The 210,734-nt window shown below is 52.4% G+C and overlaps 16 protein-coding genes and 1 non-coding gene across 34 annotated transcripts in view; 5 read left to right on the top strand and 12 right to left on the bottom strand.

Moving 5' to 3' along the window:
• Window positions 1–8,604: 8,604 nt before the first annotated feature.
• Fbxl16 (F-box and leucine rich repeat protein 16) lies at window positions 8,605–21,115 on the top strand. The gene is made up of 6 exons (XM_052197090.1): window positions 8,605–8,897; window positions 16,231–16,877; window positions 17,520–18,028; window positions 18,376–18,460; window positions 18,769–18,832; window positions 19,252–21,115. Exons 2-6 carry the CDS (start codon window positions 16,245–16,247, stop codon window positions 19,398–19,400), a joined length of 1,440 nt encoding a protein of 479 aa, XP_052053050.1. The 5' UTR covers window positions 8,605–8,897; window positions 16,231–16,244; the 3' UTR covers window positions 19,401–21,115.
• A 2,266-nt stretch (window positions 21,116–23,381) lies between these two features.
• Wdr24 (WD repeat domain 24) lies at window positions 23,382–28,472 on the top strand. Its single transcript, XM_052196439.1, has 9 exons — window positions 23,382–24,478; window positions 25,447–25,624; window positions 25,750–26,422; window positions 26,833–26,951; window positions 27,032–27,153; window positions 27,226–27,330; window positions 27,428–27,768; window positions 27,889–28,073; window positions 28,155–28,472. Exons 1-9 carry the CDS (start codon window positions 23,998–24,000, stop codon window positions 28,321–28,323), a joined length of 2,373 nt encoding a protein of 790 aa, XP_052052399.1. The 5' UTR covers window positions 23,382–23,997; the 3' UTR covers window positions 28,324–28,472.
• Window positions 28,473–28,780: 308 nt separating this feature from the next.
• Window positions 28,781–30,337, top strand: Jmjd8 (jumonji domain containing 8). The gene is made up of 9 exons (XM_052197386.1): window positions 28,781–28,905; window positions 28,978–29,076; window positions 29,223–29,271; window positions 29,345–29,441; window positions 29,522–29,590; window positions 29,679–29,798; window positions 29,876–29,943; window positions 30,022–30,156; window positions 30,239–30,337. Exons 1-9 carry the CDS (start codon window positions 28,814–28,816, stop codon window positions 30,317–30,319), a joined length of 810 nt encoding a protein of 269 aa, XP_052053346.1. The 5' UTR covers window positions 28,781–28,813; the 3' UTR covers window positions 30,320–30,337.
• A 27-nt stretch (window positions 30,338–30,364) lies between these two features.
• Window positions 30,365–32,749, bottom strand: Stub1 (STIP1 homology and U-box containing protein 1). Its single transcript, XM_052197388.1, has 7 exons — window positions 32,445–32,749; window positions 31,798–31,996; window positions 31,547–31,712; window positions 31,294–31,381; window positions 31,050–31,106; window positions 30,844–30,960; window positions 30,365–30,740 (listed from the first exon to the last, which is right to left on the bottom strand). Exons 1-7 carry the CDS (start codon window positions 32,604–32,606, stop codon window positions 30,615–30,617), a joined length of 915 nt encoding a protein of 304 aa, XP_052053348.1. The 5' UTR covers window positions 32,607–32,749; the 3' UTR covers window positions 30,365–30,614.
• Window positions 32,750–33,380: 631 nt separating this feature from the next.
• On the bottom strand, window positions 33,381–38,311 carry Rhbdl1 (rhomboid like 1). 2 transcript variants are annotated; one of them, XM_052197384.1, is made up of 8 exons: window positions 36,735–38,311; window positions 36,156–36,317; window positions 35,732–35,956; window positions 35,508–35,656; window positions 35,251–35,363; window positions 35,049–35,149; window positions 34,909–34,969; window positions 33,381–34,828 (listed from the first exon to the last, which is right to left on the bottom strand). In XM_052197384.1, exons 1-8 carry the CDS (start codon window positions 36,939–36,941, stop codon window positions 34,557–34,559), a joined length of 1,290 nt encoding a protein of 429 aa, XP_052053344.1. In that variant the 5' UTR covers window positions 36,942–38,311; the 3' UTR covers window positions 33,381–34,556. The 2 variants fall into 2 exon arrangements, with proteins under 2 accessions (XP_052053344.1, XP_052053345.1); XM_052197385.1 differs by having other exon boundaries at window positions 35,049–35,125.
• Window positions 38,312–38,402: 91 nt separating this feature from the next.
• Rhot2 (ras homolog family member T2) lies at window positions 38,403–43,717 on the bottom strand. The gene is made up of 19 exons (XM_052197383.1): window positions 43,608–43,717; window positions 43,465–43,523; window positions 43,297–43,378; window positions 43,154–43,197; window positions 42,378–42,431; window positions 41,978–42,030; window positions 41,792–41,900; window positions 41,590–41,691; window positions 41,348–41,446; window positions 41,151–41,259; window positions 40,957–41,077; window positions 40,687–40,771; window positions 40,463–40,605; window positions 40,281–40,381; window positions 40,069–40,199; window positions 39,886–39,966; window positions 39,619–39,741; window positions 39,311–39,513; window positions 38,403–39,107 (listed from the first exon to the last, which is right to left on the bottom strand). The coding sequence occupies exons 1-19, from the start codon at window positions 43,642–43,644 to the stop codon at window positions 38,981–38,983; spliced, it is 1,863 nt and encodes a 620-aa protein (XP_052053343.1). The 5' UTR covers window positions 43,645–43,717; the 3' UTR covers window positions 38,403–38,980.
• Window positions 43,718–44,015: 298 nt separating this feature from the next.
• Wdr90 (WD repeat domain 90) lies at window positions 44,016–61,219 on the bottom strand. Of its 2 annotated transcripts, XM_052197381.1 has the most exons (41): window positions 60,913–61,219; window positions 60,635–60,811; window positions 60,442–60,550; window positions 60,114–60,284; window positions 59,778–59,892; window positions 59,617–59,684; window positions 59,155–59,258; window positions 58,866–59,084; window positions 58,468–58,536; window positions 57,104–57,214; window positions 56,878–57,023; window positions 56,736–56,793; window positions 54,965–55,083; window positions 54,690–54,851; window positions 54,475–54,605; window positions 54,292–54,408; window positions 53,676–53,911; window positions 53,344–53,483; window positions 53,064–53,194; window positions 52,186–52,316; window positions 51,762–51,923; window positions 51,522–51,650; window positions 51,191–51,306; window positions 51,077–51,117; window positions 50,763–50,894; window positions 50,093–50,284; window positions 49,768–49,865; window positions 49,312–49,414; window positions 49,016–49,137; window positions 48,721–48,880; window positions 48,454–48,644; window positions 48,001–48,169; window positions 47,799–47,910; window positions 47,283–47,454; window positions 45,961–46,083; window positions 45,691–45,865; window positions 45,459–45,589; window positions 45,231–45,374; window positions 45,037–45,156; window positions 44,824–44,908; window positions 44,016–44,488 (listed from the first exon to the last, which is right to left on the bottom strand). In XM_052197381.1, the coding sequence occupies exons 1-41, from the start codon at window positions 61,186–61,188 to the stop codon at window positions 44,331–44,333; spliced, it is 5,625 nt and encodes a 1,874-aa protein (XP_052053341.1). In that variant the 5' UTR covers window positions 61,189–61,219; the 3' UTR covers window positions 44,016–44,330. The 2 variants fall into 2 exon arrangements, with proteins under 2 accessions (XP_052053341.1, XP_052053342.1); XM_052197382.1 differs by lacking the exons at window positions 44,016–44,488; window positions 44,824–44,908; window positions 45,037–45,156; window positions 45,231–45,374 and having other exon boundaries at window positions 45,473–45,605.
• A 1,970-nt stretch (window positions 61,220–63,189) lies between these two features.
• Mcrip2 (MAPK regulated corepressor interacting protein 2) lies at window positions 63,190–67,962 on the bottom strand. 2 transcript variants are annotated; one of them, XM_052197002.1, is made up of 5 exons: window positions 67,830–67,962; window positions 67,619–67,748; window positions 64,100–64,227; window positions 63,753–63,854; window positions 63,190–63,541 (listed from the first exon to the last, which is right to left on the bottom strand). In XM_052197002.1, exons 1-5 carry the CDS (start codon window positions 67,879–67,881, stop codon window positions 63,471–63,473), a joined length of 483 nt encoding a protein of 160 aa, XP_052052962.1. In that variant the 5' UTR covers window positions 67,882–67,962; the 3' UTR covers window positions 63,190–63,470. The 2 variants fall into 2 exon arrangements, with proteins under 2 accessions (XP_052052962.1, XP_052052963.1); XM_052197003.1 differs by lacking the exon at window positions 67,830–67,962 and adding an exon at window positions 65,055–65,155 and having other exon boundaries at window positions 67,619–67,710.
• Window positions 67,963–73,498: 5,536 nt separating this feature from the next.
• On the top strand, window positions 73,499–73,569 carry Trnag-ccc (transfer RNA glycine (anticodon CCC)). The gene has a single exon. It is a non-coding gene; the product is annotated as a tRNA-Gly (tRNA).
• A 364-nt stretch (window positions 73,570–73,933) lies between these two features.
• On the top strand, window positions 73,934–75,622 carry Mettl26 (methyltransferase like 26). 2 transcript variants are annotated; one of them, XM_052194810.1, is made up of 6 exons: window positions 73,934–74,165; window positions 74,394–74,556; window positions 74,654–74,713; window positions 75,107–75,174; window positions 75,277–75,355; window positions 75,427–75,622. In XM_052194810.1, exons 1-6 carry the CDS (start codon window positions 73,969–73,971, stop codon window positions 75,472–75,474), a joined length of 615 nt encoding a protein of 204 aa, XP_052050770.1. In that variant the 5' UTR covers window positions 73,934–73,968; the 3' UTR covers window positions 75,475–75,622. The 2 variants fall into 2 exon arrangements, with proteins under 2 accessions (XP_052050770.1, XP_052050772.1); XM_052194812.1 differs by lacking the exon at window positions 75,277–75,355.
• Window positions 75,623–75,944: 322 nt separating this feature from the next.
• Window positions 75,945–78,267, bottom strand: Wfikkn1 (WAP, follistatin/kazal, immunoglobulin, kunitz and netrin domain containing 1). Its single transcript, XM_052194813.1, has 2 exons — window positions 78,081–78,267; window positions 75,945–77,487 (listed from the first exon to the last, which is right to left on the bottom strand). Exons 1-2 carry the CDS (start codon window positions 78,258–78,260, stop codon window positions 76,009–76,011), a joined length of 1,659 nt encoding a protein of 552 aa, XP_052050773.1. The 5' UTR covers window positions 78,261–78,267; the 3' UTR covers window positions 75,945–76,008.
• Window positions 78,268–80,527: 2,260 nt separating this feature from the next.
• Window positions 80,528–115,601, bottom strand: Rab40c (RAB40C, member RAS oncogene family). Of its 3 annotated transcripts, none has more exons than XM_052194808.1 (7): window positions 115,281–115,601; window positions 114,780–114,964; window positions 88,996–89,056; window positions 88,178–88,238; window positions 83,557–83,634; window positions 83,065–83,287; window positions 80,528–82,357 (listed from the first exon to the last, which is right to left on the bottom strand). In XM_052194808.1, exons 2-7 carry the CDS (start codon window positions 114,919–114,921, stop codon window positions 82,077–82,079), a joined length of 846 nt encoding a protein of 281 aa, XP_052050768.1. In that variant the 5' UTR covers window positions 114,922–114,964; window positions 115,281–115,601; the 3' UTR covers window positions 80,528–82,076. The 3 variants fall into 3 exon arrangements, with proteins under 3 accessions (XP_052050768.1, XP_052050767.1, XP_052050769.1); XM_052194807.1 differs by lacking the exon at window positions 115,281–115,601 and adding an exon at window positions 115,067–115,124; XM_052194809.1 differs by lacking the exon at window positions 115,281–115,601 and having other exon boundaries at window positions 80,528–80,706; window positions 82,197–82,357; window positions 114,780–115,033.
• A 6,428-nt stretch (window positions 115,602–122,029) lies between these two features.
• Window positions 122,030–138,716, bottom strand: Pigq (phosphatidylinositol glycan anchor biosynthesis class Q). 5 transcript variants are annotated; one of them, XM_052194310.1, is made up of 12 exons: window positions 138,615–138,716; window positions 133,243–133,423; window positions 132,725–133,128; window positions 128,939–129,070; window positions 128,681–128,801; window positions 126,769–126,895; window positions 126,397–126,550; window positions 126,204–126,315; window positions 125,695–125,775; window positions 125,240–125,354; window positions 123,506–123,567; window positions 122,030–122,643 (listed from the first exon to the last, which is right to left on the bottom strand). In XM_052194310.1, the coding sequence occupies exons 2-12, from the start codon at window positions 133,411–133,413 to the stop codon at window positions 122,491–122,493; spliced, it is 1,632 nt and encodes a 543-aa protein (XP_052050270.1). In that variant the 5' UTR covers window positions 133,414–133,423; window positions 138,615–138,716; the 3' UTR covers window positions 122,030–122,490. The 5 variants fall into 5 exon arrangements, with proteins under 5 accessions (XP_052050270.1, XP_052050266.1, XP_052050267.1 ...); XM_052194309.1 differs by adding an exon at window positions 125,444–125,537 and having other exon boundaries at window positions 122,535–122,643; window positions 132,725–133,423; XM_052194306.1 differs by having other exon boundaries at window positions 132,725–133,423.
• Window positions 138,717–139,189: 473 nt separating this feature from the next.
• On the bottom strand, window positions 139,190–139,661 carry Nhlrc4 (NHL repeat containing 4). The gene has a single exon (XM_052194311.1). The coding sequence runs from the start codon at window positions 139,598–139,600 to the stop codon at window positions 139,190–139,192; it is 411 nt and encodes a 136-aa protein (XP_052050271.1). The 5' UTR covers window positions 139,601–139,661.
• A 2,424-nt stretch (window positions 139,662–142,085) lies between these two features.
• On the bottom strand, window positions 142,086–144,396 carry Prr35 (proline rich 35). Its single transcript, XM_052195570.1, has 2 exons — window positions 143,299–144,396; window positions 142,086–142,905 (listed from the first exon to the last, which is right to left on the bottom strand). Exons 1-2 carry the CDS (start codon window positions 144,366–144,368, stop codon window positions 142,260–142,262), a joined length of 1,716 nt encoding a protein of 571 aa, XP_052051530.1. The 5' UTR covers window positions 144,369–144,396; the 3' UTR covers window positions 142,086–142,259.
• Window positions 144,397–152,838: 8,442 nt separating this feature from the next.
• On the bottom strand, window positions 152,839–176,592 carry Capn15 (calpain 15). Of its 6 annotated transcripts, XM_052194975.1 has the most exons (13): window positions 176,298–176,590; window positions 164,703–164,991; window positions 158,506–159,982; window positions 157,747–157,955; window positions 157,464–157,647; window positions 157,173–157,396; window positions 156,460–156,585; window positions 156,226–156,378; window positions 155,131–155,292; window positions 154,818–155,044; window positions 154,546–154,712; window positions 154,288–154,466; window positions 152,839–154,214 (listed from the first exon to the last, which is right to left on the bottom strand). In XM_052194975.1, the coding sequence occupies exons 2-13, from the start codon at window positions 164,876–164,878 to the stop codon at window positions 154,037–154,039; spliced, it is 3,462 nt and encodes a 1,153-aa protein (XP_052050935.1). In that variant the 5' UTR covers window positions 164,879–164,991; window positions 176,298–176,590; the 3' UTR covers window positions 152,839–154,036. The 6 variants fall into 6 exon arrangements, 5 of the variants coding, with proteins under 5 accessions (XP_052050935.1, XP_052050934.1, XP_052050933.1 ...); XM_052194974.1 differs by having other exon boundaries at window positions 154,546–155,044; window positions 157,173–157,318; window positions 176,298–176,591; XM_052194973.1 differs by having other exon boundaries at window positions 154,546–155,044.
• A 3,150-nt stretch (window positions 176,593–179,742) lies between these two features.
• Rab11fip3 (RAB11 family interacting protein 3) overlaps window positions 179,743–210,734 on the bottom strand; it is a 78,912-nt gene continuing 47,920 nt past the window's right edge. Inside the window, exons 4-15 of one of the 3 annotated variants that reach the window (XM_052194783.1) lie at window positions 203,818–204,029; window positions 201,776–201,925; window positions 200,194–200,328; window positions 197,044–197,079; window positions 192,862–192,955; window positions 187,050–187,153; window positions 184,677–184,817; window positions 183,080–183,161; window positions 182,337–182,474; window positions 181,980–182,135; window positions 181,699–181,839; window positions 179,743–181,612 (exon numbers count right to left, since the gene is read on the bottom strand). In XM_052194783.1, the coding sequence (XP_052050743.1) occupies window positions 181,499–181,612; window positions 181,699–181,839; window positions 181,980–182,135; window positions 182,337–182,474; window positions 183,080–183,161; window positions 184,677–184,817; window positions 187,050–187,153; window positions 192,862–192,955; window positions 197,044–197,079; window positions 200,194–200,328; window positions 201,776–201,925; window positions 203,818–204,029 (1,503 nt within the window). In that variant the 3' untranslated portion in view covers window positions 179,743–181,498. The remainder of the gene's footprint in view (window positions 181,613–181,698; window positions 181,840–181,979; window positions 182,136–182,336; window positions 182,475–183,079; window positions 183,162–184,676; window positions 184,818–187,049; window positions 187,154–192,861; window positions 192,956–197,043; window positions 197,080–200,193; window positions 200,329–201,775; window positions 201,926–203,817; window positions 204,030–210,734) is intronic. The other 2 variants (XM_052194781.1, XM_052194782.1) reach the window with 2 other exon arrangements.

Genomic DNA, 210,734 nt, shown 5'->3' with positions numbered 1-210,734 from the left:
AATTTTAAAACTTTAAAACTGGAAGTGGGGTGGGGGGGGGGAAGAAATGGCACGTCTGATGAAAGTCTAGCAGATGCTGAGGCCTGAACCAAGGATGCAGGACACCTGGGGCAACCACAAGCACAACTGTCTAGGCCTCAGAGGTTGCAGCACTTTGGTAATTCTTTGGCAGTCTTCCCGCCTCAAGTCACTGAGGCAGAAAATAGTCTCCAGGCGCCCTCTAATGGTGATGATGGGGCATGAGCTGGCCAGTCTCGGAGCTGACCGGCTGCCCAACCCTAATCTCCAAAGGCAGTCCTAGCAGTAAGAGGTAACTGCTAGGGGTTACTAAGAGGTTACTAAGGAGTAACTGGTCTGAAAGAAGCACTCACCTGACCAGAGTCTCTCTATTAAACTTGCCCTTCCCGTCTTCATCTTCCAGCAACATAACAATGATTCTATCACCATGGGAGATCTAGACAGACGCCACTCTTCACAATGGTCAGGAAAAGGGACCCTTGAACATCATTGGCTAGCAGAAGTCTGACGCCTGTGGGCATAGATAGCAGAAAACCATGAGTAGCCTCAGGGTCCAACAGAGCTGGTATAGGTGGGGAAAATGAGCAAATGGATAAACGAGAGCCCCTCCCCCACCTCAGAGAACCCTTAGTTGTTTATGCTCAAGCTTCAGGGCTCCCTTGAACGTCTCAAGATTTTGTGCCCTTACCTTAAGGAATGGGTCTCAGCCGGGTGGTGGTGGTGGTGGTGGTGGTGGTGGTATGTGCCTTTAATTCCAGCACTCAGGAGGCAGAGGCAGGTGGATCTCTGCGAGTTCAAAACCAGCCTGGTTTACAGAACTGAGTAGACAGGATAGCCAGGACTACACAGTGAAAGACTGTATCTATAAACAAAACAACAGCAAAAAAAAAAAAAAAAAAAAAAAAAAAAAAAAAAAAAAAAAAAAAACCAAGAAGGAAAGAAATAAAGAAAAGAAAATGACTCTTTTTCTTTTATTATTATTATGATTGATAGATAGATGGGTGGATAGACAGATAGATGATGGATAAGAGATAGATAGATAGACAGACAGATAGATGTGCTCAGAGTCAGGAAAATGCCTCAAAGACATACTCACAGGCCAATTTGATGAAAGGAATTCCTCAACTGAATTTTCTCTTCCTACATGTATTACGCTGACATCCAAAATTATCCATCACAGGGATTGTCTGGGCTGGAGATCACACTGAGACCTGTTTCCTGTACTGTCTTCCCCAGGGTCTTGTACTGCACCTCATGGGATGAAGAGGGGGCAGTGGGGGCAGCGGGGACAGCAGAGACCTTGGTTGTTATGAGTGTCACCACTCAGGTAGCCCATCTCCAACCACGCTGTCCCCTGTTACACAGGCCTTTGCAGGTTGAGGACATCCGTGATGTATCTGCAGTGTGCTGGGCCCTGAGCAGACTGGAGGATAAGCAGTCCAAATATTTATCAGGAGAGCTGATAGGAGACCTGTGGCTGGCTCCCACTGAGCACGCCATCCAATGAGGCGATGTGGGGAGGAGCTACGTGAGGAGATTGGACAGGCAGTAGAGAGCCAATGGCTCCAGGACCATGGACATCTGAACAAACACAACCACAAAAATAACCTGTAATCTGACAGACTGGTAGAGGGTGAGTTTGAGTTTCTCCTTGATCTTGTGAGAACGGGGGAACAAGTTTCTCCCATCTGCCCAAGACTCCCCCATTCATAGATCTCAAATTCCATTTGAAGCCAAGTGGAGGCTAGATATAGGTGACCCGAGAGCCTTCCTGTGTCCCTTAGTGAGCCTTTGGCACCAGGACCCTTACAGCCAGGATTGAGCGTGAATCCTGTTGGATGGAGCCACAAGGTGGGAATAAGGGAGACGGCTCCTATAACGATGTGCAGGGGGTACCAGGAGACCAATAAAGTGCATCATTGACACCCGCCATGAGCACTGCCTTCCTTTGCTGGACCCAGCTGGACCTGGGCAGTTTCAGGGTGGTCCAGGCATTAGTCCCTTGAACATAGAGACCTCATCCAGGATACAATCATAGCCATCAGCTCCCAAGAAGTCTCAGGGTTCCACCCATTCCCATGGGATCTGGATCCCCCCATCAGCCTGGCACTTCAGGGGATCGGGCACTGAGGTTTCTATTTCTGTGGGGTTTTTGTTGTTGTTGTTGTTGTTGTTGTTGTTTGTTTTTATCTGCCAAGAACCCACCCCCTAACACCTTGCATCTCTTGAGGAGCCCAAAATGCAGCTGCTGATTGATTTGAAGCTGAGCTATAAATAGCCACTGGCTCCAGCCAGGGCCAGGGGAAAATATCCCATTGCTAGGAGACGACCGTTGCCGGGAGACCGCCATCACTAGGCGACTCGCGCTGCTGAGGTGACAGCTGGGCCCGGAGTCAGCCTCTGTCTTGACAGGGGGCGGGGCCAGACCAGAGCAGAGGCCAGCAGAGAACCTCAGCGCCCTCACCCTGTCATCAGGTCATCAGGACAGTCAGACGACTGATGTCCCACCTGCTTCTCTCCTGTGCTCTTCAGCCTCTGAGTCTTGGCAGGGACAGGGTGGAGGAAAAGGAAAGGGCGGAGGGGTAAAAATGGGGACAGCAAGAGGAATGGCTAAGGGCACAGGGTACTAAGGAGGAGAGATAAGGCGAGAGAGTAGAGAGGAGCAGGGCACGAAGTGCTGCCTATTGGCCTCAGGATGACTTGAAGGGGGCGCTCCCACCTACTGTGCTGAGACTCTCAAGGTATTCCTCCTTACAGCCCAGCCACGTGTCCCAGAAGGGGTCCAGTGAGGGGACCGACCGGGGAGGATTTGACCCAGCCATGTGCCTCCCCAGCACCCTCTCCACACTAGAACCTGGCAAGAACACACCTGGGGATCTTCTGGGAACATGGCTGGTAAGACTTAGAGAAGGTGTAGAGCTCTCGCTCACTCTAGGCTTAGGGGTGATTCCATGATGTTCCCTCTACCCTTTCTCTCTGAGCCAAATGTGCCAGCAGCCCTAGTCTCCATCCTCCCCATTGCCGTAGAGCTGGACCTTAGAAGCCTGGAGAGGAGGCAGTCCTCTCTGCTCTGACTTCAAGGTAAGGGTGAGGGACGTAAGAATAGCCTCAGATGAGGGCTATCTCAAGAGAGGGGTGTTCCAGGGCTGGAGAGATGATGGCTCAGCAGTTAAGAGCACTGACTGCTCTTCCAAAGGTCCTGAGTTCAAATCCCAGTAACCACATGGTGGCTCACAACCATCTGTAATGAGCATCAGATGACACCCTCTTCTGGTGTGTCTGACGACAGCCACAGTGTACTTAGATGTAATAATTAAATCTTTAGATGGGGACGAGCAGAGGTCCTGAATTCAAATTCCCAGCAACCACATGATGTCTCACAACCATCTGCACAGCTACAATGTAGTCATATATACATTAAATAATAAAATAATTAATTAAATAAATAAATCTTTGAGAGAGAGAGAGAGAGAGAGAGAGAGAGAGAGAGAGAGAGAGAGAAGAGAGAGAGGTGTTACAAGTGAGAACTGTTCCAGGTAAAGGTGTTCCAAGCAATGATCACTCCCATTGAGGGTGCTCCAAGTGAGGGTGCTCCCGTTCATTATGTTTACTTCAAAGGTGATCCAAGTGAGGATGTTTTAAGTCAGGGGTCCTCCAGGTAAGAGTGCTCCACTTGAGGGGTGCTCCACTGACAGACACCGCACGTGCCCTTAGGAACCATGCTCCGATATCAATCCCTGGAGACTAACCCTGGTCGAACTGGCCCTACATGCTACCCCATATTCTGTGGAGGAGACGAAAGTCCCCCATGCAGGCAGTTGGACATTGTCTGACACAGATCTCTCAGGATGTAAGATGTCCCAAAAGCATCATCAGGAGAGCAGCAACCCTCCACGGAAGGTGCTTCGAAACCAGCTTCCCTATTTCCGTGACCACAGGTGTGTGTGAACTGACCCTGTGCTCCACTGGGTGCCCGGGAAACCCCACCCTGGCCCTCTAAGGGTTGTGTCAGCCAACAGTTCACTGTAATTGTGCCATCAGAGTAGGCCCAGGCTGAGAAGAGGAGTTCTTGGTGTTTGGGGAAGACGTGGAAGTGAGAGCTTCTAGGGAGGATATATAGAGTCTGAGAGTCAAATAGATTCATTCGGGGCAGGTGACAAGAGGCCGCTTGGGGTGAAGTGCGGGGTGAGAGAGGTACTGCCCACGGTGGGTGTGGTTCCTTCTGGTGTAGAGCCCAAGGAACGAGGGTCTTACAGACCACAGCTGAGGAGATAGCTGCCTGAGGGAGCTGGACCGTGAGTGCATGTCAGCTGACTCCTGGGATCCCTGGGAAGAAGAGGTGGGGGAGGGGAGGGGGAATGGGGGGGGAGAGAAAGCAGTAAGTTGGAAGCTCCTGACGACATGAAGGAAACAGGTGTCTGATCTGGGGAAGATGGCAGCGGTAGAGGGAAGCAGGTGGGTCCTTTGACAAGACTGGAAAGACCCCCCCAGATCAGTGCCCGATAACCTCCAAAGTGTCCTCATCGATTTGTTCTCAAAAAACAGGGTTACTGTGTGTCTGGGCCTTCCTCACACCCACCTTCATAAGTGAGTGTGCTCATCCTATATGCCCCAGCCAAGGCACACATCCCAATTAGTGATTCCCCTGTGGCATTTATGGCCGACAAGGGGGGAACCAATCGGCACGAGTAAGAATGAAACTGGCTCAGAGCCAGCTGACTGTAACCGCCGCTGGACCAAAGGTTCTGGAGTCTGGCCCACATTATTTTACTTTAGCCATCTTTCTTTCTTTTCTTTTCTTTTCTTTTCTTTTCTTTTCTTTTCTTTTCTTTTCTTTTCTTTTCTTTTCTTTCTTTTCTTTCTTTCTTTCTTTCTTTCTTTCTTTCTTTCTTTCTTTCTTTCTTTCTTTCTTAGATTTATTTATTTATTTTATATGTGTGTGAAGTCACTGTCTTCAGACACACCAGAAGGGGACATCAGATCCTCACTACAAAAGGTTGTGAGCCACTATGTGGTTGCTGGGAATTGAACTCAGGATCTCCAGAAGAGCTGACGGTGCTCTTAACTGCTCAGCCACCTCTCCAGTCCTACTTTGGCCATATTTAAGCACAGCACAATTTTTTGGGGAAAAGTATTCAGATAGCCCCAAGTGCACAACAATTTAAGACATGCTTGCATTGATTTTGTTTTGTTGGGTTTCTTTTTCTTTTTCTTTTTCTTTTTTTTTTGGTTTTCTGAGACAGGGTTTCTCTGTGTAGCCCTGGCTGTCCTGGAACTCACTCTGTAGACCAGGCTGGCCTTGAACTCAGAAATCCACCTGCTTCTGCCTCCCAGAGTGCTGGGATTACAGGCGTGTGCCACCACCGCCCGGCTCTGCATTGGGATTCTTTACATCTGGCTTCTTTCACAAGAACGGATACTGCTGGGGCTGGAGAGATGACTCAGTAGTTAAGTGACTGCACTTCCTGGGGTCCTGAGTTCAATTCCCAGCAATCGCATGGCAGCAAACAACTATCTATAAAGTCATCCGATGCCCTCTTCTGGAGTATCTGAGGACAGCAACAGTGTAAAATAAATAAATACATAAATACATAAATAAATACATAATTAAGACTGAGATAAGCACAATGCCAGCCGGGCAGTTCTCAGAGCCTGTCTCATCTGACAGTGAAGGATCACCAGGCTGTAAAACAGCTAGACAGAGCAGCTGCATGCCACGTTCCACCGCAGGGGTGAGCTGTGTGGTTAACGGTTCCTGATTCTCCAGTGGTTATTTGTATGTGCAGAGGCTTTTCGTCCAGCACACTCTGCCCAAGGACGCATGCTACCACCACGGGCCACCTGTACAAGGACAGTAAGTAGAGAAGTGGGAAGGCTATAGTCAGGTTGCTCTCATCCACCCTAGTCCCTGCCCTGAGCTGATCCACCATCTCTGATCCACATCCAGGCAAGACGGTGATACTCCAGTTCCAGCCACACACATGCCTGCCCCAATCCTGGCTACGGCTATGGCTACGGCAAGCTGGACTCAAGGCCCCTGCTGTAAGAACAATGACTCACCGTGTTAAAGACAGCCGGGGCCTTGGAGAAAAATCTGTCGGTCAGCAAAGTGTCTTGCAAGCACAGGGTCCTAAGTTCTATCCCCAAATTGCATTTAAAAATTAAAAAGCAGTTGGGCAGTGGTGGTGCATGCCTTTAATCCCAGCACTTGGGAGGCAGAGGCAGGTGGATTTCTGAGTTCGAGGCCAGCCTGATCTACAGAGTGAGTTCTGGGACAGCCAGGACTACACAGAGAAATCCTGTCTCGAAAAAAAAAAAAAAACCTAAATAAATAAATAGCAGGGGCTGGTGAGATGGCTCAGCGGTTAAGAGCACTGACTGCTCTAACAAAGGTCCTCAGTTCAAATCTCAGCAACCACATGGTGGCTCACAACCATCTGTAATGAGATCGGATGCCCTCTTCTGGGGTGTCTGAAGACAGCTACTGTGTACTTACATATAACAATAAATAAACCTTTGGGCCAGAGGGAACGGGGCCGGAGCGAGCTGAGTTCAATTTCCAGCAACCACATGAAGGCTCACAACCATGTGTACAGCTGCAGTGTGCTCATATACATAAAATAAATAAATGACCTCACTCTGTAGACCAGGCTGGCGTCGAACTCAGGAATCTGCCTGCCTCTGCCTCCCAAGTGCTGGGATTAAAGGTGTGCACCACCACTGCCCGGCACATGCATCTTTTTTAGAAATTGAAAAATAAATTAAAGCTGAACTCTGTGGCATGTGGCTGTAATCTCAGTACTGGGAAGGCCCACACAGGCGTATCCTCGGGGCTCAGCGACCAGACAGCTCAGCCTACTCAGTCAGTTCCAAACCAATGAGAGAATGCACACAAAAGGAAAAAAGAAAAAAGAAAGAAAGAAAAAGAGAAAATGGGGGCTGGGTGGGAGAGTGATGGGCTAAGGGATAGTTCTGTGGGTAAAGAGCCTGAGTACTGAGGGGCAGGACATTAGGGTGCTGGGGACCTGCAAGTCAGCCAGTCTAATATAAATGTCTCAACAAAGAAAAGAAAAAAAAAAAAACAGGATAAAGAGTGGTAGAAGAGCGGCTGGAGAGATGGCTCAGTGGTTAAGAGCACTGGCTGCTCTTTCACAGGTCCTGAGTTCAATTCCCAGCAACCACATGGTGACTCACAACCATCTATGATGGGATCTGATGCCCTCTCCTGGTGTGTCTGAAGACAGCAACAGTGTACTCACATATATAAAATATATAATTTTTAAAAAGTGATAGAAAAGGATTCTAATATCAGCCCCCCCATACACACACACACACACACACTGCCTAAGAAACTCTGACTTCTATATATGCATCAGCACATATATGATCATACATAACACACACACACACACACACACACCAGCTAGGATCCAGCTTACTTCCCTTTCTTAATGACTCTGGGTCCCACATCATTCCCAGGAGACAGACAGACCTTCTTTCTCAAAGCAGTTAGACTGATCCGAGGACACTCCACCCTGAAGCCCCTCCCTAGCAGGATGCTACTCTGCTGTCCCAACATCTGTTGTTTCTGCTCCCAAGAGAGACCCTAGATCGGGATCCCTTTAGCCTGCTGGGAGGCCTGGCTCTTCAGCAGCCTTTAATGGGTCTTTTTACACAAACCCCCCTCCCTGGGCCATACAGGCTGCCACCACCTGACCTCTGCTTCATCCCTGAGGGAACCTGTGGGACTGACTCCATAATGCCTTTGGCTCCCTTCTTGAACCATTCCTACCCAGTGCTATGGGGAGGGAGGGGGCGTCTCAGATCATTTGTGACTTTGTCAGAAGTAACGCTCCCCACTATCACTCCACTGTCTTGTGTTTTCATTGACGCTCGCTTTAGTCTCTTGCTTGCAAGTGTGCAGCTATGTCACCCCGAACAGGGATTCTTCAGCCTGACTCGCAACGGAACAGAACGGAATCTGAGATCCTAGAGGCTTCTCCTGCGCCATGAAGAGGGTGTGTGTGTGTGTGTGTGTGTGTGTGTGTATGTAGGTGCGACGTTGTCGATGTCTCCACTCGACCTCCCTTTCCTCGCCGCCCTCACAGGTGGCAATTCAAGCAAGGGCACATAGGGCCAGCTGCATCTGCGCAGAGGATCCGGAACCCCACTGCCAACCGCTCGCGCCAAGGACCCCAATTCTCCTCAGCTGGCAAGATTCTGGGTCGCCACCACTTCGCGCAGATGGGACACTCGAAGCTGCTCTTTGGCTGCGCGCCCCGTCCTCCCGGACGCGCGGCCTACGGGGTTTGTTATTGTGCGAACATCGGCCGCTGAGCGGGTGCTGGCGCCTGGCGCCTGGCGCGTGCCCGTCGGTACCGCACCGGGAGCGCGCGGAGAGGAGCGGGGCGGGGCTGGGGATTCTCGACACCTCAGCCAGGCTCTAGAACCGGGATTGGTCCGGACGCCGGGAGCGCGCGAGGGCGCGGCTCTTAGGGCGGGCGGGGGGCACGCGCGGCGCCGGTGGCGGCCGCGGAGGAGCGCGGGGAGGAGCGCGGAGGAGGAGCGCAGGGAGGAGGGGAAGGGGAGGGAGGAGGCGCCCGCCGGGTTCCCTGCAAAGCGGCCTTATTTATCTGGGCACAGCCTCAGCCTCCCCGGTGGGAGGCTCAGGGCGGCAGATCCTCTCCCACCGGGGAGCTCCGCTCCGGACTCTGCAGAGAGGGCCCTGGCGCGGGGCGCCGGGCGCGGGGCGCAGTCGGGCCCTGCTAGCCAGTCCAGCACCTCGGCCGCCTCCGCGCTAGGCGGCTCGGGTGCTGGGCTCCCCATGACGCGAGGTCGCCCGGCGGACAGCGTGGCATGAGCCAGAAGCCCTGGCCGAGGTAAGGTGTGTGTGTGCGCGCGCCGCCGGGCTGCGGGGAGGGGAGGGTCCAGGTCGAGCCACTGCCTCCGCGAAGGCTACAATGAGGAGGGGGCGGGGTGGGCACTTGGGACTGCGCCGCGGCCGCCGCCGCCGCCTGAGCAGGGCTTACGTAATCGCAGCCCCTTCCCCACCTCACCCTCCGGCCGCTGGCCCAGCGCTTCCGCAGCCCCTAACCCCGCAGCCGGCCTGATTGCGCCCTGCTCGCTCCCGGCAGCGCGGCCAGGCTGTATCTCGGTAGCACGGAATTGCTGAGAGGAAGCACGGTGGCTGCGAGGACGCGGAATTGCAGGCCGTCAGCCCCCACTCCTTCTGGCTTGGCTCTGGGCTCTCCCCACTCCAGTCCTCTGAGCCTCCGGTGGACTGGAGGACGTGACAGGTGTTGATACAATTAAAAGGGAGGAGCCATGTGGATCTGTGGCCTAGGGGTCCTGGACACCTTCTGGACGTGAGCTGGTATAGAGCTGCCGCCCACAGCTCTATACCAGGGAGTGGGCTGACATGTCTTTGGTTCTAGAAAAAGAAAATGGGCCTTGGCCAAGATTGGAAGGCTTCAAAATGGGGAATGGGCATCCTGAGATTGCCGAGCAGGGCTTCCGTGTCCTTCTGGGATGTTAGGTCAGTGGGGGATCCTCCCCAGCCTTCATCCCAGGAGAGAAGGCTGCACTGTTGAGGCCTGGATCTGGCCTAGCAGCCCTCCTGCTAGCCCCTCCCAGGAGCAGATGGCAGATGCCACTTCACCTGCTTCCTCCTGGAGGCCCGACTTCCACTGCCATCTTTTCCCATGGCCCACTGGCCAGGGTCTTCTCAGGCCTCCCTGCTGCCCCTTTGGACACAGGACCCTCTGTTCCAGCCCAACACTGATGAAGTGCTGGACAGCAGCAGCATGGGGCTGGGGGTGGGGGTGCGGTGTTGGGACAGGAGCCTGGATGATTAGGGGCTGCCTAGCTCAGGTCAGAAGCATGGTGGAGCCTCTCGATGTCCTCCCTAGACAAGGCCCAAGGGGCGGGCTGGGAGTCATTGTGAGGAGAGAGGGAAAATCAAGGTCGAAAACATGGGTGGTGCTGAGATAGCCCAAGATTCAGCTCCCTCGTTTCCTGCCACCCTCTCTCTGCCTCCCCAGTCACCCTTACTGTAAGCCTGGGATACATATACACTCACCTGTTCTCCCAAATACACCTGAACAGGTCCTGTCTCCCACGGATGAAGTTAAAACGAATGCTTCTTCTAGGTAGAAGGAATCTAGACTCAGGAAGCTCTGGGAGATTGAGGGAGGTGTATCCCAGAGACAGAGGAAGGGGCTTCTGGAGGGCATCACTTCACTTTCCTGACTTCATCTCTGGGAGTCACTGATGTACCTTCCAGGACTGGCACAGGGAAGGGGGGCAGCAAAGCAAGGTCTGGGAGGCCAGTGAGCAGCCTTGTACTGTCCCCATTCGTGGTTAGATGGCTAAACTGGCTGCAGAGAGTGCAGGTGGGCCTCATTTTGTCAGATTTCTAAAGGAGCCTCGGGCCTAGGTCTTGAAGATCTCATACTGTTCAGAGCAGCTGAAGTCTAGCATCTATTCCTCGGTGCCTTGTGGCCATTTGCCCTTAGCTTGGGCACAGAGCCTGACTCTGCTGAAATATCGACCTGGGTTCAATCTGGGCCTCTCCTGGGCCAAGGGTCTCTCTATCCCCAAGTCCCAGGTACACCCCCAGAGGCAGCTCCAGCAGGGGGTGGAAGAAGAGTGCTGGGCTGACACGTGCAAAGTGGCAGGAACGTGAACGTGCCTGAGTCACAGCACTGTCATAGAACATGTTGCCTGCACTGTGCACCCAATCTCAGATACCCTGGTTGTCACCCCAGTCCCTGGGGCTGCCACTCCAGACTGAACTTGGTATGAGTCTTTTGGTTATCTTTTTCAAGCCTGAGGAGCTGACCAGGGCAGGTTCTACGCAGGCCAGGAACCAGCCTCCAAGGTGGCCTTCATCCCTGACCTGTGCTCACAGAGATGACCGTCAGAGACAGGGAAAGAGCCCCTAGACTGAGAGAGATGAGGGGTGAGATGCTGGTGGATGTGTAGTTGGTGGTCTTTAAGACCTCAGGGTAATAGCAGTGAGCCTGATGGGTGGGAGCTGTTGATAGACCACTAAGTCAGACCATAGGAAAACACAGGACCTGTGAGGCAGGAGAAAAAACCCTGAGCTACAGCAGATGTGTTCCTGGTCTGTGTTTGAAATCTTGGGACAAGTGACAGTTTATGCAGGTTCAGGAAGATCCTTCTCTGAGCCTCGTTTTGACCAGTGGTGCTTTAGGAAGAGGCAGGGGTGCTGGAGGAGGAGGACAGGGCCTTCCTCGTCCCATCTCCTTGGTCACTCCTGTCTCTTTCTTCTAGGATCAGGCTAGATTTTAGGCGTCAGCCAGCCAGATTCCTTAGCCATGAAACTCCAGAAAAGAGACGTAGCTGAAAGATCTCCTCTCCCCCAGTATCTGCATCTCAAGATCACAGGGTCTGGGGAAGCAGATGCTGACTCCAATCTAGTTTCCTCTGTACAAATACAGACTACACGCATACCTGGAGTTACGTTCTTGTGTTTCTCCTGACCCGCCAACCAGCCAAGGCTCCCGGTCAGGCAGCTGCGCCCCGGACTGTTCGGGTGACCATTTCTTGTCATTCCTTCAGCAGAACCCAGAAGCCACACACTCACGGTGCTGTTTGTCTTCAAGGAGTTACCAGGCCGGGGGAGAGACAGTGGTGACATCTCCAGGTGACATCTGGAGATGTTTTTTCAGACTCCTAGGGGATCCTATCTATGGGGGCAGGCAGCAGTCATCTGCGCAGAGAAAGCCTATGGGACAAGCAGGGGCCACCATTTGGCCAGGCGAGGGACAGGAGGAATGAAGGACAAGGTCTGGCTGTGGGAGGAGTCAGGGATGGAGATGAGGCCGTGAGACTATTTTGATGACTGGATACACAGAAGAGGCAAGTCCTCATGGCTCACCATCAGACTCTGGAATGTCAGTCTGGAAACCACCAAGTTCTGGAACTTTCCCAGGAGACCCACTGTACCATCCATGTTCCTTATGTCCACAATGAGTCCTCTAGAGAGGGCCAAGACTACAGTTAACTTTCCTGGGAGCACCTAGTCAGCTCTCCCTGGGAGCACCTAATCAGCTCTCTCTGGGAGCACCTAGTCAGCTCTCCCTGGGAGCACCTAGTCAGCTCTCCCTGGGAGCACCTAGTCAGCTCTCCCTGGGAGCACCTAGTCAGCTCTCCCTGGGAGCACCTAGTCAGCTCTCCCTGGGAGCACCTAGTCAGCTCTTCCTGGGAACACCTAGTCAGCTCTTCCTGGGAACATCTAGTCAGCTCTTCCTGGGAACACCTAGTCAGCTCTCCCTGGGAGCACCTAGTCAGCTCTTCTTGGGAGCACCTTGATGAGGGTTGGGCTGAGGAGGTTGTCATCATTCCCTCCTAGCCCAGGATGGATCCAAGGATCTCGATCTCCTTTGTAGTCTAGAGATGACCCAGAATTTCACTCCAAACCAAGCACAGGACACCCTAGGTCTAGGACTGAGTGCTGTGCCTTTTCATCCATCCTTCCAGAAGGCCGCTCCTCCTGTGTTAGCTCCTGGGGTGCTTGTCCATGAAGGGGAGGCAGCCTGGGTCATCTGGCCACTGATCCATCCCTCCTCCTAGGAAACAGGCTGCAGGAGCCACCTGGGTAGAGAGAAGAGTTGCAACATCATGAAGGAGTTGTAATTGGACATGGCAGTGCATATCTGTGATCCCAGAGATGTAGTAGCAGGATGGCGGTGAATACAAGGCTAGCCTCAGCTACATAACGATACCTGGGAGCAGACCCTAGGTCATCAGGTGGAGTGATGCTTGCTAGAACCCCTCAATAACCTCTTGCTCACCTGGCAGGAAGGTTCCAGTGTGTGCTTAGCTTTCTCAGGTGTAACTGTTTCCATTTTTGGACCACAGGATAGGGGGTTCTTGGGCTTGGTTAATGCCACAAGAGAGAGAAAAAGTGAGAACCCCCCCTCCCCCAAGCACAAAGCAAGGTTACCTCTGTGGAGATAAAGCTCCCACCAAGGGCAGGGGCCTGCATGGGGGATTTAGACACTGAATTTGGCCTGGTTTCACCTACGTGACCTAAGTCTGGAAGGTGGGAAGGGGATGGATCGTGTGCTTCTGAAAACGTGCGCCTCCAGAGCTGCAGAGAGGGGCAGAAAGGAGCCCCGCAGATGCCCGGGGCATCCACGTGCATCCCCCCCCCCCCCCGCGCCCCAGCCCCCAGCAACTCAGGCGCTCCACGTGCACACCCGCGACTGGGAGCTTTTTCAGCCTAAATCGGCACAGCTCTTGGATTATTTCTCCCCTGGCACCGCCTCCGCAGCCTCCTCCAGATCCTAGCCAAGCGGGCGGCTTCTCCCCCTGCCTCTTCCTGTGGAGCTGGGTTTGCCGGAGCCACCGATCCTTCCTCCTCCGCTCCACTGTCTCTGGTGCAGAAAGCCGAACTGACCCCAATGAGCGCGGGAGCTGTCCGTGGTGCTGCTCGCGGGACTCCGAGAGCGCTGAGTCTGCGCCTAGTGGCTGAGGCTCGACCGGCAGTCTAGGGCAGTCTAGTCGTAGACGGAGACGTGGGAATATGGCGGGGAATTCTGGCTGGGGCTGTCTCTCCACCCTCAGCACAGTTCCCAGGAATGTGGGTGGTGCTGGATAAGAATTGGAGCACATAAGGAAGAATCTCATCCTTTCCCATCATGCATGCCGCTGTCCTGCAACAGGCCGGCTTCCCTATATTGCTCCCAGGGAACTGGGGTAACCACACTTTAGACCTCCCTTACCGTATCGTGAAAACTATAAGTCTTTAGAGCCCCGGATTCCTTATATAAAGACTAGAATAACAACAGTGGCTACCCCTACACAGGCATATCTACTGTGAAGCTGAAATATGTGATTGTCCCACTATCATTTGGCAAGTGTTAGCATTGCTACTTGCTGTACTGGCTTTTTCGTGGCTACCATGGCCTGTTCTTGAACGCAGAAGAGCAGCCAAGGTCTGGAAACCTTTAGGGAAACACTGGCCTACTACCCAGGTCTTAATAGTCATGTTGAGACGGGGAGTAATTGGGAGATAGTACTGAGAGCCTAGGGTGACTGCCAATGGCCCTCCTTAGACACAGAATTGGGTTGTTGGTCATGAGGACCATATTCTGGGGAGGGCCTAACCCAGGGTTTTTCCCTCCCCAGAGGTGGGAAACTGGCACAGGTTGCCTGTGCAGAATAGGGAGCCATTGAGACAGAATTGCAAAATAAATGTAGAAGGTCCACTTCTTTTGTGTGAAGCCAGAGTATAAAGAGTGGCCAAGCTGGGTGGTGGTGGCGCACGCCTGTAATCCCAGCACTTGGGAGGCAGAGGCAGGTGGATTTCTGAGTTTGAGGCCAGCCTGGTCTACAGAGTGAGTTCCAGGACAGCCAGGGCTACACGGAGAAACCCTGTCTCAAAGAAACCAAAATAAAAAAAACAAAAACAAAAACAAACAAACAAAAAGAGTGGCCAACTTCCTTGGCCCTATAGCTGAGGAAAGGGGCCTCAGTCTAAAGGGTAACATGAGTCTTTCTCTTCTGAGGGTTTGTGCATTCCAGTGCCCACCCCTTAGAAAGCTTCTTCATGTACCCCTTGGTATTATGCCAGGCTCCCTTGCAAGGCTATGAGCCACCAAAGCCAGGTACAGGGGTCTGACAGAGGGCCTGGGAGAAGTTTTTGTTAACTCCCTTGAGATTGTAGAGCAGGAAGCTGACAACTCATGCGTGCATCCTGTTCATCTTGGGATTCCCTGTACATACAGGAAGGGGGACCCTGCCTGGTCCTTAGGTCAGCTCTGGGACTCAAGCCCTACTCTACCATAGACTGTAAATCCCTCCCACAGGAAACAGTCTGTGGTGTCACCTCCCAAATTTCATGTTGAGGAAATAATGGAACAAGCAGAGGGCTGGCCTAGAGCACTCATTTATAGGGGGGGCCGTCTGGAGTCCAGAGTGTTGTGTTTGAGTGTTGCATTGAGTATTTCATCTGCAGGTGAAACCCAGGAAAAAAAAACCCACCTCCTTCTGGATGTTGGGCAGTGGTGGATACGGTATTTGGAATGCAGAGCAGATAATCGTGGCATCATGAGAGACTCGCTGCTCTTTCCCTCCTTACTGACCATTCGAAATGTCCTCTGCAACCCAGTCACAGGCCTGGGAGCCTGAGGGGAACAGAGAGAGGAGTGGTCCTGACCTGCTCTATGGGCAAGTCACCCTGGTCTTCCATACGGCCTTTCTCTCCAGCTCTGGTCTGAATTTTAGTTCTACCACTTAACTATCGGCCATGACCTAGACAGACTGTCCTCTTGGCCTTGGCCTCTTCTTCCTTAGTTGTACAGAGACACCACAGCACTGTCCGCCTTGGGTTGGGTGGGCGATTAGAGCATCAGACTGGAGAGGTTCCACGGTGGTGAAGAGTATTTGCTGCTTTTACAGAGGACCTCGGGGCCTGTAACTCAAGTTCCAGGAGATCTGATGTCTTCTTCTGAATTCCACAGATGTGTACATGACATACATACTACATACATACATGCAAGAAAACATACACAGAAAATTTTAATTTCTTTAAATATGAAAAAGCATGGGTCCAGGTATCGCTCTGCTGGTACCACAGGGAATGTGCCTGAGCCGCAGAGCTTTTTATCGGCATACAGATTTTTTTCCCTTTTGATACTGGGTTTTTCTGTGTAGCCCTGGCTGTCCTGGAACTCTCTGTAGACCAGGCTGGTCTTGAAGTCAGAGATCTGCCTGCCTCTGCCTCCCAAGTGCCGGCATGTGCCACCACTATCGGGCTAGGTGCACAAATTTTGGAGAGCCTTTGGTCTGTGACTCAGAGCTATTCAAGCACCTTTCTTTAGGTTTCTCAATCCTGGTCCGCAAGGGGAACTCCAGGAGGGGGCGTCAAAGGCTCAGAGGTGAAAGGAACAGTTAAGGATTCCATCTCCCCCAAACCTCGAAAGGGAATCTGAGCATCAGAAAGCACCTTTGAGCACGGCAGCTTGAGCCAACGAATAGTACAGAGGATGCGGACACTTGGGCTAGCTGTGAATGTGGCCAGCCTGCCTCTTGTGCAGTCAGAGAAAGGCACGTGCTAGGATCTGTTCTGTTAAGTGGTCCTGGAAATGCCTTGGGCGAGGAGCCTCAAGGACGAGAAAAGGGTTAGCTCTCCAGCTCCTCCAGAGACTGCAGACTTATTTGTTCCTCCTGTCTCATCCACAGAACGTGCAAGAAAAATGTCGAGTCCCGGTATCGATGGTGACCCCAAGCCTCCATGCTTGCCTCGAAACGGGCTGGTGAAGCTGCCTGGTCAGCCCAACGGCTTAGGCACGGCCAGCATCACCAAGGGCACACCTGCTGCCAAGAACCGTCCTTGCCAGCCCCCACCCCCACCCACCCTTCCACCGCCAAGCCTGGCTACACCACTGTCCCGGGTTGCTCTGGCCGGGGGGCCATGCCCCGCAGCCAGTGGACCAGCCTCAGGCCCAGTGCCTGGACCCCCAGTGGAGCGGCCACCACTGGCCACAGATGAGAAGATCCTTAATGGGCTCTTCTGGTATTTCTCAGCATGTGAGAAGTGCATATTAGCCCAGGTGTGCAAGGCTTGGCGGCGTGTGCTCTACCAGCCCAAGTTCTGGGCAGGCCTCACGCCTGTGCTGCATGCCAAGGAGCTGTACAACGTGCTGCCTGGAGGCGAGAAAGAGTTTGTGAACCTGCAGGGCTTTGCCGCTAGAGGTTTTGAGGGCTTCTGCCTAGTGGGTGTCTCTGACTTAGACATCTGCGAGTTCATCGACAACTATGCACTCTCTAAGAAGGGAGTCAAGGCCATGAGTCTCAAGCGCTCCACCATCACTGACGCTGGTCTAGAGGTGTGTCCCAAAATTGATTGGCTAGGACCAGACGGGGTTGGGGGGCTGGGGAAGGGACATGCAGCAGCAACCGTATGGACATGGGAGATTGAGGAGCCCAGAGGATAGTCAGGTGTATCCAGGACAAAAAGTAGCAAGAATGGTATTTCGGGGGCCTAATGCAAAGAGAAAGTGTGGGCTTGTTGTTAAAACTGATTAAGATTTCAAGGTTGGTGCAGGAGAGTAGTCAGTTACATGTGGGTCCCTGCTTGCTTGTGATACTGCTTTGGTGAATGGGGCACTGGGGTAGAGTGGGGGGATAGCGGAGAGTCTCCTAGAAACAAGGGTTGCAGGAGCTTCTGGGCACCCTACCCTGCCTCTCCCAACCTCTGGACCTGGATTGTGATTTTAATATTCAAATCATCTGTTCTAAACACCTGCACTGGGCACACCCTGGCTTAGGTGTCTCCTGTGCCCTGCCTCCCCTGTGGAATATTGGGAAAGTATAAGAAGCAGTTTAAGTCACTCCTTGGAGTTCAGCCTGATGCATGCTTGCACGAGTCCACATCCGAGAGACCACTGTTGCAGATCCCCAGAAGCTTCTTTGAGTGGGCGTGAGTCTCGGGGCTGACTTAGTCCGGTCTGATCTGTACCTGCCTGTAGGTAATGCTGGAGCAGATGCAGGGAGTGGTGCGCCTGGAGCTGTCAGGTTGCAACGACTTCACCGAGGCTGGCCTGTGGTCCAGCCTCAGTGCACGTATCACCTCACTGAGTGTCAGTGACTGCATCAACGTGGCGGACGACGCCATCGCTGCCATCTCACAACTCCTACCCAACCTGGCAGAGCTAAGCCTTCAGGCCTACCACGTGACTGACACGGCGCTGGCCTACTTCACAGCACGCCAGGGCCACAGCACCCACACGCTGCGCCTGCTTTCCTGCTGGGAGATAACCAACCATGGGGTGGTCAATGTGGTGCACAGTCTGCCCAACCTCACCTCACTCAGCCTCTCGGGCTGCTCTAAGGTCACGGATGATGGAGTGGAGCTTGTAGCCGAGAACCTGCGCAAGTTGCGCAGCCTCGACCTTTCGTGGTGCCCCCGGATCACCGATATGGCCCTGGAGTATGTGGCCTGCGACCTGCACCGCCTGGAGGAGCTGGTGCTGGACAGGTGCACACATCCCTACACTCCAGGCTGGTACCGGCGGGATCCGGGATCACCAGCAACTGGAAGCTTAGAGTGGGTGGTGCCAGTCCACGGGCTTCAGGGATGGGGAAGGCCACACAGACTAGAGTGTCCAGAGCTGGAGTAACTCAAGCAAAACCTAGAGAAAAAGCCATATTCCAAGAGGGGAGGTCACAGAGTGGGATGGGGGTGGGTGGATGGGGTTGGATAGGGCACTGGTATGTGGGGCAGAGACTTGCTCTAGGGACACCTCTGAAAAGGAGGGAGGGAACTGGGTGGGAATGGGGTAAAGTGATTTAAAGGTAGGCAGTCCCCTTCTGGTGCAACTGCAGGTGTGTACGCATCACGGACACTGGTCTCAGCTATTTGTCCACCATGTCATCCCTTCGCAGCCTCTACTTGCGATGGTGCTGCCAGGTATGCCCATACCCCCAGGGATCTGGAAATTAGAGCGCTGTGGGTGGCGGGACGGGAGAGACCAGTGTGGATATCCTTGGACTACACAGGGCCTCATTCAGATCCCTCTAGAACCAGCAGCCAAACTAAGCGGAATCATTGGGTTCCGGATTCCTCAAGGCCCTCATAGGTGCTTCCAGTCTACGGGGTGGGGGTGGGAGTGGGGCTGAGAAATCTCCATTTTGAACCCCTACCTCCTGCCCCTCTAGCGGCTCCAGGTCCCAAGCAAGTGGAAATAGTTAACACCACCTCCTCTCACTCCCGCCCAGGTGCAGGACTTCGGGTTGAAGCACCTCTTAGCCATGAGAAGTTTGCGACTCTTGTCTCTAGCAGGTGAACCACCACCCCCCATCCCCTTGCATGCCTCGTGGGCAATGATGCCCACTCACTCTGACCCCCACCTCGTCGGGACCCTTGTGCAGATAGATTCACTTCAGGTTTTGGCAAATCGCATCCCAGGTAGCGGGTTAGAGGGTGAATTCAAGCCCACCCTGTTGGTGATGCCCTGCTCAGATCCATCCTCCTTCAGGCCAAGCCTGAACACACCCTTCGCTGGTTCGGGTCCCTCCCGTCCTGTCAGATTCCCACCCCTCCACGCCCAGTACGGGTCCCGCCTCATTCAGCAAGCCCATAGAACCCACCCCTGGCAGGTTCTTGTCCTCTTCAGCCTTTCCCGCCTGCCTAGCCCAGTCCAGCCCTCCTCCAGGCGGAGCTGAACTGCTGAGCCGCTGCCCCATGCCTCCTGCTTACAGGCTGCCCGCTCCTAACGACCACGGGGCTGTCGGGCCTCGTGCAACTGCAGGAGCTGGAGGAGCTGGAGCTGACCAACTGCCCTGGAGCCACACCCGAGCTCTTCAAGTACTTCTCGCAGCACCTGCCGCGCTGCCTCGTCATTGAATAGCGCAGGGTTCCCGACCCGGCCGCGGGAACCGGCCACGCCCTGGGCAATAGCCCCTCTTCCAGCCCTGCCGGAGCTTCACTTCTCCGCCCTGCGTTGGAGGCGGGGCAAGCTGAGGGAAACCCCGCCCCGTGCCTCCCTTGCTCCTCTGCTCGACTGCTCCATCTTCGTCTGGGGCAAGAGGCAGAGGGGCCAGCCCCACGCACGCACGCACACTCGGGGACTTTGTGCATGCCCCTCGTGCCCGCACTGCACGCCCGCCCTCCACCATGCCACAGCCGCCGCCATCACTCGCCCGCCTTCTGGGGGTCTAGGTCCTTTGGGGATGCTTTGAGTGCATATGCCCTCACTGGCTCCCCCACTCATTCTGCTCTCTGCCTCCCCTCGCTGTCCCCCCATCCCGGGCAGGGCCCAAGGGGATGGAGGGATTGGTTCCCCAGGACTTAGGGGCCTGGAAGAGCCCCAAGGGCCTCCCACATCTTCCACTGCACCACGCCTGGAGCCCTCCAAGGGGTATGAGGCGCCACAGGCCACTGCCAAAGCCATGGCCCCCTGAGGAGCCCAACTCCCCCATGCTCACCTGACCTAGTGGCTCCCCTTCTTCCTTGTTGCCATATGGGTCAGTTCTTGTCCTCTGTGTCCCACTCCCCGACCCCCATATTCCCTTCTTTCCCCCTGGCCTATAGAGCCTTGGGCCCTGGCCAGGCTGGGATAGCTTTAGGAGGATGCAGACCTTGGAACAATCAACATTAGCCTAACTGGTGCCCATCCACCCAAGTGCAAGGGGGAATAGGCACCTGGCAGACCCCAATGTGGAGCCCCCCACAGGGCTATCAGGCCTTGGGATCAGCCCACCCATTTCAGTCCCTACCCCAGCTGAGCTCAGGCCTCTCAGCACTGTGCTTTTCCCTGGATAGGTCTCCTCAGGTGGGATCTGCAGAGGGCCTGGCCATGGGTCAGGGTCAGCACTGACCAGGGATTCTGATCTTCCGGTGGCCAGCACACCCTTCATACCCCAAGGAAGGAGGCCTCCTTTCTACCCCTCCTTCACCTCTCCCAGCTTCCAAAATGTTTGCCTGCCCAAAGGCTTTGTTGTGACCATGTTCTGTCAGATCTCAAGACATTTGGAAAGTCCTAGAGGATCCTGGCACATACATGACAGTACTGAGGAAGGGACTGGGAACCCTTCCCTCCCAACCTTGAACCCCAGGAGACACAGCACCCACAACTAATCTTGGGATACCCCTATCTGGTTGGAAGAGAGTAAACTAATTCCCAGAGAGCCAGAGGGAGAGAGAGAAAAAGAGAGAGAGAGAGAGAGAGAGAGGAGAGAGAGAGAGAGAGAGAGAGAGAGAGAGATAGAGAGATAGAGATGCTGTTGACAAAAAGTAAGGGTTCAACAGCCCAAAGAGTTCCCTGCCCCTGAGGTGTTGGCTGGGAGGCTCCAGGCTGAAGGGTCAGGAGCCAGATTGTCAGCTCCTCTTCCCACAGACCCCCAACAGGGAGGGGAAGCTGTCCATTTGCCCAAAGTATTAATGCAACTGAAGCTGTGATATTTCCAATGACTGTAGGAGGAAAATTTAAGGGGAGAGAGGAACACAAACAAAACCAACCAACCCCTAAAATCATTTTCTTATTGTACATAACGACCTCATTCTCCTGTATATGCGGAAGATATAACCTTATATTTGGTAAGTGTTTCTTGTGCTATTTTATCACGTGACCTGTTTATAAAAATATATATTAAAAAAGTTGTAAAAACACAAGGTTTTTTGTTTGTTTGGCTGTTTTTTGTTTTTTTGGTGTTCTTTTGTTGATTGTTTTTTTTTTTTTTTTTTGCTTTTGTTTTTGTCACTTGACCGAGTTGTAAGGGTTAAATCCTCCCCAGGTGGCCCAGGTGTCTGGGTTCTCCTGCCCCAACTCATCAAAGTTATTCTGTAAACAGGAGACGGGGGGGGGGGGGGGGGGGGGGAGGCTCAGGGCTGTACTGGAACCTTAGCTTCTGACCAACAGAAGTTTTCTAATGTCCTGAATGCGCAAAAGGGAGCAATGTGTTTGATGTCAAAATGTAGGTCTCCAAAAGGATCTAGGATCTTGCTACCCAAGAGCAGAAATGAGCCTTATCTTCTGCACGGAGTCACTAAGTGAGGGATTGTGATGTTCTAAAATAATACATTGATGCTGTATTATGTAGTTCAGAGTATCTACTGCTCTTGCAGAAGACCTAGGTTCAATTCCCAGCACCCGCATCAGGTGGCTTTAAGCTGCCCAGTAACTCCAACTTCGGGGATATGATGCTTTCTGGCCACCTAGGGAAAATGAGCACACAATGGAGCATATAAAAACTCACACGGGCACATGTTTGTGCTTGCATATGCACGTGTGCGCACCCACACACACACAAAGATTAAATAAATAACCGTAGAGTGCTAGAAGATCAAGACTACTGAAAAGGCACCTCAAGAGAAGGGGCAGATGCTGACAGGACTCTAGCCAACTTGAAAACAAGGCTCTGGCCAGCTTTGTCCTTCTCCCCAGTTCCCTCTGTCTTGCTAAAAATAAACTTAAATTACATTCCTAAAGCTAGCCACCAAGGTATATTCCCTTATTTGGCCACTTCCTTCTCCTGAGGCTGACTACCAGGGTCCAGCTATCAAAGTATTGAAATGCAGCAATCAGAAGCCCCCTTCGGTTCACTTAATTAACCTGTCCAATCAAAACTAAGTACCTCATCCTATCATGGTGTTTCCCTTCTTACATTTATAAAGCCATAAAGTGTCATTTGTCTATAGGCCACGTCTGTCTCCTTTCTATCCAGAGGCAGTTCTTTGTCCCCTCTGGGACAAATATTCCCGCTCCCTCTCTCTTGCTCCTTTCCCCTTCTCTGTGGTCCTCTATCTCCTGTCTGCCCCTTGTTGCCTCCCCTTTGTCCTCTTGGGGCAAATAATCCTTCTTTACGCTGAGAACTTGGTCTTGAGGATCCTGAGCCAACACTGACCTCTTACAACTGAGACTAAATCTAGCTGCTGACAGACTGGTTGTCAGGCTCTGACAAGTACCAAAACAGGTGTAACCACACAAATAAACATACGATCCCCAGTAGACAAAGAAGGCATTAGATCGGGAAGGCAGGGCCGGCCTAAGACGGTAGGCATTTGAACTAAGCGCTTAGGGTTGTAAAGGAGACACGTTCGGCTGGGGTAGAGCCATGGTTTTCTAACAGCCTATGAAACTGTGGAAGTGGAAGGAAAGTGCTCAGGGGAAGGAAGCTGGGGTAGAAGCACGCAGAGAAAGGAGCCGAGAAAGGTGCAGCTGCAGATGCGCAGGAAGATCAGGGCCAGGTCACAGTGAAATCATGATCTAGAGTAGAAAAGGTACCAGGTTGCTCGTGCGGGGTCCAGGACCGGACATGAAATGGCACCTGAGTTCCGCAGGGGAAGTGGGGGGGCAGTGTTTGGCACTGTGGCAGAGTGGAGGAACTCAGGGTTTAAGTACTGGTATTAAGATATTGAGATTAAGCCGGGCGTTGGTGGCGCATGCCTGCAATCCCAGCACTTGGGAGGCAGAGGCTGGCGGATTTCTGAGTTCGAGGCCAGCCTGGTCTACAAAGTGAGTTCCAGGACAGCCAGGGCTATACAGAGAAACCCTGTCTTGAAAAACACCAAAAAATCCAAAAGCAAAAAAAAAAAAAAAAAAAAAAAAAAAAAAAGATATTGAGATTAAAATAAACTGAGGTTGGTAACGTAGACTAGTTGGTAGAGAACTTGTCTCTCGGGCTCGATTTCCAGAATCATTAAAAAGAAAAAAAAAACCCTAACCAAAGGACCAAAAGCGGGACATATACATAACCAAGTTAAAACCAGGGAGCCTGTCGAGCCCAATTCTGGTCGGTTCGCTCTGCCTGCAGACACGGAACCCTTATGGTGTGGGAGACGAGTTGTCACCCACTTCCGGCGAAGTGAGGCTAAGATAGGACTACTTCCGGTAGTGGGCGGGCACTCGGAGAGTCTGTTCCTGTGCTGTAGCTGAAGCTGAAGAACACTCTGTGCTTTCGGTAAATGACTGCCGTGCGACGGGGCAGAGGCTTCTCTAGCACCTGGTTTTGGTTCCTCAGTCTCTGCTGCACGGTGCGACTAGACCGACCTGCTCGTATCGCTGTAGCCTCGCTTCTGCCTTCCAAGGTCTTTGAACTCAGTCCAGACCCATCCAGCTTCTCTACCCTTTGCTCTCGGTTGTTCGTTCCTTTTGGAAGCCCCGCAGTCCTCGGAGGCACCGGGCTGTGAAGTCAGGAGCCACTCCCCGCCCCTCCCACCCCGCCCCCGCCCCTCCCACCCTCGCCCCCGGTCCCCAGCATCTCACTGATGGAGGACTAACCACATAGAATTTGGAGAAGTCGGATATGGTACTGGCGAACCTCAGGTTAGCTATGGAGCCTTCTGGAGAACTCCAATGCGTTTGAACCTTCCTAAGATAATGATTGGCTGATGGACCATCCCGGATCGAAGGCTCAAGAGGACCGAACCTGAACTGTTAGGACACCATGGCTGCCCAGACCACTACACTTCACTGACCTCCCCCTGCCCCTGATACCTGTGCAGCCATGGAAAAGATGTCCCGAGTTACTACAGCCCTGAGTGGCAGTGCTCTGACAGGCCGAACCATGCACTGCCATCTGGATGCCCCAGCTAATGCCATCAGTGTGTGCCGGGACGCAGCCCAGGTGGTCGTAGCAGGCCGAAGCATCTTCAAGATATATGCCATCGAGGAGGAGCAGTTTGTAGAGAAGCTGAATTTACGCGTGGGCCGGAAGCCCTCGCTCAACCTGAGCTGTGCAGATGTGGTCTGGCACCAGATGGACGAGAATCTGCTGGCCACGGCGGCCACCAATGGTGTGGTGGTTACGTGGAACCTCGGGCGGCCATCCCGCAACAAGCAGGATCAGCTGTTCACAGAACACAAGCGCACGGTGAACAAAGTCTGTTTCCATCCCACCGAGGCCCATGTGCTGCTCAGTGGCTCTCAAGATGGCTTCATGAAGTGCTTTGACCTCCGAAGGAAGGACTCCGTCAGCACCTTCTCTGGTGAGGCCCACAGAGGTAGTTGGGGGACGTGCGGATCTCTGTAGGTGTTAGACCTTACAGGCAGGCTGAGATGTGCGTCCATCAGAGGTCCTCCGATGGACTCTCAGAGGCCGAACAGCCCTGAAAGAGTGGTGGAAATGGGGAAGGTTTGGCCCCCTCAGAAGGATGAGCCCAAGCACGGCTGGTGAGGGCGAGGCAGGTCAGACCAGTGGGAATTGAGACCGGGTACTGGGTGTCGCTAATAGAGAAGGTAGCGCCTTCAGACACAGTGTAGTGAGTGCCGGAGCCTGTGTGTCCTTCACCTTGCTTCGCTGCAGTGAATCGCGTAGACTCTTCAGGACTCTCAGACTAGGATTCAGAGTGAGGTGAGAGGTGCACAGGCCCCTTTCATGGCAGGCCAAGCTCTGCGTTCAGCCCTGAGCCACTTCTCTCTGATCGTTAATGAGACCAAATGAGGCACAGGCAGAGCCTTGGGGCCTTGGGGGTTTACAACAGATCTTGAGCTGCCCGTGGCAGGGGAAAGCACTGGACGCTGCACCTGCAGGCCCCTGGTTTGCTGATCTTTTAAGGTGGGTGTGGTCTCTGAGCTCTTTGGTCCTTCAGGGCTAAGTAGGCAGCCGGCAGGGTGTGTTCGAGCAGAGAATGAGGAACCTCCTCTTCCACTCATTGGGTCTTTCTTACACCTTGGATCTGGAGATTTGGATCCCTCCAGTGCTCACATATATCCTTCTGAAGCAGGTCTACCGCTTTGCCTGTGCAGTATCCAGGGAGCAGAGGCCTGGGAGTCTGCACCGAAACTACCTGGCCTACTCTCTGGCCTAGGTGGATTTTGGTGGTGTTTCTCCAGTTCTGTGTTTCCTGACTTGGCTACAGGCTGGTGAAGGACACCATCGGAGCCACTCCAGGGGCTCCCCCACACCCCCGAGTCCAGCCCCCTGACTTACACCTGTACTGATGCGTGCCCACAGGCCAGTCTGAGAGCGTGCGGGACGTGCAGTTCAGTATCCGTGACTACTTCACTTTTGCCTCCACCTTCGAGAATGGCAACGTCCAGCTCTGGGACATCCGCCGACCCGACCGCTGTGAGAGGATGTTCACAGCCCACAATGGGCCCGTCTTCTGCTGTGACTGGCACCCAGAGGACAGGTGTGGCATGGGGGGATAAGGCGGGCATTAAGGCTGGAGGCTAACACGACGCCTTTGGGTGTGTCAGGGCCTCCTTTCCCGTGGGAGAGAGGTCACTGACAGCTACAGTGGGACCTTCTCCACAGGGGCTGGCTGGCCACAGGTGGACGCGACAAGATGGTAAAGGTCTGGGACATGACCACGCACCGTGCCAAGGAGATACACTGTGTGCAGACCATCGCTTCAGTGGCCCGAGTCAAATGGCGGCCTGAGTGCCGCCACCACCTGGCCACGTGCTCCATGATGGTGGACCACAACATCTATGTATGGGACGTACGCCGGCCCTTTGTGCCAGCTGCTATGTTTGAAGAGCATCGTGACGTGACAACAGGCATCGCCTGGCGCCATCCACATGACCCCTCTTTCCTGCTCTCCGGCTCCAAGGACAGCACATTGTGCCAGCACCTGTTTCGGGATGCCAGCCAGCCTGTTGAGCGTGCCAACCCTGAGGGTCTCTGTTACGGCCTCTTTGGGGACCTGGCTTTTGCTGTTAAGGAAAGCCTGGTGGCAGCTGAATCTGGACGCAAGCCCTACGCTGGTGACCGGCGCCAACCCATCTTCTTCAAGCGCAAGTTGGACCCTGCAGAACCTTTTTCTGGCCTCGCTTCCAGTGCACTGAGCGTCTTCGAGACAGAGTCGGGTGGCAGCGGCATGAGCTGGTTCGTGGATACAGCTGAGCGCTATGCTCTGGCTGGCCGACCGCTAGCCGAGCTCTGCGACCACAATGCAAAAGTGGCTCGGGAGCTGGGCCGCAACCAGGTATGTGAAGCGGGGGGCGCCCAGGGTCAGAGACTGCTGCTGTAGTGGGGGCGTCATGCCCACAACCACCACGACCAAGCTCAGTCTCAGTGTCAGCCTTCGCCACAGTATTTGACAGTATAAAGATCAAACCCTGGGGTCATAACTCCGGATGGAGGCCGAGGGCGTCCTTCTCTGTGCTGGGGCTGCCTTCTGCATGCTCTCTCCTCTCCCCGTATCCTAGCACCAGGCACCTCACAGATGTGCTACTGAAGGGTGGGCACTGCTCTTTCCATGGGCCGGTTTCTTGGGTGGTAGTGGATCGGACCATAGTTTAGTATATGATTCTGCTCAGGCGATGGAGGCCAGTCTGGGATGCTAGGCTGCTAGGTACCCAGGACCCATGAGTGGTTGGTGCCCCCCCCCCCCAGGTAGCACAGACATGGACCATGTTACGGATCATCTACTGTAGCCCTGGCTTGGTGTCCTCAGCCAACCTCAACCACAGCGTCGGCAAAGGCAGCTCCTGCGGCCTACCACTCATGAACAGGTAGATCTTGGCTACTTCCTGCCCCCTCCCTGAGGTGGACTGCCGGTGCCTGGCCACCCACAAGCCTCCCCTACCTGTAGCTTCAATCTGAAGGATATGGGCGCAGGGCTGGGCAGTGAGACACGGCTGGATCGCAGCAAAGGGGACACGCGGAGTGACACGGCTCTGCTTGATTCTTCAGCCACACTCATCACCAATGAGGGTAGGCAGGGATGCTGATGGGAAGGGGGCTGGGGAGCCACTCCCCGAATGACCTCCCTTCCCTGCTGGGCAGATAACGAGGAGACAGAGGGGAGTGATGTGCCTGCGGACTACCTGCTGGGTGATGTGGAAGGAGAGGAGGATGAGCTGTACCCACTGGACACAGAACATGTGCACCGTGAGTGGGGGCTGGGCGAGCATGGCTCCGGGAGCAGGGGCTGAGCGGGGTGGGAAGCCTGGACTCAGGTCCCCCTTTCCTCACCCCTGCCTCCCAGCCGAGGAGCCTGAATATGTGCTGCCCCAGGAGGCCTTCCCACTGCGCCATGAGATTGTGGACACTCCATCCGGGCCTGAGCATCTGCAGGACAAGGCAGACTCTCCCCACGTGAGCGGCAACGAGGCAGACACAGCTTCACTGGCCCCGGTGGACTCCTCCTCCTCTCTCCTCTCCGTCTCACACGCGCTCTATGACAGCCGCCTGCCGCCCGACTTCTTCAGTGTATTGGTCCGGGACATGCTGCGCTTCTACGCTGAGCAGGGTGATGTGCAGATGGCCGTGTCTGTTCTCATCGTGCTGGGTGAGAGAGTACGGAAGGACATCGACGAGCAGACCCAGGTGTGTAATGGCCTCCCTAGGCTGACCACTGGTTCCCTCATATGAGCCTGTTCCTTACCATTGTGGCCCTGACCCCAGTTCGCCTGGAAACACTAACCTGAGCCTGCCCCTCCCCACCAGGAGCACTGGTACACATCCTACATCGATCTGCTGCAGCGCTTCTGCCTGTGGAACGTGTCCAATGAGGTGGTGAAACTGAGCACCAGCAGGGCCGTCAGCTGCCTCAACCAAGCCTCCACCACGCTGCATGTCAACTGTAGCCACTGCAAGCGGCCCATGAGCAGTCGCGGCTGGGTCTGTGACAGGTGCGATGACAAAATTGAGGAGGTGGGAAGGGAGGCAGCCCAGAGCTCCCCCAGCTGAACAGCCCTCCCTCCCGTTCCCAGGTGCCACCGCTGTGCCAGCATGTGTGCCGTCTGCCATCATGTGGTTAAAGGTCTGTTCGTGTGGTGTCAGGGATGCAGTCATGGTGGCCATCTTCAGCACATCATGAAATGGCTAGAAGGCAGCTCCCACTGCCCTGCAGGCTGCGGCCATCTCTGTGAATACTCCTGACCTGGCCTTCCCTAAGGCTGACGCAGCTTCCTTGGCACCATCATGATGTCCACCGGACTAGGCTCACAGCCTCTTACCCATCCCGTGCAGTGCACCGGGATGGAGGGTGGCTGCAACTTGTTAACCCAATAAAAATCAAGAGCTGCTGTTTGGCCTCTTGTCACTTTCATTGTGCCTTGGGTGGGAACTTCCTAGGTGGGAACTTCCTAGCAGGAGGGAACTTCCGGTAGGGGCGCTGTAGCCATGGTAACGTGCAGTCATCAATGGCTGCTCTATACAGTTTACACTCCGCCTTGAAGAAATGATTAAACAGGGATGTCGTGTGGATGTGTGTGTTGTGTGTATGCGCGCGTGTATGAAGGAGACTCCCAGGGCCGGCTGGCTACTGCCTGCAGGTAGCTACAGCAGTCGGGACGCTAAGCCAATGATTTGTGGTTACGTAAGTGTCGACGGAATTCCCAGCGTGCTGCGCGCCTGCACCCGTCTGTTCATGGCGGCGGCTGGGCGGCTCGGTCTGCTTTTGCTCCTTGTATTATGGATGATAGTGACTGTGGTACTGCCTGGCTCTGGCGAAGGGGGATGGTGAGCCACAGGAAATGGGCGGCGGGAGCCTGTGCTTAACGCTCTGGCTGGCCTGACCTGTTGTCCCTGCAGGAAGCAGAGTGGGCCGGGAACTGCAGCAGCGGTAACGGAGGAGGAGCGCTGCACAGTAGAGCGCCGGGCACGCCTCACATACTCCGAATTCATGCAGCGGTATGTGTGCCTGCCCCAAGTCTCAGCATGATTCTGGGCAACCCCAAGCATGGGCTTTGGCTGCAGAGGTCATACCCTCTGCCTGGTGTGTACGGGAGGCCCCTGCAGAGTTCAACCCCGTGCAACTTTCTCCCCTTTCCCCCCAGCTATGCGTACCACAAGCCCGTCATCTTGCAAGGACTCACGGACAACTCGGTGAGTATTCGTATCCTTGTGGGGAACTGGTCTCGTTTGGCCAGGTGCTCAGTCACCTTATCCCCATCCCCAGAAGTTCCGGGCCCTGTGTTCCCGGGAAAACCTGCTAGCCTCGTTCGGGGACACTGTCGTTCGCTTGAGTACAGCCAACACCTACTCCTACCAGAAAGGTGAGCTACACCCCTCAAGGTTGGCCTTCGCATTTCAAAGGCAGGACTGACCAGTCCCGACTGGCTCCCCCTTCTTGTAGTGGACCTGCCCTTCCAGGAGTATGTGGAGCAGCTGCTACACCCCCAGGATCCCGCATCCCTAGGCAATGGTGAGCCAGACCCAGGCAGCAGTGGGAGTGGGACACTTGGGAGCCCACTGTTGCCAGTACACCTGTCTGTCACCCTCTCTACTGGCAGACACCCTGTACTTTTTTGGAGACAACAACTTCACTGAGTGGGCACCCCTCTTCCAGCATTACTCTCCGCCTCCATTTCGTCTCCTGGGAACCACCCCTGCTTACAGCTTTGGAATTGCAGGTGGGTGCTCCTTCAAAAGAAACTTGGGGGAGCCCATTATATATTTTGTTCACCAGTTACTCCTAACTGATCCACAGGAGCTGGATCTGGGGTACCCTTCCACTGGCATGGGCCTGGTTTCTCAGAGGTTATCTATGGTCGGAAGGTCAGTATAAGGGAGGGGGATGAATTTGGTGTCCGTAGTCCACAGCACACAAGAGTGACCTTACACTCCTGCCTCCAGCGCTGGTTCCTCTACCCTCCTGAGAAGACACCAGAGTTCCACCCCAACAAGACCACACTGGCCTGGCTCCTGGAAATATACCCATCTCTAGCCCCATCAGCTCGGCCTCTAGAATGTACCATCAAGGCTGGTGAAGTCAGTAGTTGGTAGGTGGGGGTTGGGCTAACCCAAAAAGCCAGGAATCAAACTTTTTTTTTTTGGTGCCCCTTTCTCCCAGGTACTGTACTTTCCTGACCGGTGGTGGCATGCTACACTCAATCTGGACACCAGTGTCTTCATCTCTACCTTCCTTGGCTAGCCAAACAGGCAACTGGCAAGCCCACTGCACCAGCACATTCCAATATAGTGCTCACAGACTTTATTACAGGACAGTGGCAGCAGCAGCAACCTCAGCCCACCCTCACCCGCTCTCCAGCCCAGAAGGGAGACAAGGGAGGCTCATAGCCCAGCAAGGGGTATGCCGAGAAGGGGAGCAGTTCAGAACCCATCAGCAGGACCGATGGGGCAGGCCCAGGGACACGGACTATATACAGGGACTGGAGCTTCCGTCTCCAGACCCTCCTGGGCCAGGGTACCAGGCAGGACACCGGGTCTCAGTAGTCCTCTACCCAGCCGTTCTCAGAGATGAAAGCATCAATGACTTCCTTCATGGCCAAGTTGGGGATGAGCTGCTCCTGGGTCAGAGGGCTCCGGGTCACGGGGTCAAAGTGGCCCACACGCTGCAACAACAGAGTCGGGAGTGTTCAACGGCCCGAGTACACCCTGACCCCCGGCACCACGGCCCTCCGTGGTCCAGCCTCCACACATGTAGGCCCTCCTTACCTGCAGGTGCTCCTCAATGTCCTTGCGGTCATAGGTGATGCCACTGGGTGTAATGCAGGGTTCCCGCATCAGCTCAAAGCTGATCTTGCCACACAAGTAGTCAGGGATGTCTCGCTTCTATAGCACAAGGGGGGGGGGGAATGTCTGGAACTGGAAAGGGGGAGGTCACCAGAGCAGCATGCCCACAAGCCCCCAGGGATCCTCACCTTTCTCTTCTCGTCCACCTGGGAGAAGAGGTCATCCATGTCGGCCATGTATTTATCCTGCAGAGTTGAGGGCCGTGTGTGGGCGACTCCTCTCTCCTCCGCCACACAAGACACACACACTCTGTCCACCAGGACACTCATGTCATGCATGGGCCAACAGATCCACCATAGGCCGGGGCACTTCTCATGCCACCCACAAAACCACACACACAACGACCCACACGTGGACTAGGGGCGCCCTCACGTGCTTGGCCTCAATGCAGGCCTGCTGGGCCCGAATGTGGCCATCATCCTCATCACCCTCGTGGTTCCGCTGACACTCTTCCAGTTCCCTGAGGATTATAACCAGAAGCTAGAAGGTGATGGCCCTGACCAGGAAAACACAGCCCCTCCCCCAGCTCCGGCCTCTTTCCTCCTAGGCTTCCCGTGTACTGGTTGCTGTCCCTCAATAAACACTTGTGCTGGTGACTCAGTGCCCTGTTGGGGGAGGGACCCACCTCTCTCGCTCAGCAGCAATGAGCCTGGTGAGATACGAATGCAGCTCGCTCTCCTGGTGGATGCGCCGTTCCTCAATACTGTTCCAGCGCTTCTTCTTAGCAATGCGAAGGGCACTAGGAATATCATCCCCAAAGTTGAGTCGCTGCTCCTTGGCCAAACTATAGGCTGGGGGAGTGGACACTTTTGGTTACACTTGTCAACAATCCTGGTTCCCCAAGGGTGCCCACAATCTGGCATCTTGTCAGCCCACCTCGCTGCAGATTGGCAATGGCCTCATCATAACTTTCCATCTCCAGCTGGCACTGCCCCAGGAAGAAGTGCGCCTTCACAGACTGCCCGTCCAGCTCCAGGGCTCTCCGGCAGTCAGCAAGTGCCTGCTCAGGCTGCTGCATCTTCAGATAGCACAGGGCCCGGTTGGTGTAGTACACTGCCACAAGTGGGTTCCGGGTCTGGGGACCAAGATCAGGCGACAAAGAGTGTGGGCTCAGTTGATCCCTTCTCTTCTAGCAAGCTGAAAGCCAATAATCCGGGCAATGCTCCAGCTCTGGGGGCCCATGGCTGGAAGAGAGGAACTGGAGATTTCTGAATTATCAGAGCTCTGGATTCTGGCCATGCTCTCTTGCCTCCAACTGCTTTTGAGAAAAATCCCAGAACCCCTCTACAAGCTTTGGGCTTGGGGGCCTCAAGGGGCAAGAGTTCCTGGTGTCATCTTTAGCTTGCCTCAATCAAGCATCCCGCCCGCCAGTCCCCAGTCAATCAGCTCTGGACTTGGGTACAGCAATCCGGGAGCCAGGGGAACAAGCTAGCCATCGAGTCCTGGCTGCCAGAAATGGTCCGGGAATCACAGAACTGGGAGGCACATCGGGCCCCGCCCCCGCCCCCGCCCCCCGCACTCACGATGGCGCGGCCGTAGCAGGCCGCCGCCTCCGGGTACTTGCGGCCCACGAAGAGCCGGTTTCCCTGCTCCTTGAGCTCTTGCGCACTCGGGCTCTTATCAGGGCTGCCGCCTCCACCAGTGCCCAGCCGCGCGCCGCCCTCCTTTTCCTCCTTGCCCTTCATGGCGCCGCGCGGCACGGCTTGGGCTCCGCGCCCGGCCACCTAGATCTCGCAGCCCGCGCAGCGATCAGCTCCGCCCGGTCGGCGATCCGCCACCGGAACTTCCGGTGCGGGGCGGAGCTGGCAAAGAGACACGTGAGCAAAGGCGGAGCCTCGCGGATTGAGCCAGTTCGCTTAGCTCTGAGAAGCTAGCGCCGCCACTCTACAGGCCCCGCCCTACAGCAGCCAGGACCTACCCTATTATTCAGACCAAGGCTCCGCCCTTCGGCGCTCAAGCCCCGCCCTCCGGCCCACGCCACGCGAACGTGGCAGCGGTCCTTGAGAAGTGGCACTCCGAGGGCCGGTCACTAGACCGGGGTCCTAGCGCACCGTGGGGGCGCACGCTGGCTCACGCGACAGCCTGGGAACATCTGGACTGCTGGTAGGACGGCGGCATTGAGGGTAAGAGAGAGGCCCGCAGGTCAGATCGCCCTCCTGGGGCTTCCTCGGGAATCGGGAGGAGTTGCCTGCGGCCATTAATGGCTGAGAAACAAGCACGTGACATGTTGACACGAAAGGACTTGCTGCGGTTGCTATAGCGGTAGCTGCGGGTGCGCTGCTGGACTCTCCCCTTCTTGCGGTCACGGGGAGGAGCTTCTTCAAGGGCGGAGCCGGCCGGTTTCCTTGGAGAGCGCCTGCACCAAGACCCTTTGACCCCATGGTCTGTTGATGAGGCATTTCTTGCCGCTGCTGCATCAGCTGTTGGCCGCTAACAACACCCCCCCCCCCTACCCCGGACTTGGAGAATCAGAACTCGGCTTTCTGCCGATCTGAGCGCCGCAGTCAAACTTCGCTGCGTGGTTTCTACCACTGCCTCGAGTGAGTAGGAAGCGGTTTTTTGCCCAAGTTGGGTGGGGACTCTAGGAGCTCAAAAAAAGCCATCCCCAGAACTTCCTTGTCACTCTTTGCAGTGGTCCTGGCGCCAGGGGTTTCTGGGGTTGATGATTTCATATACGAAGAGGCGGTGGCTACGGTTCCTAGCTTGCTAACCCCGTACACACTCAAGCACTACTTGCTGTTTCTAGCCCGGGTGCAAGAGCACACTGCATTTCTGAGCGGGTCCTGAGAGGTCCTCCAGGACCCCATCAGATGGTTCTGATGGCTAGTAACTCGACGCCAGAACCCTTGTGGACCTCACTAGTGAGTGTCTTAGAGCTGTAGACTCTTCGTCTTGTGCAAACTTGGCCTATGGGTACATGTATGCCCAGACCTGCTGCCTGAACTTCAACCCGACTGGGCCTCCCACAAGGACCTGCCGAAAATTACAGGACCCGAGCTAAGTGAACCTGGCTCTGTCGTGGGCTTGCCTTTGGAAGGGAGGCTGAAAGGACAGGAGATTGGACGCTCTTGGAGCACAATAAACGATTGCTGAACTTGGACTGACCTGGAAGTCCACAGTCTCTTCCCAGGGGCCCCACCTCCTGTGGATGCCGGCCCTGGCCAGGAGTAAAGCCACCACCTCAAGTCAAGTGCAGAGCTTCAAGGGAGAGAGGGATCACAGAGCGTCCTGGAGGGGAGGTGTCTCATACAGCCTGGGTGAGGAGGCAGACAAGCCTGCAGAGCCCCGGGACAGCTACCTGGTGCTGTGTAAAATATTTATTCATTCTCCAAAAAGGCTCAGACTGCAAGTCCTGGGGGGGTCAGTGGGGAGGGGAGGGGTCTCCTCTAGGGCCACATTCAAGGTCCTCCACCCAGCCCTGGCCTAGTAGCACTCCTCCCCCTGGGAAGGCCTGGGAGGGGCAGCAAGGGCTGCAGTAAAACTTGGCTTCAGCTGGGGTGGTGGTGGATCCCAGGGCCCCCCTGCCCCTGTGGGAAAAGCAGCCAAGAGGTCCATTCATAGAGGGCAGACATGCAGGCCCACCTGGTGTGACCCTCTGAAGGCCTGGCTGTAGCCACATGGCCCTAGGGAGCAGGTCAGGGTGGAGGGGGGATATCGGCACCCAGCAGGTCATAGGCAAAGACGTTCCAGAAGATGGCGAAAAGCAGGAAGGTGCCATAGGCAAGTAGCACCACCCACCAGCCGCACTGGTCCCTCAGGCGCTCCTCATAGCTTCGCAGGATGGTAAGGCCCATGCTCACGCCCACCACTGCGCCAGCCAGGTGTGCCATGAAGCTGGGCTGCGGGCCCGAGGCGGGCAGTGGCGGGGAGAACCGCAGCCACACCGCCCGGCCCACTTCGGAACTCACTGCAGAGGGAGCAACAGGTGGGAGGGGCCCTGTCTGCAGGCAGAGGGCCTCCCAGCGCCCCACCTGCCCCGCTACTCACTGCACACCAGAGCCAGCACCATCCTCAGAAGCTTGTACGGACACCGCATCCCAGCCCAGTTCTGATGGGGGCAGGCAGACAGGCTGTGACGCATGTCCGGTGGGCCCCTTCCCACCTCCCCAGAAAGGCAGTCCCATTACCATGACAACATTGGCCAGGTGTGCTGAGCACAGGGCATAGACCCCTCCAGAGCCCCCTACCACGGGGGCACGCATATCTGTGATAGAGACAGTCAGGGAGCCTGTGGGCAAAGGGAGAGGTGAGGGCACAGCTGGCCCCCACCTCGGTGGGGGGGGGGAAGAAGGGGGGCAGGGGACCCACCCAGCTATGTGCTAGTCTCACCTGCCAGCACGCCAGCCAGGTAGAGCAGGCTGATGCGAAGCACACCGTGTACCATCTCCAGGGGCACGCCGATCATCAGCTGCAAGAGGGCATTGAACCCTAGCTGCTCCAGCCTGGCAGCAAAGGAGCATTGCAGAGGCCATCAGATGTGTACCCAGGCCACTCCCAGACCACCTCAGGCAGTGCAACCCCTCTGGGAGTTAAGCCAGTGCTGGGGGTGGGAGTGGGGAAGAGACGCGAACCCGAGGCTCACTTACCCGACATGCATGAACATGTAGGTGAGAAAGCGCCACGCCCGGGCACGGTGTCCTGGGTGATACACCAGAGGGCTCTTCATGTATTCAGGGTGGTAGGTCTGGAGCACCCACTTGTTGAGACGTGCCCCGTAGCACAGGAACACGATGATCTGGGGACACTAGTGTTAGGGCTGGTCAAGTCTAGGGACTCAGGAGGCCCCGGGGCATCGTGTAGGCAGGCCCACCTGGGCAAGGGTGACCGAGGCCATGAACACCGGGGGTGGGCAGGTACGGTGCCTGTAGAAGTACCAGCGGCGGTCCACCTCGCAGGGCAGGATCTCATAGGCCACATAACGCACAAACCGCTTGTAGACACCCAGGCCCGGCTCATCCAGCAGTCCATCCCGGGGCAGTGCCCGTTGTCCATTAGCAATGGCTCTCTTGAAGCTGCTGGAACGCTTGCTGCTGATCTGAAGGGCAGGAGTCTTAGTGTGGGTGACAGTATTGTGCCTGTGGAACCCTACCCTACTTGGCCGTGTGGCTACTGATGGGCTTAGATTCTTAAACACTGCCCAGGTCTGTGAGCCCTACCCAGTAAAGAGCTGTGTGCCCACCCAGCTTTGGTCAGGCCTGGGCCCTCCCCTGATGCCCGCACACCATGGCACTGACCAGGTCCACCAGCTCCTGGTAGCAGACCTGGCCCCGCTCGTTGCTCTGAGCCAGAGCCACCAACATGTCCAACTTGGTGGGGTCCAGGGGCAGCTCATGGCTGTGTACCAGACCAGCGAAGGTGTCCGCACCGATGAAGCCTGTGTTCTCAGGATCCAGCTGCTGTGGTGGGGGAGTAGAGGGTGGGCCAACCCCCAGCCACAGGGCTGAGCTAGGCTGGCTAAGAAGGCTGGACCTTAGTGCCAGTCAGTGCCTGTTTGCTAGAACCAGCTTGTTCCCGGGCCCTGGCAGGGCAAGGTGCCTGCTTTTGCTACTCCACCAACCTCGTATTCGCCTTGCCAGTCCTAGAAAGGGGAAGGACCTCGGTCCAAGGACCACCACCCTCCAGCCCCAGCTTCCCGCGGAAACCCGATGAAAGCAGACCTTTCTTGGGGTCGGGAGTCTCAGAGACCAAGGTCGTGCAGGGAGGGGGGGTTTGGGAGGCGGCTGCCTGGGCCTTCTGCGAACATGGTCCCTCCCCCGAGCCCCTCGCCGGCTGGAAGGGTGCCAAGGCAGTGCCAGCTCCCACCCACCACGCACCTGCTCCTGAATGAGCTGCAGCAGCGAGCTCCTGTCCATAGAGCCGGGCCGAGGGCTGGGGTCGGCCGAGGCCGGGAGGGGCTGCTCTGCGGACCGCTCCGCTCCGCCCCGGCCGGCCCGCTCCGCCTGCTCTGCTCTGCGCTCCCGGAGCTCAGACAGCGTCACTGAGATGCCAGCCCAGCGCGCACACAGCCAGAGCTCGCGCATATCCTGCACGCGCGTGCGCGGCCCCAACTCGACGCACTGCCTGGGTAGAACCGTCCCCCACCGAACAGCTCGACCCAGAACCACCGCCTGCGTACAGCTCTTGCACTACATGCTGCAGAAGCTTCTCCCAGTAGGCCATAGCTGGGAACCTGCGGCAAACGATATCCCTTTTAGGCAGCCTGTTTTGTTACCTTCTCTAGGATGCTTTCTCTCTACTAAAAATAGGTCTGTGACCCATCCCAGAATGTCAAGGTCTATTTGCTCCCCACCACAATTTCTCCCGAGCTGGAGCTGCTATCAGTAGACACCTTGTCTTTATTTGTGGCCCCTACTCCTGGCCAAGGCTGGGAGCTCTAACCAAACACCCCTGAATTAGATTTGAGACAGCAGGGCCTCTGGTGCAGAAACACCAGTCAAGCAAGGCACAGGGGCTAGCCAGGATGGGCCACAGCCAGCCACCTGAAGGTAGGACTGACTGCAGCTTGGATAACGGAGGGGATGTGTTCCTGAGGACAGTGAAGGTGACAGACCAATAGGAGGTGTAACCATGGCAACCCCCCAAGTATCACTCAACACAGAATCTGCTGCTGCAAAGGTGTGAGGGCAGTTATTCCTGCCTACTGCCTGTAGATGGGACTCTATAGGGAATACAGCTGCCTACAATCCGCAGGCAGGTCCCACTTAGTGGGACGGCAGGCCAGTAGGTTAGGACTGTAGCAGGAGGCAAAGGCCGCATCCAGGGATCCTTGTTAGGTGGACATTCTGGGGTAGAGAGAGCCCACCTGCCCCAACCCAAGTGACTGACAGAGTTTGGATTCCTGTTTGTGTGGTTTTGGTGGTAGGAGGTCATTTTACAAGATCAACTCTGAGCCCAGCAGTCCTTCCTTCCCTCAGCCTCTGGCCAGGCTGAGACTTGTGGCTGCCCCTGTTTGTACAGCCAGGCTACACTGAAAGCCATGGTTCTCAGCAGAGCCAGGCAGGCTGACTGGGCTGAGTGCGGGGCAATGAGGAACCAACAGCAGAAGCTAGGTTCCCAGGGAAGAAACAGACGTGCATTGGAGCCCTCTCTCTCACACACACCCCACATGACACAGATGGAGGCCGGCATTACTGGACAGCAGACCCCAACTGGACCTTCCACAGCCATTAATCAGTATGACCAGTGAGACCTCAGAAAAGGGACGAGGGAGACAAAAGGGTCAGGTGACAATTCCAACTCACACAAACAGTAGTCACGTTTAGATTGAAGAAAAGCCAGTTTTATGGGGCTGGAGAGAGGGCTTGGTGGTTCGCAACACTGGCTGCTTCTGCAGAGGACCTGGGTTCGTTCCCAGCACCCACATGGTGGTTCACAACCATCAGTTAGCTCCAGTCCCAGGGACTTCTGACACTCACTCAGCTTCCATCAGGACCAGGCACATACACAGTGCCCTGACATATACGCAGGCAAAACACTCAAACTCATAAAATAAGCATATTTTTTAAAGAAAGAAAAAAGTTGTATTGAGAGATCAAAATCCAAGAGATGAAAAAGGACAAGTGACATTTAATCAGGAACCCCAGTTCCACTTGCTCTGCAGCTGGCAGTGTGGGTAAGTCTTCACACCTGACAGAAAGGTGGGAACTCTGTGCTCTGTGGGTATCGGGTCCCTCCCTGAATGACCAACACCTCTGCCCCCCCATGTCCACTGGCCAGACACAACCAGGAAGGAGGGAACACCCTGAGTACTTCAGGTCCTGGTCACCGACTTCCTTACTCACAGCCCAGCCCTTAACACAATACTCCCTCCAAGGCTAAGGCCTCACACCTGGCACCAGTACGTTCAGGCTCAGCAGGACAGGCCTGCAATAGGGCAACAGATTTTTGGAAGGCAAGATCTAGATACCATGTCCCTGAGCAGGAACCCACATCAGTCCCAGGGACCCTGTAGTAAGCCACACAGACATTACTCCAACAGACTGGAAGCCCATACTCCTTTGCCGTGTGGGCCCACACAGTGTGCTGTGCCTGGGGGTAGGAGAGGCTCATGGGTCCTTTGTCATCGGCTCTTCACTAGGACCCTGTATAGAGAGAAGCTAAGGACAGCAGCCACCGCGGTCCCGACAGCCACCAGCATTCCTCGGAGCCAGAAGGAGGTGGGGTGCAGCTCTGTGTGCACCAGGTGTCTGTGGAAAGAAGAATACTCACGGCATGTGCTTGCTAAAAGCTCACTGCCGAAAACCCGTCCCAGACAGCCAGAGGCCAAGCCAGAGGAGGGCATCCAGCACAGTTCTCTGGGTCACAGGCCTCACCCTGCAGCTCTTACACCTGTGTACCCAGATGACAGACTGAGCCCCACCCACATTGAGGCTGCAGAAGGTATACTCACGGGAAAGTGGCCATGGTAGCAAGTTGGGTAAAGACATCTGTGCTGGGCTGGGCTGGTCCCAAGCAGGAGAACGAGGCAGGGGCAGGCAGCCGGTGCCTCCTGCAGAACTCAGCTGGTGACAGGCCTGGTGGGGCAACACCTTCAGGGAGATCAGCTTTGGAGGAGATAAAGAGGCAGGGGGTCTGCCCATCCATGTAATAACGCTGCCAGGAAAACAGAACCACTTGAGAGCTGAGCCCGCTGGCTTAGCTAACTGGGCTACGGCTGTAGCCCCCCGCCCCCCCACAGGACCCCAGGCCAGCGCTTGCCTTGTATATGGAAGCACAGTGCACAAAGGTCTTGGGATCACTGCTGTCAAACATTAAGCAGGCGACATCACAGGTAGTGTCTAGAGAGGTGTCCAGCAGGCTGTCAGCACTCACTTCACACAGCTGTGACAAACAGTAGCTTTAGTGGCCTCCCCAAGGCTGGGTCCCTCAAGGGCCACCCTGAGACAGCTCCCTTAGGAGGAAGAATGGGCACATGGGGTGTCACAGGTCCACCCTTCAGGACACGGTGCTCCAGCCCTCACTCACAATCAGGTACTTCTCCTGTCCGCGGACCTGCACTGTATTGATGGTATGCACGGGGGATTTCTCATGGGGGTCCCTGGCTTCCTGTGTGGACAGCGGGAAGTTTTTGGCCCCAGAGTTCTCTGTGGCACCCCCTCCTGCCCTCTTGAGTTCCCAGGTAGGGGTTGGGACCTCCATAATCCTCACCCCGAGGCTGTGGCCGAGGAAGGCTTGCAGGAAGGCTGACTTGCCCACCCCTCGGCCGCCCAACACCTTACACATGAGAACGCTGCGCTGGGTCTGCCCTTTCTCCTGGTCCAGTCTCTTCTCCCGAGTAACTGTAGAGATGAGCTCACATGAGGGTGTTGGTCATCATGAAGGGCGATCTGGGCCCAGGGACCAAAAATGTGTTCTCCCACCTGTGATAGCCTGTGCCTGGGAGTCCTGTTCACAGAGCGTGGGGTAACCCAGGTAGCCCAGGTCTGCAAGGCATTGCTGGACATCCAAGTATGTCACCAGGCTGGGAGGAAAGGGAGACACAGGGCTAAGGAGAGTAGGACGGGTGGGCAGGAACAGACGGGTAGATAGGGACTGTACTTACGTCCACTGGCAGAGATACCCATGCAAGGGCAGACAGCCAGCCTGAGTGGGGACTGTGTGTGAGAGTTCAGGGCCCCACGGGGCAACTGAGAACACACTGAAGAAGTTCTGTAGTTCCGTGGGCGAGAGGACACCATCATGGTCCTACAGGCAAAGGGACTATGGTGACATGTGCTTGGGGAGGGGGGGAGGAGTATCAAAGAGCAGGTGAGGTAATGTGCTCACCTGGTCATGCTTCTCAAATACCCGCTGCACAAACTGGTAGCCACGATGGTTGAGCTCCGTGCTGCAGCCAGGGGGTACATGGAGCCTGTGGGGATTCACTGTACCTGTCACAGTGCAGGGTCTGCCTGGACAGCCAGGCACTCCCAGCAGAACCCCTGGGTACAAGGCTGGGGCTAAGCGAGGGGAGGAGCTAAGGAGTGTGTGGGTCCCCAGGGTCACAGGATCTAACCCAAGAGTGTAAGCGCCACTGCCCACCAGCCTACAACTCACGGCGGACAGAGGTAGGTAGGCGTCAGCTCCAGCGAGTCACTGTAACCAAAGCGCCGCAGGATGGTCCACGTGGTCTCATGCCGGCCACGTTGGATGAAGAGTGTGTTCAGGAAGAGGAAGCCTGTGGGTAGGTGGAAGGTTAGTCCAAGGCCCCACCCCGCCCCGCACATCAGGGCATGAGATGTCTGCCTCACCTTCCAGGGTCAGCCGGTCAGCCTGCACACCACCTGGCACGTTCTTGCACACCACCCTCTTCACATCCTCCAGGGCCTGTGGGGCCAGGGGGTGGCCAAAGCAGGACTTCTGCCTCCGGGAAGAGAGTGCTTGAGATCAGTCAGCTATCCTCATGACCCTCTTACAAGGGCAGCTAGGGGTCAGGGCAGGGCCACACCTGGAAGGCATTAAGCTCCTCGTCGTTCAGCGCATGGTCTAGGTCCTGGTCCGACAGCCTGAAGATCCGTGTGAGCGCCTGGGCGCACGCAGGCCTTAGCTGCAGGGACACAACACCACATGGCCCTTTTCCTGGCCACCCTGTTGCTATGCCCATCCATTGGTGCTCCTTACCCAACACCCAACATGGGCCTGGGGATGAGTCTCAGGGAACCGAGTGTGTGGCCCTCACCCACTACTTACCTGTTTGGTCTCCGGGTCATAAAGGGGGGCTGTGGGATGCAAAACAGCCTTCTGGGCATAGTAGAACAGCTCAGAAATATTCCTCAAGTGCTTGGCTGAACACTGGACAAGGGTGAGGACAGGCTCAGGAGGGACCCGTGATAGATCTAGGGAGCTGCTTCAGGGTCTCACCACAGGCCTCCCCTTTAACCTCCCCGCTCACCTCCACGCACGTCTCTATCTCAGGAAACTGGCTCATGATGGGCAGAACAGCCTCCATGGTACCCCCCGGCCGCAGGTCTGACTTATTGCCTACCAGGATGATGGGCAACCTGGGAGAGAGGCCATGATCACCAGGGATGGGGAGCAGGTGGGCTCTAGTCCCCCTAGCTGAGGCCCTGCTGGTCACCTGGGCCCTGTCGCCGTCCTGCCATTCACGAGGGGGATCCACTTGGTACGGATCTGAGAGACAGAAGTCCAAGCGTGAGGCCAGAACACGCGCAGGCTCAGCAGCCCATGTTCCTCTACCCGGGGCTAAACAAGCTTTCAGAGTGCAGGATACAGAGTGCCGGTGGGAGACTGCAGATGACAGGCAGGGACGTGTCTGACCCCAACCGCTGCAATCTCCCCAAGCAGGCTGCGGTATAAGGACAACGCTCCCTAACTCAGAGGTATGGGGTTTGCTGAAAGGTTCAACAGACATGAGGCTGGGAATAAGGGTAGAGGGGCAAGAGCCCAGGCCGACTGCCCTCTAAGCCAGGCACTATCAGCAGGGCTAAACTCAGACCAGGAGCCCCCCTCTTGCCTACCTTCTCAATGGTGGTCTCCTCAGACACATCGTACACCACGCACACTACATTTGCCTAAGGGAAAGCAAGGAACAGGGTAAGCAGCCTGCCTGCTCTCTACGGACAGTATGGGCCTCCCCAGCATGCATGGCTCAGGTGCTCAAAGCTGGATCCGCAGGGCTCTGAGGCCCAAGAAGCCCACCTCCGCCAAGCCGGCCAATCCCTGCCAGCACTCCCTAAGGGATACCAGACCCTAGCAGCACATCCCTGTCTTAGGATAGATCCAGCACCCACAGGGTACAGCCCGGAGCCCGGCCTCTCACTTTCTATCTCAGTGCAAGCAGCAAGGCTGCTGCAGACCCAAAGCAAGGACACTGCACCCTGACCAAGTGACCTGCACCTGTAGGGCACTGAAGGTTGAAGAACTGCATTCAGGAACACAGTAACTCTGGCAACAGGGCACGCCTAATTAAGATGGCATTCACTACAGCCTAGGGAGGAATGGTACCGGGCAACTGGAGCATGTTTAAGGAAAGGCAATGAAGGACATATATCTGCTCCCCTCAGACCCTAGGAAGGATTACTAAGGGCAGCACTGGCCAGGTCCTGGATCCCAGAAAGCTGTGATCTGGAAAAGCCAACAATACTCAGCCGTGAAGGTCACAGCTGAATTATCAGGGTCAAGCACAGTCACCTAATCCAGCCGCCAGAAAAGCAAGCCGATTAGAACTAGGTGGCAGCAAGCTGGGACCAAGGAATCGGGCTCAGTATCCACGGGCCTGCAAGATGCACCGCACCTTGAGGATCTCCTCCTGAAGTTCCTCCTCTGTCTGCTCCGCTTCTACAAGGAAAAAGAATCCGATGGAGATGGCTGTTGCGCTCGATTCAGACCAGCTGCAGGCTCAATCCACACCGGCTGGGAGGCAGCATTTGGAGATACCTGAGAAATCCACGATATGAGTGGGCACCTTCTCCGGGGTGACGTCGGCGGGGATGGTGATCTCCTCCGCGCGGGCAGGGACCTGCAACAGGTGGGTCAGTATTGAATGCGGAGCCCAGCTGCCCAGAGCCTGGCATCCGCCCTTAATGTCCAGTCCGCCCCGCACACCTCCTCGGGAAACTCCTCGCCGACCAGCGACAGGATCAGAGAAGTCTTCCCCACCTGGGCTGCGCGGGGAGAGGGAACAGTGGTCAGGAGCATGGCCGAGGTCACGGCGACCCCACCCGTCTTCCCGCGGCCCCGGCGCCTACCCTCGCCCAACAGCAGGATGCGCACGTCGCGCCGCATGGCTGCAGCCCGGCAGCAGCACCCCAAGCCCACCCCTCCCGGCCCAGAACGGACCAAGTAGACCGAGTCCCAACCCCAACCCTCTCCTTCAACCCGCGCAGGCCCCCCGCACTTCCTGTCTTCAGTACCGCCCTCATCCAAACTTCCGGTCCCGCCCACGCAGCACCAGCTAGTGGTTGGGCTAAGGCAGTTGAATGCTCCTGACACTGCAGGTGGTGCGAACAGTTATCAGACCCAACAAGCTTCCCAGGTGGACAGGCCAATGGATAGCAAGTCTGGACAACAGACTGGATTGTGGGTAGGGACAAAGGGTGAGCTCAGGCCAGAAGTGATACAGAAATATAATTTATGGAACAGTAAAACAATGCATCGATATTATAAATGCCAGGTTTTATTTACTTGAACTGTACAAAATAAAAATAAAACAACCTTCATGTGCAAAACAACCCAGTATGCCAAGTCTTCTGTGTATGTGGGAATGGTTCTGAGGATCACAGAATGCCAAGTCTGTGGGGGGGAATGGTTCTGAGGATCAAATGCATGCTTCACGGAGTCTAAGCCATGGCCACACCCTCAGCCTCCTTAAATCTTTGGAATTTACGCAGTTCTGAAGCCCGTCCAGCCATCCTGGCTCAGCATACAGCAATCCTCAGTTTGGCTTCTCTGCCTGTGTTCCTAGCCATAGCTCAGGGGTCGGTGACTTCCCACACCAGGATCTCGTTGTGAGCAGCCGTGAAGAGCAGCCGACCCGAGGGCGTGAACCGACACAGGTGTACTGAGTCATCGTGGCCTTCAAAGTCCTGGGCAGTCCCTGCCGCACAGTCTAGGAGCCTCAGCATGCATTCTGTGGGCAGATGGCAGGGTGGGAAGGCCAGGCAGCACCCAGAGGGGTTCGCAAGCCTGTGTCCCTGCCTGACTCAGGGCTCTGAGGACTGACACCAGGGAACCTTGCTGGGGATGGGGGGAGCAGGGCCATGACCTGCTATGGCTGTGGGCCATCGAAGCTGCCCTCTCTCTGCCCCAGTGTAGATGCGGCTGTGACTTATACCTTGTCTATGACCTTAGACCTCCCATGGGGCTGTGACTCCACACTCCTCACAGAGGGAGAGCCCAAACACGGATGAAGAGTGGAAGAGCCAGTCTGCCCTTCCCCAGAACACTGTGTCCAACAGCACTCACCAGCAAAGCCAACGACCATGAGCTGAGCCCCTGGGGACAGGCTCAAGGACATGGCGAAGAAGGGCAGAGGTGTCTTCTGTACCACCTGTAGGAAGACAGTGTGACACTGAGGTCTCCTGCTAGGAACCCGGACCAGGCTCCATGGCCTTATGACCCCGTGACACACAGCCCCGGATGCCCACCTACAGTGCAGTATCTGTTGAGTGCACAAACCTGCTTTTGGCGAAGGCTGTAGAAGACTACTTCTTCATGTGCACCAAGGCCCACACACACCAGCATCGCCCTATCCCAAGGGCAGAAGGCAGCAAGAGAGGGGGGCAGGAGGCCTGGCGCCTGTGGGAAGCACGTATGGTACTGAGTTGTGCAGACTCCAGTTCCCACCGTCTGCCCGCGGGCGGGGCTCTTACCTCTGAGGTGGCGGGTGCAGGAAAGCTTAGCCATTCCAGGAGCTCGCAGCGGCCCCGGAGCCAGTCAGAGGCCCAGACGCTCACACGCTGGTCCCCACTCGCGGCCAGCCACAGTTCCACACCCTCTACCCCTAGGTCTCCATACTAGGAGAAATGAGGCATGTGAGAGGCTGCTGCCTGCCCATAGCACCCCAAACCCCTCCCCATCATCACCTGAGGTGGGCTTACTTCTTTGCTTGTGCTCTGGATGGCAGAAATTGGGGCACCCCGGTGGTCACTGAGCACACGGAAGGTCATTCCTGTGCAGGGGTGGCTTATAGCCACAAGCCCGTCCTTATCTCCAGATAGGATGGTCTGACCTGTGCCAGATGGAGACTATGACACCATCTCGTAAGCCCAACCCACTGGAAGTGTGGTGCAGGCTAGATGAGGTGGGCATATGACTGTGGCCACATCTCACCGTCGCTGGAGAAGGCAATGGCTGTCAGGGCAGTCCGATGGGGGTGCATCTTGAGTTCCATTGCAGTACGAGAGATGCTGAAGACTCGAAGTGTGCCATCGCTGTAGCCGGCCACCACCTGCTGCTGCTCTGGGAGTCCACAGGATGGGGGTGTCCACGCAAGGCAGAGGCAGCTCTAGTGTCACATGGAGAAGGGAAAGCCAGCATCTCCCCAGGAAGGTGACAGAGGGAGCAGAGCATACGGCTGGTCCCCCCAATCTCTCTACCTACCTGATTCAGTACCTGGAACTGGATCACCAGCTCCATGCTGGCCAGAGACCACACCCTCACGCTCCCGTCGTCGCCACAGGTGGCACAGTGAGATTCGCTGGGGCTGAAGACCACTTCGTTTACCTGTGGGGCCCTAGTACAGTTGAGGGGATGCCCATCTGGGCCTTTCCCACTCAGACCTCCAGGCCAGGCTGCCCACATGGGCACAACCGTCTTCTGGCCAAGCCCACTTGACCCGACCACCTCCATGCGAGGTACACGCTGCTCCCTAGACCTTAGAGATGAACCCATCAGTAAGTGGAACTTAGAAAACTATGGGAAACACTGACAGAACCTAGAGTATATAATGTGACCTCATGTCTCCAGCAGCCTACAGACTCAAAGAAAAAGCACGAGTCACCTGGCTGTCTCCAGTGCTCACAGCTTGAGTGGCTGTGTGGCTTGAGTGGCTGTTTTATGTCTTAGTGAAGAAAACATGTGTACCTCGTGGGCACTACTAAGGATCAGGATTTTTGAAGACAGGTGGCACAGATGCCATGAACCAGTGAAACTCAGTGTAAACTGATGCATAAAATCTCTTGGAGAAAATCCAAGGTTGTGGTTGCTCAGGGTCCTGGGTCCCATCGTCATCCTGGGTTCCTGAGGTTCCTGTCACAGTCTATGGCTGGAATGCCTGTCCATCCTCAGTGCTGGAAAGCAGTTAGGACTGCCAGCACAGCTAAGGGCTCAAGACCCAAACTTCTGTGGGCAGGAGAGCATACTGGCTATTTGAACAAAAGGAAGCTGGCCATAGAAAAGACAGTAGAACTGAGACACAGACTGGATGAACCTGGAAATCTGTCGGACAATGGAGGCAGCCCACACAAGGTCACAGGCACGATCTATCACATGGCTGTCAGGCATGAATAAATCCAGATAGTCCTATCAAATGACAGGCCTGCTTAGACCTGACCACATCTAAAATACCCAGACCAGTTCCAACTTTGTATGAGCAGATCCAGCCAGAACCTTGTGGGGCTGACAGGACTCCACAGTAGGATCCTGACGAGGTCAGCAGAGCCAGCTTATGGGAAGTGCTAAGCAGGTAGGTGATGTGAGTTCTTTAACAAGTTACAAAAAGTAAAGACTGCAGAGTCTGTCTATCCTGGTATATACAATGCTTGGACCCAAGAGACCCTACTTGAGTTTCCCTGAGTGTTACTCGTGAACTGAAGAGAGGATGATTGTGGTGGGAGAGGCGGGGGCAGTAAATGGACTTGCTGCCCTAGCCTACCCTGCCTGGGGTGGAAATCCTGTCTTCCTTCACAGCCCAGTGAGCTCACCTTGGTCCTGTGACCACTGATGAGGCGGGTGCTAGTGCCCTCTGTCCAGCTGATGTACCAGATCGTGCCAGCCGTGGTGCCCACTACACCCATGTCCATGCCACCGTCAAAGCTGGCACTCACAATGGCCCCATCCAGGGTCAGCTCACGCTCCATGAAAACAGAACTGGATCTAAGAGAACAGAGGTACAGAGACTTGAGGCTGGAGACATGAGCCAGCTGAGTCTGCCAGGTGACGGGGAAACTAGCAGCCATCAGTCTGGCCCTGTGCTCTCATGGGCAGAGGAACCAACTCGACAGAGTCAGGGATTCTAAGCTTCTTTCTCTTTGGTCTGCGGCCAGCAAGGCCCATGCTATGCCGGAGTGTATCCTCAAGGAGAGCCCAACTAATGACAGATCTGTAGGGTAGCCCTTGACTGAGAGCTGTGCTACAGAAGTGCTGGCTTGCAGGCTCCGTCAAGGACTGCAGCCAAAACCCAGGGGGAGGAGGCGGGACAGAGGCCTGTGGCAGCTCACCTGGCACTGGAGCCTTTGCGCCTCAGCTCTGGCACAACCCCCACAGCCCAAAGGCGTAGCCTTTTTGTGTTACTCCCGCTGATCAGTCTAGAGCCTGAACACAGCAGCACTCCTAGAAGACAGAGTGCGTATGAGACGCCCATTCCCCCTCACTGTCCCAGCCAGCTCAGCTGGAGGACGACAGAGGTTGCTGGGCACTCACCAATCTCGCCATCGTCAGCCTCCCAGGCCAGGAAGCAGTGGCCAGTGCCAGTGTCCCACACACAGACCTGGCCAGAGCTGGAGCCACAGTAAAGCAGAGGGCTGGCCCCATAGCAGAGTGAGGTCAACTCGGACGCCCCCAGTTCCTCAGGGACTGGTTCTTGGTGTACCTGACAGAACACAAGTGTGGTTGTGGGCCAGTGAGGTCCTCAGGCAACCAGATTCCATCCTCTCAAGTTGCCCATGGAACACCTTGGGGCTGGAGAGATGGCTCAGTGGTACAGAGCACTGGCTGCTTTCCCAGAGGACCCAGGATCAATTCCCGGCACCCACATGGCGGCTCACAACTGTGTAACTCCAATTCAAAGGCTCTGGCACCTTCATACAAATGCACACGCAGGTAAACCACCAGTGCACATAAAATAAAATAACACCTCAGTTATCAGCCTGGTACCTGGAAGCTGGTGTCTGTCCCATGGTGCTGCAGGAGCCAGAAGGTGATGGCACTTGTGCCCACACAGATGAGCTCATTGGCATCCCACGGGTTAAAGGCCACACCATGCACAGGCTCCAGGAGGCAAGTGGATGACAGGAGTTCATAGGTGGCCATGCTCCACAGCGCAAGGTTCCGGTCTGCATAGTCCCCTAGGGACAGATAACAGGGACGTCAGGCACAGGCCAGCCACCAGGGCTCCTAGAGATCTGCCCTCTCTCTGCTTACCCAATGTTACAAGGAACTCATCATCTGGGGAGAAAGCCAGAGCTTGCACAGCTGTGTCATGGTGGGAAAGGAGGTGCCGACAGAGGCCCTTGGGAACATCCCAAATTCGGATCTGGCAGCGGACAGCTGTGTTGCCGCAGCAGGAGGCAGAGGCCAAGATCTGCAGGCCGGAAGGTCAGTGGTCAGTAGAGACACCTCCCTTGCTCAACGGAGGGTAAGCTGGGATGTGTCCTGCGTGCGAGCTAGAGCCACGCTCCACTGTACACTGTGCCCCTGGATGTGGGTAAGGATGCACCTGGCCATCCTGGTTGAGTGCCAGAGTAGAGATCTCCTGAGGATGGCCAAGCCAGTGCCGCTGGGTGCCAGAATGCAGGTCCTCCACTACCACCAGGCGACCACATGTATAGGCAAAGAAACCTGTAGGCAAGGAAAACGACAACCCCCATCACCGCTGGCAGTCAGACCTCACGGGACTTCAGCCTAACCGGGCATGTGCCAGTGCCCTACACTCTAGAAGCTTCAACTGATATCCAGGGTTTGTTTGCTGAGAAGGACCCACCCAGAGGGTGAGATTGGAGCCTGCAGTCCTACCTGTGTCGGGCCTCCAGACCATGTTGGCCCTCCCATTCCCATTGTAGCCCACAACGGCCTTCAGTCGCAGCTGCTCCCTGCCAGCGGGAGGGAAGGAGACACTCTGCAAGGAAGCAGACCCAGAAAGCTGGCAACCAGCACAGCTGCTCTCCAGACTACACAGGTAAGTGCTAGGAGATACACAAAGAGCGGCAAGGTAAGGGACCCGGGGTATGAATAGGGAGATGGGTGGGATCCACAGAACTAGGAACTTGGTGCTCCTGGAGTACTGAGGGGCCAGAGAGGGGCAGCAGCACCGGTGAGGAACAGAGGTAGGATCAGCACAACCAGAAAGCTGACTCTACATGCTACTGGTTGGAGGGTAGGATGGAGTGGAAGCTACCCTGGGGAAGACTGAGAGGGCCCATGTTCAGAGAAGACTATTTTTAGAAACCCCTAGCATGGTGTGCTGCCAACCTTAACCCGTGTAGAGGCCTTATATCGAGGTGTGAAGTGCTTGTAGGAATCTGGGCGGGTTGGAAGCCCAGTCTTTCCGCTCCGAAGGCTCCATTCACCTGACAGAAGAGACCACAGGACACTGAACTGTCTACTACCATCAGAGATTCCTCCCCAGACACAAAGCCCCCAACCCTGCTAGGCTGAGCGCTGTACCACCCACCACAGGAATATCAGGATCCCCAGAGTCCTGGAGGTGACCTCAGCTCATCCTCAGGAAAGATTACGGTAAGCCCCAAAAGTGGCCTGACAAGGCCTCAGTCTCTGCCCACGGCCACAGGCTCACTCATTTGGCTGTGGTGACTGGGAAGCTCAGCGTGTGTCCAAGAGCTCTTTGCTGTGTCCCGAGGGGCATCCCCAGCCCCACTGGCCTCCCTCTCCACGAGCACGGGTGGGGCCGGGGCCTGGCCTTGGAGGAATGCCTCAGAAACATGGTTCTCCTCACAGAGTCCTTCCTCATCAGATGCGGAGAAGGTGCCTAGGGTTAGGACCAAGAAGAGAAAAAGCAAAGCCAGAATTGGTGGTACATGCCTTTAATCCTGGCATTTGGGAGGCGGAGAAATAGATCTCTGTGAGTTCGAGGATAGCCTGGTCTATATGGTGAGTTTCAGGACAGCCAGGGCTATCTTGAAAGTGAGACAAATATATATATACATATATAGTATCTGCTCCTCCCTGGCTCTCAGTGAGGATGCTGCTGGCAGCCACTGGCTGGACCGTTACAGTGTGGGACCATCCAACACAGGTGGAACCCAGCTGCCAGGTACGGGCTGTGGGCAGCAATGGCCTATGGCTGTCCTCATAGGACATAGGAAGACACAGATATAGTGAGAGCCGGTCTTGAAAGAAAAAAGGACGAAAAGGAGAAACAGCTACGTGGCCTGACAGCACTGAGAGCCAGCACCCAGGCACACGCTGTGACCATGCACACCCAGCCCTGCCGAGGAGCCCCTTACCAGTACTGCCTTCAAGGAGCCTGTCGTGAGTACTCAGTGGGGGCGGTGATGCCTGAGATGGTATGGGCACTTGCTGCCGAGGGAGTCCACTGGCACCAGATGCCAGGTCCTCCAGCTGCCCTGCACTAGAGCCTAGAGATAGGAAGACCATGTCAGGGCCAGGCATATCAGATATGGCTCTCAGGGAGGAGGTCTCAGCAGGTAGGCATAGGAGGAGATGGTGCCACTTGACCAACATGGCCACCAATCCGGTGTCAGCTCCACACTGACTAATGGTCCTGCCCTCCGCGACCCGCTAAGCCTGGATCACTCACCGGCCTCATGCACTGGGGGTGCTTCAGGGTCACTTCCATCTCTGAGAACAGAGAAGGTGTCAGGGGCCAGCCAGCAAGAGGCTCATGCAGACATGGTGAAGGGTAGACACTTGCCTCTCAGGGGTAGCCAGGATGTCCCAGAGGAAGATGGCATCCCCCACACTGATGACCTGCAGCTGGTCAGGTGTGAAGGCTACAACGTGCACAGGCTCTGAGTGGCCAATGTATACCTGGGGCAGTAAGCACCACATATAGGGACCAGAGCATGCCCAGGATGCTGGGCTCCCAGGCGCTAGGTATCCCCACGTAGCATTTGGCGTCAGCAAGCAGAGGGTTCTACATATCACCTTCCATCCTTCCAGTCCCTGCCTTCCATCACCTGCTCCTGCAGGGGCTCCTCAGCCACCCACGGGCAACCACAGTCCGTTGCTGCCCACGCACATACCTGGCAGCTGGGGTTCGCCTGTGTTGGATAATCCCACACTGTAACGGTCCGGTCAGTGGCTGCCAGCAGCAGACGGCCATCGTCACTGAGAGCCAGGGAGGAGCAGGCTCTGGAGCGGACACTGGATAACTAAAACAAAGCATTCTCAAAGACGCCCCTTTGTGTGGAGCAGCCGACCCTGGGACACAGCCACAGAACAGGAAGGGTCGGCAGCCCACTGCCTGTAGTGCCCTGACTCACCTCCCGGATAACGTGTCCTGACTCAGCATCCAGTACCACAGCCTTGTTAGAGGACGTGGACACCAGCAGATGGCCTGACTTCCCGGGACCGAAGCAGACGGCCACAGCCCAGTCCGGGTGGTTGCTGGCCAGGTTGAGGGTGCTGACATCAACATGGAGTAGCTAGGGGGCAAGTGACCACTAGCTTCAAACTCCAGGGTTAGTGGGCACCACCCAGGGCTAGGGAAGGGGCTTCTGTCAGACATGTTCCCATACATAACCCCCACACAGGAAGCGGAGCGTCTGAAGAACATGGGGAGGCCAGGACCTTCAGCGTCGTAGATAGGCCCTGGACTGCCCCTGAGCAACTGTAGCCTCTTACCTATTCATGGACACTTTATACCTAGACAGGCAGAGCCCCTGGCCTAGGAGGCGCCACACTCACCTTATCCAAGGAGGCCGACTCCACAATTGTCACCATGCACTTGGAGGGGCCCACAAAGGCCAGCCGGCAGCTGTCTCCACTGACTGCCAGAATATTGGGGTTGGGGCGACCATCCTGACATACCATGTTGGCTGTAGCAGCACAGGGCAAGGGGTCAGTGGGTGTGGTAGGAGACTTAACCCCACCCCCGGTGGACACTAGCCATCTACCGCTTGCGGAGCTCATACTTCAGGTCTCATGGGCTGTCCCACGTGACCGCTTGGCAGGCTAAGTCAAGGAGGAGCTCTGGAGGCACAGATGCCCTTTGAATGGGTTTCTCCAGTTGCTTTCCTAGGGCTCAGGCTGCCCACCTTCTGAAGTAGAATAGGCACAGAACCTTACTACTGACCCTTGGCTTGTAAGGAGGGCTCAGAGACCCCCTCCTTGGTGAGAGGAGCATAGAGGAGATGGCTGTGCCCTGATTTTTTTTTTTTTTTTTTGGAAATGTGACACAAGTCAGAGACATGTGGAAAGAAAACACCTCTATCAGATTGGCCTGTGAGCAAATCTGTGGGAGCATTTTCTTGATTAATGACTGACGTAGGAGGCCCCGCCCATTTGGCAGAGCGGCTTCTGGGCAGGTGGTCCTGGGTTGTGTAAGGGAGGTAGGCTGAGCCAGCCATGGGGATCAAGTCAGTAAGCAGTATGGTCCATGGCCTCTGCTTCAGTCCCTACCTTCAAGTTCCTGCCCTGACTTCCCTGGATGGACTGGAAGCAGAAAGATGAAATAAGCTCTCTTCCCCTGATTGCTTGGCCATGGCCTTTATCAGGGCTCAGAAAGCTAACCAAGGCAAAACTCCCCAGTGCTTGGAACCAGCGCGAGCGGCTAGGAGCCTGACCTGCCACACGGAGGACGCAGCATCGGGAGACAGCACAGCTGTACTGGACTAGGGAGCCCTGGGAGCAGGAGCTAAACAGGAATCTGCCATCAGGGGTGATGACCAGGCTGGTGATGGCCCCTCGGTGACGCCTGCACCACACACGAGACACTCACTGACCATGTGGTTTATGACTGCACTGGCTCTCCTGCAAAGGGTGCTCCCCACATGGGATCCCAGAGCTCCTCGGCTTTCATATTCACTGGTGATCTACGTAGCCCTGGTCCCCGGAAACACTCACGTGTGTTCCACCAGGACTCCAGAGTTCTCCAAGCTGAAGGAACGCACAGCCCCACTGCTGAAGCCACAGAAGAAGCTTGGCATTGTGGGGTGGAAAGCAACAGCACAAGGTGTGTCCTCAGAGGATGAGAAGTCATACAGCTGGAGGGAAGAGGCCACCATGAAGGGTGGGGAGAGGCCAAAAGAACGCAAGGGACAATTATGACCTTCGTGATTTTAACGCTAAGTTCCAGAGACTGGGCTGGAAGGACCCAAGTCCCTGTGGATCCCCTGCCCTCAGCCTTTGGGTGTGGCATCTGGACCTGTGCCCGCCTGCCTTTTGCCACTCCCCACCTGCTGTAGGGTAGCCAGGTCCCAGATGCGGACAGTGTGGTCAAGGGACACAGTGGCCATCTGTCCCCGGTTCTGTTCTGTAGAAAGCGCCAACACTGGAGCCATGTGGGAGCGTGCCAACACAGTATACTCCCGGGAGGGGACATCCAGGCAGCCCAGGTGGCCTGAAGTGGTGGTGGACAGCACACGCAGGCCATCGGGACTGAAGGAGACTGAGCTGACAGGGCCATCGTGTTCTGTGGGAAGAGTGGGTCAACAGCTGCTGGGGCCCAGCAAACTCGAAAGATGACACCAAGAAGGCTGTCACACCACACTACCACACACACTATGTGGACATTGAGGTACCCACAACACAGACTGCTTGTTCCTCTGCTGCCAAGGTCTCCAGGGTTCTGAGTGTCATGCCCACTAGCCAGTGCCCCCACAGCCCCTGTAAAAGCAGCCTGCAGAGAGCAGCACTGATACTGCTAGCCATGTTCAGGGCAGCTCCCTCACCCCATAGCTCACTGTCCAGCCCAAGAAGAGTACTACCAAAACCAGAGCCAGGGGAGCCCAGCCTTCCCTGTGCCGGGCCAGCTCTCCCCACGCTAGGGTAGACAGATGTCTGCAATCTCACCAGCCTCTAGGAGCACTGAGGAAAAGTCCAGGGGCCAGAGTCGCAGGTAGCCATCCTCAGAGCCCACAGCACATGTGGCAGCAGAGACACTGAAGCTACTGATAGCGATGCCAGACCCTGAAAAGGACAGCTGTCAGCACCTCAATGTGATGCCACTTCCCCGAGGAATGGGTGTCCACCTACCCACACTGAAGTTCTGCTTCTCGGTGAGGGGAACATCAGGGGGCTGTGCCGGCAACAAGCGACGGACGTGCTGCACAGCCATGCGCTGGTGGTCGATCTCCAGGATGTGACCACTGTGGCTGCACACAAAGCTGCAAAGGGAGGGTGGGGTGAGGCAGGTACTCAGGGTAAAGGGCGGGCTGGGTAAGAACAAAGTGGGGCAGGGACGGACTCACAGCATGCTGGCCGAGGGTGCACAGCGGCCATCCAGTGCCTGTGCAAAGGCAAGGTCAGAGAGCTCCAGTGAACAGTACTCCCCCAGGTCCACAGCACAGGATCGAAGGACACCACCCCGCAGCCGCCAGAGCCGCACACTGCCCCGACCACATGATGCCATCCTGCAGGTATGGAGGAGTAAGCAACGCAGAGCAGAGAGGGGCTCAAGGCCCAAAGCCTGTCCCGGTGCCCGTCCCAGTGCCTGTCCCCGTGACGCATAGCCTGGCCACATCACCTGGTCTCATCAAAAAAGGCAATCCGGAAGGTCTGAATGTCAAAGTCAGTATGCACTTTTGCAAGAACCACGACCTCACCGCCAAGGCCCACCTGGTCTGTGCCCCAGGCCACCACCACCTGCAGCAAACACAGAAGGAAATCTAGGTGCAGACATCAAGGCCTGCGAAAGCTTTGCCTAGCCCTGCCCTGCAAGGCTGGCTGAGACCCTAGGCTAGAACAGTTAGCGCTCTCAACAGGCAGGGGCTTTTCCCCGACATAGAGATCAGCTCCGGAAGGTCAGCAGCAGAGTGCAGCTGTAGCTATCTAGAGAGATGAGCAAAACCTGACTGAGGCTGCGGCATATCTGAGGCAGGCCTAACATGTAAGAGCCCAGACTGGATTCCCAGCATAATGGGAAAAAAAGCCAAAGGCAGCCCACACTGGAACAATGGATCAGATCAGAGAGCCAAATGCCTACAACTATGATAACACTGAACAATTAAATATGGACTTTTTTTTTTACAGTGTACTTATTATTTACAGTGTATTTATTATTATATCTAAGTACACTGTAGCTGTTTTCAGACACATCAGAAGAGGGCATCAGATCTCATTATGGATGGTTGTGAGCCACCATGCGGTTACTAGGATTTGAACTCAACAGACCTTTGGAAGAACAGTTAGTGCTCTTAACTGCAGAGCCATCTCTACAGCCCCTAAATACAGATTTAGTGTATGTAGCCTTGGCTGGCCTGGAGCTTGCTATGTAGACCAGACTGGCCTAGCGAACGGCCCACCTGCCTCTGTTTCTCCAGTGCTAGAGCTAAGGAATGTGCCACTGCTAGGCAGTGGTGGCACAGGCCTTTAAAGCCCACACTCCAGTCCATGCCCCTGGAAGAGGCATTGGTGGGCAGATCCCTGTGGTTCAAAGCCAGCCAGGTCTACAGCATGGGTTTCAGGACGGTCAAGGCTACACAGTGAAATGCTATCTTGGGGGAAAAAAACAAAGCAAAACAAAATAAAGGAATGTGCCATCACGTCTAGGTCATATTGATTTTCTCTCTTTTTTAAAAAATTGATTTATTTTATGTACGTGAGTGCACTGCAGCTGTCAGACACACCAGAAGAGGGCCTTGGATCACATCACAGATGGCTGTGAGCCACCACGTGGGTGCTGGGAATTGAACTCAGGGCCTCTGGAAGAGCAGTCAGTGCTCTTAACCACTGAGCCATCCCTCCAGCCCTTGATTCTCTTTTTTAGAAGAGCCTCTATACTTATTAGTGATGGCCTAAATGTATGTCTGTGCATGGTATATGTACAGTGCCAACAGAGGGCAGAAGTGGACACTGGATCCCCTGAGACTGGAGTCACAGACAGCCTCTGTGCTGATGTTTGGAACTGAACCCCAGAGTCCTCTTAACCACTGAGTCATCTCTCTAGCTCCCATCTTAAAGCAAGACATACATACTACTTTAATAAGCAGAAATAAGCAAAGAGTTCTAGAAAGCAAAGGCTGAGCCAGGGAGGGGTGGCATCCACCTTTAGTCCCAGCACCTAGGAGGCAGCAGGCACATCTCTCTGAGTTCTAAGCTAGCCTGGTCTTCAGAGTGATTTCCAGGAGAGCCAAGGCTACATAGAGAACTTTGTCTCAAACAACCAACAAAACTAAACAAATAACTAAACAGCAAGCAAATAAACAAACAAAAAAAGCAAGCAGGCAAAGGCTGGCTGGAGCTCACCACCCAGGCAACAGGGCCCCGCCTCCTGACCAGGCTAACTGACACATTACCGTCCTCCCGTGTCTGTCCTTGCCCACGCCGCAGAGGAGTGTCCCGCTGCCAGAGAAGCTGTAGGTGTGGAAGATGAGGTCAGCAGTTTCTTGGCACTTCCCACTGCGCCCCACCCCACACCCTGACCCAAGGCTACTGCACCTGAGGGAGCAGATGGTGTGTAGTGGGCTTCTGAAGAGAGACAGGCATGCCCCAGTCTGGAAGTCCCAGAGCCGCACCATGCTGGGAGGCTGCACCTGAGCTGAGGCTAGCAGTGTATCGCTGCCAGTGAGCGCCAGGGCAGAGACCTGGAGACGTATAACAAGGAAGGGAATATGACATGGCCTGCAGGTTCACCTCTCCCTGCCCAGGCCCAGCAGGCATGTACCTTGTCGGTGTGGCCAAGGAAAAACCTCTGCTGTCCAGTGTCAATCTGCAGGACGATTATGACTGCGTGGCAGGGGTAAACAACAGACTTGCCATCCTTGGTCCACAGGGCCTAGCAGACGAGGGCCAGGACCAAAGTCACCCATAAAACTCTCCCAGATCCTGGCTGCTTAGAAGGGGAGAGTCTGGCGCGCGCGCGCACACACACACACACACACACACACACACACAGGCATTTGGCCACCCAGAAACACATCTGCTCCCTATACCCTGTCACAGGCATATGTGGGAAAACAACTAAAGCCCCTTTACCATGAAAGACTGGTGATCTTGGCAGCAAAAGATCAAAGACTCAGAGACCACGCCCAGAAGGGCCTAGAGAGTGCCCAGAAAGAAGAGAAACACCTTCCTTCCTTCCTGAGGCCTTCCCCAGAGGCCTACTGCAGGTGCTGGAGCTGACCTCCTACATCATACCCAATTCCAACACATCTGGTCAGGATCAGAGACCCACACTCACAGAAAGTCTAGAGACATAACCAGGGCTGGAGAGATGGCTCAGCAGCAAAGGCAGCTGACTACTCTAGCAGAGGACTCACGCTCTCCCCAAGCTCCCACACGGTGGCTCACTGCTGCCTGGAAACCTGTTTGGAGGGTCTGATGCCCTTTCTGATCTCTGTGGGCTTCTGCACACATGCAGTAAACATACACACACACACACATACACACACACACACATATATACACACACATACCCACACACATACCCACATACATACACACATACATACACACATACACATACATACACATAAACACACATACACACACACACATGCACATACACACATATACACATGAAACAAATCTTCATGGGACTGGAGAGATGGCTCAGAAGTATAAAGAACTTGGTTCCTTTTACAAAGGACCCAGGTTCAGTGCGTAGCCCTGGCTGTCCTGGAACTCTGTAGACCAGGCTGGCCTCAAACTTACAGATATCTGCCTACCTTTGCCTCCGAGTGCTGGGATCAAAATGCTACCACCACCACCAGGCTACATAAAATAATTTTTTAAAAAATTAAATAAATTAAATAACACACACACACACACACACAAACACATCAGAGATCTTGGGTCTTGGGGAGCCTTTTAACCCACCCATTACCTAGCAGACCTTATCAAGTGAACAGGGGGCACCCATGACCTAAAGACTCACACTAGCCCTCAGGAATGAGATATGGGCAGGGCAGGGTTTCTTGAAGACCATAGGAAAGAAAGTGCCCAAAACGGGACTAGAAATCTTTCCTTCCCTAAAACTCATTCATACCACCCAATCAAAACTGGCCTGGAAACTGCCTCGAAACTCACCCACTGGGTGCTGTGACCCCCAAAGCCGATGACTCCCTTGAGCCTCAGGACTGGGTCTGGGAGGAAGAGCTGAAATAGGAAAACGCAAAGTGAGACTGGAGGAAATCACTCTATCCCCTGCAAATGCACCTGTGCTGCCTCTCAGAAGAAGGGACGGGGGTGAGGAGGAGGGGGGATGACCAGATGTATAGGAGCTCCTGCTAGAAGCAGTCTTCTGGCTGCAGCGGTAAAGTCTTCAGAAACCCCAGGTCCTGTCCTTTGACAGAGTATCTGTGGTGACCCTTAGAGTTGGCAACAGGAACAAACCCATCTCTAGATGCCCATCCGCTCTGAATGCATCTCAGGTTAGCCAGCCCACCATCTCACTAATGCCCAAAGACCTTCAGATGGGTACTCACCTTACAGGAGCCAATGTCCTCAAGGGCCATGGGCACTCCAGATGATTTGTCAGCAAGAACGTGTCTCCCACGGGCCACCGTGTGTGCATCGGTAACCTCATCCCAGGCTGAGGGACACTGGCCGTGGATGCTGGCAGCGCTTACACTGGAGACTTCTGGATACTTGCAGGTCAGGCTGACCTCTGGAAGGCGGCTGGATGCTGAAAGGACCTGGCACGACTGTAATGGAACATGTGCCATCAGCACCCTAGGGCCATCGGTTCCCCAGCCCTTTCCCAAGCACACTCACCAATGTAGGGCTAGATGTCTGGGTCACAGGGGACCTACTGCTCAGCAAAGGTTTGTCAAAGACCACTGGATGGGGCGGGCGCCGTGACATATGACCTAAGAAGACTACAAAGAGCAAGAGTGGAGCAGCCAGAGGCCTGTGAGAATGCCAGCCAAGGTGCGGGGAGAACAGGAGGCTCCCCTCACCATTCTGTAGATGCTACACCATAAACGCTGCCACCACTCTCTCCTAAACCTGGGCAGATCCTCTCCCACAAGAAAGCATGGGGATCAGTGCTGCTTGCACAACCTTAAATATGATTCTAGAGCCTCAGAGGACCACCACCAGCCGGCCCTTCTCTGGGCCTATCCCCAGGTTGCCCCAGGAATATACCAGCTGGAGTCTTCGTGCTCCTGATCCCCACTCAGGATGCCCCATACTGTTCCCACCAAGCCCCACGCCCCCTGGAGGATCACAGCCCACCTGCCTCTGGAGGGAAACAGCTGTTCTCAACCTGCTCACCAGGCACCTTTGAGCCGTCACTTGGAAACCTCGTGGGTGGCAAACACAGGTAGATACAAAATCAGTATCTGGGGACTGAAGGCCCCCTGGCCCCTCACCACCTGAGGTCCAGAGCTGCTCACCGAATGTGGATGTAACGGTCGTGCCAGCTCTCCCCTTTGGGCACCGGGAAAGTCATTTCTCGAGGCATAGGGTTGACAGACAACTTTGCATGCCGGGCCTCAGCGACGGTGACAGCTACAAAGATCAGAACTGTTCTAGATCGAGGGACATTTGTCCTGTCCCTTCCCACGCCAGGCAAGATGCATTACCAAGTATCTGCGACTCCACCAGCCCACCCCGATGTGCTTCCTGCAACTGGGAGCCCTGGTGCATGGTTCTCCTCTGAAAACAGTAAGTGGTTCCTATCTGCCAGCTAGCGGGAGGATTCTAGCCTTCTGACTGGGAGGGGGCCTCACCAGGGTCAAAGCTCAGGTCACTGGTGTAGAGGTTTCTGACTAGCAGGCTGGCACACAGCCGGATGCTCTTGAGATGGCTGTAGTGCCGGTTCAGGTAGACCATCAGGACGTTTCGCAGGTCCAGTTGCAGACAGGTCCAGCGGGCACGAGGAGGAGCGACACCTGCCAGATCTGCAGGACAGGTGCGAGGTCAGCACCTAGCATTTCGTTGTAACCCTGTCAGCCCCATCCCGCAGCTGTCCTCAGGGTCACCCAGAGCTGGGCACAAGCCCAGCATCCCGTTCTGGGCCTTCATTCAATCCGTCCCTCCTGGACCAGGTATCACCACCTCTCCTGGGTGTCTTGGTCTCGAAGACAAAGGGGAACTGAAGCCATGTCGCAGAGGACTTGAACTCTTTAAAGAGGTTGGAGAAAGATACACGGATGACCTGGCCGTCCTGTGAGGCAGAGCGAGGCCATTAGACGGAGAGGATGGGGGGAAAGCAGCAACATACACCCAGCCCTCCTTCCAAGCTGGGCACCTCGGTGGACATGTCCAGGTGGATGACAAAGTGCTTGGTAGGCAGGGGCCGGAAAAGCACGTACAGGTACCGCCCAGTCAGCCCCAGAGACTGGGTGCTGGCTCTGGGGAGCTGGATGTAGTTGCTGGCAGATACGGACCCACGGATGCGATACACAGCGCTCTTCAGGACCTTGTCCTAGAAAAAGAGAGGAGCTGCAAAGGGCGCCAAGCTGGAGAACGGTCACAGTGCCCGCTGGGAGATTTCTCGGGAGCAGGAAGGACGCCCGCGGCCAGTACCGTCACCACAGCCACATCTCCCTCTTTGCTGGACCGTTTCCACTCATCCACCCTGAAGTGTCTGAATACGTTGAGGAAAGGGTGCTGCCAAGCTGCAGAAGGGACGCCGCTTGAGCACCGGTCTTGGGCAGCGCGCCGCGACCCTCCACCTCCGCCCGCGGGACGGGCTTCTGCACGAGGTCCAGCCAGTGACGCAGCGGGGACCTCGGACCCGGGACTCCCGGGACGCGAGACCCGACGACAGTGCACCTCGCGCGCGCCGCTACCTCCGGCCATGGCGTTACAGCTCGCGCTTCCCGCCTCAGCTGACGCCGTCTTACGCAAAACACGCAGCACCGGCGCCTAGCAACAGCCGCCTGGCAACGCGCGTCACTTCCGTCGCCGCCACGGCTACGCACAAACCCCCCGCGGCTGCGTAGCTCCCGATTACCTAAAAGACCCCCCCACGCCTTGCATGGGCTCGTCCTGGCCGCTTCCACCGCAGTGGCCTCCTGCCTGGCCTCCTGCCTGACCTCTGCGGCCACGCCCAGTCGGGGCCTCTGCACCGTGCGGGGAGCTGTGCTGAGTAGGCGTGGTCGCTGATCCTCTCTGAGGCCTCCGGTTTTGTTGTTTTGAGAGCTGAACCTCTTTTTCTGTAGAAAGCCAGAAAGGTCATGCTGAGACCTGTCCACATTCACGGTCCACCCAGACCGGGCCTCATCTCTGCTTTCTAACTGTGTGGAGGTATCTGATCAGTATCCAGGGTACTCTGGGTCACCCTGCTTCAGGAGAGTAAGGTCCCAGTGCCCACTAGGTGCAGCTTTCAGATAACTACAGTCACCACAGGTTCAACACATACCCAAAGACCCTTGAGACATTTTCCCCAGTATACTACAGCCAGGCTTGAGAGAGTAGGTCCTGCAGTCTAGGACTAGGATTCTATTCAATTCCTGGTAAAGAATGGCCTCTGCCTCCAAGTGGAGACATGCTCTTGTCTCCTCAAGGGTTAATCCTGTTAACTAATGCACTGGGTTCCTTGCTTCCCCCACTCCCAACCCCACCCCTGTCACCTTTAGACAGAATCTATGTAATCCTGGCTGCCCTAGAACTTACTATGTAGACCAGCATAGCTTTGAACTCACAGCTCTAGCCTCTGTAGTTCAGGGATTAAAGGCCTGGGCTAGCCATTCCCTTCAGAGGCCTTCTGCAAGATGGCTGACCTTATCTCTAAAAACAAAGCTTTTGTTCTTCCTTCCCCCACGGTAGTTTAGACATTTACAGTAGCCTGCCCTGGGGTTTTCCCTTTAAAGGCTAATAAATTCTTACACTGCTATTTTAGTCTGTTTTTGTCCTTGAGTTGTTTGTGGCCATTTTCTTTCTTGTCTCTGTCTTTTTGAGACAGACTATCTCTGTGTAGTCCTGGATGTCCCAGAACTCACTATGTGGGTCCAGGTTGACCTTGAACTCAGAGATCCTCCTGCCTGGCCTTTTAAAATCCTTATATTAATAAAACTTAAGAACCCCAAGAGGGGACCTTGATTTCTCAGGTATCACCAAGATTTCTGCCTTTTAATTATTTAATTGGCAGAGAAAACAAACCCATTCCTACACCCCTGTCCTGTATCACCTGCGTCTTGGGATCTGACTTTGACAAGTATCAATTGTCAATAAAAAGAGGTAGTGGATTCAGATGGGACAGCTTGGGACTATGTATTTTCAAAGTGAGCTGGTCAAGGACCCCATCACCCTGGTAAGGCCAGCATGGTGGGGCATGCCTTTAATCCCAGCACTCTGTGAGTTCCAGGCCAGCCAGCTACCTGTCTCAAAGATAAAAACAGAGCTAGACAAAGCTTAACTTCTTCTAGCCCAAGAGTAAAGGGAGGATGTAACTCCAAAGGGTTTCTGCAAGCCAGCCTATAATCTCAGCTTCTGGGGAGACAGGAGGATCAAAAATTCCAAGCTGGTAGAACATGTCTATATTCCCAGCACTTAGGAAGCAGAGGCAGGTAGGTTTCTATGGACTCAAGGCTAGACTAATCTATGTAGCAAATTGCAGGTAAGCCAGGATTACGCACTGAGATGCTGTTTCAAACAAGGAGGAAGAAGTATTAGTAAACAGAAGGCTGAGTATGTAGGTCAGTAGGTCAGTAGTAGAACAGATACCTAGGCTATGTGAGACCCTCAGTTCAATTCCGAGTATCACAAAGTGTGAGGGAAAGCTAAAGGCTGAGACTGAGAACTAGCAGGTGACCCCCAACACAGGTTTCCCAGCATTCACCAATCACCGACACCGGAAAGGGCAGTTTCTCAACTTTATTAGCCTGAACTCCTCCCTGCTAGCCCCAGGGGCTGGTCCCTGGGCACAGTGAGCAGGACCAAGGTTAGACAGGTTTGGCCCCTGGCTCTGGCAACTCGGGACAGCAGAGCCAAGGGAACGACAGGTGCAAAAGTCCAAATGTTGGCACTTCAGGTGCGGCCGGTACCCAGCCAGGCCGCAAGGTGGACCAGCGCGTCTGTTTCTTACATGGTCCTCTTCTGACAAAGGGTCCACTATGGTGATGTTCCTTCCCCGACAGCTGCTAGGAACAGTTGGTGATTTTAGCCAGGAACTGCTGTGCCCACCATTCATCCAGGTCAATAGGTACAAAGTCTGTGGGTAGAATAAAAGCTGGGCAGTGAAGCTGTTTCCCCAAGCCGGCTGGAGCCTCTGCCCTCTAGTAGATCACACCCCTAACCTGGACTCCAAGCGCAACACTCAATGGAAAACAGGGGAGTCTGGCCCAAGACCTCCTTTCCCAACTACCTGGGGCTACCTGGTATAGAGGATTCTTTGGGGATTCGGGGCATGGAGGGAGGCTCACTCTGTAGCCGGGGATCAGGAGTGCTCTCCACATACTGCACAGGTCGTGGGCCACTCTCATCGGCGGGGCCACCATCCAGTTGTCGCTCTACCTGCTGCCAGGCTGTGGGGGATAGGAGGGTTAGAATGAACCGGGCTGCTGGTATCCCTCCCACCCCAGAGCCTGGGGGCCACCTTGGACTCCAGCCCAGCTCAAGGGATGGACATGACCAGGCAGGGAGGGAGCAGAGGGAAAGTCTAGCCCCTGAGCTGCTAGGAGTCAGGCTATAGTGGGGGAAGACAGGGCAGAGCCAGGTCCATACTACTGGGAATCTGTGGCCTGAGCCACACCCCCTGACCCCTTACTACCTTCGGAGACAAAGCGGACGTTCTCCTCGTGGGCCACTGTGTAGGTCTCTTGAGTCCCCTCGAGGGATGGGGAGGTGGTTAGGGGCCGCCGGCCATTCACTCGATTGAACACAAGCCTTGGCCCTGGACTGTGGGAGGGTAGGAGACAGATACAGTCAGCACCAGCCATGTCCAGGAACTACTATGCAGGGTTCAAGAGCGGCCCCAGTCCATACCCACTTCACCTGCACAGGTTCAGGCCCAAACTAGACCCTTCCTTAAGCGGAGCAGCTGCCCTTAGCTGCTTTGGGACAAGGCCTCTCCTCACAGACCCTGAGCTTGCTGCAGCTCAGCTCTGTAGCTCTGGGCCCAGGGAAGGTAAGTGACTGCAAGTCAGAAAGAGCCCAGCGCTGAAGCTGTATCCAGACCTTCAGCAGGATCCCAGAGACAACTCCTCTGCACGACCAACCCCCACCAGGCAGGCTTCCAGCAGCCTGGGCTAGACCTCGACATGATCAGAGCTGTATGCCATCCCCACCCATCACGCATACTCCACTTCTTCTAGAGAAGTCCTACAGATCCCAGACACCTCAAGGACACCCCCCACTGCTGAAAACAAGGGTAGATCAGCATTACTGTTCCCTCTCCCTGGTTGCCCCCAGACCCCAGAGAGCTGAACACAAAATGCTGGGCTGTCTCTGAGTGGGGAAAACATGACCTTAAGCCTGACCCACTCCTCAAGGCAAGAGCAAAGGGGCAACTTGAATGCGATGCCCCCCACCCCACCCCATAGCCCTGTACTCTATATCTAGGGATGAGGCCAAGCAGGCCCAGGGCAGGGCAGGAATGTGCCATCTCCGTTGACTGGCGGCAACTGACCAAGCCCTGTCTGTGTCCATGAAGCCTGGGGTGGGGCCATGGAGGGATTGGGGCCGCACCTACAGCAGGAGGTGGGAGCCGGAGTCCTGGGCTGCACCTGCCACTCCGCCAGGCACTCGCGGTCCCGGCAGGCCTGCTCGCCTTCCTGGGCTCAGGTGCCCCACGCCGCTCTGGGTTCCTCCTCAGGTGAGAGGGGCACTAAAATAAAGAGGAGGGTCTTGAGGGGCACAGGGTCCTGCCGGCCCCAGGGCTGGCTGGGTCTGGTGGCTACAGAAAATCTTAGCTGTGCCAGTGGGGACCAGAGGAGGCAGGACTCCTCCCAAACCCACTGGGTACTGTATTTTTGATAAACTAGAGGGTATAAATGCATTCTTAATGGAAACCCCCATCCCCCCACCTTGCCTGCAACCACCTCAGCCACCAAAAGGGTTAAAGCTTAATGAAGGTATCAGGATAGAACACTGAGTCTCTTTATGCTTTTGTTTTGTTGAGTCGGGGTCCAGACTCAGAGAACTCTTCCTAAGTACCAGGGCATAGGTAGGTGTGTAGTAGCTCACCTGGCCTACACTGATTCTTTAAAAAAAAAAAAAAAAAAAAAAAAAAGGAAATCCCAGCCAGGGGCAGTGAATAGTAGTGGATTAAGGGGGTGGCCCTGGAGCTGGAATGGGCCCCAGAGGGCAAGGGCTACATACCCAGAGCTAAGCCCTGCCCAGCCTCTGCTTAAAGGCCATGGTTATATAAGACAAGGCTCTGTAGGGGAAAGGGCACTAATCCCAGAATGCACCTGTACCCACTCCTGAGGCCCCTGCCTGCTGCAGGACCAGGCCATAGTGCCCCACAGACCTCCTCTCAAGTACTCTCCTACCCCCTCGAGGTGACTGGTCACTCATCTTTCAGCCTGGGATCTCCCTGCCTGTGCCACACAGTGAAGGGTATCAAGATTCAAAAATCAATATTTCAAGATTTAGCAATGTCCTGACCCCCAGGGCTCACAACTTGGACTCTGTCCCAAGTGTCTTCTGCTCAGTGGTCCCTGAACATTTTCCCAATCTGCTCTTGGTGGGGCAGGTGATCACATGGTCTCATCTCAAGTCTCTCCTATCTGTCCCTTGCCAGGAAAGAAGAATATGTCAGGTGGCACAGGCCTGGCCACCAGAGCTGGCAGCACCCATACCAAGCCATTTAGTGGGTTGAAAGCTTCAAGATTTTGCCTCACACCAGCAGGAGGATGACCAGTGCCTCCTGCGTTCCCTCCTGCCAGAGCTGGTCAGCAGGAGGTGGTAGCTGAGGAAAGGCTCCAGGGAAGACAAGACAGGGAAGCTGGTGGACACGGGTGACTGTGAAGGGTGCTCTTGAAAAGACACAGGGCTAGATGTAGAATTCCATGTGGAGGCCCTATCAGAGATGGGAATTCCCAACCCAGGAAAGGGCGACCCCAGAGGAAGTAGGGAAGACACCTTATCCTATCTCCTCAGCTCCCAGAACTCAGAAGGACAGGAAATCAATCTCTCAGGCTTCAGGTGCTCTACCTGGCTGCTGACGGCTGCCAGGCCTTCACGTCAGTTTCGCTTACTGAAGCCTTTTTAGAGTAAGTATGAAGTGCGGTGACTCTTGCAGCTTAGCATTCTGGAGAATGTTACTACCTTGTTCTCGTCCTGGACACTGCCCCCAATATTGCCACAAGCCTGTCCTTGTTGTCCCCCAACAATGAGTACTTAATAAAAAGGTGGTTTCCCAGGTAGAGATGGGCCGGACACCAAGACAACTCCAGCTCCAAGCTCCCAGTCTGGGTGACCAGTTTGTGTGCACAGCTGCACCACAGAGTCTTCCCAAAGACTTAAGAGCAATGAGGACATAAACCGAAGTGGTGTCATTCTGAAACCCAGAAGCTGAGAGCTGAGAGGGGTGGACCCAGCCACACAGACTCCCCAGCTGGACTAACTGTTGGCCTCCCTTGAGTTTGTGTCTTCAACCTGCGCTCTCTCTGTGAGCCTAAGGCCCTTAACCAGTTCACATGCCACCTCTACCAGAGTCTTGAGCCCAGGACCCTACATGTCTGCTGAGACCAGAAGTGAAGCCTACCGATACAGGAAACAGTAAATTGAGCCAAAGAAGTAAAAGGTTCAGCCTTGATAGAGTGGGATTCCTTCCAGGTCACACTGGCTGAAATCCAAAGTAGCTGGGGCTGAACTTCGCCAGGCACATTGCCGGTTAGGAAAATCAGAACACTGTTGGGACCCACAGGCCCGGGCAACTGCTGGGGAGGAGGGCTCCAGTGTCCCAGGGTGTTAGCGAAGGGCAGGGACCTGATAAGCCAGCGTGAACACGTGCGCTTCTTCTGCTCTGCAAGGACAGGGCCTGAAGTCCTTGAGGGCCAGGGCCTTGGGCAACTTTCCCCAACTTTGACCTCGACCACTTCCCAAGGGGTCCAAGTTAGCAACCCAAGGTCACCAGGTCTCTAGGTTTTGGGTACTTGCGGTCCTTGACAGGCGGAATCGGTCGGAAGCCCGCAAGGCCCCACGTGGCCACCAGGGTCCACGCAAGCCAGCTGGGCCCAGAAGCAGCCGGCGAGCTGCCTGCGCCCCGCCCCCTGCCCGCCAGGACGCGTGGTCCCCATCAACCTTCTCCAAGGTCACCCTAGTGCCCCGCGGTGCCGCTCACCTTGCAAGGGGCCAGGGTCCCTGAGGCTGTGCCGAAGGCTGCTCGCGCGCGGGTAGCGCGGTGGGCGGCACGGGCTGCCGGCATTTCAGGAGCTCGCCAAGCCTGCTCTCCACCTGCTGCTGTGTGGGACCTGCGGGCCGGGGCGGAGGGCGCTGTCAGCCGCCGCGGGCCAGCGGTCAGGACGTCCCGCCTGCCCGCCCGCCCTGCGCACCTGTGCGGCGCTGCGCGACCAGCTTGCTGGGCCCCTTGGTGATAGTGTACATGGTGCGCCGTCCCGCCCGCCCCTGGCAGCGGCCAGATCAGGCACCCTCCACCAGCTTCACTTTGCGGTCCCAGAGGCTCGGCCCCTTTAAGGAGGGAGGACGGGCAAGGAGGGGCGGAGCGACCCACACACGCCCCCTGCCCTTAAAGGAGCCGCGCCCACTTGGTAGCCTTCCCAACCCTTGGCCAAGACACTAAATTTGAGCTAGGGGCGGGGTACATTCATCAAGGGGTGCACCATCTCTAGACTGGATCGTGCATCTGTGAGCGTGCATGGTGTGTGTGTGTGTGTGTGTGTGTGTGTGTGTGTGTGTGTGAGATATGTGTATCTGTCTGAGAGAGAGGTTCTTTGAGTCGAGGAGGGCCCTTTGTGTACTAGGGACCATGAACATCTCTAAAAGTATTCCAGTTCATATTTGAGAACCCCTGCCCCCAGCCAAATGTCTGGACAATCCTGGATTGATGGAGATCACCATGGTGTCAGTAGTCTGCTTTAGAATGAGTGCTCTAAGACTAAAGAGGTGTGTTTAAGTAGATAATGAAGTCCAGCAGAAGTCCGGAGGAAGACCAGGAGAATATAGAGCCCTCCCTCAGAGGGTTAACTTCTCCTCAAGGTTATGTCCTGAGCCTTCCTGGAGGTGTCCCCTTTCCCCAACTACTGGGGAAGTTGAAAATCAGGTCTGTGGGGAGGGCCATAGGGTTTCCCAGTACAGCCTGGAAGGAAGAACCCCAAGAGAGGAAGCAGCCTGACCACCCCTCCCAGGTCTTTTTTTGTTTTGTTTTGTTTTTTGTTTGTTTGTTTTCGAGACAGGGTTTCTCTGTGTAGCCCTGGCTGTCCTGGAACTCACTCTGTAGACCAGGCTGGCCTCAAACTCAGAAATCTACCTGCCTCTGCCTCCCAAGTGCTGGGATTAAAGGCGTCCATCACCACCGCCCGGCTCCCCCTCCCCCCAGGTCTCCTTAATGATCCATATGAAATGGATGCCGAGCTGGGCCTTGTAACCGTGAAGTCTTTTTTTTTTTTTTTAATATTTATTTATTATGTATAAGTATACTGTCACTATCTTCAGACACACCAGAAGAGGGCGTCAGATCCCATGACAGATCCCATGACAGATGGTTGTGAGCCACCATGTGGTTGCTGGGGTTTGAACTCAGGACCTTTGGGAGAGCAGTCAGTGCTCTCAACCGCTGAGCCATCTCTCCAGCCCCAGCCGTGAAGTCTTGAACTGTATCCGCCAAGACTTGTGCTGCTATTGCCACCTGGCCTTAAGGATCCTATTGCCATATCTGAGGAGGGTCAGTCTGCTGGCACTAGGGTCTGGGGGAGGCAGATCTGTCAAGTCTTGGACCACTTAAGCAAGATCAACAGTGAGGAAGGGGTGAGGGTGGGTAGCTGATCCACCTCAATCCCAGGGGATCCAAAAACACCATTGCGGTTTGCTGGTGGAACCCCAAGGGACTTCTGTCCTAGGTAACCAAACCTTCGTTCCTTTGGCCCTGGGCCTTCTGCCTTTATGCAGAGCAGGGCTGGAGACCACAAGGCCTTCTCCAGCTCTGTGAAGACTGTGGAGGGAAGCATGAGAAATGTCTTTGCACCTGAGACACAGCAGCAGCAACACACCAAATAGAGAATCCCACTCAAGTCTGGTTGGTGAGTCAGTGAGTTTATTGCAATGACTTACTGGAGCATGGGTGACTATGTCACCAAAAAGCCCACCACAGAATAGGTGACAGCTCATGAGCACTGATCCCTGGAGCTCCTTTCCCAGTCCTCCTTAAGTCTCTCTCCTAGGACTTGGCTCCTGGTTATATAGCCTTTGGGAAGGGTGTGTGTGTGGATCTTGAGGCTTTCCTGAACTTCAGTCTTAAGAGCTTCCCTCCTTCATCCAGGAGGAAATGTTTCAGTCTTCAGGAAATAGCTGCGTACCAGGCCAGTGGCTGCAAAGGTGACCGGGGATGTGGGATGGGGAAGTTAAAGCCTGGGTGTGTACTGTGTACTGAAAGAAAGAAAGAAAGAAAGAAAGAAAGAAAGAAAGAAAGAAAGAAAGAAAGAAAGAAAGAAAGAAAGAAAGAAAGAAAGGAAGGAAGGAAGAAAGAGAAAGAAGGAAGGAAGGAAGGAAAGAAAGAAAGAAAGAAAGAAAGGAAGGAAGGAAGGAAGGAAGGAAGGAAGGAAAGAAGGAAAGAAAGAAAGAAAGAAAGAAAGAAAGAAAGAAAGAAAGGGCCACTTCCTGGCTATATTTGTCCCTTCCCACTTTGCCTGCCCCACCCTCACTAACCTTTCCCTCCAAGGCCACTGTGGTCTGACTCAGATGGCCTAGAGCAGGCTGTTTAATCACTCTTACGTGCTAGGAAGGCAGGACAGGATCCTGGGAGCTCCTAGTTTGGTTGGTTGTTTTGTTTTTTGTTTGTTTTGTTTTGGTTTGGTTTGGTTGTTTTGAAACAGGGTTTCTCTGTGTAACCAACCCTGGCCATCCTGGACTAGATTTGTAGATCAGGCTGACCTTGTACTCACAGAGATCCATCTGCTTCTGCCTCCAGAGTACTGGGAGTAAAGGCATGTGCTAGGCAAGGGGCAGAAGGATCAGTTGGGTCCAAATGTTACCAGGCCCTGTGTGGAGAGTATGCATACCACACACTGACAGGAACTCCTTTGTGACAGGTCCCCCTTACCTGTGCAATGAATGTGCAACCCCAACTAGTTACTACCCAAATCTTAAAGCCCAGTCCCATACAAACTCAGTCTTTGCTTAAATAATCATTGGCCAGAACGGGAGGACAAGACATCCTCATCGCTGCAGCGGAAGTCCAGGGTTGGGTTCAGAAGCCCTTAGAAGGGCTTTCAAGAGGGCTTGTTCTGAGGCTAGGGCATGGACAGGTGAGGCCAGAGGCTAGGGGCGGGGACAGAGGTGGGAGTCCAGTGGTCTCTATGGAGCAGGAAGCTGGGGAGGTGGAAAGACATATTGGAGGGGCAGATAGCCTGTTGGGGGTTGGGCTCAACAGGGAAGTCTTCCCAGATACAGTGATCCTAGGCGCTGTGAGTGAGGATGGAGTCTTAGTAGAATGTCAGTTGGGAAGCCTGAAGTCTGAGGGGCGAGGGATATGGCAGATCACAGCTAGAGCCATAAGAGAGATGGCCCGGGTGAAGCCTCCAGGCCCCGACTATGCTCTTTTCAGAGAAAGACACAGGACACAGGAGTGGATTTGAAAATGAAGCAGAGACTGGACTCACAGTCAAGAAGCCAAGACAGTGGTCCAACGCCTTTGTTTTGGACTTCTGGTCTCCTGAACTATAATAAAACAAACTTTTCTATTACCAAGCTTTAGGTTAATTTGTTACAGTACCACAGAGAGCAGAGAGAGGCAAGGAGAAAGGCAACAGCAAAGGCTGGGAGAAACCTCAGGGCAGTGGACTCAGTGGGGTTTAGGCTGGTGACCAGAAACGCATATGACTGGGCTAAGGGGAGAGTCACGCTCAGTTCAGGTTGTGTGAGACAAAGACACCAGTGCCTCTGAGGTAGACACACAGCAAGGGGGCGGGGCTGGGGCGGGGCTGGAGGCTTGCTCAAGTACTGCCAAACCCAAGCCCCGCCTCTAAGTCTAACCCCAGAGAGAGAAGCCAGGACAGAGGCCAAGGTTAGGAGAGTGTGGAAGGACCAGAGTAACTTGTTTCTAACACAACACAAAATCCAAGACCTGGGGCTCTCAAGGGCCCTGATAATTTGGCAATAAAGATAAACTCATTTGGAAAAGCCAAAATCAGTGCCAGGAGACTGCATTTCTGACCTTAACAGGAACCCAGCCTCAACAACTGCTCGCCATGGCTGGAGGGTCTATGTTACAGGATCCAGACCTTGGCCAGCATCAAGCTTTCGGGATCTCTAGGAAGCAGGTGCCCACATGGGCCAACTGCAGGCAAAGTCTCTGCTCCCATCTGATGGCTATGTGCCAAGTACTGACCTCAGTACTTAGGGAAGGCGTCGCGCAGCACAGTGACTCCCACAGAGGCCAAGAAGCCCTTACATGGTTTACTGGGCACTGTCCTCTAAAGCAGTCTCACTGTGGGGAAGGGGAAGCGGGAAGATCAACAGAGGGCTGTCATCAGTTTCCCTACCTCCCTGATTTTTTGTTTGTCAAGACAGGGTCTCTTTGTGTGCTGAGACTAAAGGTGTGCATTCTATTCCACCATGCTTTAAGAATTATTTTTGAGCTGGGCAGTGGTGGCACATGCCTCTTTAATCCCAGCACTTGGGAGGCAGAGGCAGGCGGGTCTCTGAGTTTGAGGCCAGCCTGGTCTACAGAGTGAGTTCCAGGACAGCCAGGGCTACACAGAAAAACCCTGTCTCGAAAAAAACCAAAAAAAAAAAAGAGAGAGGAGAGAGAGAGCGTTAATTTTGGTTCTTTCTTTTTGTTTTGTTTTCCAGACAGGGTTTTTCTCACTGTAGACCAGCCTCTGCCTCCTGAGTACCACCACCGACAGGCCCCAGTTGAAATTTAAGTAGCTCTCTGGCTCGCAGGCTCTCTTCCAGGGGCTCTCCTGGAAGAGATAGGGGGTGTCTTAGAACAGCGTTGCACTCTAATGAAGAGAAAGAATCGACCCCTCCAGAACTTGGACTTATGGAAGATGCTCATACCCGTCCCCCCCCCCAAATGGCATGAATAATCTATGGAACAAGTAAGCCAGGTAAGTAGAGGCGGAGGCAATAAAAGGAAGGGCCTGACTCACGTCCAGTCAAGGTCACCGCCAATACCAGACCTTCATAACCACGTGTTAGCGACTGCTCAGAGTGGGTGAGGGGCTGGAGTTCAGGTCTCTGAGTCTGGACTGACAATGTTTCAGAAGGGTTTCCAGAGTGGGCCACCCTATATCCCATCCTTGGGCCATGTCACTTACATAGTTTAACTACACTTACCCCGGCTGACTGGAATAGACACCTCAATCACAACCCCAAGCAAGAGCCATGCTTCTTAACCCTGAGTCGCATGATGTAGTTTGGGGCAGAGTAGCCCATGCAGAACTGGAACTAGCTGTTGGCAATCAAGCGTGAGCATCTCCGGCATTTTCTAAAATCCAGCCCCTGTGAGAAATGGACACTTTCAAAGCCCCACACAAGGTGAGAATCAGAGAAGTGCACCTTGTCCGTGCACTTGTCGCTTCGAATTTCATCTCAATAGTCACTGACCGCCTCCTATTTTCTATCCGTGGACCTCGAGCTATTGCCAGCCGTCTCAGCGTCACACAAAGTTCTTCTGAGCCCCAAGTGTCCCAGACCTGGGGAGTCCTGCATCAGGTTCATTCGGTCACCGCCCACGCCCACAAGGCTTGGCCGGTTGAACGTCAGGACCTGAGCGCGACCTCAGGCTTCCAAGCGATCGCGACTGCTATGGTTTCCATGGCGCAGAACCAAATCCTGGCTGTCTATAAATCTCGCGGTACCCACACTTTCTCTTTTCCCTAGGACACCAAGAACAGTTTGGGATCTGGTAGGATATCGGGTCCTGCAAACCCTTGTCAACAGAGAACTGGCGCGCAATAGAAAAGACACATGCGCAATATTCTTAGAGTAGCATGCTTACGTCACAATTCGTATATCCCACAGATCGCCACATCGCTCAACAGCGCCGCTGGTGTAGTGGTATCATGCAAGATTCCCATTCTTGCGACCCGGGTTCGATTCCCGGGCGGCGCACGTTCGTTTTGGGTTCTTTTTTTTTTCTGTTTCATTCATTTCTGAATGCCTTGCAATCTGAACACGGTTCCTAAAAAGGTGAGGCGCAAGCGCAACAAATGAACGTTCAAAGTGACAAACACGCAAAAAACAAAGTGCTACAACTGAAAGACCTCAGGAAACCACAGCCTCTACTCGAGTCTTGTTCCCTATCCGAAGTCACCGTCAAACCCCAGCAGCCGGAATCAGCCTGCCGCAGGAGTGGACCCTTTTAGGAGTTGAGAGGCCTCCTGACAGTTGCACTGCTGCAGGCGGCTGGCCGCTACGACCACAACTCCCGTAGTGCCCCGCGCAGGAGCGGGACTACAGCTCCCGTGGTGCCCCGCGCGCACCCCTAGGTGGGCGGGCAGCGCCGCTGCTATGTTGGTGGCTGCGGCTGCTGAGCGAAACAAGGAACCCATCCTGTGCGTGCTCCGCCAGTATGTGGATCCTGCCCAGCGCGGCGTTCGCGTGCTCGAGGTAGCCTCGGGCTCCGGACAGCACGCCGCACACTTTGCTCAGGCCTTCCCGAACGCCGAGTGGCAGCCGTCGGACGTGGACCAACGCTGCCTGGACAGGTGTGACGGCGCGGTGTCTTCCCCTAGCGGCCGCTTATGGCTGAGTGGGCGGCGGGGCTGGCAGACCGGAAAAGAGGGCAGGCCTAGTGTCCGGGTGCCAAACTGAGGCAGTGGAAGCAACGGGCTGCAGGGTCGACAAAGCTACCCACTTGCTGCCCCTCAGGACTTAGTCCCCCAGTCACTGAGGGGCCTCGTCAGCCCTTGCCCACGCGCTGCTGCTCTCCACAGCATTGCCGCCACCACCCAAGCCCAAGGGTTGTCCAATGTGAAGGCTCCGCTGTATCTGGACGTGACCTGGGAGTGGGAGCAATGGGGCGGGATCCCACCGCGATCGCTAGACCTGTTGCTCTGCATCAATATGATCCACATCAGCCCCCTGAACTGCACCGAGGTGGGGACCACTGTGGAGCCCAGCTTTCACGTTGCGAGGAGGGTAGCATGAGTCTCCGGCTCCTAGCTTATAATGTCCTACCTGCCTTCCCCTCCAGGGGCTCTTCAGAGCAGCAGGACACCTGCTCAAAACCAAGGCAGTGCTGATCACCTATGGAGTGAGTGACCCTACCTTAAGATGCCCCTAGCAGCCCTAGGTGTCTCCCCACTCTTGAAGCCCAGAGTGGGGAACACCTAAGCCCTTTTCCTCCTCTTCCTCCACCCCCCACCCCCCCACTCCCCCGCCCCACAGTTTCTCTGTGTAGTCCTGGCTGTCCTGGTACTCACTCTATAGACCAGGCTGGCCTCGAACTCAGAAATCTGCCTGCCTCTGCCTCCCAAGTGCTGGGGTTAAAGACATGCAGCACCACTGCCTGGCGCCCTTTCCTTCTTGAGTGCAGAAAAATGTTACTCTTTCCCATACTGCATGGAAAGAACTCCATCCTATCCTGCAAACCAGCCCTGTGCTAACGACTGACCATGGGCCTATGAGCTGTGTCTTGTTCCTACAGCCCTATGCCGTCAATGGGAAGATCTCTCCCCAGAGCAACGTGGACTTTGACCTGACCCTCAGATGCAGGTAAGACCTGGGTAGGAAGGAGGTGGCTTGGCTCAGAGAGAGGGTATGCTGGATAATACCCTCAGCTCTGCAAGGGCCCTCTACCTCCCTTCCCAACTGTAGGAACCCAGAGTGGGGGCTTCGTGACACGGCCCTTCTGGAGGAACTAGGACAGGCCAGTGGCTTGGTCCTGGAAAGGATGGTAGGCAGGGCAGTGTGGAGTGGGAGGTTTCCCTGTGATTTAAGAGTCACTCCAGCAAAGCATTTTTCCAGGTGGACATGCCAGCCAACAACAAGTGCCTGATTTTCCGGAAAGAATAGCATCTCTGTCAGAAGTTGTCATGGTATAAGCTAGACCTCAGCCCCTCCCTCGCTGGGTCAGTCCTTGGCATAAATTAGCCCCTCCTAGCCACTGGGCTGTAGAGAACCTGGTCCCAGTGGGCCTTAAAATAAAGCCTTTCTAGCCCACTGTGGAGTGTCTATACCACATTGCTTGCTGGGAATGCCTGGGAAAGGGCAGAAGGGGATTGTTCTGGGAGAAAATTAAGGCTTGGAGCGGGCATAGCTGAAGGGACCGAGCTGCCTTTCTCCCGTGTCTGTGGAGAGAAGCTCCTGTGTCTGTATGCGGGCTCCCAAGAGTGGCTTGGTGCTACTTGGTGACCTCAAGTAGGATCTGGGGCTCTATCTACTCACAGGGTTCCAACTGAATAGATAGTGCTAATGGGGGAGGGGGAGGAGAGGGGAGGGAGGGGGAGGGAGGCGCTGCAGCTAGAAGGGCCCCAGAGGCTATAAATCCCATAGTCAAAGACATTTATTCAGCAGGAAGGAGGGCAGGAATGGGGATTATGCATAAAGCTAGTCTTGGAAGCGGTTGAGCAGTTCACAAGCCTTCTTCTCAAGCAGTTCTACAATCTTCTTGACTCGCTTCTCGCTGGCAGCACGGACGTAGCTGTTGGCGTCCAACACAGCCACACCTTCACGAACCTCACCCATGATGACCAGTGGCCCATCGCCGGCTGTCACATTGGGGCATGGGCAGGCCCAGTCCATGCCACTCAGTGTCACCTCCAGGTATTTGGTGCCCAAGAACTTGAGGCCCATCTTGTCATCCTTTAGCACATCATCCAGGGCCACTCGGGCAATGCCGCCTGAAGCCTCGGGCTCCTCCAGGACTTCTGTGAGTCTACCCACAATGGCAAAGTCACTGCGGCACAAGCTCAGAGCCAGCTTGCTCTTGAGGCGGCAGGCGCGACAGGGTGGTGTGCGAGGTACAGGGCAAGCATCCTCACAGCTCTCCCGGCTCTCAAAGTTGTTGCTGTTCCCTTCACAGCCACTGTACACAAAGGGATGGCACTGCTGCAGCAGTGGGCTGTAGGCCCAGCGCGGCTCCCAGCCCTGGCAGGGACCCTGAACTGCAGGCAGGGCACAGACATCCCCAGGGCCGCGGACACAGGCCTGCTGGCATGCCTCGTAGGTCTCAAAACCCCGGGCAGCCCCATCACATTTGAGGGCTGGGAATGTCATGCAGCTGCCTCGCTGCGGGTCAAAGCGCCACAGGACGTGATGGGGAGTAGGTGGCCCAACACAGGCTTGTGTGTCAGGCTGGCACTCCTCCAGGGCCAGGACGCCTGGGTCCCTGTCCTGAGTAGTTGCCCGCCGCAAAACGGAAAGGGGAAAGTCGGCCCGCAGCAGGCCCGCAGCGTTTCGTGCAGTGCAGGTGTACAGGCCTGCATCCTCCAGCTGGGCATTGTAGAGTACCAGCTGTCCAATACTGGTGACAACCACGTTGCCGTACATTTGGTCAGGGCGCATGATGAGGTTCTCCCGCTGATGGCTCTGTTTCTCCCAGGTCACAGCAGGTAGTGGACGGCCACTAACATCGCAGTGGAGGCTGGCTGTCCCTCCAACATGCACTGCCTGTGGTGAGGGGCTGTTGTACAGGGCAGGTGGCATGGGAGCAGCCCCAGGGGTCGGGCGAGCGGTGGTCTCGGGTGGTCCTGGGCTGCTGGGTGGCCAGCTGAGAATGTGCTTACAGGGTACAACATGCAGGTGGAGCCCCCGCAGGCAGGCTTCTGCGTCCATATAGCAGCGGTTGTAATAGGTAAGGCCGTCGGAAGCACAGGTGAAGCTGGGTTCTTTTTCACAGCGGTCACGGCAGCGACAGACTGGCTGTCCATCCCAGATGTCACAGTCAGAACCCTGCTGTGGGCACTGGAAGCCTTCACAGGAGGCTGCTGTCTCAGGTGCAGCGGGGCCACCGCTGGGGAAGCGGGCAGCCACGCAGCTCTGCAGGCCACACACATTGGTGCAGCACTTCTCGGATGCGGCACAGTCCTGAGGGACAGGGACAGTTTAGTGGAGCCCTGCCCCTGCCCAGCCTTGCCCATGCACACTACCCTGCCTCTCTCAATGCTCCCTCCCCTATGGGAAAGTGTGGCTGTGCTTTCTGTCACCTCATTCCACCCCACTGAATCCTCGAGAGCCCTGAGCAGGCCTCGTCAGCGTCCCCACTGAGCAGGTGGAACACTGCAGGCAGCTCCCATCACAGGGCACGGCGCCTTGGCCCTCTGTCCACTTGCCAGTCTGGGAGATGAGGGAAGGACTACAGACAGGCAGGGCTGGGAAGGTGGTACCATTTGCAGGGTAGGTCAGAAGCCTGGGCCCACAAGACTTAAGGAAAAAAGTGGTGTGCTCAGGCAGGTGAGAGACGGGATTGATGAGGATGAAGTCAGTCCAGGAACTGGAGATGTTCTTGTTCTTCAGAGGGCAAAAAGGTAGGGGTATCCTCTGAGCCCTGTGTACAGGTCATGGCCACCAATCCAGGGGGCCCTGGAGGAAGCAGACTGGCAGAGTTGGGGTCCACTCCCCCCGCTGAGGAAAGAGCTAGGGTGGGGGGACCCAGGATCCCACGGGACGCCAGTGCTCACCTGGTCCTTCGCACACTCACGCTCACAGGTGCTCTGGGCGTCGACCCACAGGTGTGGGCTGAGCTGGTTGGGGCACATGCCTGGGTGGCTCCCAGGCTCTGGCAGCAGGTTGGTCTCCGAGGTCAGATGGATGAACACGAAGACAAAGAGCAGAGGCAGGGGTGGCTGTGGGGCAGGCATGGGGACCACGGGGCCAGAGGGTGGGAGTGTGTGGCCACCAGCTCAGACTCCCTATGGGCATCCACCCTAGAGGGTCCTGGGCCCAGGATCACTATCCTACCTCACAGGACCCTCTCCTGGCACTCTTGGACCCCGCAAGGCTGGAGCTCACAGATGATGCTCCTCTCTGGAACCCTGAATAGTTATTCTGGAGCCTCTCAGAACCTGTCCACAAAATACTGGCTGGCCCTCTTCCAACCACTGTGGGTGGTTCCCAGGCTCTGGTCAGCATAGGACTGGGAATAGAAGAGGAAGGGCTGGGGAGGGGCCAGAGGCCCTGAAGCTCAGAGCAACTGACCGAGAGGGTCACCAAGGGGCGGAGAAGGGTCAGCTAAATCAGGGAAGGGGGTGCTGTAACCTGAGCCCCTCCCTCCACACACTGGAGCCTGACAGGGATCAAAGGCTCCTTAAAGGCCCTCCCACCCCCTGTTCAGGGAGGAGGGGCAGGGCTGGTAAATCTCAGCTTTTGTCCTCAGCTCCTCCGTCTCTCATTCAGTGAGGGTGGGCAGGGACTCAGGCCAGCCTCAGCTATTAGCCTAGATTTTCAGCCAAGGGCCGCACCTGTCATAACCACAGGTAAAGCACATCTTCCACTGGCGAGGTAGAGATTCTGTTCTCTTCCGGCCCCTTCAAGGGTCACACTTGCCAAAAGGCCTTGGCATAGAATAAAAAAGCCTGCTAGGGTGCTTAGCATCTGTGGTATACACTTGTAATCCCAGCACTGGGTAGGTGGGACACGGAAGGATCCAGATTGAGGCCAGCCCAGAGCTACACAGCAAATTCCAGGCCTGTTGAACATACTGTCTCAACAAAACAAAACAACAAAAAAACCCTGTTAGGTCTTGGCACCTCACCAGCTGAGGGCACAGCTTGGCAGGCTTCATCCTCCCAGACATCCCTGTTTCTCTACAACTGGGCTCCTGGCTTCTAGCTAGGTCTATGCCACTCCGCTCCTTCAAATGAGCAAAGCCAGGAACAAAACAAGTAAAAAAGCTATCTCTTTTTGTTGTTGTTTTGAGACAGGGTTTCTCCGTGTAGCTCTGGCTATCCTGGAACTCACTCTGCAGTCCAGGCTGGCCTCGAACTCAGAAATCCACCTGCCTCTGTCTCCCAAGTGCTAGGATTAAAGGCAATCTTATCTGGGTGGAAGCAGATGGTCTGTGTGCACTGGCCACAGATAGTCTCATATCAGTGACTGTGGCACACAGTGCAAACGAGCAGAGAAGCCACCCAGCTGACCACACACAGGGCTAGATGGAAGGGAATCTCAGGGGATGACCAAGTGCATCTTTCGAAGAGCAAGCATCCTAGATGTTGCACAGGGATCCAAGTACCTTCAAGCTTTGCCCCGACATCCCACCATGAAGGCCAGCATCCATTCTTTAACTCAACTAGAGGCTCCACTACTGTGGGGGAGGGCAGGGAGATCAAAGCTGGTGGCAAGACAAAGGCCCTGCCTGGAATCTGCCTTTGCAAACCCTTTCTGTGGCTCCAGAGGTCCCCAGGGAGTAGTTTTCTCAGAGACAGGAAGGAAAAAGTCTGTGTGACCCTCTGTCTGACCTCCTGACCCAGGAGGCAGGGTAATAAGAGCCTGGTCTGGTCAGGAGATCAAGAGATGGCTACCAGGCGCCAGTGTCTGCTGTCTTACAAAAGAACTGTGGGTGAGCCAGCTCCTGGTGTTGAGGGGGCAGGGATTGCCAGGTCACAGGCCCAGGATGCAGGCAAGGAGAAGTGCAGGTGACATCTGAGCCGGAGGCCACATTTAAAGTGAGCTGTCCTCCGCTCAGCTTGGCCTTCCAGTGTATGAGACAGAAGCCTGGCCGTGTGTGGCCTGCAGAGTCCATAACCTGCTAGATGCTTTCCTGCTAAAGGTACCAATTCCGGGTCCCATTCGCAGATGTCCTTGATGCTGTGGTAAGCTATGTGCCCTGGGCTATGAGTAAAGGCTCTGTGAATAGTTAGGCTGCCTGATGCTAGCCAGGCCAAGATCAGACCTCAGGAAACTGCGCTGTTGTAAGCAGGCCTGGCTACTTTGTGGCTAGGAATGTGAACCCAGTCGATGGATAGCTGCAGGTCAGCAAGGTCAGCTGCAGGGACAGTTAACAAAGCCTGGGACCCTTCTGCCAGGCACAGAGCCATGCTGGCTCCTGTGGTAGAGCACACTTCCCACCCCCAAGAAACCACAGTCAAATGAAACCAGACTGATATTCACAAAGAAAGACATGAGCTCACTGCTGAAGTACATTTACTGTACAAAGAAGTAAGAACAAAGAACCAGGAATGGTGGTGTCCACAGCAGCAAGTGTAGTGTTGACGGTGTGCACGCAGGCCAATCCAGGTCCTCAAAGTCTATACCATTCTATTGGCGATTCCAGAGAAAAGGTCTCTGTCAACAGCAACAGGACTGGTGGGGAAAGGTGATGCTTGATTGTATCCAGCCTCTGGGCCAGGGTCCCAGGGGCTGCTGCTCATCAGGCAGTTCCCACAACCATAGCCCTGTCCCTCCCTACAGGCATGAACCCAGTCTCCCAGAACAGCAGGCCGGCGCAGTGTCTACCAGTGCCCTAGTAACATCCATGGCAAAGATGGTCTTAGGAAATATGCACTAAGAGGTCCCCAGTAAGGGGTCATGGCTCCTGTTATCAGGGCCCTGAGGGCAGGAGGTAGAGTTAAGCACCAGCGTGCCTGAGGGCTGTGTCACCAGGCAAGGACAGGGGAGCAGTCACATAGGCCATCCACTGGGGACAACATCCCCACAGGGGAAAAGGCTGACCAGAGCAGACGGGGACAGGAGGAGCATTGTGGAGGACTAGTCCATGGCTTCAGAAGTTGCTTGGGCCAGTGAGTCCCTAAGGAGGGGCTTGGTGTTCACCCCTAAGGTTGAGGCTGCTGTTCCAGAGAGTGTCACTAAGAAACAGGTCAAAGAGATTCTAGTGACATGAACTTAAAGGCAGAAGGGCCACAACAGGCAAGGAGCAGCTGAGGTTGAGTACAAGCTGCTACACGCTGGGGTCCTAGGCCCTGCGCCCCAAGCCCAAATAACAGAGGCCATCAAGCACTAAGCCTGCGGAAAGCTCTGTAGCCTCAGCCTGAAGATGTGTACAGTAAACGTCCTGAAAGTGCCAGGGCACAATGGGAGGACAAGGAGGGTTTTCCCAGGTGCACCAGGTCTCTCCTAGGAGGTCTCAAGAGCTGAACCCTTGCCTATGCCCAGCATACTGATCACCTTTGTCAGATATGGAAGCTGGAGCCAAGCCTGCGGCTAGAAGCATCTGAAATACACCTTGGCCCCATCTGTTCCCCACTGGCCTCTGAGCAACACCCAGGCAGGGTATTTATAAATCCAAAGATCATCTGGCTTCAACACTGAAACCCTCCATCGCTGCTTCATCCCTCCTTCCCTGACATCCTGAGCTTCCCCAATGGCTGAGGTGGCTATAAGGGGCATCCAGGCTTCCCTGACAGCCCTTTAAAAATGTACAAAACAGGTAAAATGTTCTCCATATAAATAAGGGGAGCCCGGCTCACTTCCAGCCTGGAGTCCAGGACTGGTTCACACCTGGTCCCCATAGCACCAGCAGCCCTGCTGCCTGGTCTGTGGAGCATGTTCTCTCCTGCATGCCCCTCCCTCCACTAGCTCAGATGTGGAGGAAAGCCTGGAGAAGCCCAGGCAGGGTTATGTAGCCAAGTCTTCCTGCACGCAGCAGGGCCTAGCGCCTGGCCAGGAGTACTCCAGCGTAAGCCCCAAGTCTGAACAGGCAGAACCCACAGGTCCTGCTAGGAGATCTTGCAGTTGCTCCGAGAGCAGTTCTGAGGTGGGCTCTGAGGGGGACGGATGGACTTGGACCTCTTAAGGCTGTTGCCCTTGCTGCCACTGCCCCCGGCCCCACTTGCCAGGGAGTAGGAGCGGCCGTGCATCATGACAGCGTTCATGCCGTTGGCCATGGAAAAGGACTTGAGGTGGCTCTTGATGGTGACAGGTAGTGGGAGCTTGTCGATGAGGTGCACAGGGGTACAGGAGACAATGGCACGGCAGCAGAGGTCCTGCAGGCTGAAAACTGTGAGGGGAAGGCAAGATGGAGGAGGGAACAGATAGGTTTTGTTAGGGGAGTTACGTGGTTCTCAGACTACCTATAAAACCTGGCTGCTGCATCTCACCAGCTCAGGGCTCCTGGCTGCACAACTCTTTGACCACTAGGTGGCGCCTACCTCCTGCCTTAAGAGCAGAGCATACCTCAAATTGCTGCTGGGAGAAGCTCGCCTACCCAGCCGCTCTGTGAGCCTGGGGGTGAGTGAGGAGGCAGACTGACTTCGGAATGCAGCCTTTACTATAGCTCTGGTTGGAGGTTAACTCAGCTTTTTGGCCCAAGAGAGGGACTTAGTTACCCTGCTCTCCTCTGAGACTTCATAGGGTGAAACTGATCATCTCTGTGCCAAGCAGTGAGCCCTATTAGAAAGTAGCCCGAGTAAAGCCATCATCAGGAGCTTCTGACCAAGTGCTCGGCGTGGACAATGGCCCAGACACTGCTGAGCTGCACAGGCTGCCACTGACCACTCGCAGCCAAGGCGCGCATGCAGAGGTCCACCCTCAAAGCATGGCCAGGAAAGAGATCGCCTCCTGAGGGTCTGAGCAGGCAACCCAGGTAACTGCAGCTCTCAAGAGGCCACCTAGACCCTGACTCCACTGTCAGTGCCTGCAGTTCCACCCTCACGCCCCCATCACTCTACTAGCTAGCCTCCCATTGGAACGAAGCCTCAGTCCCACCTCGATTGGGCCTCCAGATCTTCTCCATGCCATGCCGCATGAGCACGATCCGGGACAGCTCAGTGAAGGACTCAATGACGTTGAAGTTGCACAGGGGGCTGACTTCAAAGAAGGTCATACAGTTCTTCTCTGCGTAGGCTCTGGCCTGCTCCGTAGGGACTTGCCGCTTGAAGGCCAGGTGCAGCCGGTTCCCAACCAGGATCCGGGGAACACCGGGTGCATGCTTAGGAGGGGTCCAGAACTTAGCGGAGGGAGGCATAACCACATGCCACCCCCACCACTCGGGCATATGCAGGGCTCCTAGAGTCTGCACTCTGCAATGGTAGTGAGTACAGGCAGGTCTGAATGGGACCTGGTAAACTGCAGAGTCTAGTTTATTGCTGAACAACACTCCCAGGGTCAGGAAGGACGACAGAGGCAGCACTCCCAAGCACGCCCCAGTCACAGCTTGGTCCCACAGTCTCTTCCGGAGAGGCACAAACCCATTCTTACCTCATCGATCTCCTTGATCCACCGGTCAATGCCATCAAAGGACCAACGGTTGGTGATGTCGTATACCAGAAGGATCCCCTGCGAGTTAGATGGAAGGAGGTTATCCACAGGCATGCTTGGGCCCACTCCCAAGAGAAACTTACTGGATGGGAGTGGTCACAATTCCTAGGCAGGGCTAGGAATATGGCCCAGAAAACTTTATAGATCATTAGTATGGCCATGAACTGAAGGGGGGGGGGATGCATCTGCCACCCAACAGGAGAGCAGCAGGAAGGGACCTTCTGTGAGTCGAATTGGCCCAGCCCACATATGCCATCCTATCCACCCCCTAAGGCTGGGGCAGAAATGACTTTTTAACAATTTTTTTTAAATCCAGGCCAATCACAGGCATTGCTCTGAAATCATTCAAAAGTCACACAGGCTAAGCCTATACACACAGGTCAAAGCTTTGGTCGGAGGAGGGGTGTGAAGAAACCACAGACCTCACTAGAGAGGCAAGCTGGAAGTCAGTCAGCAGCCAACTCCGCCCTGGGGGCACCTGGGGCTGAATGGAGGCAGCTCTGAGTTTTCCAACTCCAAACTTGTACAGCAGGATGTCAGTCACTCACAGAGCAGTAGTCAGAGCTCCTCGGGTCAGCTAAGCAGGATTTGCTACGGGGCCTTTCCTGCCACATCCCTCAGAGACCAATTACTGGGAGCTCAGCTTTGGGCTATCTCCATCTGCCTCACACATCCCAGCAGGACCACTATCCTGGACTTTCCAGCAGGGGCAATGTTGAGCACACTGCCTCTTGTTCTGAGCCAACTTTGAATGAGATTCAGCAATCAGAGTCTACCCATCAAATTACCCCTCCTCTTCCACAGGTTCTCAGACACGGAGGACAGAAACAGAGGAAGAGAAGGGGGAAGATCAGAACAGGAGGAGAGAAGCAGAATTGCTATTTTAAAAGCTCAGGCCAGTCCCAGGTCCTACAGAGACAAAGGTACCCTTACCCACAGGCAGGTAGCAGGCCTGGCACAAGCAGGGCAACGGTTGAGGAGGAACTTCTCTATCTTGGAGGGGCCCCATACCAACCTCGAGGCCAGTTACCATGGAGAGGAGCCAAACTGGAGTTTGCCTGACCTCAAGGATTCAGGCTGGTGGGTAAAAAAAGTCTAATATTTATAATAACTAGACATGGCAGAGAAGGAGGTCTACATATATAATCCTATCACTCAGGAGACTGAAACAAGGGGACTGCTGCACACTCAAGGCCACTTGAGGGTCCAGATAGCCAGGTCTAGGCCAGCCTGAGCTACAAAGTAGGACCGTGCATCAAAAGCTGTGACTGTGTAAACGAACACAGTCCCCAGAGGCTCACGTTTGCATATGATTGCAGTGGATGAACTGACTGGAAAGGATTAAGAAGTGTGTCCTCGCCAGGCTGTGGTGGCACACGCCTGTAATCCCAGCACTCTGGGAGGCAGAGGCAGGAGGATTTCTGAGTTTGAGGCCAGCCTGGTCTACAGAGTGAGTTCCAGGACAGCCAGGGCTATACAGAGAAACCCTGTCTCGAAAAAACCAAATCCAAAGGAAAAAAAAAAAAAGAAGTGTGTCCTCGTTAGAGGCGCAGAGTTGCTGGGGGTAAGCTCTGAGTTTTCCAAAGTCTACGCCAGGCCCAGTATCTGTCTGTCCGGCTTTCTTTGCCTTCTGCTGCAGATCAGGAACATCAAGCTCCCAGCTCCTTCTCCAGCACCATGCCTACTTGCATAGCACCATGCTCCCGGCCATGATGATAATGGACTAAGCCTCTGAAACTGTACACAAGCTCCCAATTAAATGTGTTCTTTTATAAGAAGTTGCCTTGTCTTGGTGTCTCGTCACAAAAATAGAACAATAACCAAGTAACTAAGACAAAACTCAACCAACAATAATAACAAAGTCCTAACTGCCTCCCTAAACAAACACATCTCTAGGATGAACCTGTTGTCTGGACACAGGGAAGCAAGTTCTCATCTGTTGCCAAGGGAAGGAGGCCGAGCTTCGGAGGCGACAGTACCACCATAGCATTGCACTGTGGAGCACCCTAGTTCCACATCCTGGCTTATTCAACAGCGTGCCAAAGACCACCCTCAGAGGCTGATCCTAGCAAGGAAGGGTTTTTTTGTTCCTGAGGCAGGGAGTATGGTGGGGACAGATAGAATTCAGTGGCACACGGGTAGCCTTGAATACATGTGGCCTGGATTCTAATCCTGGCACAACAGAAATAGGAGGGTAGAAGGGGAGAGGGAAAAAATGTCCAGAGACAAGGAGTGGGGCTGAGTGCACAGCACACAATGTGTGACACTCAGGATTCCATCGGATGTCGGAAACAACAAAAGACCAAAAGTTCTGAGTAGTACAATTGTCAATCACAGTGAACACGCACAGTAAGTTGTGAAGTGAGAGCGACAGATTTCCCTAATTATATATGCTAACACGGAAGAATGAAAGCATAAACAAACGGCACACTACAGGAAGTTTATACAAACATGCAGCAGATGGTACGAGGCTGGATGCCTTTAATTTCCTGTTTACGCCTTACTTTTTGCCACAACCAGCACTTGTGTTATATTTAAAGACAAGTAAGCAGAAGGCCGACCTCCTGGAAGAGGCGCTCCTATTGAGGCGCCTGGGCAAAGCCATACCAGCTTTGCTCTCACAGGCAGGTCCTTGTTGGCACAGTCTGAGTAACGGCTGCAAGAGAGAGACCAAAGTGGCTGTGGATTTCCTAGAGAAAACTGCCTGGGATGAACTGCAGGCAAGAGAGCTGAGAACCAAAATGAAGTTTGTTTTTACTGTAACTAGCCCCAAACTATCAGTTGTGTCTCAGAGAGAAGTACAAAAGACAAAAAGACTCCTACTCATTCTGCCTTTGAAATGATAAAGTTAGATAATGCTGATTTTTAGACCACTTATTTGCCAAGATACAGACACAGGCTCCTCTTTCTAGTGACCTTCTCCATTCAGCAATGACTCCAGAGAGTATCCTTCCAGTGTCTTCTAGATTTTCCTATAATGTGAAGCCACACCAACATAGACAAGATCTTGTCAAAGAGCCAAGTACTCAACAGTTCAGAGCTCCGTGAGCCCTCTGAACAGCAAGAGGCACCCACGCCAGGCCTATGAACTAGTCTCAGGTACTTCCCCTCCTGGTGACACACATGTGAGGTGACTGCACATACACACCGTTTTTATTCAGCTTAATATGTAAGACAGATTTTGAGACCTAGAACTAGGCCTAAGAGTAGGTTCCTTACTGTTACAATTCTTATTAATGTTGTTTTGTTTTGTGACAGGGTATCACTCACTATGTAGTCCTGCTGTCCTAGAACTCCCTATGTAGATCATCAGGTTGGCCTTGAACTCAGAGAATGGCCTCTGCCTCCCAGGGGTAGGGACTGATCAACCTGAACTTGATCTTTGCGATCCACATGGTGGAAGAAGAGGCATGACTTGTCCTCAGACTGCCACTTACTCACTCTCTCCTCAAGTAAATAATAAATATAAATAAACAAGCATTTAGCACACACAAAGTATCTGTGTGGTCTGAGCCCCCAACGTTCAAAGAGCCAGAACAAAACCCTCCTGTCCGCCCACTGCATACACCCTGGCTGTACTAAACTGTTCACTCCAGCTGGGCGGTGGTGGCGCTCGCCTGTAATCCCAGCACAGGAGGCAGAGGCAGGCGGATTTCTGAGTTTGAGGCCAGCCTGGTCTACAGAGTGAGTTCCAGGACAGCCAGGGCTACACAGAGAAACCCTGTCTCGAAAAAAAAAAAAAATTCCAAGAAAACCAAACAAAACAAAAACCTGTTTACTCCGCCTGCAGGATGCCAAGTGTCCTCAGCAATGACATCCTCTCCTATTCCCAGAGAAACAAATCCTCACCTGCCCTTAAAGGACACAGCATCTGACCACACACCTCCTGATCGATGGAAGTGATCACAGGCCAGCTGGGCAGCACCTCCTGCCGGCCCTGCTGTCAGGCCTTGTACCAAGCCAGGCAGACCCATTCACTTTTCCAGGAGTCAGCACCGGACTAGAGGAACTAAGATATCATGGAGCTTGGCCACTGGTAAGGCTTAAAGGGATTCAACAAGAGCCACAAAAAAATGCTAAATGTGACAGGTGACAAAAGCAAGGCCAGTGGCCTTTGTGCTACAAGCAGGACCCAGATCCCGAGGGACCCAGAAAGGGCTGCAGAGCAGCAAAACCTGTTCTATTAAGATAGCTTGTCCCACTGGAGGTGTCTCGGGGCTCATCCTGAGGTATCATGAGAACAGGAGGGGCTCATTCAGGGACACTAAAGACTCAGTTGCCTCACACATAGGCAGTCCAGAAATGGAGGCTCCAAAGCTCTGGATTATTATCAGATGGGTTCTGGGATAGCTGATGTCCAGATATCTAAATACTCGGGAAAAGGGGCCAAGGATGTGGCTCAGCCCTGAACCCTCATCTATTAAGCACAAGGCTCAGAGTTCATCCCAAGCACTGTAAGAAAACACAAGAGAGAAAAGTACTCAGGGAACAGCAATCTAGGTTCAGAAAGAATCAGAAGAGGTACCTATCAGACAACAACATAATATGGTGCTGGTCTTACCTGCGCGCCCCTCGAATAGGACCTGAAGATGGTGCAGAACCTTCCCTGGCCCGATGTATCCCTGAAACACACAGAGCGGGGGAGATCGGTCCCACTATGAAAGGTCCCATCCACAATTTTTTTTTCAGACTCTCATTGTGCAGTTCTGACTAGAATTTGCTACCTAGACCAGGTTGGCCTTGAACTCATAGTTTTAGCCTGTCTCTGCCTCCTGAATATTGGTATTAAAGGCATATGTATACCTGGTTCCTTTTTATTTGTTTGTTTGGTTTTTGTTTATTTGTTTGTTTTGAGACAGGGTTTCTCTGTGTAGCCCTGGCTGTCCTGGAACTCACTCTGTAGACCAGGCTGTCCTCAAACTCAGAAATCCTCCTGCCTCTTCTTCCCAAGTGCTGGGATTAAAGCCATGTGCCACCACTGCCCAGCCCTGGTTCCTTTTTAATATTTAGTTTTAAGTAGATGAGCAACACACATGCATGCCTCATGCCCTTGTGGGGCCAGCAAGGGGTGAGAGAGCCTCTGGAACTGGAATTAGAGTGGCTGTGAGCTGCCAGACGGGGTGCTGGGAACTAAACCTGGGTCCTCTGGAAGCGCAGCAGCAAGAGCTCTTAGAAACCTCTGAGCATCTCTCCAGCCCCATGGAAACAAGCCCCAATTGTTGAGTAAAAATGGAGAAGGCTTTAAAACAAAATATCTGGACTTTTTGTTGTTTTCATTATGGAGGAAAGTCCCATTTGGGCAGGATCTGTTTAAATGGTTATTACAAATAAAGGGCTTCCTCACCTGGCTTCCACCCCCTCATGAGATCACCAACTCACCATAGCTCCAGCTTGACACGCCGTCCGTCCAGCAGGATGGTGGTAGTTTTATAGTCTATCCCTGTGAGGAAGCAGAGGGGTGAGAGCGTCCATCAGCAACTGCTCCACTGAGGTCCTCCTGCCCAATACTTCCTCTCAAAGTGTTCCCACAATGGCCCCTGGGAGCAGGAGGCTGCTCACTGCCCTCGGCTATGGCTTTCTCAGGTGCCATCCTAGCTCACACTGGATGGCAGCCATGGGCAAGGCAGAGGCCCAGGTCAGATGGGGCATCAGACACTCAGACCACACAGTCTCTCTAAAGGCTCTGGGCCCAGAATGCCTGGGGGGATATGGTTCACTCCCACTGTGACATGTCCTTCCTATAGATTCTAAGTTGAACCCTCAAAGAATAACGTACTTCCTAATTCTTGGATCATCAACAGGAAGGTATTTACTTAAGGTTTTTATTTGTTTGTTTTGTTTGTTTCCAGATAGGGTTTCTCTGTGTAGCCTGGCTGTCCCAAACTCCCTCTGTAGACCAGGCTGGCCCAGAACTCTAAGAGATGCCTCCCAAGTGCTGGGATTAAAAGTGTTTGCCACCATTGCCCAGCTATTTACTTAGCTTTTAGAGAAAGCATCTCAAGACATAGCCCAGGCTGGCTTTAAGCTCATGAAATCTACTGCCTAAGCACCTAAGGATTACAAATGACCACTTCTACATAGGACTAAAGTAATTTTTAAAATGCTGCTCTCTCTGACTTGAAAATTTGTTTATATTTTCACATTTTTATGAAAAAAAAATTCCCAATAGATGCTGTGGTGGTATCAAGCCTTTTTAGGGGGGAAGGTAGGGGCAACAGTCTTGCTATGTAACAGAGGCTGATCCTGAACAATGACTCTCTCATGTCCCCTTAACACCTTTGAGGCATCAGTTTCTTACTTGTCATAGATATAATTTTACTTGCAGTCTAGGTGTGGTAATGCACAGCTGTAATTCTACCAACTTGAGAGGTAGAAGCAGGATCAGGATTTAGAACTCGAGGTCATCTTTATCTGCACAGTAAATTCAAGCCTGCCTAATCTACATGAAACCTTGTCTAAAAGAGGATAAAATTTTGGTCCAAGAGGGCTTGCACATGGGTATTTTGAAATGCACAGGTATCACTCTCACAGTGCTTGTGCAGAATATATCCTGGTGAGTATATGCTGATGTCTGTGTGCCCATGGCCCTGTGCAGAACACATCCTGGTGAGTATATGCTGATGTCTGTGTGCCCATGGCCCTGTGCAGGACATATCCCGGTGAGTATATGCTGATGTCTGTGTACCCATGGCCCTGTGAAGGACATATCCCGGTGAGTATATGCTGATGTCTGTGTGCCCATGGCCCTGTGCAGGACATATCCTGGTGAGTATATGCTGATGTCTATGTGCCCATGGCCCTGTGAAGGACATATCCCGGTGAGTATATGCTGATGTCTGTGTGCCCATGGCCCTGTGCAGGACATATCCTGGTGAGTATATGCTGATGTCTGTGTGCCCATGGCCCTGTGAAGGACATATCCCGGTGAGTATATGCTGATGTCTGTGTGCCCATGGCCCTGTGCAGGACATATCCTGGTGAGTATATGCTGATGTCTGTGTGCCCATGGCCCTGTGCAGGAAGACAGTACAGCACCCTCTTCAGACATTAGGTGCTCCTCTGAGCCATCTTCGGCTTAGTCAACTAGTGACTGCATCCAAACTAGGTTCTCATGCATTAAAGGACATTACAATAGAGTAAAAAATTGCCAACATACATAATAAAAGAAAATATTTGAAAATTACACATCTTATTAGTACAGAGTTCTATAAAAAACCTCAACTCAATAATAAAACTCAATTCAAAAATGGACAAAGCCGTATCCTTGCAAAAGACATAGACAGCAATGTTAACAAGCAGAAGGAACTGTTCTATGCTATTGGTAGCCATTAGGAAAGGAATTAGAACCCTGTGCTAAGCACCACATGCTGGATTAGATGGCTAGATTCAAAACAGACGGTGAGGTATAGAGATACCGGGACCTTCCTACTTTGCCAGGCGTGTGGGGTGCAGGGGACATAAAATAATGATTGCACAGTGTACAAATAGGTAGGTGCTCCTGAGCCGTGTATTTGATAAATATGGTTATTGTTTTTTGTTTGTTTGTTTGTTTTCAAGACAGGGTTTATCTGTGTAGCCCTGGCTGCCCTGGAACTCACTCTGTAGACCAGGCTGCCCTCGAATTCAGAAATCTGTCTGCCTCTGCCTCTGCCTCCCAAGTTCTGGGATTACAGGTGTGCACCACCACTGCCTGGTGATAAATATGGTTAAGACGTGCTTTTCTGAAAAAGTTTCTTTCTTCTTTTTTTCTTTTGTTTTTTTAAGATAGTCCTGGAACTTGCTCTGTATACCTGGTCCCTCAAACTCACAGAGATCTACCTTCTTCGGCTGCCCCAAGCACTGAGATTAAAGGCATGTACCACTAATGCCCAGCTGTGACAGGGTTTTCTATGAAGTCTGGCTAGCCTGGACCTTGTTACATAGCTGACTTGAATTTGTAGCAATCCTTCTGCCTCTGACTCCACTATTTCCATGACACAAAGTACTGCACGGACACCCTAGGACTGGCAGCTGCTATACCCCTCCCCACTGTCCCCTATGCTCCCCTCCATGCTTGGCAACTAAGCCCAAGTGAAGTTTGTGAGGACACTATTACAGTGGTTTTATTTTTATTTGATTAATTTCATTCATTCGTTCATTCTTTCGTTCATTCAATCATTCATTCATTCATTTTGAGGCAGGGCCTCACTATATAGCTCTGGCTGGCCTGGAACTCACTATGTAGACCATGTTGTCCATGAACTAAAGAGATCTTTCATAAAGATCTACCTGCCTCTATTTCCCGAATGCTGGGATTAAAGATGTGCACCACCATACTATATACTGATTTTTGATTGGCTTCTTTGAGGAAAGATCAGCAAGACCTGTAGCATAGCCTTCCTTGACTGTGATCTGAACTCCCAGGCCTCTCCCTGAGGAAAGCCAACTGCATGACTACCAAGCTACCCCTAGATGGTGCTGTGGCCCCAGGCCTGCCTAGAGCAGCAGCTGCAACCGAACAATGGATGCCTGGGAAGAACCTTCTAAGAGTCCTTAGTCATGAACAGACCTGTCACCAACAGAAAGAATTATGTTGATGAGCCTGTCACTGTTAGGTTCTGAGGGGGTCTCTGACCCTGACCCAGCTGACTGTGTGACACTCACAGGCTCCCCCAGCCAACATATCTGTCTTTTAGAATGAAATACATTTACATCACCTACAGGAGTCCTATCACCAGGAGGACCCTGAGAGGAGCTGACCCTGGGAGTGGAGGGAGCAGGGCCTGCTCTGTAGCCACTGGCCTGCTCCATACATACCTGGCTGTTCCTGTTCAGACAGGAAATGTAAGACAGTCATCAGCTGGCCAGTGAATCAGCAGCTTTTTAAATGATGGGAGCCCAGTGTAGAGCAGAGCAGTCAGACATGATTTGTACACACAAGGCCGGCTCAGTTCCTAGAACCCTCCCCACAAAAGGGTGAGAATTTTATTCAAAATAAATCAGTGAGCTGGGCATGGTGGCACACACCTTTAATCCCAGCACTTTGGAAACAGAGGCAAGCAGATCTCTGAGTTCATGACCAGCCTGGTCTATATAATTCCAGAACAACCAGGACTACATAGAGAAATCCTGTCTCAAAAAAGCAAAACAAACAAAACAGAAATCAGCTAACAAGAACCAGTGTGATAGGGCTGGAGAGATGGCTCAGTGGTTAAGAGCACTGACTGCCTTCCAGAGATCCTGAGTTCAATTCCCAGCACCCACACGGTGGCTCCCAGCCATCTGTTGTGGGATCTGACGCCTGTTCTGGCACACAGGTGGACATGCAGATAGAGCACTCATCTACATAAAGTAAATACATCTTAAAAAAAGAAAGCCAGTGTGATGGCAGACGCTTGTACAGAGTCACAGTGACTGAGTTCAGAGGTAGCCTGGGCTACAGCAGGAGTCCAGCTATGTCCAGTTTTTTTCTCAAAAAGAAAGGATCAGGAGGGGCTGGAGAGATGGCTCAGCAGTGAAGAGCACTAACTGCCCCTCTGAAGGTCCTGAGTTCAAATTCCAGCAACCACATGGTGGCTCACAACCATCTATAATGGGGTCTGACGCCCTCTTCTGGTGTGTATGAAGAGAGCTACCGTGTATTACATATAATAATAAGTAAACCTAAAATAAATAAATAAATAAACAAATAATAAAAGGAAGAATCTAGCCATGGTGCTGCGTAAGCACAGTGAACATGCGTCACACAACCCAACAGAGCTAGGTTTCCAGCTCTCCTGCCAGAGAGCACCCGTACTGCCTGGCAGGCAAGGCTTGGGGAGGTCACAGGAGTCACAGCAGTGACCACATCAGTACCTTCCAGCGCTTCCCCTTTTCTTCTTCTTCTTCTTCTTTTTTTTTTTTTTAAATCAAGTTGGGAAAGTGAAAGCTTCTCTCCTCACCCTGAGAAGCATCTTTCCCTAGACTTCTGGTCTTCCAGCCTGGCTTAGCTACAACCCAAGGCCATTAAGAAATTAGAGTGCCCAGAGCTTCATCGAGAAGCTTCTGAGCCTCTCTCCCCAGCAGGACTGGGTGATTTTTGTGTCTTAGCGCTCAGTTCAGTGAGGAGGACCTTACTAGGTCCACTGCTCACCACACAGCTCTGAAGGGGCTCTACACCAAGCAACCATAGCAAGCAAAGTCCACTAGAAGTGAATGCTCGAGGGTCTGATGACAGTTCTCATTAATGTGTTAAGCCAAGATACAAGAGAAAGAGCCCTTGGCTTAGTAGGGTTCTAAAAGGAACAATTATCCAGAGCTCGAGGGTAGGTAGGTTCTGAGGAGGAGCATAGGCGTGGAGAGGCAGAGCAGTGACCTGGAAGGGGTCTAAAACAGACCCAAGGGAGGCAGCAGCATGTGGGCCCGGGCCGGCAGAGCCACGGGCGAGCTCAGGTCTCAACATCACTCTCACGGGTCAGCAGTATCGGCAGGACACCATCCACTCTAACTCTCTTTCAGCACCATTCATTTTCCCTTCTGTCTAAAAATAATTTTCTTTTTAGTCAGCTAAGACAAGCCCCCAAAGAGGACCAGCTGTCCCCCTCAGGTCCCAGATCATCTGCTGAGGCAGCCACTACCCACTGGATCTGAATGTTTCACCCAACAGCTTGACTCCATCCTCACAGAGCAAATACTGCCCCTGGCAGATCTGAACACATACTGAAGATACATACTGAACAGGGAAACTGAGGCAAGGAGGTCATAATACTTGTTCCACTCATGAGACTAAAACCATTGGCCGAGGTCATGGCTTGGCTGACCATTCAAGTCAAGCCTTTTGTTCAAGTTTATATGGGACCAGATCTCACAAAGCCACCCTTGACGCCTGCCCAGTGCCCTGCCATTCGCTCCTTTCCCTCTAACTGCACTCAGGGTGCCTCCTCTGCCTGGTGATGGCTGTGACCTCCACCCTGGGCTTTCACCTGTTAATCTTGCTGCACATGCTCAGACCCTATTCTTCCTGACCAGTGCTGGCCAGACTGACTGCTGAGATAACTGGCCAGCTTTCTCATCTTTCCCACCAGTCTTGCCTGTATTCTATTTTCTGGGAGATTTCCTTCTTTTTATTTTGCACAATTTCCATTGATCTGTAATTTTTAGAAGCTCTTTGGGGTCTAGATATTGCTTCTGAGCAATATTCAGAGCAGGAAGCTGGTCTTTATTCTCAGAGGTGTGGTGAGATGTTTGGAGCCCTCTGGAGTTCCCAGGGTCGTCTTCTATCCACTTACATTTTCTTCTCACATATTGCTGAGTTTGGTTGTCCCTCTGACCCCTATGAAAACCTGAGACACTGCAGAAGGCTCTGTGACTCTGGCTTGTGGAAGAGCTGCTATGCTGTAGGTGTCTCTGGAACTTTTCTTAAACTGACAGTTGCACAATGAAGACCAGACATTTGCTTCAGGATCCTATCTGTCATTGCTGGCGCCAGGGGGTGCCAAATCCCCCCCATTCAGAATGGACTTGGGCTAAGAGGACTCTGTTATTAGCCCCTTGCTTCTCTCCACCCTCATGCACCCGGTGGTGTCTGGTGTCCATGGCTCTATTCTCTAAGAGAATAAGCCTCCTGTGTCCCCTGGTAGAGAGGGACTTTGACATGCCAGCCTCTGGGCACCTGCTCTGAGTTCAACAGGATCCTTGTGATCCACCCCCTCATCCTACTATGGCTGCTTATCCTGCTTCCTAAGCCAGCAGCCTGGCTTACAGATCTATGTTTACTAATGTTTTTCGTTTATTAATTTTGTATGTGGGGTGGGGCATGAGCATGACATAGCATGTATATGGAGGACAACTCGAGGGAGTCAGTTCTCTCCTTTAACCATATGGGTTCTAAAGATCAAATTCAGGTTGTCAGGTTTAGTGGTACCCCCACTTGCTGAGCCATCTGGCTGGTCCCAGACTTAACTGTTTTTTTCAAGACATTTTACTATTACTTAGTGGGCAATTCTAAAGAAAGTGGCAACTCATTTAACAGCAGCAGCATTTCTACGGCACACCAGTCATTGTTTTCAGGTACTGAAGGGCATAAATCATCATCCAACTGTGGCCTGGTCCATGTACTCCAGTGGTGACTGGAGGCCAGGAGGCAGGCTCAGTGGGGAGAAGTGTCTGACAGCCTATGTCAAGGTGGAATGGAAGAACTGATTCCACAAAGCTGTTCTCTGACCGACACATACGCGCTGTGGCATGTGTACCCATACCCACAAATTAACAATAAATAAAGTTTAAAAATTTAAATTAAACACACCTTTAATCCCAGCACTTAAGAGGCAGAGGCAGGTGCACTGTGGTGAGTTCAAGGCCAGCCTAGTCTATACAGTGAGTTCCAGGCTAGCCAGGGCTACACAGTGAAACCCTGTCTCAAAACAAAACAGAAGAGGAAGGAGAATGAATGAATGAATGAATCAATCAATGAGTAAATAAATGTGGCGAGCAGTCCAGGTAGACATTTGACATCGACCTCGACCTCTGGCAGATACATGTGAATGTGCACATATACACACTTTACTAACACAGACACACACATTGCCCATAAAGATTCTAAACATTCCCTTGAGGGCATGTAGCCCAGCAATCTGGCTAGGCTGGCAAGCCAAGGAGCTTCAGGAATCTTGGCCGCCCCGACTCCCCTCGCCCTGGTTCTGGAGTTAAAGGTGCATGCTGCCATACCTGTCTTTATATGTGGATTCTCAAGATCCACACTTAGGTCCTCGTGCTTATGTAGTAGGCCTTAACCTACAGAGCCACCTCCCCAGCCTGTGGGGGGCCTGGGGGCAAAGTCACCACTATCATAGCCATGACTGTTCTGAAGCCCGCAATCAAGAAAGTCCTGGCTAGGCTGCCCACCACCTCCTCCTCCACCTCCTCCTCCATCTCCTCTACTACCACCACCACCACCACCACCACCACCCCTTTTTGAGACAGGGTCTTACTATACAGCCCAGGTTAGCTTTGAACAGTTCATCCTCCTAACTCAATGGCAGGCATGTACCACCATGCCCAATTCTAACTGACCATTCACACAGCTAAGACACCTATGCACTACAATCTGAACCAAGACAAAACTGCACATAGGTCAGTCCTGTCCATTGTAACATTGCCTTACAGACACAGAGAGCAATCTTGTTTTCTTAGCATCTTACCAAGAGTTGCTGGCCATGCTGGGAAGGATCACACTGCCCTGTAACCCCAGCACAAATGTGCTTTACCTGCTGCCTTCTCAGGTCTGTAACAACTGGACCTCAGCTCCCAATTTTGGTAACTGGTTTCTTCACCAACTGCCCTTTTCTTTGTGAACTGAGTTGTTGTCTGGTTTGGTTTTTCAAGACAGATTTCTCTGTATATTCCTGGCTGTCCTGAAACTCGCTTATAGACCAGGCTGGCCTCAAATTCAGTGATCTGCCTGCCTCTGCCTCCTACGTGCTGGGATTAAAAGTGTACACCATCACATGTGGCACTTTGGGAACTCTCTGTACATATGTATTTAGGAACATTTAAGGCAGTGCACAAAGCACTACTTGAATCTTGTTTCTTTTCAATATAATAAATGAGATACTACAAAGCACTGTCGAGGAGCAGCCCTGGGCCAGGTGGAACCGAGGGCCAGCAACATCTGTAGGTTCTAGCCTAAGGCTAAGGTCCTGAGACCCCAAATCCCATTCCCACAGCCCGTCTAAGTCCAGCCCCTCAGGATGGCTGAGGAACTTAGAGATGTGAAATCTGTTTCAGGAGGTCAGATAAACAACATCAAAATTACCTGGCTGCTGACTCAGTTGCTTCTCAAAGGGTTACTTCATATATGGCTTCAGGCAAAAGCCATACAAGAGGAAGCAGGCAAAACCAAGTCACTAGCTGGGCAAGTGATACTTGCCTATACAGTAATCCCAGTAACAGCCCAGCCAGGAACTACTGGGAGTTTTAGACCAGCCTGGCTACAGAGTGAGACACTATCTTGAGAACAAAACAAGGGGCTGGAGACATGGCTCATCAGTTAAAAGCACTGGCTGCTCTTCTGGAAGACTAGGGTTAGATTCCCAACACCCACAGCAGGGTGTAAACCCAGTTTCAAGGGGGTTGAACACCCTCTTTTGGCTTCTATAGGAACTGCACACACATAGTACACATTCATTCAGGCTAAACACATAAACACATAAAAATTGTTTTAAAAAATTAAAGTAGTGGGGCAGTGGTGGTGCACACCTTTAATCCCAGCACTTGGGAGGCAGAGGCAGGTGGATTTCTGAGTTCGAGGCAAGCCTGGTCTACAGAATGAGTTCCAGGACAGCCAGGGATACACAGAGAAATCCTGTCTGGAAAACCACATATACACACAACAAAACATGAGTCATTAAAATTAACACAAAAAAGACATTTGTTTTTCAGCTATTATCTGGTTGGTTGGGTTTTTGGTCCCCCCACCAACCTCCAATGGCACACAGATTTTTTTTTCCACTTAAAGCAAATTCAGCTAGGAATGGTGGCTCATGCATGTAAAATACAGCACTCAGGAGGTTAAGGCCACAGAATGACAAGTTTGAGGCCAGCCTAGGTTACACAGTAAAAACTTATAAAACACAAAAAAAGCAGAAAAGAAAATTCCTTGGACAAGGATGAGGACTTATGAAACTCTGCAGTCAGAAGAGTAATGGTCCCCAAGGGTTAAGCATCCTAACTACTAGTGTCTTCACAGGGGAAAAGAACACAGCAGCTGGGATTAAGGGACAATATGGTATGGCCCAAAGGCTAAACATGTCCCCAGATCTTCTGAATGGGCTTCATTAACTCTACGACTACCCAGAAGCCTTTTACAGCTGATTTGGAGAGAAGAGGAGAGATCAAAACCTGAGAAGGACTTGACCCACCCTTGCTGGCTCTGAAGATGGAGGAAAGGTGCCCTCTGGCTCTGAAGATGGAGGAAGGGTGCCCTCTGGCTCTGAAGATGGAGGAAGGGTGCCCTCTGGCTCTGAAGATGGAGGAAGGGTGCCCTCTATAATTTAGAGATCAAGCTGGGTGGTGGTGGTGCACACCTTTAATCCCAGCACTTGGGAGGCAGAGGCAGGCAGATTTCTGAGTTTGAGGCCAGCCTGGTCTACAGAGTGAGTTCCAGGACAGCCAGGGCTACACAGAGAAGCCCTGTCTCAAAACAAACAAACAAACAAAAAATTTTAAAAAATAAATAATTTAGAAATAAAAAAAAGGACAGGAACTTTAGTCTTTTTTTTTCGTTTTATATTTTTTCTAAATTTTATTTATTTATTTTTTACACTCCATATTTTATCCCCCCACCCATACCTCCTCCCCTCCCCACCCCACTCCACTCCCATCTCCACATGGATGTCTCCACCCATTAACCCACCTGACCTCAAAACTCCTGGGGCCTCAGGACCTTGGAGGGTTAGGTGCAAGCTGACCCCTGTTGCTGAACTAGGGAAGGCTGAAAGAAGCTGAGGAGAAGGACGACCCTGTAGGAGGACCACGACCCTGTAGGAGGACCAGCAGTCTTCGTTAACTTGGACCCACGAGATCCCTCAAACACTGGACCACCAAACAGACAGCACATACCAGCTGACATGAGGTCCCCAACACACATGCAGTAGAGGACCGCAGGGTCTGTGTTCATTCAGAGATGATGCACCTAACACTCAAGAGACTTTAGTCTTACAAGTATAAAGACCCCAATTCTGCTGCTAATAACCCAGTTGAGCAACATAATGAAACCTCCAGAGCTTGCCCATCAATCCTAGCTGCCAACAGCTTAGCTTTTATGGTGTGTTTGTTTGTTTGTTTGTTTGTTTTTGAGGTAGTGCTAGGCCTGCCTAGCCAAACTAGGATCTCCCTGGGAGAACAGTGGGCTTTCTACATGCTCAGTAAGCACCTTCTCACCAAGACACACTCCATTCCCTGACCACACACTGGTGTCAGCTGAGGGGGCAGCCCTATAGGGACCTCCAGCTGCATGAAAATTACTAATGGCTGTCACATCAGTACTGTGCTTTATCATCGAAGTGGACACCAACTAAAAGCTACACACTCAGGGAAGGCTACATAGCACAATCTGCCTCCATAGGATAGAACCTGTTCTCTAGCAACTGCAGACAAACAGGCTCCCAGCCTTCAACAAGGCTGAAATGACAGCAGGGTGCAGAGGACATACCCCTCAGGCAGAGCAGGTACTATGGGAAATAAGTTAGTAGTCTCTTTAGGGGTTAAACCCATGCATGACCTGTAACCTAGCACTTCCCTAACATAGACACACATACACACAATCACCAGAACCCCAAATAAACTCCTTTTTTGTTGTTGTTGTTATTTTGTTTTTGTTTTTTGGATTTGGTTTTATCGAGACAGGGTTTCTCTGTATAGCCCTGGCTGTCCTGAAACTTACTCTGTAGACCAGGCTGGCCTCGAACTCAGAAATCTGCCTGCCTCTGCCTCCCAGAGTGCTGGGATTACAGGTGTGTGCCACCACCGCCCGGCAAACTCTTATTCTTCTATTTTAAAAGTAAGTGTGTTTATATATGGCATGTACACTTGAGTATGGGTACATTCAGAGGCCAGAGGCATTGGATTCCCCTGGAGTTACAGGTGGTTGTGAGACACTTAACATGGGTACTGAGAACTGAACCTGGGTCACCTAGAAGAGCAGTACACTTTTTTTTTTCTGAGACAGGTGTTCTCTGTGTAGCTTTCGCTGTCCTGGAACCTGCTTTGTAGACCAGATTGGCCTGGGACTCACAGAGATCCACTTGCCTCTGCCTCTGCCTCCAGAGTGAATGCCCCGCCTTGTACACACTCTTAACAAATGGGCTCTTAAGCCACTTTTGAAAACTTTTATAGGAGCACTCTTCAGAATTCAAATATGAGAATTATCCAAACACTCACCGTCTACAGAAGAGACAGGCTCACTCCTGGATTTACACAGAGAATGTCACACAATATAAGAAAGGACACCACTAGAACCACATGGAAGAACCTGTATTCAGGCAGGCGGATTTCTGAGTTCAAGGCCAGCCTGGTCTACAGAGCAAGTTCCAGGACAACCAGGGCTACACAGAGAAACCCTGTCTCGAAAACCAGAGAGAGACAGAGAGAATTCAGACACAATTCCATATATGTATAAGATTTACATATTGTATGTGTATGAGTACACTGTTGCTGTCTTCAGACACACCAGAAGAGGGAATCAGATCCCATTATAGATGGTTGTGAGCCATCATGTGATTGCTGGGAATTGAACTCAGGACCTCCAGAAGAGCAGTCAGTGCTCTTGACTGCAGAGCCATCTCTCCAGCCCTATTTTTAATTTAAAAACAAACAAACAAACAAACTAGTCCATAGTAAAATCAGGATTGACCAGCAATTTCTAGGGCTGGAGGCAAGCAGACAGCATGCGGCTGCATGTGGTTCCAGTCCATCAACACTCAACAAACTCTAAAGTTTTCTGTATGCAAATTAACCTCAGTGAAGTTGACTAGGAAATAAAGAGGCTGACAGCATCAAAAGCTCCACCAGAGCTTACATGCACTGATAATGAGAACAGACTGCAAAGAACTGTCAGTTGCTTTAAGATGCCCTATCTACAACCCCAAATAAAGACAGTATTCATTTCCAGGCATTTATCCAGGGGAACCAAAACATTCTCACAAAAGGATCTGTGTGTTGTGGTTGTGTTTAATACCTTTAAATTAAGAATGAAAAATTGCTCAGATGTATATAGCAGAAAGATAGATAAACAAATCGGGTTTTCTCGCATAAAACATACTACTCAGGGGCAGAAGTTCCTTTGAAGGGATCAAAACAGTATGTGAGCTAGCAAGCACTGTGGAGTCTGAGGCTGAAGCACTCTAAGTTTGAGCCCAGCCTAACCACAAAATAGAATCCTGTGGGTTTTTTGTTTGTTTGTTTGTTTCTGTTTTTCGAGACTGGGTTTCTCTGTATAGCCCTTGCTGTCCTGGAACTCACTCTATAGACCAGGCTGATCTCAAACTCAGAAATCTGCCTGCCTCTGCCTCCAAAGTGCTGGGATTAAAGGTGTGCACCATCACTGCCCAGCTTATTTTTTTTGTTTTGAGGGGTGGTAGTGGTCCTGAACATAGACACACATTCCATTTGTGGCATTCCAGAGCAGGAAAAAAAAAATCCTGTAGTGGCCTGCAGACTGGTAGGAGCAGTAATTAACCTCTCATATAGGAGAGAACTTTCTGGAATATAGATACTGTATCTTGATATGGGGAATGGCTACCCAGATGCCTGCATCTGTCACAGCTCCTATAGCAGTGGTTCTCAACCTTCCTAATGCTGTGACCCTTTTATAGTTCCTCATGTGTGGTAGCTCTCAGCCATAAAATTATCTCATTACTATTTTTATTGCTAAAACAGTAATTTTACTGCTGTTATGAATTGTAATATAAAAATTTTTGGAGATGGAGTTTTGTCAAAGGGGTCTCAACCCACAGGTTGTTAACCACTGTCCTAGAGCCAGACGCCCAAGATTAGCACATTTTATTAAATGTAAACTCAAATATCTCAATAAAATCAAATTAAGAGCTAGCCTAAGCAGGGCAGTGGTGGCACAGGCCTGTAATCCCAGCACTCTGGGAGGCAGAGGCAGGCGGATTTCTGAGTTCGAGACCAGCCTGGTCTCCAGAGTGAGTTCCAGGACAGCCAGGGCTACACAGAGCAACCCTGTCTCGAAAAAACCAAATCAAAAAAAAAAAAAAAAAAAAAAAAAAAAAAAAAAAAAAAAAAAAGAGCTAGCCTAGTGGGCAAGCCTTTAATTTCACTACTCAAGAGGCAGTGATCAATGGATCTTGGTGAGTTTGAACTACCTATAGAGTGAGTTCCAGGCCAGCCAGGGCTACACATTGAGACTCTGGCTCAAACAAACAGACAAACAAAAGAAAAGAGAAAGGGAGAGGGAGGGGAGGCAGAGAGGAGAAAAAAAAATTAAATCCAAAGCGGGTGTGGTGGTGCACACTTTCAATCCCTGCACTCAGGAGGCGGAGGCAGGAGAGTCTCTGAATTCAATGCCAGCCTGATCCATAAAGCAAGTTTTAGGACAGCTGAGACTGTTACACAGAGAAACCTTGTCTTGGAGGTCAGGGGGAGAATTAAACCCATGTAGAATATCAATTTGCCTTTAGATTAGTAGGTCTCCCTTCAAATGAGAAGACTGAATTGCCTGCCAAGATGGGCCAGAATGCAGAGCAGACACAGAGAGAGAGCAGCTAGCATACAAAGCCGGAGCACAGAGGGAGGAACCTGCTATACTGTGGAAGTGTGACACTCGGCACATGCAACACCTAACAGACTGTCCCTCAGAAACAGGGACATATGCATCTGCTGTCACAGGCAAACCAATGCTTGCAGAAGGACAGGACAGGAAGAAGATGCTAATAGGCACAGAGATGCTATGCCAATGCCAGTGCCGGACAGCAGAAGTCAGGCCAGGGGAGTTGTGTACAGGGATCCTGTGGTGTCAAAGCTTTTATTTTCTGTTCTAGAACCAACTCCAAACCTTATTTCTTCTGTCTACTAAGAGCAAGGACACTCAGCAAGGAAGCCCAGTGAAATACAGACACTAAAACCCACCATTAACTTTTCATTAAATGTACTTTTTCATTTTACATCTGCATATTACATAGTCACAATTAGTTCACTAGATCTGTAAGTTCCACATCCATAGATTTAACACCTACAAAAAGTACGAAAATTCATTTGTACTGAACACACGCACATCTTTTTTTGTTGTTTGTTTCTTTGTTTGGTTGGTTTTGTTTTTTCGAAACAGGGTTTCTCTGTGTAGCCCTGGCTGTCCTGGAACTCAATCGGTAGACCAGGCTGGCCTCGAACTCAGAAATCCTCCTGCCTCTGCCTCCCAAGTGCTAGGATTAAAGGCATATACCACCACTGCCCGGATAAAAAAAAAAGTTTATGTTGTTTTGTTGTTATTTTTTAAAGTTTCATTGGGTAGTTCTGGAACTTGACATGTAGACCAGGCTGGCCTCACACTCATAAGAGATCCACCAGCATCTGCCTCCTGAGTGCTGGGATTAAAGCTGTGTGCCACCATAGCTAAGTCAGACTTTTTAAGATTTATCTGTGTAAGTAGAGCAGGTTGACCTTAAGCTTAGATCTGCTTGCCTCTGCCTCCTAAGTACGGGATAAATGCATTCACCACCATGCCTGGCTTCTTTCTTTTTTGTTTTTGACATAGAGTCTCTCTATGTAGCCCTGGCTATCCTAGAACGTTCTATGGAGACCAAGCTGGCCTACACCTCACAGAGCTTTGCTCACCTCTGCCCCCTGAGTGCCATTTTATAGAAGGGATCTGAGCACCTATGGAGCCGGACAGCTGACAGGTTCCTGATATTAACCTCTGATGGACACCACCCACTTAGCCAGGTATTGGGGACAATCATCTTACAATAAGTATCCGTTAGATGTTCCTATGAATAAGAACATTCAAAGGCTGCACAGTTGAACCCATGAACATAAGTACACGTGTCCATTGAGGGATTCAGGCTATTTATTTTCCACTTTTATTTAAAAATGAAAAATCTTGGTTCCCTCTATTGTATCTATCATCTCTGTAGGACAGAGTCCTAATTACTTGGTGAAAAAGAAGGATTTCTGGGATGCTGACACACAGCTACCTTTAGAAGGAGCACACCCACACACCTCTGTTCTATGAGTCACGGCTTTAGTCTCTGACAAACCTTATGGGTAAGTACACCCTTCAGCTGAGTTTAAGGTTCAACCTCTTCTACCCTTTTTGCTCCTCTCTGTACACTGTACATGTGGACCTGAACAGCTGATCTGGAACAGGAAAATACTTCAATGACCAAATTGCTCTATCAGAGGGAGCTGCTGAGGGGGCTAACACAGTTCTGTGACATACCTGAGTGCACATACACTCTCATTTTGGCTCATACGAGTTCTGTGGGAGAAAGCTGTGAGCTTCCTGTGAGCTAGGATGGGGAAGGATACAGGATGCTGTCCCACAAGGTGGCCTTCCTCACAGAATGGCATCAGCTATGATAAGTGAATGCAGCTGAAAGCAGGGACATGACAGGTCTGCCACGGAGCGCTGAGAAGCCCAGGCAAGTGCACACTGTCTCTGTGGGAAGGGCGAAGGTCTGAGGAAGAGCGTTCTTGGCTCTTTTCACATGAGCAAAGATGGCGGCACATAACACCAGGTGTATTCGCTCGCTGTCCTTGTGTTTGCTTACACTATCTGTAAATGTCACTCATGGTTTACTTGCTTTAATGACACAAATGAGAAGTTCTTTGTTTGCAATACTCTTGAGCTCAGAAGCCTATGTCCCCTGCTCCCCCATGCAGGTCTTGGGAATATATCCTCCGATCCTTGAAATTTAGCCTCACTGACTGCAGGACAGGTTGACAACTGAGTTCTAAACAGTTTTGCTAGCCAGGCGGTGGTGGCGCACTCCTGTAATCCCAGCACTCTGGGAGGCAAAGGCAGGCGGATTTCTGAGTTCCAGGACAGCCTGGTCTACAGAGTGAGTTCCAGGACAGCCAGGGCTACACAGAAAAACCCTGTCTCGAAAAAAACCAAATCCAAATAACCAAAAAACAAAAACAAGAACAAAACAAAACAAAAACAGTTTTGCTACTGAACAGATTTATTTTTGCCTATTTGTAACTAATTTGATGCCTTTAAAAAAAAGCCTAGACAGACAAAGTTGTCAACTTTTTTCATGTCACATCAGAAATGATAGACAACTTCATTTTTTTTTTTTTTTTTTTTTGGTTTTTTGGATTTTGTTTTGTCGAGACAGGGTTTCTTTGTATAGCCCTGGCTGCCCTAGCACTCTGTAAGACCAGGCTGGCATTGAACTCAGAAATCTGCCTGCACTCAGAAATCCCAGCACTCAGGAGGCAAAAGTAGGTCGATCTTTGTGAATTCCAGACCAGTCTGGTCTATGAGCGAGTTCCAGGACAGCCAGGGCTACACAGAGAAACCCTGTCTCAAAAAAACAAATAAAAAGAAATGTAACAATGGCATAAGCCTTTAATTCTGCCTCTGGAGATGGAGGCTGGCAGATCTTAAGGAGTTCAAGGTCAGCTCCAGGACAGCCAGGGCTCCAGAGCTACACAGTGAGACCATGTCTTGAAAAAAAAAGAAAGATATGTATATGTACCATACCTGGTGAATATGTCCATATATCATTATGTAACATATAAATACAAAAAGAAAAATCAGGTTTTCTGTTAGGCCTAGTGCCACACACCTGTAACCTCAGTACCAGGGACAGTGAGGAAGAAGGAGCACCGTGATTTCAAAGCCAATGTAGGTTACATACTAAATCTAAGGCCAGCCTGGGCTACATATCAAGATCCTTCTCTAAAACAACAAAGTGTCCAATGCTGAGAGTTAGGCTTTATTGTTTATGTGTGTGCAGATGCAGAAGCACTGGCTGCCCCAGAGCAGGAGCATACACAGGTGAGCTACCTGATATGCATTCTGAGAACTGAACTTGGCTCTTCTAGGGGTGTGCATTCCTAACCACTGAGCTATCTCTCCAGTTTCATGATTCTGTGAGTTCTAAATTCCAACCTAGTCCTACATGCATGTGGGAGGTGCTGACTCCCATATAAGAAGTAAATAAATGTTTAGTAACAATGAGAATTGTAAAGAAAGACACCTTCCCACAAAATCTCAACTCAAGGTCCAGAAATGCTACCAGCTATGGGCGCTGGAGAGATGGCCCAGTGGTTAAGGACACTAACTGCTTTTCTAGAGGTCCTGAGTTTAATTTCCAGCAACCACATGGTGGCTCATAACCATGCATAGCTATAGTCCCACAGGGTCCCATGCTTTCTTCTGGTGTGTAGACATATATGTAGACAAAATATATATGTATATAAAATAAATAAACAAATCTTTTTTAAAAAATGCTACTGGCTTCTGCCTAGATAATAACCCTTATGTTCACACCGGCAACACCCTCAGTATTACTCACTTGCTCATGATGAACTATGTGTTTAACTACCTTGCAATAAACTTAGGCACCAAAGTCCTTCCAAAAGGTTCATTGGAACAATGTCTTCAAATGGACATTAGGTTTCGCCTTGTCATATGCTTTGTACATGCTGCATTTGCTGTTATGAACAAGTAGTATTTTTTCTAAGTAGTCTCTACTTAATAAAGTTCATCTAGAAAAGAAGCATAATAAGTTAGCTATAAGCCGGGCAGTGGTGGCGCACACCTGTAATCCCAGCACTTGGGAGGCAGAGGCAGGCGGATTTCTGAGTTCGAGGCCAGCCTGGTCTACAGAGTGAGTTCCAGGACAGCCAAGGCTACACAGAGAAACCCTGTCTCGAAAAACAAACAAACAAAAACAAAAAAACAACAAAAAAAAAGTTAGCTATAGTTAGTTGCACATGCCCACAACCTCAACACTTGGGATATGGAAGCCATCCCAACTGGGAACCAAGAGCTCAAGGCCAAACATGGTAGCACAGGCCTTTAATCCCCAGCACTTGAGAGGCAGAAGCAAGATCTCTGTGAGTTCGAGGCCAGCCTGGTCTATAAAACTAGTTACAGGACTGCCAGGCTGTTACACACAGAAACCCTGACTGGAAAAAAACAAAAAGAGTTCAAGGCCAGTTTTCCCTATTCATGGGGCTTTGAAGTCAGCTTGGGCTACTACCTGTACCTGTACAAGGCATACTACCTGTGCCCACAAACCACAAAAGAAACACCAGGCTCTCTCGAGACACTAGCCAGCCAGACCAAGCAAGGCCAGCATGTAACTTAAAGCATCAACTGCACCAAAGCAGAAGATGATCAGCCACTAAGGACACGGCACAAAATAGCCTGAGGAGGCTCCCCCACACAGCACTGAACCCGGGTGGGAATCAGTGGATGTGGGAGACATCAAAGAATCAGAATAGACCACCATTCAATGTCTTCCCTTCTGTGGGGTCCTACTCATCTGTTTCTAGAATTTAGGGGCTCTGCTCAGTGGTACGGCAGACCTCAGCCAGAAAGATGCTTCAGGGTCATACAGACTCACAGCCTAGGCAAGACTGCTGACTCACACTCTCTGAACAAAGTGGTGGCATGGTGGGCAGGGCAGGGCAGGGCAGGCAGCCTGTGACCTAGTTCCCTTGGTCACACTTCACTCTTTGAGCAGAGATTTTCTGAACCTAAAGAAGAGACCCTTGGCAACCCTGATGATGTCACTGCACTTGTTCATTACCTCACTTGGGCTGAAAGCACCTTTTTTTTTTTTTTTTTGGTTTTTGGTTTTTTTGGAAACAGGATTTCTCTGTATGGCCCTGGCTGTCCCAGAACTCACTCTATAGACCAGGCTAGCCTCAAACTCAGAAATCCTCCTGCCTCTGCCTCCCAAGATCAAAGGTGTGCGCCACCACGGCCCGGCTGGGCTGAAAGCACCTTAAACCCCGATTCATTACCCTATTCACTAGGTGTTTTATGCAGATCCAAAAGGTTAACAGTGTGCACAGCTGAAAAGGTACCAAGTCCACTTCAGCTACAACTCCCAAGCTAACCCACACACCCCCACTTCCCTGGCTCAGAACTTCTGGCACTTGGCTGTCAACTCTTCGAACCACTTCACAAATTATACAATTGCCTGTGCCTGTCCAGTACTCAGTTCTTCTATGCTCTGCTTTTCCTAGATGCTGGCATGGATATCCCTCTCAGAACAGAGATGTCCTTCACTGAAGATGTTCAGGCACCAGGCACACCTTGGTTACAAGCCCCTCCTGAAACCACTGTCCATCTCTCCTGCCGCACTGCCCTCTGGAGGCCTGGACACTTCGCGTACTTCCCATCCTGCCCATTCCTCTTCCCACCTGATATTTATTTCATGTGTCTGAGCATGAATGCCTGCACGTATGTATGTGCACCACTTGCACACCTGGCATCCTCAGACATCAGAAGGGGAGTCGGATCCCGTGGAACTGGAGTTAGAGATGACTGAGCCACCACAGGTGCTGGAAAGCAGACTAGGGTTCTCTACAAGAACATGTGTTCTTAACTGCTAAGCCATTTCTCCAGCACCCCAGCTTCCATATTTAAATGTCTGGCACTGTGACAGGCAGGTAGTATTCTGCCTCAGTTCATCTGGTGCGCCCCACTGTCATCTTGTCAGGCTCGCCTTTCTCTACTATTCCCATCCTTTCTACTTCCTGAAGCACAAATATACAAAGATAAACTCTGCATTCGATATTCTGATTTCAGCAAAAGAGCCATGGACCTGAGAGTCACCTGTCACTACAAGCTAACTGAAGACCAGGAAACCTCTCTACCCCTTATGTTTGAAATCTGAGCTTACCTTATTCATTGACTGTCACCTGTCACTACTACAAGGACTCACAGGGACGACTTTCCCATCTACCTCCCGCCTAAGCACAGTCCCCTAGACCCAGGCCTTGGCCCAGCCAGCCCCGCTCTGTGGATGCTCTGCTTCCCACCAACCTCTCACTGCTGGCCCCCAACGCCTGCTTTAGAGGCATGTGGCCAATCAGCCTGGCCACCCACCATCCCTTCCTTGTCTTCTTCAGGTTTCTCTGAACCAACATGCCAAATGCTGAAGGCTGTTTGTTGCCTGCATTCTTAGCAGAGATGCTCCGGCCAATGCACAACTCCACAGCTTCCTGTTAAACTGCCCTAGTTTCAGGCTCCACACCTGAGCTTTGCGGGGATCAAGCAATTTTATACCTTTCCAGTTACAATCCTCAAAAAGAACAGGAGGCAAAAGGATCTGCCAAGGGCCAGTTCCTTCCCTTCATGGCCTTCCCACCCACTTCTCAGCTCCCAATACTGTTTCCTTCCTGAAATGCTGTTAAATTTAGATCACCTCCAAGCCACAAACAATCACGCTGATGGAAAAGATGACATTATCTATGCAACTTAACAATCCCAAGTGTGACCACACAATCCTCCCAGAAAGCAGATGGGTCTTGCTGGGCTTGCCACTTGAGCTTTTGCTGTGTCACTTGGTACTGTTTATAACTACCAAAAATAAATATTTTAGTCAAATGTGGTAATCTTACCACTTAGGGGGCAGGGGGCAGAGGGCAGAGGGCAGAGGGCAGATGGAAGAGGCAGTAGGATCACTTCAAGTTCATCTAAATAGTGAGTTCTAGGCCAGTCAAAGTTATATAATGAGACTTTGTTTCAAAAAGAAAAGACCTTGTCCCAAAAAGCCTATAAAAGCAAACTGTTCTCTAATCTGCTCTGGCTTGTACCCTGCATTTCTGGCTGACAGCTGGGTGCACTTAAGACATCCACAAATATATGACTGAACAAGTGAATGAAATGATGAAGTTGAGGTGGAGGTGCATGAACCGTAAGAAGGAGGAATGTAGTCATAGCAAAGAAAGAAAAGGTAACCAACCCCCTGAGGGTGGCTCACTCGCCCAGGGCACAATATGAACCAATGTCCAGCACCAGTGATGGTGTTCTCAAGCACAGTGAGAAGGCCTAGACTATTCTTAGGCTTGGTGAATGCTTCTCTGGGAATGGAACAGACAAGTCATCATTTGCAGGGCCTGTGACAAATTGTAATGGCCTGTCAAGAAGTGACAAGGATGATATGGCTTCTCAGAAAATAGCTGGGTCAGTAGGAGCTGGGACAGGTCTCCTAAGGTACAGATATCGAATCAAGTGTACAGAAGCAGTGAGTGTCTAGCAACCCTAAACCTACTGAGGGTTAGGAGAGGAAAACATGAAGTGCCATTGCTGCACTGTTTGAGGTCTGTCTAGCTCCTTCTCGATGAAGGCCAGAACAGAACCAACCAGGACCCCAGTAACCATACCACCCAGGACAACTGCAGCCTGTGCTCCTCTGAGCCTCATCCACAATAGGAATCATGAAACACACTTAGCAGCATGCCTGGCATAAACCACACACTGGAGGCATTAGCTGTTACCACAGCAACCATTCCTGTTCCTCCTGGAGCCAACAATCTGCCAAAAAACCTGGCATCTGACATAGGAAAAGCCAATAGAACCCTCCGATAAATTACCCTAGAGTATATACAGTAAAATTGAGACCTAAGTGCCTGGCCTCAGATGGAGAAGAGAAAGGAATTTGAGGAGTTACCATAGCGATCATGTTGGCTAGCACCAAGGGAAGCTGTACAGAGGCTCTTCATTCACTCAGAAATACATTTAGTGAATCTGTAGTTCTAGACTAGGGAGGCCGAGGCAGGAGGATCACAAGTACAGTTTAGATACACAGCAAGAATGTCTCAAAAACATATGACTAAAAAAAGGGGATATAAGCTGGGCAGTGGTGGTGCACCCCTTTAATCCCAGCACTTGGGAGGCAGAGGCAGGCAGATTTCTGAGTTCGAGGCCAGCCTGGTCTACAGAGTGAGTTCCAGGACAGCCAGGGCTACACAGAGAAACCTTGTCTCGAAAAAACAAAAACAAAAAACAAAACAAAACAAAACAAAAACAAAAAAAAGGGGATATATGCAAGACTCATGATAGTGCTGGAGATAAAGCAATGAATAAGACATATGGAATGTATGATTTAAAGACAGGTCCAGTCCAATAGTGGAAAATACATGCAAAGGTGTGTTTTAAATTTCCCTTGAGTGGGGCTGGAAAGTTTGCTCAGCAGTTCAGAGTGCCTGCTGCTCCTGAGGAAGACCTGGGTTTGAGTGCCAGCACCCACATGGTGTCTCCCAACTGTCTAGTAGAACTTCCTAAGGGCATATGATGCCCATGTTTGGCACCAGGTCTGACACATGGTGCACAGACATACATTCAGGCGAAGCACTCACCCGGTCCTGCTGCTTAGGCTTATTCTGAGTTCAATCCCTAAATCCCACACAAAGGTGGGAGAGAAAACCAACTCCCAAAGCTGCCTCTTCTTTTCCTTCCTTAATTATTTATTTAGGTATTTTTGAGACAGAGAATCACCATGTAGCCCTGGCTGTCCTAGAACTCAGAGATCCACCTGCCTCTGCCTCCTAAGTACTGGGATTAAAGATGTATACCACTATGCCCGGTAAAAAGCTGTCTTTTGAAAACCTCTGTGTGAGGACACACACACACACACACACACACACACACACACCATTAATAAATAAAGTACTTAAGAACTCCTTGACCCTGTCACTTGGAAAAATGGAATTCAACGCAAATGGGAAGGAAGCAGCGTGGAGACAGACCCCCATAAATGCTGCTGACCACCAACTGGGTCACTAATCTGACACCACAGCCCTGTCTGGAGCAGGACCTCACAGCATGCTGGAACACGTTATCCTCACTCCTCAGGGTGTATGCATCATCTGATGCCACAGACATCGCCATAACCACCAAATTCCAACATTCACGGCAGTGCTAGTGTCCGCTTCTCCCGTAAGCTGCCCCCTTGCCAACTCTCTGGGCTCAAAGGAAAATGGCACCAGTCACAGCTTCCTTCTATAAACACTAACTCCCAAGGGGACAGAGAATGAAATAGCACCCACGGACCCATTAACAGACGTGTATCTTTCAGGCCCCGAGCATATAAACCACAATGGATTTTCCTGAAGGATCTAACACTCAGGAATCTTTGTATGAGCTAGGATGAGATATAATTGTCTTACAATGCCCATATCACAAACAAGGCCAGTCTTGTGTGCTGCAGTAATAATGTTTCCTGGGTTCAAGGGTAAATATCCAGTTGGCTGACTTGAGGCCTATATGAACCTCATTCCAAGGCCACTTATCAGAACCAGAGGCAAATCTACTCATTTTATGCTAGTGCCTAGAAGCTGCTCACAGAACACATTCCCCTCCCCCTCGTGTCCTCTCCCACAGCTAAGACTCCACAGTGCCTTTTCTCTGGAGCATAATTCTGCTGTAGATGCACAGATGGAAGCTCTCTGAAAATGTCCTGTTCCATCCAGAGAAGAGACTGTCACTGCTGCTGGACACAATCATTGTTGTGTCTTCAATGCCCTGATGTTTCTAATTCCACAGAGACTCTTACCACAAGTATCTAAAGCACCAGACCTGAGGGCTCCTGCAGATACTGGGCATGTGGTTACAATATCATACTGTCACTGTTTCAAGAGTCAGTACTCATTAAAAAAAAAAAAGTCGTTTTGATGACTCACATGTTTGTGAAGTCACACCTGAGGAACAAGCTAGACCAGGCGTTAAGACAGGTAAATAACCCAGCTGGGATCAAGGAGGAGATCTGGAGTCAATATGGAGCAGAAGGCCCCTTCCCAAGTGGGGACTACCCTAATCAGAGGAGCCTTGAATCTTTTTTGGATTTTTTTTGTGTTTGTTTGTTTGTTTTTTCAAGACAAGGTTTCTCTGTATAGCCCTGGCTGTCCTGGAACTCACTCTGTAGACCAGGCTGGCCTCGAACTCAAATCTGCCTGCCTCTGCCTCCCAAGTGCTGGGATTAAAGACGTGTGCTACCCCCGCCCGGCTGAGCCATGAACCTTGAAAAAAACCTAAAGCTGAAAATGAACATTCTCTTTCTGTTTTCCACACAAGGTTTCCCTGGCTGGCCATGGCTGTCATGGAACTTGCTCTATAGACCAGGCTGGCCTCCAACTCTGCTCCCCAGCACAGGGACTGAAGGAGTGCGCCACCTCCGCTTGGCTGACATACGGAGGGTTTTTAATAATGAAGAGGAAAAGGAATCATTCACCTATCCACTTAGAGAACCAGAAGTCCAGCTCTTTCACACAGTAAACACACCCTGCTCACTCTCCAGAACCAGCTGCTTTACCACTTCTAATCTCTTCTTTGAGGAAGCCCAAGCATCCTCAGAGCGACCACCTCCACTCCGTGGAGTGCTCATGGGCCAGGGGCCCAATGCTCTGACCCAAAGGCCTGATATTTGTGCTGCATGCAAGCCAACCCAACACAAGAAACATGCTGTTGCAGCTGTTTCCCTCTGTGCTTCATACTGCAGGACCCACACAAGGACCTGCAAGTGTGCCCTGGGCCTTACAGCTTGTGCAGTGTGAAAGCCCTTGGTGAATGGTGCCCCAAGAGAAGCAGCCCACAGTAAGGCTCACATCTCCATACTTTGTGTGCCACCGGCCCCACTTCAGGTAGCACGCCATAAAAATTCTGTCAAGATGCACTTGACAGAGGAGCTGAGGACAGAGGGCCCAGCTGTGTGTAAATGCAGCTAAAGCTGATGGGGCTAGTGAGACTGAACAGGGGACCACAAGCTGTCTCTACAAAGCACAAGCTAACACTAAGCACTTCGGAAGCCAAGCCCAGACCTTCCCACACTGGGCTGTTGGAAAGGTAACCCCAAAGTCTATCTGACCAGGGCTGTCACCCTGGGACCTCCAGTCAAATGCCAGTCAAGGCTGCCTGGCTGTGCAAAAGAAAACCATGGCTTTCCTTTCCTGTGCTGTAGACTGAAGCTGAGAGCAGGAGCATGGTACAGAGAAGATCCAGCACTGCTGTTCAGAAGGAAGGGTCCTCCACTCAAGTCCTGGTGGCTGTCAAGCACCCTGACAAGTCCTAACTGCTAAGAGTGGAAGATGTCTTACCTATACACTCAGCTGTTATTTACCAGACCGTCACCAGAGCTCAGAGCAGTAAGCCAAGGCTAACAAGACCCCAGAGAACGAAGTTAGAAGGCAGAGAAAAGGGACCCAGGAAGAGACCAGGAAGGTAAATTAGTCCAGTGATAAAAGAATGACAGGTCCACCGCACATTAATTCCTCCAGAGTCAGCAGCCCCTGAAGCCTGTGATCCAATCCCACCCACAGTTAGCTACGATTTTACCTTAAGTACCTAAATTAAGGGGCAAGCTCAGGCAAGTGCCAGTGATGCAATCTACCTTGTGTATTTTTTGCCATGCACCCGGAAGTTAACGAGAATCACATCGTAGCAGAGTATTTTCTCCCCGCACAGGGTGCGGTGTCCCTGAGCAAACCCCTCCGGCGGCAGTGCGGTGAGCACCGGGCCCGTCGTGCGGTTATCTGCCGCGCGGCCCATTCCAGGCCCCAAAGACCTGCTGCTGAGATCTCTTACTAGCCACCGGGGCTCGCGCCCGCTTGCGGACGGCTCCCCAAGGCAGGGCCAGAGGATACCGCAGCGACACGCGCCGAGGCCGCCCGCGCCCGCGACAGGCCGCTCCCGCCCCGCGCGCCCACCGCCAGCCCCGGCCTACCGTTGCTGTAGGCGTACGGGGATTCGGCTGCGCCGTCCTGAAGGCTCTCCAGGATCTCGCCTTTGCCCACGTCGCTGTCGCCCACCAGCAGGAACTTGAGCAGGTAATCGTAGCTCTTCACTGGACTGCCCTGGGTGCCCATCCTCCCGCCCGCCGCACCGCGGCCCACGGCACCGCCGCCAGACCTGCGGGCGAAGGCTGGTGAGCGGCCGTGCGGTCCGGACGCTAATGCTCCCGCCCGCTGGCCACCGCCCCCAGGGCCCCCGCCCCACTGCCTCCAGCTTCACCTCAGCCGCCTAGCCGCCGCCGCCGCCCGCCGCTTCCCGCACGGCACCGCGCAGCCCCGGAGCCCCGCCCCCGGATGCACCGCCGCCATTGGCCATCCTCCGCCGGCCCTCTCCGGGCCATTGGCCTGGCAGCCTAGCCGTCACGGTCGCCCCGCCCCCACGTCGCCCACACATGGTGCCGCCCAGCCACGGTCGCCCCGCCCTGCCCACTCACCACTGCTACTGGCCCGCTGCCACTCTCTTTCTCACTTCTGTTGGTCGATATGTTTGTCTGTCACTGAAGTCCCGTCCCCGCCGTTTCGTACACAGTGTTGCTGAGGCTGGCGAATTTCCCCGCCTCCTCGCTGTGACCATTGGCCACTTCCCGCTGATTTTCCGAAATCATTGGTCGCTCTTGCATGTCCGTCCGAACGCCGCTTCCTGCAGGCTGCCTCAGAGCCGTAGTAGTCGGGCACCGACCTGCAACATCCTTGCCTCCCGCCCCCTTGTCTACTACTGCTAAGGCATTTGTGCCATATCACGTCGATCATAACCATCTAGGCCCACCCCTTTCCTAATTCGCGCCAATCAAGAGTCAAACATTACACAAGCCTCCCCTCCCCCTTCGTGGATAAGCGGAAGGATAGAGACAACTCCTGCATGAGGGCGACCTGGCTGAGTCTGGAGGGTGGGGGGGCAGGATATCTTTCAAACTGCGCTGGCTGCTTTCACAGAGACCCAGAAACGAAGTAACATAGTTCGGACGTACACTCTCGAACTCTCCTTCCCCGGGGGCAGGGCAGGGACAGCCACTTAGTGCTCGCCCTCTCTCTCTCTCTCTCTCTCTCTCTAGGGCTGTTTCAAGGGATGGGACTTCCTCCTGGTTGTGGAGTGGGCGGGGCCGCTACTGAGAGTTTAGGCACTAGGATGACAGCTGAAGTCCGCCTCTGAGCTGACTCTTGTGGGAGACCTCCTTCCCAAGCGGGGTCCTGGGGGCTAGGACCAACAACCGAGTGGCGTTGGTCCGGTGGACTCCAGGATGGGCAACGCGTTGCATGTGCACACTCGGTCGGCCAGCTGAAAGGCTGGATGGCCACGGACAGCGTTCTTCGTAAGAGTGCATTCACAAGTCACGTGAATAGCAAGAAATTAAAAACGTAAACATAGATTGGGACCAACGCTCTTGCTCTGTAAACCTGGCAGTATGAGTTCGATCTCCCTCCGATGGCTGGCCATCTGTAATCTCCATCCCTTAGTTCCCGCTCCTATAGTAAGAAAGGAAGTAAGATAGTAAGATAGGAGAATTTGTCCAGCACTTCAAGAGTTACCCGGCCTGGTGTAAGCCTGTTTTAACAGGGTAGAAGGCTGAACTGACTTCTAAAAGTTATCCTCTGATATCCACATACCATAGCCATGTGCGCTGCAGTCACACACACACAACTTCCTGAACATTGTCAGATAATAAAGTGTGTGTGTGTGTGTGTGGTGTGTTGCTGTAGAGATGGCTCAGAGGTTAAGATCCCTGGATCCCTGGATGTTCTTTCAGAGGACATGGGTTCAATTCACATGTGGCAGCTCACAACTGTCTGTAACTAATTCCAGGAGATCTGACACCCTCACACAGACAAATGTGCAGGCAAAACACCAATGCACATTTAAAAATAATTATAAGAAATTGATAAAACGAGGGCCTGGATGAAGAGTTGGTTCAGCAGTTCAGAGTGCTTGTTGCTCTGGAAGAAGATCTGGGTTCAGTTCCCAGCACCAACTGTTGGCTCACTGTCATGACTCCAGTTCCAGGCAGGCATCTGATGCCTACCTCTAACCTGCCCAGCACCAGGCACACTCTTGGCACACGTACATACCTGCAGACAAAACACTGAAACACATATATCATTAAAACAGATGACAAAATGAGGTATGTTGATATGGTGAATAGTATTACCCTTGGAAAGGTATGAAGAACTGGCACAAGAATGAATCTGGACAGGGCATGTAAATCCCAGCCATGGGGAAGTAGAGGCAGGTCAATAACTGAATTTGAGACCAACCTGGTCTACAAAATGGGTCCAGGACAGTCAATTAGAGCTTGTTATACAGAGGAACCCTGTCTCAAAACAAAACAAATCAAACAACCCCAAACCTGTGATGGCAGAAGCTTGTAAGCCCAGCTGCTTGGATGTTGAGGCGGGAGGCCAAGAGTGCTGCTCCTTCACATGAGCACTGAACGGTGGTCTTTGTGAAGTACAAGTCTGTGCAGTGTGCCACCAGTGACCAGGTGCCCACCGAGCACAACGGTGTCAACAGCTGACATCTCTCCTGGCTGCTGGACAGACAGGGAACAAGACTGGGCAAGTACCTCCTCCTAAGCGGGTTAGGTGGGTGACACATGCCTATAGTCCTAATATGTGGGCAGGAGCATTGCCATGAGTTCAAGACCAACTTGAGCCACATAACGAATTCTGGCTTTACTAAAGGCACTGGAGAGATGGCTCGGCAATTAGGACTGGTTCCTGCACTTGTGCAGGATTGGAATTTGGCTTTCAGTACCACAGCACACAACCATGGTCAGAGGTCCAGTGCCCTCTCCTGTCCATCTTGAACACCCATACTCACACGTACCACATGTATCACTCACAGTCATGCCAACAACGGACAAGCAGGGTGAAGCCCACTTGCCATGTGCGGCAGCCGCAGAACAGAAGGGAGCTATGACTGGGCAAGGATGTGGAGAAGCCAGGAAATCCATTTGACTCTCACACTGAAAACTGTCTCTTTAGCAGAGTGGCCACCTCAGTGACACTATTCTTGCCATCGCCACCAGTTGGTTTTCCCAGATTGTACAGAATGGGAGTCAGTGGACAGTCCCTCAGGAGAATAACAAAAGACACAGGGACTTGTATTAAACAGACTGAGTGATCCATAGATGTCAGGTTAGCATCAGGCAGTTATCAAGTCTAATGATGCTAAAAAGTAACATCAAATGTTCACAAGGGAAATTAGAATTCAGTTATTCACCAGGCAGTGGTGGCACACACCTTTAATCCCAGTTCTTGGGAAGCAGAGGCAGGCAGATTTCTGAGTTCAAGGCCAGCCTGGTCTACAGAGTGAGTTCCAGGACAGCCAGGGCTACACAGAGAAAGCCTGTCTCGAAAAACCAAAGGGGGAAAAAAAGAACTCAGTGATTCCAGGTTATATCCCACCAGCTACTTAAATGTAACACACACACACACACACCCCAGCCAGGTATGGTAGTTCACACCTCTAATCCCAGCACACTTGGGATGCTGATGACAGTTCAAGGCCTGGCCAACAGAGGCCCTGTCTCCAAGAAAGAAAGAATGAAGGGAAAAAACCTACAAGGGGTCTTTTCTCTTCTCCAAGGGCCTGCTGAATCTAGGCCTTACTCCAGCAGCAGGTGCCCTTCATTCCAGCAGCCCCACGCTGAGTGATTCTCGCCTTCCACAGTTGAAGGCGTGGCCTGTGAGCATCTTGACCCCTTTGGTCACTTGGTTTGACACAATATTCAGGGAAGGTTCATGAGGGGGTGGTGCCTGAGAAATAGCATCAGAACTCTCCTTGCCTGCCTTCAGCGACAGGCCTTCCTACTGGTCTCTTGGTCAAGGGTGTGTAGGGTGGAGACTCATGGGTCCAGGTGAGCAGAACCACCCCAAGGCCTTCCAACAGGACTTCTCAGCTCACTCTGAATCTCCAAAGGATTCCAGAGGTATTACCTGTATATTTATTTATTTTTTTCTAGGTACATTTTGCCTAGGAGTGGCCAGTCCCTGAACTCTGGATCACACAGATTAGTAAGAACCATCATACTCAACCACAGATCAACAGCAACCCAGAAAGTCCTGACCCTTAGCTGATGGGTGACTGAGAACAGAGTCCTGGAGAGCCACAACCTGATTATCAGGGGATCCTCCCCTATGAGACCACTGTGCTCAGACTCGAGCTTTGCCTCTGTTGTAATGGCTCTCACCCTGTGCTGGCTGTAATGATGGCGAGAGCCTTTCATTAAAGGTGTAAGGCTTGAAATAGCATGTTCATCCATGGGTGCTGAGACTGGAAGGGTAGACCCAACCCCCCTTGCCATTGACACACAGCCTGTGACAACTGAAGTCAGGTGTTAGCTTGACTATATTTAAAAACCACTGAGGAAACTGGTCACACTTTATTCTCGAGGCTATCTGTGAGAATATTTCCAGAAACAGAGATGGGCCTTAGAGTCTGAGTGGACTGGGCAGCTTGGTGGCCCACACCTTATTTCACAGTTTGTCAGGTGGGACTCATGGGAGGTAATTAGAAGAGGAAGTCATGGAGGTGGCTCCCATGGTTGCACGGGTGGCCTTAGAGGAGAAATGAGCTAGCACACTCGTTTTGTTCTCACCACGTGATGCCTGGCACCATATTATTTGACAAAAATGCCCACAGCCAGATACTGTGCCAATGGTCTTAGATTCTCAGCCTCTGGAACAAGCCACTGAACTTCTATTGATAACACATCTGGGTTCTTTCATTTTGTTATAATTAGAAAAAAGAGACCAACTTCCCCACTCTGGGTGGGACCCTAAGTCCCCTGAGCACTCTGGGAATCATACAAGGGTACAGACCCTGGGCCCTACAACCACATGTCCAGGAAGTTCAGGAAGTAACCACAAAACATTTCAGTTCGGCTGGAAGTTGGCCATTGACAGTTGGCCTAGCACTCATGAAATCCTGGATTTGATCCTTAGCACTCCATAAATTTTGTGCTATATAACTGTAATCTTGATACTCAGGAAGCAGAGGCGGGAAGATCAGCTGTTCAAGGTCATCCTTAGCTATGTAGCCAGTTGAGACCAGCCTGAAACACATGATTCATATTTCAAAAAAGAAATGTTTCAAGGACTCAGAAGTCCTGGCCTCTGGACTGGCAACAAGAGTTTCTAGGACCTCCAGATATGGTGACAGATATGGCAGCTAGTGTAGGCAGAATGAAGAGTCAGGCCATGTTCATGTCCCAAGTACCTGTAGACAAGCTTCTTTTAGTTACGAAGGAAGGCAGATTGTGATGGGAACCCTGACAGCTCCTAGGAAAGGCCATCATTTGACAGCACCAGGCACCTGTCCATCAAAGTAATGCCCACCCACACATCAGCCCCTGTTGTTAGACATACATGAGCTATCGTCAGAAAACCTTGATGGGCACAGCTCTCTGCAAGAGGCAACTCTTGTGGTTCCAATGGCCTCTGTTCCTTCAGCCAGCTCTGGTGCCAGGCTCTGACTGGTCCTCAGGAGGGCAGACAGCCCAGTACTCTGCTGCAGACGAGGACAGCTGCCAGACGAATCTTATGACAGGGCCAGCTGGGCTGAGGTCAGAAGCTCTGCCTGATGGGAGTGCAGGAGTGAAGGGGTAAAGGCTGGGTAAGGGTGGCCAGGCAGAGAGGAAGAAATGCATGCGCAGTGGGAATCTGTGTGCAGCTGAGTCTGAAGGGTTACCAAGAGACAAGTGTGGGGCCTGCCTGATTGTAGCACCCAGCAGGCTCTATGTGATCACACAGGGCCTATGCCACTCTCCAGTTGGCGTATACTGATCCTTTGTGGACTCCCAGGCTAGAAAGCAACTAAGGGCCTCTTCGTCATAACCAGGACAACAGGTCCGGAGGCATCCGAAGACTGCAGTTGCTAAGAGCCAGTTGAAGATGTGTGGTATTGGCACACTCCTTCAGTCCTAGTGCTAGGGAGGCAGAGGCAGGATGATCTGTGTGTGAGCCAGCCTGGTCTACAGAGTGAGTTCTGGGATAGCCAAGACTACATAGAGAAACCTGTCAGTCCAGGGCAGTGTTTTGCTTTGTATGGAATCTACATTCCCAAAGCCCAGAGTAGACAGCTCCAGCCCTACCAAACTGTATCCCTGCCCCAGGAATCAGGGTGAAGCTACAGCCAGAGGCCCTGAGGCTCTAGCTCTGTTCACCTATCTATGACGTCTTCAAGTGCCTTGGGCTGCAAATCAGCAGACCCTCTGTAGAGGCCTTAGGCAGGAAATGATGAGTCACCTGGAGTAACCAGCGCTCTGCCTGGCCTGCCCACCTAGAGCCTGGCCAGACTAGCAGCACACCCAAGCTGGTACTCCGGATTCATGAGATTTTATTGTCATCACAGGATTAGGATTCATCTTCACCAAAACCGTCCGCTGGGTGCTTAAGAGTGGCTGTGGCCTATAGCAAGAGGAAGCAGGCCCAGACAAACCAATGTCCATATTCCTGAATGTCCCTGAAAGACAGGCAGGGTTGGCTGTTCCCTCCTGCCCACAGCAGACACTTCTGGACTGTCAGGCAGTGAGGTTTCCTGCTCCCCAGGGACTAGCTCACTTGGGGTCCCACTAAGTGTTAGGGAGCCTTGGCTATTTCACCACCCCAAGGTCATTCACACAATGAGCCATGAAGCCTGCCCAGAAGGGAGCTGCCTGCTCCTGTAAGGAGTCTATGAGAGGAGACAGATTATTTTGCCAAAGGGCCTATCCATACATGGAGCACTGAGCAAGAACAGGGCAGCCAGGCTGGCAGGCATCCAATCACCCCAGTCGATAGAGCTTCAAGCGAAGAGTACCCAAAGGCCTGTTAGCAGTAACTTCACAAAGCAGTCTCCAGGGAGCAGCAAGTAAACCCCGTGAAGTACAGGGTGAGGGATTAGTTTGTGGGGGCAAGGGATCAGCAGCTGCCTCTGTTCTGCTGAGGCTTGCGGAGTGTGCAGGTGCCCAGGAGTACTCCCACCCAATAGGGTGGCCAAGAGGACTTGCCAGCATGTCCCATGAGTCTGGGCACTCCTAGGAATCAGGCAATGACTACAAAAACCATGTAGGTCCCCACATAGGTGGTACTAGAGCAGTGGTTCTCAACCCTTCGGGGGGTCATATGATCCTTTCACAGGGGTCATCTATGACTGTCAGAAAACACAGATATTTATATTATATCACGATTCATAGCAGTAGCAAAATTACAGTTATGAAAATTATGCTGGGCAGTGGCGGCACATGCCTTTAATACCAGCACTTGGGAGGCAGAGGCAGGCGAATTTCTGAGTTTGAGGCCAGTCTGGTCTACAGAGTGAGTTCTAGGACTGCCAGAGCTACACAAAGAAACCCTGTCTCAAAAAACAAAAAAAACAAAAAACAAAAAACAAAAAAAAAAAAAAAGAAAATAATTTTATGGTTGGAGTTCCCACAACATGAGGAACTATATTAAAGGGTCACAGCTTTGGGAAGGTTGAGAACCCCTGTGCCAGGCAGAGTGTCAGACTGAAGCTGGCAGGTAAGGCCTGCCCTACACTGAGCACACGGAGTGTTTGGTCGGTCAGCCCGTGTGGACCTGTGATGAGCCCACGGTCAGTGCTGCAATCCTGGAAGGAGGAGAGGCACGATGGCGTGCAGTAGCTCTGAGGAGACCATGTCCAGTTCCTCAGTCCTGTTTGTCCTCTCTCTGCCTCCAGGGATAGATGAGCTCTCCGAAGAACAGCTTTCGGCACAGGGTACCCCAGGAGTGCTTGGGATGGCAGCCACAGCTAGGCAGACGGTAGGTGTGCACCACGTGGTTATAGGGCAGAGGGTTTATCTGCAAGGGCAGGGTAGAGATCAGCAGTGGCGGGCGGTCATGGGTGCTTCGGCTGTGTCTACAGAAGAAGCTCGAGGTGGCACCCTGGGCCTGAATGGCCCTCTGTAGAGACTTTAGCTAGACACCTGCAGGGCAAGCCCGGCTGCGCTCTGACAAAGCTTTGCCTGTGGAGTAGCCATGCTATCTATCTGGAGAAGGGGCCTGTCTAGCACTTCGGTTCCTGAGGCGGGAATGATGATGGGGAGCTCAGGGCTGCTCTGTCGTAGGATCTACTATGTTTCTAGCCCTCTGGGAGGAGGGGGAACATGCCAGATGCTTCAGCATCTAGGAGTCTTGGACTTGGCCAAAGGTACAACTTAATACCTGGCAAGTCACCCCAAACACTCTCTGCTCCCTTCCACAGAGACTGGAGCCTGTGACTGAAAGAGCCAAGGGTTCAAGTCCAACAGGACATGACTACTTGTCATGAGGCCTTTGGAAAGTCATTTCTGTTTGATCACAATCTTGAGCACTGTAGGACCCAGGGCAGCTTCACAACGTGTCTAGCCAAAGACAGGGGCACCCACCCACAGGCTGAACTAGACATCAGCTATGTAGACCACAATAGGTAGCCACAACTCTGCTGGGGAAGCTCCAGACACAGTGAGTTAAGGTGCTCAGATGCCTGGGAACCCATCTCTTTGCCTCACTGGGTCCTTCTACCTATATCTGACCTCTGGCTGCTATAACATCACAGTATCACAACAGCTGACACCAGCTGTTCCAGAACACTGGGGGAGTATGAGGAGAGGTGGCGGGGGTGGGGGGTGGGGAGTGTGGAGTCCCAGGTCTGAGGAGCAGTGAAGCGTAGGGAAGTTCTTACCTGCATCAGGAGACGGAGGGGCCTCCCTGCCTCCTTTTCCAGAACTCTGAACTTCACACCAGCTATAGGAAAGCAAAGTATTTAGAAAGGAAGGCGGCAACACCCAGTCAGCTTCCACTGGTTCACTACATGCGATGGGCCAGCAGACGCTGCTGTAGATGGCCATTCTGGACACTAGAAGCCCCTTTGAGCACATTCAGGTGGCAGTAGACCTGCTTGGACACATAGGGTTCTCTCCTCTTCTACCTCTCCCAGCTGCCTCTGTGCTGGGTGGCAGATGCCCTATTAATAGTTCAGTGTCCTACAGCTTCTGTGTCTGGCTGACTTAGGAACCCATAGTACCCCTGGCCTGTATTTTGGGTTGCAGGTCTAGGAAATAGCCAGGAAGAAGGTTCTTAAAAGAGCAGGAAATGAGCCGGGCAGTGGTGGCGCACGCCTGTAATCCTAGCACTCTGGAAGGCAGAGGCAGGTGGATTTCTGAGTTCGAGGCTAGCCTGGTCTACAGAGTGAGTTCCAGGACAGCCAGGGCTATACAGAGAAACCCTGTCTTGAAAACAAAAACAAAAACAAAAACAAAAACAAACAAAAAAGAGCAGGAAATGGGACAGTTGTGGTGGTGCAAGCCTTTAATCCCCAGGAGGCAGAAGTAGGTAGAACTCTGTGAATTCAAAGCCAGCCTGGTCTACAGAGTGAGTTCCAGGACCAACAGGGCTACACAGAGAAACCCTGTCTTGGAAACAAATAAGCTGGGAGTGGGAAGGGTCAGAACCGTGGCCTTCCAAGCAAAGGTAAACTGCTCTGCCCCGTTTACTGGCTCCAAGCTTATGAGGAAGATCCTGCAGCCCAGGCTATGGCTGGGGCTACTATGACTCATCTGCTTTTGTGTTCTGAGGTAAAGAAGTGGGGGCAGAGGGTAAGTGGGTAACACTGCAAGTGAGACTCTGGCCTGGGCCCCCTGAGGTGAATGGGGAAATTAGCTAGAAGGATGTTCACAAAATGTTTTATAGGCATTCAGTAGCAGGGAGATGCCTGAAGGCAGACTTTGAAATTGGTTCAAAGCCAAGGAATTTTCATGTCCCTATCAAAAGGGTCTGAGTGAGTGACTGGAAGAGTCAAATGGACATACTGGCCACCTTAGAAATCAGCTGAATTGGTGTTGGACATTGGCTATGCTGGGTAATCCTAAAGTCCCTGCTGTATCCAAAGCCCCAGAGACAAATGGGTTGCCCATGACAACCTCATGCCTAAAGGGGATAAATTCCCTCAAGGGACATGGGACGAGAATTCAGAGTCAGAGACAGCCTGGGTGACATGTGATGATTAGACACAGTACAGGATGACCCCGCTATAGTCTAGCAGCCCTCACTATGTTCTGTCCCTCCAACATCAAAAAGGGTGAGGGCCATCAAAAAGCAGACATATAGCCTATAACCACATGGAGACAGTTTTCTGAGTCTGAGCTATATATATCCTACACAGACCCTGCAGCAAGCCTCACATATTACAGGAAGGGCGACGCCTTGGGTCTTTATGTCTCTGAACTTTACTCTCCATGGAGAGAGAAAAGACAGCATGTGTCCAGGGCCAAGTCTGTCTTCATGGCTCTGCCTACTATGCCAGATACACCAATTCTTTCAGGCAGGAGACACATGAGGTTGGCACAAGTGTCTTGTAAGGCCTATGGGTACGTTGTATCATCTGTCAGAAGCCACCCACCCAGCACCCAACACTCACCTGCCAGCCTGTAGGGTCGGCAGAGTCGAAGGCCAAGGGAGTATAGTGGCAGGGAATTGATGAGGTCTACAAGCAGATGGATTAAGCCCTGCACAGTGATCACCAGGAGCCGGAGCTGCAGCAAAGGTGACATTTAGGGCCACTGACTGGGACTGAGGACACACATTAGACAGGCCTAGGAGGAGAGCAGCCCAATAGCCTCACCTCTAGAGGGGGGCTCCTCTATGACCCCATATGACCACCTACTGTGGGTCGCAGTCTCCCCTGTGGCCAGTCTTCTCCAGGACAGGACCCCCACCTGATTTAAGACCAGTACATAGTTCCCAGAGAGCTCAGAACAGCCATGCTGATGTGACCCGAAGAGGTAGATGGCCCGTTCCCTGTGTGCCTGGCTGGCTCAGGCAGTGACCAATCCCAAGTTGTGTAGGCCCCGGGGCAGGGGGTACTGGGCTCACCAGGGTAAACACCAGGTAGTACAGAGCGGTGGTGGGCAGCAAGAAGACCAGGATGGTGAAGAGCAGGGTCCCAATGAAGAGCTGCAGGGAAGAGGACCAGCAAACCTGGCATCACGAGATCCAGACCAGGAGACTGCGCCTTCACTGCCCACACACATCTTAAACTGCAGTTGAAAGTTTTGATCTCCTGAGCTAGCAGGGGTCAGCATGTTCCCTTTACCATGAGGGGTATGTCTACATACCCTGTGGACCTAGTGTGTCTTGTGGGGAAACAAGCAGCAGGGTACATAGGCAAATATGATGTTAGGAAAAACTGCATGCATCACATCTGGGTAAGCAAATGGAATAAGCCAAAGCAGGTCCAAGGCCCACCTCGCTGGAGTATGTAGGCCTGTGGGTAACTCCCCAGGCCAGCTGCTGGAGGCCAGCTGCAGGGTAGGAGCAGGCTGGTCCCTGGTAGGTCTAAGTAGCTGCCCTGGCCTGGTCAGCAGGCTCAAAGCTACAGGTACCTGGTCAAGGTCATAGGAACAAGAATCCACACGCTGGCGTAGAACATTCCACTTCTTCCCCCGGAACAGACGCCAGAGAGAGGAGAGGCCATAGATCTTCAGGCAGTACAGCCTGTAGGACACAGGTTCATGAAGGCCACACCTCACCCATCCGCTCACACCCAGTTGAGTGCCCATTTGAACATATACATACCTGGCACCGTAGACATAGAAGCAGTAGATGTGAAACGTAAGAAGGGCAATGATGTCCGAAAAGATGGACAGAGCAACAGTCAGTCCGAGGCAGGCTGAGAGTCCCACATGCCACAGGATGTGCTCAATAAAGGGGGACATAAGGTGGATATAGCCTGCAGGATGGGGTTCAGCCGTAAGTAGTACCCACTGAGGCACTGGGAGCCCAACCACTGGCCCCAGACTTTGCTTGAGCAGCTGGCCTGACACAGTTGGCTTCATACAAACAGGAGGCCAGAAAATGGAGGCAGGGGAGAATGGGGCCTGACTAGGGTTCCCTGCTCTCCTCACCCAGCCCTGCTGGGCTGCCCAACCCTGCCCATCAGGCACTCACTGATCCACAGATGGATGTGGTACAGGAAAAAGCGGCCTAGCACCTGATCCAGTGCCCGATTCATCTTGAGCCCAGCAGGAGCACCCATCAGCCACTGCAGCAGATGCTGGAGCTCCTCAGCCACGCGCTATAGGGACATGGAGCAGGGGAGGGATGACATGGTCACACTGAGGGAGATGAGTGGGTAGGTTGAGGATTGTCTGTACGGGGCTCCCCCTAGCCAGTCCATCTGGGCAGGACAAAGGCAGCCTGCACTTCCTTCCTAGGTTCAGAACCATTGTCTTTGAACTTATTTAAACAGGGTCTCACTACATAGTTCTGGCTGTCTTAGAACTCACTGTGTAGGCCGGGCGGTGGTGGCGCACACCTGTAATCCCAGCACTCTGGGAGGCAGAGGCAGGTGGATTTCTGAGTTCGAGGCCAGCCTGGTCTACAGAGTGAGCTCCAGGACAGCCAGGGCAAAAAAAACAAATCCAAAAAAAAAAAAAAAGAACTCACTGTGTAGACTAGGATGGACCTCAAACTCAAAGCGATCCACCTGCCTCTGCCTCTCAAGTACCAGGAACGGACAGCAATCTTGGATGAGTGAGAGGATGTCAGACTTATCAGAGACTTGGCAAGCTGGTGAGAGCCCAGGAGGGCAAGGGCTCTCAGAGACAAGACAAAATTGAGTGCGCCGTGACCAGCACAGGGACTTCAGCGACAAGCAGGGAAACTGGTTCTGGCTAAGGGATGCTCTGCTCTGTCACCGAGGTGAGGTCTCAGGAGTAATCCTGTTTGTTTGTTTGTTTGTTTGTTTGTTTGTTTGTTTGTTTGAGACAGTTTCTTTATATAGCCTTGGCTGTCCTGGAATTCACTGTATAGACAAGGTTGGCCTCAAATTCATAGAGATCTGCCTGTTTCTGCCTTCCAAGTGCTGGGATTAAAGGTGTGCACCACCACTGTCCAGTCCTCAAGAATAACTCCTATATCCCTACATGCTCTTCCCAAAGCCTCTTGCAACCCTGTACAAGAGCCTCAGGACCACCAGGGAGGAGAGCAAAACCTTCCTTAAAAATAGGTCTTATTTAATATTTAAAGGATAAAAGCCTGGCAGCAGAAAAAGACTCCATTTTTTAATTAAATATTTATGGTTTGGGTATTTTTTTTTTTTTTTGCAATTTTGCAAAAAGGAAAATTCAGACAAAGCCGGCCAAGAAACAGAATATAGAAACAGCCTCACCCTTTACCCAGTTCCAGCAACTCTTTCCTACTGGGATGACCTCCACAGATCTCACAAAGCTGAGAGGAGCCCACTGCTGCCCCAGATTTCTGGCCTGGCAACAAACAGACCGAGCACACATCTGCACTGATGGAGCAGAAGCAAAACCCCTCAGGCTTCCACAGTAGAGACTGCTTTGCTACTTTGACTCTACTGAAGATGAGATGGAGCACTGAGAAGTTCCAAGGCTGGGTAGAAATGAGGTGAAGGGACCAGCGTGGATATGCTGCACATACCCTGTAGGGAGCACGGGGAGTAGAGAGGACAACCCTGTGCCTCTTGTTTGCAGTGTAAGAGCAGTCTGGCAATAGCGTGGCCGGCTCAGCAATAGGCCTGAGCCAGGGTTGTGCTGAGGTTGGCTTTCATCTGGAAGATCAGCTGAGCATGGAAAAAGGGCCCATGAAAGCCTCAACCAAAGTGGCCCCCAGACACTGCCACCTTCAAGAAGGGCAGCAGACAATTCACCAATGCTGCTCTGAGAAATATATGTCCCAAGAGCCAGGAACTATCTCAGGCTAGGGCCAAAGGCTGGGTCTCTAGGGTGAGGACAGGGAAGAGCTGTTCCTGCCAGCTAAAGGACTGCCCAAGAGGATTCCCGACCCGCAGGAATCCTCCTGGAGGATCCGCTGGGCTCCACCCAAATCCACTCACATCAGCCACAGGGACCAGGGCGTTGGCCAGCTGTCCAATTCGGTTATTGCTGTGGAGCCAGGAGAGCAGCAGCAAGCCAAGGGCCACGTCCAGCAGCACAGAAGCCAGCGTGTTGGCTTTCCTGGGAGGGGAGGACAGTCAGGGACAGCACAGCTAGACACAGCCTGTGGCCTGAGAGGCCTGGCTGGAGGCACGATGCAGAGCAGAGGCGAAGAAGAGGATGGGCCGCCCCACCACTCCTTGTAAAGAAGACCATACCTCATCAGCTGCATGGGACTCTGGGCTTTCTCGGTGCTGAAGATGAGTGAGAGGTGCTTCAGCCGGTGCTGGAGCTGCTCACAAGTGGAGAGCTTGCTTCTGATGAAGGAAAGGGGCCACAGCTTCCAGAGCCTGAGGAGAATATAAGGGCTGAGACTGACACCTCCAGCCTTAGGTTCCTCTGTTTCCCAACCAAGGTCCCTCACTCTAGAGAGATGACCCAGAGCCACTCACCCTGAGCCCTTTGGTTCTACTTCAAAGCTCAGCAAGGCCCAGGCAAATGTAAAACCAACACAGCCAAGCAAGGATGCATAGGTGTGAAATGCTCGGCACCTCCCTGCCCCCTGCCCCCAACTGAGCTTACTGCTACCACGGAGCTGGACCCCTCGCAGAGCCTCGGGCATACCGGAGCTCACCAGCCAATGCAAAGATGAATATCAAGACAGCTGAAAAGGCCGGGCAGTGGTGGCACTCACCTGTAATCCCAGCACTCTGGGAGGCAGAGGCAGGTGGATTTCTGAGTTCAAGGCCAGCCTGGTCTACAGAGTGAGTTCCAGGGCAGCCAGGGCTACACAGAGAAACCCTGTCTCGAAAAAAACAAAATCCAACCCCCCCCCCCCCAAAAAAAAGAAAGAAAGAAAAGAAAGAAAGAAAGAAAAGATAGCCAGGTGTGGTATGGCACATGCCTTTAATCCCAGGACTCAGGAGGCTGAGGCAAATAGATCTTGAGTCCAAGACCAGCTTGGTTAGGGCTACCCTCACCCCCAAAAGATGGCCTAAAAAGTAGAGGTGGAGGGGAGATTAGGTCATCTCCTATCTACCCAAGACTTGTCCTGCCTACTAGATAGTAACCCAGCTCAACAAGGTTCTCCTGGGCTTTCCAGTAAGACTGAATTCCTCACAAAGGAAGCACTGAGCCGTTTCCACAGATGCTCACATAGTAAGAGATGTCTTCAAGCCAAGGGAGAAGAAAATGCCTGAAAGCAAGCGGGCTGCACTCCTGTGAACCAGGAGAGCGGGACCAAGGAGCCCACAGGAGAGCAGCAGCAGGGACAGGAGGGTCCGAGGGCTCCTGGGACGTGCAGAGCTGTGTGCCACCTCGGGAAAGAGCCCGACACAACTCTTCACGGGCAACTCGGAGTCAGTTCAAAGAACTGGATTCAACAGAGCCTTCCCTTTCAAATAGCCAACCACAGTGACCACTCACTGGGCACATGAAACTCCAAGGTCCAAGGTCAGTCCTTCCTGGCCCAGGCTCCACACCTGTGGGGTTGTTTGAAAAGGGCACAAAGCCATGAAAGGTAGAGAGGGGCTTTATTCTGCAGTGACAGCCTCGCCTGCACATCACCAGTCATAACCGCTGACTCTTGCTTGATGGGCAGGTTGGTGTCTGCATTTGTACACAAGCATCTCTTCATCCTTCTTGAGTCTCTTGAAAGGATAAGAAAAACTAAGGACCTTCTCTGATGTAATGTAATGGCACCTGGGCCCACACATACCTTCACCTTAATTCTAAGGTTGTCACAAAAGTCTACACCATTTATCAATACCCAGCAGCTCCTGCAACCTAAAGTGTATCATCCCTATAGGTTACTCCAGTGTTAGGATTCTGTCTAAGCTCCACCCCTAGCTGTTGCCAGGTAGGCCTGGCGTACTACAAAAAGGGCTACTCAGCTGCTCCTCTCTCTTAGTCCCCTTATCTCTCTGCCTTTCTTGGGCTCTCTGTCCCTCCTCCCTCTCTCCACATAGTCATGGCCGGCCTCTGCTTCTCTACTCTCTCCCTCTCTTTGCCTTTCTCTGCCTCCACCACTCTTTTAACTCCCATCCTCTGCCCTGAATAAACTCTACTATATCTGTGTGTGTCTGGTCCCTTGGGGGGAAGGGATGCCTCAACATGGGACCGCTGGGGCACCCTCTTTCCCCACACCGCTGTATACTTCATTCCCTAAAGCCTCTTTTTTTATTATCACAACACCCAGGGCTTCCTTTCTGAGACAGTATTCTACGGTCACAGAGCCCCTGGAAAAGGCAAGCCAGATCCCATACTAGGTACCAGTCTATAGATCTAAAGGGAGGGTGGAGCAGAGAACACTACAGCTGTTCCTTATGAACAGGAACGCCAAGGAAACATCACCCTGGGCTGGAGATACATCTCATCTGGTAGAGTACTATGAGTATGTCTGGTACTATGATGGCAAACATGTAACCCCAGCTCTCTGGTGGCAGAGGGTGGTGAATCTATGAGTTCCAAACCATCCTGGTCTACACAGTTGTCTAGGACAGCCAGGACTACATAGAGACACACTGCGTCAAAATAGAAAGATGATAGATAGATGATGGATGGATGGATGGATGGATGGATGGTTAGATAGACAGACAGATAGATAGATAGATGAGAGAGAGAGAGAGAGAGAGAGAGAGAGAGAGAGAGAGAGAGAGAGAGAGAGAGAGAGAGGTGGTAAAGGTCATCTTTGGCTATACAGCAAGTTTGTGCCCAGCATGAGATATATGAAAACCCTGTCTTAAAGAGAGAGTTGAGCGTTAAAACACATATATGCACGTGCACAAACAGCTAAACTAAAAGAGCCTAGTGTTTGTTACTCAGCGTTCTGAGGACTTGGGGACTTTTCCAAACTGCTCACCAGGCTAGCACCCCATGATTCTAGAGACCCTGGGTGGGTACAGTACTGCAAGCAACTGGCTGGAGAAGAACTGCATTAGCACCTGAAGCCAGCTGTGAGGCAAACAGAAAAGGGGAGTGGCCGGCTCTGTCCTCACAGGTCTGCTCAGGCAGGGCAGGTATTGTCTGTAATCCCTCCCGGCACACCCAGAACAGAACTGGAGGCCAGCCTGCTCCATGTCGTGAGTTCCAGGCCAGCCAAGGGTATAGCTAAGACTCTGTCTCAAGCACAAAAGAAACAGTAAGATAAGCTGAAGAAGTGATGCAGTGACCTGGAGCATTTGTTGTTCTTATAAAGACCCAGGTTTAGTTCCCAGCACCCACATGATGGCTCAGAACCATCTCTAGCCCTACTTCTGGGAGATCTGACCCTCTCTCCTGACTAGGGATGCAAATGCAGACAAACATTCATACATAATTTTTTTTTTTGAGACAGAGTTTCTCTGTGTAACACCCCTGGCTGTCCTGGACTTGATTTGTGGACCGGACCAGGATGGCCTTGAATTCAGAAATCAACTGCCTCTGCTTCCTGAGTGCTGGGATTAAAGGTGTGCACCTCCATTGCCTGGCTACTTGTAATTTTTTTTATAAGTACAATAATCCAGTTTTGTCTTCACCAGATTTCTCTTTTCAGTGCTTGAACTATCTGTGACTCATTCTATACCCAACTGGATGGGCCTCACACCATCAGTCTCTAGGAACAGCACCTCTACTAGGACCTCCTCTAAGATGTAAAGGGAGGGAAGGTAAGAGACCGGTAAGGCCACGTTCCCAGTAACATGAGCCTCAGGATGGAACCTCTGGCTCTCAATGCCACTGCACACTGAAGGGAGAGCCTGTGGTTCTCAAGGGACCAATTTCTTAGGGCTGGAGAGATGGCTCAGTGGTTAAGAGCACTGACTGCTCTCCCGGAGGTCCTGAGTTCAAATACCAGCAACCACATGCCTCACAACCATCTATAATGAGATCTGATGCCCTCTTCTGGTGTGTCTGAAGACAGCTACAGTGTATAACACAGTGTATAATAATACAGTGTATAATAATAAATAAATCTTTAAAAAAAAAAAAAGGACCAATGTCTTGTTCTGCCTGTCTGAGGCACCTACCGGCAGGCACTAGCTGCTGAGACCAGGGACAGCAGAGAAGCCAGCAGCAGGCAGACAGGCCCAGAGGCCCGCTTTGCCAACTCCACGAGTATACTGGCCTCCACTCCCTCGGATTGCCAGTGGCTCAGGCGTACAGGTCCCTCATCAAATTGGTCATTTCGGAAGAGCACCTCGCTGCGTGCCACTGTGTCAAAGATGTCAGCTAGGCCTCCGGTGCTGGCTGGGGTGTCTCCAATCTGGCAGTCAGGCAGTACTGGAGGGGGATGCAGCCAGGAGAGCAGCAGCTTGCGCTGATCATAGAAAATGAGCATGACCTGGTCTTCAGTGGGTGTGTCCGGAGTGTTAGACATCTGATGGTAAGTGGCCTTGCAGCTCCACAGTCTGGTACCCCTCTCCCGGCATATCTGCAACCAGGGATCATGGGAGAAGATGGCCCCCAGGCCCTCCAGGAAATTCCCCAGGCTCTCCTCTGGTTCCTGATGACGGTGGCACCAGGTGCCTAGCACAGCCACTTGTACCTGGCTGGCCTTCTGCACCTGGGCCAGGAACTCTTTGACTTGGATGGGGATGAAGGGAAAGTGCACCACCGCCAGGATCACAGCACTACTCTGTCCTGGGACCCACCGTCCCACTAATAGGCCACTGTCTGCCGAGGCACAGCATGTGGGGAAGAAGGCCTTGAGCACCATGCTGGGGGCCCTGCAAGAGACAAGATAGTGTTGGTTTAGAGCTGCCGTGGCTGGCAGCACAGTGCCTGCAAGATGCTGTGCCATGCTTCTGGACCATTCGCCTGGCCACAGGTTGGGAAAGCCCAGTTCTGGATTTGGTGGGTCATGGCTACGCATCTTCCAGGGACTGAACTCCTCCGATCACTGCCCAGGAAGCAGCAGCTATGCGTGTGATGGCACGGCAGTGCTTCCACACGTTCCAAGGCAAGCAGCCTGAAGCGGGGCAGAGTGAGGTACTCGACACATACTGTTGACGGACAGCAGTGACACAAATGATCACTTTAACAAACCAGAAGCCAGCCAGCTGTGTAATGCACACTGTAATTCCAGCAGTGTCTTGAGAGGTGGAGGCAGGAGTGCCAGTTCAAGAGCAGCCTTCGAAAGAAGGGGTTCGGGGGGGGAGGGCTCTTGTCTATTCTCAGTACTTACGAGGCCAAAGCAGGAAGATCACTGAGTTCAAGACCAGCTAGGCCTACACATGAATTTCAAGGAAGCCTGGCAGACAAAATAAAGCAACAAATTGGATTTACGTAAGCAAGAGTTAAAATTAGCTGGGCAGTGGTGGCACACGCCTTTAATCCCAGCACTTGGGAGGCAGAGGCAGGCGGATTTCTGAGTTAGGCCAGCCTGGTCTACAGAGTGAGTTCCAGGACAGCCAGGGCTATACAGAGAAACCCTGTCTGGGGCGGGGGGGGGGGGGGGGGGGGGAGGAGGAAACAAGAAAAAAAAAAGAGTTAAGATAAAATTTTAAAACCCGGGACTGGAGAGTTGCTCAGAGCTTTAGAGCTCTCGTTGCTCTCACAGAGGACCTGAATTTGATTCCCAGCACCCATTCGGTTCACAACCATTCATAACCCCAGTTCTCACAGATCTGGCACACGTGTGGTCACACATACAGATGTGCTGGCTAGCCCTCGTATACATAAAGTAAATTTTAAAGGCACCAAGCCTGTGCTGGGGCCGGGGGTGGGCTTCAATGGTGGAGTGCTTACCTAGCGTGGCCAACATTCTGAACTTGACCTCAAACACCACCAAATAACCAAAAGCAAAAACAAAAGCGAATCAAGCAAACGTGTTTGGGGCTCAGGAAAACTGGATGCACACACAGAGCCCTGGTCCAGAGGCTGAGAGTAAGGCAGGGAACACGTCCTGCTGCTGCTGCTGAAAACCCAGCAAGCCCTGAGCTTGCCTCTAGCTCAGGGTTTGAAATCCCACCAATTCCCACCCTGGAAAACTTGGTCCCCCAACCACCAAGGAGTCCTATATAAGCTTGCATCTCACTCAGTTTTCTGCTACTTCTGGCCCAAGCAGAGGTAGCCGCCATCTTGTGTCTTTCCCAATAAATCTCTTGTATGAGGCATGTTGTACTGTGTGACTCTGTGCTATTCCTTGGCTCCAGACTGCCAGGACACCTTTCCCCTCAGAGCTGTAACACACAGACTCAGTCTCAAAAAGTAAGCAGAGAAGGGGCAGGAGGTTTGCTCAGTGGTAGCGGGTTCTGCTCTGCCCTCTGCTCACCTGAGGTACCTCTGGGTAGTACTCATCTTTCTCTGGAATCCTTGGCAGACACCCCAAGACAGGGTTTCCAGCAGAGCAGGACTTCTCTCCCTGAGAGAATGTCAACGTTTTCTCTGAGGGGACACCTGACCTCCTGACCTCTCAGGCTCTCAGGTGTGAACATCAAGAACCACCACAGCAGCTACAGATCCTCCCCTGTGGACCCTGCACTTTTCCTTCCACAGACAGCAGCTGTTTGGAGATTGTGGGTTTCCTTCACTTGTGTCTGCTGAACTGAACTGCTGGAGTGTTTGGCAGGGTTCAGGTGCCTACATATGCCCTTAGTCAGTACCACACCTTGCCAACGTGAAGTGAAGGACACAGCAACCGTGAGCGAAGATGCCCCCACCCCCCATTTTTGGATCCTTTCCTGAGGGAGGCCCAGATCTTGGGCTGAAGCCCAGTTTCCTGGTCTAGTGTTCACACAAAACAATTGGAGATAAGGGGCCAGACAGTAGCACCAGTGGTGGTGGTGGCTGTCCCATAAACAAAGGCCCACAGCTTGAAGGACCCAGATGCAACTGCTCCCTTCCTGAAGGTATGCCAGCCCAAAGAAGCCTTGAACAACTTGGCAAAGCTTTTTGTTTTTGTGATACTGAGCATTACACTGAGGGTCTCAGATGAACTATAACCCAGCCCAATGCTGAGAGGACTAACAGGACCCTGTACTGTAGGACTTCCAAATGCTGATGCTAATGAAAAGAACAGCCCGAGCCTGAAAAAGTCTGTCCCCAGGTGGGTCAAGCAAAGAACTCCAAGTCAAAAGTCTCCTAGAAAACAAACGCCAAAGTGCCTGAAGGAAACAGGTAACTGGTGGGTATCCATAGAGAAAACCTGACGCCCAATGCCATGCCAGGCTAAATCCCCACAGCCAGTGTCAAGAACCAATTTCTCTTGTCCCTTCGGTAGGAACTATCTCCAGAAGGCCACAACATGGCGCAGAGCCCAGCCAGCGGTGGTGGTACACGCCTGTAATCCCAGCACTCTGGAAGGCAGAGGCAGGCAGATTTCTGAGTTCGAGGTCAGCCTGGTCTACAGAGTGAGTTCCAGGACAGCCAGGGCTATACAGAGAAACCCTGTCTTGAAAAAACCAAATCCAAAACAAAAAAACAAACAAACAAAAAAACTAGAGCTCTTGTACCTGTAAGAGTCCCAGAGGGCCACTGTCATAGGAGGGACCCCAAGCTCCTGTTCAACAACCTTGTAAGGATACACCAGCTCAGTGTAACTGAGGAGCACTCTGGGGAACTGACTCTCCCGGGGAACACTTCACATGAATTAAGGAAAAATGCCCACGACAGTGTTAGAGAAATGCCCTTGGTCTAATTATAAACAGATGTTTCGAAGGCTGTTTTGAGTCTGTTCACAATGCGTAAATCCACCGTGCCGTATACACACTATGCAAATCCTTATTGTAGAGTATGCTTCATTAACTATTTACCTTAAAAAAGCAAAAAAGCCCAGGTCAAAGGAAAGATGGTGGAAGGCACAGAGAGGTTGGCGCTCTGATCTGTGGGGTACTGAGAGAACTCAAGTTATGAGGCAAATTCTCACCCTCACTCCCAACCCAGCCTCCGGAAGCACTGAAGTGTGAAGGAGTGTGCTTACACTGGACTGCTGGGATTCCAGCAGCAGAAAACGATAAAAGAGAAGGCGATCGATAGAGGTGTGAGGCTGAAGGGAGAAAAAGCAGAAACCTGGGATATGCGAACACCTTTAAAGATGCTGATTAAAAGAACAACCCAAGCCTGGAAAAAGCTGCCTTTGCTAAAAAGGAGTCAGTTCCCTCCCCACAGCGCATTCCCAGGAGGGTTAAATAAGAGGCCCCAGGAAGCCTCTCCACAGAAATCCAAGTCAGACTTCAGTAGAAGCAGAGCTACTGCTTATCTCCCCAGCAAGGAACAGGTCTGAGGGATGGCCAGCCCAGTTAAGAGAGGCCTAGGACACATCATAGCTGAAAGATTCATGTGTGAATCTTTGAGAGGGTTCATATTTACCCTACGTTCAAAATAAACGCCCCCCCCCCCAAAAAAAAAAACCTCCACTTTTCTGACTAGGGATGTAGTCAGTTGGTAGGGAGCATGCCTAGCCTGCACGAGAGCCTGTGTTACGTCCCCAGAACCTCATAGGCAGATAGTAGTAATGCATATCTGTAATAGGGAGGTGGCCTCAGGACGATCAAAAATTCAAGGTCATCCTTTGCTACACTAGGATTTTGAGGCCAACCTAGCCTATAAGAGAACCTGTCCGGAAACACATTTTTGCCTCTGTAAATGCTTTCCTTTTTCATTTCAAAAGGAGGGGGTAATCTGTTTCCGATCTTTACTGGAGTCGATAAATATGAGGCCTTTCAGTCGGTGCCCCGGGAATCTTCCAGCTAGTTCCCCGCCTGGAGGGGAGGAGGGGCCCCTCGGTGCCCTCAAGATCCGGAGAGCAGGCCCAGACCCACAACGCGGGCGCCGAGCCTGGAGGTCAGCGGCGCGGTGGCCGCCGCTCCCTCCATCCCGGCCTCCGGTTTCCCATCTCAGAGTCTTAGGAGCCAGGCACTGAAGACCAAGAGGCCTGCGCTGCCTCGGGATTGCCTCCTCTTCCTCTCCCGGCCCCGCCGCCCGCTAGTGCTCACCGGCTGGTCCCCCGGGCCGCGTCCCCGAGCGGTAGGTAAGGGACTGGGTTGGGCACCGCGTTCGGCGGGCCCGGGAGGACGACGGTGTTGGCGGCCCCCAGGCCCGCCGCGGGACATCAGCACCATTTCCGCCGGCCCCGCGCGTTGTCGCGCGACGGTCCGGTCCCCAAACGTGCCCGGGCTGTCCATCGCCTGAACCCGAGAGTTCCGCGCGCCGGGCTCCGGCCATCAAAGCTACCCTCGCTGTAAATGTCCTGAAAGATCGGGTGGATCCAGCCTTTGAGGACCAAGTAGCCGCTTTGTTCTTAGCGCCATGCCCTGCCTGGCCTCCTAAACCCGCGCCCTTCCAACTATCTCCGTTGCGGGTAGGGTGCGCGCCGAACTATGTGGGCCGCATAGGCCGAAAGCAATACCCCTAACAATGCAGTAACTAATGTTTATTGAGCATCTACTTACAAGCAAAATTTCTTTCACTGTCCATTATTCCCCCATAAATAATGATCAGGTAATTGAATTACCCTGGAGGAGTGACATGTGTGGTAACCTCAGCATCCAGACGATAGGTGTGCCACCCCCACACCCTGAGGGAGCAAAAGCAAGCAGCTTTTTCTTGCTCCTTCCCACACCACATGAAGATCATGGGTGAGAGCCAGATTCTCACTGAGTAAGCTCTTCACACACACACACACACACACACACACCTCCCCTTCCAGATCTCACCTGTAACAAGGGAGGAAAGGCTACTGTTTTCCTGTCTTGAATGGAAGGATATGAAAAAAACTGTGCTACCTAGAACTGGCCCAGCACCCCACCTAAGAGCTCAAAAGCGGTTTGGACTTGGATTGAAGGGAAAACTGAAGACATCCTTCAAAACAGGGAGTGAACAGAAGACAGAAGACGTCCTGAAGACTCAATCCACCCTTGCAATGTCCCCTACAAGGGCACATGTAGGGCTTACCCCTCTGATTTGCCTACTCCTTACCTCTCTGTTGGGCCCAGCGTGCTGTTGGAGGCTCAAGAATGGGAATATTTTTGAAGCTGGGGGAGTGGGGGGGGAACACTAAGGGGCCACACCCTTCCCCTAAACTGCCCAGCCCAGCCTAGCCACACCCTCCCTGCCTGCCTGCCTGCCTGTCTCCGATTAAGATGTAGGGTTTGGGGCACCTGACAGGAACTCTTGCCTAGCTATCTGCTGGCAGACAGCCTCAATACCCAGGATCTATAGCTCCAAGTGTCGCCTCAAAGCTCAGGCCTCCTGAGACCCAAGCTAGCAGGGCCAGGGACTTGAGTGCCCCTTGGTTTTGGGGGTCATGAAAAGCTATGGGCATACTGAATAGGGAAGTGGAGACGGCCCAGTTTAGAACCTCGTCAAGAGATGGTGATTCATGGTTTCTGTGTAGACAGGAGCACTTGCCAAGAGGAAATCACAAGGCCAGCTAAGACCAGGTGTCAGGGAGAAGGCTCAGCAGGCCCCAAGAAGCCTATCAACCTATGATAGTTCATGGGACTCAGGCCCAGCCAGTCATAACAAGGGGCTATTTTCCCCAGAGCCTACCCTCAGGCCATTTCTCCCAGATACTGGTACACCTTGATGTCGTTGTTCCCTGCATCTGCCACCACTAGTTGGCCCTGGGGTGCACAGGCCAAACCCAAGGGCCTCTCCAGTCCCTCCAACTGCAAGCAGATGGGTGACCCAACCCGGGGAAACAGAGTCACTTGGTGCCTCTGCTCATCAGCCACAATAATGCTACCCTCTGCGTCAGAGCACACACCCGCTGGATGGCCAAAGTTATGCCCAGTCAGGGTTCCTAGGGAGCCCAGAGGCTGGTGGGCACTGCCGAACAGTTGTACATCTCCAAACTCTTCACTCACAGCAAGGCCCCCCTCAGGCCCTGGACCTACCCAACAAGGGCCCTCCAGACCTAGCATGGAGGTTGGAGCACGGGGCTCCCAGGTCGGTCCTAACATGAAGCTGTGCACAGTCCCAGGCAGATAGTCTGCCACCAGGAAGTGGCCCAGAGCATCCACAGCCAGCCCTCGGGGGGACAAGAACGTGCCCACAGTCACCCAGCGGCCCTGGGGTTCCCGAGAAGTGTACCGGAGAGCATACACAGCCCCGTGGATGAGGTCACTGACCACCACAAGCCCTGCAGCAGTCACGGCCACATCCTCTGGAACAAAGTCTCCAGTTCTAGGACTGCGGCAGGGCAGTTGACAAATGGAGCGTCCCTCAAGATCCAGCACGTGGACACAGGATGCAGCACCAGCCGTCAAGAAGAGCAGGCCGTCTGGGGAGCAGTGCAGGCCTCGGGGGCTCCCTGAAGCCCCTGCTGGCACTAGGATTTGTCCCAGCAGCCGAGGCTGCCAAGAGCAACTGGCATCTCTAAGTTGGTCCAGCCTGAGATGAGGCCCTGGGGGTGGGGGTGGGGGGTTGGTGGCTGGGGATAGGGGTGGCCCAGGAGGTCAAGGAGTCAGGACAGATGGGAGGCCAAGAGCAGCCAGCAAGCAGTCACAGTCTCCTCCACAGCTGCAAAAGAGTTGGACCATCCATGTGTGCAGATGGTGGCTCGCAGGCGCTAGCACCCTCCCACTGTGGGTGACAAGTTGGGGTGAGGTGGGAGGGAGAGAGCTGGGGTGAGCTGTGTTTGTGTTCAGTTCCTCCCGGGGTTCTGAGCGCTCACCTGGTCCCCAAGAGCAGCAGCCACACAGGTGTCTAGGTGTCTGCAGCAGTGGCCTGGGAGACACTACGCACTCAAGAGGGACAAAGGTTTAGCTCTAAGGCTCAAATCCGAGTGCATAGCTGTGTCCTGGCTTGGGAAGGGGGAAGAGGGGAGGCAGAGAAGCAGCATCTCCCAGCCCTGGGATGCCTCCTTCACAGGAATGGCCTAAGCCCCTGTTAGTGTCCCCACCCCCCCCACCCACCACCACCACCACCCCACCCACCGCCGCCACCACCACCACCACAACCACCACACACAGCCCCTCTGCTTTAGCCAGGGAGACATTTAAACCCTAACCTCCCAGGCCTCTCCACTCACCCCCTTGCCCCTACCACAGAGATCAAGATACTTCTTACCTGGGGCTAATGGGCCTCAGGGTTTTAGGTCAGGCCTCTGTTGTTGGAGACAGCCTGGGTGTGTGTGGGGGGACGGGGATGGTAGCTAGGGGAGGAGTCACCAGACTAGTTTCCTGCAGGGACAAGTGGAGCTATTTGGGCTGAGTCCCCAGCCCCCAGGCCTGGGCCCTCTGGCTCGGGTCTTCACATGGGCCTCACCCTGGACACTTTCCACTGCCCCTACATAGTTCCATCAGGCAAGCCTGACTATTCCAGGAGGCACCCCACAACTATAGGCCATCCCTCCAGGCAGGACATTTGTGTCAGGACCACACCTTGGTCACCCTCTTGGCCAGCTCCAAGAAGTCAAGCTGCTTCTGTCTCTTCCTGTGAGTCTAGTGCTGCTGCTGCCTCCCAGCATCGGAAAGAAAGCAAGGTGGTAGAAGGCACAGGGGGTACTGAGAGGAAGGTGCCTCAGGCTGTGACCCCTGGCTCTGCCCTCAGCAGTTCCCCAGGAAGCCTCAAGATCAATGGTGCCCAACTAGCTTTTGTCAACCTTGGCCTGCAGCCCCACAGCACCCTGGGCTGGCCAGCCAGAACTCTAGCCCCAATGCCACTAGTAATGCCTCACAGCGGGGTGACTTCTTGATGCTATCACCAGGTAGGTTAATGGGGCAGCTGAAGGTCCTGTTCGGACTGGCCCTCGCCTGGCCAGTCCAGCCCCAGTGAGAACAGTGCCTCCTCTGAGGGCAGCTTGTACTTCAGGGCATTCCTGGGTGGGCTACAGCCCAGCTCCCCAGGGAGAAAAGTGATTTGCTATGGCTGGGGGGCCCCAGTAGCCCTCCCTGGCTGTCTCCGACCCTGGCCTATGGAAGGCCAAGCAGGGCTGTACTGGGAAGGAAGCAGTGAGCTGTGAAGGCCACCGATGCCTATCGTGGCTGCCGGGGTTGGCGGGGGGCCCAGGAAGGCCACACGGGGTGAGCAGCCTGGAGCCACAGAAGGCAGGAGGCTTTGGCCACCACGGGCAAAGCTGGCATTAGGCTGCTTGGATGGATTCAGGCCCAAGGACGTGCAGGGCCCTTGCCCATCCCCAGTGAGCTGAAACAGGCCAGGTCATCCTGCCGTGTCTGCCCCTCTGCCATTCTTCCCTAAGTCCCCGAATTGAGTGTACCCAGGCCATCCCTTGCCCCAGACTCTTTGGAAGAAGTCCACAGTCAAGATTTTTGAGGCCAAAGGTGAACCCAGCATGGTGTCCAGGACACTTGCTCACTGGGATACGCAGGCCAGGCACGCTTCCTTGAGGGTGCCAGGTACTTATACAGTATAGGACAGAAAAGGAAAGAGACCCAGGGAGGGGTGTTTGAAGGTGGTTTCTGTTTTAATGTCCACAACTCTGTTCAATAAATAAATCGTGACCTTGCTCTGTCCATGTGAGAACATAGACAAGTCTCTAGCACGGGCTGGTGGGGGAGTCTGGGCGTGGGGTGGGGTGGTATCCGTTCAGAACACATGCACACTGACACCGGACAGGCCCAGACAATGGGACCCAGGTCAGGGGGAGGAATCCGTACTCTACGGTGGCTGTGAACAGACGTCAGCACTCGGAAGGATCTGCAAGCTCGGGGTGTCTTTAGGGGTCTGGGAGCTGCCGGCTGCAAGATGAGTACCCCAGCCACTACCAGGAATCACAGGGTCCTCGGGGGCCTGGAGCGGGAGGACAGGAGGAGGGACACTGGAGTCAGCTTCACACTTAGTGGTGTGGCTCGAGAAAGGCTCAAGTACAGGGCCCAGTATGCGGGAGGGCTCCGAGGTCCCCCTCGCCAGCATGGGGTTTGGGTCATGCAGCCCCCAGGACTCTGCAGGCGCCTCAGTTCCCTTGGTGGGCACCCGCTTCACTGAGAGGTCCAAGGGTGTGTCCAGTGGACGAGCTGCCCGGGCCAGCGCCTGATGGATGGTGAACAACTCTTGGCGAATCTTGCTAAGCTGCTCCCGAAAAGGTCTGGGGGCTAGACCCCCAGCTGGCGCCAGCTGCCCCAAGCACTGCTCCACCCTGGCGTAGTCACCAAAGGCCTGGGTCAGGTCCTCTCCCACTGGGACTGAACTTCCTAGCCCCTGGCCCTGTGGCGGCTGCAGAAGGTGGACCTCAGGACCTGATGCCTCAGGGTCACCTGGCTCCTTGTCCTCGGGCCAGAGTATGAGGGACGAGCCTGTTGGCAGGCTGAGAAAGAGAAGCCAGTCAGAAGGCTATCCTTCCCCTCAATGTCCCCCAGCCCCAACCGGTGGCTTCTGCTCAGTGTCACCCATACCCCAGGGAAAATAAGAGGCTCCAGTCTAGAACAGGACACAGAGAAGAAAGAGGAGGAGGAGAAGGAGGAGGAGGAGAAGGAGGAAGAAGAAGAAGAAGAAGAAGAAGAAGAAGAAGAAGAAGAAGAAGAAGAAGAAGAAGAAGAGGAAGAAGAAGAGGAAGAAGAAGAGGACTAAAGGACTATCTGGTATCAGGTCTCTCTGCCTGAAGTCTCTACTCTTAGTGAGTTAGGTAGAAATGGCCTAGCCTCCCACCCAGCCCACCCCTGACACCCCCATGCTGGGGTCCAAAGCTCCTGATACCCACCTGCTCTGACAGCCAAATTTTGCCAGGTTCACGGGGGCCTTTGGGAGCTCAGGCATGTCACCCGCGGGCAGCCTCTTCTGCAGGTTGCTCTGAGTTACCCGTCCCAGCTCTCCTCCATGCCCTGGGTCTCTGGAAGCACCATGGGGCCAGGGTCCCCCAGGCCCTGGCATAGGCATCTTCAGCAGCCCAGGAGCAGCCAGAGCCCCAGGAGGCCCCTTGAGGGGCACAGAGGACTTGGCAGGGGCAGGCCTGCCTGCTGCTTGTCCTAGGTTGTGCTCTAGTAGCAGCGGGTAGTACAGGCGAGGAGCCAGGCCTGGACGTTCAGGTGTCTGTGGGGCTGGGAAGGCTGTGGCGGGCAGCAAGGGGCTTGCTGAGGCCAGAAAGGGCATGTGGGCTGCAGCAGCAGCCAGCGAGGGCCCCAGATAGGAGAAGAGACCTGGGCCAAGAGGGTAGTTGACCCCCAGCAATGATAAGTGGAGGCTATGGGCTTCAGGGAACTCAGCCTGGGCAGGTGGTGGGTAGCAGGGGACACTACTCTCAGAGCCTGTGGTTGAAGCTATAGTCCCTAAAGCCCCACTTAGCATGCCGCCACTCAGTCCTGGCTTCCATGACTCTGCCAAAAGGCCACTGGTGCCTGGACCCTTCCGGATGGGTCTAGCCAGAGGGGATAGTGACCTTGGCGACTCCTCTGGTCTAGGTTTGGGACCCCTGCCACAACGACGCTGGGAAAAGCTGTCCGTGACAATGAGATCTGGCTCAGTTGGCTTGCTACTAGGGTCTGAGAAGTCTGTGGAGCAGTTGGGGGTGGGCACGCGAGGCCTGGGTGAGGGGGGCGCTCGGCGGCATGCCCAGTCAGGGGAGTCTAACAGCAGAGAGAGGGAGTCTTTGCAGAGGCTATACTTCATGTGGTTGTAAAGATGTGACTTCTCCAGGCAGGTGAAGGGGCACTGGAAGCACTTATAGTTGTAGGGTTTGCCCCAGGGCCGTGGGATGTAGTGAGGCTTCTTGGGCTTCCGTGACCGCGCCCTGGTCCCAGTGCCTGCTCGGCATGAGCCTGCCTCTCGAGACATGACAACCCGCTAGCAGGCAAGCCTGGGCACCATGGCCACCTGCAGATAGGAAAGACAAGGGCTCAGTTAACCTCAGGCCTTGGCACTCTCTGCTCCTCTTCACTAGGGGTCCCTGCCTCAGAACCCATGAAGTCCCAGTTCAGTTCGCCTTGCCTCGGGGCCTCTGATCTTTGTCCTGCAGACCTTTCATTCTTTTGAGAGGGGATGTGGTGGCACTCGCCTGTAATCCCATAATTTGGGAAGCTGAGGCAGGGGGATTGCTGTGAGATCCAGGCCATCCAGAGCTACACATTGAGATTCTGTAAAAAGAAAAGAAAAAAGGGGAGGGGGAAGAAAGGAAAAGAAAATAGAGGGACCCAGGCATCCTGATCCTGGATTTTTGTTTTGTTTTTTTTGAGACAGGGTTTCTGTGTATAGCCCTGGCTGTCCTGGAGCTCACTCTGTAGACCAGGCTGGCCTCGAACTCAGAAATCAGCCTGCCTCTGCCTCCCAAGTGCTGGGATTAAAGGCGTGTGCCACCACTGCCCGGCTCTGATCCTAGATTCTTATCTAGGCAGACGTAGATAGGCTTGCAATGTAAGGACGGTCAAGGAAGGACCTAGAGGTAGTTGCTAAGAAAAAGCTGGGCGGTTAAATTATTAATATAATTTAATTATATAATATTTATATATATATATATAATCTGAAATTAAGTTTAAGTGGATGTATTTTATTTACCCTGTACAAATGCCTACTGCTGGGGCCCAGCTGGCCCTGCAGGCCAGTTTCTGGGATAACTGGTCTCCATTTAGTCTCTGCTCTTTGCACCAGGCTGTACCCGCTGAGCATTTGGTAGGATTGAGAGCAGCCGTGTGTGGCCAGAGCCACCAGTCTGATGGCCCTCTAGAAACACTTCCTCGGTTGAACCACCTGCCCCTACCAGAAACTGAAGCAAATCACTGAGATTAGAAACCGACAGACAGAAACTTTGAGATCTGACTAACCCTGCGTGTGCAAATATATGTGAGAGTGCATGTTTGTAACCCGAGCCAGCTAGTGAGGTGTCGAGTGCACACTGGAGGTCTCTTAGGGGGTTCAGCCACACATGAGGCAAACCCAGGCTGGGAGGAGTGGATGTCACAGCATGGCCCCATGGCACAGCCACCTGCTCAACCCAGCTCCATCTGGGTGGCTTCAGGCAGGTCAGTGACTGAGCCTGCAGTGACCGCGCTCAGCCAAGCCCCTCTTCCCCTCACGTCCTGCACACTGTCTCAGAAGCTTCTCTCTTCACTCCATCTGGGCCACCACCTGGGCTGTCCACTATCCCAGCACTTGTGCTTGTGCGTGGTGCATGGTGCGTGTGCACATAGGCTTTGCGTGTGCAAACAAGCATGCAAGATTCCCAAGGAATCCTTGTTCTATGCCTAGAGGAATAGCTGCTGCATGGTTGAGCTAACCGGGCACAGGGTGTGCCACACGAAACGAAGGGCACACACATCCACCACTTCCCACTCAGAATGGATATGCCTCTTCGCGAGAGTATACCTACATTGCAGACTATGCCCGAAAACACATGAAGACATGTCTGTGACTCACACTTGGTCATAAACTCATCATGGATGCAGACACACATGTGCCGCCTGATTTGAACAGCAGGGACGGGGGGTGGGGGTGGAAGGCAGTTGCTGAACTCAGCTCTCCTACATGCTGGCCATTACACTTTGCTCATGATAGATAACCCCCTTTAGTCCCACCTAAGATAAGGTGGGCACCCCTTAGGTAGGCAACTAGATGGGTGACAAGCACCTCAATGCCAAAAGGCTGGAAACCACACAGCGAGAGTTCACGTGGCCAGCCTGGGCTCTAGAGATGACTGAGAAACACAGGCTGAGGGAGACTCCAAGGTTGGGAGGTGGATGCTGCCTCAGGAAAGGGTCAGGGCCCCCCTTGGGGGCTGCAGACCCAACCTGGACTTGGCATGTATACAGGCAGCCTCTTCTGCCTGCATCCTGCCCCCGCCTCCTCACCCCCACCCCTGCAAGATGTGATGACAGATAGGCATGTGTGCTCAGGCGACAGAGGCGTCTGTGCAGGGGCCATCGATCACCCAGCCCTGGGAGCCACACAGCTGTGCGGATTGGTGCTACCGCTTAAACCCACCTCCCAGCTGGGACTAGGGGGTCCTCCTAGGGCCTTAGATCCAGGGGTTGGGGCTCCTCCTGTGCTTCCCTCCAGGCACCTGAGGTGCTGACCTCTCCAAGACCCAGAGGATGATGGGCACTGGTCCATCACAGGGCACATCTTTACACTAGCCACACATACACAAAAGCACACTCATCCTGCCCAGCCCCAGCCCCTACTAAGGACCTGGCATGGGCTCTTTGGATGCATGCCTGGTCTGGAAAACTAATAGCTGGAAGGGCCAGCCCACCCATCCATTGACCCTCTTGGGACTCAATGTCCTACAGGGATGAGCACAGGAGCTGAAGTGAACAGCTGGGACCCCCACACCTTTCTTTTGCCTCCCTGCTGCGGGCGCCGCCCTGATGAACCCACCCTCACGGTGCTGGGATTACAAGCAGCCCTTTCTGTGTATTCCGTCCAGAGCCGGAGCCCCAACTTCGCGGAAAGTGCCGCCCGCCCACCTTACCGCGTCCGCCGAACCGCGCCTGCTAAGTGTGCGCCAGGCAAAGGGTCAAACTTCCTACTTGCGAACACCGGAACACCGCGGGGTAACTGAGGTCCAGAGCAAGAAGCGGTGGCAACTCCCCGATGCCGCCACCGCCTCCCGCGTTCCCCGACGCCGACTCGCAGGCGCCCACCAAAGTTGGCAGAGAAGCGCGTGCGCCACGGCGCGAGCTTCCAAACGCAGCGACCTCCGACCGGGCTGGGCGCGGGAGGCGGGACAGCCTCAGCGGCAGACGGCTCCCACCTCTTCGCACACCGCCCTGCGCACTCACCGGACGCGCTGGGACGGCTCCTGGAGGGAGCGAGGCCGGACCGCCACAGTGCCGCAAGAGCTTGGAGTGGCGCGCAGGTGCGGGGCCGAGTGAGGGGCGCCTGGCACCGTCCCCGCCCCCGACGCCTGCAGGCTGCCGCGGGGGTGCGCAGAGGCAGCCAAGTCTCCCGGGTCCCCGCAGCGGCAAGAGGGGGCGTCAGCACGCATCAGTCAGGGCTCTGGCCCCTGACAGCCGCCTGCCCACCCAAATCAGGGCCTCGGGGCTGAACCCTAGGACAGGGAGCCTCCAGAGCGGACTAGGAGAAGCCAAAGCCCAGAGCTCAGGCGGTGGAATCTGTATGTCCTTGCCAGCTTCCACTGGGCAAGCCAGAGAGCCTGTGTAGTTCCTTTACTCCAAACAGGAGGCTCCCGCGCCCCTTGCTCTACCCGCTGAGGGTTACTATGCACTGACACCCCTACCCCTGGATACATCCTGCCCCTCCCAGACCTCACTCTCTCCGCTTCCTAGAAGGTTCCTCCCCGCTTCAGGAGACCTGGTGCCAATGCCCACTATCTGAAGGGCCTCATCACCACTGGTGTGACTTCTTCTCCTGGAAGGGCTATGGGCTGACAAAGGACCTAGGAGGGTTTGGAATGCGGAGCACACAGTGAAGGCTGGAACTCCCTTCCCTGTAATGTCTTCATAGCCAGAACTGCTCCTGGGTTATCAAAATTTAAAATCTGGGCTCACACTTCTAGCCAGGTCCCAGGGAAAGTTACCTAACTGGTGAGTTCCAGGGGTGCATGTGGGCATGGCATGGGTATGGGGAGAGACAGATAATTTTTGTCTGTCTGTCTGTCTCTGTCTCTCCCTCCCCCCTCCCGCTTTCCGGCTCTTTGTGTTTGTCTCTGTCTCTGATTCTGGAGTCAGCCTGTGATGGGGAGGATATCTTAGCCGTGAGGTGTGCTGCATAGGTTTGTAAGCATAGAAGGGTGATTTTTGCCCCAGGCTTGCCCTGTGGAGCCAGAGGTCCCAAGACTTTTGGGAACCTATAAGGCTTTTCCAGGTTCACTACTGGTTCCTAGAATTTCCCCAGTTGAGATCTGTGGAAGAAGTGAAATGTCTCTAGTGATCCTGGGTTGTTCCACAGCGCAGTCATGGGGTTCAGGGTAACGAGCATGCAGAACTGGTCCCATGTCTGTGTGGCAGACATAAGGGCCAAGGTTCAGCTGTTGGGTAAAGTTCAAAGGTCATTTACTACTGGTCAAGGAGCAGGGCCTCTCCAGTCTAGTTTTCTTTTGTCTCTGTGCCACCTTCCTCAGACACAGCCCACCCCCCAACTGAGGGACATCCCGAGCTGGAAGCAGTGCTAGGGATTATACAACACCCTTCTTTCTGCCTGCCTGGCCCAGCTAACCAGCTCACCATGCAGTGGCCTGGGGCCGGGAGACAGCTTGAATGGCTGCTGTGCCAGTAGTCCTAGGGCCAGAAGACCAGCTCCTCCTGGGCACTAACTAGAGATGAGGGCAGAGTCAGGTCACTCTGAGACAAGGAGAGTGGGGACACTAGGCATGGTCCCTTTTTTCTCAGGGGCAGCTCTGAAGTCTCTAGCCATCCTCTTTCTGGGAATTAGGGAATAGCATGTCTGACAATAGGTGCAGGCTGGAAGTTGTGGCCACTGTCCAGAGGAGGTCTGGCTCCGGTAGGTGTCCAGGGAGTAAAGCCTGGTGCGGCTCAGGTGACTGAGCCTGTGGTCTGTGGAAGAAACCAAGAGGCATGCCACGTGGCATCTTACTTATGAGGCTGACAGCCCTAGGGATGATCACTGTCTAGGCCAGCTCTGTGGAGACCAATAGAAAATGGTGATGTCTAGAATGGGAAAAGCAGGAGGAGGGCAGTGGAGGGGCCCACGTGCCCAGTAGTACCACCTTGTACAGGCCTTTTTAGACATTTGGTGAGAAGAGAGGAAGAGACAGAATCAAACCAAAACCAAATCAAACCAAAACCAAATCCAAGCTGGGCAGTGGTGGCGCACGCCTGTAATCCCAGCACTTGGGAGGCAGAGGCAGGCTGATTTCTGAGTTTGAGGCCAGCCTGGTCTACAGAGTGAGTTCCAGGACAGCCAGGGCTATACAGAGAAACCCTGTCTCGAAAAACAAAAAACAAAAACAAAACAAAATAAACCAAAACGATCGTAAGGTATCTTTTCCCTGGTCCCATTTTTGTGCTTCCTAGACTCCTGAACTCTGGGCTTGCTCACGGAGGTCTGGAGAGCTTAGTGTGCCTGACAGCCCCCCACTTCTGCCTAAGGGGCTCGTAAATACATACTGCCTCTCATGATCACCCTTTTCTCTCCTCCATCAGATGATGCCTCTTGGGACTTCTACCCAACCCTTTGGGATTTGAGGACCGTAAGCCCCCTGCCCACATTCCCTAAACAGTAGCCCTCTTTGCTTAAGAGCAGAGAGCGCCCCTAGTCTTAGGCCACTCCTGGCTCTAATAACGGTCCTTCACTAAAACCAGGGCCTGGTGGTCTTTCCTGGTGTGGGCCTTGCCTTTACCTCAGCTGGAGGCTTACTTATTTCAGTCATTAACTTTCTCTGCTTGATCTGCCTATGGCTGCCCACCTGTCACCTCCATTAGCATTGGCCCTGTGTGTGCTGAGGGCTTGTAAGCCGGACGGAAGACCCTGGATTCTGCACTGTCTCATTCCCTCAGTGTTGCAGCCCTCAGCAAGATAGGTACGGCTTGGACTGGCTGGTCCTTCACCATGGGCGAAGGGACAGTGGATTGAGCCAAACAGGGTCTGTGCACAGACCTGAGCACAGAGGGACTCCATGGAGTGGTGAAACTCTAGAGGTCAATGCCACACGGTATACCGCGGCTCATTTTGCACCTTATGAGTACAAGACACATGGCAGCGTCCAGAGTCCATGTGAAATCACCATTTCAGAGAGAAAGAGGTATCTCTGGGGTTTCACCTCTCTTGTACATTCAAAGTGCCCTTGGGGACTGGAGGCAGGCTGAGGACTTGACTGCAGAGATGGGATCATGCCTGAAGTTCTGTACCAGCTGGAGGCTGCAGGTCTTGATGGCCCCAGAAAGCTGGAGTGTAGTACGCAGTGTCGGCGGAGAGGCAGCAGGATGTGGGGGCTACAGAGGGAGAGCAGAGGCTCTGGAGGGGAGGACATGGTGGGGCCCATAAAGGGGCAGAGAGAAGCCTGGGGAATCTTCTCCCTGGGGTCTGAGTGATCTAGTCCTGGACATGCTGGCTCATCCAAGAGCCTGGATTAGGAAAGGGCTGCCAGTGTGTACTGGGCAACTGGATAGGTGAGACTCCAACATTCCCTGGAGGATGTGAGCCAGGTGTCAGGGTCTGCGTGTGTGGTGGCGGTGTTTGTAAACTCCCTTTCACGGGAGCATTCCAGCTGGACAGGGGCTTCTTCCTTTAGAGGGAGCAGCCGGCCGACCAGTCCAGGTGGGCGGGACAAGCTCAGGCTGCCAAGGCCCCCACCCGGTCTCTGAGCCTGGCACTGGTTGAGCAGTGCCTGGGGCCGACAGCAGCCATATGTTGGGAAGTGGAGCTGTGTGCGTTGCTCTGCGGCCCCCGGGGCCAGCCTTCCTGGGCCTGTCACAGATGATTTTCCCTGCCTGAATGGCAGGCAGGGTGGCGGGTGGGGCAGTGGGGGCCTGTGAGCTGGCCCTATGGTCAGGCCCTCAACACTGGGGTTTGCACCACTCTTGGAGTAATCCAAGGTCTGGGCCTCAGCTCTGAAGCCCCCAGAATTTCACTGATTAAACCCTGTGGTGGGCGCCCCTTTTAACTCAAAGTTGGGGTTCAGAAGATTTCCAGTTGGTCAGCAGGAACCTCCTGCTTGGTTGTGGGTGGTGGCCAGGGGTCCACACCAGGCTGTTGTGTGCCCGGGGCAGGGAGACGAGGGCCGGGAGCTGCAGCCCTGTCAGCCCAGCGCCCAGAGCTCTGCGCAGGGAGGCAGGGAGGCCATGGCTAATTTGTACACTAAGTGCTTCTGACAGGGATGCTTCGCAAGTGAGAACATGCCACTGCCCGCCTTGGGAAGGCCATAACAGCTAGCAATGAAGACAGCGGGCCCAGGAGAAAGGACCCATGAGAAAGGAGGGCCCATGAGGACCAGGAATTTGAGGAAAGTCAAGAACAGGTTGATGGCTACTGGAACTGTCAACACGGAAGCATGTAAACGCTGTGAAGATGAGTTGGACACAGACAAGGGGCAGCGGTCCTCACAACCCTCAGGTCCACTGTGCTAGTCACTAGTCCTGTTGCTGTTGGGCTTTGTGATCTCCTGCACAGGACACGGGACAGTCTACCCAAGTCCTGCCTAGCCTGCTGACACTAGAGAATAAGGTCTGTTTTGACCAGTCTGCCTATCTCACGCCTCTAAGCCTGCCTCTTAACCAGAATCGAGCAGCTTCTGAGGAACCCCAGGCCCCTCCCAATGCTAGTTCGAGAGTTTTACTTATGTGTACAACTCCTCTCTGGATGCCCCTTTGCTCCCCCTCCCCATATACTGGGGTCCCCATGGAGGGGAAAGGAAAGGTGTTTGCTGAGACTAACCAGACTGGATGAGCATGCAGTGGCAGGCAGGACCTCCATCTTGCCCTGAGAAAGTCCTGGTCTTTGTCTTGAGTTGTTCCCGGGCTGGAGTTGCGGAGGCCAGTGTGATAGGGGCCAGGTGAGTAGGGCACAGAAAAGGGGTCTCTAGAGGAGATGGTCTTTGGCTGCCAAAGATGCCCAGAACTGGCTCCTGCCACAAGTATGTATAGGGACAGGTCTTGCCCCTCCACTGTGAGAGAAGGTCCAGCCTGGTGCGCAGCCGCACAGGGGCAGGGAAGGCGCTGTGGGCGGCTAGGTAAGATGTGTTGTGGCAGCTGCCCCGCTGCCCGAGGCCCGCCCGGAGCGAACACTGCTGGTGGCTTTAATTGCTTTCACATTCGATGGGCTGGCCTGTGACAGGCCTCTTTCGCAGCGCACTCTGGCCGTGAACCCCCAGCCCCCGCTTGCCCAGGGGCATCCTCCAGCTCCTGAAGGGGTCTGGGCTGCTGGCCAGAGCTGGGCTGAGCAGCTTAGCGTCACCTGTGATATGAGATGGGCCCAGCCTGCACCGAGCTGGGGGGGGACACAGCACACCAACCAAGAAGAGAGCAGCAGCTACAGCTCCACTCACCCTCTGGCTCCATCTGCTCCTTCTTGGTGACTGATGGATTTAGACAGCCTTCATCCCCCCCAGTGCAGGCAGGAAAAAAAATACTCGCACACACATTGTCCTGCCTACCGTATTGGTCCTACCTGGCTGTGGGGCTCAAACCCTGGGGTCGGGCTCCAGCCTCTGTCACACCTGCACATTCACTACTTCTTGAGGAATCTGGCTGGGTCATAGCCCAGCTGACCCTTAAGCAGAAGCAAGAACTGACCCCTTGCAACCCCTGGTATTCCTCTGGAGTTTATCCAGGAGATACCCACCCTGTTTCTGTGTGTGCAGGTACGGGAAGGGTGACAACAGACTGCAAGCTCCTTACAAAACAAAACACTTTTATTTGGTCCGTGGAGCCTGAGTGGAAATGGCCTATGGGGTGCGTCATTGAACAAGGAAGGGACTGACAGCTGATAAAATAGTCTCTGTGTGCCAAGAGCTGGTCCTATTTACAGGGTTAAAAATATTCACAGCTCAGAGTAAAAGGAGGCCCAGAGGGGAGGGGAATGTTTCTCTGGGTATAAAAACCCTCGCAAGCCCCATGGAGGCGAGGACAGTGGGCATGGGAGCTGCCCACTACCTAGGGGGCTGCAGGACAGGGGCAGCCAGGTGGGGGGGCCCAGGAAAAGACTCAGGAGTCCATGTGGCAGATAAGGGCTCTGATCGGGACAAGCAGCTGGGGAAATGCTGGGCAGGAGGGCAGCTCGGCTCCCTCATCTAGGGGAGGGAGTAGTCAGTCACACCTTACTGTGCCCGTGATGGGACTGGGGGGAGGGGAATCCCTCGCTGTAGACAGACTGAGGCCATGGACAGGGCTGACTGTGGCCAGGGACGCTAAGGACAAAGCGCTCCTCCAGACAGCAGGGCTGGGCCTGGCTCCTAACCTGTGGCCCCATCATGGCTTCGATCCTGGCAGGTGCCCCAGGAATTGCATAGTGTTGCAGGAGGTGTAGCTGTCCCCAAGCCCTGGCCGATGGCCACCAGGCATCTTCCTGCAATGCGCTGCTCATATGCCAGGGCTAACAGGACCCTGATCATTAGGGCAGGGAACTGGGCTTGGGAACAGACCAAGGGGAGAAGCAGCAGATCTGAGCCCCCACAAAGGGTTGCCCAGGTTCTCAAGGCAGGTCATGGCCTCCGACCCCGACTGGTTCTGCGGAACATGTATCTGGGCTGCCTCTCCATAGTAAGTGACCCCATATTTACAGGGTAGTCCCATTTGGGCCTTGGTCACCTGAAGCTGTCCCCAGGGCTCAAGACAGAAGTACTGGAATGAAGCCCACCTGGCTCGAGGTATTCTGCATGGCAGCTGGGAGGCCTGGTGGGGGGCTGAGGGGAGGAGGGGAGGGAGAGGAGGGGAGGGAGGCCCGAGGGAGGCTGCACCCTGTGGCTGGCGGCTCCCTGGGCAGGGTCCTGAGATTCTGGTTCAAGCATCCTCCGTTGGGGGTCTCCCTCATAAAGTGCATGTAGGGGGCAGGTGGGTAGATCTGCACACAGCCCTTGCCCTAGGGAACTGCAGTCACAGTGGCCGGGGTCCATGAAGGCCAGCCACATCAGGTGTGAGTGGGGGGCTGTGGGTACCCCTAGAGGCTGTCCAGTCACTGAGGAAGGCCTGGGCTGCCTTGCGGTGTGCCAGGCGGTGGGTGATAGAGAATCCAGCATTGCCTTCCAGCTGAGACAAGATCACCAGGACCTGCCTGCAGGAGACGGCTGATGAGAACCAGTGCAAGACCAAGGCCTAGGGTAGGCGAGAAAACATCAGGTACCCACCTGTGCAGGGGTGGCACACTGTCCTGGGTGCGTAGGCTGCCACGTGTGGACACCACATTGAAGCTGTCGGTGCAGTCACATTGCACATGCAGGTAGGACTTGGGGTGCCGGTTCTCCACTACCACGATGAGCCCCGCCCAGCCATGAGTCAGGTAATAGCAGGTCATACCCTCTCGACCCTGGGCACAGGCACAGGGTGGGTGGGCCAGGGCTGGTGGTTGCCCACCCTCTGCCCTCCCCCATCAGGACCCCACCCACCTCATGCCGCTCGCCCCGGCTCTCAGTGAGCAGGATGATGGCATCGGCCAGTGTGGTTGGCTGCGCCTCCACCGGCTCCACCATGACCAGCCTGGAGCTGTACACTGCGAGTACGTGGCCGGGTGGCTCAGGGGCACCTCGGGGGACCCCTGCTGAGGGGCTGGAGGCTGTGGGGGGTGTGGATAAGGGAGCCAGCAGCTTTCCCGTGGGTGGGCTTTGGGGTTCGGAGGTTGGGAAGGCGGGTGTGGGCCTCATCTGGCTGGGGCCCTTACCCTGGGCAGGGGGCCCTGGTGGAGCAGGGTTCCAGTGGTTGAAGGCACAGCACACCACAGCATACTCCCCAGGCTCCAGCATGACATCACAGTTCACAAACTTCTTAACAGCACGTTTGCTGTGGGCCAAGAGGCGGCCCAGGCTCAGGCGGCCACCAGTGCCAAAAGTGGCCCGGAACACTAGGATGCACAGATCCAGGAGGTGGCTGTCCACTGAATCCGAGCGCCTGAGGGCCAGAGACAATAGGCTAGGTGCTCATGAGGCCACAGCCATGAGCTCCTAGCTTGGTATAGTGGCCACCCTGTTGCCTACCTGCTGCCCTCCTGGAAGAGGGCAAACTCCAGTGAGGCACGCTCCAGCACTGTGAGTGCTGTCACACCCACGGGCCCACTGGCAGTGCTTGGGAAGCAGCCTTGAACCCGAGCCTCTTGCCAGTCTGAGTGCACCTTGCAGATGTCCACGGAGTCGAAGTACCTAGACAGTGAGGAAAGGGCAGCTGAGCGGAGCGCACTCCAAGGCTCGGGTGTGGTGCTCAGCTTCTGGGATTCACGTACAGCAGGCTGGCCCCTCCCACTCCCTCCCTGCCCCAGGAGCCCCAGCATCTCTCCAGAAAAGGCTCTCTGAGCAGGAAGCATGCCCCTAGGCTGTTGCCCTGTTGTGGTTGTACATGAAGTAAGTGCCTGCTCCCCAACTGGTGGGGCTCCTGCAGCCAGGAGGGAATTAACCATTGGTGGGTGAAGCCATCAGTGCATTCACAGCTGAAGGGAAAGACACAGGACGAACACGGTCTTCCTGCCTCTCTGCCTCTCGGAAGCAATGGGGTGGGCAGCTGTGCTCTGCCACACCTTCTGTCTTACCAGATCAGAAGCAATGGAGTTAGCTGATCCTGGGCTGAAATCGTTGAAGCCATGAGTAATATATATATATGAATATTATGAATATTAAGAAGGGATCTCACAGAGCCCAGGCTGGCCTGGAACTCATTATGTCCTTCAGGAACTTGGGATCCTTCTGCCTCTGCCTCAGCCACTAAAGCACTGGGATTACAGAGGCGTGCTACTAGTTTTAAATTGTTCCTCCCAGCACTTGGGAGGCAGAGGCAGGCGGATTTCTGAGTTCAAGGTCAGCCTGGTCTATAGAGTGAGTTCCAGGACAGCCGGAGCTACACAGAGAAACGCTGTCTCAAAAAACAAAACAAAAAAATTGTTCCTCTCCAGTATGTGTCACAGTGATACAAACCGATGTAGTTCCTGGCCCCCACGGGGATGCAGAATGACTCACACAAAAGCTCTGTGTATGTGTAGACCAAAACTCCCTGGTCAGGCCAAGAGCTGGGACACAGACAGCTGCTTATCTAGACCAGCCCCCGATGCTCTAGCCATGGGATGGGTGAGGGCGTGCAGGTACCTGATAAAGTCGCTGTACTCCATCCAGAAGACACCCTCACTGCTGCCATGCGGCATGAGCTCAGCTCGCAGGTGCCCTGGCCAGTGTGGCCACTCATCCGACCAACTGCCATTCCAGGAGAAACGGCCCCATGGGTTCCGGAGTCGCAGGAGCCTGTGGATCACAGGACTGAGAAACAAGACTACGTGCCTTGTGCTAATACACATATCCGCCCTCAGCCAGTTGGGCCCCTACCTGGAACCCTGCACATCACGCACATCCAAGACAGAGTAAGCATGGCGGGGGCGCAAACCCAGGCTCTCGTAAGCAGCGTCGTCGACCTTCATGTTCCCTCCCCCACAGGAGGCGCCCATGAGGAACCTGTGTGGGCAGAGTAACCCCTGGCCGTCGGAATGGCAGGACAGCAGGGGAGACTGCCCTCCTTGAATGTGGGGTGTACAGTCTGTGACCCACATGACACATGCTTTCAGGAGGTACTGGCCCACTCTGGATGAGCTTAGAAGGCCTGTGCTAGGGCAAGTTGGTTTCTGAAGGCTTAGGCCTGAAGCGGTGGGCAGGAGCACTGCCCAAGGTCAGCTGTAGGTGTGGAGTTTGGGATCCTCTCAGGCCCAGCTGTAAGTCTTTGGATCTATACTCTCCTAGGCCTTGGGGAAGGGGTGTCAAGGTCCAGAAAGCTAAGCTGCCCAGGGCGTTGTACATCTCTGAACACCTCTTCCCACTGCTTAGGGTCCCTCTGTGGACTCGGCCTGTCTTCCTAAGTGGGAGGTATGATTTCTAGACTCTTCCTAGTGTGGCTACCTAGAAAAGTGTGCTACCCCTGCTTTCTGGCTATGGCCAGCTGTACTAGAGCACCCTGTTAGATGCAGATACAGATACCCACTCTTCCTTCCCATGGCTCTGCCCCTCCTCCCAATAACACAGCCAATGGCAGTGCCTGCCCCTCTTACCCAGCCTCCTTAGAGCTCAGCATCTTGGCCCAGATGAGATCAGTGTCAACGGGCTCCTCCCGGGGGTTGGTGGAGCTGACCTGCAGGGCAAGGCTCTCACAGGGGGCTCCGGTCAGTGTGGCCAGACCTTCAATGGCACGCCCTGCCTGGAGGGCAAAGTAGGAGCCGTGCAGCTTGGCCAGTGCCTTCTCAATGAGGGCCACCCACAACTGTTTCCGCTGTGCCTGGGGAAGGATGAGAGTCACAGCCTGCCAGGCTTCTCTGACCCTACCTCCCACCTGGCTGTCCTACCTGTGAGAAGAGCAAAAACCCAGCCTCATCACAGGGCAGCATGTCATCCACCAGCACTGTCGTCCATGTGCCGTCTTTGCACAGCCGCACCTGGTAGGCACCCTCTGCACACAGGCTACGGGTGACCATCACCCTCTCCACGAGGTCGGGACGCTCGGCCAGTACTGCCAACGCACTCAGGAACCTGGATGGAGGCAGGCAACTTTACAACATGCCCACAACTGGACCAGTGGCCTCCATCCTCCCGAGCCTGTCTCACCCTGGCAGGAACCTGGAGCCTCACCAGCAGTTCCCCAGCAGCCCCTGGAGGATGTCAGAGGGCCTCAGGGTGTGGAAGACTGACCACGGAGTGCCGTGGTCCCTGAAGACAGAGCAGTTGATTTCGTGGGGCCGCAGCCACTGTTTCACTCGCTGCTGGACGCTGTCGCCCACTGGGAAGCCGACAGATGCAGGCCCGGGGGGGAAGCTGTCATCCACAAAGTTCACACTATTCTGCAGGGACCATGGCCAGACATTCAGGCTGGGCAGGGCAGCCCCAGGCACAGGGTGATCCCACTTTACCTTTTGGGGGAAGACCCACCTTCCCAAGGGAGCTTCAGAAGGTTGGCCCTTGCACATTATACCAACCTTGGGGCTAGGCAACTTTGACTGGTGTGAAGGGCTCACCATCAGGATGATCCTGAGTGGGCAAGGGGACACCTGGATCCCTGACCGTGACACTGCAGGCCAGTGGCAAGCAGGCCACAGCGAGCACGTTAGCCTGGGATGGCATGGCTTCAGCTGACCCAATGGTGATGGCACCTAGGGCTCAGGCTCTGCAGCCTGAGTGAACACGGGGTGCCCCAGCCTTGAGCTTTAACGGGGCCTCCATGCTGCCCTGTGTAGAACAGCCTCACTGTGTCCTCACCTCTGTGGCTTACACATGGGGGGGTGTGCGATCCTCCTAGGCATGTGAACTGAGCGGGAGTGGCATGAATAGCGGACATAAATGTTTGTTACCTTGGGCCAAGCTGGTTCTCAGCCTCAAAAAGAGGCTACTTACCTCTCTGCAGAAAGCCACTATGTTCTCCCAGAGTGCCTTGGCCTCGCCCTCATCTGTCTGCCTCCGTTTCTCCACATGCATACTCTCCCTGCGCCTCAGAGGGGTAGCCCCCCGGCACTGGGTCACCAGAAGCTGTGGTGTATGGCAGGCTGCACAGTGCTTGGCCCGAGGCGTGTTGATTAGAGTACAGGCAGGGCAGGCCCACTGGCCCGGGCGGTCAGGCAAGAGACGGGCAGCCTTGTGTGCCGAGGGAGCTCGTCCACAGGAGCCAACACAGGGGCCAGGCTTGTTGGCACCACAGTCGGGGCAGTGGGTAGGGGGTTCACTGTGCTCCTGGAAACCATGCAGCTTGGAGCCGCCACACACTGAACACCTGGGGGCTGTTGTGGGGTTCCTAAGTGTACACCTGGCACATGACCAGGTAGTGAAGTCAGGGCTGGAGGGACTGGCAGGTGTGTAGCGCACAATGTCCCCAGCCAGGTCAATAACATCACTGCATGACTCGCAGCGGGCAGGGCTGCTCTCTGGGGCCTCCTCCTCCAGCACGCTCAGTCGCTTGCCTGGCAGCAGCTCCTTGCCTGAGAGCAGCTCCGCTAGGCGGGAGGCCCCAGCTGCAGCTCTTCCAGGGCCCTGCTGGGGCCCTTTAGAGCTGGTGGAGGCTGAAGACTGAGCAGCCTCAGGCACAGGTGGCTGAAGCTGAGGGGGGACCTCCCGGCGGCTTCTGGGCACTGGGTTGTTCTGTAGGGTGGGTGAGAAGGGGCTGAAGAGTGGTGCCCTAGGTGGCTCCTGGTCAGTGGAGGTGGGACCCTGGCTGGTGGAAGGAGAATCGGCCTCAGCACCTTCCCCAGGGAGGACAGGCTGGGATGGAGCAGGAACCACATGAAAGCCAGTAGGGGCTACAACCTCAGGAACCACCAGGGCCTCTGGGGGGATGCGAGGCAACGACAGTTTCCGGGGTCCCCCACAGGCAGAACACGAGCTGGCCACTGGTGTGTTGTGCAGTGTGCAGCGCTGGCACGCCCAGCCACTGGCAGGCTCTGCCCCTTCCCCCGCGTCCTCCTGCTCCTTTTCTGCTGCTTCTTCTTCAGGGTGCCCCCCGGCCGGCTCCAAGGCCACCACCCCTGCTGTCCGCACCGGGCCTGCTTCCTCTTTGCCGTTGCCCTTTGGCTCCACCAATATGGTGGGTGGCTTGGGCAGGACCCCATTGATAATGGGCAGCAGAGGGGCTCCAGGACCAGGCTCTGGGGTAAAGCCACACACTTCGCAAGCCTCTTTGCCTAAAAAGTTCCGGAATGTACAGCGTGCACAGGGCCATTTCTGCTCCTCTACGCTGAGACGCAGGATCTGGTCAAGATCTGGCTTATGTCGGGGGGCCTCACAGATGGAGCACTGGCGTTGGCCGGCAGGGTTCAGGAAGGTGCAGCGCGCACAGGACCACTCCCCAACTGTGGCCATAGACCCAGGAGAATGGGTGTGGCTGCAAGGGAAGGATCTAATTAGTATGGTTCCTTTGCAGCCTATGGTCACAATGTCCCATGGGCAACAGATACTTAGGGCTTTCTGATTCAGCCCTAGGCCGCTGGCGGTCTAGGAATGCTGGTGATGGCTAACATTTATTGTCTACACAACTGGATTTGGAATTACACAGAAGACACACCTCTGGCTGGCAGCATCTTTGAGGGTGTTTCCAGAAAGGTTTAAATGAAGAGGGAAGACACATTCTGTAGTCTAGGCTGCCCTCAAATTTGCAGAGACTTTCTTGCCTCTTCATGCCTAGCCCAGAAGACCTACTCTGAATGTGGGATCCCAGACTAAATAAAAAGGGAAAAAGAAGGGCCATCGAGCCGGTTCAGCAGCAAACATACTTGCCATTAAATCTGATCACCTGGCCAGATGGTGGTGGCATATGTTTTTAATCCTTGTACTCAGGAGGCAGAGGTGGGTGAATCTCTGTGAGTTCGAAGCCACCCTGGTCTACAAATGAGTTCCAGGACAGCCAGGGACACACAGTGAAACCCTGTCTTGAAAAAGCAAACCAAATCAAATCCTAATCTGATGACTTGAGTTTGACATATGGAGACTCATATGTTGGAGGGACAGAACTAAGTTCCATGAACTGTTCTCTGACCTCCATAGGTGAGCCAAGGTACACCTGAGTGTGCACACACAGCATAAATTACTATCTGAAGAAGGAGAGAGCATGAGCTTCTTTGCTTCATGGCTGCAGATAACACGCCCAGCTGTCTCTTGCTCCCATGGCCATGCCTTCCTTGAATAGTGGACAGTATACCTTCTGTGATGGTTTGAATGAAAACCATAATTCAGCACCAGGTATACCCCAAAGGCTTGTATCTTTGTATATCTGGTCAGACCTTGAGAAGCCATAGTGCTGTGAGAGTAAATTCCAAGATGCAACGAGCACCCCATGATGCTGGGGATGTGAGGACCATGGGATGTCTGCTGTGGAAAACTGCAGGAATGGAGCGCAGCTGCCCAAAGAGGCTGTGTGTGCAGTCGGCGGCAGAGTGGAGAATGTCACAGTGAGCCCCAGGAGCCCAGCACTGAGCTGCAGAGTTCGGGTTTCGGCTGTCTTCGTCCTATTTACCTTGCTATGCCCCATTTGCTTTCTTTTGGAACGGGGTATGTTTCTCTATGGCACTGTATATTATTAGAATTACATAAGCATCATAGTTAAGACACTGACTGGAATGTTGGCCTGAGCCGGGGGTGGCACCTGAGTATAAGCCCAGCACTCAGCAGGCAGATCACTCTGCTCCCTCTGACGACTCTGACTTCCAGTGGCAACCCCTCCCCTTCCATGATGGAGAAAAATAAACTCAATCCTTAGTCGACTTTGTTAGGCACTGTGTCATAACAAGAAGAAAGATTACTAATTCAAACTTCAAATACTAGGGAGAAGTCCAGGTGCTAATTCATCCCAGGAAACAGCCGTGGTGGCCTGTCTGGCTGTGGCCCAGCTGAACCTAAAGCACTGCTATCTCCTGGGGACACAGGGAGATAGGAGAGCACACGTGGGAACTCCCAGGAGACAAGACAAGTCAGAAGGCTCCATCTGTAGTATAAGGACAGCTTCAGTGTCAACCAAGCAATGCCTAATGATCACACTTGTCTTGGGTGGCCTGCAGCTCTCTATGTGGCCCAGGCTGCCCCACACTCTTTTTTTTTAAAATATATATATATTAAAGATTAATTTATTGGTGTTTTTAACCACTGCCCCATCTCTCCAGCCCGCCCCCCCCCCCCAAACTCTCTCTTTCTTTTTGTTTTTTTTGAGACAGGGTTTCTCTGTGTAGCCCTGGCTGTCCTGGAACTCACTCTGTAGACCAGGCTGGCCTCGAACTCAGAAATCCACCTGCCTCTGCCTCCCAGAGTGCTGGGATTACAGGCGTGCGCCACCACTGCCCGGCTAAACTCTATTTTTTTAAAAAGATTTATTTATTTTATGTATATAAGTACTGTAGCTGTCTTCAGACACACCAGAAGAGGGCATCAGATCCCATTACAGATGGTTGTGAGCCACCACGTGGTTGCTGGGACTTGAACTTGAACTCAGGACCTCTGGAAGAGCAGTCAGTGCTCTTAACCACTGAGCCATCTCTCTAGCCCCTGCCTCAAACTCTTAACAATCCTACTTTGCTTCTTTCCGCAGCCTGCCAAATTCTGCAGTCTAGATGTGACTGTTCACAATGTTCAACAATCCCTCATCCCACCCCCAAAACACTCACGTAAGAATGAAGCAACAGTGAACTCCAACTTTCATCTACACATGTGAATTTAGTAAAATATGAAAGTAGGAGAGTCAGCCTCTCCTGTGGCACATGTATGGTGATAGTCTCTGCCAGGGCTCGGCTGTCTGACTCACAAGACTGAGACAGAAATCCAACATACAGATAGCCTCACTCAAAGCAACAATGTGTGCCTAGCAATTCTACTCTTAACAAATTTTCCTCTGGACACACACACACACACAAACACACACTCACTCACTCACGATGTTCAACACCAATAGCCATCAGAAAATTGAAAATCAAATCAAATAAAGCTCCACTGCACACCCTGCAGGATGGTTAGTCAAAGACATAAGATAGCAAGCACTGGCAAAGCCAGGGGAAAACAGAACTCTGCCAACATGTTAGGGGGAATGCAAATGGGCCAACCCTTGAGACAGCAGTGTTTCTTAGAGTGTTATGTAAACTCACCACAAATACAGCAACTCCAGCCCAGGGACATACCCAAAACAACAATTAAACACATGTCTGCATAAAAACCTTTAACATGCCAAAAAAAAAAAAAAAAAAAAAAAAAAAAAAAAGCCAGGCATATGTGACACTCTGGAGGCAGGCCTGGTCTACAGAGCAAGTTCTAGGACAGCCAGGGCTGTTGCACAGAGAACCCTTTTCTTAAAAACCAAAACCAAAACCAAGCCAAGCCAAACCAAAAACCCACAACATCAGCAACAACCAATGAAGCAAAAAAAACAATAAAGCAATCTTTAGTGTTGGTTATAAGAAGCATCACGCATAAAAGCTAAGTGGAGATAACATCCTGTTTAGGAGCTGCATGGGACAAACCTTGAGGGCGGTCTGCTGAGTGACATGAGCCAGACAGACTCACCTGGGTCACACACGGAATGTCGGGAAGCAGCTTAGTGATCACGTGGGGCCAGAGCAGGGACTGAGTGAGCAAACAGGATCTCTCTCAGGTGTAAACCAGTTCCTGACTATGTTGTTCAAAGCTATGACTGGTTGAAAATGACTTGTATGTTAATAACAGCTGAATTTGATGGTGTGTGGCTAGTTTGGCGTTAACTTGATACAAGCTAGAGTCATTTTAGAAGAAAGAATCCTCAAGTGAGAAAATGCCTCCACTAGCAGGCCTGTGGGCAGGCCTACAGTGCATTTTCATGATCGCTGATAGCTGTGGGAGGGTCCAGCTTACCATGGGCAGTGTCACCCCTGGGCTGGTGGCTCTGCATGCTATACGGCAGGCAAGCTAAGTGAGACACAAGCTGCAAGCCAGTAAGCAGTTCTTCTCTATGGCTTCTGCATCAGCATTTCCTCTAGGTGCCTCCGAGTTCCTTCAGTGATGGACCGTGCTGTGGAACTGTAAGCTGAAATAAACTTTTCCTCCCCTAGCTGATTTTGGTCAATGGTGGTTTATTATAGCAATAGAAAAACTAAGACAGTGTGTAAGTCTTATTTCAAAAAAACTGCTTAAAGGAGTTTGACCTGGATTTGGAGGCATTGCCTGGAGCATCTTGCAGACCTGGGGAACTGACACTGTAAACCCTCATGTGGAGTCAAACAGGACACCATCCCCACTTGCTCGAAGGCCCCTGCCATCATTCTGTCTGTCATGTCTCTCCAGACCTTGGGTTCCCAATGTCTTCTGACCATGACAGTAACTCGGCCCTACAGATTCTTGTAGTCTCAGTGCCAGTATCTCCTTAAAGTCACCCCAGCCGGGTCAGACTTTGCTGTCAAATTCACCTCAGAAGGTAGTCTCCTGTCTACAGCTTTATGCCCAGATAAGGCCTAACAGCTGTTTGTGGAAGTCATAGCCATGTGCTTCTGAGTAGAGAAAAGTTAAGAGTTACTTGGGTTCACTAGAACAGAGAGAGCTACTAGGTCCTTTCTGAGGTGAAGTCCTGGATGTTTAGGAAGTGTGGGATACCCTCTGACAAGAAAGCTGATGATGTGTATGGCTTAGAAAGGATGACTTGAAGAGAAAAGTAGGCCCCTGTGGTTCCCTACAGCCAGAATGGCATCCTTAGAGGCAGCCACACTGGAGCATAGGCACCTTAGCTAGGGGACGGTAGCAGTGTTTGACTCTGACAATTGTGTGAAGAGAGCCAGTGTGCTTGCTTGCCACAAAGTCATCAGCCTCCCTAGTAGGGGAGGCGTCTCCAGACAGCTTTCACAGGAACACAACAGGCCCAGGGCAAGCACTGCTCAACTGCATGCCATAGCACAGTCTTAGGCAGAGGAAAGTCTCAGACCTACCAGCCAAGAGCAGCAACCCCAGATCAGATCCTGCACCTTTAGGGGAAATGAGTTGCCAGAAACTAGTGATAAACAGAAACCCTTCTAAGCAAGCATCTATGCCAAGGAAGGACACATTGAAAAACAGGTCTTCTGCCCATGATCCCTCAGGGTTGCCCCTCCCGACCTTCTTACCTTCGGGCCCTGGGTCGTGGATGCTGTCTGGTGACCAGAGCACTTCCCCAGACAGTCTCCCCAGGGCCGCTCCTACACCAGCCAGCTGCTGCTGGGGGCCCTGGGTAGGGTGGCCCCCCAGGGAAGCCGTGGTCTGACTCCGTCTCGGCAGCCAGGGAGGAGGCGGAGCTCCCCATGGCCCCCCTGACAGTGGCCACGTAGAGAGCCGGGCCTGGTCACCTCTGGCTGGTGGCACATGGACGGAAGCATGAAGAGAGGAGAGGGCCCACACCGGAGAAAGGGCAGCCGGCTGGTCAGTGACACAACAACAAAAATAAACAGAATAAAAAGAGAGAAGAAACAGTGTAACTCACACGGATGAAACTCTAGGCCCAGGGAGAGCTTCCCAGCATGCCATGGGGTATGCAAGGGGAAAATGAGGTTCAGGGACCTGAGCATGACTTTCAATATTTTGAAAAATGCTGAAAAGCACTGTTGGGTGCATCCCATAGACAAGCTCCACAAAGGACTATAGGTCAGAGGTCAAAGGCCAGCACTCCATGGAGCTGCAGCTCCTGACCTGAGGTACATTAGGGTTTGAGGAAATAACCCTAGTCCGAAAATCCTATCATCCCTCTCAAATTTCTCTCTAGTCTAGAAAGGTTTTATTCCTCAGTTAGGAGAACAATTCTGCCTCATTACAGATAACTACTAAGGAGACATTAAATCCATGGGAAAGGAAAAAATGAGAGGCAGAGGGCACAGCAGGATAGCACTCGAAGATCTAGGAGGCCAGGGTCAAACTGTGCCTTTGGAAGGGCAGCAGCTGACTGTGTAAAGACTCACTCACCATGCAAGCCCTAGACCTGGAGAATCCCAGGGATCCTGGGAAGCCATCCACTCCAGGGAGGAAGCAGATAGGCTGTGTTGTAAGAGAGACATCTTACATCTGGTGGCTAAGAGGTGGTGACGAGACCAAATAAACCTGAGGACTTGGCAGTTGGGGAGACTGGCACTCACAGGGTAACTTCTAGTCCTCTTCCAGCTGTAGGTGAAGGTCTGTGTGTTTGCTGCCCTCTGACTGGGTAGACCACAAACTTGTCCTGATTTCAGCAGTTCCTACCCGAGTCTCCTATCATCCTGTGATTAAGCACTTTCTCTGGCTTCTGAGTAAGTCTCTATAACACAGACACTGGTACTGGGGTACAGATGAGGGGAGACTGACATAAGGGCTAAGAGGCACACCTATGAAGTACTGTGGGCTCAAGAGACAGCTCTGCTTGACAGGGGACAGTTTGTGTAGCACCTCTGAGAGCAAAGCCCTGGTACCTGCACCAAGCCCAGCCCCACTCCAACACACCCAGGCACGGGGCCAAGGAGCTCTGCAACCCACACCATGAGGTTTCAATCAGAACCAGCTATTTCTCCCATGAAACAGTGTTTCCCTCCTGACTACCGTCTGAGTTAGCATGTGAGGGGCTGCTTTTGCCAAGGGAATGGCTCTATTGGCTGGGTGGCCCTTTGAGATTGAAGGCTTTTAATTCATACTTTGAAATGGCTAGCGAACAACAAAAGGGAAAGGGTAGGAGAGCTGAATTTATGTGCAATTAACATTTCACATGCTTCCTCCCTCCATTTTTTTTTCTTTTAGAGATAGGATCTCACTATGTAGCACAGATTGGTTTAAGCTGGGCATCCTCCTGCCTCCACCTCCCAGGTGCTGTGATTACAAGCATAAGATTACACACCAGGCTAGAAAATTCAGATTTCAGTTGTCTACAAATTCAAATTTCAGTATCTACACAAAAGACTGTGCTCATTTATTTACATGTTATCTGTTGCTTCTTTCAGAGGTTACACATCACAAAAAGCCACAAATGTCCCCTGACTGTTCTATTAAGGAGGGCTGGCTGGCCTAGACCAGACAGCACAACACAGATTCAGACTTCCTGCAAGCCACAAAGAACTAAAAGGACGAGATCTGGCCAGATCCCATCACCACGGAAGAATTCCCAAAATTTTTCTGATCTTCACATGTGGGCATGTTTCCTGCAATATTATTATTATTATTATTAATATTATTTTAATAATAATAATAATAATAATGCAAAAGGCAAAGAAAGACAGGCAGAGCTGGTTATGTGACCTCCCATAAAGAAGGACAGGCAGAGCTGGTTATGTGACCTCCCATAATCCAGCACTGTGGAAACTAAAGCAGATGAACCAAGATTTCCAGGCCAGCCTGGGGTACATATTGAGACCCCTCAAATGGAAACAAAGCAGGGAGCTTGAGAGATGGCACAATGGCTAAGAACTCTTGTTGCTATTGTAGAGGACCTGGGTTGGATCCCCAGCACCCACGTGGCAGTTCACAACAATCTCTAGTTTCAGTGGATCTGACATGCTCTTCTAACGTTCATGGGGACCAGGGGCACGTGTGTGCGAGTGTACACGTACGTACACACACACACACACACACACACATACATAAAATGTTCATATACATAAAATAATCTAAAAAACCAAACAAAAAACCAACAAGCCAACAAAAAACAAAGATCAGATAAAAAGGTATTAACATACTCTGTGCAATCTAACTTGTATAGACTGTCGTCCTGTCACTCCCACTCCCTAGCCCTCTCAGGGTGCCACAAAGTAACCTCAGATAACCTCACATTCTTACTGCTTTTGATTGTTTTCACACAGGGTCTTACAATGTAGCCTATGCTGGTAGCAAACTCCTAATTGTCCTGCCTCAGCTACTTCTGGAGTACAATGCACTTGGCTCTGGTCAAGATCTTTGGACTGTGTTCTAGCTCAGTATAGACATGCCACTTCATGGGACTCAGTAGGCACGCATGCTGGTGGCTTTGTGGGTGATTCAGTGAATTGTATCTGGTCTTTGCTTCTTTGTGGGTTCTTCTTTTTCCCACCCTTGATTCCCCTGGTTTCTCCTCTATCACTAGATAAGAGAGAAAGAATGGAGGGGCAAAAGAGAGACAGACCTAGGAATCTAATTTCTTTTTGTTTCTTCTGTGATTGTATCTGGTCTTTGCTACTTTGTAGGTTCTTCATTTTTCTACCCTTTATCCCCCCAGTTTTACCCCATATCACTAGATAGGAAGAAGAATAGAATGGAGAGAGAGAGAGAGAGAGAGAGAGAGAGAGAGAGAGAGAGAGAGAGAGAGAGAGAAGAAGGCAGGGATGGGAGGGTAGAGGGATAGAGGAACAGGAGGAGATCTGAATCTAATTTTGTCTTTTTTCTTCTTAAATTCTGACTAACAAACTACAACCTCCACTCCACAACAACACCTGTAGGGGCTCTAACACTTATATACCCTCTGAAAAGTTCCCAGAATTCCAAATGTCGCAGAAACTATCTATAGTTGGCAAAACCACACCTTTGCTAGAGCACGAGGCAAATCATAGTCAGCTGCTGCAAAGCAGCCCCATATCCCTACACCTGGGATTAGAGTGAAACATTCTTATATTTCTGTGTTTTTTAAAGAAACCAAAATTCCAGAATTCTAACTGCAGTTAACCATTGGTGGCAGGATTCTATTCAGATGCCCAGAAAAACATGCCCCTATCCATTAGTCCCATATGACAATAGTCACTCAGCATACCTGTGTCTCCCGTGGTTGTCAGTGCCAGAGCAACCCCTCAAACTGACAAGCCCTGGCAACATGGGAGCCTCCTATGAGAAACGTACCTCAGCATTTCTGGTGCTCTTCTCTCATACTCAAACACTGAGTTGGGGGGAGGGAAGGAAGAGGATCATGAGCTAGGCTCAGCACAAGTGCCCATGCGGCAAAAATTGCTCATCACAGGGTCCTTCCCACATTCCCTGTGAGAGCAGGAACTATACTCAGGGGCTGCCTATCTGCTACAGGAAGATTACCTGCTCCTGCAGGAAGATGCTAGGCCCTGCAAGGGCTTGGGCACTGTTTGCTCAGCAGTTTCTATAATCCTCCCCTCCCCTCTCACCATCCTGCTCAGAGCCTATCCTACTCCTGCTTTTGAGTTTGCTCACTGGGGACACTTTCTTTAAGCACAGGGTCTCTTGGGAGGGTGGGGACAGCATATTCTTTTTTATTTTTATTTTTTATTTATTTTCTATATTCTTTATTTACATTTCAAATGAGTTACCCTTTCCTGGAGACAGCATATTCTTCTTTGGTAAGTATGCAGAACAAAGAAGAAAACAATGGCCTCAGGAGCTCTCTCCATGCTGCAAAGCCCCAACCATATCTGCTATCAAAGGGAGAGTCCTTTGGTGCGCTGAGGAGCCTCTGTCCTGGCTAAGGGCCACCTGAGGCTTGAGGTAAGATGCTGGCAGTCTTTGTCCTGCCCCCTACCCTAACCCCACCCACACACCAGGAACCACTTGGCTACCAGCTCTTTGTTGGCCCAGGGGGCACTCTCACCTTGAGAAGCTGGCATCAGTACGGCTCTGCCTTTTTTATTTTTATTTTTCCTTTAAGACAGGGTTTCTCTTTGTGTGGCCTTGGCTGTCCTGGAACTCACTGTATAGACCAGGCTGGCCTCGAACTCAAGAAATCCACCTGCCTCTGCCTCCCAAGTACTGGGATTAAAGAGGCGTGTGCCACCACTGCCTGGCTGGCTCTGCTTGTTTTGCGACAGTAACACTATGTAGACAACAATGTTCTTCCTTCCTGCTCCTCCTGCCACTGTCTCCCAAGTGTAAGACTGTGTGGCTCACCACACAGCTCTACGTGTGTGCCTCTTGAAACCCACCTTCTTTCTGCTGGCCTTTCAGGCACAACTATAGGCCCCAGCATCTCCAGACCCTTGCAGCTGGTAAGTCCACATGTATGATAGGCAGCTGGGTAAAAGATTCTACACACTTACTTCTAGATTCTGACAATCAGGGGCCTCTGAGAGAACCAGGCCTTCTCTGAGTGAAGGAGGCTGGCCCCTCTCAGGTCTCCCCCATCTAGGCCAGAGTACACCAGGATAATTAGCATGTGCTGAAGGCAGGGCCACCGAGGACTGTCAGCACAGGTGGGTCCAGTCTTTGTTCACATTCTGGTTGTGTAGGCTGTACTCCAAAGAGAACAGCATGGCCCCCAGCATGGATGTCAGGCCTGAGTCACACCAAGTGCTGTCCTCTTACAGGGCTTGTTGGCAGACAAAGCCCCCTACTCTGGAGAGCACTCCACTTGCTCTTTCTTCTATTCATTTGTGTGCTCAGCAAACCCGCTTGGACCTGTGTTGAGTCAGGCTGCTTTAGAAGGCTGGGCACCACAAGTAGTAATTCTCAGAGATCCCTGCCCCAGACACTGTCTCACTGCTATATGACTTAGTGTCATGACATCAGCCTCCAACAGGACCACGATTATTTGAGAGGTAGGTTCTCCCATCCTCTTAGCCCAGAGCCTACATCTTCCCAACTCCCTGACCTACCAGCCAGTACCTCCTTTATTTGCATCTGGGAACTGTTCTACTTTTAAATGGGACAGTGGCCTAGATCTGGCCTCAAGGAAGCAAGGAAGTGGGGCTGCCACTGCTCTGAAAGACAAAGTGTTAATTATCAAAATGCATTAGCATGTCCCCAGCCCTGGGGTGAGATGGCCAAGCCCTAGGTATGGCATCAACAGCTTCACCTTCAGCTCTGAGGGCCCATCTGCCCGGGAGATGCTGAGTACATTTCAGGTCTGACAGACCCAGAGCTCTTCCTCACAAGGGCTTAGGGCTGGAGGTTAGATGGGGATCAACATGACCCTCACAAGCCATAAAACCTGTCCAAGGGCTGCAAACCCACTGTGAGGGTCCCTTTTCTATAGCCTGTCCTTTTGATCTACACTTTCACAGCCAAGTCAGTACTTCCTGCCCAGAGCTCCCAAAGACTTGTGGGATGTCTCATTTCCAGGACAATCTGGGACCATCACCAAGTCAAGGCCAGGGAGACCTACTGCACCTTGTACTTCCAGGGCTCTTGGTGTAGGAAGTACAATGTCTTCCTGTAAACCCATTTGGGAGTGCCCTAGGCACAGCGCCCAACCCCAGTGAAACAAGAGTAGAACGATGTTTCCTAGAACAAAGTGATAAAATACCTCCTGCACAGGTCACTCCTCTTGGTAATTTTATGAAGGCCCATCTCATGCCCACTGTAACTGCAGCAACCCCGTGTCACTCCCCTCTTGAGATAGTGGGTGGTAAGGGAGAGCAGCGTCTAGTCCCCACCTGATACCCATAGCTATCCACCATACCTTAGAATTGTACCCACCAGTGTAGGGGCAGCAAGGTCCAAATGTGAAGACAAGAGTAAGCCACTGTTGGAACGCAATTCTGTCCAAAAGACAGCTGATATGAAGGCTGGCTCCAGAGAAATGGCCTGGGGACAGGAAGTAAAGCTCCCTTCAAGAAACTAGGCTAGGATCTACCTCAAGGAAGCACCCAACCCTGTGAAAACTGGCTGTGCAGCATTCTTTGAAGACAGGTAGAGTCTCCCCAGGAATGAACTACCTACCCCTTGAGCTCTTTGAGCCTTTTGCAGGCCATAGGGAAGACATCTTAGGTTGCACATCCAAGAGGGTAGCAGACCCAAGTGACAAGACCAAACACCACTATCATAGCTTCCTGGAAAATATTTTCTGCAGTCAGAGGACTAGGTTGGTAGGGCAGGGCAGCAGGATAGAGGGTTGGTCACCAGAGACTTTGGACACTGGTCCAGAGAAATGGGTTCCTCCTCCCACCTCAGTACATCAGTCCTGCTGCTCCATCAAACAACTCAACAAACAAGCCACACCGTTTAGTAACTAGCTCACCTGATGAGATGCCAGTGTGCCCACACTCAAGTTGCTGCCTTAGAAAGAGCCTCTGAACAAGCTGACCACTGCAGTACTCACCAAGAGATCATATCCCTCCTATCAAGGTTCAGGACTTTGAACTCAGGACACCAAGTGCAGCCTCTAGGATTATCTGCACAAGCCAAAGTAAATGAGTCCATGTGACTCATGCCCTGCCCTCTTTTATAGTTCTACAGTGAGAACCTTTCACAGGACTTCATTTATTGTCCCACCTGAGCACATGCTGCCCAGGGACTCCTTCCCTTTAAGAAGTTGTCTCTGTTCCACAAACAAAGATCACAGGTGACAACAAGATTTGCTGGTTCTTCGCTACTGCTGTCACAGGAACCAACTTGTCCCATAGTGAAACAGGCCCGATTAATTCTATACTGGTAAGGACAATACAGGAGGTTATTCGAGATCTTGTCTTGATGTTCCTCAACTTGGCTCTGCCTTTGGGCAGAGCGCATCACCAGGGCCACAGATCAGTAGTAGTTGGCAAGGAAGCCTAGGCTGTCTAGGTACTGCCAGGGAACCATGCCCAGGTTGGGGCAAGGCTCAGGGAAACAGCAGATTCCCTGGACTCAGGTTCTGGCACTATTCAGCCACTCCAACTGCCTGCCAATAGGTAGCCACTGTTTCGAGCTGCAAAGCTCTGCTTTTCTCAGCATCTGCTTGCCATGGCAGATGCTACCACACCAGGCAGGATATTCATGTGTCCTCGTCCTGTACTTCCTTTCTGGGCCAATGTAACCTCCTACACTCACATAGTCACTGCCCTCTCATATGAACAATACTGGAGACAGTGGGCACCACTGTCCACCTGCACACAAGCAGGGTGCAAGCTGAACTCAAGCAGAGATTATACTGAAAATGAGAAAGCACATCTAAGAGCAGCTGTAGGGTAAATGCCCTAAAAGGAAAGATGCTGTCTATTTCTACATTTGTGTCAAGTATTTCCTGGTCTCCAGCTCACAGGCAGAAGTAAAAAACTCAGGCTGAAGCTGGGCATGGTTCCACACAACTTTAATCCCAGCACATGGGAGACAGAGGCAGGCAGATCTATGAGTCTGAGGCCAGCCTGGCCTGAAGTAAGCCCAGGACAGCCAGGACAGGGAAACCCTGCCTCAACACAGACAGACACACAAATACAAAGACATAAGCACACAGATGCACATGCACAGACATACATGTAGACACACACACACACCTGAGCTGAGGCTGGATCTCAGAACAGTAGTGGCACCTCCAGCTGTGCTCCTATTCAAAGCAAGGGAGATACACCGATTCTGCTGAGGTAAGCTATAGCAACTCTCGAGGCAAGGATAGTCTGAGACATCTACATTCCAGACCTGCTGCATCCTAAACAGGGAAATGGGTCACTGAACATTCTTCTGTGTTTCTGGAGTTGCACATCACCTTAATTATACATTATGAGAAGGGAAATTGTGTTTTTCAAAGTGGTATTGCTAGGAAAACAAAAGATATAAGTTTTTAGTTCACAAGTTCAGTGATGTTTAATGTGGAATACTATCTTAAGAGGAGGTAGAAGTGTAGCCTGCAGCCTTGTCATCAGCAGAACAAGAATCATGGGGCACTCAAGCTCACTCCTGGATGAAGAGCGTGAGGGGTCATAGCATGTCCCTCCGCACTTCCTTCCTCACTAGAGTTCTGGCCTTTCCACATCTGCAGAAGGGCAGGGCCCCCAGAAAGCTGTAGAACTTATTGATTTTTCCATTAAGTTGTGTATGGTCAGCAAGACCAAGCAAGGGACAGAAGTCTGAGACTTCTTTAAATACAACTTCTAAGACTCACAGAGGAAGGCAGTAGGAGAGGCTGCCTCCTGCATCAACAAGCGCTCCTGTTAGCAGCAGGGATGGCTACACCTTGACATTTTCAAACGGGCACTATCGTTATCGATTCGTTTTCCTTCCAATATCCCAATGCTCTGTCCAGGCTCATCCTCCAGCCTGGCCACAGGGAAGTGGGAATGGCAGATTCGGGGAGGCTGAGACATGAGATAGGACTGTGTCTTTGTCAGTACAAGAGGGCTGAGGCCAACTCGAGTGTCCCACTTGGTTTCCTGAAATGGTGACTTGAGCAAGCCTGCTCTGTGCCCAGTGAATCCTTACGGAGTGATGGCTATATCACTGGCTTCCCACATGGCAGCTTGTGCAGAAGAGTAGAAAAGGACACCTTATGATGACTTACCTTAGCGCCCACACTAACCATGCCTGCATCTCCACACTATCCTATAATGCCACCCCTGGCAACTGTCTGTCTAGTAGGACCAGTCTGGTAGGCAGTATGCTGCCCACACCAAGATGCTCTTTGGTCCACTGGTCACAAGGTTTCCACACAGCCATGCCGTGACACACAGAATGACGATCATGTGGCTAAGGAGGTCTCCAGGCCTCAAGCCACAGTCTCCTCTGCCTCCTCTCAGGGACACTTATGCAAGGGTCATAAGCCAGCAGTTTATTTCTCAGACTGAAAAACAAGCCAGGTGCCTGTTTCCACAGAGACCACAAGCCGCTTTTCTGGGTTAGGAGATCTCTTTAACTTTAGAAGTCAACTGACCCAGGGCTACCAAAGGGCAGCAGCCAACTGAGCATGCTCACTGGCTACCTGCTCAGTGTGGGGCTGAACCGAGCTGGTTATCAGGACTTGCCAAGAAATAACACACGTCTTGAGTCTGGGAGACTCCAGGAGCTGGGGTGCCCCTAGTAGATCCCTGGAGATGGATCAGAGGTCCAGAAGTCTAGGAATCAAATGGCTCCAGACAGCAGAGACATACTGGGGATGTGCAAAGGCCAGATGGCAGAGACACACCCAGCCCAAGGCATAGGGACTAATTAAAGTTTCTGGAAACTGGAGTACAGTACACTTCAGGATGCTCAGCCTGTGTCAGGTGATATAACCAGAGGGAACCAGAAGGACAGGGTAATCAAGAGATAAACAGCCAGGTAGGAGAACAATCCACACCCCTGGGGAGGGGTGGAGGTGGAGACAGGAAGTGCCCTCTAGGCTGGAGCCCAGAGTCTTAAGGCCATAGCTGTGTTTCTCAAAATTCAGCCTCCCGGACCATACCGTTTAGAAACCAGGGCAAAATAAAGAGACAAATCACCCAGTAAACCTGGGTGTCTCTGTATCTGGTGTTTTTCAAAGAGCTCAACATTTTTCGTTTATCATTTAAAAAAATCATTTTTAAAAAGTTTACTTTTGCCTTCTCAGCCCTAGCAACTGTCTAGCGTAGTGAAAGGCAGTATTGATTGACCAAAGACCACAGGGTTGGTCAAGGTACCACTCTAGCTTCCTTAGGCTCTTAATGCATCAGCTCATCCACAGCATGTATACTGAAGGTTTTCAGGGCACCAAAAAGGCTCTTCTCAAGGGCCACCAATGAGAACTTGGAGGGAGACCAAAAAATAGCTTGTGGTTTGAAGACTTAGAACTCTATCTATCCCTCCCCTGCCTGACAGCCTCAGTTTCCACATCTGTAAAATGGGGCTTACGAGTTTTGCCCTAAGACCTGGACAATGTACAACAGAGGCCAGGAAGGCTTGGGAGTAGGCAAAGCCTTTCTGATGGTCAGAACCAGGGCAAAGCCTGGATCTAAGGATGGCCTGCAATGCAGCCCTTTCCCACAGAGGACAAGCTGAGGGTTCTCCATAGATGCCAGGTCAGGGCCACTCTCAGATGCCATGGCCAGCAGAGATTTTGATGGTTATCCCACATTGTAGTTAAGTTGTAGAGTTTCTGAGCCTTGGATCCAGCAGGATTTAAATCTTCCTTCCTGGAGGTCATTGACCTGTCTGCCAGGCAAACAGCTCCAGGGATTCTTAGATGTTAGAAAAGAAATGGGTGCATCTCTGTGGAACAGAAGGACCTCAAAGGAAGCAGGATCTACTACCCCATGGAGACAAGCTATTGTTCAGTAAGACACCATTGCCCTAGACAGCAGAACTGTGGTCCTGAGCGTATCCCTGACAGCTAGACTCTGGAAGCAGGGGGAAACTCAGAGGCAAGCGCCACATCTGTGACTAGCAGTTCTCCAGACTGGGAAAGAAGAAACTGCCACTGAAGGGGTTGATCTCAGTTTCTTACTGAATAGCAGTTCTTCCTGATTTATTGCTGAACTGCAGGGTCAGTCCCAAACACTCAAGAAGGCTCTCAGGTTCTGGGCCTGGGTGTTTAGAGTCCTGAAACTCAGGAGGTATCCTGTTTTAGAGGCTAGGTGTTTCACGGTCCTGTTACCGTGTCTAGTACCACAGGCACTCCGGGACCCTGAGAGCCAGCCAAGCAAGGGCCATCTGGCCACACAACAGGGTTCCCAAATCAGACGTAGAAGGGCCCCTTTTCGGATAACAAAAAGGTAATCCCGCAGCTGTCAAGGGGCTGCTCGGTAACTTTCCCGGCCTACTGACAGGCCTACAAAAACAGAAGTGTGGGATGCGGGGGCACACAGGACGCTTTACTCTTGCTGCCGCCCCAGGCAGCTGCAGGTTTATGGTGCCCCCACGACCTACACCTTCGTACAGTGGGCCAAGGCTTAGCCCCGGACAAGAGGGCACTCAAGGACAGGCAGGCACCGAGGGTCGCCTGCGTCTGAGGTTCCTAGGCTGGCCTCGAGTGACCCACACGACCAGCGCCCCCCACCTCCGGCGCGCTCCCCCTCCCCTTCCCGCTCGCTACAAGCCAGGCTACTGCTCCCAGGACAAACAAGGAGCATCCCGGCTGATGCCCCGAGGCCGAGCTCTACGAGTCCTAGGCCGTCTGGCCGACCGCCTACCGTGGAACTCACCTTAGTGAGCCGGCGGCGCCTCCTCAGCGCTCGCGGTCGGTCTAGGCGGGCGCGGCCCTAGTGCCGGCCCTCAGTCGGTTGACCCACAACTTCTACCGGAGGGCGCCAAGAGCCCCTTTGCGCCAGCCGCGATGCTCCGCCGGCTTAGCGCGTTTTGGCCGCGAAGATCCGTCTCCGCCCGGCAACCTTACGCCGCCTCCGTAGCGCCCTCTGTCCCGCCCGGCCCACCGGGTACGCCTTACGCCGCCTCCGTAGCGTGGCGCCCAGCCGGGGCCCGAGGCTACGGCGCGTCAGGGGCGCACGCGGCACTGAGAATCGCGCCGGGACTACGACTCCCACAGGGCAGAGCGATGCCGCTCAAGGCACGCCGGGAGTTGTAGTCTATGAATAGCCCTAACCGCTACCCTTTCCCTGAGATCTCCCTCCCAACGTGGCAGGAGACGCTCGGTCGCTCGGTCCGCCGACGCAGGTGGTACTCCCAATGATAGTTTGATGAGGCGCGCTGAATCCAGGAAGAGAACGGACTACAGCTCCCAGGATCCTCTTAAGATGGGCTTCTGGGCAAAGCTCCGATAGGCGTCCACGCGGTCTGAGTGTCACTGCGCCAGGGGAGATACCTGGGTCGTGATTTTGTACAAGGTCTGAACCGGTTGTCTGCAACGTTGGGGCAGTAGATGGTATAGTCCAACCTGGCTGCCTGGGCTGCTTCCTACCTCGTCCAGCCCCTTCAGCGACTTCAGGTTTCTTTCCCTGCGATCTGAAGCTGCTCCGTCCTGCTGGACCTGCTCCGTCTGAGGTTACTCCATCTGAATGAGGTCCTGAATGATTGCTAGATAGGTACATCACTTTTTCTAGAGATACACTGGCATCTGAGACATCTTCCTAAGTCCTTGAGTTATGTTCACAAGAGCCGCCTCTCCCAAACTATTTCCCTTTAGGGCCTTTTGGCTCCCCGAAGTAACTTAATTGTCCTCTGCAACTGGAAGCTACACTAAGAATCAGGCTTCAGAGGCGGCCATAACACATAGCAAAGGGTCACCGAAATCCCCTCGGATGCCCTGCACTCTGGATGTTGTATGAGAGATTGGGTACTATTTGCCCCAGGACCCAGAAAACCTGACTCAGTAGAGACTACAGATAATGTTTCTGGGAAATTATTTATGCTCCAGAAGCTAGCAAGCCAAAGACAGGTCACTGAATTCAGGATGCTGTGGGGACACTTATGCCTGAATGTGGAAGACACGAATTTTGGAAACACAGGAGCAGAGGCCATAATCCTGAGCCCCACTTCCCCCCCCCCCCAAGTGAGTGAAGTTACTGTTCATTCAGCAATGGCCTCTTTGTTGAGACAGCATTGTGGAGACATTATGAAAACTAGTAGCAAGGCCTATCATCATGGGGAAGATGGATCATTCATCCAGGAGATTAGCAGTAGCTTGACCACTCATCAGTTAGGTGATGTCCATTACCACTAGAATGGCCAAGATGGATCCAGGGCAGTCCTTTGCAGCATCTCTGATCACTATGGATTATCACCCGTGCACTAAGATGATCACACAGCAGGTAATGCTGGATCGTTCCAGGTTGACTGAGCCCCGATCTATGCTAGTATAGTATGGGCCAGAAGATACGACCCCGATGAGTGGATAGACCCCTGTAGAGAGACCTCTGCAGGGACAGAAGCCATAGATCAGCCACCCTGACTCTTGAGCAGATGGGACCCAACACTATTCTGAGACTTGGGGCCATAGCTACAAAGAAAACAGACCTTGTGTGCAATTGCATAGTCCTCCTCAGGAGACTGAGGCAGGAGGGTCATGAGTTCAAAGTTGACCTGGGCTACAAAGTTCAAGGTTTTGTCTCAAAAAGCAGAGGAGTGGGTCAAAATGGTGCACTAATGTGATCACAGCTCTCACACCTGGGAGGCAGAGGCAGGCAGGTCTCTCCAAGTTTTGAGGCTAGCCAGGGCCTCCAAGTGAGACTCCGTCTTAAAAGAGAGAGGAGGTAGGAGCTGTGGAACATAACTCTGATTCGCACCCAACACTTGGGAGGTAAAGACAAGAAGCTCAGGGCCATCCTCAATTACACAGTGAGTTTGAGGACAACCCAGATCACATAAGACCCTGTCTCAATAAACAAAACACAAAGGTCTCTTATCAAGGTGTACGCTGCAGATCCTGCTTGGTCAGCGCTTGCTTGCCTTGCACCTGTGAAACCCTAGGTTTAGTAAGAGACTCAGAAGCTATCAGAGTCAGGATCCCATTGGGTGTACACTCAGGAAGCCTGATGTGCTAGACAAGACCGGCAGCAGGTTCAGAGCAGGTATGTATAAGTACCTGGGTTCACCAAAATTGAGTATTCCTTAGGGTAGTCAGGAAGGCTAGTATCAATTTAAATTTGCAGAGGCTAAGTCTTATCTATGCTGTTCTCTGAAAGATAACTGACCAAGACTAGGAAGATAAAAGCAATGTCAGGGGCCAACTGGAGACAGGATTTGCTTTGGGCGAAGAGTTCTACTTGCTGTAGGTTTAAGAGTTGCCAAGCCCTGTGGCTACTCTCTCCACACCCCCATCAGAAGTATGGTGAGGAGTCTGCTAGGGGATGCCAACTTCAGGAATTATCCTCTAGGCATACTGCTGGCCCCGTACACAACATTCCTGGAATGTTTCTACCAACCCATTTCAAACATGAGATCTTACACCATATCTCAAATGGGGAACTTGGCTCCCTCAGAATCTTCCACTGGGGGTTGAATGGACAATGCTTAACTGGAAAATAAACCGAGAGGCTGCCAGGCTGTGATGAGATGTTGTCCTTGTTTCTTTCCAGCCTCTCCTAGGCACAGAGGAACCTTGATGGTGTCATTTAAATGCCTGTGGCTAGAACCTAACTGGGAGTGTAATAGGTACATGGTTTGCTACTCTGATGATGTGTGGTGTCAGGGTCTACTGTACTACCTAAATTCTTCATAACACAGCTTCTCCTGTTCTCGATGGCTGTCAGTATTTCACTATACCCCATGACCACATGACAGTGATTCCTCTTGGACACAGGATGTGTAGGCCAGGGGTAAGAGCACTGTGCCTGAGATCTGTGAGATCCACATCTATACTTTCCCCTCTGCCTGTTTGGCAACCTCCACTGAGACTCCTGGTCCCTCTGGGCTGTATTCAGGGCACAAGTCTTACCAGTGAGGGGCTGTTGGAGGTCATTGGGAACTCGCCTTTAGAAGCTACTCACTTCAGGACCTAGACTCTGCCCAGGGAGTAGAGGACAAATCCTGGGGCCCCATGGTGGGCCTGACCTGATCAAGGTAGAAAACAGTGAGTCTCTCTGGTCTGTACTTAAATGGCCAACATCATCTCCCTAGAACCCTGAGGGAGACAAAAACAAGGCCCATTGCCACCCACCCATCACCCTGTGGAGAAAGAAGCCGGCCTCTGTGTGCGGTAACAGCTTTAATCTGTGGTGGCTGACACACGGGACAGGATCCTGTTGGCCTCCCATCCTTCCATGCCCTGGAGGAAGAGCTACTTCTCAGGGAGCTGAAGCAGATGCCATGAGCAAGTTGGTGACTGGTGTGTTTCCCAGTGTCTCCTGGAGACCTGTGTTTACAGTGAGCACTGCAGGGCAGACAGCAGAGGCAGGCTGCAAGCCCTTACACAGGGCTTGAACCTGGGCACAGAAAGGCAGGGCTCCAGTATTGATATATTATACATATATATATATATATATATTTCATATGTATACACAGATAGTTTTCTCTCTGGAAAGTATTAAAAAATTGATCAACCTTCAATCTATAAAAAATACCTACTCTACATGATAGAAAAATCTCTCCTCCAAGTTTACACTGATTTACACACAAGGCTTTCCCCAAAATGTACAATACGAGGCAACATCTTAAACCGTAGTGTAGAAGTGAGGCGGGGGAATGGGGGTAGGCAGTGAAGGGATGCAGGTCAGCATGTGTGGGCACAAGCATTCATACACTCACACTTGTGTGCACACTCATGCATGCGCACACACACGCACACACGCGCGTGCATACACACATACATACACATACTCTCACACAGCCTATGGTGTGGTCTCAGACACTGTGCCCTGACTCCAACTAGTGCTCAGGCTCAGGTCCAACTACTGTGGGTGCCGCAGCTCTGTGGGTGGCGCAGGGGCAGGCGGCAAGCCTTCCTCTGCCTCTGGGTCAGTGCAGAGCCTCTTCCACCCATCCACTAGCAAAATGACTCCTGGGGACACCCAGGGATTTAAAGTTAAAAGCAGAGAAGGAAACTGTTCCAGAGGCCTAGACTATTGTCTGGGAAATGGAGAATTCTCCCAAGGCAGTAAAGTCAGCCTGAGGAGGGTGTGGGCCCAGGAGCCAAGGTAGGCCACACCTGAGGAGAAGCAGCACCTGCACCGGGGTCAGAGAGGCTGACTGTTCATCCATCCAGGAAGAGGTCCACAGTCAGCATGAACTAGTTGTTCTGGCCCCTACAAGAGCCAGAGTTGAGGAGTTACTGTAGTGAGGGTCTGGCCAAAGAACAGCTGTGTGGCTTGGAGGGCCTGGGTCCAAAGGTGAATGGAAGCCCATCTGGTGAGAGCCGGCCTGAGCAGCGCAAGGAGAACTGGTAGCCTATGGATCTGGACCAGACCCCACATGTGCCGTCTTTGCCTGTCTGTCTTTCCAGCACTACCATTTCTATGTCCAACTTTGGGTCCTCAGCTTGCAGACCATGTGGGAATGGCCAAGCTTGGGTGGCACCACGTCAACAGGAGTGAGAGGCAGCAACTGAGGTGAGGACTCATATTCTCTCTCTCTTCCTAATAGGGTGCATAGCAGAAAGGGGGGTGGGCCAGAGACTTAGCGAAGGGCCCCTGCCAGCCTGAGAGACTATCCCCATAGATCTGCATACTGCTGAGCAGACCTGGGTACTGTTGGTGAGGCCGGCTTGTGTGGAAGGCCCTGGCTTCCTGATGTTCAGAGAGCCAGCCCCACTCTTGGCCTGCTGTGGACTCCCTTTCTTCCTTCTCATCGCCTCTGCAGCCTTCTTTATTCTCCCAGGCCAGCTGCACGAGGGCCCCACACACCCTAGGCTTGGTAAGCTGCAGGACCTGCTGGTCGAGGCTCTTTGTGGCAAGACAGGACCACTCTTGGGTGCTGTGGAGTCTATAACCAGCCCACACTGGGCTAAGATGGACTACTTGACCTCAAGGATGGATGGGTTGGTTTCCAGGATGGCCACAATAATCCTGTCAATGTAGTCCTGCAGGCGGAAATTGATCTCCTCCTGCTTCTGGATTGCTTCCATGAGCTGCAGGAAAGCAGAGGTCAGTGCAGGGAAGGAAGGGGCCTGGAGAGGGTACAGGGACCTAGGGTTCAAAAAGGCAGGCAAGGTACCTCGTCTCGGGAGACAGAGCTGATTTCTGCAGCCAGTGACTCTGAGAAGGACGTGGAGAAGAGGCTCTTGGCACCCTGGATGCTGAGGGTGATGATCTGTCCGTTTAGCTCATCATTCTGCTCCTTCAGGTTACGGTTGTCCTAGGGGACATGACAGTGTCACGCGGGGCTATGCCCTTGCGGGGACAAGGACCTTCCAGGAAGGACCCCAGCTTGTGTGTCCCCTCTCAGGCCAGCCTCTCAGGAGCTTCTGTGAGGGTAGATGAAGGGCAGAGCCACACCTGTTTCAGTCTGCGGACCTCCTGCTCCAGCTCGCTCTCCCGCGCGCGGCTGTTGTACTCCTGCAGGCCCAGGCTGCTGCTGCGGCCCCTGCGCTGCTCCACCTCCAGCCTGAGGAGCTGGAGATGTTCTAGCTGCTTGCGGAGGTCCTCGATCAGCTGTGAGGCAATCACAAGGAAGGCTCCCACTAGTTGGCCTGATCACCCTCTCCTGGGAGGATGTCACCCTGTGTTCCAAGAAGCTACTGCCCAGTGGCTTCAGTTCCAATGGCACTGCCCAGAATGGCAGGACATGCCACCAAACACCAGGCGACAGCAGACATATGGGAACATGGGGAGGAGACAAATGGCCCAGCTCACCTCCTGGGTTGCTTCCTTGTCTCTCTGGAATTGGTGCCGCTCGTGGCTCAGCTTGTCCCCCATTTTCCTCTTATTCTCCTGTTCTTCACTGAGCCGCTGTGTCAACTCTTCAATCTCATCCAGCATCTTCTGTTTCTCCTGCAAAAACAGACACCTGTGTGGACAGGTAGCAGCACTGCTTTACCTACATATGCAGCCTGACCCGATGGCCTGTGCTCTGGACCACTCATCTCCAGTCCAGTGACACACTGTGGCTCCCACTCTCACTCTACAGCAGGACTATGTGCTTTCCTGTCATCCTGTCAAAGCTGCCCTGCTTGTGGCCAAAGGGCCTTCATCTGGACAGGATCTAGCCCAGTACCTATGGGAAGCTCCTGCTCAGCTCCTCCTCTGGTTTACAGGAGTCAGCCTAGTGGGCTGGAAATGGTCAGAGCTTCCCACAGGGCACTCTGGGGAAGGGGGCTGTAAGACTGGAACAGAAGGTAAGAGTACTGCCTCTGCCTGGTGATGTACAAGACCATCTTCCAGTTACCTCAGATGAGTTGGAAGTATAGGCTCTGGGCCTACAGGTCCCGAGTCTGAACATTTGAGCACAGCAGGGCTCAGGGTTGTCATGCTGCCCTCCCCTGTTCAGAAGGCCATGGCCACATGTCCTGGCTCCATGCTGGTGTGACAAGCAGAGGGGAGAGGACAGAATTTATTCTAGGCAGGGCATCCCCACAAGGACTAGGCCAGCAGCTCACCTCCTCCAGGCGCTCGATGTTGGCCTTCAGACAAGGTGTGCAGGACCGCAGTTCACTGTTCTCCTCATCCAGCTGCTGCAACCTGGAACACAAGAACACGTCAGGACTGGCTTCCCTAAAATGTGCCTCCAAAGGACAAGGGAGGCCTAGCTACGGAGGAATACCCAATCACTGGGAACGGTTTTGTGACCCACGATAATCCCAAGCGCCATGGCTAGTCCTTACCTCACGGTTCAGCTTTCCTGCATCTGTGTATTTTGACAGAGTGCATTATGAAGCCCAGGACTGTCACCCTGTCAAAGCTGCCCTGTTTTGCCCAGTTACTGCCCTGCCAGAAAGCCCAGTCTCAACCTTTCTGTGTAGACACGGACGACCTTGACTTCCTGGTCCTCTACTTTATCTTCTGAGTGCTGCCATTACAGGCCTGTGCTACCTTGCACTGGCCAAGATGGCTTTTAAAGGCACTTTGGGTTTAGGAATTTTAGGTTACAGAAAAGCTGTGAAGTGCAGACCTGTTACTCATCACTGTAGCATGGCACAACCTATACCCAGCTGCGCTACAGCATGACTCCACATGTTCCAGCAAACCCCAGCATCTCACAGCATTATCCCTGCATGTTTCGTATCCCCAGGTGTGTGTGTCTCCCACACTGTCATACTGTAGTCGTCTTTGATGTATATTCTGCAAAATGTGCCTCAGACTTGGGGGGAGATGTTTAGGGAAAATTCTTCCATAGTGAGGTCCTGTCACACTCATTTGACACCCGCCACCATCATGGGTCACTTGGTTAAGATATATGTCTGCCAGTTACATATATCTCTACTTGTCTCTTAGTTTATACCCCAGGAGAGGGACCCCACACAAGTTCCTGGAGGGGCGTTTACAGACAATATGTGGTAATCCTGTGGGAGCAATATTCCTGTCTTCTATTTACAGGCTGGCTGTGTGGCCGAGGACCCCAGACCATCTCATTTTGGGTATTTCCATTATCAGTTGTTCTTGGAGTGTGACTGCTACTGTACCAAACGCCCATGATGTCTCTGTGTTTACCAGGCTGGCCTTATGTTCAACTGAACCTGAGTTGAATGCCCAAAACCCACATAGCAGAAAGAGAATCATTCCCACAAGTTGTGCTTGCACACATGTACATGCACACACAAACACACACACACACACACACACACCCCAAATAAATTAATGCAATTTTAAAATTAAAACAAATTTTAAGCATCTTTTCATGTGAGTATCCCTTTATTCTTTTTTTTTTCTGTCTCTTGTTTTTGTTTTTTTTGTTTTTCAAGATAAGAGTTTCTCTGTGTAGCCCTGGCTGTCCTGGAACTCACTCTGTAGACCAGGCTGGCTTTAACTCCCAGAGATCTGTTTGCCTCTGTCTCTGGAGTGCTGGCATAAATGGTGTGTCCCACCAGCATCCTTTTTATGTTACTAGCTCTCCCCAGACAATATACTTCCTTGGTGGACAGAAGTTCCCCTGCCCGCACTTGAGCCGTGCTCACCTGGTGCTCACCTGAGCCGTGCTCACCTGAGCCGTGCTCACCTGGTCCGCACTTGAGCGGTGCTCACCTGAGCCGTGCTCACCTGGCCTGCAGGTTCTCGATCTCGATGCTCTTCTCACGCTCCATCTTGCACAGAAGCTCCTTCTGCTTCCTGGTTTCTTCTAGGACCTTCTCTTGGGCTCTGAACTCCTGCTCCTTCAGCTGCTCTTCCAAGGCATTGGCTCTGAGGGCAAAGGGGAAGGTACATATCTGTAAGGTGTATGAAATGTTGTTCTGAGGCATTGTGTACTGACCAGGAAGCAGCTGTCCCAGGAAGGCCACTACAAACTTAGACATGCACAACCTGAAGAGGCAGAAAGTGTTAGGCAATAGCACTGGGCAGAAAACGAAGGTGACAGCGGGTCCACACTGCTGAGGCAAGTCCAGACTTCAGAGGCAGCACAGCGACACTGTGGTGAGGCTTCCACATCACACCCGAGGGGCTAGATCAGCTCCTTTGTTTTCTAATGATTTGTTTATTTCATGTATGTGGGTACACTGTAGCTGTCTTCAGACACACTGAAAGAAGACATTGGATCCCCATTGTAGATGGTTGTGAGCCACCATGTGGTTGCTAGGATTTGAACTCAGGACCTCTCAAGGAGCAGTCAGTGCTCTTAGCCGCTGAGCCATTTCTCCAGCCCAGATCAGGCCCTAAATGCTGCAGTGGAGTCATACCTAAAGAGAAGGATCACTCTGCACCGTATCCCCTCCAGGGTCGCTTAGAGAAGAACCCAGTCTAGGCTTGAGGCTCTGGCCTCTTCCCCAGCTTCCTACAGAAAACAGGAATGGTCATAGTCCTGAGAAAAGTCCTACCCGTTCTGCCCACGGCCGTGAAGAAGTCGTGACCCTGGTGTGTGCACCTCAGCATCTCTCTGGGAAATGAGACGGAAGAGCAGTGGAGAGCATCAGACAGCACAGGGGTTTGTAGCACACATAAAAACACGTCCCACAAACACCTACGGTGTGGAAGCCATGGGCCACCATGGGCTGTGCAGAAGTGAGAGCAGCATGCTATGGGAATGTGAGTTCGAGGCCAGCCTGGCCTACAGAGAGAGCTCCTGGACAGCCAGGGCTACACAGAGAAACCCTGTCTTGAAAACCAAAAATAAGTCTTAGAAATTAATCTTAGGAGGTTGTGGCTCAGAATGTGAGGGCCTGCTCAGCACAGACAAGACGCTGAGGTGACTACAGTGAGAGACAAAGCTGGGGAGAACAGGGATAAGTGAAAATGAGTAAAAATATTCAATCAGAAAAGAAAGTTTCAAAATCAAAACAAAAGATATTACATAAGGAAAAAGGACAAGATAGTATCAGAGCTTAGGAAAATGAAGAAAATTAAAGTTCTAGACAATCTATCTTGACCAAAAGCAGTCAGGGCTGATGTAAACAGGAAGAGACTACAGAGAGAGCTTTAGAATTCCCCTGAAGGGGTGGCACGGCCGTCTGGCAGGTAAAGGTTGCTTGCCGCTAAGCCTGCATAACTGAGTTTGAGTGAGAAAACCAATGGCCTCCATCTGTTCACACACACACACACACACACACACACACACACACACACACACACATTTCTTAGAGTTAAAGATCAAGCACTCAGAATAAAAACCATTGAAAGCCACATGGAGGTATCCCTGATAAACAGACCGGGAGTGTGCAGAACAGTAGCCCAGACTAGTGAAGGCTGGCCACGTCCAGAACGTGCCTGTTCCCCTCCTTGTGTTTAGAAAGGGCCTCATTCTATCATGTGTACATGTGTGTTGTACATACACATGGCAGACAGAGGACTTCAGGAGTCATCCTTAGGAACACTGTCCCTTTCCTCTGAAGCTCACTGACTAGGCCACACTGGCTGGTCAGCAAGTCCCAAGGACCCTCCTGCTTCTCTCTCCCCAATGCTGGGATTACAAGTATGTGGTGCCATACCTAATAGTTTACGTAAGGATTTATACCCAGGTCCCCATGTTTGCCAAGGCAAACATTACTAGCTAAGCTATTTCCCTAGCACCATTTCATATACCTTAAGTTGGTCTTGGACACACTGTATAGCCAAGAATAACCTGGAGTTCACAATTCTTTCTCCTCCACGTGTGGAATGTATGTATGAAACACCAGGCCCGGCTCCCCATTTTAGGCGGTACCTCCCCTCCTGGCTCCTAGTGAATAGAACAGCCTTGCTTGCATACAGGCAAGTAGTACCCTCGCTCACTTCTCTGGGGCTCTACTGTTGATGATACGGTGACAGCCATCTACAGAGTCTCAGATCAACCAGTGATAGTCCTCTGGCCATGCCTGGCATCCACCCCGCATGTGAGTGGATGGGTGGTATCAGGTAAGAACAAGTTCTCTGCAGGATTCTGCTCAGTGAGGTAGAGGATGCATATGGTGTGAGTGATGCTTTGGGCAGAGCCACACTTACCTGTGCACCAGCTGCAGGTTTTCCTGCCTCAGCCGGCCATGCTGCTCGCCGGCAGCTGCACTGTCCTTCTCCAGCTCTGACACCCGTCTCTCCAGGAAGATGACCTAGGTAAAGAGACGACTGCCTGAGGAACACGCTGAAAGAGGTAAACGCTGTGTCTGTGAGGGAGCACTGGAGAGGCAGCATGGCATTCCCATACCCACCTGCTGAGTGGGGGTCGGGCTCATCCTTAAAAGACTATCTCATAAATCCAGAGCAATGCAGCGCTCACAGGGTCACAGTCAAATCAACAGAGCAGGGCAGATGTCCCTGGGAAATTCAAGCTCTAGTGGCCTCATGGCTTCTGCATGGGACCCTGAGGTTTACCCAGACACACATTCACACGTGAGACTCAACTGCCAGACAAAACACATGGAGGAGGCCCAGATGTTGGGGAGAGTAGGGATAGAAAGGGCTAGGTCTCCGTCTTCTCCTCCTTCAGGAGAGAAGATACTATAAGGAGAAATGGAGAGAAGCAGGGGAGGGATTTAGCCTCAGAACACAGGGAAGCCCTGGAGATATTGGTTGTGGAGAAAGGACTATAGCAGAGGTGAGGCCTGGCTGAAACAGAGAGGAGCCACCAGGCGAGGCTGACAGAAGGCCCGGAGGGCGCCCAGGCCAAGTGGGCACAGGTGAATGCATGGCTGAGCATAGAGGACGTCGGGTGGTTGGAGGGAACCCTTTGTAGGAGTCACGTGAGCACACTGTGAGGAAAGGCAGGTGAGTGAGGTGAAATATGGAGGAACCAAGTGGGCTGCAAGATGAGGGGTGGTGAGGTGCCGGGAGGGCAAGGCCGGGCTCAGGAGGAACCAGGTAGGGTTGTTGCTGCCACCCTTCCCAGACTCACATGGGCCTTGGCAAGGGGCGTGACCAGAGAGGGGCCTGGCCAGGCTGGGGCAATGTACATAAGACAAGCCCATGGTGGAGTTATCTCTCTGTGGTGTTTAAAATGAAAATGGCGCCAGAGGACTTGTGTATTTAAATGGCTATTCTTGGTTGTCACCTCGACTACATCTGGAGTCAACTAAAACCCCAGTGGCTGAGGACACGTGTGAGCCCCAGCCTAGGAGGGTGTCAGCGGCTCAAGTGAGGGCATTCATTGGTAAAGAATGGAATCCTGTAACTTGGGGTGGAAATGGTGAGAGGGCCTAATGAAGCTGAGAACTTTGAACCCAGAGTGTCAGGGTTTACCTCACCGGAGGAGGTAGTCTCCCCACCTCAGCAGAAGATGTTTTCCAACACCATGAAACATGACCTTTCCACCTCTGACTGCGAAAATCGATCCTTCACTGTTGCTAGACCAGCAGTGACTTTCTCTGGAGGAGATGTCAGATGACACAATACTGATGTTCTTCAGGGCCACCCAACAGTTGCCTCTAGACCCACAACCAGACGCAAGGCTAAGCTGGCTCCTAGAGGGGAGCTTGTCAAGTGTAGGCCGTGAGGAGGTGCACCACACTGCTAAGGAGCTCAATGTGTTTGCCAATTCAGTCTAGCCGAAGTCTGGGGACTGTGTGGGAATGGATTTTACGGGTGTGGGATAATGGTAGAGGGGACACAGAAGGGGGTCAGGATGGGTTTACTGATATGGGGTCCATGAAGCAGAGATTCTAGGTTTACTATGGAAGCTCTCACAGGTAAAGAAAGGTGTCAAAAGAAAGGTGTCAAAAGCCAGGTGGTAGTGGCATATACCTTTAATCAATCCCAGCACTTGGGAGACAGAGGAGGCAGCTCTCTATAAATCTGAGGCCAGCCTGGTCTACAGAGCTAGCTCCAGAACAGCCAAAGGCTACAGAGAAACTCTCTCTTGAAAAACTAAAACCAAACCAAACCAAACCAAACCAAACCAAAAAGTTGTCAGAAGTCTGAGTGATGGCTGAAGCATGGGTCAGGTGATAACCTACCAAAAAGGAGCTGCGGACACCACCCTTGGCTTAGTGTTGATGAAGGGATTGTAAGGCTCAAGGAAGTTGCAATGTTAGAGTGTGTACACTGTAAACCTAATCCTCCACAAGGGGAAGGCCCAGAAGACTTGCCCTTCACTAACAGTGTAAGACAAAAAACATCGAGAGGGATCCGACACACCTGAGGAGCTCTGTAGACCTTAGTCTGGAAGATGAAATACAATGGGTTCAACCAGGCCCAGAAAGCAGGGGCCACGTGGCACCACTGACTTGCCAAAGGTAAGGTGATTTACTTATTGTAATGGGCAGCACGGGCAAAGTGAATTTGATGGTGGCATGACTCGGATGGACCTTTGGTACCAGCTAATCAATCATGGTGTCTCTAGGCGTGACCTAGATAAGAAGCCTGCCGCAGTTTTGTTTGAGGCAGTCTGCAGACCCAGAAATCCCTTGAAGGAAGGGATGGCCAGGCTCCCCTAAGGACCTTGATAAATACCTAAGAGTTTTTCTGTTAGCCTTTCCACAGTTCATCCCCAGGGGCGTGCTGCCTTTTATAGGGTTAACTGCACACTGGGGAAAAGGAAATCTGACTTTCCCAGGTCTGTTGGGTAGGGATTGATGCTGATTGAACCCCTCCTAAGAAACACTGTGGGCCTCCACTTAGACAAGGGAATTATGGGGGTCAGGTGATTAATAGAGTTTTTGCTGGAGTCTGACTTATAGTAGGTTTGGGGTGTGGGAGGTCCCTGAACTCATCCTGTGGCTATTATAATTGAGATAAATATATTTAGAAGTAGAATTCTCGTGTTGGTTACCTGAGCTGTGGAGTGAGGACTATTATAGTTAGAAAAGCTGAGTGGAAAGTCTTTAGAGTTGCTTCTGCAAGGGCAAATCGTGAGTACCTGGATCCAACAGACCTGATGCCTCTAAGCCATCAGGCTGAGACACAAGACCAGTGTCAGGAGTGGCAAATGATCAGATTTCTAAGGGAAATTGGATTGCTTTTCCACAATGGTGGTAAGAAGATTATGTGTGGAGTGCAGGAGATCCTTTGGGTGACCCTTGGGTGACCGTGCCCTGTGATTAAAGTCTGTGGGAAAGTACAACAGCCTAATCCAGGCGGGATGACAGAGGGAAGAGACCCTTCAGGGATGACAGTGTGGGTCACCCCTCCAGGAAAAGAGCCAACAGCTGCTGTGGCGCTTGCTGAAGGTGGAGGAAATACAGACTGGGTGGAGGAGGAAAGCACAGATACATACCAGCTGGGGCAGGAGACCAGCTGCAAAGACACAGGTCATAATCACTAACAAGAGTGCTTCTATCTTATTTTGTTATGTGTTTGTACAGATATTTGTGTTTTTTTCCCTCAATTTCTTTGTCATGAAAAATAACACCAATTATGAGAATATCAATGACTATGGCATTTAAATTTGATACCAAAAGTCTTTCAAGGGACATTGAGACCTATGTGGGGTTGTATGTGGGATTGTTTTTATGATGTTAGGTGTAATTATTACCTGGTTATTGTTTTCATTTGGCAATTAAGCACAACATGCGGAGATATGATTGTCAAATTGACAAACTGTGAAACTGGTATGGCTATTCTCAGTGGCCACCTTAACTAAATTTGGAATTAAAACCTAAGTGGCTGGGTGCACCTATGTTTTTTCCCCCGAGACAGATTTTCTCTGTGTAGCCTTGCTGTCCTGGAATCTGGAGACTGGCTTCAAACTCTGAGATCCACTTGCCTCTGCCTCTCAAGTGCTAGGAAGGGATTGTTTTCCTTATATTTTGTGAGGGTAGCCTCTATCTCTCCAGCCTGGGGGATTATTTCTTTCTTAGCTAAATAATTTGAAGTGGGAAGACCTCCTATAATCCAGGTGGCAGTGCTAGCAGCTTACATGTAGGACATGGAAGAAAGAAGCCTGCTCTTTGTCTGCTTGTTCTCACTCTCACTGGCAAGACCATTCCTTCATGGGCATCAAACCCCCCCCCCCTTTTTTTTTTCAGGATTCTGGCATATACTAGAGAGCAGCTGAGACATCCAGCCTTGTAGACTGAACAACTACTGGATCCTTTGGACCTCTCATTGGTACATAGCCATTGTTAGACAAGCTGGACCACAGTCTGTAAACTATTGTCATAAATGCCATCTCTGTCTGTCTGTCTGTCCACATGCATGTATGTATGTATGTGTGTATATATATATATATATATTCATTCTGTAAATTCTTTTTCCCTATACAACCCTGACTAATACAGCTAGAGTTGGTCCCCAGTTGATGAAACTGGGAAGGATTAGGAAGTGAGCTCTTTTTGGAAGAGGTGTGTCACTGGAGTCAGACTTTGAGGTTTCAAAAGCCCCCACCCTTTCCAGTGTTTGCTCTGTGTCATGGCTGTGTCTTACAAAGTGAGCTCTCAGCTGCTAGCTGTTCCTTCCTGTCTGCTGCCAAGCTCCCTGCATCATATGATGGTGACAGACTCCAATCTCTCTGGAACTGTAAATCCCAATAATATCTGTCATCTCTAAGCTGCCTTGGTCATGGTGTCTTATCGCAGTAACAGCATTTTGTGTGTGTGTGTGTGTGTGTGTGTGTGTGTGTGTCTCAGGAAGGCCATTGCAAGAAGCTGTGAAAGTGAAGAGTGGATCTTGTTAGAGACCCCAAGATACTGGAGATGTCAGAGCCGTGAAGTGTCTTGTCAGGGAGAGCTGCACACAGGACTGGAATCAGCCCAGGAGAGAGAAGCTGTCACTGTCAGCAAAGCTGGAAGGGTGGAGCCACCTATGCCCTTTGACACTGGACATGGAACTAAAAGGTTTGAAGTTTGCCCTGCTAGGATTTGGTCTTCCTTTGGTTCAGTATTTCCCCACTGTGCCCCATCCCTGTCTTCTGAAGTGGAATATATTCTGCGTACTGCATGCTAGGAGCATGTAATTTCCTTTTTGAGTTTACTTATAGTTAAAACTAAGAGATAACCTTGAGACTCAGAGACTAAAGACTTTTAAACTATATTGAGACTATAAAAGATGCTGGGATGTCTGAAGATGTACTACATGCAGTGTGCATTCTGGTATGGCCACAAAACTATGGGACCAAGGAGGGAGATGCAGCGGCTGAGATGAGGATGGCTCCCATAGTGTGTCTATTTGGATGGTCAATCCTGAGCTGAAGGAGCTCTGGGAGGAAGAGGAGGTGTGGTCTTGATGGAGGAAGTGAGCCACTGGGTCAGGTTTTGAGTTTTCAACCCCAGCCATCCCTAGATAGCTCACTCTGCCTCATGACGTTTAAGACGCGAGCTCTCAGCTGCTGCTCCAGCACCACACCAGCCTGCCTGCTGACCTGGTCCCAGCTGTCAGGGTCATGGACTCTGCCCTCTGAAACTATAAGCCCCAAGGAAAGTTGTGTAATCGGCATCTGTCCTTGGTGACCCCTAAAATGACTCATATTTCCGGGCCCAATCTAGCACAGTAACTAATGACAGTCTGGAGAAATGGTTAACTCTTGTTCTTCTAGGACTGCCACACATGTGTGTGCATTAGTGTAACCTCACACATACACACACAACTAGAAAATATAATAAAATATTATGCACCTGTATAGTTCTATTCCTGGCTTGCTCTGCTCAAATCCTATGAAATGCCCCTTTCATAACATAAGCATTTGATGGCTGAGCAGAGGATCTAGTCAGCTCGATGACACCACTGCTGAGCTATCCCAACAATACTCAAGAGCGAAAAAGAGACCAGGTGTTGCCAAGCACACCCACCCCCTGACAGAGCACACAGGGGACAGACAGGCCCTTGGCCCCCATCGGGTTCTGGCGATACTGCCTTTCCCCTCTGCCCAGCCCCTGGCAGTAGCACCTACCTTGTCAGCAATGTCCTCCTCTGGACACTCCACAGGCTCAGGGGGAGGGTCCTCCAGGGCCTCCATAGTCAGAGTCCCTGACTGGTGCAGATACCTACAGAAAAGAACCAACAGCAGAGGGAAGAATGGGAAAAAACAAACAACAGGCTCTTCACACAAGAGTACTTTTAAGTCCCTCTGAGAGGAAGAGGCCAGCATCAGGGAACCCACACCCTCACTCCTCCTGCTCAAAGCACCACTAAAGGGTGTCCCTGGGCCAGATGCCTTTACCGAGAGGCCTGGAACAAGCAGATTGCCTTCTATAGCCTAGGTCCTCCCTGCACCCTTTGGAGCCTGACAGCACAATGCCTCTCCCTGTCAGCTGAGAGGACCAACAGGGTACTTTGGACCAGAGTGCAATAAAACACATCATTCCTCACCATGGTATGAAACAATATCGAACATTAATTAAGGAGCTTGACTCCTGTACAGTACACCTACATGTGTGAATCTGTGTTGTTGTTGTTGAGATGACAGCATTTTGGCTTTTTAACTAAACTTACAGTCTGTCTTCCTATGTTAGTCCCATGCCTGCAGTGGGTCACTATGCCAGCTCTATAGACATTTTGTTTCTTTCTGTTCTGAGACACATATTGCCTTGTAGACACTGGCTAGTTAGTTTGGAACTCAACATGTAGACCAGGCTGGCCTCAAATTCAGAGCTCCACCTGCCTCTGCTGGATTAAAGGTCTACACCATCACACCCTGTTTCTACATACATTCTTGACACCGGGATTCTAGTGTGTTCTCAGTGGTACTGACAGTTAAGGGTTCCCAGGGTGCTATAAACCCTGTGAGCCACTGAGATCACACTGTGGGTCACAGGTAGAGCTAGGTAAGAACCAAGTTCATAGTCCTCAAGGGCACCAATGCCAATGGTCAAGGATGCTGACCGACTGGGTCCAGACATCAGCCCTGCAGACTCACGAGACAGCAAGGACCTCTCTTGGTACTCTTGGCAGGGGCCGCTCCTCAGGTGCAGATGCCTGGGCAGGGGGTTCCTCAGATGGACATGGCTTAGGATTCAGACTAACCTGTTTAGCTGGTAAGGCTAATTCAGCAGCAGCTCACATACCCTTAGGGGCACATGTACAGACGTGACAGCAGAGCCGTGTGCTGAGTTTGTCCCACACTTGGGGCCAGGCTCTAAAGCCTGACAGTCTGACACTCACATCTGTGTGACCTGATAAAGCATTCAAGCTCACTGAGCCTTCTCTATGAAATGGGGGACAATCTGCAAGCCAGGGGTTTCAGTGAGGTTTCAACATGGGTATTTTATAGATAGCTTGGGGAAGGAGGTGACCGACTGAGGATTCAGCTGTGGCCACTTGGCCTTATCAGTGAATGAGGCTGTTTCCTTTCTCACTGACTGAGCTTGTACATTTCCTTTTCCCCCGCCTCATGAATGTTTTACTGGGAAAGGAAGCAAGCTCCTGTGCTCTGAAATTATAAAGCCATGCAGCACGCTGGGAGAATCACTTACTTCTAGAGCCTGCTCTGTGTATCCTCAGATCTTCAAAGGGGTGCTGACCAAAAGTATGTTCTCAGGCAGTCACTGCTCTTAAAGAGGACCTTGCCCTCAATCTGATGCCACACCCAGGACATTTTGCCCACCCTAGACCCTAGGGGACACTCTGGGCAAGGGCGAAGGCCTGGGCCCATCTCAGGACAGCGGAACACGCTGCCCCTAAGTACCCAGCGTGTGTCCCTCTTGCTGAAGCTGAGCTTGTTTGGCATAGGGAGTGTGGCTTATTCAATCCTCAGCAAGAAGAGGGGCTCTTCCTTCACCAACTCCACTCAAGAATCCCCGGGAGACAGGACTGTGGCTACCAAGAGGAGCATGAGGTTCTGGGACTCCCACAGACCCACATGCTGTAAATCCCACTGGGCCAACTCTGTGCCAGATGCCTCAAGGAGAGGCCCTACTCCGTTTCCATTGATGGGGACAGGGAGGGAATAGCTTCATGGACACAGACAAATCAGAGTCACAGCTGGGCACTGCAAATACCCATCTTAGGCACCACACACAAAGGGCTGTCCTGTCTACAATGTAAATTCTGTGTTTCCTGAGAATTCTGGGGGCGAATTAAGGGCACAATGGCTTATAAAATCTGCATATATGCCTTTTTATTCTGCAGGTACACTTCAGGATGTATTTCTTATTCATAAATTAACTGTGAATGTGGAAGCTGAGTTTTGTTGTAACAAATATATCTGACAAGAAAACTAAATTCTGAGACTATTTCAAAGGATCGGACTTCACTGCCCTCCCTTCTCTGGCTGCTCACGTCCTCTGCCTCTGTGATTTTCTCTAGATGCAACGCCCAGCAGCTGCCCTGGCCCTGTCAGCAGCTTAGTACGGAGGCTGAGCTCAGGTGGCACTTCCTCCAGGCACCGTTTGCTCAGGATGATTTGAGCAGGGCGGCCAAGCCCTTCCTTGCCAATCTGTAAGTACGGCCGGGTGGCCATGGCATTACTATACAGTCCCTCCTTGAAGAGGTGACAGTCAGAGGAGCTCCTCGTTTCTTCCAGACCCCCGGCTGTCAGGAGGCCGTTGCTGCAGGATGAGGCACATATAATATAAAGGCACAGCGAGACAATCCCACTGGAGACCCGAGCAGCCAGGAAGCATCCGGGTCAGCAGGTTCACCTTCACTGTGCTCCTCATGCTCACCAGAAAGAGGCCTTGCCACAAGACTCATGAAATTTATTATCTGTTTGTTTTGTTTTGTTTTGGGTGGTTGTGGGTAAACCTAAGGCCCATACATGTTAGGCGTGTACTTTAATCACTGAGCTATAGTCTCAGAATTTTTGTAAAATCTTGAAATAGCAGTTAAGTAGAATCTCCTGCCTCGACCTCCCAAGTAGTTGTGATTATAGGCCTGTAGCAACAAACAAGCTAACACTGATCTTCTGAAGCAGAGGCAACATCTTAAAAGCTTCCAGAGAGAGAAAAGCCAAAAAGAAACAAGTTGTTAGACTTAGTAGCAACTCTAGTACCAAAGGCTGTGTGATCAATGACTCCAGAAAAATCTAAGGAAAACCATAACCTTAGCCTAAATCAGCCAAAGGACACTCCACTCAAGGCCTCCTGTTTTACCTCCAGGTCCCTCCCCTCTCAGGAAGCCACAGGAAGATGCGAGGAAAGGCTGTGGCAGGGAGCTGTGTGACTCAGTCTGTGAAGCAGATTCACAAGGTGTGGGGAGACATGCCAGGACCCCAGTTGTGAAACCAGGAGATATGCTGTACAAACAGGAGGGAATACTCCCCTGTGGCCCCACGAGAAGGCTGGCCAGTTGAGACCAGACAGACTCAGAAGACAACACAACAGCATAGTGGTGACCACGGGCTCTGCAGCAACTTGTCTTAGAAGGACACACAGTACTACCTGAGCCTGGCCTTAAGAAGGGTGTCAGAGTCTTAGACCCTGACTTCAGTGAAGACTGTCCAGGAGCCAACTATCAGCAGAAGCACAACTCACCTTCTATAGCAGGAAGATGACAGCAGCCAAACTCCAAAAACAGAAGCTGGCCTTTAAGACTTTAGCAAGTGCTAGCTACAAGGTGGTGGCCCACACCTTTAGTCTAAGCACTTGGGAGGCAGAGGCAGGCGGATTCCTTGAGCTGCGGGCCAACCTAGTCTACAGAGTAAATTCTAGGACAACCAGGGCTACACAGAGAAACCCTGTCCCAAAAAGCAAACAAAACACCAAAAAACTTACACAAAACACCAAAACAATCTCCTCCCTCCCCCGAAAAACAAAAACCAATACTCTATCAAGACTTATTTCCCCACCCTGTCTCCTCTCCATGTGAGCCACTGGGCTGACCCCAGGCTGAGTCCACAGCAGCCACAGGGGGAGCGCTGCCCATCCCAGCCCTTACAGGGAGTGTGAAGGGCAAGGGAGCAGGAGAAGCTGCTGTGAGCCCCGGGTCCGGATCCAAACCCCCAGCTCTAGAAAGCCGGCCCACAACCACTCCCCTTAATTGCTTTCTATCCCAAACCATGAAATGTAACTTGAAAGTTTGAATTAAAAAACCCAAACCAAACCTGGAAAAAAGTATTTTCTGAAATGTTGTTCAGGATCTATGACTACAAGTATATTTCACAAGATTTTCGGCGAACGATCGAGGCTCTGCCTACCTTGCCACCTTCCTGCTGGAGAGCCGCTTGGCTGGGCTGTGCAAAAACCAAACAAACAGGAAAATAGTGTCAGGGAACAGACCAAAGGACAGGAGGAAACAGGAAGCTTGGGCTGTGGAGATAGCAGGGCACAGGCATGCAGCCCCTTGCCCCTGGCGAGCCTCATGCACACAATACCCACTCTACAAGGCAGAGGACATGCATGGCAGGCACCTTTTATAAAGGATCTCACTAAGTCTCAGCCTGAGCCCTCAAAAGATACCAAGCTCAGTGCTAAAACCCACCAGCTGACTGCACCTGGCTCCATACCATTGGCCACTGTCATGTCCCCAAGTGCTTCTGAAGCCATTATCCCAGTTGACTGGCTATCACACAGGCCTCCTGTGACAGGAGAGTGTCTAACTGTTTTGACTTGGGTCCAGAAACTTCACACTGCAAATATCTGTAGGGTAGGGAACTAGAAACCCTTCCTGGAGCCATCCTAGAGCAGTAACATGGGCCACCTACAGCAGCAGGGACAGGCTGAACACGCCTCTTCTTACTCCGAGGCAATCAGAGCATGGCCTCCCTTCTGAAGCTGTGGGCATATGTTCAGGCACACCTGTTTCAGCTCACAGCCTCTTCCTCTTCCTCTTCCAAGGGCCAGGCAGGCAATCTACCTGGTGTGGTGCATGCTGCACAAGTCACTCCTTTATCACTTCAGCTGGGCTCAGAACCATCCTTTGTGGTGGCTCTGGGCCGTACACTGCTGGGATCCATTTTCATTTGTGATGCTATATTCTGCCAATAGAGGGCACTGGCGAGACAATGCTGATAGCATGGTGCCTACAGAGGGCTCAGCTGTGCCATTTCGACAGGGCTGCAGACTGCTGAAGGGTGGTAGTGGGGTTTGAACCCCTTGGGTGCTGTTTGCTGTTCCTGCTTCTCAGAATTCTTGCCACTGCTCTGGTAGGCAACCTGTGCACCTACCCTCGGGGTGCTGTCCCTGAGCAGCTACTGTCCGGCTCCCTCTCCTGACTGGACTCCTGGCTAGCACTGTACAAATGTGCTGCTGTCTTTTGTTTTGTTTTGTTTTGTTTTGTTTTGTTTGGAGACAGGGTTTCTCTGTGTAGCCCTGGCTGTCCTGGAACTCACTCTGTAGACCAGGCTGGCCTCGAACTCAGAAATCCACCTGCCTCTGCCTCCCAGAGTGCTGGGATTACAGGCGTGCACCACCACTGCTCGGCTGCAGCTGTTTTATTATGGACACTCCTTGAACGATTAGAACAGATTGCTTTGTGTAACTATCAGTCTCGGGACCAGCAACTCAGTTTACAATTTTCAAAACAGATCTCCGAGTAAATCAGACTTCTTGGTTTCTAGGATCGTTTTGACTGATGCTCCCAATTACCTGAGGAACATGGCAGCCACAAGAATGCTGTGTGGCTCTTCCTGTTCTATGGTGAGTTCATGAAGCTTATCCTGAAGCAATCTATGAAGGCCAGGAGGCATGACTCAGCTCTTTCACTAGTATTCAGGTACTAGCATTAGCTGTGTCCTAACATTATAGTCTCTCTCCAGCTACAGAGCGTCATCCATGAGAGGTCCCTCTAGTCATGCTGAGCCACATACTGGTCTGAACCAGCCCCACAAGGCCTAACTGGCATGATCATTACCATCTTCCAGGCAGGTTTCCAGCACTGGAAAATTTCTCAGTGACTGAGACAACATACATATCTTCTTTCACATCCTATCTAACTCAAAGCTGCTCATCAATTGTAGGGTGGATGGATCACCAGCAGGAAGAACACAGCTGGCCCCTTCCTAGCACTGAACACATGGCAGGGGAAAGCCTGTGTGTCCTACACTGGGAACTGGAAGGGTTTCTGGAATCACCAGAGACCAGATTTTTATTTCAAGTCTTGCCAAAACATGCCCACAAAGAATGCTACTGGTTTTGTGACCAGGACCCCACCAGGTTCCCTCTGATCTTTCCCAGCTGGCCAACATCCTACTTCACCGGGTATTGGCTAAAGGCCTTTAGCTTTGTGATGCTGTGCAGAACACAGGAAAAAGGCTAACATGTCATGTGTACCATGAGGGGAACTGGAACAGGACAGAGGTGTAGATACAGCCTGGCTAAAGCCCTGCAGTGGCAGGGCAGACAAGGGGCAGTCTCTAACAGACCTCCAAGCATGCTCTACTCCCAGGATGCTTTGCCTTTTTGCTGTAACAGTGCTGCCCAACAAGAGCCTGTGTAGCCACTTGCCACCTGTACCTAGCAGGAGATGCTATCGGTAGCATCACATACAGCCCTTCTCTTCTCCTCAAAGTCCCCTAGCCAAGGACGTGTCCCTCTTCACACCGAGCCAATGACGTCTGGCAAATGTTGAGGTGGACAAAGAACCCAAAGATGTTTCCTATGAGTTTGTGAAGTTGCAAGGAGCCAGCAAGGGGAACTTGGCTGGAATGCTGGTTCTGCTGGGACTGGTCACAGAGACAGTGGGACAAAGGGTAGAGATGAGACATGTACAGGAGAGCAGGCAGAGGAGCAGCAGCAGGAGGTATAAGAGTAAAGTAGCAATGCTAAGTTCCTCTGAATGCCAATGTACATCAACCCTACAGAGCAGGCCCGCAGAGCACAGGGGATCACGACCAAACTAGAATTCCAGAAAACGAACTACTTACAAATTTTGTTCTGTTTTTTCAAGAGAGGGTTTCTCTGTGTAGCCCTGGCTGTCCTGGAACTTGCTCTATAGACCAGCCTAGCCTCGAACTCAGAGAGCTGCTGCCTCTGCTGGATTCAAAGTGTGTGCCACCACTGCCCAGCAGCAAATTTGACTTCAAAAACCCATCTTTAAATCCCCCAGCTCTGTTCCTGTACTGATTTTTGTGAAATGCTGGCGTATCCTCTGTCACATGCTGGGTTGGTTCCTCCCACAGGGAGAGCAGTCAACGAGGTTGTCACATGCATAAAGGAGAAAGGACACAGGCAGCAAGCTACATCAAGGCATGCGGTGCTAGCTGGGCTGCAGGAAGAGTCCCAGTGTCCCAGTGCCTTGCTAGCCAAGGTGACCAGAGCAGGATTACCAGGGACTCCACCCAGGAATGGGAAGCACCGCAGTGGGAGTCTTCCGTCAGCCTGGGGTGTGACTAGGTCCTACACATTACCTATTCATTTCAAGATCAGTCAGGCGGGCGGACAGATCTTCAAGGCGGTTGATCTGTTTGTGGCACTGGCTACAGTAAAACTCAAAGGCCTCGTCAGTGAGGACGTCGCACAGCTTTGAGGCAAGAGGGTTGGAGCTAGAAGGACAGAGGGCCAGTCAGGAGAGAGGAGGCCCAAGGGGAGAGGTGTGGAGGGAAAAAGTCAGAGGGAAGAGAATGAACTGTCCGAGGTGCTGGCGGTGCTCTTGGGACTACCACTAACCATCCTCATATCACCTGGAGGAGCCTGGATACCCACCAGCTTGACACATGCCCCCTGCTGGCCAGCGGGAGCTATAACACAAAGCCCCACTTAACTGGAAGGCAATATATCCACAGCCTTCTCCCCTGTGGAAGTCACATGAATGTGACATCAAAGTGTGTATCCAGGGGAGTTTATTTGCTATTTCCCCGTTTTTGTTATTTCATGATGATATTATTGTCTCAAATAAACAAACAAACAAACAAACAAATAAAAGGCACATTGGCAGACTTGTGCTTTTGAGATCTGTGCTATCTTGGGATTCTGTCAACCTTCTGGGAATGCTGGGGCTCAACTCCTATGATTCCAATTCAACAAGCTCTTAGTGCACTATCATGATGTATCTACTCTGGGCACTGAAGTCAGGCAGGCAACCTCATCCCTAGGGTAGGACCCACAGCCTATGGGAAGCTAATCTGGAAGATCAATTTAAAGAACAATAGAAAGGAATATATAAAATGTAGTGTGAAAATTACAATTTAGATCGAAAACACCAGGCAGGAGATGGGGCAAACTTCACAAACAGGAGAGACTGCATCATGGATGCGGAAATGCCAAGTTCTGGAATAAGTCCACTTCTTCCAACTCAAAGTCCCTAGGACTTCTTGCAGGAAGACTGGGCACCCAGGATGCACTCAGTGAGCTCACTTCACAGCCAGGGTACTGAGGACGGCCCAGGTGCAGCTTACTGATAGCCCTCCTAGCCCTGGTTCCACGTCTGCACTGCCATGGTAAGCGAGCTGAAGTAGACACAAAAGGATCACAAAATTCAGGAACATGAAAGCAAATAGGAGATGTGGGCAACATGGAAGAGCTACCCGGCCGGGCCCTGGCCCCACTGAGAGGCAGTGGTTTCCTTAGATGGAATGCTCCGGAGGGAATACCTGGGTCTTCAGACAGACCAGGCAGGGTCTAGTGAGTATACCAGTCAACGTCCTGAGGCACAACTTCCGAGAAAGTGAGCATCTCCATCTTGCCTAATAACATCATAGCTTGGTTTACTTAAAGCTAGAACTTTTCAGAAAATTTGGGCAATATTAGCACATGAGAGAGCCTGGCTTATGACTCTAGTGTCCCTCAAAGCCAGCCACAGGCCAGAGTGATCAGTGGCAGACAGAGGGTCTCAGCCTTCACTCTAAGCCAGGCTCACAACTTCTCCGTGTGGTTTAGCTATCCAGCATCAGACAAAGCAAGCCTCCTGACCCGCAGCTCAGGTCCAGCAGAGACATTTCCCCATTACTAGGCATAGAGAGGGAGTGGGTCATGAACAGTGCAAGGAGTCACCTGGGGGTGAGAAAAGCAGGGTCTTCGCAGTCCAGTTCCCCATTACAGAGGGTCTCTGGGGACAGCTCTGCCTCACTGCCCTCACCATAATCTTCAAAATGTTCCTCACCACCAATCACCATGACGACAGCTTGGCTGTGGGGGCGGGATCTACAAAAGACAGACAGAAGCAATTCTGAGTCACAGCGACAGGCCCCTGATGGGATGCATACTATTCGTCAAGCCACAAGCCTGCTCCGTCACTGTAGGAGCAACAGAAGCAGAAACAGGCGAGATCCATTGCCAAGAAGCTGCTGCTTCAGCCATTGAGGTATGGAATGTGGCTTCAAGGGGCTGCTCCCCAGGGATAAGGGAGACGTACGGTGACAGATCATGCTAAGAGCCGTCAGCAGAGTCAGAAGGGCCTATGCCTTCTAGTTCAGACCATAGTGCTCCAACAGGGCTGTGGCTTTCAGTTTGACACCCATGAAACTCACATGCGAGGCCAGTCTCAGCAGCTGACGTCAGTGACAGGGTCACGCGCTGACACAGCCGTGCCTCTTACCTGTGTGTTCCTCTCTTGGATCAACTAAGGTCTAAATAAGAAATAGAACCACTTGCACTGGGTGATAGTGGTGCAAGCCTTTAATCCCAGCACTTGAGAGACAAAGGCAGGTAGAGCTCTGTGAGTTCAAGGCCGGCCTAGTCTAGAGAGCGGGTTCCAGGACAGCCAGGGCTACACTGAGAAATCTTGTCTCAAAAAACAAAACAGACAAAAAAATACAAAACAAAAAATTTCACAGATAAACAATTAAGTCTTTCAGTAACTTTCTTTTTTTGTAGTGCTGGGGCTAGAACCTAGGACTGGTAGACATTAAGCAGTCAGTCTTTTAAAGTGTTTGTTGCTGTTATTGTTGTTGTTTTGAGACAGGGTCTCACTATGTAGCTCTTGGCTGGCCCGCAACTCAAGATGTAACCCAGGCTTGCCTCAAACTCACAAAGATCTACCTGCCTCTACACCCTGAGTGCTAGAATTAAACATGTATACCACCATACCTGTCAGTTATTAAGTTTTAAATGATATTTTTATTTATTATTTATTATGTTCATATGTGGTCGATGCAGAGTCACAAAGATATGTAAATATTTATGTCCTCTAGCTCTGACCTGAAGATCGCAGTAATGGACCAGGCATGGTGGTGCACTCCTTTAACCCCAGTATGTAGGAGGCAAAGGCAAGCAGATCTCTGTGAGTCCAGTCTGCATAGTGAGTTTCATGTCAGCCAGAGACACAGAGTAAGATCCCGTTTAAGAATGTGATATTGTCCTGTGGTGGTGATGTACACATTTAATCCCAGCACTTGGGAGAGAGATGCAGGCAGATCTCTAAGTTCAAGGCTAGCCTGATTTACAGAGCGAGTTCCAGGACAGCTAGAGCTACTCAGAGAAACCCTGTCTCAAAAAAACTAATAATAGTAGTAGTAGAATACTGACTGCAATTCTAGAAGGCCCACATGGCAGCTCACAATGTCTACAACTCTGGTTCCAGGGGATCCTATACCCCCTGTACGCCTTTGCAAGCACCTGTACTCACATGTACATGATGGCTTGAGTTTATGTACCTGTGTGTGCGCACCCACACCCACACAATTTAAAATAGTTCTTTTTTTAAAATGCTTGTGTAGCACACACCAAGACTTGAATTTGGTCCCCAATAGTGCATAAAACTGGTCATTGTGGTTCGCACCTATAATTCCATCCCTCAAAAAAGATCAGAAACACGGTATCATCCTGGAACATACGGCAAGTACAAGGCTAGAAATTCAAGACCCTGTTTTAAAAAAAGAACTGCACTTACAAATGTCAGAGACTAAGTTAAGGTTTATCTCTCACAATCGCTCTGCCTCTACAGCCAGTCACTGAGACATTAAATCCGAGAGAGTCCTAGCAGGAAAAGTGTGTATCTTATAAGTGGATGTCAGTGCTGCATATGGCTCAGACAGCACAGAACGGGGACTCCATAGGGACGCACACACATCTACACACAGAGCGTGAGTACAGACCTGCCTGGGAGCAGCAGCAATGCGCTATGGTCAGGCTCCTCCATGATGTCCAGGCACTCGGAGGGCACCCCTGAGCCACCAGCACTGTCTGCGTCCCCTTCGGGCTGCAGCTCGGGGTGCACCAGGGTGCTGGTGTCCTCATCTGTGAAGGTCTCACACTCACTGTAGGTGCTTTCAGACCCCATATATGCACTGTCCGTCACCTCGTTGGCCTAGGAGAGAAAACCGACAGCTAGCCTAGGCAGCTATGGAGGCCATTTGCAGAAAGGATAAGGAACCAGCAAAAAGAACAACCACATTCCTAAACATCACACTAGCTAATAAATCAGAATTTGGTGTGTGTGTGTGTGTGTGTGTGTGTGTGTGTGTAGTGTGTGTGTGTGTGTGTGTGTGTGTAGTGTGTGTGTAGTGTGTGTGTGTGTGTGTGTGTGTATAGACTAAACCCAGGGCCTCTCAGATGTCCTATGTGTTCTGTCATTTAGCTGCACCTTCGGCCTTTTATTTTTAAAATGAAAAGACAAAAAACAAAAAAAAACAAAAAACAAAACAGACAAACCTACACATATAGGAGGGTAGGGTGGAGCCAGTCTGTACTCCTGGCACGCAGAAGACAGGGCAGGAAGACCATGAGTTCAAGCATAGCCTGGGCTTAAAGGAAAAATCTTGTCTCAAAAACCAGAAGTGTAGTCATTCTGCAATCATTTGAATAATCACACATCTAAAGATACAAAGCATCCCAGAGTCACAAATGTTCCCAGCAGAACCACTTGTTTTGTGACTTCCGGCATGTTACTTAGAGTCAAGGAATTAACATACAACTGTGTAAGATTACACCATTTAAAATTAATCCTTTGCCAGCCGGCAGGATGGACGGACGGCGCAGTGAGGAAAGCCACCAGCCACCAAGCCTGATGATCTGAGTTCAATTCCCAAGACACACATGGTAGAAGGAAAACTGCCTCCCACAAATTGTTCCCGACCCACACACACATTGTGGCACGCCCCCACCATAAACACATACAAAATTAGTAACATAAGACTGCTGGATGATGGTGGTGCATGCCTTTAATCCCAGCGCCAAGGAGGCAAAGGCAGGCAGATCTGCATAATCCAGCCTGGTTCAGAGTTCCAGGACAGCCAGGGCTATACAGAGAAACCCTCAAAACCCCAAATACATAAACTCCAATAAAGATCAAATTAAGATATCACCAACAACAGCTCTTTTACATGTTTAGACTACTGCTGTTTTTTTGTTTGTTTTCCTTTTGTTTTGTTTTGGGATAGGATTTCTCTGTTTAGCTCTGGCTGTCCTAGAACTTGCTCTATAGGCCAGGGTGTCCTGGAACCCAGAAATCCACTTGCCTCTGCTTCAGGAATGTGGGGATTAAAGGCGTGCACCACCACGTCCAGCTACTGCTTTGAAATGTGAAGTCAAGGTCTAACTTCTAATGCTTATTAATGAGTCATCTAGCCAACTTTTATAGTTCAGTGTCTGTTTTCCCAAACATCTCTCTGTTTTCCCCTTTCAGACACAGAACTCAGCACCGAGTCCAACTTATGACAGGCAGTCAGAATTTAAATAATCCTAATAACCGTAAAAGAAGGATGAAAGATAGTGGTTTCTACTTATAATTTCAATTTTAATTACAATGAAGTTGCAAGTTAGGATAAGTCTGTCATTTCATATTCAGAAGCTTCTGAAGTTAACAACTGTAAACAGGATTTCAAAAAACTTGCAGTTCTAGCAGGAAAAAGACGCCCTTTGTCCCCGAGGTCTAGTGTTCCAAGGAGCATGAGGCCAACTGCGTTCACCTGAGCCTGCGGCCCTCCCAGAAGACTGGGCCTTCTAGGCTGAGGAGAAGCCAGCTCTAATCATGACCACCCCTAACAACAGCATGTGACCTCAGACACATGACTCAAACCTGGAGCTCCAACCACAAAGGGAGCTATAAATACTCACCATTCCTTCTCAGAGAAAGCAAGACACAAGACAGCAGAGCACCCATGACTCTAAAGGATACAAATCTATTTTATTAAGTCATATAAATCTATAGTATTAAGTCATGTGTAGAAAGCAGCCAAGCTACAATCTAACTGGAACCAGTCAATGGTGGTACACACATTTAATCCCAGCACTGGGGAGACAGACGGCAGTCCCTCTGAATTCAGGTCCAGCCTGGGCAACATAATTAGCTCCATGCTGCTAAGGTGATATAGAGAGACCCTGTGTTTACAAGAAAGTGACCTCTACAGTCAAGTTCTGTTTTGCCCATGCAGCTAAGCAGCTCAGTCCAGTATGAGGCAGGCCAGAACTCCATCCTGCAGAAGCCAGTTCAGAGAGGCTAGAACAGAAGACAGGCACCAGCATCTCTAAATGGCCTGGCATCGACAGGAGATAGTGGACAAACTGGACACAAGATCTAGTATAAGCTCCTGGTGGTCCATGAGGGGAGGTCCCTGTCACTTACCCAGGCACTAAACAAATGGACAAAGACTAGCCATGGTTCTTTAATAGTAAGCAAAAACTTGTACTAGAATATTGTCGAATGCTGCCCCTGATCCACAGCATGGCCCCATAAGAATCCCTGCCCAGCACTAAGCTATGGATCTTACAGTACAGGAGCATGCAAAACCCATGTGCCCAACCTGTGAGCTGGACAGGGCCCCAGCACTAACCTGGCAGGACCTTCCAAAGACCTCACAGTAGGTTTCTGTTTATAATAGAATGTGAACCTTGAGGCAGCTTTTAAAAATTTTAGCCTTACACCTTTGTTTTCTGTGTGTCCATGTTTTGCCTTCACGTGTGCATGTGCACAACATGCATGCATGCCGGTTCTCTGAGCTGGGTCTGTGTGTGGTTATCGTCCCCCACATGAGTGCTGGGAATTGAACCCAGATCCCTGCAACAGCAACAAGTGTTCCTGACCGCTGAGCCACTGCTCCAGCTTGAAGCAGCTGGCTTTTTTGTTTATTTTGTTTTTTGAGACAGGGTTTCTCTGTATAGCCCTGGCTGTCCTAGAACTCACTCTGTAGACCAGGCTGGCCTTGAACTCACAGAGATCTGCTTGCTTCCTCTATGCTGGGATTAAAGGTGTGCGTGACCACCCTTGATTTGAGGCAGCTTTTTAAAAGCCAACCCATAGTGGGGTTTTTTGGTTTTGTCTCATATAGTTTCTGTTTGTACATTTTTAAAATCTTACTGGCCTTTTGTTTGTATATTACAGTTTCTGATTTTGTGTTTTTATGGGTTGTGTGTGTATGTGTGTATGTGTGTGTGTGTTTCTTGGGCTTTTTCATATTTTTATTTTTTAATTTGTTTTCCTAAAACAAGAGAAAGACAAAAAGAAGGTATGAAGTTGGATGGGTAGGGAGGTGGACAAGATCTGGGAGAAGATATGGAAGGAGAAACCAGAATTAGAATATACTGTATGAATTCAACTAAAAAATAAAAATGTCAATAGGCAGTGGTGGCGCATGCCTTTAATCCCAGCAGCACTCAGGAGGCAGAGGCAGGTGGATTTCTGAGTTCCAGCCAGTCTACAAAGTGAATTCTAGAATAGCCATGGCTATACAAAGAAATACTGTCTCCAAAACCAAAAAATAACAACAACAAAATCCCAGGACCAGCAAGATGGCTCAGATACTTGAGTATGGTAGTGCAGGCTTTTAGTCCTACACTGGGGAGGTAGACAGTCAGGTCTCTCAGTTCTAGCATCAGACAAGACTACAGAGTAAGACACTGCCTCAAAACAAAAGAGAAAACAGATGGTTCACCCCATAAAAGTACCTCCCATTAATCAAGAGTTCTCACTGAAGTTTGGTCCCCAGGACTCAAATGGAAGAAGAAGAGAAAGAACTCTCAAAAGCTGTGACCTCCAGAACTGTGCTGTAGAGCATGTACCCCGGCCTCCATTGATGTAGTAATTTTTTTTAAGGGTGGTAGTTTGAGACAGGGTTTCTCTGTGCAGTCTCAGCTACCCTAGAACTAGCTTTGTAGATCTGGCTGGCCTCAAACTCAGAGATCCCTTGTCTCCTGAGTGCTGGGATTAAAGGTTCGCCACCACCACCTGGCAGATGTAGTAACTTTATTTAAAAACCAACCTACTAGTACATATGCAGGTCCTCACTGCTCCCCCAGCCATGTATACCCGGGTTTCCAGCATAGCTCGGACATTTGTAATAACAAGTGTAACACGTTCTCCGTGCAGTCAGCACCTCTCCTTCTGGGAAGGAAGAGCAGCCTGAGGGCTAGAGCCTACTCATCTCATGGAGTCCTTGTGATGTTGAGGGTGGTGTCCCTAGAAGCAGGCCAAGGATGGCACCTGCCTTGGAGTTTAGGCACTTCTCAGGACAGAGTTATTCTACCAACACAAGGGCAAAGAGGCAAATGTCTGCATGTCCATCTATGCCAAGATCCCGGAGGAGGCTGCAGGACATGCTGTCAACCCAGTCCTAAAGTAGCAGGAATGGGTTGACATTCTGCACCGCTGTGGAGTAACTGAAGAAGCCCAGTCACAAAGTAGCAAAGCACTGAGCACTGCAGGAAAGTACTCGGGCTCTGTGGATGGAGGCCACAGACAGGAAGACCCAGAGCGTTCACTGATCGTCTACTAGACGTAAGCCAGCCACAAAGATAAGGGACAGAGACTGAGGCACTGTGAGGACAGGTGCCCAGCTCAGATCCTGAGACTCAGGTCTTCTGCCAGCTGCTACTGTGCAAAGGGCCTGTACAGGTGTAAATGAGCTAACTAGAAAAACCTATTTTTCCAAGATCCTTCAAAACAGGCCAAAACAAAACAAAACGAAAACAACAACAACAACAAAAAACAACCCAAAAAACCCACTACTGCAGTTCATAACGCGCGATGCAAACTCAGCACTCAGACATCACCAAGCCACATCTACCCGCAGGTTAGGACCTAGCTTTGCCCACAAGCTACAACTCTGTATTACCAGCTTCTAAATTATCACTAAAGTAAGGATGAACTCACATTACAGTCAGGGTACCTTAAAGAACTTGCCAATATGTCATTACATTCACTAGTCACCAGATCATCCACATCACAGGGACAGATGAGACCCTTGCTCAGGCTAACGCTGTCCACAGGTCCCACAGTCCAGGCTACGGTTCCTCCTTCCACAAGCCTTTCTGTTCACAGAACCAGAATTCCAGCACAGCGCAGTCTTGGATCCCTTCTCACCCTCAGGTAATGGCCAGGCACCTTCACAGGCCTACTTCTGAGGGCAGGCTCTGCGACAGCTGTGCTGCTGGAGACCATCTCCTCATCATGTGTCCCTGCTCACCAAGTCACTGGCGTCTCCTCAACTGACTGTCACCTTCCTGTTTCTTAGCCATGCTGGTGTTCCTGTAAAATCCATCTCCATCTGAAGGTGCACTTCAGAGAAAGTTTAACCTGCTCCCAGACACGCTCTGTTAAGCCTGCTGCTGCTGGTCAGGTGGGGAGAGGCAAAGTCCGGGAAGAGTCCTAGCTGGTTTTAACAAACAGGCAGGGCACAAACCACGGCAACTTTGTTGTACACTTTAACCTTCCTGATAAGTCCATACAAAGACACACTCTCATCTTCCCATTAACACATCTCTTCTCCAGCTCCCGGTCGTGGGAGAGAAGGGAGGCACACAGAAAGGACAGGCAGGACAATTCTGGGACACCCTTATCATTCTGGTCCCGCCTGTTCCCTGGGTGACTTCCTGATAAGTGGGTCCTTCCCACTGTCGCTCCCCCTTCCCGGCCAGAGCAGCTCTTTTCTCATGAGCGTTCCTATAAGCCTTAGCTCCCAACTCTCCCCACCTCCTCGGGACTATGAGCAACACTCTCCAGTTTCAAAGCTAAAAGCCAAGGGGTCCTGGGAAAGTGGTAGCAGAAGCCAGGCTACCTACAGGAGGCCGCAACAGAGAGCCTGAGTAATGTCTCAAGTACTCCTGCCTACACACGCTGCAACACACCAGCGTCTATCCAAGCCACAGGCTCGACAGGAACTACGTTCAGCAAAACAGTAACATGCTAATCCTCTCTAAGTACCAGTGAAGACCCAAGTGTGGCACCTGGATTTGACACATAGGTTCTCTCCTTTAAAAAAAACTGGAGCCAAAATAAATAAATAAATAAAAATGCTGGAGCCGCCAGGCGGTGGTGGTGCACGCCTGTAATCCCAGCACTCTGGGAGGCAGAGGCAGGTGGATTTCTGAGTTCGAGGCCAGCCTGGTCTAGAGTGAGCTCCAGGACAGCCAGGGTTATATAGAGAAATCCTATCTTGAAAAAAAATCCAAAAAACAAAAAACAAAACAAAACAAAACAAAATGCTGGAGCCAGGTGGTGGTGGCACATGCCTCCCAGCACTTGGGAGGCAGAGGCAGGCAGATTTCGGAATTTGAGGCCAGCCTGGTCTACATATCTGTAATCTAGATATGTAGACCAGGCTATGACAGCCATGGCTACATAGAAACTCTGTCTCAGAAAAACTAAACAAAAACAAAAACAAAAACAAAAAAGTTGGAAGCTAAGACCCCAGTGCTTGGGAAGCCAGGACCCAGTGCTCGGGAAGCAGAGGTAGGTTGTGGGATCTCTGTGAATTCAAGGCCACTCTGGTCCACATAGCAAGTTCTAGGACAGTAAGGGCTATGGAGAGAGACCCTCTGTCAGAAAACAAACAAACCAACATCTTTTTGAGTCCTTTTGTCTATCTGTCTATCTGTCTGTTGAGGCGGAGTCTCACTATGTAGCTCTGCCCTTAAAACTGCAGAGGTCTGCTTGACTCTCGCCTCCCAAGCTCTGAGAAAAAGAATGAGCCACGGTGTCTGGTGTCATTTTTTTGTTAGGTATGGTATCATATAGTCCAGGCTGGTCTATACATCTCAGGATGTCAGCAGAGATTACCTAAATTTCTAATCCTCCTGT

This window comes from Apodemus sylvaticus, chromosome 10, assembly GCF_947179515.1.
Source record: "Apodemus sylvaticus chromosome 10, mApoSyl1.1, whole genome shotgun sequence".
Classification (NCBI taxonomy): domain Eukaryota; kingdom Metazoa; phylum Chordata; class Mammalia; order Rodentia; family Muridae; genus Apodemus; species Apodemus sylvaticus.
This window is presented reverse-complemented; position numbering and strand designations above follow the sequence as displayed.

What these genes read in the sequence shown, in the direction of transcription:
- Fbxl16 (XM_052197090.1), top strand. Translation starts at nt 16,245, where the DNA reads ATGTCGAGTCCCGGTATCGATGGTGACCCCAAGCCTCCATGCTTGCCT. An exon ending in TCACTGACGCTGGTCTAGAG is followed by an intron (nt 16,878 to 17,519) that starts GTGTGTCCCAAA and finishes ACCTGCCTGTAG; the next exon opens with GTAATGCTGGAGCAGATGCA. An exon ending in ACTTGCGATGGTGCTGCCAG is followed by an intron (nt 18,461 to 18,768) that starts GTATGCCCATAC and finishes ACTCCCGCCCAG; the next exon opens with GTGCAGGACTTCGGGTTGAA.
- Wdr24 (XM_052196439.1), top strand. Translation starts at nt 23,998, where the DNA reads ATGGAAAAGATGTCCCGAGTTACTACAGCCCTGAGTGGCAGTGCTCTG. An exon ending in GGGAGCTGGGCCGCAACCAG is followed by an intron (nt 26,423 to 26,832) that starts GTATGTGAAGCG and finishes CCCCCCCCCCAG; the next exon opens with GTAGCACAGACATGGACCAT. An exon ending in ACATCGACGAGCAGACCCAG is followed by an intron (nt 27,769 to 27,888) that starts GTGTGTAATGGC and finishes CCTCCCCACCAG; the next exon opens with GAGCACTGGTACACATCCTA.
- Jmjd8 (XM_052197386.1), top strand. Translation starts at nt 28,814, where the DNA reads ATGGCGGCGGCTGGGCGGCTCGGTCTGCTTTTGCTCCTTGTATTATGG. An exon ending in GGCTCTGGCGAAGGGGGATG is followed by an intron (nt 28,906 to 28,977) that starts GTGAGCCACAGG and finishes TTGTCCCTGCAG; the next exon opens with GAAGCAGAGTGGGCCGGGAA. An exon ending in TACTCCGAATTCATGCAGCG is followed by an intron (nt 29,077 to 29,222) that starts GTATGTGTGCCT and finishes CTTTCCCCCCAG; the next exon opens with CTATGCGTACCACAAGCCCG.
- Stub1 (XM_052197388.1), bottom strand. Translation starts at nt 32,606, where the DNA reads ATGAAGGGCAAGGAGGAAAAGGAGGGCGGCGCGCGGCTGGGCACTGGT. An exon ending in ATTGCTGCTGAGCGAGAGAG is followed by an intron (nt 31,382 to 31,546) that starts GTGGGTCCCTCC and finishes TATAATCCTCAG; the next exon opens with GGAACTGGAAGAGTGTCAGC. An exon ending in ACATTGAGGAGCACCTGCAG is followed by an intron (nt 30,741 to 30,843) that starts GTAAGGAGGGCC and finishes CTGTTGTTGCAG; the next exon opens with CGTGTGGGCCACTTTGACCC.
- Rhbdl1 (XM_052197384.1), bottom strand. Translation starts at nt 36,941, where the DNA reads ATGCGCGAGCTCTGGCTGTGTGCGCGCTGGGCTGGCATCTCAGTGACG. An exon ending in CCTCGGTCACCCTTGCCCAG is followed by an intron (nt 35,657 to 35,731) that starts GTGGGCCTGCCT and finishes TAGTGTCCCCAG; the next exon opens with ATCATCGTGTTCCTGTGCTA. An exon ending in ACCTGGCCAATGTTGTCATG is followed by an intron (nt 34,970 to 35,048) that starts GTAATGGGACTG and finishes TGCCCCCATCAG; the next exon opens with AACTGGGCTGGGATGCGGTG.
- Rhot2 (XM_052197383.1), bottom strand. Translation starts at nt 43,644, where the DNA reads ATGCGGCGCGACGTGCGCATCCTGCTGTTGGGCGAGG. An exon ending in CATCCTGCTGTTGGGCGAGG is followed by an intron (nt 43,524 to 43,607) that starts GTAGGCGCCGGG and finishes CTCCCCGCGCAG; the next exon opens with CCCAGGTGGGGAAGACTTCT. An exon ending in GCTACCATGGCCACTTTCCC is followed by an intron (nt 39,108 to 39,310) that starts GTGAGTATACCT and finishes TTCTTTCCACAG; the next exon opens with ACACCTGGTGCACACAGAGC.
- Wdr90 (XM_052197381.1), bottom strand. Translation starts at nt 61,188, where the DNA reads ATGGCCGGAGGTAGCGGCGCGCGCGAGGTGCACTGTCGTCGGGTCTCG. An exon ending in AGGCGAACCCCAGCTGCCAG is followed by an intron (nt 51,307 to 51,521) that starts GTATGTGCGTGG and finishes TTACTGCCCCAG; the next exon opens with GTATACATTGGCCACTCAGA. An exon ending in ATCCTGGCTACCCCTGAGAG is followed by an intron (nt 51,118 to 51,190) that starts GCAAGTGTCTAC and finishes CTCTGTTCTCAG; the next exon opens with AGATGGAAGTGACCCTGAAG.
- Mcrip2 (XM_052197003.1), bottom strand. Translation starts at nt 67,702, where the DNA reads ATGCCGGCAGCCCGTGCCGCCCACCGCGCTACCCGCGCGCGAGCAGCC. An exon ending in GGACCCTGGCCCCTTGCAAG is followed by an intron (nt 65,156 to 67,618) that starts GTGAGCGGCACC and finishes TCTTTATTTTAG; the next exon opens with TGCCCCTCTCACCTGAGGAG. An exon ending in TCCTGATCCCCGGCTACAGA is followed by an intron (nt 63,542 to 63,752) that starts GTGAGCCTCCCT and finishes TTCTACCCACAG; the next exon opens with ACTTTGTACCTATTGACCTG.
- Mettl26 (XM_052194810.1), top strand. Translation starts at nt 73,969, where the DNA reads ATGTTGGTGGCTGCGGCTGCTGAGCGAAACAAGGAACCCATCCTGTGC. An exon ending in GACCAACGCTGCCTGGACAG is followed by an intron (nt 74,166 to 74,393) that starts GTGTGACGGCGC and finishes TGCTCTCCACAG; the next exon opens with CATTGCCGCCACCACCCAAG. An exon ending in GACCTGACCCTCAGATGCAG is followed by an intron (nt 75,175 to 75,276) that starts GTAAGACCTGGG and finishes TCCCAACTGTAG; the next exon opens with GAACCCAGAGTGGGGGCTTC.
- Wfikkn1 (XM_052194813.1), bottom strand. Translation starts at nt 78,260, where the DNA reads ATGCCTGCCCCACAGCCACCCCTGCCTCTGCTCTTTGTCTTCGTGTTC. An exon ending in GTGAGTGTGCGAAGGACCAG is followed by an intron (nt 77,488 to 78,080) that starts GTGAGCACTGGC and finishes CCTGTCCCTCAG; the next exon opens with GACTGTGCCGCATCCGAGAA.
- Rab40c (XM_052194808.1), bottom strand. Translation starts at nt 114,921, where the DNA reads ATGGGCACCCAGGGCAGTCCAGTGAAGAGCTACGATTACCTGCTCAAG. An exon ending in CGTGTCAAGCTGGAGCTATG is followed by an intron (nt 88,239 to 88,995) that starts GTGAGTTGGTGA and finishes TGTGTGTTTCAG; the next exon opens with GGATACATCGGGCCAGGGAA. An exon ending in GGATCAAGGAGATCGATGAG is followed by an intron (nt 83,288 to 83,556) that starts GTAAGAATGGGT and finishes ACCCCTCCTAAG; the next exon opens with CATGCACCCGGTGTTCCCCG.
- Pigq (XM_052194306.1), bottom strand. Translation starts at nt 133,413, where the DNA reads ATGGTGCTCAAGGCCTTCTTCCCCACATGCTGTGCCTCGGCAGACAGT. An exon ending in ACTACCTGGTGTTTACCCTG is followed by an intron (nt 125,355 to 125,694) that starts GTGAGCCCAGTA and finishes CCTTTGCTGCAG; the next exon opens with CTCCGGCTCCTGGTGATCAC. An exon ending in CCGACCCTACAGGCTGGCAG is followed by an intron (nt 123,568 to 125,239) that starts GTGAGTGTTGGG and finishes GCTTTCCTATAG; the next exon opens with CTGGTGTGAAGTTCAGAGTT.
- Nhlrc4 (XM_052194311.1), bottom strand. Translation starts at nt 139,600, where the DNA reads ATGTTAGGACCGACCTGGGAGCCCCGTGCTCCAACCTCCATGCTAGGT.
- Prr35 (XM_052195570.1), bottom strand. Translation starts at nt 144,368, where the DNA reads ATGTCTCGAGAGGCAGGCTCATGCCGAGCAGGCACTGGGACCAGGGCG. An exon ending in AAATTTGGCTGTCAGAGCAG is followed by an intron (nt 142,906 to 143,298) that starts GTGGGTATCAGG and finishes TCTCTTTCTCAG; the next exon opens with CCTGCCAACAGGCTCGTCCC.
- Capn15 (XM_052194973.1), bottom strand. Translation starts at nt 164,878, where the DNA reads ATGGGGAGCTCCGCCTCCTCCCTGGCTGCCGAGACGGAGTCAGACCAC. An exon ending in TAGTGGCTTTCTGCAGAGAG is followed by an intron (nt 157,956 to 158,505) that starts GTAAGTAGCCTC and finishes TGGTCCCTGCAG; the next exon opens with AATAGTGTGAACTTTGTGGA. An exon ending in CGTGATGTGCAGGGTTCCAG is followed by an intron (nt 156,379 to 156,459) that starts GTAGGGGCCCAA and finishes TGTGATCCACAG; the next exon opens with GCTCCTGCGACTCCGGAACC.